The sequence below is a fragment of the Haliotis rufescens genome, unplaced genomic scaffold (genome assembly GCF_023055435.1).
Source record: "Haliotis rufescens isolate VD_foot unplaced genomic scaffold, xgHalRufe1.0.p SCAF_14, whole genome shotgun sequence".
Classification (NCBI taxonomy): Eukaryota; Metazoa; Mollusca; class Gastropoda; order Lepetellida; family Haliotidae; genus Haliotis; species Haliotis rufescens.
In genome coordinates this window covers 32,509,663-32,798,020 of record NW_025963824.1, presented here as the reverse complement: position 1 = coordinate 32,798,020, position 288,358 = coordinate 32,509,663, and the positions used below count along the sequence as shown (strand labels likewise).

The following is a 288,358-nucleotide window of genomic DNA, read 5'->3' as shown; positions in this document are numbered from 1 at the left end:
TCAACCTGCAAGACAATAGATCAACCTTCAAGATAATAGATCAACCTGCAAGATAATAGGTTGGCCTCAAGACAATAAATCAACCTGCAAGACAATAGATCAAACTGCAAGACAATAGATCAACGTGCAAGACAATAGGTTAACCTGCAAGCCAATAGGTTAACCTGCAAGCCAATAGGTTAACCTGGAAGGCCATAGGTTAACCTGCAAGACAAAACGTTGGCCTCAAGACCACAGGGATAAATAAAGATACACTGCACCCATGTCACCTCCTGAGATTTTTAAGAACGTAAAACAGAATCAGTCTTCTCCCACTGACAAGGCGTTTTCACAAAACACAGCATGTATATTCTGAGGAACGATAAGTCAGTTTACGGCTTGTCGATAGATCACCATTAAAATATCCTGTTCTGCCGAATGCAGACTACATGTCCAATGCTAGATTATACCAGTACATACATACAAGGCGATAACCTGCAAGACACTAGATCAATCTGCAAGACAATAGATCAACCTTCAAGATAATAGATAAACCTTCAAGATAATAGATCAACCTGCAAGACAATAGATCAACCTGCAAGACAATAGATCAACCTTCAAGACAAAAGATCAACCTGCAAGACAATAGATCAACCTGCAAGACAATAGATCAACCTTCAAGATAATAGATCAACCTGCAAGATAATAGGTTGGCCTCAAGACAATAAATCAACCTGCAAGACAATAGATCAAACTGCAAGACAATATATCAACCTGCAAGACAATATATCAACCTGCAAGACAATAGGTTGGCCTCAAGACAATAAACCAACCTGCAAGACAATATATCAACCTGCAAGACAATAGGTTGGCCTCAAGACAAAAGGTTAACCTGTAAGACAATAGATCAACCTGCAAGACAATATATCAACCTGCAAGACAATATATCAATCTGCAAGACATTAGGTTGGCCTCAAGACAATAAACCAACCTGCAAGACAATAGATCAACCTGCAAGACAATATATCAACCTGCAAGACAATAGATCAACCTGCAAGACAATATATCAACCTGCAAGACAATAGGTTGGCCTCAAGACAATAAACCAACCTGCAAGACAATATATCAACCTGCAAGACAATATATCAACCTGCAATACAATAGATCAACCTGCAAGACAATATATCAACCTGCAATACAATAGATCAACCTGCAAGATAAAAGGTTGGCCTCAAGACAATAAACCAACCTGCAAGACAATAGATCAACCTGCAAGACAATATATCAACCTGCAAGACAATATATCAACCTGCAAGATAATAGATCAACCTGCAAGATAATAGGTTGGCCTCAAGACAATAAATCAACCTGCAAGACAATAGATCAAACTGCAAGACAATAGATCAACGTGCAAGACAATAGGTTAACCTGCAAGCCAATAGGTTAACCTGGAAGGCCATAGGTTAACCTGGAAGGCCATAGGTTAACCTGCAAGACAAAACGTTGGCCTCAAGACCACAGGGATAAATAAAGATACACTGCACCCATGTCACCTCCTGAGATTTTTAAGAACGTAAAACAGAATCAGTCTTCTCCCACTGACAAGGCGTTTTCACAAAACACAGCATGTATATTTCGAACACGAGGAGAATGTAAATAGATATTGTTAGCTGAGAGTGTTTCCGTATCATTAGTATCATATATTAGGGATACAATTTGTCATTTTTAAAATACTAGCTGGTTATTATGTGACGTTGAGGTGAGGTGTGATGAATAAGGTTTGAGGTCACGTTCAAGATTATTGAACTTCATAACTAAATCTCAGTCCCCAACAGTTGAGTGAGTGAGTGAGTGAGTTGGGTTTAACGCCGCTTTTAACATTATTCATGTTATATCACGGCGTGTCAGCTTAATGTGGGAGAAAAACCCGAAGTGATGCTGGTCTCAGGCGTTTACCACTTCGATGAAACCCACGAGCACGGGTATGGTGCTGACAAACCTAGAAACATAATTGGGGCGAACCGGGATTCGAACCCACAATCACAGGTTTCTGACGTGCCCAAGGGAATCGCGGCGCCTTAGACATATATATACATATCATATATATATATATATATATATATATATATATATATATATATATATATATATATATATATATATATATATATATATATTTATATATATATATATATCAGTATATACATACACACACACATATATATATATATAAATATATATAAATATATATATATATATATATATATATATATAGGAGGCAGTGTTTATACAGTATAGTAGATATCAGATGTTACACTGGAGTGGAGAAGCATGTTATGTAAAAAAAAAACATGTTGACCGGCGGAGTCATTAGTATAAACAAAAGGTTGAAGCCGGTAATATAAACAAAAGGATTGTGACTGATTGGGGTCTTTGATGACTTGATGGTAAGCCGGGGGTGATAGCCTTGCTCGCGGTTGATCGACGGTTGGAGTCTTTTGATGTTGATGGCGTCTTCTGATTTTGAAGTCTTTGAGGTTGGTGGTGAGGGCTTTGACTTTATCCTACTGAGTGCTGTGGCTTGGGTTGTCACGGATATGGTCCGATAGAGCTGACATCTTTGGAGACTGAGCTTTGATGTTCTTTAATTCGGGTTTTGAGGGGGCCTCGATTTTTCTCCAATATAAGCTTGTCCACAATTGCACGGAATGTGGTACATTGCTCCTGCTGGTTCTAGTTTGTAGCTTAGTACTCCTAGTCTAAATGCCCATCAAAGAAGAAATAAGTATGTAATCGCTACCTTGTAATGTCCTTTCAAGATCAAATCGCCCACACTGCCGCACTGCATGGCCGCGTCCCGTGTACTCCAGAAAGGTATTCCCGTTTATGGAAGTAAAAATTAAAGATTTATAAAAGTGGATCCCATGAAGAGAATTTTAGTTTCAGTCTGAAAGTATCTACCATCACTAATACATGTCCCAGACATAGTTCAATTAGTCACTTACAAGAAGGATACATTACAGAAGACAATGGAAGTGTGACATTCACATTTTCAAAGATTGTTGCTCTACGACTGAAACAATGCTGATACATTTTGAGTAAGTGAGTGAGTGAGTTGGGTTTAACGCCGCTTTTAACAGTATTCCAGTTATATCACGGCGTGTCAGCTTAATATGGGAGGAAAGCCCGAGGTGAAGCAGGTCTCAGACGTTTACCACTTTGGTGAAACCCACGAGCACGGGTATGGTGCTGACAAAACTAGAAACATAATCGGGGCGAACCGGGATTCGAACCCACAACCATAGGTTTCTGGCGTGCCTAAGGGACGCAACTCTGCATAGCGAATCGCGGCGCCTTAGACGACTGGGCCACCCGTGCCCCCGATACATTTTAACATACTCGGCGTGTGTCAGGATCTTGGTGACTATGGTCATTTCCTATGAAAGATCACTCTAACACAACTCCCGTCTCACACACGAAAGGACATGTGAAGATCCGGGGTAAAATAGGTCTTCAGCAACCCATGCTTGCCGTAAAAAGCGACAATGCTTGTCGTAAGAGGCGACTAACGGGATCGGGTGGTCAGGCTCGCTGACTTGGTAAATGCATGTCATTGAATCCCAATTGCGTGGATCGATGTTCATGGTGTCAATCACTGAATTGTCTAGTCCAGACTCGATTATTTACAGAGCGCCGTCACATAGCTGGAATATTAGCACGACAAGCAGACACGTAATGTATAATGCAAATGCATTAGAGTCAGGTTGGAATGATTGTGTTCTGTTTAAGGAAAGCGATATTCAAAATCCCTAATCCCAAATCAGATTTGGAGCCGAGAATATTTCTCTATGAAAACTTAATGTGGGGGAAGGCTCGAAGTGATGCAGGACTCAGACGTTTACCACTTCATTGAAACCCACGAGCACGGATATGGTGCTGACAAACCTAAAAACATAATCGGGGGGAACCAGGATTCGAACCACAATCATAGGTTTCTGTCGTTCCCGAGGGATGCAACTCTGCACAGCGAATCGCGGCGCCATAACGACTTGGCCACCCGTGCCCCCCTATGTTAATATCTGTGTTACTGCCACTGAGGAAGTAATTTACTCATTAAACGCCTTTTTGGTGCGTAAATGTAGTTTTATGCCGCGGTCAGTATTCCCTTAGCTAGGTCACAGGAAGCTGTACATAATCGAGTCTGCACTCGACAAACACGCGACCGACAGCATTAGCAGCGCCATCGGGTCATATAGTGAGTGAGTGAGTTTGATTTTAGCACTACTCCAGCAATATCACGGCGGGGCGGGTCATATAGACACACCACGAGTCCCCACGAGGATGTACTTGGAATTGTATATGGGGTGGTGCAGTTATGCCGCTTACAGACTTTAATTTTTGATAGATTCAAGAGTCCCTGCAATATATGAAGTACTGTCATGTTAATTCATGTTAATTCCACTCGTCTAATAGTTCGTGGTCTTCATCAAACTTGCAACAAATTCTAAATTCCTTTCGACTTTATATCAATTGTACAATAAACTACGTTTATAACGAACAGGCGTTTAACGAACTGACGGGTATAACGAACTGTTTTTTGGCCCAGTCCATTCGCTATAACTATGTTGTATATGTGTTTATGTCGAACTACGGTTATTACGAACTAAATTTAGTGGTCCCTTTAAGTTCGTTATAACCGTAGTCACATTGACTGAAAAATCATCTTATAAATCATATATATTTCACTGATTATGGGTCAAGTAGATCGTCAGTACCCTCCCTGTATGTGTGGTGAGGTCTGACCAATGGGGGGGCACGGGTGGCCCAGTCGTCTAAGGCGCCGCGATTCGCTGTGCAGAGTTGCGTCCCTTGGGCACGCCAGAAACCTTTGATTGTGGGTTCGAATCCCGGTTCGCCCCGATTATGTTTCTAGGTTTGTCAGCACCATACCCGTGCTCGTGGGTTTCACTGAAGTGGTAAACGTCTGAGACCTGCATCACTTCGGGCTTTCCTCCCACATTAAAGGGGAAGTGTACACGCAAAAATCACTTTCTTTCTTTTTCTAAACAAAACGCAATTTTAGAATTAATTAGTATCTGTGTTTGAAAATATACACTCATTTTTTTCACAGTGAAAGTAGGAAGCTCACAATAGTGTGAAAATGATATGCCGTTATGAGGCCTTCGTTTTTCGAGCTAAACAGGCCTGAGTTATCCCCCTTAGATTATGACGTAATTGGTGCCAATTCAACTGGGTCCCTGTCTATTCTCAACGCAAAAGATATCAAGTACCAGTTTGCAGTAAAACAACATGGCCTACGACACACTCCGGCGCAGTGGTGACTCAGCATAACACTATGCTGGCTGGCATCTGAGACGCTAGAATCACACACCTAGACCTACATCACGTGAAGCGGCTCCAACAAAGCATGATGACGTCATAATGTTTATCAATTGGCACCAATGACGTCATATTGCAAGGGGCATAAGCCATGGTGTTTTTGTTGTGGAAATAGAACACTTGGTAAATGTGAAAAATATAAATCGTTTTAATGCGAAAAATATGTTAATTAATTGTGATATTTTTATATTTTTGTCTATGACACTTCTAGGTTAACACTTTTAATGTGGAAAAAGTACAAGAAAAATAGGTTAATTTCCGTATGAACTTGCCCTTTAAGCTGACGCGCCGCGATATAACTGGAATATTGTTAAAAGCGGCGTTAAACCCAACTCACTCACTCACCCAATGAGAATCGGGTTGTGGCTTGATGTCGATTACTGACGTGCCCCCGTGCTACGTGAATATCACTGACTGGGGCACAATACACCATTCACTCGGACAGCTGTATTTAAGAAAAAAAATAAACGACGAGTGGGAGTTGTTTGTCGTACGATAACGATGACGTCATGATAGAACAATCTTTTATCGTGAAATAAACAAGTTTCGGTCTTCATTGTTCTTTGGGATTTATCGCATAGCTATCTTATATTTACTGGGGGCACGGGTGGCACAGTCGTCTAAAGCGCCGCGATTCGCTGTGCAGAGTTGCGTCCCTTGGGTATGCCAGAAACCTATAATTGTGGGTTCGAATCCCGGTTCGCCCCGATTATGTTTCTAGGTTTGTCAGCACAATACCTGTGCTCGTGGGTTTCACCGAAGTGGTAAAACTCTCAGACCTGCATCAGTTTTTAAACACGTCGCGATATAACTGGAATACTGTTAAAAGCGGCTTTAAGACCAACTCACTCACTCACTCTTATATTTACTAGGATATGTAGTATCACATCAACAAAAGACATGGCGTCCAAAATTAGACTGCAAAGTCACCAGACATTTCAAATTCTTATCTATGCTGAAGAACTGTAGGAAAAAGAATTAAATTGATTATGGACCATTAGGTGAGTGAGTGAGTAAGTTGGGTTTAACGCCGCTTTTAACAGTATTACAGTTACAGTGATCTACGTGGTATTGGCAAATGGAAATGATCATGTCTGCTGTGGAGTAGATGATCACATATGATGGGTTCTAATGGTTGGTGTCATGAGATGGTGGCGTACTAGGTCGTTAAAGAGGTCGGCGGACAAATTCGAAATTTGCAGCCAACGTCACTAATATCGGGTAAAAACCTTCGAGGCATGCTTGTGATAAGTCGACGAATGTCAGATTTACTCATGTTGTTCCACTCCCTTTTGGAGCTTGATTTCTTTGGAAATGTTCTTGCCACCTAGATCACGTACTTTCAGAGCCACACATTGGTATATTTTGCTCTAGTTTCACCTCAAGCAAACATACCCCTTACTTTTATTTCATATGTGAACAAACCATAAAACATACTCAAGATGACAGACTAGATTTTTATTCATCATGAAAGCGCAATAAAACCATTATCTTACATAGAAGTAAACATTTGTTATTATCTTATATGGAAGTAAAGTACTGGGTAATTATACCTTTATCTTATCTAGAAATAAAGTAGTGGATAATTATATCATTATCTTATCTAGAAGTAGAATACTGGGTAATTATACCATTATCTTATATAGAAGTAAAATACTCGGTAATTATACCATTATCTTACATAGAAGTAAACAATTGTTATTATCTGATATGGAAGTAAAGTACTGGGTAATTATACCTTATCTTATCTAGAAATAAAGTACTGGATAATTATATCATTATCTTATCTAGAAGTAGAATACTGGATAATTATACCATTATCTTATATAGAGGTAGAATACTGGGTAATTTTACCATTATCTAAAATAGAAGTAGAATACTGGGCACTTATACCATTATCCCATCTAAAAGTAGAATACTGGGTAATTATACCATTATCTTATATTGAAGTAAAGAACTGCTATTAACTGATATGGAAGTAAAGTCCTGGGCAATTATACCATAATTTTATCTAAAAGTAAAGTACTGGGTAATTATACCATTATCTTATATTGAAGTAAAGAACTGCTATTAACTGATATGGAAGTAAAGTCCTGGGCAATTATACCATAATTTTATCTAAAAGTAAAGTACTGGGTAACTATACCATTATGTTTTATAGAAGTAGGATACTTGATAGTTATGCTATTATCTTATCCAGAAGTAAAGTACTGGGTAATTTTACCATTATGTTATATAGAAGTAGGATACCATTAACGTATCCAGAAGTAGTCCTGGGTAATTATACCATTATCTTATCTAGAAACAGAATACTGGGCAATTATACCTTTATCTTATATAGAAGTAGAATACTGGATAATTATACCATTATCTATAAAAGAATAGAACACTGGATAATTATATCATTATCTGGTCTAAAAGTAAAGTACCTGGCAATAACATCATTTTTTTTATCTAGAAGTAAAATACTGGATAACTATACTGTTATCCCATCTAAAAGTAGAATACTGGGTAATTGTACCATATCGTCACGATATGGCTGAAATATTGCCGATGTGACGTTAAACTTTAACTCACTCACTCAATTATACCATAATCTTGTATAGAAGTAGAATACTGGATAATTATACCATTATCTTATCTGGAAGTGAAGTACTGGGTAATTAAGCCATTATCTTTTCTGCAAGTGGAATACTTTGTCATTATACCATAAGCTCATAGAACATCAGAATCCATACCAAATGCCACATTACCATATTTGTTCCTAATCAAAGGTCATCTCTGCCAAAAGCAGTGTACGTTGTACGATTGCGACTATGACACGCGGTTTTTATTGTCATGGTGGGGCGGTCGGGTAGCCTAGTGGTTAAAGCGTTCGCTCGTCACGCCGAAGACCCGGGTTCAATTCCGACATGGGTACAATGTGTGAAGCCCATTTCTGGTGTCCCCCGTCGTGATATTGCTGGAATATTGCTAAAAGCGGCGTAAAACCATACTCACTCACTCACTATTGTCATGGTATTAGAGAAATGATACTCTCATGCGCATTTAGGTCATTACCTGTTTTCAAAGTCTCCGATTTTCGTTTGACAACATTCATGACATGAATATCCATGTCCTCAGCACACGTGTAATACAGAAGTCCAGAATAATATAACATGTCAACCATTCGACACTGGAGTGACACGATCTTAGATACCTTTCCCGTTGTGATCAACATTTGATACATATTTCGTCCCCAGTTATAATACAAGACGTTTTCATCCACATCAAACGCTAGTTGACCTTTGCCTGAGGATTCTACACGGAAATGTCCAGTAGACCTTCCCGTGTATCTACCAAAAAAGATCTTATGGGGCATGGCTATAAAAAATTTCTTTCTGGTTGAGTCTACAACCATATCTGAAGTGGTAGCCGATGGGGCAGTGGAAACAGCTGCGAATGAACTGCCATCAGTTTTCATCCTAATGATGTCGATCCCTTCGAAAAGATAGAAGACACTGTCCTCGTGTGAGACACCAACTGCAAATATGTACTTGTTGACATCATCAACGGCGATGTGATAATTAAGACGCCCTTGATTTATAATCGTTTCTTCTCCACTGTTTACATTGATAGCAATCAAGTCCCCCTTTCCTTGCGCGACAACGATCGCCTTGAGGCTGGAACTGTAGGCTATGTCAAGTATCTCCTCGTTCTCTCCACCCCATAGTGCAAGTCTCTGTCCTGAATTGTTCATAATGTTGAATTTATAGAATGGGGCTTTTAGGCGCTCGGCAGAGGGGGCTATCAGTAGGCTAGTCCTCACATCCGGGTTCCATTTCCCCGCACCATAGATGCCTAGAACGCAAATAGCAAATCGGTATTATGGCCGTGGTCATAAAAAATAATCTTACAGCAGATTATTTGGTTTCTTTAAGCAATTCGAGACATTTATTTCCAGATATTTAATATACGGAAACGTGCGAGGGTGACAATATATTTATCATATTTCTATATTCTTAAAATATTGGGTGGTTAAGACCTTATTTCAAGCAATGAGGTAGCTTTAGAAAGCGCGTATGAATACAGTGTTTGATTAAACCGCCCAACTTATCAAATAGTGCCAAATGACTTGCAGCCATGTTTGTCTACAGACCCAGAGCGAGACACTGGAAAACCCCTAAACGAGCATATTAAGGTTAATTGAGAAAGAAGGCGTGGTTCATAGTGAAGCTTGAAAGTAGTTCCTGGCAGGCGGTTACATATGCATATTTTTCGGGTCCTGACACCAAGTTTATCGCATTGGTTTATCGTATTGAGAACGCTATTTATTACATGTCAAAACGTTTTTTGTGCTGTGTAAAACCTGAGGAGATAAGGATTTTCGTAAAAAAAATTGTCGGTTTTTTATTTAATTACAGCCTCCCGATCCCCTTCAGCATAGTGGGAGTGTTGCCTGCCCTAAATGCCTTAAATAACCGGACAAGAACAAAACACTTTTTACTGCGGAGTTACCAATAAGAGCCCCCTATTTCTAATTTTGAGAGCGCCCTGGGCGCTTATTATATCGAATACGGTATTTCAAACTCATTTAGGGTACAAACATATTTAGGCACCAAAACGCGTTTAAATAACAGGACAAGAACAAAACACTTTTTACTGCGGAGTTACCAATAAGATCCCCCTATTTCTAATTTTGAGAGCGCCCTGGGCGCTTATTATGTCGAATACGGTATATCTTTCTACTTACGTTCCGCACATTGCAATCCTCTATTCCTGCTGTGTACGAGTCGGGAATACTGCTGGCAGCTTGTGGTTGTTGCATCCATAACACTACCACGCTGGAGGTACAACGTACAACTTCAATACAGTAAACTACGGTTATAACGAACACGCTTATAACGAACTGACCGATATAACGAACTTATTTTTTAGTCCCGGCCATTTGTTGTATATATGCTGTATATATACTAAAACGAACTCGGGCGGTCGGGTAGCCTAGTGGTTAAAGCGTTCGCTCGTCACGCTGAAGACTCGGGTTCGATTCCCGACATGGGTACAATGTGTGAATTCCATTTCTGGTGTCCCCCGCCGTGATATTGCTGGAATATTGCTAAAAGCGGCGTAAAACCATACTCACTCACTCACTTATAACGAACTACGGTTATAACGAACCAAAATTAGTGGTCCCTTTGAGTTCGTTATAACCGTAGTTTACTGTACATTGTTTACTACTGCACATAGGGTTCTCAAGTGGAACAATATATAATTATATTGCTTGCAGAATATACCACTGTGACTCACACACTTTTAGATTCGATATCTGTACGTTTCCTTCTGAACTGAATGTATCTAAATATCTAAATAGAAAACAGTAGGCTTCAGCCTTAACAAGGTGAGGTGAAATAGGGTGAAACGTCGCGTCCAAGATTATTGCACTTATATAGCGACGTACATGTACGTGTGTGTGTGTGTGTGTGTGTGTGTGTGTTGTGTGTGTGTGTGTGTGGCTGCTTGTACCAGTCCGGACTGATGCCGATTTATAGTGCTAGCACACTGAGATACCATGCTGCAGTTTAACATGAATACCACACTCAGACACAGTATACTGACTCCGAGCCGACCTATCCTTGTTTTAGCCCCTTATTGCCGAGTGCCAGACAGGGTAACAACAAGTACCCTCTTTAAACGTCTTTTGGTATGACGCGGCTGGGGATCGAACCCCGGACCTTCCGCTCTAACGGCCCGACGCTCTCCCACCAGACCACGGAGGCCGAACATGACCACCCGGTGAAGTTTAGTCGCTTAATATGACAAGCTGGGATATTTCACCTGATACCCCTCCGTCTCATTATCTGACCAAATACGAAGTATATCTCCCGATTGGGTCAGTTACACATATAGAATAGGTGGGGGGCACGGGTGGCCAAGTCGTCTAAGGCGCCGCGATTCCCTGTGCAGAAATGCGTCCCTTGGGCACGCCAGAAACCTATGATTGTGGTTTCGAATCCCGGTTCGCCCCGATTATGTTTCTAGGTTTGTCAGCACAATACCCGTGCTCGTGGGTTTCACTGAAGTGGTAAACGTCTGAGATCTGCATCACTTCGGGCTTTACTCCCACATTAAGCTGACACGCCGCGATATAACTGGAAGACTGTTAAAAGCGGCGTTAAACCCAACTCACTCACTCACTCACTCACTCACTCACTCACTATAGAATAGGTCTTGAGCTTGGTTGCTTGCCTTAAGAGGCGACTAACGGATCGGGTAGTCAGGCTCGCTGACTTGGTTGATGCATGTCATCGTATTCCATTTACGTAGATCGATGCTCATGATGTCAATCACTGGATTGTCTGATCAAGACTCGATAATTTACAGACCGCCGTAATATAGCTGAAATATTGCTGAGTGAGGCGTTAAACAACAAACAAACAAACAAAACAAACATATTTACCAAGGTTGTAGTTTCAGGGAGAGTCTGTTCATCATCAGCTTTGGTGTAATTTCTGTCACCAGTTACTCGGCAAGATAACTTGTCCGCTGAATAGAAGCACAATGTCTGTCCTTCTATTTGGTTGCAAAACTGTTCACACATTTTTGGTCCGAACGGCTGTTTGCGTATTTCAAGCATAGTGACGACAATTGGCAGAAGGAGCGAGACATACACCTCAAACTACATATTTAATCCTAAATCGGAACCTGAAAAGATATTTAGTTACACTTAAAGCAGGTTTGGGTTAAGGTTTATCAGCAGTTTTGTCACCTTGATATGCATTTCAATTATGTAGTCACTTATCACGTCAGGGGCGGTCGGGTAGTCTAGTGGTTAAAGCGTTCGCTCGTCACGCCGAAGACCCGGGTTCGATTCCCGACATGGGTACAATGTGTGAAGCCCATTTCTGGTGTCCCCCGCCGTGATATTGCTGGAATATTGCTAAAAGCGGCGTAAAACCAAACTCACTCACTCACTATCACGTCAGGGGCGGTCGGGTCGCCTTGTGGTAAAAGGGTTCGCTCGTCACGCCAAAGACCCGGGTTCGATTCCCGACATGGGTACAATGTGTGAAGCCCCTTTCTGGTGTCCCCCGCCGTGATATTGCTGGAATATTGCTAAAAGCGGCGTAAAACCAAACTCACTCACTATCACGTCAGGGGCGGTCGGGTCGCCTTGTGGTAAAAGGGTTCGCTCGTCACGCCAAAGACCCGGGTTCGATTCCCGACATTGGTACAATGTGTGAAGCCCATTTCTGGTGTCCCCCGCCGTGATATTGCTGGAATATTGCTAAAAGCGGCGTAAAACCATACTCACTCACTCATTAAGACTGGAACTGAGGTTAGGCCCGCAGGAGCGAAACCAAACTAACCCTATTTCTGAAAGACGGTCAGCTGATAGAATTTCCTTACCGAAACAGCCAGTAAAATATTATCAATTTCTGAAAGCAGAAAACTAAAAATTATCAGAACAAAACAGATACAGTATCGATATACAACAAACATGTTACCAACAGTACCCACACCCAGGAGTCTCAAAGAGGTGCAGGTCAGCCGAATTTGTCAAGGCAGAAGGCGACGTTCTTTAACACTTGATTTGTGCCAACACAACAAGCAATGATAGAATGCAACATATTTAATATACATATACATCATAATGGTTTTGGCACGAACTTGGGAGCTGACTGATTCTTATCACAGACAAGGGCTGACCGAGAGCTAGGTGCTGTCCTGGAGCCGCTATGAGGCTCGGACAGTTGTCTGCGGACCAGGGGCTGTGACCTGAGCTCTGGTGCTCGCTTATTACAAGGAGAGGGAACAACCGAGAGCTAGGTGAGGGTCCTGGGGCCGCTATGAGGCTCGGACGGTGGTCTGCGGACCGGGGCTGTGACCTGAGCTCTGGTGATAGCTTATCACAAGGAGAGGGAACGACCGAGAGCTAGGGGAGGGTCCTGGGGCCGCTATGAGGTTCGGACAGTGGTCTGCGGACCGGGGCTGCGACCTGAGCTCTGGTGCTAGCTTATTACAAGGAGAGGGAACGACCGAGAGCTAGGCGAGGGTCCTGGGGCCGCTGCTGCTCGGACGGTGGTCTGCGGACCGGGGCTGTGACCTGAGCTCTGGTGATAGCTTATTACAAGGAGAAGGAACGACCGAGAGCTAGGTGAGGGTCCTGGAGCCGCTATGAGGTTCGGACGGTGGTCTGCGGACCGGGCCTGCGACCTGACCTCTGGTGCTCGCTTATTACAAGGAGAAGGAACGACCGAGAGCTAGGTGAGGGTCCTGGAGCCGCTATGAGGCTCGGACGGTGGTCTGCGGACCGGGGCTGTGACCTGAGCTCAGGTGCTAGCTTAGTACAAGGAGAGGGAACGACCGAGAGCTAGGCGAGGGTCCTGGAGCCGCTATGATGCTCGGACGGTGGTCTGCGGACCGGGGCTGCGACCTGAGCTCTGGTTTAGACTTGGGGGAGACAAGGACACTCTAGATGAGTGGAAATAGCCCAAAGCAAGTGATTGGAAGAGTACCCCCTTACAAGAGTGAGTGCCCCCGGCAGAAGGCGACGTTCTTTAACATTTGAGTGAAGAAGTAGGAATTATTACCCTTTGCTGCGTTGGAGTAGGATATTTTTGGTCAGGCTTGTCCACAAATTCCATTAATTGGCAAAGTTACCATTTAGAAGAAAAACATCTACCCTTTTCACAATCAAATGGCATAAATAAAGCAACAAAACCCTTTCAATATCCAATAGAAATCTTTTCATAACGCGGAGTCGATTGTACGATTCCGATTTTATCATGATCATGTGTTTATGAATCACTATCAAATAGTGATGACACTAGGTGTTCGCGAAAAGGTGAGCGTATCCTGCTCCATCGGTGCCGCCCGTCACAAACACATGCGAAGGCATGGCTTGTCAACTACACATGGCAACATGAAAGAAGCTTGAAGATGTTTTTTGGTTGTTTTTTTGTCATTAGCATTTCTTTTTTCTGGAAATATATTCGATACCAACTACCGAAGGCCAAAATGCAATGAATTGTTTTCAAAGGAAGTGCAACAACTAAGTTTAGAAAAAATTGATAATTTATCGACATACCGGATTTACTGTCAAAATGATGTCGGGAAATGTGGCTTGATTTAAACATATTTTATTCACAAAAGTGAATGGGTTTGGATACAAGTTCTCCAACTTAAGATACCTTCTCCCAGATATTTACACTATTGATTTACAGCTTGTACTAAACATGAACGGAACAGACGCAAAGAATAGAATAGGAAAGAAAAGTGAACAGTGAGAAAAATTTAGTTTACATAAATGTCTTTGTATTACGCATATAAAACTACAGTCACACTGACAATGCGACCGCGATGCAACCTCTTGGTGACTGATTTCCTTCGCGACCGACTGGCGACCGCTGAGACCGGTACAACTACTTCTGCCCATATTTGGAATTAGGGTATGATCGCCGATCAATCAGCTATAGGTTTTGCACTGATTGATCGACAACTGTTCACCACAGATACGGCGAAATGTTTTGCAAATGGTTGAGACCGATCGGTGACGAGTCAGCGAATATTCGGTGACTTGGACCTCAGTCCAATATTGCACACCATCCTTACCTCAGTCCAATATTGCACACCACTTTTAGCTCAGTCCAATATTGCACACCACCCTCACCTCAGTCCAATTTTGCACACCACCCTTACCTCAGTCAAATATCACATACCACCCTTACCTCAGTCCAATATTGCACACCACCCTTACCTCAGTCCAATATTGCACACCACCCTTACCTCAGTCCAATATTACACACCACCTTTACCTCAGTCCAATATTGCACACCACCTTTACCTCAGCCCAATATTGCACACCACTCTTACCTCAGTCCAATATTGCACACCACCCTTAGCTCAGCCCAATATTGCACACCACCTTTACCTCAGTCCAATATTGCACACCACCCTTACCTCAGGCCAATATTGCACACCACCTTTACCTCAGTCCAATATTGGACACCACCCTTTCCTCAGTCCAATATTGCACACCACTTTTACCTCAGTCCAATATTACACACCACTTTTACCTCAGTCCAATATTGCTCACCACCCTTACCTCAGTCCAATATTGCACACCACCCTTACCTCAGTCAAATATTACACACCACTTTTACCTCAGCCCAATATTGCACACCACCCTCACCTCAGTCCAATATTGCTCACCACCCTTACCTCAGTCCAATATTGCACACCACTTTTACCTCAGTCCAATATTACACACCACTTTTACCTCAGCCCAATATTGCACACCACCCTTACCTCAGTCCAATATTGCACACCACTTTTACCTCAGTCCAATATTACACACCACTTTTACCTCAGTCCAATATTGCACACCACCCTTACCTCAGTCCAATATTGCACACCACCCTTACCTCAGTCCAATATTACACACCACTTTTACCTCAGTCCAATATTGCACACCACCCTTACCTCAGTCCAATATTGGACACCACCCTTACCTCAGCCCAATATTGCACACCACCCTTACCTCAGTCCAATATTACATACCACCCTTACCTCAATCCAATATTGCACACCACTTTTACCTCAGTCCAATATTGCACACCACCCTCACCTCAGTCCAATATTGAACACCACCCTTACCTCAGCCCAATATTGCACACCACCCTTACCTCAGTCCAATATTGCACACCACCCTTACCTCAGTCCAATATTGCTCACCACTTTTACCTCAGTCCAATATTGGACACCACTTTTACCTCAGTCCAATATTGGACACCACCCTTACCTCAGTCCAATATTGCACACCACCCTTATCTCAGTCCAATATTGCACACCATCCTCACCTCAGTCCAATATTGCACACCACCCTTACCTCAGTCAAATATTACATACCACCCTTACCTCAGTCCAATATTGCACACCACCCTTACCTCAGTCCAATATTGCACACCACCTTTACCTCAGTCCAATATTACACACCACCTTTACCTCAGTCCAATATTGCACACCACCCTTGCCTCAGTCCAATATTGCACACCACCTTTACCTCAGTCCAATATTGCACACCACCTTTACCGCAGTCCAATATTACACACCACTTTTACCTCAGTCCACGTTTGCACACCACCCTTACCTCAGTCCAATATTACACACCACCTTTACCTCAGTCCAAAATTACACTCCACCTTTACCTCAGTCCAATATTCCACACCACCTTTACCTCAGTCCAATATTGCACACCACCCTTACCTCAGTCCAATATTACACACCACCTTTACCGCAGTCCAATATTACACACCACCTTTACCGCAGTCCTAAATTACACACCACCTTTACCTCAGTCCAATTTTATACACCACCCTTACCTCAGTCCAATATTGCACACCACCTTTACCGCAGTCCTAAATTACACACCACCCTTACCTCAGTCCAATATTGCATACCACCCTTACCTCAGTCCAATATTACACACCACCCTTACCTCAGTCCAATATTACACACCACTCTTACCTCAGTCCAATATTACACACCACCTTTACCGCAGTCCAATATTACACACCACCTTTACCGCAGTCCAAGATTACACACAACCTTTACCGCAGTCCAATATTACACACCACCTTTACCTCAGTCCAATATTACACACCACCTTTACCGCAGTCCAATATTACACACCACCTTTACCTCAGTCCAATATTACACACCACCTTTACCTCTGTCCAATATTACACACCACCTTTACCTCAGTCCAATATTACACACCACCCTTACCTCAGTCCAGTATAACACACCACCCTTACCTCAGTCCGATGTTGCACCCCAGCTTTCTCCTCGTCAAGTGACACTGCGACAGACTGGATGTTGTTGGTGTCCAGTAATGTAGACATTATGCATCATGCTAAGATACTTTTCTGATCACACCTTTTAGCTACATATCATGCTACTCAGAGTGACACTGCACAATTAGGATGAGTGTCTTGGTCGGTGTTAAATGACCTGCAATGTACATGGAGAAGGGGTTCCACTTCTGTGTCTACTTCTCTTGTAAAATATACATGAATATGTGAACGTCTTAACACACCACCTAATTGCAATCTTCAGACAGGTAAGCACTTCTTATTTATGTCATCAACAGACAGGTAAGCACTTCCTTGTTGTCATCAACAGACAGGTAAGCACTTCCTTGTTGTCATCAACAGGCAGGTAAGCACTTCCTTGTTGTCATCAACAGACAGGTAAGCACCTCCTTGTTGTCATCAACAGACAGGTAAGCACTTCCTTGTTGTCATCAACAGACAGGTAAGCACTTCCTTGTTGTCATCAACAGACAGGTTAGCACTTCCTTGTTGTCATCAACAGACAGGTAAGCACTTCTTTGTTTTCATCAACAGACAGGTAAGCACTTCTTTGGTATGTAATCAACAGACAGGTAAGCACTTCTTTGTTGTCATCAACAGACAGGTAACCACTTCTTTGTTATGTCATCAACAGACAAGTAAGCACATCCTTGTTGTCATCAACAGACAGGTAAGCACTTCTTTGTTATGTCATCAACAGACAGGTAAGAACGTCTTTGTTTTGACATCAACAGACAGGTAACCACTTCTTTGTTCTCATCAACAGACAAGTAAACACTTCCTTGTTGTCATCAACAGACAGGTAAGCACTTCCGTGTTGTCATCAACAGACAGGTAAGCACTTCCTTGTTGTCATCAACAGACAGGTAAGCACTTCTTTGTTGTCATCAACAGACAGGTAAGCACTTCTTTGGTATGTAATCAACAGACAGGTAAGCACTTCTTTGTTGTCGCCAGACAATCCAGTGAATAATATCATGAGCATCGATCCATGCATCAACCAAGTCAGCGAGCCTGACCACCCGATCCCGTCAGCTGCCTCTTGCGACGAGCACAGTCGCATTTTACGGCAAGCATGGGTTGCTGAAGACCTATTCTACCCCGGATCTTTACGGGTCATTTCGCTGATAAAAACGGTTGTGAAGATAATATGAAGGTTTATCTCACACTGCCTACAACTACATGCATGAAATCCGAATTTGTCGTATCAGACACAACATGAGTGAGTGAGTGAGTGAGTGAGTATGGTTTTACGCCGCTTTTAGCATTATTCCAGCAATATCACGGCGGGGGACACCAGAAATGGGCTTCACACATTGTACCCATGTCGGGAATCGAAACCGGGTCTTCGGCGTGACGAGCGAACGCTTTAACCACTAGGCTACCCGACCGCCCCGACACAACATGAAGCTATTCCTCATTACGTATTGCCCCAAATAAGTAACATACGTTTATAAAAGAAATTAGTTTTGTGTTGATAGGTATTTTGTAATATGAAATTCGTATGATGACTTGACTTGTATCATATGTTGCCGTGACGAGTGTTGGCACTTGGCACACCAGGTTCACGGCGCATATATAATTTTAGTCGCCGTTCTATCAGATATGCATACATTGGCATGGCTTTGTCCCAATGGGGGTGGTCGGGTAGTCTGGTGGTTAAAGCGTTCGTTCGTCACGCCGAAGACCCGGGTTCGATTCCCGACATGGGTATTATGTGTGAAGCCCTTTTCTGGTGTCCCCTGCCGTGATATTGCTGGAATATTGCTAAAAGCGGTGTAAAACCATACTCACTCACTCACTCACTCACTCACTCACTTGCATCCAAAGTAGCAAGTTGCCCAACTCCCCATTGGTCTCGGTGCCTTCGTTCTGGTACCTTCCAATCTGTTGACTGACATTTGGGAGTGTACCCGGGTTTGCTACCAGGAATACAACCCTTCTGACAATATGGCAACTATTTACTAAAAACACATATATAAATAGTTCTTCCCAGTACACAAAAACACAACTTTTTCAAAATTTACTTTTTCAAAATGTAGGCTTTCCTTACCACTATCAGAAAAACACTTCAATATTTCAAATAATTTGAGTAAAACATGTTGTTTATGCGATTCCTGTTTCCACGCCCATTACTGACAGCCATCATCGTTGGTATGGCGTGTCACAGTCTCCTCACCCGCATCACCATCGTCGTGGATGGTGGCGTAATGGTCGGCAGGGGTGTCACTGAAACACGTCAACCATACTCGTAACGTTACGCCCTCGTAGTCACAGGATTAATTACCGGGTTAGTCATGCTATAAGCACAATTGTGCTACAATACACGTCTTAAAAATATGCACAATGCCTTTCCTATTTAAGAGTGAGTTGGGTTTAACGCCGCTTTTAACAGTATTCCAGTCATATCACGGCGTGTCAGCTTAATATGGGAGGTAAGCCCGAAGTGATGCAGGTCTCAGACGTTTCTAGGTTTGTCAATCATAGGTTTGGCGTGCCTAAGAGACGCAACTCTGCACAGCGAATCGCGGCGCCTTAGACGACTGGGCCACCCATGCCCCCTCCTATTTAAGAAATGACTTGGGGCGGTCGAGTAGTCTAGTGGTTAAAGCGTTCGCTCGTCACGCCGAAGACCCGGGTTCGATTCCCGACATGGGTACAATGTGTGAAGCCCATTCATGGTGTCACCCGCCGTGGTCTTGCTGGAATATTGCTTAAAGCGGCGTAAAACCATACTCACTCACTCACTAAGAACTGACTTCAATTATATTTGCGTTTAATGAGTTACAAACGTAAAAACTCGCCTATTTGATGTGTAATTAGGCAAAGTGCTCACACCTGTTTGTACGTTTATTTAAGAACTAAACGACTCGTTGTCGTGCGGATATGAATTCTTCGTTAATGGTCAATCCATTACACTTCTAGATCCGGGGTAGAATAGGTCTTCAGCAATCCTTGCTTGCCGTAAAAGGCGACTGTGCTTGCCGTAAGAGGCGACTAGCGGGATAGGGCGGTCAGGCTCGCTGACTTGGTTGATGCGTGTCAACATATCCCAATTGTGTGGATCGATGCTCATGATGTCAATTACTGGATTGTCTGGTCCAGACTCGATTATTAACAGACCGCCGTCATATAGCTGGAATATTGCTGCGTCCGTCGTTAAACAACAAACAAACAAACATTACACGTTTCATTAGTCCGGAGGAGGTGATTTTACGCTAGTCACACATGTAACTTTCTAACCTGTGTTACAGGCACACCCTTGGCAGCCGTCGGACCCGAGTTTGAATCCCAATTGACAGTGGATGAGACACATCACCCCCAAACATGCCTTGCTCTTCTCAGCCGGTGAAGCTGAAACAGAGTCCCAGTTGACAGTAGAAGTTCCCTAAAGAGACACCAAACAATCGGCCAAATTGTTTGGGCTTCGTAACAACAAAACCCAAATGTTTCCCACGAAACTGCATAGTATCAACGACACGTGGTGTAGCTGTCTTATGTCATCTGCATAGGGAGATGTCAGCACGATCTCCAAGGTACTGCAAGATGTTTTGAGTATATATTATGTCTCTTCTATTTTGCAGGTGCTCTTGTTACCTCTGTCAAGGTTAATGAGGTACTTAACATGGTTGTTAGCTCTGTCAAGGTTAATGAGGTACTTAACATTGTTGTTAGCTCTGTCAAGGTTAATGAGGTACTTAACATTGTTGTTAGCCCTGTCAGGGTTAATGAGGTATATAACATTGTTGTTAGCCCTGTCAAGGTTAATGAGGTATATAACATTGTTGTTAGCTCTGTCAAGGTTAATGAGGTACATAACATTCTTGTTAGCCCTGTCAAGGTTAATGGGGTACTTAACATTGTTGTTAACTCTGTCAGGGTTAATGAGGTACTTAACATTGTTGTTAACTCTGTCAAGGTTAATGAGGTATATAACATTGTTGTTAGCCCTGTCAAGGTTAATGAGGTATATAACATTGTTGTTAGCTCTGTCAAGGTTAATGAGGTACATAACATTGTTGTTAGCTCTGTCAAGGTTAATGAGGTACATAACATTGTTGTAAGCCCTGTCAAGGTTAATGAGGTATATAACATTGTTGTTAGCTCTGTCAAGGTTAATGAGGTACATAACATTGTTGTTAGCTCTGTTAGGGTTAATGAGGTACTTAACATTGTTGTTAACTCTGTCAAGGTTAATGAGGTATGTAACATTGTTGTTAGCATGTCAAGGTTAATGAGGTATATAACATTGTTGTTAGCTCTGTCAAGGTTAATGAGGTACTTAACATTGTTGTTAACTCTGTCAAGGTTAATGAGGTATGTAACATTGTTGTTAGCATGTCAAGGTTAATGAGGTATATAACATTGTTGTTAGCCCTGTCAAGGTTAATGAGGTATATAACATTGTTGTTAGCTCTGTCAAGGGTAATGAGGTACATAACATTGTTGTTAGCTCTGTCAAGGTTAATGAGGTACATAACATTGTTGTTAGTTCTGTCAAGGTTAATGAGGTATATAACATTGTTGTTAGCTCTGTCAAGGGTAATGAGGTACATAACATTGTTGTTAGCTCTGTCAAGGTTAATGAGGTACATAACATTGTTGTTAGCTCTGTCAAGGGTAATGAGGTACATAACATTGTTGTTAGCTCTGTCAAGGGTAATGAGGTACATAACATTGTTGTTAGCTCTGTCAAGGTTAATGAGGTACATAACATTGTTGTTAGCTCTGTCAATGTTAATGAGGTACATAACATTGCTGTTAGCTCTGTCAAGGGTAATGAGGTACATAACATTGTTGTTAACTCTGTCAATGTTAATGAGGTACATAACATTGTTGTTAGCTCTGTCAAGTTTAATGAGGTACATAACATTGTTGTTATCTCTGTCAAGGTTAATGAGGTACATAACATTGTTGTTAGCTCTGTCAATGTTAATGAGGTACATAACATTGTTGTTAGCTCTGTCAAGGGTAATGAGGTACATAACATTGTTGTTAACTCTGTCAATGTTAATGAGGTACTTAACATTGTTGTTAGCTCTGTCAAGTTTAATGAGGTACATAACATTGTTGTTAGCTCTGTCAAGGTTAATGAGGTACATAACATTGTTGTTAGCTCTGTCAAGGGTAATGAGGTACATAACATTGTTGTTAGCTCTGTCAATGTTAATGAGGTACATAACATTGTTGTTAGCCCTGTCAACGTTAATGAGGCACTTAACATTGTTGTTAGCTCTGTCAAGGTTAATGAGGTACTTAACATTGTTGTTAACTCTGTCAAGGTTAATGAGGTATATAACATTGTTGTTAGCCCTGTCAAGGTTAATGAGGTAGATAACATTGTAACAGACAGGTTAGCACTTCCTTGTTGTCATCAACAGACAGGTAACCACTTCTTTGGTATGTAATCAACAGACAGGTAAGCACTTCTTTGTTGTCATCAACAGACAGGTAACCACTTCTTTGTTATGTCATCAACAGACAAGTAAGCACATCCTTGTTGTCATCAACAGACAGGTAAGCACTTCTTTGTTATGTCATCAACAGACAGGTAAGAACGTCTTTGTTTTGACATCAACAGACAGGTAACCACTTCTTTGTTCTCATCAACAGACAAGTAAACACTTCCTTGTTGTCATCAACAGACAGGTAAGCACTTCCGTGTTGTCATCAACAGACAGGTAAGCACTTCCTTGTTGTCATCAACAGACAGGTAAGCACTTCTTTGTTGTCATCAACAGACAGGTAAGCACTTCTTTGGTATGTAATCAACAGACAGGTAAGCACTTCTTTGTTGTCGCCAGACAATCCAGTGAATAATATCATGAGCATCGATCCAGCGAGCCTGACCACCCGATCCCGTCAGTTGCCTCTTGCGACGAGCACAGTCGCATTTTACGGCAAGCATGGGTTGCTGAAGACCTATTCTACCCCGGATCTTTACGGGTCATTTGGCTGATAAAAACGGTTGTGAAGATAATATGAAGGTTTATCTCACACTGCCTACAACTACATGCATGAAATCCGAATTTGTCGTAGAAGACACAACATGAGTGAGTGAGTGAGTGAGTATGGTTTTACGCCGCTTTTAGCATTATTCCAGCAATATCACGGCGGGGGACACCAGAAATGGGCTTCACACATTGTACCCATGTCGGGAATCGAAACCGGGTCTTCGGCGTGACGAGCGAACGCTTTAACCACTAGACTACCCGACCGCCCCGACACAACATGAAGCTATTCCTCATTACGTATTGCCCCAAATAAGTAACATACGTTTATAAAAGAAATTAGTTTTGTGTTGATAGGTATTTTGTAATATGAAATTCGTATGATGACTTGACTTGTATCATATGTTGCCGTGACGAGTGTTGGCACTTTGCACACCAGGTTCACGGCGCATATATAATTTTAGTCGCCGTTCTATCAGATATGCATACATTGGCATGGCTTTGTCCCAATGGGGGTGGTCGGGTAGTCTGGTGGTTAAAGCGTTCGTTCGTCACGCCGAAGACCCGGGTTCGATTCCAGACATGGGTAGTATGTGTGAAGCCGTGATATTGCCGGAATATTGCTAAAAGCGGCGTAAAACCATACTCATTCGCTCACTCACTCACTCACTCACTTGCATCCCAAGTAGCAAGTTGCCCGACTCCCCATTGGTCTCGGTGCCTTCGTTCTGGTACCTTCCAATCTGTTGACTGACATTTGGGAGTGTACCCGGGTTTGCTACCAGGAATACAACCCTTCTGACAATATGACAACTATTTACTAAAAACACATATATAAATAGTTCTTCCCAGTACACAAAAACACAACTTTTTCAAAATTTACTTTTTCAAAATGTAGGCTTTCCTTACCACTATCAGAAAAACACTTCAATATTTCAAATAATTTGAGTAAAACATGTTGTTTATGCGATTCCTGTTTCCACGCCCATTACTGACAGCCATCATCGTTGGTATGGCGTGTCACAGTCTCCTCACCCGCATCACCATCGTCGTGGATGGTGGCGTAATGGTCGGCAGGGGTGTCACTGAAACACGTCAACCATACTCGTAACGTTACGCCCTCGTAGTCACAGGATTAATTACCGGGTTAGTCATGCTGTAAGCACAATTGTGCTACAATACACGTCTTAAAAATATGCACAATGCCTTTCCTATTTAAGAGTGAGTTGGGTTTAACGCCACTTTTAACAGTATTCCAGTCATATCACGGCGTGTCAGCTTAATATGGGAGGTAAGCCCGAAGTGATGCAGGTGTCAGACGTTTCTAGGTTTGTCAATCATAGGTTTGGCGTGCCTAAGAGACGCAACTCTGCACAGCGAATCGCGGCGCCTTAGACGACTGGGCCACCCATGCCCCCTCCTATTTAAGAAATGACTTGGGGCGGTCGAGTAGTCTAGTGGTTAAAGCGTTCGCTCGTCACGCCGAAGACCCGGGTTCGATTCCCGACATGTGTACAATGTGTGAAGCCCATTCATGGTGTCACCCGCCGTGGTCTTGCTGGAATATTGCTTAAAGCGGCGTAAAACCATACTCACTCACTCACTAAGAACTGACTTCAATTATATTTGCGTTTAATGAGTTACAAACGTAAAAACTCGCCTATTTGATGTGTAATTAGGCAAAGTGCTCACACCTGTTTGTACGTTTATTTAAGAACTAAACGACTCGTTGTCGTGCGGATATGAATTCTTCGTTAATGGTCAATCCATTACACTTCTAGATCCGGGGTAGAATAGGTCTTCAGCAATCCTTGCTTGCCGTAAAAGGCGACTGTGCTTGCCGTAAGAGGCGACTAGCGGGATAGGGCGGTCAGGCTCGCTGACTTGGTTGATGCGTGTCAACATATCCCAATTGTGTGGATCGATGCTCATGATGTCAATTACTGGATTGTCTGGTCCAGACTCGATTATTAACAGACCGCCGTCATATAGCTGGAATATTGCTGCGTCCGTCGTTAAACAACAAACAAACAAACATTACACGTTTCATTAGTCCGGAGGAGGTGATTTTACGCTAGTCACACGTGTAACTTTCTAACCTGTGTTACAGGCACACCCTTGGCAGCCGTCGGACCCGAGTTTGAATCCCAATTGACAGTGGATGAGACACATCACCCCCAAACATGCCTTGCTCTTCTCAGCCGGTGAAGCTGAAACAGAGTCCCAGTTGACAGTAGAAGTTCCCTAAAGAGACACCAAACAATCGGCCAAATTGTTTGGGCTTCGTAACAACAAAACCCAAATGTTTCCCACGAAACTGCATAGTATCAACGACACGTGGTGTAGCTGTCTTATGTCATCTGCATAGGGATATGTCAGCACGATCTCCAAGGTACTGCAAGATGTTTTGAGTATATATTATGTCTCTTCTATTTTGCAGGTGCTCTTGTTACCTCTGTCAAGGTTAATGAGGTACATAACATTGTTGTTAGCCCTGTCAAGGTTAATGAGGTATATAACATTGTTGTAAGCCCTGACAAGGTTAATGGGGTACTTAACATTGTTGTTAACTCTGTCAAGGTTAATGAGGTATATAACATTGTTGTTAGCCCTGTCAAGGTTAATGAGGTATATAACATTGTTGTTAGCTCTGTCAAGGTTAATGAGGTACATAACATTGTTGTTAGCTCTGTCAAGGTTAATGAGGTACATAACATTGTTGTAAGCCCTGTCAAGGTTAATGAGGTATATAACATTGTTGTTAGCTCTGTCAAGGTTAATGAGGTACATAACATTGTTGTTAGCTCTGTCAAGGTTAATGAGGTACATAACATTGTTGTTAGCTCTGTCAGGGTTAATGAGGTACTTAACATTGTTGTTAACTCTGTCAAGGTTAATGAGGTATATAACATTGTTGTTAGCCCTGTCAAGGTTAATGAGGTATATAACATTGTTGTTAGCTCTGTCAAGGTTAATGAGGTACATAATATTGTTGTTAGCTCTGTCAAGGTTAATGAGATACATAACATTGTTGTAAGCCCTGTCAAGGTTAATGAGGTATATAACATTGTTGTTAGCTCTGTCAAGGTTAATGAGGTACATAATATTGTTGTTAGCTCTGTCAAGGTTAATGAGGTACATAACATTGTTGTTAGCTCTGTCATGGTTAATGAGGTACATAACATTGTTGTTAGCTCTGTCATGGTTAATGAGGTACTCAACATGGTTGTTACCTCTGTCAAGGTTAATGAGGTATATAACATGGTTGTTAGCTCTGTCAAGGTTAATGAGGTACTCAACATGGTTGTTAGCCCTGTCAAGGTTAATAAGGTACATAACATTGTTGCTAGCCATGTCATGGTTAATGAGGTACATAACATTGTTGTTAGCCCTGTCAAGGTTAATGAGGTACTCAACATTGTTGCTAGCCTTGTCATGGTTAATGAGGTACTTAACATTGTTGTTAGCTCTGTCAAGGTTAATGAGGTACTCAACATGGTTGTTAGCCCTGTCAAGGTTAATGAGGTACTCAACATTATTGCTAGCCATGTCATGGTTAATGAGGTACATAACATTGTTGTTAGCCATGTCATGGTTAATGAGGTACATAACATTGTTGTTAGCTCTGTCAAGGTTGATGAGGTACTCAACATGGTTGTTACCTCTGTCAAGGTTAATGAGGTATATAACATGGTTGTTAGCTCTGTCAAGGTTAATGAGGTACTCAACATGGTTGTTAGCCCTGTCAAGGTTAATGAGGTACTCAACATTATTGCTAGCCATGTCATGGTTAATGAGGTACATAACATTGTTGTTAGCCATGTCATGGTTAATGAGGTACATAACATTGTTGTTAGCTCTGTCAAGGTTAATGAGGTACTCAACATGGTTGTTACCTCTGTCAAGGTTAATGAGGTATATAACATGGTTGTTAGCTCTGTCAAGGTTAATGAGGTACTCAACATGGTTGTTAGCCCTGTCAAGGTTAATGGGGTACTTAACATTGTTGTAAGCCCTGTCAAGGTTAATGAGGTACATAACATTGTTGTTAGCTCTGTCAAGGTTAATGAGGTATATAACATGGTTGTTAGCTCTGTCAAGGTTAATGAGGTACATAACATTGTTGTAAGCCCTGTCAAGGTTAATGAGGTACATAACATTGTTGTAAGCCCTGTCAAGGTTAATGAGGTATATAACATGGTTGTTAGCTCTGTCAAGGTTAATGAGGTACTCAACATGGTTGTTAGCCCTGTCAAGGTTAATGATGTACATAACATTGTTGCTAGCCATGTCATGGTTAATGAGGTACATAACATTGTTGTTAGCCCTGTCAAGGTTAATGAGGTACTCAACATTGTTGCTAGCCATGTCATGGTTAATGAGGTACTTAACATTGTTGTTAGCTCTGTCAAGGTTAATGAGGTACTCAACATGGTTGTTAGCCCTGTCAAGGTTAATGAGGTACTCAACATTGTTGTAAACATGATAAGGTTAATGAGGTACATAACATTGTTGTTAGCTCTGTCAAGGTTCATGAGGTACTTAACATTGTTGTTAGCTCTGTCAACGTTAATGAGGTACAGAACACGTACCATACACTGACGCCGTCAGGAGCACGACCAACATCATCAGTGCCGACAGTTTGTTTTACGACCTGTACTGGAACACCTGTGTATTCGCTTTCAGCGAGAGATAGCGCTGCACCGCCTATCTGTGGACTGCACCTTGTGTGCTAGTCACGTAATATAAACTATAAACATGAGTTGAGAACCAATCTGTCAGTCCCCCGGCAGATACATGTCAGCTTTTCTATAAACAATCGGCTTGTTGATACCTGTACTTTAAAAATAAGCGGCGCTTAAACCTCAAAGATGCATTATATTCACAATACAAAATTCCAGGCAAGGCTAAACTTGAATATGACATATTCAGTGTGATATTTGACAAAGTGGCAATTGCTTTTGGGAAGGGAGATTGTGTGTTTGATGGATTGGGTGACTATATGCATGATGGATTGTGTGACTGTGTGTGTGATTGATTGGGTGACTGTGTGTGTGATTGATTTGGTGACTGTGTGTGTGATGGATTGGTTGACTCTGTGTGATGGATTAGGTGACTGTGTGTGTGTGATGGATTGGGTGACTATATGCATGATGGATTGGGTGACTGTGTGTGTGATGGATTGTGTGACTGTGTGTGATGGATTGGGTGACTATATGCATGATGGATTGTGTGACTCTATGCATGATGGATTGGGTGACTATATGCATGATTGATTGGGTGACTATATGCATGATGGATTGGGTGACTGTGTGTGTGATGGATTTGGTGACTGTTAGTGTGATGGATTGGTTGACTCTGTGTGATGGATTAGGTGACTGTGTGTGTGATGGATTGGGTGACTATATGCATGATGGATTGGGTGACTGTGTGTGTGATGGATTGTGTGACTGTGTGTGTGATTGATTGGGTGACTGTGTGTGTGATGGATTTGGTGACTCTATGCATGATGGATTGGGTGGCTATATGCATGATGGATTGGGTGACTATATGCATGATGGATTGGGTGACTGTGTGTGATGGATTTGGTGACTGTATGGTCAATGGATTGGGTGACTGCGTTTGTGATGGATTAGATGAAGATGTGTGTGATGGATTGGGTGACTGTGTGTGTGATGGATTGGGTGACTGTGTGTGTGATGGATTGGTTGACTCTGTGTGATGGATTGGGTGACTGTGTGTGTGATGGATTGGGTGACTATATGCATGATGGATTGTGTGACTGTGTGTGTGATGGATTGGGTGGCTGTGTGATGGATTGGGTGACTGTGTGTGTGATGGATTGGGTGACTCTGTATGATGGAGTTGGTGGCTGTGTGTGTGATGCATTGGGTGACTGTGTGTATGATGGATTGGATGACTCTGTGTGATAGATTGGGTGGCTGTGTGTGATCGATTGGTCGACTCTGTGTGATGGATTGTGTGACTGTGTGTGTGATGGATTGTGTGACTGTGTGTGTGATTGATTGGGTGACTGTGTGTGTGATGAATTTGGTGACTGTGTGTGTGATGGATTGGTTGACTTTGTGTGATGGATTAGGTGACTGTGTGTGTGATGGATTGGGTGACTATATGCATGATGGATTGTGTGACTGTGTGTGTGATGGATTGTGTGACTGTGTGTGTGATGGATTGTGTGACTGTGTGTGTGATGGATTGTGTGACTGTGTGTGTGATGGATTGGGTGACTGTGTGTGTGAGGAATTTGGTGACTGTGATTGTGATGGATTGGTTGACTCTGTGTGATGGATTGGGTGACTGTGTGTGTGATGGATTGGGTGACTATATGCATGATGGATTGTGTGACTGTGTGTGTGATGGATTGGGTGACTGTGTGTGTGATGGATTGTGTGACTATATGCATGATGGATTGGGTGACTTTGTGTGATGGATTGTGTGACTGTGTGTGTGATGGATTGGGTGACTGTGTGTATGATGGATTGTGTGACTGTGTGTGTGATGGATTGTGTGACTGTGTGTGTGATGGATTGTGTGACTATATGCATGATGGATTGGGTGACTGCGTTTGTGATGGATTAGATGAAGATGTGTGTGATGGATTGGGTGACTGTGTGTGTGATGGATTGGGTGACTCTGTGTGATAGATTGGGTGGCTGTGTGATGGATTGGGTGAGTGTGTGTGTGTTGGATTGGGTGACTGTGTGATGGATTGGGTGAGTGTGTGTGTGTTGGATTGGATGAAGATGTGTGTGATGGATTGGGTAACTGTGTGTGATGGGTTAAATGAAGATGTGTGTGATGAATTGGGTGACTCTGTATGATGGATTGGGTGAGTGTGTGTGTGATGGATTGGATGAAGATGTGTGTGATGGATTGGGTAACTGTGTGTGATGGGTTAAATGAAGATGTGTGTGATGAATTGGGTGACTGCGTGTGTGACGATCCCGGGTAGAATAGGTCTTCAGCAAGCCATGCTTGCCGTAGAAGTTGACTTTGCTTGTCGTAAGAAGCGACTAACGGGATCGGGTGGTCAGGCTCGCTGACCGGGTTGATGCATGTCATCGATCAAAATTGCGTAGATCGATGCTCATGATGTCAATCACTGGATTGTCTGGTTTCGATTATTTACAGACCGCCGTCATATAGTTGGAATATTGCCGAGTGCGGCGTTAAATAACAAACAAACAAACATATCAATAATAATGTGCATAATTTTAATGCGCACCATCCTCAAACTAAAGCATGCTCAAATTGCTACATTATTAGGGCTGTCAATTTATCAGTGTGCTCATTCTCAATTCCTGGGAAACATACAAGCCAAGCTGCCTCATGTGTCACATGACCATCTTAACTCATTCTACCGGGTACCCATTCACCAGCATATACTCACAGTTGCAACTGCAGGTGGGACAGCCGTTGCTATTAAGGACGTTGCCGAAAGGGCAGTAGATCATACAGAAAGGGCCGCACACAGCCCGATCACTCGGGGCGGCTGAAAGCAGAAATAGGAAGCAATAGTATGACTTCTCTGAGAGGCATTTAGAAGTTGGAGCACTAAGTAAGGATAAGAGATACATGTGAACAACATCTATACGCAACTTGCTTGATTACCCCAGATCAATTGGTCATCCTGCTTGAGAACAGTGTTAGAACCCGCACCGAAACGTCACTCCTGATTGTCGTAAAGTTCATCATCACTATATCTTATGCTAACTTAACAAAGTTACATTTGTGTAAGTTATTGACCATTTACCATTGTGTGAGTAGGAATGCAATAAAAGAAATTGGTGTTTTCAGAACGTGCAATGTCATTTTTGGGTTAAACCTTAGGCTGAGGTTTCCAACAATCCAAACAAAACCAATTGTTACTACAACCTCACACATCTGATACCAGTATATGTGCAGTTGAATGGTCTGTTTTCTCGCCTACACATATAACCCCCTACAACCCCCGTCTCCCCCCTCCAACACACCACGCACGCACACACACCACGCACACACACACTCTCACACTACTCTATCCCCATCTCCCCCTATTCTTTCTCAGACCGCCTCCGTGGTCTTGTGGTAGAGCGTCCGCCCGGAGAGCGGAAGGTCCGGGGTTCGATCCCCGACCGCGTCATACCAAAAGACGTTAAAAGATGGTACTTCTTGTTACCCTGTCTGGCGCTCGGCATTAAGGGGTTAAAGCAAGGACTGGTCGGCTCGGAGTCAGTATATTGTGTCTGAGTGGGGTATTCATGTTAAATTGCGGCATGGTATCTCAGTGAGCTAGCACTATAAATCGGCATCAGTCCGGACTAGTACAAGCAGCTGAACACACACACACACACACACACACACACACACACACATGCATGCACGTCGCTATGTAAGTGCAATAATCTTGGACGCGACGTTAAACCCAATTTCACCTCACCTATTCTTTCTCCCCTTACTCTCTCCCTACTTACCATACGCCACGGTCACGGCCAGGAGGAGATAGACAGCGACCTTCATGATTCTCCGATGTCAGGGTTACAAATGCTGACACGACGAGAAGGCGACGATAAAGGCCCACAGAGATTAGAGTATAGCACATATAATAGTTGCGCTTATGACACTAACATAACTGCAGAATGCCGGGTGTCGAACATGCATTTGTTAAAGCTTTAAGATTCTTTTCGAAAGAAATTATATCCCAAACGCTGATTTCACAAACATATATATATGCTGATGTCATCGCACTCAATAGAACAATGGGGCAAGTTGCTGCAATTCGCCGTGTAGAGTTGTATCCCTTTGACGAACCAGGATCCAAACAAACAAACATATCATTGGACAGTGGGCGTTGTTAAACAACCATTCCTGGTATTACTTGTTCCCGTATTTCAGAAATCATTCCTTCCCAAAGAGTAATATCATTTATATGAATATTTATCCCAAAAAAAGTGTGGGTTGTTTTCTGGATTCTCAGCCGTGGAGGTATCATGCCCTCCTATCTATTTATATAGAGAAAGCATTATCGGAATAAATGTAAACTTTGTCGTTTGTATAGCTACCAAGTGCGAGACCCCTGAAGATTCCGGGGTAGAATAGGTCTTCAGCAACCCATGCTTGTCGTAAGAGGCGACTAACGGGATCGGGTGGTCAGGCTCGCTGACTTGGTTGATGCATGTCGCATCCCAATTGCGTAGATCGATGTTCATGATGTGAATCACTGGATTGTCTGGTCCAGACTCCATTATTTACAGACCGCCGTCATATTGCTGGAATATTGCGCCGTTAAACAACAAACAGACAAACAAACCAAGTGCGAAGGGATAATTTCCTAAGCGATATAATGATATGCAGTAACTATCGTCGTAAGAGCGATCGCATTGAAATCACCACACAGCCGCTATTGGAACCGAAAGCATCGTTCACCGAACACATTCGGTCATATCCGTTAAATTCCAAATTTCAAAACAACATTTATGTCGCCACAGTGCGGGAAACATGGTTGATAGTAGCACAGAAGAGAAACAGGAAAGTGTTTTCATCAGCGCTTGTTTCCTGAGAATGGAATTCTAATTCAGAGGTTAATGCGCATTGAACGTAAATTATAATTCCCCTTTGATTCAGATTATTCGTTTTCAGCATTTTGTATTGCATTATCTCCGGTGGCCCAAAAGGGACATAATATTCCACCGCGGTGGAAATACTTTTCTGTATTTTCATTTTAGTTTTTGACATTTTCGCTTTTGTTTATGACATTTTCGTTTTTGTTTTGGACATTTTCATTTTAGTTTTTGACATTTTTGTTTTTGTTTTGGACATTTTCATTTTAGTTTTTGACATTTTCGCTTCACTTTTCAGCGATTCAATATCTACTTTATACATGATTTATCACATATTTGTATGACACATTGTGTTTATTTGCAAAAGGTTGCGATAAAAGTAAGTGAAATATCAAAATATTGAAAAACAGACTCCATGTCCCTTTTGGCCACCGTACAGGGCTAATAAAAAAAATTCAGTCAATGTCAACAGTAGGCAATTCGTCTGTGGCTGATTGATGCTGAAACAATAATATAAATTTATACATATACTTATGTATTGTATTATAAACATATACCATTACCAGGTCCCGAATGCTGGGATAATAATAATGCCCATTTATTTGGTTAACTGATGCAAGAAGACACGTCTCCAACTTTAGATAACAAAATTCTTGCTCAATATCATGGCTTATATGCTTTATAGTCAAGACTTCGAGCAAGATTTTTCACAGGCTGTGTTTTCGGAAAAGGTGTCAATGTACAGGGGTCGGCTTTTGGTGGATACAGCGGAAGTTAACGGATACAGTTGGCCTCAACCTTGTTGTTTCTGCCCATCCCTGTCCCGCTCTGACAGGTGGCCCTCTCTCGTGACAATCCCTGGCCAAGAAGATAAGACCATAAAGTAAAATGGTTTTGAAAACGTTTTAAATATCTATAAAGCTATGTATTATTTTAATTTAAAAATGTGTTGAGAAAATATTAATGTAATTGAATGAATACATTGCCTCTGCTCAAAATATATTTCTACTTTTTGACTATTATTCTTTACATTCGTGATACAATGAGAGACAGACATTCTTTATTTCCTCCAATAATTGAAGAGTACATGTGAAAGTAAATTAGATCAAATCATAAATGACCTGTTATTAACCAAAAGAATATAAGAAAAAAATATACATACAATGCCCTTCTAGGTAGGTGCTAGTGAACAGTAACGGTTATACATGTAACATGCTTTATTTGATGTTCAGTAAACTACGGTTATAACGAGCACGCTGATAACGAACTGACGGATATAACGAACTAAAATTAGTAGTCCCTTTGAGTTCGTTATAACCGTAGTTTACTGTATAACCTGCAAATATGTACTTTGAAACAACCAACACAAATTGTGTCCAAGTGCTGAACTCAACACAACATAAAATGTTGTGATCTCATCCAAGCAAACAGTTCAACATTGCAGTGTCATCCTGGTCACACAAAAATAATGTCGTTTGTGTGCAGCACTGAAGAAAGTCTGTCGCACATCTGATTTCTCTGTTGCAAGAGTCATTCACAGTCAATGATGACATGTTTTCCACAGCCCCGGACTATGGTGTGGGATAGTGAACGTATAACATCACCAGGTTTGATTGATACCAGATATATCATGGATGATATGTACAGTTTGTGTGGAACGTATGCTATTTTCCATAAGTGATGCATACGCACTGTCGGGTGAATTTCATTCAAAGTTTGTTGTCCTGGTTTGTTTTGAGGCACGCTGGTGTTTAATACCTGTTCATATTGATAAAGAATCTGCTTGACCACAGGGGCGGTCGGGTAGCCAAGAGGTTAAAGCGTTGGCTCATCACGCCGAAGATGCGGGTTCGATTCCCGATATGGGTACAATGTATGAAGCCCATTTCTGGTGTCCCCCGCCGTGATATTGCCGGAATATTGCGTAAAAGCGACGTAAAATAAAACTCACTCACTCACTCTTGACCACAGAGCACCATCTCTGTCCATAAAGGTGCCGCATTCAGATAAGCAAGCAGTATTTCTATTATATTTTCTAAACAGTAAAACTGTCTTTTGTATAAAACTACTGTCAATATTGACACCTGCCTAATTGCCGTTAGAAAAGTTTCTTCGATAACATGAATTATTCTGTCAACATAGTCGACCAAAGAATAACAGTTTTCCTTTGTCTTTATATGTGTGCATTGACCACAGTCCAACTGCTATAATGGTAGTCACAAAAGGTAACCTCCCATTTGTTAGACAGCCCAGAGGGGCGGCCGGGTAGCCTAGTGGGTAAAGCGTTCGCTCGTCACGCCGAAAACCCGGGTTCGATTCCCGACATGGGTACAATATGTGAAGCCCATTTCTGGTGTCCCCCGCCGTGATATTTCTGGAATATTGCTAAAAGCGGCGTAAAACCATACTCACTCACTCACTCTGGTGTCCCCCGCCGTGATATGGCTGGAATATTGCTAAAAGCGGCGTAAAACCATACTCACTCACTTAGACAGCCAGTTGTTAAACACCTTAAAACAAAAACGTTCTGGTTGAGTTCAAAGCAAGGCATCATACTGTTACCTCAGATGAATAATGGAATGACCCATAGGCATATACATAAGAAAGAAGTGTTAAATATTTTTTATATTTCATCGGTCTCATCTCTTTAGAAAATGTTACTATCATCCATAGCACTACAAAATGTACAGAATATAAATATTACTATTTACTCCGCTGAGTAGGACTGTTCCATTATATTTGTGGGTATTGCCCTTATTAACCTTCCACTCCATTGTCTAACAACTGGCTGTCCAACAAAAGGGAGCTGGCAAACTTTCTCTGGGTGGTTTCCAGTTTGGGGTATGAAGCCTCAGATATGTTGGTGAACAACTCACATGAGTAGAGATAACCTCACTCACTCACTCACTCACTCACTCACTCACTCACTCACTCACCCACCCACCCACCCACCCACCCACCCACCCACCGACCGACCCACTCACTCACTCACTCACTCACTCACTCACTCACCATATGCATGGAACAGTGTGAGTAGATTCAGGTGTTCTGTCAGTGTACACGTGAAGTTGCATGGTATGTCAGAATGACATTTTAACGATGGGGAGTTTGCTTTGTTATTGCAGTTGACCAAAGAATACAAAACATTCGTTTAAAAGTGCAAGTTTGTCACTTGATACTACAGGGGGTACATCTTCCCGAGGCAAGGGAGCTAACTGACTGTAAAAGTCCAGTTTCCATCCTTTCCGAACTAGGCTGCAATTATGGAGTTACATTTTGGCTGGACAGATAAGTCTATGCATAGCTCAATCAAAATCGCGCAACGAAATCGAAATCCGGTTAGTAGACTGTCATGCAGATTTCGGTCGAATGCAGGATTTGCAAAGCATGCGCACCGCCAACTCGTTCTCAACAGGTATTTTCTAAATCTTTTCATGTTTGTAATCAAGGTGCTCACGTGATTTGATGCACTTCACGATGTAAGACTCGTTTTATCACAATATAGATCTTGATTATCGATCAGATCATCTTGACTGGGCGCCGCCATTTTGTTTGAAGCTAATGCAAGGGATACGAGAGGTGGAATCTGATTGGTCCATAGGAGAGGCATAGAAGGGACATAAATCGTAACAGCCACTGGTGGTGCAACGATCAATCACTTATACAAATTCCAGCCTAGTTCGGCAAGGGTGGAAACTGGACTTTTCAAGTCAGTTAACTCTCTTACCTCGGGAAGATGCAGGGGATAAAGTGATGAAGTGAATAACAATTTTGAACAATTGGGTCCGTAATATCCTTTGACTGTAGTTGCGTTTCATTTGTTCTTGAGTATAGTTGTTGTTTTTCTGCTAAAATAAGATCGCCAAGAGCCTTATATGCAAGAACGGTTTATTTCAATAGAAGATGTTCTATGGCAAGGTGACAGTGGGAGCACACTTGCAAATGGGACAACCCCGATCGTCGTTAGCATATTTCAAATTGGGACACGTCAAGTCACACAAAGTCAAATGAGGGTCAACGCAGATGATGGCCTTCTTTTCCAGCGCAGGGGCGTCCGATCCTGTAGGCCCTGGAAATAAATAAAGTTTGTTTGTTTGTTTGTTTGTTTACTTGTTTTTTAACGTCACACTCAGCAATATTCCAGCTGTATGACGGCGGTCTGTAAAAAATCGAGTCTGGACCAGACAATCCAGTGATTGATATCATGAGCATCGGTCCACACAATTGGAATCGATGACATGCTTCTAACCAAGTCAGCGAGCCTGACCACCCGATCCCGTTAGTCACCTCTGACGACAAGCATAGTCGCCTTTTACGGCAAACATGGGTTGCTGAAGACCTATTCTGCCCCGAATCTTCACGGGTTTATGTTTAGCTAATATTTGTGATAGATGAAAGGAGATTTTTCGAAGACCGATTTAAGAATGATTTTATATGATAAAGAGGTTATGACGCTTGTGTTGTTTGGGATGGTATATAACCTGTAATTCTTTAGTCTGAAGTGGGCACGGGTTGCCCAGTAGTCTAAGGCGCCGCGATTCGCTTTGCAAAACCTATGATTGTTGGGTTCGAGTCCCGGTTCGCCGCGATTATGTTTCTAGGTTTGTCAGCACCATGCCCGTGCTCGTGGGTTTCACCGAAATGGTAAACGTCTGAGACCTGCATCACTTCGGGCTTTCCTCCCACATTAAGCTGACACGCCGTGATATAACTGGAATACTTTTAAAAGCGGCGTTAAACCCAACTCACTCACTCACTCACTCACTGTAGTCTGAAAACCTGTATCATCGTCGTCTCTTGATATCGTAATTCATCATTATTTTCAGATATCAGTAATTCGCATGATTGCAATAAAAAGTATCGATATCATATTTGACCATCGAATAGATATATACCCAATAATAATTACATATCATTAAGACCCGTGTCGATCCCGGATAGAATAGGTCTTCAGCAACCCATGCTTGCCGTAAAAGTTGACTATGCTTGTCGTAAGAGGCGACTAACGGGATCGGGTGGTCAGGCTCGCTGACTTGGTTGATGCATGTCATCGATCAAAATTGCGAAGATCGATGCTCATGATGTCAATTACTGGATTGTCTGGTACAGACTCGATTATTTACAGACCGCCGTCATATAGCTGGAATATTGCTGAGTGCGGCGTTAAACAACAAACATATCAATAATAATGTGCATAATTTTAATGCGCGCCATCTTCAAACTAAAGCATGCTCAAATTGCTACATTATTAGGGCTGTCAATTGATCAGTGTGCACTCGAAATTCAGTCTCAATTCCTGGGAAATATACAAGCCAAGCTGCCTTATGTGTCACATGACCATCTTAACTCATTCTACCGGGTACCCATTCACAAGCATATACTCACAGTTGCAACTGCAGGTGGGACAACCGTTGCTGTCGAGGACGTTGCCGAAAGGGCAGTACATCATACAGACAGGGCCGCACGCAGCCCGATCACTCGGGGCGGCTGGAAGCAAAAAAGGAAACAATAGTGACTTCTCTGAGAGGCATTTAGAAGTTGGAGCACTAAGTAAGGATAAGAGATACGGGTGAACAACATCTATATTACATCTAGGAGCGACGTTTCGGTGTAGGCTCAGCACCGTTATCACGCAACTTGCTTGATTACCCCATGTCAATTGGTCATCCTGCTTGATAACAGTGTTAGAACCCGCACCGAAACGTCACTCCTGATTGTCGTAAAGTTCATCATCACTATATCTTATTCTAACTTAACAAAGTTACATTTGCGTAAGTTATTGACCATTTACCATTGTGTGAGTTGGAATGCAATAAAAGAAATTGGTGTTTTCAGAACCTGCAATGTCATTTTTGGGTTAAACCTGAGGCTGAGGTTTCCAACAATCCAAACAAAACCAATTGTTACTACAACCTCACACATCTGATACCAGTATATGTGCAGTTGAATGGTCTGTTTTCTCGCTTACACACATAACCCCATACAACCCCCGTCTCCCCACACACACACACCACGCACACACACACTCTCACACTACTCTATCCCCATCTCCCCCTATTCTTTCTCAGACCGCCTCCGTGGTCTAGTGGTAGAGCGTCCGCCCGGAGGGGGAAGGTCCGGGGTTCGATCCCCGACCGCGTCATACCAAAAGACGTTAAAAGATGGTACTTCTTGTTACCCTGTCTGGCGCTCGGCATTAAGGGGTTAAAGCAAGGACTGGTCGGCTCGAAGTCAGTATATTGTGTCTGAGTGGGGTATTCATGTTAAATTGCGGCATGGTATCTCAGTGAGCTAGCACTATAAATCGGCATCAGTCCGGACTAGTACAAGCAGCCACACACACACACACACACACACACACACACACACACACACGTGCATGCACGTCGCTATGTAAGTGCAATAATCTTGGACGCGACGTTAAACCCAATTTCACCTCACCTATTCTTTCTCCCCTTACTCTCTCCCTACTTACCATACGCCACGGTCACGGCCAGGAGGAGACAGACAGCGACCTTCATGATTCTCCGATGTCAGGGTTACAAATGCGGACACGACGAGGAGGCGACGATAAAGGCCCACAGAGATTAGAGTATAGCACATATAATAGTTACGCTTATGACACTAACATAATTGCAGAAGCCGGTTGTCGAACATGCATTTTTTAAAGCTTTAAGATTTTTTTCGAAAGAAATTATATCTTAAACGCTGATTTCACAAATATATATACATGCAGATGTCATCGCACTCAATAGAACAAAGGGGCAAGTTGCTGCAATTCGCCGTTCAGAGTTGTATCCCTTTGACGTACCAAGATCCAAACAAACAAACATATCATTGGACAGCGGACGTTGTTAAACAACCATTCCTGGTATATCTTGTTCCCGTATTTCAGAAATCATAGGTAATGTCATTTATATGAAAATTTATCACCAATATTCTCTCATACATCTACAACACTTTCGTCTCATAAAAAGTCCGGATTCCCAGCCATGGAAGTATCATGCCCTCCCATCTATTTATATAAAGAAAGCATTATCGGAATAAATGTAAACTTTACCGTGGGTATAGCTACCAAGTGCGAGATCCGTGAATATTCCGGGGTAGAATAGGTCTTCAGCAACCCATGCTTGCCGTAAAAGGTGACTATGCTTGTCGACTAACGGGATCGGTTGGTCAGGCTCGCTGACTTGGTTGATGCATGTCATCGTATCCCAATTGCGTAGATCGACGCTAATGATATCAATCACAGGATTGTCTGGTCCAGACTCGATTATTTACAGACTGCAATCATTTTGCTGGAATATTGCGGCGTTAAACAACAAACAAAAGAACAAACAAACAAACCAAGCGCGGAGGAATAATTTCCTATGCGTTATAATGTATATGCAGTAACTATCGTCGTAACAGCGGTCGCATTGGAATCACCACACAGCCGCTGTTGAAACCGAAAGCATCGGTCATATCCGTTCAATTCCAAATTTCAAAATAACATTTATGTCGTCACAGCGCGGGAAACATGGTTGATTGAACACAGAAGAGAAACGGGGAAGTGTTTTAATCAACGCTTGTTTCCTGAGAATGGAATTCTAATGAAGAGGTTAATGCGCATTGAAAGTAAATTATAATTCCCTTCGATTCAGATTATTTGTTTTCAGCTAAGATGCATTTTGTATGCATTATCGATGTATTGTAATGGGAGTCGAAAGGAATTCTTATCAGTCATAGAGCTGGATAAATGACTTCACCCATAATTTCATTCACTGTTTACATCATAGAGCTAGCTCTAGTATTGCCAAATAATTGTTGATATAAACAGGGCTAAAAAAAAGTAAGTCAATGTCAACAATAGGCGATTCGTCTGTGGCTGATTGATACTGAAAAATAATATTGATTTATACATATACTTATGTATTTTATTATAAACATATACCATTACCAGATCCCGATTGCTTGGTTCTGGTGTAGGGGTTGCATTCGTCACCATTCGCCCCTTTCCGTAACCTGCAGGAAGTCTGTCGTCACCACTCGCCCCTTTCCGTAACCTGCAGGAAGTCATTCGTCACCATTCGCCCCTTTCCGTAACCTGCATGAAGTCATTCGTCACCATTCGCCCCTTTCCGTAACCTGCATGAAGACTCGTCCCCCCTATCGATGAATGTTATGTGCGAAAATACGACAAACCAATCAGAATGCGCGTATGAATTCAAGTTCTTCGTCAAAGAATCCCTCAGAAATAATTTTTGATTTTATATATGTCTTTTGATATACCCAAGACACAGTTAAATGTGTTCAATCATACTGTATAATTCCGCACGTCCTGATGTGCTTTAAATTGCATCTGAAATGTATATAATATATTACGCAACGAGTTGACAATTATTTTAGTTATGCCCGTTTGCGCTAAGACGGAATCCGGTCGCAAAAATGGCCACGAGATGGGCACGAGTCGCTATTCGGCTTGTCCCGGAATAACACGAGTTGGTCACGAATAGTACGGATGGGCGTGGTGACGGACATCTTCAACGTATGCGGAGACCATACCTGCCCATTTATTTGGATAACTGATGCAAGAAGACACGTCTCCAACTTTAGATACCAAAATTCTTGCTCAATATCATGACTTTTATGCTTTATAGTCAAGACTTCGAGCAAGATTGACCAAAAGACATTACTTCGCTTGTCACTCATTTGTTTACCGCCGCCATTTTTCGCAGGCTGTGTTTTCGGAAAAGGTGTTGTCAATGTACTAGGATCGGCTTTAGGTGGATACAGCGGAAGTTAACGGATACAGTTGGCCTCAACCTTGTTGTTTCTGCCCATCCCTGTCCCGCTCTGACAGGTGTCCCTCTCTCGTGACAATCCCTGGCCAAGAAGATAAGACCATAAAGTAAAATGGTTTTGAAAACGTTTTAAATATCTTTAAAGCTATGTATTATTTTAATTTAAAAATGTGTTGAGAAAATATTAATGTCTTTCTGTCTTTCAAACATGAATACATAGCCTCTCCTCAAAACATATTTCTACTTTTTGACTGGTATTCTTTACGTGTGTGATACATTGACAGACATTCTTTATTTCCTCCAATACATGTACATGAAGAGTACATGTGAAAGTAAATTAGGTCAAATCATAAATGACCTGTAATTAACCCAAAGAAGATAACAAAAATATAAACATGCAAAGCCCTTCTAGGCAGATGCTAGTGAACAATAACGGTTATAAAATGCTTTGTTTGACCTGCAAATATGTACAAACTTTGAGACAACCAACACAAAATGCACCCAAGGCTAAACTCAACACGACATAAAGTGTTGTGATCTCATCCACGTAAACGGTTCAACATTGCAGTGTCATCGTGGTCACAAAAAATAATAAAGTCGTTCATGTGCAGCACTGAAGAAAGTCTATCGCACATCTGATTTCTCTGTTGCAAGAGCCCTTCACAGTCAATGATGACATGTTTTCTACAGCCCCGTACTATGGTGGGGAATAGTGAACGTATAACATCACCGGGTTTTACTGATGACAGATATATCATGGATGATGTGTAGAGTTTGTGTGTTAGATGAACGTATGCTATTTTCCATAAGTGATGCATACGCACTGTCGGGTGAATTTCATTCAAAGTTTGTTGTCCTGGTTTGTTTGGGGGCACGCTGGAGTTACCTGTTCATAAGAATCTTGTTGACCACAGAGATGGTGCTCACTCACTCACTCACTCACTCACCCACCCACCCACTCTCACTCACTCACTCACTCACTCACTCACTCACCCACCCTAACCCCCAATCACTCACTCACTCACTCATCCACACACCAACTCACTCACTCACTCACTGACTCCAAATCATGGACCACCATCGTCATGGAACAGTGTGAGTAGATTCAGTAGTTCTGTCAGAGTACACGTGAAGTTGCATGGTATATCAGAATGTTATTTTAACGCAGGAGTATGCTATGTTATGGCAGTCAACCAAAGAATAGGAATCACTCGTTTAAATGTAAAGATCTGTTTTGCAAGTATATCGCTTGATATTACAGGAAAATATTTGTTGAAGTGTTTACCAATTTTGTATATAACTGATAAACTATGTCCGAAATATCCTGGTGACTGGGTAGCATTGTGGTTAAAGCGTTCGCTCGTCACGCCGAAAACCCGGTTTCGATTCCACGACATGGGTACAATGGGTGAAGCCCATTTCTGGTTCCCCCCGCCGTGATATTGCTGGATATTGCAAAAAGCGGTGTAAAACCACACTCACTCCTGGTGACTGTAGATGCGTTTGATTAGCTCTTGAGTATAGTTCCACTTTTACTGAATCAAGATCAACAAGAAGAGCCTTGTATGTAGGAATGGTTTATCTAAAAAACATTGGTGTTAGGTGTCTTATGGCAGAAGCCTGTGCATCAGTTATCAGTCAGGTAGGATTATGGTGTTATCACACTTGCAGAGGGGGCAGCCGTTGGCGTCGTGAGCCATCCTCCCCGAAGGACACCACAAGTCACACAAGGCCATTTGGGCGTTAAAGCAGAGAGCCTTCTTTTCCACCGAGGGGGCGTTGGATGTTGGCCCTGGAAATAGATTTCAAGAAAGGATCGTCGTCATCTTCGTCGTCGTCATCATCATCATCATCATCATCACCATCATCATCATCATCATCATCGGAGTGTGTGAAAGGGTGCGTGCGTGCGTGCGTGTATCTGTGTGTGTCTGTGTCTGCTTGTGTGTTTACGTGCGTGTATATGTGTCTCTGCGTCTTCCTGTGTGTGTGCGTGCGTGCGTGTGTGTGTGTGTCTGTGTGTGTGTCTGTGTCTGCCTGTGTGTTTACGTGCGTGTGTATGTGTCTCTACGTCTGCCGTGTGTGTGTGTGTGCGTGCGTACGTGTGTGTGAGTGTATGTCTGTGTGTGTGTCTGTGTCTGCCTGTGTGTTTACGTGCGTGTGTATGTGTCTCTACGTCTGCCGTGTGTGTGCGTGCGTGCGTGCGTATCTGTGTGAGTGTATGTGTGCGTGCGTGTGTGTGTCTGTGTGTCTCTCTCTCTATGACTGTGTGTGCCCGTGTGTCTGGTAGTAGTAGTAGTAGAAGTAGTAGTAGTAGTAGTAGTAGTAGTAGTAGTTCTAAATATCATTAATTTACCACTTTTCTCACTTACTCTTCATATCTACTCAACTACGTATTTATAAATAATAACAATCATCAGCAGCATCATATCATCATCATCATCTTCATCGTCATCCTCCAATATTATTAGCCCGGTCAATTGATCAGTGTGCACTCGAAATTCTTTGGGAAATATACAACCCAAGCTGTCTTAGGATGCACTTAGCCATCTCGTTCTGCCGGGTACCCATTCACCAGCATATACTCACAGTTGCAACTGCAGGTGGGGCAGCCGTTGCTGTCGAGGACGTTGCCGAAAGGGCAGTATATCATACAGACAGGGCCGCAGAGGGACTGGTCTCTCGGGGCGGCTGTGGAAACCAGAGAAGAAGTGTAACGTTCATAGCAGTGTGGAAGATATCGATCATATAACACTATGTGTCGGTAGTCGGGGGTAGGGGAGAGGGGGGATACAAGAAATCGTAATGGGTTTTTTTCAGAACATGCAATTTTATTTTTGGAGTCACAGACGCAAAACTGATCGTAACTACAACCTTACACATCTGGTTCAAATATTTCCAAGTACATTATCCATGTATTCTCGCATATATATCAACCACCACCCCCACCCCCTCCCCCCCCCCCCCCCCCCACCCCCGTCTCCCCCCATCCTGTGCCCCGTCACTCCCCCCACCCCACCCCACCCCACCCCACCCTTCTCTCCAAGTTTCTGTCACACCTCCCCTTATAGACTAACAAATCCTTCTTGACTCTGAAGATAAAAAAAAATTCCCTGTGCTGATTTCATATTTCATATTCATGTGGAATAGAGGTAGCTAGAGCTGTCTAGACTTGCTCTTGTATGCGTTTCTAGGTTATTGTTTTTTCATAAAATAAATATATTCCAAAGTCATGGTGCAGGACTACTTCCCTTATTCTCTGCCTACTTACCATACGCCACGGTCACGGCCAGGAGGAGACAGACAGCGACCTTCATGATTCTCCGATGTCAGGGTTACAATTGCGCTCACAACGAGGAGGCGTCGGTTTTCTCCCACATTGATTAGAGTGCAGCACATAAAAAGGTTACACTTATATCACCCACATCATCCACTTTTTAGTTTTGATATTACTTTCGAAGGAAATTTCATCGTTAACACGGATTCCATAAACATATATACATGTAGGCGTTATCGCGCCCGAAGGGACAAAGTGACAGGTTCCTGCAGTTCGTTGAATAGTTGCGTCCCTTTGACGCTCCAGGATCATGTTATCGTGAGTTCGATCATAGATTCCTTGGTATGTCATAAATATGTTCGTGGGAGTCACCACATGAAGTTGACACGTCCTGATATACCTAAACCATTATTCCATACGGGTTAAAACATAACCCAGTAACATACCCACTATCGCACTTACCGATCAACATGAACAAAAGTGACGAAACCTTTCCATATTCGTAAGAGATTTCTGCTAAATGCAGAGTCGATTGGACGACCATATCATGCTCAAGTCTCTTTCACCCATCTACGACACTAACATCTCATAAACAGTAGAGGTTTTATCCGGATTCCTAGCCATGGAGGTTTTTTGTCGGCCTCATCAGCGTCGCGGGGTTGTGTCAGGTTGTTTCTGCACAGCCCTGTACCGCCTCCACGAAGCAGGTGGCCTCTCTCACGACAAGCCCTGGCCAGGAAGATAAGACCAGAACGGAAAATGGTTTTAAATACGTTTTAAATATCTATAAAGCTGTTTATTGTTTTCATCTAAAAATATTTTAAGAAAATATGAATATACTTCATACTGAATATCTTTTCCAACATAAATACATAGCCTCTTCTCAGCATGCATTAAACGTAAGTGTTACTTAATCATAATTATATTGGCCACTCTTCCGTCACAATACGTATAAGTCATACATTTTTTATACTTTGTATACTTCTTACATGTGTTATATAGTGTATACTTCTTACATATGTGACACTGTATACTTGTTATATGTGTGACATTGTGTATACTTCTTAAATATTTGATACTGTGAATACTTCTTACATGTGTAATACAGTGTATACTTCTTACATGTGTGATACTGTGTATACTTCTTACATGTGTGATGCTGTGTATACTTCTTACATGTGTGATACTGTGTATACTTCTTACATATGTTATACAGGGTATACTTCTTATATGTGTGATACAGTGTATACTTCTTACATGTGTGATACTGTGTATACTTCTTACATGTGTGATACTGTGTATACTTCTTACATGTGTGATACGGTGTATACTTCTTACATGTATGAAACTGTGTATACTTCTTACATGTGTGATACTGTGTATACTGCTTGCATGTGTGATACTGTGTATACTTCTTACATGTGTGAAACAGTGTGTACTTCTTACATGTGTGATACTGTGTATACTTCTTACATGTGTGATACTGTGTATAGTTCTTACATGTGTGATACTGTGTATACTTCTTACATGTGTGATACTGTGTATACTTCTTACATGTGTGATACTGTGTATACTTCTTACATGTATGAAACTGTGTATACTTCTTACATGTGTGATACTGTGTATACTACTTACATTTGTGATATTGTATACTTCTTACATGTGTGACACTGTGTATACACCTTACATATGTGACACTGTATACTTCTTACATGTGTGATACTGTGTATACTACTTACATTTGTGATATTGTATACTTCTTACATGTGTGACACTGTGTATACACCTTACATGTGTGACACTGTGTATACTTCTTGCATGTGTGATACTGTGTATACTTCTTGCATGTGCGATACTGTGTATACTTCTCACATGTGTGATAGTGTATACTTACTACATGTGTGATACTGTGTATACTACTTACATTTGTGATAGTGTATATCTTACATGTGGGAAGATGCGTACACTTCTCACATGTGTGAAACTGTGTATACTCCTTACATGTGTGATACAGCGTTTACTTCTTACATGTGTGACTGTGTAAATGTCTTACATGTGTAGTACTGTCTATACTTCTTACATGTCTGATAAAATGTATTCTTCTTACATGCGTGATAGTGTATACTTCTTACATGTGTGATGCCGTGTATACTTCTTACAAGTGTGATACTGTGTACACTTCTTACACGTGTGATACTGTGTACACTTCTTACACGTGTGATTCGGTGTATACTTCTTACATGTGGGACACTTTGTATGCTTCTTACACGTGTGATACTGTATACACTTCTTACACGTGCGATACGGTGTATACTTCTTACACGTGTGATACTGTGTATACATCTTACATGTGTTACACTATGTATACTTCTTACATTTGTGATACTGTGTATACATCTTACATGTGTTACACTCTGTATATTTCTTACCTGTTTGATACAGTGTATACTTGGTACATGTGTGGATCACCGCTGTGGTCTTGTGGATAGAGCGTCTCAGTCCCCGGAGAGAGGACTTTCGGTGTTTCAATCCCCAGCCACGTCATACTACAAGATGACACTTCTTGTTACCCTGCCTGGCGCTCGACATTAAGAGTATAAAACCAGGACTGTTTGTCTCGGAATCAGTGGCCATGTGGAAAAAAGAAGGGCACGTACTTGCAATAATTGTGTTCCATTTCTTGGTAGTAAATACATGTAAACAACGCGTGGGCTTCAGTGAACATGGTTTATTATACAAAATAAACACCCACAATAAACACCGACTAGTTTCCCCTGGTTTTATCGTTTGTTGTCACGTGACAAGATGGCGCAACACGGCGCTGTTCCCAAAGAAGCGCCCTGGAAATCATCACCTTCAATGGAAAGCCGTGAGGCCATTGTCAGTAGTCTGAAACACCATGTTTCCCACAGAAAATACCATATCAACTTCCCCTTTGAGACCTATAACATCACGCTGAGTCCAGCAGCTAGCTACGTACAAAATGTCCCGAATAAAATCACCAACGTAATCCAACTTTGTATCTGTGCACGTCATCACGAGAACCTGCTCAATTCAGTTAGCGGAATTAACCGAGTGCACTCGATTGATTACGTAATAACTCCGGTTTGAGGGGAGGCTGGAGGGTTGATGAGGATGTCCGCAAAGTATAAACACGTCCATGTCCTCATCACAAACACAAGATGCAGCGACAGTTACCATGGAGACAGGTATGGTTTATGTCTAAGATACTGCACACCAACTCGGCCATAATACCAATATACACTAGCCAAGGAGCCGTTATGAGATTCATCTGCAACGAGATATAACAATGTGCCTTTTATGACTACATATACCACAGTGAGTGAGTGAGTTGAGTTTTAACGCCGCTTTTAACATTATTCCAGTTATATTACGGCGTGTCAGCTTAATGTGGGAGGAAAGCCCCAAGTGATGCAGGTCTCAGACGTTTACCACTTCGGTGAAACCAACGAGCACGGGTATGGTGCTGACAACCTAGAAACATAATCGGGGCGAACCGGGATTCGAACCCACAATCATAGGTTTCTGGCGTGCCCAAGGGACGCAACTCTGCACAGCGAATCGCGGCGCCTTAGACGACTGGGCCACCCGTGCCCCCACATATACTACATATATACACATTATTCACAGGTCCATTCTATGTATTGTACAGTACAGATATCTGCATAACCCCAGCAACGTTTCAGGTCTGTACACCAATACATGTTTTCAATACCGTCTTATTTTTCAGTACCGTCTGTACACACACCATTTATTTTTTTACAATACCGTCTGGATAACATGTCTACAATGCCATAATACATCATGTTCTCATGACTGCGTTTGTTAAGACAACCTGGACATAAGTTCATTATTGTCAATGATGTGTTCAATGTCGTCTGTTCTTAAGAACAACCTCACAACAGGTGCCCATCATAATACGTTCTCGCCTCCGAAATGGGAATGTGCGAATATCACCAAAAATAACAGTAAAAATACATAAATTTAACAAATGATAAAATTCATATTACCATAAAACGAAAATACAAAATTAAAATATTGTTTAAAGCAAATTTCACATGGGGAAAAGAATATAATAAAAAATACATATGTTCAAAAATACATGTATTTATGAGTCCGTCCCTAACGGACTTCAGTCCGTTGAAATGTAAATATGCGCCAAAACATGATTGTAAAAAATATGAATTTAAAATAAGATAAAATTCACTAAAATATGAAAATACAAAATTCAAATATTTTTTCAAAGCAAATTGCACATCAGTAAAAGAATGATAATACAAAAATACATATTTTCAGAAATGACGAACAACTTCAGCCCCTTGAACAAGACAGCAAAACTGACTATCAACACCAGTTCATACTAACAACCATCAAGTTCCCATGTTGAAAGGTGTGATGGTGGCGTTTCTAAACATAAACAGCTTGTCATTGGTCCCCCTGAGGAAGGCTCCCCTGATGCTGAAGTTACTTGCTGAGACAACTAGCACGTGACATTTGGTCAGGATCAGCTGTTCCAAGATGGCCGTCTCGAAGCCATCACACGCCGACCCGCTCTTTCTCTGTCTGTCAATGTGGATGATGGTCCCTCCACTGTCCAGTGTTTTCTTTCCGAATCTCTTCCGAGCAAGCGCTCTAACCTCCATTGAGTCAGTTGCTATGAACATTCGCGTGGCATTCTTCACATAAGGGGAGAGGAAATCCCATAATGCATCTACTGACTCAATCGAGTTCCGGTTCGGGGAGTCGTTTGTCAGCTGTGCGTTTTTACCGATCCGCACATGCGCGCACACCAGGTCACCCTGCTTCAAGAGGTCAACGCCTTTCAGAAGAGCGTTGAGGCGTTTGGTCATGTGATTTGTTGGTGTCATTAATTTTTCCCAGCCGTTCTTGAAGGCCCTGTGACGATATGTGTTTGCCCAGTCTGGGATTTTTTTCTTGTAAAGAGGATTTGATTTGATAATATTTAACAAGTCACTGTTGGATCGAAGATATATGACGTCGTAGTTATAAATTTTATTGAAATCCTGGAAGCGAGCAACCTTATGGTAGTCTGTTGCACGAACACCGCCAACTGTAATGGCAGACTTTCCCGCCAATTCTGAATCGGGGATTTCCCAGTGGTACTTGTGTGGCTTAAGAAAGTTGCGAACTGGACATGGTGACGTCATATTAAGAACAAACACTCTATTGGTGACAATGGCAAGCAAATAGGCAGCGACCACGCCTCTTTGTCTGTCGCCCCAACCAGCGCATGCGCGAGTACTGTCACATAAATGAACGATATAACGTTTTTTGCTTGCGTCTGAACGAATAGACGTGATCTCGTGAGATGATTCAGTTTTTTCCAAGCTCGTGAAGGTTTTTTTTCGTTTTTCTTTGGACTCTTCACGAAGAACATTATCGTTCTGTATTTTTGGCTTAGATTGACTCTGTTTTTCAGGAGACAAATATCTTTCTTCTGCATGAATCTGTTCCTTGATTAGCTGTTTAAGTTCGCGCAAGCTCAGCTCTCTCTGAACGGCAACGGGGTCTTTTTTGGTCACGTGGTTTATGAACACCACGACGACGAAGGCGGACAGCACCATCAACAGTAACACCTGCCCCTCGAGTCTCTTCATACTGACGCCTGCAATTAATACAAATATCAAATAAATAAATACACGTGTCGGCACAGAACTGTGTGTTCATTCCAAGCCCAAAACGAGGCGTACAGTATCCAAATACTGTAGCGTACTAATAACTGGTTCTACTGTTGGTACGCGACACAAGCTTACCGCTTTACGTGATGTCCAGAAAGTGGTACAAACGTGTGCCATATCCGGTAATAGGTGCGCATGCGTAACGTCCTTAGAATCGATGCTGTGTTTCTGAAAAGTGAACGTCTTGCACCTGTTGTGATCTTATCTGCTTATGTTGCACTTTACTTCACAAACAAACTTCACATAGTCCGCCATTTGTTTTCATTCGAGACCGAGGACAAATGAATGCTCTGCTCAGTATCGTCCAATCATAGCCTACGACAAATCGGTTGCCGTCTGTCTACTAGTTTAGTTCGACAGGACCAAAACCTAAAGTTTAAGATCTAAATTGTCGCTACTACACTTGTGTCCTGTGAGAAAGGGGAATTTCAACAGGGCATATTTAGGTCACATGTGGTGTCAATCCTCGGAGTGTGGGTCGATGATTACCTTTCATGGGCATGAGTGGTTTGGCTTAAAGCCGATTCCGAACACATGTTCAATGCGACGTGAAATCAAACGGGGGAGAAGAAGAATATCTTTTGGTGTTGATTGGACGAAACAAGAAATTGACATCATCCCACGAAGAATCATGTCAGCGCATGTCTAGAAAAACAACATGATGTCCCCACAACCCATCCATACTATTGAAACACTGTACATAAAGCTATTGTATGGGTGTGGGAGTGGTTCACTGTGCCCCATGTCACGGATAGCGGGGTAGACAGCCCGGGTAGACTGCCGCGTAGGACAGCGACTATATATCCTACATATGCCAATTATATGGCCTATATACACAGATTATACAGCCTAAATACACAAATTATATGGCCTAAATACACAGATTACATGACCTATGTACAGCGATTATATTACCTATACACACCGATTATATGACCTATAAACACCGATTATATTACCTATACACACCGATTATATGACCTATACACACCGATTATATGACCTATAAACACCGATTATATGACCTATAAACACCGATTATATGACCTATACACACCGATTATATGATCTATACACGCCGATTATATGACCTATACACACCGATTATATGACCTATACACACCGATTATATTACCTATACACACCGATTATATGACCTATAAACACCGATTATATGACCTATACACACCGATTATAATACCTATACACACCGATTATATTACCTATACACACCGATTATATGACCTATACACACCGATTATATGACCTATACACACCGATTATATTACCTATACACACCGATTATTTGACCTATACACACCGATTGTATGACCTATACACACCGATTATATGACCTATACACACCGATTATATGACCTATACACACCGATTATATTACCTATACACACCGATTATATGATCTATACACGCCGATTATATGACCTATACACACCGATTATATGACCTATACACACCGATTATATTACCTATACACACCGATTATATGACCTATAAACACCGATTATATGACCTATACACACCGATTATATGACCTATACACACCGATTATATTACCTATACACACCGATTATATGACCTATACACGCCGATTATATGACCTATACACACCGATTATATTACCTATACACACCGATTATATTACCTATACACACCGATTATATGACCTATAAACACCGATTATATGACCTATACACACCGATTATATGACCTATACACACCGATTATATGACCTATAAACACCGATTATATTACCTATACACACCGATTATATTACCTATACACACCGATTATATGACCTATAAACACCGATTATATTACCTATACACACCGATTATATGACCTATAAACACCGATTATATTACCTATACACACCAATATTCTCTACTCGTTTGGGGTAGGTATGTGCACAGCAATCTATAAGTATGACGGCGGCCTGTAAATAAACGAGTCTGGACAAACAATCCAGTGATTCACATCGTGAGCGTCGATCCACGCAATTGGGATACGATAACATGCATCAACCAAGTCAGCGAGCCCGACCACCCGATCCCGTTAGTCGCCTCTACGACAAGCATGGTCGCCTTTTACGGCAAGCATGGGTTGCTGAAGACCTATTCTACCCCGGATCTTCACAGGACTAATTCTTTGTAAATGTTCTTAGACAATGATATTAACGAGGTCTGCTAACGATATAAGAGGTCATGGAGTTCTCACTTGTACAGCTATGACAGATATCCTATAACCAGAGCGTGTCAAGCTTGACGTGTCTCCATTGAGCAAAAGCCTATGGTCATGTTTAACAGTGTGTTTCCCCCGACTGTAAACCTTCGCTTGTGACCTAGATAATTCATTGACATCCAGTGTCTGTTTATATGTTTGTTGTCTTACGCCGGACTCAGCAATACTCCAGCTTTATGACGCCGGTCTGTAAATAATCGAAGCTGGGCCAGATAATCCAGTGGTTGACATCATGAGCATCGATCCACGCAATTGGGATACGATGAAATGCATCAACCAAATCAGCGAGCCCGACCCCCCGATCCCGTTAGTCGCCTCTGACAAGCATAGTTGCCTCTGAAGGGCAAGCATGGGTTGTTGAAAACCTTTACTAACCCGGATCTTCACGGGTCCTGTTTAGATGTACAGCGTATGGGATAGGGTACACGGTATCCAAGGGTAGTGAATGAGTCGGGTGGAACAACCAACATCCCAAGACTACCCGTTAACAGCAGCAGGGTGTATCACGGGTGTACCACGCGTCTTACATTATATCGCCCAGATGAGACCGTCGATCACACTGTCCACATCTTTGGAAACAATTCCAACTGGGTAGATCGGGTACCCTACTAGCCGTCAATTACCCGGTGTACCCGTGCGTCTGAAACATTACATTGACATATATAAGCGGAACAAGACCACACTCTACCAGTATGTTGGAGGGCCCACCCGGTGAACCCGAGCGGCGTTACGATACAGTACTGTTGACATATATATATAAGCGGAACAAGACCACATTCTACCCGTTTGCCATATAGCGACGAGACCAAGTTAATATATTCACAATTGAGTCATGTATGCAAAGTTATATTTAAAAACAAATCATGAAACATATTTGAGCATAACAATATCATGTATACAGTTTTAAAACACGGGCTATAGGTCACCAGTAACCAAAGCAAGGCCACCTCGCTGGGGATCATGGGGACTTACAGTACCTCGACATATATAAGAGAAACACTGTACCTGTGTCTTTGGGAAACACTGTCAACGGGATAGACGCTCGTGAATCAAGTAGGTCGGGTAGCCTATCCCACATACCCCGTATACCCATACACACACGAGGACTGCAATAATACAAAACCTATATAAGAAGGACAATGTGTACCTGTGTTTGGGGGACGATCTGTACGATAGACGCTCGTGAATCCAAGTTGGTCGGGTAGCCTACCCTGGGTTGCCGTACGACACGAATACTCCAAAAATATAAAACCTATATAAGAAGGACAATGTGTACCTGTGTTTGGGGGGCGATCTGTACGGGGTAGACGCTCACGAATCAAGTAGGTCGGGTAGCCTACCTGGGTGTGTCAGACAATGTTATACGGCAATGTTATAACACCTATATAAGCGGGACAATGTGTACCTGTGTGTGTTTGGGGGACGATCTGTACGGGGTAGACACTCGTGAATCAAGTAGGTCGGGTAGCCTACCCCGGGTTGCCGTACGACACACGAGTACTGCAATGTTATAACACCTATATAAGCGGGACAATGTGTACCTGTGTGTGTTTGAGGGACGATCTGTACGGGGGAGACGCTCGTGAATCAAGTAGGTCGGGTAGCCTACCTGGGTGTGTCGGACGACACGAGTACTACACAGTTGTTTAACGTATCTATGGAACACTGTACCTTTGTGTGTGCTTCTTCCGCGTCTCTCCCAATCAAGTATCCATGACCTCATAGGTCGATGTTGGAATTAGTTCGTCTCACAAGTCCTGTCCCCACTCCGAGTACTATCATGACCTGTGACCCGCCTTTCATCCAATGAAAACAGCCGTACTGTGCGTGTTGGGCGTGCCTGGCTGCAAATCAACCACGCGAGTCGTTTGAGCGTCTCGAGTATGGAAACCTGTTTGTGTCACCAGCAAAGCTGACAATGAACTGAGACGAGTCGTTTGAGCGTCTCGAGTATGGAAACCTGTTTGTGTCACCAGCAAAGCTGACAATGAACTGAGACTAATTGGATATGTACGGAAGCTTGTCGTGCTTTCCCTTGAGCAGTGTTATCTTGTTAAGCCGATTAGAGGAGTGTAAACAACGGTAATACCCTTACCCTACGGTCATTGTTTGAGGATATTGATAAACCTCACATTAATTAGATCACATTGGAGCGTACGTGACACGTGACTGGCTGTTGACACAGCTTGTAAGTGTTGAGAGGCTTTTATGTGACGCGGTTACATCTGGTGTTTGAAATAACTCGTTGTGAAGTTATTGTTTCAGTAAAGTTGCTCTGTTGTTGACTAAGACATGAGTTAAACTACAACACAACACATTAGTTTTCATAATGTTAATGGGCATCGCCGCGTTACGCTACTTGACTGAAATAGTCTCCCCCAGAATCTCTCTCTCTCTCTCTCTCTCTCTCTCTCTCTCTCTCTCTCTCTCTCTCTCTCTCTCTCGACCTCGACCTCGACCTCGACCTCGACCTCGACCTGCTCCTTAAAGTACATTAAGTGCAGAGCAAGCACGGCATTCTTCAAAATTCCAAATTTCCCAAAAATTGAATAAGCAACCCTAAAGTCCCCCAGGTTGCCCTTCCTTTTCGGACATACCCTCCTCGGCAGAGGGGCGGTCGGGTAGCCTAGTGGTTAAAGCGTTCGTTCGTCACGCCGAAGACCCGGGTTCGATTCCCGACATGGGTACAATGTGTGAAGCCCATTTCCGGTGTCCCCCGCCGTGATATTGCTGGAATATTGCTAAAAGCGGCGTAAAACCATACTCACTCACTCACTCCTCGGCAGAACCACTAAATGGCCTGGCGGGACCGTGTGCGAACTACTCACACAGTGGGAAAGCGCACGTAAAACTCGTAAAACACGTTTCAAATTGAACAATAGTTCTTTCAATGTCCGATTACACACGCAAACAAACACGGTATACTTTCTTTTGTCCTCAGTTTATAAAACCTGTATCATATACATCCCCATCGAATAACCGTTTCTTATTTTGTTACATTATAGCCACCATCAAACATATGTGTATACTTTCTTTTTCCCGGCATTTCTTTTTGTATTTCATTTTTCGCACAGCTTATTCAGTAATTCGAAGTCTTTCAGCGTTCATGAAAATTTTGTCTTGATGAAAAGCTGTAGACAATGTCTAGTCGCTACAACAAAATATTCATATTTTCGATTTCGGGTTAGATAAAATAGAATCACAAGATGACCCCAACCATTACTATGGCCTCGCTCACAAAACAACTACAGGGCCAATACCCTATATATACAGCTGGCGGATGACTCACATTCACGAACATAGAAAGTAGTTGAGGAAAGTGTTTGTCTTTCCAAATAGTTGTAGATATTTGTAGATCTGAGGTCACGAGTGAAAGCGTCAACTATCTCAGGTCACCAGTGAGAACTGTCAACTATCTTATGTCATGAGTGAAACTGTCAACTATCTTATGTCATGAGTGAAAGCGTCAACTATCTCAGGTCACCAGTGAGAACTGTCAACTATCTTATGTCATGAGTGAAACTGTCAACTATCTTATGTCATGAGTGAAACTGTCAACTATCTTATGTCATGAGTGAAACTGTCAACTATCTTATGTCATGAGTGAAACTCAACTATCTCAGGTCACGAGTGAAAGCTTCAACTATCTCAGGTCACGAGTGAAAGTGTCAACTGTTTCAAGTTACGTGTGAAAGCTTCAACTATCTCAGGTCACGAGTTGAGGTGTCAATTGTTTCAAGTCACGAGTGAAACTGTCAACTGTCTCAGGTCACGTGTGAAAGCTTCAACTATCTCAGGTCACGAGTGAAAGTATCAACTGTTTCAAGTCACGAGTGAAAGTGTCAACTGTCTCAGGTCACGTGTGAAAGCTTCAACTATCTCAGGTCACAAGTGAAAGTATCAACTGTTTCAAGTCACGAGTGAAACAGTCAACTGTCTCAGGTCAAGAGTGAAAGCTTCAACTGTCTCAGGTCAAGAGTGAAAGCTTCAACTGCCTCATGTCACGAGTGAAAGCTTCAACTACCCCAGGTCACGAGATGACACAAACATGTTATTTGACAAGAAGATTCAAAGAATCTAAAAAAGCATGATCTACATGCTCGTTCCCCCGTGACCCTGAAAACCATACTATCATTGAGACAGTGAGTGAGTATTTTTCTAAGCCGCTTTTAGCAATATATCAGCAATATCACGGCGGGAGACACCAGAAATGGGTTTAACACATTGTACCCATGTCGGGAATCGAACCCGGGTCTTCTCCATGACGAGCGAACGCTTTAACCACTAGGCTACCCGGCCGCCCGTTGAGACGGACTGGAAGTAGTTCTGACAGAGTGTGTTATTTCACTCGAGTGACATTATATTGTGTCAATTTTATAATTTCAGATAAAACAATAATAAAGTGAGGGGCATTGGAAAGTACACCGAGATTTTTTCATTTAATTGAAACTTGAAAGAGATGTTGTTAAATTGAATTACGGCAATTGCTTTAGAAAATGCGAGAAGGTCAAATCACGTGATGTCATTGCTGGTAGAAATGCATGGGCCACATGGGTAAAAAACTGCACAGTAGCAATGTCAAACATCCACATTGTAAAAGAGTGAGTGAGTGAGTATGGTTTTACGCCGCTTTTAGCAATATTCCAGCGATTTCACGGCGGGGGACACCAGAAATGAGCTTCACACATTGTACCCATGTCGGGAATCGAACCCGGGTCTTCGGCATGGCGAGCGAACGCTTTAACCACTAGGCTACCCGACCGCCCCCACATTGTAAAAGAAAAAACCCAAAACTTGAAATACACTCTTAGTCATTTCTTTCAGGTTTTCGGCACGACATTTACACATACTTGGAATAGAGTAGTCACTGCAGTGATGCCGGTCCCCAAATCGACTGTTGCAATCAGAGGTGACTATAAAGATTTGATACCTCTTGACCGACCAGTCAGAATTGAGAAATTTCCAAATTTGCTCGGATCTGAGCAGAGATTGTGGAGCTTCAGGTTACAAAATTACGTTCCGTTCACAGGCTCTGCGCTGGTCCTAATGCAGAAAGTGAGTATGGTTTTACGGCACTTTTAGCAATATTCCAGCAATATCACGGCGGGGTACACCGGAAATGGGCTTCACACATTGTTCCCATGTCGGGAATCGAACCCGGGTCTTCGGCGTGACAAGTGAGTGCTTTAACCACTAGGCTACCCGACCGCTTCCCCCCTAACGCAGAGAGGGCTGGGGAGGGTTTATCTTGAAGACAGATATCGGGGATCATACAATTAAACAAAACACACCGTGAAACAAAATAAAAATTCAAGGTAGAATTTTTGATCACTTGCTTTCAGAACTCCGCTTCTTGGCGTAAGTCTGTGTGACACAGATGAGGTTTGGACCGGACAAACCAGTGATTGACATCATGAGCATTGATCCACGCAACTGGGATACGAAGGCATGCATCAACCAAGTCAGCGACCCCGACCCCCCGATCCCATTAGTGGCCTCTTACGACAAGCATGGTTTGCTGAAGACTTTTTCCGCAGTTTAACATGGATACACCAGTAAGACACAATATACTGACTCAGAGCCGACCAGTCCTTGTTTTAGCTATGTGATGCCGAGCGACAGGTATGGCGCTGCCTGGGATCGATTCCCTGCCTTCCGCTCTCTGGGCAGACGCTCTATCCACAATACCACGGAAGCGCTCGTTAAATCACCAACACCATGGAGGACCATGTCATTTTAATCGCAGTGTATTTATGATTTGTAATTTGGATTGTTGGCTCAACTTGTAAATCCAGCTGGGATGATACCCAGGAAGCAGAGGTATCAGAGTGAGTGAGTTGGGTTTAACGCCGTTTTTAACAGTATTCCAGTTACATGTCAGCTTAATGTGGGAGGAAAGCCCGAAGTGATGCAGGTCTTAGGCGTTTACCACTTCGGTGAAACCCACGAGCACGGGTATTGTGCTGACAAACCTAGAAATATAATCGGGGTGAACCGGGATTCGAACCCACAATCGTAGGTTTCTGGCGTGCCCAAGGGACGCAACTCTGCACAGCGAATCGCGGCGCTTTGGACGACTGGGCCACCCGTGTACCCGAGAGGTATCAGGAGTCCCCAATTTATTGTACTAACTGTGGTTGCTGGCGACTTGTATCCCAAGTTTTATACATACTAGTGGGGGGAAATGACTATGCTTTGTATTAGAAGATTTATACGGAAATTAAATAATGCACCTTTCAAAATATATTCGTGAGGACATCTCTAGTCCAAGGTCATGATTTACAATTTGCAACTGCATGTTCATGCATGGCGCATAATTTGGATTTTGGCGTGTTTGTCGTGAGCGTGATACGTGTTTTTTCAATGTGAACAGAACAATGATTGTTTAGCTATCAGATGCTCATAAAGAAACAACCGTAGACACGGCTTGCTAAAGGTCTCTGTCATATTCGGTTGGTGCATCAAGGGAATCGATACCAAACTGCCACATTAACAGCTCGGACAGGTCCTGGATTGAGACCAATTAGTGGCAAACCGTATGCAACCGGTCGAGGGAGCAAAGCATCCGGCCCCGACGTCCAGCGATACGTCGAATTGTGCTTCCACTTCACCGTCAGGCAAGTCTAGCTTGAGTGAGTGAGTATGAATTTACGCCGCTTTTAGCAATATTCCAGCAATATCACGGCGGGGGACACCGGAAAATCATGGTACACACATTGTACCCATATGGGGAATCGTACCCGGGCCTTCGACGTGATGAGCCAACGCTTTAACCACTAGGCTACCCCAGCGCCCAGCCTAGCTTGAAGAAGACAGTATCGGAGTTTCAGAAGACTGAAACAGTATACTGTTCACATATGAGTTCAGGGTCCACTTGCACAAAGCGATCTTAGCACTCCGACTATTGTAAGTCTGTGTTAGATTATGGGCGTTACGATCATCGTAGCGCTATGGTCGCTTTCAACCCCGGACCTTCCGCTCTCCGGGCTAATAAGTAAGAATAAGATATAAAGATGAACAACTTCTTTATTACAATTAGGAGCAACGTTTCGGGGTAGGTTCTAACACTGGTATCAAGCAAATGATAACGGTAGTAGAACCTACACATCGCTCCTAATTGTAATCAAGAAATTGTTGATTCATATATCTTATCCTTACTTAGTACTCCAACTTCTATGATGATGATGATGTTGTAGATTTAACGAGCGCTTCCGGTGTTGCCGATTTCGCTCTCGGATTTCCAACTTCTAAATGCCTCTCAAGGGAGTGATGTGTTATAAGGCTGAATGATTGACTTTCAGACTCAAAAAGACAACAAAACAAGTGACTGTGTACGTGAGTATTCCTTTAATACAGGAACTTCTGTCTGCCGGTAAAAACAGGAGGGGTGAGCAGAGGAGAGGCTAATCACACACAGTCATAGCCACGCCCCCACCCGCTTCAGTCCTGCCCCCACCGGCAACTTTCACCTTCTTTAGGTACGACTACCAATTGAAGTCAGTCGCGTCCGTCCGTCCGTCCGTCCGTCAGCCAAGGTGCAGCAGATCAGCTCCTGCTGCATGCTCGAGGTACAGGTTTGCAGAAATTACACTGAAACAATGGCTTCCCAACTTGAACACAAGCTGAGTTATCTCCCCCTTGTAATGAAGGACGAAGGATAGAAGATCCAGCTTGTTTTTATAGTTTGCTGATTTCTGAGGTAACGTAACGCTGGAAATGTATCACTGAACGATTTCAAATAAACGCTTAAATACGTTGAGAAAAATTCAGATCACGGTCCTGAAATATCCAAGGGAGATAACCCACCAATTAGAACACATATTTCAGCCTTTTATGGAGGAACCAATAAGGAAGCTGGAAGTTAGCTTTCTGTGGAGTTAATGAGGGGCATATATTACATTCATACCAGTGTTATAGTCTTAAGGAATCTATAAATAAACATTTGCCTTAATAAATATCATTTAACGTTTCAAAAACATAAGCTGGAGATATTACTGATAATTGTCAAAAGGTTTATTTTTGTCAGTATAAACTAAGTCATTTGTTGTGCTTTCATGTTAATTTTGAACATTTTATTTTGAAATGTTCTGCTTCAGGATGAACAGACTGGGTGGTTGATGGCAAGTCACACCGATTAAAAACCAGTTGACATAAATTGTATTCAGTATTGAAATATCCCCACCCATCCCCTTTGATCACAAAATCTACCCGGTCAGGTTATTATAGTCTGGCATACCCACCTTACCGTTTTGGTATAAATCCCTTACATGACTTACCCTACAACAGAACAATATAGGACAAGGTTCCCTACCTGCCCTCCAACCCCCCAACCACCCCACCTCCCAACAAATAAACAGGCCATTATCCATGATCCCATCCCCTAAGCAGCAAATGCTCAAGCCCTTAACTTTATCAGTGTATGTGTGGTTAAACCAAATAGTTACAATCAGGAGGAGGTAGTGGTTAGACACAACACTGATACAGTCAAGAGCAGAGCAAACCCTTCCCTCACTCACTCCACAGTAGCCCCAAAATAATCTGTTTGGCAAAATTTCAATTAAACATAACTATAGCACTAGAAATTAAGCAGCAGTCCACAAGGCAATACAAGGTCGATAACTAATGTATCACACCAGTGGTTCTACTCCTTAAGGTGTTGCATCTCCTACAGAGAAGAAAGCAGGTTACAGATCCAGCAGTATTGTTCACAGGGACATAATTTAAGGATGACACACATGGCCTTTGAATATTTCAGTGTATGCTTTGCTGGCGACTTTCAACAAGACAAAAGTTAACATGGAAGAATTTGAGGAAAAATTCGCTGGAATACCATCAGTAGGCATACAAACATTGTTCAACAATGCAACCTTTCCTGCTCTCCTCTCTGCAAGACATCAACAATATGGCACATGGTATTCTCTAGCAAACATCAATCTTCAAATGGTTTCTTTTGCTAAGTGGATTGGAGAGTTGTAGAGGTTAGACATACTACTCAACATTTGCTAAGGGCTAAAATAGTCCTGTTTAGTCAAAGTTGTGGTCCTTAGCTTATGTTGGGGAGCATACTTCGCCAGCAGAGGTAAGATACCGAGTCCAGTCAAAGTCAAGAATCTGGCTTCCCGAGTCAAAACAAAATAAAATACCAGTATTTAATAGAGGTAGTATCACATTTGTCCAAACGTGTTGTCCAGCTGATTGTTGTAAGTCTGTCAGCACAAAGAGTAAATGCTCTTTTGTTTCAAAAATAGTCACACAAAAATGCAGTTATTTAGTCAAAACCTGTACTACCGATTCAAAATCCATTAGTAACCTTGGCATTGTAGAACCAGATAAGGGAGACAACTCTGACCATATCAATTGTCAATACTTGTTACAATAACATAGACACTAGCTAGACAGTTTTATCTTAGCTCAACAATATCGTCCTGAAGACAAATATCAACAATAACTTCACAAAATCAATCAGTCCAAAGGACCTTGGGAACAATAGTTAAAAAGGTTCCATAATATAATATCAACATAATAGTTTAAAACTATTACTCGTATAAGTTAAATATCTATAGCACTATGTTTTGATGATCTGAGTAACAGTGTTCCACATTGAAAACAACTGGATCAGTCCACAATTTCCGTAGGCAGAGCCAAGTGGCTCCAACGAAGAACAGGTACTCTGCAGGTTCCGCTCAATGCCAAAACATCCCGTACAAATGCATGTGTATATAAAATAAGCCCGAATAAGGGGGCAACCGTTAAAACGCTAAAATCAGTTAAAAAGAGATTTTAAAATTGAATTCATAGTAATCCTTGGACAGGTTTTCAATGTTGCTATTTTCTGTTTCAAAAAATGTATTCGCTAAACCGTAACCATGGCAATAGGTAACATAATAGAGCTGAATTTCATGCATGCAAAGTTTCCTCAGAGCATATAAGTGTAGTAGGGTGGGGTAGCCAAGCCGCTTGTTGACAGAAAAATACACTTCAAGATTTTAATAAAATCGTTTTTGACGGTATTAAATCCCTTTGTCAAAAATGGACACCTGTGAAATTTTTCTTATTCTGTCAAATAAAAGAAACAAAATCACACATTATTATTATTATTTCTAATATGAGACTTTAGTAAAATTAAGTTCTTTGGTTCTGCTGTAAATCTTTGTTCTTTGCAATATGATCTATCAATTTTACTGACGCGCAATGAAGACGCAAGATGTCTTTTTCTGCTCGATTATTTCATGCCAAACAAAACTTAATTTCATTATTGTGGCCAGTTTGCCAAAAATCTAAAAAAGTGGAACATGCATTTTCATGTGCCAGTTAACATTTCCGCGTTACAAATCGCTCTTCAGACTTTTTTGTCACCATTAATTCTTCAAATTGGAAGGAACCATTACACCATACACTCTGAAGAAACTGTACCCTTCCGCAGAGAGCAGGTCTTGTTACTATGGCAACAAACCAAGTAAACTCTCTAAGCCACCAACAGGGTGCGCACCAACAGCTAGCCCTGCAGGTGGCAGCACCAAACATGAGGTACCGTCACAGCCACTAATTGTAGAATACAAGTCCTTCCTTATATGGTCAACACGCTGGTGGCAAGACAATTATGGGATATTTTCCACAGGGGGTTAACCTACAACAACCATCTCCTGAAGTACGACTATAGCGACCACACCGAGAACAACCCGTCGCTTGTTCAAATACACATCCATCAGATGCAGAAATGTTTACTACATTTGTTGTCCAAAGAAAATAGTACAGAGATTTCACCGGTCTCACAAAGTTATCACAAACAATAAGACAGGGGAGAAAACAGTAAGAATGTATACATTACTAATTGTCTTGCCACGTACATAATTCAATATTATTGTTATTATTATTATTATTATAAATCAGCTTAGCAAGTGCCTGTACAATACGTTAAAACACCGTACACGCTTTACATAGAAATCCTACAACAGACACATTTAAAAATCGATTCTCAAGCTCCTTCCCAGCGCGTGACACCTTCGTTACACTCTCCGTAACATCGCTGCCACCAGTGTGGGCGGGGCCATTACAAGAATCTTGAAATTTGCCCTCTAACCCCAAATGTAGTAACGTTTATACTTTTGTTTATGTCTTTGGGAATGCCATCATATTTCATTTTGAAAAGGTTTACGACTGACCATATTTTCCAGATGAATCTACTTTGTTGTTTGCATAATCAGATTGGTTCGAGATTGTAGACTAACAGAAATCAACCAACTTCTCTCTTACATTCTTACTATATATACAACACGAATGTTTTAATGAAACAGAAATTCAAATTGACAGACGAAGAAAGTAATTTAGCAGCGATAAGTGTATTCGGCGTCACGACAGTCGTCACTTTTTGTAAACATAACGGTCATTCGGTTGCGAGTTCAACTCCAAACATGCTTGGGGCCACCTATTCACAGTGGGGAGTTTTGACTGGTGGCAGCGATAGTAAAGAGAGCTCAGCAAACGGGCTATCGCTGTGAGGAGCTTGATCGATTCTCTGGCGGGGGAGGCAACTGCATCTAATCAACCAACATTCGTCAGATTGGAATAATATGCTTGGACAAAACTGGAGGTAACACAAATCGAAGAAGATATTGGCATATTTTCATACAACATGTACATTTTCAGTTTATATAGAGTTGCCTCCCTTTCCCAGCTGAGGTTTGAATGGCGGCAGTCCCTCCCCATTCCTCGACCACCTACTCTTGGGGGTGAGTAGTGTGGGCGAGGAAGAGAGCGGGAGACACACCCACTCGACAATCCTTGCTGCTGAACAGTGAACACAAGACATGCATATCAGGTGCATCTCCGTTGTCACATGGGGGACAAGGTTATTTACAGAATCACACGATGGGGGAGCCAGGGATCGCTGATGTGAAATCATAAAACTAATGAAAATAACCAACAATTCCTGCCATGAGTTACCTGTCACCCCTCTATGTTGGAGTGTACGCTCCCTCTTATATTCCAGGATTGTACCAATAACATAGCAAAGGGGTGAAGGGTTATGAAACCCGAGTTGTGATGAGGTATATAATGGTAAACATATTGGAAAAATTATCAGTTTTCTAAAAAAATTAAAAACTGCATCGCCATTTGGTTTAAAACACAGACCTGAAGATGAGAAATGCTGCCATGTTTAAGTAACACTGAGAGCCAAATATGGCTATGTCTGTCTGTGTGTCATCAGCTTGAATTTCTTGCTGTTGCTACATTTTCCCAGGGAAAGATTCCTTCCCCCCCTAAAGTACAGTTGCCATAGAAACTAGAAAATTGTTTTCTATAAAATAAATTTGGATTTGAGTTTCTCATAATCTAATATAAAGACACTAATGGTGGTTTTTCTTGAGCGTGAAAGATCCTCGCGGAACACGAAACAAACTCAGCCCACAACAGCAAGTCTTGCCATCAGCTAGTGACAACACAAACACACCCTCCCCCCTCCCCCTGATGCAGCTGTGACTCCCCCCCCCCCCCCCCCCCCCCCCCCCTCTCACCGACTACGCTAAACCAACATGGTGAGGTTGGTCTGTGTTGAGTTATGTTGGGTTCTATAGTGAGTTTTGCATGTGGTTTTTAGCATGCATACCATGGTTGTAAATAAACCGGTAGGTACGTCAGAGGTAGTTGCTTCAGACCGGATCCCAACCCCGCCCTGGCTCCCACCACGTGTTTGTCCCCTCCGTGAAGACTACGCTGATATAGATTGGTATGACAGTAACCATGGAAACTAACATTCCGCCCCCTCCCGAGGTATAGTTAGCAGATTCTGACCCACTCTAGTTAAATCAGCAGACGGTTGACATTGACATCCCGCAACAGCGTCAGCCGGAGATGTTGCTGTTGTAGTCGACAGTCATGGTCGGCCACCAGATGCAGGTCAGTCTCTTCGAGGTACGCACCGGCTATTAGTCGACCTTCACCTTCATCGGGTGCAAGGTGACTAATCAGCCAAGTTGCTATGGCGACGACCTGTGGCAGCTGCAGCTGTGGACAAAGTGAGGCGTCAGTTTTTGACTCGCGGTTTATAGTGACTTAGATACTCCCTGAGATAGACCGAGTTCAAGACAACGCCCACCATGTCACCATCTCTGCTTCCCCTCCACGCTCGCCCACAGCACATCGCCGCCACTGCAGAAGTGAGGTAGATACTTATGAGGTAACTAGCATGTCCCACTGGAGGAAGTGACATCATACACATAAAACAGCTTCCACACAGGAAGTCATGACATCATACACAAAAAGTAGTACCAGTTCCAAACAGGAAGTGACATCATACACAAAACACAATGATGGCTCCAATGTCGACGAGTCCTCACACGCGACGACACAGAGCAGGATCGTTCCTGACAGGAGCAGCGACAACTAGACCTTATTTGACCGTAACATGATTTGTTTAGTAAAATACTGTCATATAGCAAAAATGGAATACACTACAACTATGAGTTGAGTTCCCCAATGAGCTGCCGTCTGTCTGGAGGAGGAGGAGCAATGGCAGCAGCCTCTTCCTGCAACCGTTGACGAAAAACACGTAGGATACGACACCGCTAGCTGCCGCCGTACGTCCCTTGCAGGTCTTTTGCAGCAGTGGTTTGAGTCCGATGGTAGTGTGGCATGGGAACACCGTAGTCCTGGTGGTGATTGTGTAGTGTGGACCACACCACAGGCCCTGAAAATCCTGTGGCCTTGACCACAGGCCCTGAAGATCCTGTGGCCTCGACCACAGGCCCTGAAGATCCCGTGGCCTCAACCACGGGCAATGCTGATCCTGAAGTTCAAAAGCTCTGTATACATACATAGCCGTATCGAGGTAGAAGGAGCTGCCCTTTCCCCATCCTCGTGCATCACATAGTCCACACTATACCTTCAGTCTCCATGGCAACAGTTGACCTGAGCTTAGCAACACCCATCATGTCCATAGCAACACCATTGGCAACATTACCCTTTGCACCTCAGTCCAAATGAATTGCTGTTGGCTGCCCCATGACACATCGCCATGGAAACAGCTGAAGAGGTACAATATAAAACAAGTCTCTGAGGAGATGATCTGTTTCCATAGCAACAGTTCCAGAAGTTGTTGGTAGTTAAAAATGAGGTATCATCTGTTCACGTTTGCCACTTGATCACTCTTAAAAGGAGAAGTAAAAAAGTGTGTATATATAATACCCGCATCACAGGAAGATAGTAGTACATCGCATCGTGGCCGCAGGCACCACACCCACCCTCTGTGGCTCTGTTCGTCTGTTCATGTATCCTGCCACTGCAGGTGACAGAGAGACGGAAGGTGGGTGAGTGGGCGGTTGCCACGTTATGAATGAGGTCGGTCTGTAGACAACACAAGTTTATCATTAGCCAGGGTGGTGCAACACCACTACACCACGGAGTCAGATTGCTCTAAACCTGCCCATGTCCCATCACGTACAAACATATGAGGTAATATCCCTGCCCCGACTCTTGGGGGCAGACTGTCAACATGTGTCCCCGGGGCCTCCGGACATTCCTGAGTAGAGGTACTGCTCTGGGTGCTGCTTGCGAGAGGTGGAGGAGGGGTTGGAGGTAGGTCCTCGTGACCTTGACCTTGATCCCGCCTCAAGGTTGTGTTGCTGCTTGGCAGGTGAGATGAGGTAGTGCTGTCAGCTGCGTTGCTGCTGCCGCCGCCGCCGCTGCCGTTGTTCCTGAGTGTTGGGGATGAAGATGCTGCCTGAGCTGCCCCTGTGCCGCCGTTGCCGCGGCGAGATGGAGAGATACGGGGTTTGTCTCCCCCTTCACTGGCGGTCACCTTCAACATGGCTGCCTCCCCATTGGGTGCCGTGACAACAGATGTCATTTGACTCTCGTCCTCCAGACTCCCGTCAATCTCCTCCAGACTTTCCCCCGCGTATGTGGACATCTCCCGGCCAGTGGATCCAGGGCTACTCTCAGACGAGGCCTGGATGGCAGCAATGAGCCCATGATGCTCCTGAAAGGAAAACACAGACATTTTGTAGAAACAAACAAGTCAACATTGCATCATCTGAGGGAAACACTTACATCAAACCTGGATCCTGTGACGATCTTACTCCAATTGATAAAATTACCTGGGGCCATTCCAAAGTGTAATCTTTGTGCCAAGACGATCGTAACTAGCAGTTCTAACATTACCTGAGGCTCGTTCCTCAAAGTGACCTTTGTGCCAAGATGATCGTAACTAGCTGTTCTAACATTACCTGGGGCCATTCCACAAAGTAATCTTTGTGCCAAGACGATCGTAACTAGCAGTTCTAACATTACCTGGGGCTCGTTCCTCAAAGTGATCTTTGTGCCAAGATGATCGTAACTAGCAGTTCTAACATTACCTGGGGCCATTCCACAAAGTAATCTTTGTGCCAAGACGATCGTAACTAGCAGTTCTAACATTACCTGGGGCTCGTTCCTCAAAGTGATCTTTGTGCCAAGATGATCGTAACTAGCAGTTCTAACCTGGGGCCCATTCCACAAAGTAATCTTTGTGCCAAGATGATCATAACTAGCAGTTCTAACATTACCTGGGGCTTGTTCCTCAAAGTGATCTTTGTGCCAAGACGATCATAACTAGCAGTTCTAACATTACCTGGGGCCATTCCACAAAGTGATCTTAGTGCCAAGACGATCGTAACTAGCAGTTTTAACCTGGGGCCCATTCCACAAAGTGATCTTAGTGATAAAACAATCGTAACTTGCAGTTCTAACCTGGGACCCATTGCACAAAGTAATCTTAGTGCCAAGACGATCGTAACTAGCAGTTCTAACCTGGGGCCCATTCCACAAAGTATTCTTAGTGCTAAGACGATCGTAACTAGCAGTTCTAACCTGGGGCCCATTGCACAAAGTAATCTTAGCACTAAGTAACGCTGCTTCGAACAGTATTCCAGTTATATCAATATATGCCAGCTTGACGGGGGAGGAAAACCCTGAGTGATGGAGGTTGTCGACGTTTACCACTTTGGTGAAACCCAAGAACAGGGTTATGGTGCTGGTAAACAAACAAAAATAATCAGTGAGACCCGGTTTTCGAACCCATAATCAAAGGGGTGAAACTCTGCCTAGCAAATAGAGGCATCTTAGATATTTGGAGCAACATGCTCCATAACCATAGTAACAGAACCCCTGCAAGTAACCATAGCAACAGTCCTTACCTCTGAGCTGCCCCGGTTGCCAAGATGCACATTACCCTCTCGCCTGGTCACATGACCATTGGGCACATGTCCATTCTGCAAACTCTGACTGATCCCGTTCATTCGCACGCCGTTCGGCGTCACGATCAGTGTTCCACCCCCCTGAAACAAAACACAGAAGGCGATGAGTTGGGTCTTTACAATCAGCGTACCATCCCCAAATTTTCAAAATGTGCCTGCCTGTAGGCCCGTGGCAGGTGGATCTCATGTCTCCGGGCACAGCGGAACTGCACTGGAAGCCCTGAGTCTCCCCATCTCCTACATCATCTTTTACAACAACAAGGTTCCCGACACCATGTGGCACAACCTCGCCCAGACAGATAAGACACTATCCCAAACCTCAGACAGATAAGACACTTTCCGAAACCTCACCCAGACAGATAAGACAATCTCCAAAACCTCACCCAGACAGATAAGACAATCTCCCAAACCTCACCCAGACAGATAAGACAATCTCCCAGACCTCACCCAGACAGATAAGACAATCTCCCAAACCTCACCCAGACAGATAAGACAATCTCCCAGACCTCACCCAGACAGATAAGACACTTTCCCAAACCTCACCCATACAGATAAGACAATCACCAAAACCTCACCCAGACAGATAAGACAATCTCCAAAACCTCACTCATACAGATAAGACAATCTCCCAGACCTCACCCAGACAGATAAGACAATCTCCCAAACCTCACCCAGACAGATAAGACAATCTCCCAGACCTCACCCAGACAGATAAGACACTTTCCCAAACCTCACCCATACAGATAAGACAATCTCCAAAACCTCACCCAGACAGGTAAGAAACTGGCCCAAACCTCACCCAGACAGATAAAACACTCACCCAAACCTCACCCAGACATTGGTTAAAAATAGTGGATTCAAAAAATATTTTTTTCAAAACTGGTTCAGCAAAATGTTTTTGATAAGTATTCATTTGTACCAATGATTCTATTGACTAGTGCATCAATACATGTGAAAGTCCATTTTTTAAACGACGGCCTGAAGAGTTTGGTCAGGGCCTGCAGGTTCTAAAGATAGTTGGTCCTGATGGCAGCCAGACAATCTTTCTTATTTCTAACACTGCGATCTCCCTAAAACAGAACATGTGTCAACGTCACAACAAGAGCACCGGCCCCATGAAATACATCTGCCCGAGGCAAGGGAGTAAACTGACTATAAAAGCCAAACTAGGCTGGTATTATGGAGTTACATTCTGGCTGGACAAATGAGTCTATGCATAGTCCAATCAAAATCGGGCAACGAAATCGAAATCCGATTCGTAAACCGTAATACCGATTTCTGTCGATTGCAGGATTTGCAAAGCATGTGCACCGCCAACTCGTTGTCAACAGGCATTTTCTAAATCTTTTCATGTTTTTAATCAAGGTGTTCACATGATTTGATGCACTTAGAGATGTACGACTCATTTCATCACAAAATAGATCTTGGTTATCATTCATATCGTATTGACTGGGACCACCATTTTGTTTGAAGCAAATGCAAGTGATACGACAGGTTGAATCTGATTGGTCCATAGGAGAGGCATGGAAGGGACATAACCCAGGAATTCCAGTCTAGTTCGGCAAGGGTGGAAACTGGACTTTTCAAGTCAGTTAACTCTCTTGCCTCGGGAAGATGCATGAAATATGATTGTACATATTCCCCAAGATCAATGTCCCAAACCTTCTGGATTTGATGACACTCAAACAACCAACCTTGTCCACTTGATCCAAAACTTGCAACTAGAAATACAGTTCTGGGAGCCTATTCAAACCAATTTTCTGATTAAATAACTTAAGAAGCAACTGAATGACTTTTTCATGCGGCGGATGCCACACCCAACTTTCTATTCGTACCTTAGAATCCGACTCAGTGTTCTCTTGCAGTGAGTTTAACATAGGTGTGAGAGCCTCGATATCCGAGCTCGGCACCGAGAGGCGGTTGGTCGTCACGTGGACAGCATGACCATTGCCATGGCCTGGAAGGTGGCCGTTACCATGGTAAATAGGCGGAGGTTCGCGGGATCTGAAACATCTGTAAAGAAAAACATCCAATCAGCAGTGCCAGGTCGCCAAAAGTACCGACACAGAGAAAGGTCAAGCATACTGACAAATCTCACTGTAATCGGGAAAACAAGAGCAAACTAATAAATTGTTCTTTTCATATTTTTTCTTTTAAAAGTGCAGAGAGGAACGATTGCTCGTGAGTTAGTGAATGTTGTTATAAGACACAGTGTTGTGCTACATTCCAGCTGTGTCATCATCACAAACCAGTGCTCCACTGTCATACGCTATGCAGAGTTGCGTCCCTTGGGCACACCAGAAACCTATGATTGTGGGTGTGAATCCCGGTTCGCCCCGATACATTTCTAGGTTTGTCAGCACCATACCCATGCTCGTGGGTTTCACCAAAGTGGTAAGTGACTGAAACCTGCATCACTTCGTGCTCCCCTCCCACATTAAGCTGACACGCCGCGATATAACTGGAATACTGTTAAAAGTCGTGTTAAACCAAACTCACTCACTCGATCACTCACTCATACAGAATGAGTACTTGTAAGGGTTTCGATGTCACACAGGGAGTTAATCTTGTTAACACCAGTGTGCAACAATGAGGCTGCATCATCGCAGACAAGTGCTTGACCATGATACAGCACAAGCACTGATCCATATTGTTGGGGTATGATGATACACAGTGTCTACTTGTTGTTTAACGCCACACTCAGAAATATTCCAACTATAACAGCTGTGTGTAAACAACCACATCAGGACCGGACAATCCAGTGATTGACATCATGAGCATCAATCTATATGCAACTCGGATACGATGACATGCATGAACCAAGTCAGCGAGCCTGAAAACCCGATCCCGTAATTCGCTTCTAACAACAAGCATAGTTGCCTTTTACGGCAAGCATGTCTGGCTAAAGGCCTATTCTAACCAGCTCTTCACAGATAAAGACTTAGAAACCCACAAGCACACATATGGTGTTGATGAACTTACAAAAATGGATTTACACCCACAATCATAGGTCCATGGAACACGAAAGGGAAGCAACTCTGACTCCCTACAGTAAGTATGGTTTTAGGCAGGTTTTAGCAATATTCCGGCGTGTACACCAGAAATGGCCTTCACACATTGAACCCATTTTGGGAATCGAACCCAGGTCTTCAGCGTGATGAGCGAACACTTTAACCACTGGGCTACCCCACCTCCCCGACTCCCTACAGAGAGACTCTCACACCTACCTGTTGCGAAAAACAATGACGACAATGCAGATGACGATGCAGACAATGCCGATGGTGACACCAACAATTATTCCCAGCTGTTTGTCTCGTCGACCTGAAATAACAATTTCACATCAATCAAATCTCAACATTGGTTTCACACCCTAACTTATTCACTCACTTATGACCAGTACCACCGTCCCATTTCCACTATTGCACCATTCCAGAAGTAACGTCACCATCTCTCTATTCACAAACTGAGCACAGAATTTCCCTCGCTATTTTTAGCCCCAAGTCATTCAGTGATGTGAAGTGAAATTGGGACGCTCTACCACTTTAACGTCACGTCCAAGATTATTGCACTTATATTGCGACGTGCATGCACGTGTGTGTGTGTGTGGGGCTGCTTGTACTAGTCAGGACTGATGCAGATTTTGGTGCTAGCTCACTGAGATACCATGCTGCAATTTAACATGAATACCCCACTCAGACACAGAATGCTGACTCCGAGCCGACCAGTCCTTGTTTTAGCCCCTGAATACCGAGCGCCAGACAGGGTAACAACAAGTACCATCTTTTAACATCTTTTGGTATGACACAGTTGGGGATCGAACCCACAGAGGTGGTCTTAAAATTAGGGCAATGAACAGATGCAACTCTTGCGGATCAACTTAATTGTTTGTAACAACATTTCAGGGTACTGAAGTTTCGTGTCTTCAAGGATTATTCCGTTGACACACTGCTACTGACCTGTGTTTGCACCAGGTCCGACGATGGTGTCTGGTCGGCATCGCTCCTGCTGCTGAGTCTGGCTAGTGCATTTGATGTTCGGGTAGACCACGACGATCTGTGACGGACGACCTTGACCTGCTCGGGTACACGCTCGGAGTTTGAAGAAGTAGGAGGCGGCAGTCAGTTCATCCACGGTAGCCTGTGTCAGCCCCCCTGCACACAAACATCAGGGGTCAAGGTCATTTCTATTGCAATGAGTTATTGACTTTTGAAAGAACTCTTCTTGAAACTGACCAGCTGATCTTCTTGGATCGTTTCATCTACTTGGGTTAGTTTGTTTTTGTCTACTTGGGCGAGATTGTTTTTAATTTCCAGCAAGATAAACAGTGAGGACACAAGGGCTTTACGACAGTACTTGAAATAAGCAAAATTGTGTGGCTGCCATCAGGACCCACAGACTTTAGAAGCTGCAGGCCCTGACCAAACTCTTCAGATCCTCATTCTAAAAAACTGCAGCTTATTGTGACATATAAATTGACACGTAAATTTACTGCAGGTTATAAGGACCCATACAAATTTTAAACTATGTGCCCGACGTAAGATTTACGGGCCTAGGGCTAACAGACGGGCGCTATTTCAAACACAATGTTTCACGCTCTGTAATATTGTGGGGAATCTAACCCAGGTTTTCTAAAATATTGATGCACCAGTTAATAAAAACATCTTAATGGTACAAATGATATTTTTTAAAAGATTTTGCTTAAAAGATTTCAAACAAAACATGTTTTTAATGCACTGTTTCTAACTACTGTCTGGGTGAGGTTTGGGCGAGGGTCTTACCTGTCTGGGTGAGGTTTGGGCGAGGGTCTTACCTGTCTGGGTGAGGTTTGGGCGAGGGTCTTACCTGTCTGGGTGAGGTTTGGGCGAGGGTCTTACCTGATTGGGTGAGGTTTGGGCAAGGGTCTTACCTGTCTGGGTGAGGTTTGGGCGAGGGTCTTACCTGTCTGGGTGAGGTTTGGGCAAGGGTCTTACCTGTCTGGGTGAGGTTGCGCCACATGGTGTCAGGAACCTTGTTGTTGTTGTTGTAGAAGATGATGTAGGATGTGATGACGCCGTTGGGGGAGGCTGGAGGCTTCCAGTGAAGCTCCACAGTGCCCGGAGACACCACGATCCACGTGATGTTGGTGGGTGCACTGGGGACTGGAGGAGAGACACAGAGTTATCTCCCTTGCATTACATTCATTTAACTTGCATTTAGAAGCTGTAGCATAAAGACCGAGTTGACAGAGAGGGACGACCCGCCACTAATACTTGAGGACATGGAGCCTGGGAATTTTGTTAGAGAGAATATTTTTCACTGACTACTAAAGTCAAAAACAAATGCTGTGCCAAACAAAGACATAACAGGCAGAACCCAATGTTTTTCACAAATAAATACGGTCATCCAGCATGAAACCAAAGGTCAAATTACTTTCATCCACTATAAGGCGAATATGATTCGTATAATGAATATAGGGTAACGAATACGAAAATTTATTCAGCAGTTGATGTATTATTTATGATATTCAGTGAAACAATAACAAAATTAATTATTTGACATGGCTTGTAAATTATTAATTTATTATACATTAATATACTTCACTTATCCAGGTACTAGTGTCTGTTCAAATGCGACAATGACCAGTGACTAAAATACTTTCACTCAAGAAATGTATGCATATAATATGTTCTTATGGATATTTTAAGGGTCAGGGTATGTAAATGCATATAACTGCATATTCATGAATATTCGATTCTAGTGACCACGAAAAACGAATTCAATTCGTGAATGGATACGGCTCGATTCACCGAATACGTGAGTGAATCGTAACCATGGTAACAGCCCTAGGCGAAACACTTACTGTCTTCCTGAGTCTGAGCAATGAGCGGGCTGCTGACCTTGACATCGTTGTTCTGGAAGTGCGTACGTACAGTGAACTTGTACTTGGTAAACGGCTTCAGTCCGGCAATGCTGACACTTGGGGACAGGCTGGAAACAACAGAGGGGGGAGTGAGATGTTTTATTTGTTTTGTTTTTTTTGTTTAACACCGACCTCAGCAATATTCCAGCTATATGATTTTTTGTGGTCTGTAATTAATCGAGTCTGGACCAGACAATTCAGTGACTGACAACATGAGCATTGATCCACGCAATTCGGACACGATGACATGCATCAACCAAGTCAGCGACCCTGACCACCCGATCCCGTTAGTCGCCTCGTATGACAAGCATAATCGCCTTTTACGGCAAGCATGGGTAACTGAAGACCTATTCTACCCTGGATCTTCATGGTTGGATTGAGATGTAACACCACAGTATCATAATCCATGCACGTCTTACACGATCGCACAGTGCATTGTGGCAACTTTGACAACTAGGCCACACAATCCCCTATTAAAAACATAATTTGGCAACTCAACGTTGTTCAACAAACAAAGATTTACTGTTTTGTTTGATTTAATTGTTGTTTAACGCCGCACTTAGCAGTATTCCTGCTATATGACAGCAGCCTGTAAATAATAGAGTCTGGACCAGACAATCTTGTGATCGATATTATGAACATCGATCCACGTCGTCAGGCTACAATGACACACAATCAACCAAGTCACTTTCACTTCTTATGACCAGCGGGGGCATGGGTTGCCCAGTCGTCTAAGGTGCCGCGATTCACATCATGACTCCCATACTTTATCATAGGCTTTCGACACATCGTGACTCCCATACTTTCACAGAGGCTTTCAACACATTGTGACTCCCATACTTAAACATAGGCTTTCGACACATCATGACTCCCATACTTAAACATAGGCTTTCAACACATGATGACTCCCATACTTTAACATAGGCTTTCGACACATCGTGACTCCAATACTTTAACATAGGCTTTCGACACATTGTGACTCCAATACTTTAACATAGTCTTTCAACACATCGTTACTCCCATACTTTAACATAGGCTTTCGACACATCGTGACTCCCATACTTTAACATAGGCTTTCAACACATGACTCCCATACTTAAACATAGGCTTTCGACACATCATGACTCCCATACTTTAACATAGGCTTTCGACACATCGTGACTGCAATACTTTAACATAGGCTTTCAACAGTCGTAACACAAAGTGATCGTTACTCCCATATGTTAACGAAGACATATGATAGTCTAACGCCATGATCTCTTTAAGGAAGGGGCTGGGCAATATTACAGGTATGAAAGATAAACACACCTCTTCTTGCAAGTCTGGGTTTTTCCCATCTCTATCTGGTAGCACACGTCGAACTGCTTGATTCGGTGCGGTGAGCCGGGCTGCATCCAAGTCAACAAGATGGTTGCCTTGTTCAGCGTCCTTGCGCTGAGAACCTTGGCTGCAAAAACAGGGCCATCTTCCGTTGTCCGGAACTCCATGGCAACGGGGCCAGATGATTCTCCATTTCCCCTTGCGGTGATCGTTACTTCGTACTCTGTGCTGTTGTCTGAAACAACGACAGTAACAACATTGAGGGAGAGAGGTTGGTTTTACTTTGCTATTAGCAATATTCCAATAATATCAGGGATGGGGTTTGAATGAAATGGGATTCACATTGTGCACCCATGTAGAGAATCGAGCACAGGTATTGTCCATGTACCACCTACGTCAGTGAGGACATGGCAAGGTCAGTGAGGACGTATTGTCTGTGAACCTACCTAGGTCAGTGAGTATGCAATGTCTGTGTAGCTACCTAGGTCAGTCAGGGCGTATTGTGTGTACCTACCTAGGTCAGTGAGGAAATATTGTCTGATTACCTACCTAGTTCAGTGAGGACGTATTGTCGGAGTACCTACCTAGGTCAGTGAGGACGTTTTGTCTGAGTACCTACCTAGGTCAGTGAGGACGTATTGTCTGAGTACCTACCATGGCCAATGAGGACGTATTGTCCGTGAACCTACCTAGGTCAGTGAGGACGTATTGTCCGTGAACCTACCAATGCCAATGAGGACGTATTGTCTGAGTACCTACCAAGGCCAATGAGGACGTATTGTCTGAGTACCTACCAAGGCCAATGAGGACGTATTGTCCGTGAACCTACCTAGGTCAGTGAGGATGTATTGTCCGTGAACCTACCAAGGCCAATGAGGACGTATTGTCTGAGTACCTACCTAGGTCAGTGAGGACGTATTGTCAGTGTACCTACCTAGGTCAGTGAGGACGTATTGTCGGTGTACCTACCTAGGTCAGTGAGGACGTATTGTCTGTGTACCTACCTAGGTCAGTGAGGACGTTTTGTCTGTGTACCTACCTAGGTCAGTGAGGATGTATTGTCTGTGAACCTACCTAGGTCAGTGAGGACGTATTGTCTGTGTACCTACCTAGGTCAGTGAGGACGTATTGTCGGAGTACCTACCTAGGTCAGTTAGGACGTATTGTCTGAGTACCTACCTAGGTCAGTTAGGACGTATTGTCTGTGAACCTCTCTAGGTCAGTGAGGATGTATTGTCTGAGTACCTACCTAGGTCTGTAAGGACATATTGTCGGTGTACCTACCTAGGTCAGTGAGGACGTATTGTCTGTGTACCTACCTAGGTCAGTGAGGACGTATTGTCGGAGTACCTACCTAGGTCAGTTAGGACGTATTGTCTGAGTACCTACCTAGGTCAGTTAGGACGTATTGTCTGTGAACCTCTCTAGGTCAGTGAGGATGTATTGTCTGAGTACCTACCTAGGTCTGTAAGGACATATTGTCTGGGTACCTACCTAGGTCAGTTAGGACGTATTGTCTGAGTACCTACCAAGGACAATGAGGAAGTATTGTCTGTGAACCTACCTAGGTCAGTGAGGATGTATTGTCTGAGTACCTACCTAGGTCAGTTAGGACGTATTGTCTGTGAACCTACCTAGGTCAGTGAGGAAATATTGTCTGGGTACTTACCTAGGTCTGTAAGGACATATTGTTCAGCTGGTCCCGTGATGGTGTCGGTATGTAGAACAGTGCCCTTATCCTGCAGGTTCTTCAACTGAATCTGGTACGTCTCCACCTTGCCCTGCTGATCGTCAATGGCCCACTTGACAACAACCACTGAGGCATTCTTACGCACAATGTGGAGGTGGGGCATCGGGACTGTACACAATGGAAAAGGATTGCAAGTGAGTTATGTTTAACACTGCTTTGAAAAGTATTTAGTCCTATCACAGCTTGTCACCTGGGGAGGAAGGCCCCAAGTGATACAGGTCTTCGACACTTAGAATGGTGACACCCAAATCCAAGCTATCAAACCACATTTCTAGTTAACCTGTTCAAAAGGTCTATGAAACAACTTATGGAGGCAACTCACCATGTGGACTACTTTTGCTATTTACTCTTTGATTGACTGTACGTTGTGCCACGCCACACTCAGCAATATTCCAGCTATGTGAAGTCTGAAAATAAGTCTGGGCCAGACAATCCAGTGATTGACATCATCAGTATTTGGAATACGATGACATGCATCAACCAAGTCAGCGAGCCTGACCACCTGATCCCATCAGTTGCCTTTTACGACAAGCGTAGTCGCCTTTTACGACAAGCATAGTCGCCTTTTACGACAAGCATGGGTTGCAGAAGACCAAGTCTTACTCAGATCTTCATGGCCGCTGCTAACAACACCAAACACCTTCTAACAAGTGAATGTAACATCACAGTGAGAGCGAAGCAAACAGTTTGGTAGTAGACTGGTTATTACTCTAATACTCGCTGAGGACAAAAGTATTTATCTTAGTCAAAGGTGTGACCTATAGTAAATGTTTGGTATATTTCTGTACGTCTTTCAAGATAAGGTTTATGTCCATCACAAATACAGCCCTTTCAAGCACTTGTTCATGTCTTGATCAATAAACTTACAATTGAGGTGAGGTGAGGTGAAATGGGGTTTAACGTTGCGTCCAAGATTATTGCACTTATGTAGCGACGTGCATGCACGTGTATGTGTGTGTGTGTGGCTGCTTGTACTAGTCCGGACTGATGCCGATTTATAGTGCTAGCACACTGAGATACCGCAGTTTTAACATGAATACCCCACTCAGACACAGTATACTGACTCCGAGCCGACCAGTCCTTGTTTTAGCCCCTTAATGCCGAGCGCCAGACAGGGTAACAACAAGTACCATATTTTAACGTCTTTTGGTATGACGCGGCTGGGGATCGAACCCCGGACCTTCCGCTCTCCGGGCGGACGCTCTACCATTAGACCACGGAGGCGGTCTACTTACAATTGAACAGTGTTCAATTTGAAGCAATTTCAAGTTTGTGCAAACATTGTTGAAAGATTGTCAACATTTGTGTATGAATGGCGGCCATGAGACTTACAGGAGGAGATGAGTCTGGACGTCCGGATGGAGACCCAAGGCCATTGGGCATCGGACAGAACAGGATAGCCCTTCTTCGTCCTAGCCAAAACTCGAACATAGTACTCCTCATCTGGCTGTACATCTGCAACAGTAACATGTCACATCGCCATAGAGATATCCATTAAGTTTCCATAGTAACACATCTACAGTCCCTTCAGTTTCCATAGTTACATCTACAATCCATCCAGTTTCCATAGTAACATCTACAATCCATCCAGTTTCCATAGTATCTCCAGTACCTACAGTTTCCACAGAAACATCAGCATCCCCTTATGTTTGCACAGAAACTTCAACATCCCTTCAGTTTCAAGATAAACATCAACATCCCCTTCAGTTTCCATAGAAACATCAACATCCCTTTCAGTTTCCATAGAAACATCAACATCTCCTTTAGTTTCCATAGTAAGATCAGTATTCCCCTTGTTTCCACAGAAACATCAACATCGCCTTCCGTTCCCATAGAAACATCAGTATTCGCTCACATTTCCATAGTAACATCAACATCCCCTTCAGTTTCCATAGTAACATTGGTATTCCCCTTCAGTTTCCATAGTAACATCAACATCCCCTTCAGTTTCCATAGTAACATCGGTATTCCCCTTCAGTTTCCATAGTAACATCAGTATTCCCCTTCATTTTCCATAGTAACATCAACATCCCCTTCAGTTTCCATAGTAACATCCACATTCCATTCAGTTACCAAAGTAACATCTGCAGTTGCTACGGTTTCCCAAGTAAGACAAATATTCCCAAGTAATCAGGACAAATTTATGAGTAAGTGGAGTATCAAGTTAAAATTTAAAGTCGCACACAACAAATTCATCACAAACCTCTGATTGTGTAGAAGGACTTGGACTCGACTGCATCAACCATCTCCCCCGCATCCTTTGTCTTGTAGTGCACCTCGTACTCTGTGATGATGCCGTTGCGCAGAGACGGCAGCATCTCCTTCCACTCAACCTGGATGGTGTTGGGCGTGTTGGTCGATAGGATAATCTCGGGGCAAGCCACCGGAACTAAAGCAAGCAGCACAACAGTGTGAGATCAACTCATCAAGGTTCTCTTAAACTAGGAAATGAATATTTTACACTACTTAAATAACAGGTATCAAATTCATGTTAATGTACCTCACATGGCGTCTGTCTGGACTACTGGAGTACTAGTTTGACACGAGTGGGAAGAACTCTTGAACCCAGCAGTGATAACTCTCTGGATACCTATTCCTATTCTTTGAATGACTTGGTTATACACTTGTTACTGCTGCTCAATAAACCGTATTCGTGTTTAAATTCATATTCAAGTTGGTATTTCTGCTATCCAAAGTGTGCCGTGAGGCTGTCTTATTGTTGATAGTCATTTGGGAGCTACAGATAAATGCTAAAAAAGACCACTCGCATTTTTCGCATTTAATTCACGCTCACAGTAATTTCAAGATTTGCAGTATGCATCACTGCAACGGTAAGAAATGATGAGAATTTCTTAGTCATAGTAGTCAAAATATACCTTAATGGGGTTAGACATAGCCACTATTCTGTTAGTCCGAGACTAGTCAAAGTCTAGAGGGACTAGTTGATTTTCGTAAAATATATATTTCACATTTACAGCTCGTCCGAATTGAGCTGTGGTCTAGCTGTATAGGACCAACAATCACTGCATTGAATTGTGCAGGAAAAATAGTCCGAATTAAAAACACATTTTAGTCATTGTAGTGAGTGAGTGAGTGAGTGAGTATGGTTTTATGCCGCTTTTAGCAATATTCCAACAATATCACGGCGGGGGACACCAGAAATGGGCTTCACACATTGTACCCATGTCGGGAATCGAACCCGGGTCTTCGGCGTGAAGAGCGAACACTTTAACCACTAGGCTACCCGACCGCCCCTTTAGTCATTGTAGAATGGAAATAAACCTAATCTCACATGATATTGTACTACACAACTTGTAAAAACTAGGATTGAGTGAGTGAGTGAGGTTTTACGTCACTTCTAGCAATATTCCAGCAATATTCTAGCACACCAGAAATGAGCTTTAAACATGTGAGGCAATGCATTGTGGGCTTGAGCTTGTACTTAAAGGAGTGAGTGAGTATGGTTTAACGCCGCTTTTAGCAATATTCCAGCACTATCACGGCGGGGGACACCAGAAATGGGCTTCACACATTGTACGCATGTCGGGAATCAAACCCAGGGCTTCGGTGTGATGAACAAACACTTTAACCACAAGGCTACCCGACTGCCCCTAACTAGGATTGAATAAGGAGTCGACTCACTATCCTCAAGTGTCTGGACTCTGACGTTGACAGAGCGAGGGCTGGCCCCCTTCTTGTTGAAGGCCTTGACGTACACGGAGTAGTTGGTGAACGGCTTCAGCTGGTCCATGGTCGTGTTCAGGATGGCCTCCTCCCCGATCACAAAGTCCGTGTCCAGCGCCTCCGCTCCTGCACAACACAATGTACACTGTAACACAAACCTGGCCCCGTACCACAAAGCGATCACAGCACAATGACTGTGGTAAGTCTATATCAAAGTACGGGAGTTACGATCACCTTTGCACAATGACTGTGGTAAGTCTATGTCAAAGTATGCAAGCTACGATCACATTAGCACAACAACTGTCATAAGTCTATATCAAGGTATGCAAGCTACGATCACATTAGCACAACGACTGTCGTAAGTCTATATCAAAGTATGCAAGCTACGATCACCTTAGCACATTGACTGTCATAAGTCTACATCAAAGTATGTGAGCTACAATAACCTTAGCACAACAACTGTGGTAAGTCTATGTCAAAGTATGCAAGCTACGATCACATTAGCACAACGACTGTCGTAAGTCTATAACAAAGTAAAGGAAAAATGATCACCTTAGCACAACTGTCGTAAGTCTGTCAAAGTATAGGAGTTATGATCACCTTAGCGCAACGACTGCCATAAGTCTATGTCAAAGCACAGGAGTTATGATCACCTTAGCTCAAGAACTGTTGTAAGTCTATTGCAAACTATTGGAGTTATGATCACATTAGCACTACGACAGCTTTGTGGAACAGACCCCTGAATGTCATGAACACATGTCCTTAGCACGTCTCATGAGAGTTAGTGGGTATTATTCACTGTTGCCGATAAGAAGCCGATTACAAGACAGGAGGGATGATCTGAGAACCAAGACCTCTCAATCGTAGTAAAATCGTAGTAAGAAGCCGAGATGATCTAAGTACCAAGACCTTTCACTGGTATGTAGAAGTTCAAGAAGACTGAGACAGGAAGCATGACTACGTACCATTGAAGGCTACAACAGACACAACGTAGGTGAGGATCGGCAGTTCGGGCGGTGACTCCGACTTGTTCCACTGGACGAAGATCTTCTTGCTGGTGAGTGCGTGAGCCTTCAAGCCTTGTGGAGGCTTAGGGGAACCGTCTGCAACACATCAGACAGACATTACACTCAGTGCCACTCATGCTGTCAAGTTATTAGATTTACAAACATTCAGTCTCCCATTTGATTTTAATAACCAATCTGATACCTACATGACAACACTCATACCTACATAACATTTTCGGTTTGGTTTGTTGTTTAACGCCGCACTCAGCAAAATTCAAGCTAAATGATGGCGGTCTGTAAATAATCGAGTCTGGACCAGACAATCCAGTGATTAGTATCATGAGCATCGATCCACACAATCGGGACCGATGACATGCATCAACCAAGTCAGCGAGCCTGACCACCCGATCCCGTTAGTCGCCTTTTACGACAAGCAGAGTCACCTTTTACGGCAAGCATGGGTTGCTGAAGACCAATTCTACCCCGGAATCTTTACGGGTCGTCTCCCATGTGAAGTTTTATACACAAACCGGCCAGGGTCAGATATTCAGCATTCTGTGCCACATAACCAAAATTCAATATTCTTGCTATTCTGTCCCAATGATTCCCTCATCAGTTCAGTGGCCAATCTACACTTGATATTCCCTCAGGGATTCAGTGGAAATACACTTGATATTCCCTCATTGGTTTAGGGCTAATCTACACTTGACATTCCCTCAGAGTGTCAGTATTCTTCTTCCTCTTCTACTTACTGTTTTCGAAGATCTCGAGTCTGGCGAAGGCCGTGTCCCGCCCGACACTATTCTCTGCGATACACTGGTAGTACCCATCATGCTTCAGCTCCACGTTGTAGATGACCAAAGAACTCGAACGGAACTGAAGCAGAAGAATAGAGGATAACTTATGCACAGAACACACATGTTTCTAGGACTGCAGCAGTTACTGGTACACAGCAATATGCTTTTGAACAATACTTATTGCATGTTTTTTTCTAGAGCTCACCTGAATTAGTAATATTTGTTTGTTTGTTTGTTTGTTTTTTAACGCCTTACTCAGCAGTATTCCAGCTATATGATAGCAGTCTGTAAATCATTGAATCGGGTCCAGACAATCCAGTGATGGACATCATGTGCATCAATCCACGCAATTGACATCGATGACATGCATCAACCAAGTCAGCGAGCCTGACCACCCAATCCCATTAGTCGCCTCTTACGACAAGCATAGTCGCTTTTTACGGCAAGCATGGGTTGCTGAAGACCTATTCTATTCCGGAATCTTCACGGGTCGCATTACTAAGAATTTTTTTATGATGCCTGTTGCGGTGCAGTCATTTGGAGTAGATTCAGGTGCACCAATAAGTATCCCCCTACTCTATGACGAAACTCACCTCAAAGGGTTGGCCAGGCTTGATCAACTCTCCGTCCCTGTACCAACGGACCGTCGCCTCGGGTAACGCATCCACCTCACATTTGAGGATGACAGTCCTCGCCCGTGGCCATCGTTGGGTCTGCGGTGGTGTGGTGATGATTGGGGACACTGAAAGGTCAAGGTCACTTGCAGAGTCTGTCCGCAGCCATACACAGATCTAGCACCAGGGCAGCTATGTACCTTATTGATACATTCGGGAATGATATAGGATATTTGGCATACTTACAGTAAAGAATAACAACACTAGGACTAACTCGATGAATGTTTTCAAGAATATTACATACCTGACCATGAATTGCTGTATCACAAAATACACCAATTATTAGTTATATACTCTTTAAAAAAAGTTGAGGATCATGAAATATAAACATTAATACCAAGTATTAGAAAAACGATAACTGTTGACCGTTTTGGAAATGTTCAGTTATTTCTGAGCATCTCCTACTTTTTTTAAGGGTATACATACGCCTTGTGTACATTGATCAATCGGAAAGGAGTGTTACCACCGTATTCGACGTAATAAGCGCCCCGCTCTAATAAGCGCCCACGGTGATATTTGCTAATATATTGGCGAGTGAACAATCCGAATCAGCACCCCTTCCGATTGATCAATGTACACAAGACTTATTTATTCGTGAATAATACGCACTCTTGTGTTATATCACCCTTAATTATGGGCAATTAGGGGGGGGGGGGGGGGAGGAGACAGAGATGGTAATGATGACTTACTGTTGACAGTGAGAGTCACGTAGACACTGACATCCTTGAAGCCCCGACTACTGGCAGTGCAGACGTACGTCCCTGCATCCTCCTTTTGGACAGAGCGGATCTTGAGGTTCTTGTGTCCAACATAGGAGACATACTGACTGAGGGATTTACGATCTGAAACACGGCAACAATTAGGTGAGTTTTTCACAATATTCCAACAAATTAACGACTGGAACACCAAATATGGGCCCATATAGTAGAAATGAGGGATTTACGATCTGAAACACGTCAACAATTAGGTGAGTTTTTCACAATATTCCAGCAAATTAACGACTGGAACACTAAATATGGGCCCACATAGTAGAAATGAGGGATTTACGATCTGAAACACGGCAACAATTAGGTGAGCCAGGGTTCTTAAGTTTTGCACAATATTCCAGCAAATTAATGACTGAAACACCAAATATGGGCCCACATAGTAGAAATGAGGGATTTACGATCTGAAACATGTCCACATTTAGGTGAGTGAGGGTTTTCAAGCTTTTGGCAATATTCCAGAAAATTAATGACAGGAACACCAAATATTGGCTCCAAATATTGGCTCCACACATTGGCTCCACACATTGTACAAATGTGAAAATTGAACATTCAACATGATGCATGAACTCAAGGACACATGACGACGTCACATCAACAATCATATTATGATGATATCCTTATAGACAGCTGTCTTTATGGGTTTTTACAAACAAGCGACTGGAATCAGATAGCTAGATTTTTATAGCTGAATTACAAATTTGTTATACATTTCTGGTCGCATATATATAAGATATTCCCGTAATTTTGCTTTCAACGCGAGCAGTGACTCACCCTGTCGATGCCAGGTGACATTGGGCAGTGGAGAGCCATCGACCAGGCATTCAAGGATGGCCGTCTCTCCTGTCTTCGTTGTCACATTTAAGTTGCCGTCAATAATTCTTGGTTTACGTCTTGCTTCGCCTGAAATCACACCATGCCCATATGAGGCTAATCATAGATGACACAAGTAAAAATTGCTAAAATAGTTGGATGAACCAAATAAGGCATCCTCCTCCTGGAAATCCTGTATACTAGAGTTATCTCCCTTTGATCATTTGCTGCACTCTGGATCAGTGCAAATACAACCCACAATGTCCAGAGTTACCTCCCTTTACCTGTGTATCAGCAAGCTCCTTCCCAGTGTGTGACACCTTCGTTATACTCTCGGTAACATCGCTGCCACCAGTGTGGGCGCGGCCATTACAAGAATCTTGAAATTTGCCCTCCCAACCCCATATTTAGTAACATTTATACTTTTGCTTATGTTTTTGGGAATGCCATCATATTTCAATTTGAAAAGGTTTACGACTGACCATGTTTTCCAGATGAATTTACTTTGTTGTTTTGATAATCAGATTGGTTCGAGATTGCAGACTAACGGAAAATTAACCAACTTCTCCCTTACATTCTTACTATATCAATAACACGATAGTTTTAATGAAACAGAAATTCAAATTGACAAACGAAGAAAGTACTTTAGCAGCAATAAGGGTATTCGGCGTCACGACAGTTGTCACTTGTTTGTAAACATAACGGTCATTCGGTTGCCAGTTCAACTCCAAGCATGGTTGGGGCCACCTATTCACAGTGGGGAGATTTGACTGGTGGCAGCGATAGCATAGACAGCTCTGCGAACGGGATATCGCTGTGAGGAGCTTGGTGTGAATACAACCCACAAAGCCTAGAGTTACCTCCCTTCACCTATGTATCAGTGGCGAATACAACCCACAATGTCCAGAGTTACCTCCCTTTACCTGTGTATCAGTGGTGAATACAAGCCACAATGTCCAGAGTCGTCTCCCTTTAAACTTACCCGTTTTGACTGTGAGAGCAGCTTCTCGACTGTGGCGCCAGCGTATGGTGTCAATGACGTCAGGGAGCGTATGTAGTTCCCCATGAGAGGTAATGCATCGGTAAAGACCCGTATCTTCTAGTGTGAGGTTGTTTATGTGAAGAACTCCAGAGCGGAATAGAATATATCTGAAACACAATGAGTGAGGGAGTGAGTGAGTATGGTTTTACGCCGCTTTTAGCAATATTCCAGCAATATCACGGCAGGGGACACCAGGAATGGGCAACACACATTGTACCCATGTCGGGAATAGATGCAGGTTTCAGATGCTTACCACTTTGGTGAAACCCACAAGCACGGGTATGGTGCTGACAAACCTAAGAACATAATTGGGGCGAACCAGAACTCAAACCCATAAGATACATGGATGAGGCATAAAGTAATCACAGCTAACAACCGCTGGGCCAGATGGATGACAACTGCTGGGCCACATGGATGAGGGGATCACTGCTAACAAGGGGATCACAGCTAACAAGGGGGTCACAGCTAACAAGGGGGTCACAGCTAACAAGGGGATCACAGCTAACAAGGGGATCACAGCCAACAAGGGGATCGATCACAGCTAACAAGGGGGTCACAGCTAACAAGGGGGTCACAGCTAACAAGGGGGTCACAGCTAACAAGGTGGTCACAGCTAACAAGGGGGTCACAGCTAACAAGGGGGTCACAGCTAACAAGGGGATCACAGCTAACAAGGGGATCACAGCCAACAAGGGGATCGATCACAGCTAACAAGGGGGTCACAGCTAACAAGGGGGTCACAGCTAACAAGGGGGTCACAGCTAACAAGGGGGTCACAGCTAACAAGGTGGTCACAGCTAACAAGGGGGTCACAGCTAACAAGGTGGTCACAGTTAACAAGGGGGTCACAGCTAACAAGGGGATCACAGCTAACAAGGGGATCACAGCTAACAAGGGGATCACAGCCAACAAGGGGATCACAGCTAACAAGGGGGTCACAGCTAACAAGGGGATCACAGCAAACAAGGGGATCACAGCCAACAACTGCTGGGATATTCCTGCAAAGATACTTACTTTTCACTATCTTGAGGTAGATCTGTGCGAGCTTTCTCCCATTTAAAGATTGGGGCAGGGAAAGCGTCTATGCGGCATTCAAATCGAGCGGAGCCTCCTACAAAAGCTTCCTGAGAAAGTGGCTCGCGTGTAAAGTTTTTTGCAACATCTGCAATGAGAAGAAAAAACAAACAATAAACCTAATGTTGACAAAACAGTTATATCATATACCATTTGGTACGGCTCATTATACGCATCTGAAAATAAGGAGAACATTTATAAACTGTCATAACATGGCATAACCACCCCAACTATTCAGTATGGTGTCTCTGTTGTTATCATATACCTGAGCCAACATCGAAATGGTCATATCACAGGGGGTGTAATAACCAGACCCGTACTGCACCCCCTTCCAGCGCTAATATGGTTTGAGGATAATCACCATATTTGTGTAAAATACTCAAATATTCCATATTCCAAACCCAATTACTTTCAAATAACTTGCGTACAGAAACACATGCATTAAATGAAAAACTCAAACGTATAAAAACAGCTTGCCTAAATACCCAATGGAGCTTTTCCAGCATGCGTACAAAAGAGCTAATTTCCGAAACGCAATTACGAGATGATTTACTGTCCGAGTCAAGCCAATATATTTAAAACAGTTTTATATATCAAAAACATTATTTCCGTTGTTTTTTTAAATCTGAAAAAGTTCACTAATTATAGAGTGATGAATAGATGAGTGAAACAGTATTGGTTACCCAATGAAAATAGAAACCCTAGAGTAAAGACTCAACTGCTCAAAAGTTATCTGGAGCCCTGTTGTGGTATATAATAAAATGGCTGATATAGGGGTCTCAGGTTGATATCGAGTATGATATGAAAACTGCCACACAATAATTTCCAAATATAACCTTGTGTAAAGTATATACATTGATTATTACATAAACATGGTGAATATAATCCGTATCACCTGCCCAGCAATTGCACAATAGCCAGGAATATGACCTGTATCCCCTGACCAGCAATGGCACAATAGCCAGGAATATGACCTGTATCCCCTGACAAGCAATGGCACAATAGCCAGGAATATGACCTGTATCCCCTGACAAGCAATGGCACAATAGCCAGGAATATGACCTGTATCCCCTGACCAGCAATGGCATAATAGCCAGGAATATGACCTGTATCCCCTGACAAGCAATGGCACAATAGCCAGAAATATTACCTGTATCCCCTGACCAGCAATGGCACAATAGCTTGGAATGTGACCTGTGTCACCTGACCAGCAATGGCACAATAGCTTGGAATGTGACCTGTGTCACCTGACCAGCAATGGCACAAAAGTCAGGAATATTGTTCTTAAGGTTTCCTCAAATAGTGGAAAGTCCACAAACAAGTTGCTTGTACTCTGAGAGAGTGCCCTTGACTTTCTAACTTACATGAAGAGTGTTACATCACCAAAGATGTAAAATCATTCTATAAATATGTCTCTAACACTGATTTTAGTCTGGCTAAAAGTCACAATTTATTTCACATGAAAATTCCACAACGAGAATCAAACCTGCAACCTCGCGTATCATGTTTAGTATTGTAACCCACTGATCCACAAGGGCAGGAGATAAAAGGGTCTTCAATCTGACATGCCACTGGCTTCAGTTGTCTGCATGCTGCACATCATCGTTCTCTTGCATCACTGTCATACTGTGACTAATGTATTGTTTCACCTTAAGGTATCCCAATGATGTTATTCTTTCCAGTATTTCCACACATAACTCCAATTCCCAAGCTCATGGCTTTACATTTTCAACCAAACCCTTAGTCATGTCATAACCTTAACATTAAGACCTTTTCAAACTTAAGGCTTTTTCAAGCCTGAGCCTTCTATGCCTTGAACCTCCTAGAACCTTTGAATGAGTGGTCTTGCATTCATAGCTAATGTTGCCCTTGTCTGTTGTGTTGACGCCAAGTGCATGTGCACTGGGTCAAGACCACGGCCTGCCTCGGTGTGTTTGGGAGTATCAGTTCCTGGAGAGCTCACCAAATTGTGAAACGTCCACAACAGAGAACTGTGAAAGATGTCTCTTAACTGAATCAATACCGCATTCATTCGAGCAATGGCGGGAGCCAGGAGGAACAGGAGATGGTACACACTATCCAACATCCCCCAGTGGAGACTGACTCAGTGCACTGATACACCCAACCAGCATTCTCCCAGTTTGTATGTTTGTTGTTTAACGCTGCACTCAGCAATATTCCAGCTATATGATGCTGGAGTGCAAATAATGGAGTCTGGACTGACAATCCAGTGATTGACGGTGAGGTGAGGTGAGGTGAAATGGGGTTTATCGTAGCGTCCAAGATTATTGCACTTATATAGTGACGTGCATGCACGTGTGTGTGTTTGTGTGGCTGCTTGTACTAGTCAGGACTGATGCCGATTTATAGTGCTAGCTCACTGAGATACCATGCCGCAGTTTAACATGAATACCCCACTCAGACACAGTATACTGACTCCGAGCCGACCAGTCCTTGTTTTAGCCCCTTAATGCCGAGCGCCAGACAGGGTAACAACAAGTACCATCTTTTAACATCTTTTGGTATGACGTGGCCGGGGATCAAACTCCGGACCTTCCGCTCTCCAGGCGGACGCTCTACCACCAGACCACGGAGGAGGTCTCCAGTGATTGACATCATGAATAATTGATCTACGCAATTGTGATGCATAAACCATGTTAGCGAGCCTGTTTGTTTGTTTGTTTGTTTGTTTGTTTGTTTGTTTGTTTTACACTCCGCAATATTTCAGCTACATTATTGTGTTCTGCAAATAATCGTGTCTGGACCAGACAATCCAGTGATCATGGTGATAGAAATCATAAGCATTGATCTACGCAATTAGGATATGATGACATGCATCAACCAAGTCAGCGAGCCTGACCACCCTATCCCGCCTTTCACATCATGCATGGGTTGCTTCAAAAAAAAGGGGCTCAGAAGCCATTAGGGGTGGAACAAAAAACTAGTATTGATCATGCATCACTTCGGTAAGGATTATGTGACCAAATTCTGGTGATCACAGATGGTGACAAGTGATCACAGAGTTTGGTCACATGATCACTGAGGTGTACATGTGATCACTGTGACTACAAGCATCATGTGACCAAACTCTGAGATCACATGTGAACATCTGTGACCACATGCGCTGCTGTCATTATGTGAACAAAAGTGATCACATGTGCACCACAACAATCATGTGACCAAACTCTGTGATCACGTGCACCTCTGTGATCGTATGTTTGAGTATCTCAGCCTGTCTGTGATCAATATTCCATCTATATATAGCCCACGTAGGCAGCAAATCCAAACATAGCACTTCCTCATCTCACTGGCCTTCCTGGAAACAACCTCCCATAGAGAGCACCATCGCTAGCAAGGCCCCGTCTTATACACCACGTTATTGATTTTCACCTCACCATAACAAAAAATACTGTTGATGATTTTGCTCTGTAGTATTTCTGCATCGTAATAACAGAGGACTTAATCCTGTGGTTGAGGGAAGCCGGACACAACAGTGATGACACAAGATGTAATAACACAGGACTTAATCCTGTGGTAGAGGGAGGCCGGACACAACAGTGATGAAACCAGATGTAATAACACAGGACTTAATCCTGTGGTTGAGGGAGGCCGGACATAACAGTGATGACACCAGATGTAATAACACAGGACTTAATCCTGTGGTTGAGGGAGGCCGGACACAACAGTGATGACACCAGATGTAATAACACAGGACTTAATCCTGTGGTTGAGGGAGGCCGGACACAACAGTGATGACACCAGATAAAATAACAGAGGACTTAATCCTGTGGTAGAGGGAGGCCGGACACAACAGTGATGACACCAGATGTAATAACACAGGACTTAATCCTGTGGTTGAGGGAGGCCGGACATAACAGTGATGACACAAGATAAAATAACAGAGGACTTAATCCTGTGGTAGAGGGAGGCCGGACACAACAGTGATGACACCAGATGTAATTACAGAGGACTTAATCCTGTGGTTGAGGGAGGCCGGACACAACAGTGACGATCCAAGATGTAATAACATAGGACTTAATCCTGTGGTTGAGGGAGGCCGGACACAACAGTGATGACACAAGATGTAATGACAGAGGACTTAATCCTGTGGTAGAGGGAGGCCGGACACAACAGTGATGACACAAGATGTAATAACACAGGACTTAATCCTGTGGTTGAGGGAGGCCGGACACAACAGTGATGACACCAGGTGTAATAACATAGGACTTAATCCTGTGGTTGAGGGAGGCCAGACACAACAGTGATGACACCAGATAAAATAACAGAGGACTTAATCCTGTGGTAGAGGGAGGCCGGACACAACAGTGATGACACCAGATAAAATAACACAGGACTTAATCCTGTGGTAGAGGGAGGCCGGACATAACAGTGACGACACCAGGTGTAATAACATAGGACTTAAACAGAGACTGAAAGGAACATCTCCTAAACAGAGGCTGAAAGGAACATCTAAACAGAGGCTGACAAGAACATCTCCTAAACAGAGGCTGACAAGAACATCTCCTAAACAGAGGCTGAAAGGAACATCTAAACAGAGGCTGCAAGGAACATCTCCTAAACAGAGGCTGAAAGGAACATCTAAACAGAGGCTGCAAGAACATCTCCTAAACAGAGGCTGACAAGAACATCTCCTAAACAGAGGCTGCAAGGAACATCTCCTAAACAGAGGCTGCAAGGAACATCTCCTAAACAGAGGCTGCAAGGAACATCTCCTAAACAGAGGCTGAAAGGAACATCTAAACAGAGGCTGACAAGAACATCTCCTAAACGGAGGCTGACAAGAACATCTCATGATTTTTTTATTCCTTGTTATATGTAATTTACATCGTTTACAACGATTGTCGCTCAGAAATGCAATTACAACAGCATAAGACAGTTGAATAGTCTGAAGCACGAGTCTATTAAATGTGTCTTTGGTCTCGTAAGCTCAACTAATAAACAATGATAAAATAGTCAACATACACCTAATCTATAACTACAATGCTGCTCAACATTTAGCACACCTTTGACTAATGATGACTAATTTGTTCCTTAGTAAAGTTGGGCAGTATAGAAATAAGCCTGCGAAAAACAATCACAATCCCTGCTTTCCACATATAATTCAAAATACAACAAAGGCATCGATCGCTCAATATTCAAAATGAAATTATCCTGTACAATGATTATTGAGATGTAACGTAAAACTGTATATTTGTGCTGCCCGACCAAGCGCAAACAACCATCGATGTATCATTTGTACTGCTGCCACATAAACATCTCCCCTTGTCAAACATAAACAGTCTGTCACGTTAGCCACTTGTCCAAGGCCCGAGTCTAGTACAACAGCCTGTCGGACAAGTAGAGCATCTCTTGCAGTAGTTCAACAAGTCCAGTAAAGTTTTTCTCCCATAAATCTGTCATCAAACAGATGAAACTAAATTAGTGAATGTGCAAAATACATTTTTTTTATCAAAGCAACATTGAGCACCTGCTGGACCATTCATGTAACATCACTTAAATTGAATACTTGTAAATTGATGCAAACTTAATGTGTGTAAACAAGACACAGAACAATAAAATGATTTTTAAACTGTATTACCATAAAATATTTGCAACCTGTGCCTAACTTTAGATATATGCATTCCTAAATGATGTAACATGTTCCAAAGAGCAACTTTAGCGCCATAACGGTGGCCATAAGTCTGTGTTAACGTATGGGAAGTTACTCACAGAGTGTTACAGTTTCCCACAACAATACACTGCTACCCTTATTTCCAACTGGGCTATATTTGTGTTATTCACCGAGTGTTACAATCTCCCACAACAATACACTGCCACCCTTATTTCCAACTGGGCTATATTTGTGTTATTCATCGAGTGTTACAATCTCCCACAACAACATACTGCTACACTTATTTCCAACTATATCTATATCTGTGTTATTCACCGAGTGTTACAATGTCACACAACAACACACTGCTACCCTTATTTCCAACTTGGCTATATCTGTGTTATTCACCAAGTGTTACAATGTCACACAACAACACACTGCTACCCTTATTTCCAACTTGGCTATATTTGTGTTATTCACCGAGTGTTACAATGTCACACAACAACACACTGCTACCCTTATTTCCAACTTGGCTATATTTGTGTTATTCACCGAGTGTTACAATCTCCCACAACAATACACTGCCACCCTTATTTCCAACTGGGCTATATTTGTGTTATTCATCGAGTGTTACAATCTCCCACAACAACATACTGCTACACTTATTTCCAACTATATCTATATCTGTGTTATTCACCGAGTGCTACAATGTCACACAAGACACTTCTACCCTTATTTCCAACCAGGCCATATCTGTGTTATTCACCGAGTGTTACAATGTCACACAACAACACACTGCTACCTTTATTTCCAACAATATCTGTATCTGTGTTATTCACCGAGTGTTACAATGTCACACAACAACACACTGCTACCCTATTTCCAACAATATCTGTATCTGTGTTATTCACCGAGTGTTACAATGTCACACAACAACACACTGCTACCATTATTTCCAACAATATCTGTATCTGTGTTATTCACCGAGTGCTACAATGTCACACAACAACACACTGCTACCCTATTTCCAACTGGGCTGTAAATGTTATTTATGGCAGAGGAAACACAGTTGTAATGAGTGCCCTGTGGCCTGGGGTGTGACATACCAGGCAAGGTTGAGTGTTTATTGACTGTTCTATACAGGAGGCATTGACAGGAGTGATAACACCATCTGCCCTGTTCCCAGTCCCCTCAGGGGTGCATGGCTGAGTGAGTGAGTAGGTATTTTCTTTGCTACTTTTAGCAACATTCCAGATTTGTTTGTTTGTTTGTTGTTTATCTCCGCGCTCAGCGATATTCCAGCAATATAAAAGCGGTCTGTAAATAATCGAGTCTGGACCAGACAATCCTGTGATTGACATCAAGGGCATCGATCCATGCAATTTGGATTGATGACATGCATCAACCAAGTCAGCAAGCCTGACCACCTGATCCTATTAGTCGCCTCCTACATCAAGCATAGTCGCCTTTTATGGCAAGCATGGGTTGCTGAAGACCTATTCTACCCCGGATGTTCAGGGGCCCAACATTCCAGAAATATCATATTTTTTTTTTGGGGGGGGGGGGGGGTGGTGGTGGTACCAGACATGGGCTTCCTACATTGTACCCATGTGGGAGAATTCAACCCAAGCCTGCAGGAAGCTGAGCTAACGCCTTAACCACTAAGCTACCTCACCACCGAATAAACATGGCTGACGTAATCAGGGTTTAATTAATTTTCTTATTTTCATTGGTTTATGGATCCTATATTTCAGAAATGATAAATTAAAAAACCAATGAGGAGGACACATAAGGAGTCTCTTAGTATATTTCACAAAAAGGTGAAATAGTTACATTGAATGATTGGGCCAATTTCTGTTGCCTGTAGCACAAATGGTATACAGAAGTTCATTTGTGAGGTGAGGTGCATCTTCCCGAGGCAAGGGAGTTAACTGACTTTAAAAGTCCAGTTTCCACCCTTGCCAAACCAGGCTGGAATTACTGGGCTCGATTCTAGCGCCACCAGAGGCTATTACCAGTTATGTCCCTTCTAAGTCTCTCCTATAGACAAATCAAATTGCACCTCTCGTATCACTATGGACTATGCATAGACTCATTAGTCCAGCCAAAATGTAACTCCATAATACCAGCCTAGTTCGGCAAGGGTGGACACTGGACTTTTATAGTCAGTTAACTCTCTTGCCTCTGGAAGATGGTGAGGTGAGGTGAGGTGAGGTGAGGTGAGGTGAGGTGAGGTGAGGTGGGGTTTAACTTGCGTCCAAGATTATTGCACTTCTATACGATGTGCATGCACGTGCGTGTGTGGCTGTTTGTACTAGTCCAGACTGATGGCAATTTATGTAAAAGACCCCTGCCAAACTAGGCTGGAATTTCTGGGGAATCAAAGCGCCACCAGTGACTGTTATAAGTTATGTCCCTGTTATCACCTGCATTTGCTTCAAACAAAATGGCGGCACCCAGTCAAAACGATCTGATCAATAATCAAAATCTATAATGTGATAAAACGTGTCTTATTCACGAAGTGCATCAAATAACATGAGCACCTTGATAAAAAACACGAAAAGATTTGAAAAATATCTGTTGATGCTGAGTTGGCGGTACTGCACAGCAGTTGGATGTCGATTTATGGTCAGTTAACTCCCTTGCCTCAGGAAGATGTATCAGGGAATACGGGGATTCAAACACACAAGTCAAGTAAACCATTTATGTCATGCCCAAGGGCACAACTCTGCATAGCAACTGACCCCCAAAGCTCTCTGTAAAGCACACACATAATCTGGTTTGGAAACCCTTCGCCTATCTGTCTCCAAGAGCCTAGACTAATCAAAATTTATTCCAAATCAAGTCCATAATACTTTGGCAAGTCTAGATTGCCTCAGCTCTAGGCCACAATTACTCACTGTCAACGAAAAAAATGGATATTAAATAGTGGGTGAGTGAGTGAGTTGGGTTTAACGCCGCTCTTAACAGTATTCCAGTTATATCACAGCGTGTCAGCTTAATGTGGGAGGAAAGCCTGAAGTGATGCAGGTCTCAGACGTTTACCACTTCAGTGAAACCCACGGCCACGGGTATGGTGCTGACAAACCTAGAAACATAATCGGGGCGAACCGGGATTCAAACCCACAATCATAGGTTTCTGGCATCCCCAAGGGATGCAACTCTGCACAGCGAATCGCGGCGCCTTAGACGACTGGGCCACCTGTGCCCCCCCGGATATTAAATAAAACACAGTTCGAAATTAAAATGACTAAAGACGTTGTCATAGCAGGTTTCGAGCACGGAACTACAACCAAAAAATTAAAGTACATGATTGATGGATATATTTATTTTAACCAACTTAAAAGAAGAGATCACACAACAACATTACACGACTAAATACTCTACATCAATATACACTAACACCCGTGAAGATCCTGGTTAGAATAGGTCTTCAGCAACCCACGCTTGCGTAAAGGTGACTCTGCTTGCCGTAAGGGGCGACGTGGTCAGTCTTGCTGACTTGGTTGATGCATGTCATCGTATTCCAATTGTGTGGATCAATGATCATGACATCGATCACTCGATTGTCTGGTCCAGACTCGATTATTTACAGACCGCCGCCATATAGCTAGAAAATTGTTGAGTGCTGCTTTAAACAACAAACAAACAAACAAACAAACACTGTGTGTCATTGTACCCCTAAAATATGGATCAGCGCTTGTGCTGTATGATGGTCGAACTTCTTTTAACAACTTTTTATCAAATTGTCATTCATTGTTTAGCTGATAACTGTTTAGTTTGTGTAGCAAGTATACATTACTATGTCCAGTGTTATTAGTAATAGAATCATGATAAAATGATATTGTTACATGCAACAGAAAATAATCATTAAAAAAAACAGTGTAAAAAAATATTTTTCTTGGATTTGGATTTTTCTCTTTTTAGCAGGCATATATTTTTAAAGGAGGGAACTATGTCTGTGAGTAAGTGCCAGCCTACTTCTCCCAGCAGGCTGTCATGCAATGACTGTCATGGTTCTCATTTTCACAAAGGTTAATTCCTCCATAAATTTCAGGTTTGTTTCTTTGTAAACCTGTGTGGGCTGACTCACATTTCACATGTGGAATGTCCCCCCAAAAGACTTTTTGCAAATACATAAAAAAAACAGAACAAGATAAACAAAGATTGCTGTCAGTAGGACTTTGTCAATGGTATGCAGTAAGTCTTGAATGACTTGACGAAGGCACCGGCACCAGCTGTACAACCCCAATGCAGTGCTTCATTCCAGTCGTGATGAATAAATCAGTAGGTTCCTTTGGCTGGGTGTATTTAATTATTAGTTACTTTTCATGAAATGAACCTAACACGAGGACAGGAGATTTGAGATTGAGATAGATAGATAGATAGATAGATGGATGGATGGATGGATGGATGGATGGATGATGGATGGATGGATGGATTGATGGATTGATGGATGGATGGATGGATGGATAGATAGATAGATAGATAGATAGATAGATAGATAGATAGATAGAGGGAGAGGGAGAGGGAGGGGGGGGTGACACTAAACCCAATTCTTTCAATTTGACCAGCAATGCATCTCAAATGGCCTCAATTTCTTCACAGGCATATTAAGTATTTTTAAGGAGGGGGAGAAAATAGTTGGCAAGTCTAGATTACTGGAGTTTCTGAAAATGAGTCTCTCTTGGCTCCTTTTCATCATATTTTCTTAAGATAAGATAAGGACATTTTTTTTTCTGAAAAATCTTTCCATTTCAGAAACTAAATGTTAGTCCAGCGAAGGATAACAATGATACTAATGATGTCAATACAACAGAGGATTGGTATCCACATGTGCTTATCAATAGAGCAATCAAGGCCCAACCTAAACGAGGGAGTGAGTGAGTGAGTTGGGTTTAACTCCACTTTTAACAGTATTCCAGTTATATCACGGCATGTCAGCTTAATGTGGGAGGAAAGCCAGAAGGTCTCAGATGTTTACCACTTCAGTGAAACCCACGAGCACAGGTATGGTACTGACAAACCTAGAAACATAATCAGGGCAAACCGGAATTCGAACCCACAATCATAGGCTTCTGGCATGCCCAAGGGACACAACTCTACACAGTGAATATCAGTGCCTTAGGCGACTGGGCCACCCATGTCCCCCCAACCTAAAGGAGAAAGCAACTTATTGTCATATTTTACAGATGAATTACCATCTATTTTTGCAAAAGTATTAAAGTTTCAAAAATAACTTGCAAATATTGAAAAAGAGTTGGCTCTAGCTTTACAACAACAAAAATGTTCGCCAAGAATGCTGGATGCTCTGTAAATAATCCTATTGTTAAACACAAATTGTGAGTTTCCTATTTTCAGAGAGAAAATGCATGTCTTGAAACAATGAGAGAAACAAAATATGCTGAGGCTAAGAAAAATCCCCACCCATCCACCCCTCCCGACACTCTGCTCCGTACGCTCTTTCAAATGTTCTTATTCCATCTCAGATATCGACAACAGGTAATCCTTAGATTATTAACATTGCCAAATGTTGGCAGCATAAATCAGAACAGGTGACCCAACCCAAATCAAGCCACTCTTTGATCGACTGCAACCAACATGTGACCGTACCAATGGGGGAACAGCTTACAAACAAGTCAAGTACTCAGCACAGATGCGAGTCTGTTTAAGGCTGTCAGTATGAAACATTCATGAAACTGTGTCATCCCAGGCCAGTGGATCAGTAGGCTGCCAGCTGGGGGATACAAGCCAGTATATAACTACGTACTACATGGCTAAAGATGAGATACGGTGTGTTAACAAACAAGTGTTACACTGTGGCTGGACCAGGCATCAAGCATCAAGCATCAAGCACTGGCCAGTGTGAGCTCCACACACAACTCAAGGGTCAGTAGAGGGGAGAAAGAAATAGTCCCTGTGTAAAGCAGGATTCCTACATCCCCCCTCAGCTCCCTCCTCCCAACTGCCCACTGCAGCAGCAGCATAACATCATGATCACTGTTTTCTCATTGATCTAGTGGGCAGAATCAGCCCCTTATTGGCTGGCCAGCTGGTCATGTGACCCCAGCACTACTTTCCGCCTGCTGCAGTAGAGAAGCTGTCTTTGTTCTCAGTACCAGAAAAAAATAGGTCACGATGGGTTACTGAAGTCCAAAATAGGGCGGGCAGCAAGCAGGCCGAGATCAGCTTCCACAGTCTGTCAGTCAGTTGGTAGGACGGGGATGTGGGATGAAGCTGTCAGCAGGGGAGGGGGGGGGGGGGGGCTATAAAACAGGCTGACTCACTAGGATATAACACATAGTTTGTTGTTTACCAACACTGGCTAGTAGAAGCATGGCCCCCTGGCCATGGGAGGTGTTGGGTAGGAGATAAAACACTTTAATAAATGGAACATAACCCACTTATACTACAGATGACCATGAGAGGGAGTAAGTGGATTCAAGATGGAGGGCGTTGTGTGGGTTGGGTGGGAGATAAAACACTATAATGACTGGAACGTAACCCACTTATACTACAGCTGACCATGAGAGGGAGTAAGTGGAATCAAGGTGGAGGGCGTTGTGTGGGTTGGGTGGGAGATAAAACACTATAATGACTGGAACGTAACCCACTTATACTACAGCTGACCATGAGAGGAAGTAAGTGGAATCAAGATGGAAGGCGTTGTGTGGGTTGGGTGGGAGATAAAACACTATAATGACTGGAACGTAACCCACTTATACTACAGCTGACCATGAGAGGAAGTAAGTGGATTCAAGATGGAGGGCGTTGTGTGGGTTGGGTGGGAGATAAAACACTATAATGACTGGAACGTAACCCACTTATACTACAGCTGACCATGGGAGGAAGTAAGTGGATTCAAGATGGAGGGCGTTGTGTGGGTTGGGTGGGAGATAAAACACTATAATGACTGGAACATAACCCACTTATACTACAGCTGACCATGAGAGGGAGTAAGTGGAATCAAGGTGGAGGGAGTAAGTGGAATCAAGGTGGAGGGAGTAAGTGGAATCAAGGTGGAGGGAGTAAGTGGAATCAAGGTGGAGGGAGTAAGTGGAATCAAGGTGGAGGGAGTAAGTGGAATCAAGGTGGAGGGAGTAAGTGGAATCAAGGTGGAGGGAGTAAGTGGAATCAAGGTGGAGGGAGTAAGTGGAATCAAGGTGGAGGGAGTAAGTGGAATCAAGGTGGAGGGAGTTGTGGGTTGGGTAGGAGATAAAACACTATAATGACTGGAACATAACCCACTTATACTACAGATGACCATGAGAGGGAGTAAGTGGAATCAAGGTGGAGGGAGTTGTGGGTTGGGTAGGAGATAAAACACTATAATGACTGGAACATAACCCACTTATACTACAGCTGACCATGAGAGGGAGTAAGTGGAATCAAGGTGGAGGGAGTTGTGGGTTGGGTAGGAGATAAAACACTATAATGACTGGAACATAACCCACTTATACTACAGCTGACCATGAGAGGGAGTAAGTGGAATCAAGATGGAGGGCGTTGTGTGGGTTGGGTGGGAGATAAAACACTATAATGACTGGAACATAACCCACTTATACTACAGATGACCATGAGAGGGAGTAAGTGGAATCAAGGTGGAGGGAGTAAGTGGAATCAAGGTTGAGGGAGTAAGTGGAATCAAGGTGGAGGGAGTTGTGGGTTGGGTAGGAGATAAAACACTATAATGACTGGAACATAACCCACTTATACTACAGATGACCATGAGAGGGAGTAAGTGGAATCAAGGTGGAGGGAGTAAGTGGAATCAAGGTGGAGGGAGTAAGTGGAATCAAGGTGGAGGGAGTTGTGGGTTGGGTAGGAGATAAAACACTATAATGACTGGAACATAACCCACTTATACTACAGATGACCATGAGAGGGAGTAAGTGGAATCAAGGTGGAGGGAGTAAGTGGAATCAAGGTGGAGGGAGTAAGTGGAATCAAGGTGGAGGGAGTTGTGGGTTGGGTAGGAGATAAAACACTATAATGACTGGAACATAACCCACTTATACTACAGATGACCATGAGAGGGAGTAAGTGGAATCAAGGTGGAGGGAGTTGTGGGTTGGGTAGGAGATAAAACACTATAATGACTGGAACATAACCCACTTATACTACAGCTGACCATGAGAGGGAGTAAGTGGAATCAAGGTGGAGGGAGTTGTGGGTTGGGTAGGAGATAAAACACTATAATGACTGGAACATAACCCACTTATACTACAGCTGACCATGAGAGGGAGTAAGTGGAATCAAGATGGAGGGCGTTGTGTGGGTTGGGTGGGAGATAAAACACTATAATGACTGGAACATAACCCACTTATACTACAGATGACCATGAGAGGGAGTAAGTGGAATCAAGGTGGAGGGAGTAAGTGGAATCAAGGTTGAGGGAGTAAGTGGAATCAAGGTGGAGGGAGTTGTGGGTTGGGTAGGAGATAAAACACTATAATGACTGGAACATAACCCACTTATACTACAGCTGACCATGAGAGGGAGTAAGTGGAATCAAGGTGGAGGGAGTTGTGGGTTGGGTAGGAGATAAAACACTATAATGACTGGAACATAACCCACTTATACTACAGCTGACCATGAGAGGGAGTAAGTGGAATCAAGATGGAGGGCGTTGTGTGGGTTGGGTGGGAGATAAAACACTATAATGACTGGAACATAACCCACTTATACTACAGATGACCATGAGAGGGAGTAAGTGGAATCAAGGTGGAGGGAGTTGTGGGTTGGGTGGGAGATAAAACACTATAATGACTGGAACATAACCCACTTATACTACAGATGACCATGAGAGGGAGTAAGTGGAATCAAGGTGGAGGGAGTTGTGGGTTGGGTAGGAGATAAAACACTAAACTGACTGGAACATAACCCACTTATACTACCACTTATCATGGGAAAATGACCCAGCTATATTATTTCTTTATATCTAAACTTGAACATTCTTTAAGGTCTGTGAATTGAAGATAGGGAGTGTGAGGGCCAGTGAGATTAGGGGGTGGTGATGGGTGGGCTTTAACCTGTTTTAAAATGTTAAATAAAATTGGAGGGGGGTGGATCATTGGGGGCTGTAAAATATGATACGGTCCTAAGAGGCAATCCCATCCATCTTATTATTATTGACCAATCCCTAATGCTACAAAAAAAATCAACTTAATAAATCTTGAAAAATACACAACAATTCTCTTATTAGGAAAGAGAATTTATGGATGTCAATTTCTTTATTACGAGGAACACAACATTTCGGAGCATTTTTTACTTCTTCATCAGTAAGCATGTACTCCAAAATGTTGTGTTCCTCGTAATACAGAAGTTGACATCCACAAATTCTCTTCCTTATGTGTATCACTTCTAAACGCCTTTTAAAGACTTAATTCTCAGAAAATTGAAAATTAATCCTTAGTGGTGTAAACGAGGGTGTTCTCAGATCAAGCTCTGTTCTCTTGTGAGACTTCTAGGTTAGAATATAGGTCCCAACAAACCCATGCTTGACACAAGAGGTGACAATATGGGGCTGGTGGTAAGCCTAGGTGACTTGGTCGATTGTCATCATAACCCCGACAGCTCATATCAATCACTGGAATCATTACGCACATTCCTCCTTCATACGCCTGGAAAATTCACTTTTATAATGCAACAGTGACATTACCAACCTTGGGTAAAATATTCTTATGTAACAATTAGATCTGGCCCATAGCACACTCTTGGTGGATGTTTGAGTGGTTGCGTGAGTGGGTGGTAAATTCAGTAAATTGTAACATGTTAATAATTGACATCAACTAGCCGAGCATACCAGACCCAACACGACTTAACCTGACTAAGGCTTCTAACTGGTGGCCAAAGTAGCTGACTGACTGTACTGGGACCCTAGACTGCCACTAGTGTGAGGGGACCCAGACTGCCACTAGAGTGAGGGGACCCAGACTGCCACTAGAGTGAGGGGTCCCAGACTGCAACTAGAGTGATGGAACCTCGACTGCCACCAGAGTGAGGGGACCCAGACTGCCACTAGAGTGAGGGGACCCAGACTGCGACTAGTGTGAGGGGACCCAGACTGCCACTAGTGTGAGGGGACCCTAGACTGCCACTAGTGTGAGGGGACCCAGACTGCCACTAGAGTGAGGGGATCCAGACTGCCACTAGAGTGAGGGGACCCAGACTGCCACTAGAGTGAGGGGACCCAGACTGCCACTAGAGTGAGGGGACCCAGACTGACACTAGAGTGAGGGGACCCAGACTGACACTAGAGTGAGGGGACCCAGACTGCCACTAGAGTGAGGGGTCCCAGACTGCCACTAGAGTGAGGGGACCCAGACTGCCACTAGAGTGAGGGGACCCAGACTGCCACTAGAGTGAGGGGACCCAGACTGCCACTAGAGTGAGGGGACCACACTGCCACTAGAGTGAGGGGACCCAGACTGCCACTAGAGTGAGGGGACCCAGACTGCCACTAGAGTGAGGGGACCCAGACTGCCACTAGAGTGAGGGGACCACACTGCCACTAGAGTGAGGGGACCAGACTGCCACTAGAGTGAGGGGACCCAGACTGCCACTAGAGTGAGGGGACCCAGACTGCCACTAGAGTGAGGGGACCACACTGCCACTAGAGTGAGGGGACCCAGACTGCCACTAGAGTGACTGTATTGGTCCCAGACTCCCACCATAGTGATGTATACAGCACAAGCCTGAACTACAACAATACACAGTATAACAGTAAAAATAATATTAGGCTAGTTTAAAGACATCATGTAACTAGTTAATGTGTTGAACCTACATGATCTACATAATTGTTGCAGTGTGTGCAACAATGCAAGGATTCATGATGATAGACTGTATAATGCAAGTGTAGGCTTAGAAATGGAGCGTAACTTTAGCACCAGTAAAATGCACAATGGGTGTTATGCAACCAGTATTTGTTTTCCCAAGCTGAAGGTGTGTATATGGTGTAATCTCCAAAGCAAGGCGCACATATGATATCATCCAAGTCTCTAGGTGTAGGTATAGCTTTATCCCCAGCTTCAGGTGTACATATGGTGTTATCTTCACCGCTAGGTGGATATATGGTGTTATCGCCACTTCTATGTGTATATATCATATTATCAGTCTGTAAATGTATACATGGTGGTGTCCCCAGCTGTAGGTGTACATATGGTATTATCCTCCGGCTCGTTTTATCAAACCTAACGCAGAGCACGTACAGGCCCATGTACCCTGAGTGATCCTGCTTCAAGGAATTTATCTCTGGACATGTTTCAAAGTGACATTGTAAAAGAATTAACACAAAATCAAAATTGATAGAAAACAGCTGTTAGATTGAGCTGAGGTTAACTTGCGCGATGTCATGTGACTTCCATTGACTCGGAAAAAGAGTGCAGCTTTTTGCTTTGAAGCTGGGTATAAGGGTATAAAATCCCTGTGCAGCTTGTATTGCTCGTGGCGGGGTATAAGGGATTTATTACCTCCCCTGAGAAATCTACTACCCTCCAAGGCGGGGGTGACACAGTATTTTATCAAGATCACGTGGACCAATCAGATCTCATCATTCTGACATGGAGGTATGATAAATGGTATTATACCTGCCTGAAAGTGTATATGGTGTTATCCCCAGCTGATGGTGTATATCTAATAATATCCCAAGCTGTTGGTGTATATACCATGTTATCCCCAGCTGTAGGTGTATATACCATGTTAACCCCAGCTGTAGGTGTATATTTAATGTTATCCCCAGCAGTAGGTGTAAGTATGATGTTATTCCCAGCTGTTGGTGTATATACCATGTTATCCCCAGCTGTAGGTGTATATACCATGTTATCCCCAGCTGTTGGTGTATATACCATGTTATCCCCAGCTGTTGGTGTATATACCATGTTATCCCCAGCTGTTGGTGTATATACCATGTTATCCCCACCTGTAGGTGTATATACCATGTTATCCCCACCTGTAGGTGTATATATCATGTTATCCCCACCTGTAGGAGTATATACAATGTTATCCCCAGCAGTAGGTGTAAATATGATGTTATCTCCAGCTGTTGGTGTATATATGGTGTTATCCCCAGCTGTTGGTGTATATCTAATAATATCCCCAGCTGTTGGTGTATATCTAATAATATCCCCAGTTGTTGGTGTATATACCATGTTATCCCCGCCTGTAGGTGTATATACCATGTTATCCCCAGCTGTAGATGTATATACCATGTTATCCCCAGCTGTTGGTGTATATACCATGTTATCCCTGCCTGTAGGTGTATATACCATGTTATCCCCAGCTGTAGATGTATATCTGGTGTTATCCCCAGCTGTTGGTGTATATACAATGTTATCCCCAGCTGTTGGTGTATATACAATGTTATCCCCAGCTGTAGGTGTGTAGAGGGTGTTATCCGCCAGTCGGGCAGGGCAGCCATCTATCGAGATAGGACAACACAGTGGTACAAGTCACTGCCTCTGCTTCAACAATCTGCTACAGGAACTTTATTGATTTTCCCTCCGCCTCCTGAACAAATAGATGCCAGGAATCTCTTGACCTCATTCTCAAGTCATTTATATTAATGAGCCATAGCAATGTGGACGGAAGACAAGTTTTCCCGTATTTACGTCGTCTCACTTGTTTCAGGTCAACACTACAATAATCCTCGGACATAGATGCTGACTGCTCGTCCCTCATGTTTTATTGATTTACATTTGAGTCCAAAATGCAGCTCCTATTTCTGAGTTGATTAAATAAAAACATTGGCTGACATATTGTTGTCATTTGGGGACTGGGCTTCAGGCATTAGCATAACAATGACTTAGGATTTTTTTTACATTGAATTACAACAGGGATCATTAACTGACATGTCCACACAACAACAAGAAGAAATGTGATGAGCAAATCAATCATTTCCATTTGTCTAAATGTTCTTGAGTCTTGGAGATAGTTTTTAATACTACTGCTGATTAGGGTACACCAAAATGAATATGTTTGCCTGAAACACGAAGACGGAATACACAGGAATGATTAATTCAGGGACAGAGTATTGCATGTCACAGAATATTGTATATTGTATATCAGAGAATATTGTATATTGTATATCAGGAAATATTGTATATTGTATATCAGAGAATATTGTATATTGTATATCATAGAATATTGTATATTGTATATCAGGGAATATTGTATATCAGAGAATAATGTATATTGTATATCAGAGAATAGTGTATATTGTATATCATAGAATATTGTATATTGTATATCAGGGAATATTGTATATTGTATAACAGAGTATAGTGTATATTGTATATCATAGAATATTGTATATTGTATATCATAGAATATTGTATATTGTATATCATAGAATATTGTATATTGTATATCAGGGAATATTATTTATTGTATAACAGGGTATATTGTATATCATAGAATATTGTATATTGTATATCAGGGAATATTGTATATTGTATATCAGAGAATATTGTATATTGTACAACAGGGAACACTGCTCGAGAAGTATTCCAGTTAAATGACGGTATGTCAGCTTCAATGAGACGTTTACTGCTTTGGTGAAACCCACCACAACAGGTATGGTGTTAACAAACCTAGGACATAACAGACTGAACCAGGATTCGAACCCATGTCGTAAGTTTCTGGCATCCCAAAGGGATGCAACTCTGCACAGTGAATTGCAGCACCTTAGACAAGTGGGTCCCTTGAGCCCCCTGTTCTGGTACAGAAGGATAGTTGTACCATCAGATGCCTTCTGAAAGGACAATGGGCAGGGAAATATGTTGCAAGAATCCTGTTTCATTTCAACAGAGTGATAGAACACTGTTTTGACAGATGTAATGCGACTGGGAAGCCGCATTTTGTAGTTGATCATACAGCATTAGAGGCTTCGTGCAAGCTCATTTATCATCATTACAGTCCCAGGGTTTTTTTAATGCTGTAATTCAGGTGGAGAGGGATGGCCATTAATTCAAAATTGTCTATTTCCATTTCAATAATAATTATTAAAATTTGTCTTCAACGACATAAAAATCAATCATTGACAGTATCAACTGTTGGTGCTTCTTCTGGTGGGAAGGCCAAGAATCATCAGTGTTTTACAGGGATTGTTCAGTATCCTTGTGCTCCACGGATGCAGTGATGGGTATTGGCCAGACTGCAATTTTTGTTATAATGATTTATGCATTGCGATACATACCACAATATATTGAATGCATTCTCTCATCTGTAATTTGTTTTGCACCTGAATAAAAATAACCCAGACTGGCCCATACTTCGAACCCTCCACAACGTTTTGGACGCTTAGTCGTCCGCCATTTTGTTGGATGTTGCTATGGTCAGAACGTATGCGTAATAGGCATCATATACAGGAAGCTAGTCACAAATAGTTTTTCTTTTTCAATCACAGGAATCAGTTGCTATTTTCTGAATTCCATAATTTCATTTTGACGTGTCTGAATTCCATAATCTTATTTTGACGTGTCATTTACCTAAACCTTGCCAACAAGATGAAAATATGAATGATTTTTTAAAAAACAATATACAGTAAACTACGTTTATAACGAAAATGCTTATAATGAACTGACCAATATAACAAACTTATTTTTTAGTCCCGGTCATGTATATGCTGTTTATATGCTAATAATGAACTATGGTTATTACGAACTAAAATTAGTGGTCCCTTTGAGTTCGTTATAACCGTCGTTTACTGTACCAGTATTTTCCAAACGTATTGTGATGTGTATTAATTATTATTTCAAGTATTGCACACCTCTAATTGATGGGTACTTATTTCAACATAACCATCTTTCCTTCCTTCCCCATCTACGATCCGATATTGATAGGTCAGCTGCTATTCTCAGTCCTCACACACAACATAAGCCAGCTCGGGTTAACATTCGCTATAACTGACCTCATTCAAAACCAGGTTCAAGAGACTAATATTGAGTTTTTATTATAGTGATGACAATAAGCCCTGTGCTTGTGAGGCAATGTACTGCTCCAACTAGCACCAATAGATTTCAGAAGACTGGACTCTAGCTTGGTGCATTCAACTCCTGTGTCCTAAATCTCGCATCGCCCGGTTGCGGCCTAAATCCTACATAGCCTGCTGGCTTGGGAGGCCGACCTGGCCATAACTGCGCAGTACCACACAGTGACCTTCAGGCAGTGTCCTGATCACTGATTGGTCAGCCTCTACTGACCACTCACCCTGGTATGAAGTTGACCTCAATAGCCACTACACCAGTGCATTATGGGAGTATACATTGTCAGTGGGCAGCTGGCAGACTGCCAGGGATATTAGGTGGTCACCTGCCCTGCTATAACACAAGGTTGAAACACAGCTTGTATCCCATCTCTCTACTGGCATTCTGAAGCAGTGCATCCATAAGTCTTTGTTCAACATTGTAATAGCACCTGGGTATATACGACCATTATCATCCCATGACTTCCCTCTACCCCAAACAATGCAATGCAGTGTGACTTACGTTTCTTTACAAGATACATATTCACACATACAACAGCTACATCGGGTTCTCACTGTTAATTCCTTGGTCAATACTTGTCCCAGTAAAATAACAGCAACAACGCTTGGAGAAAATGACAATATAGGGACAGAGCTCGTATTTGTGTAAAATATGCATTAAATAAACTGAAATACGCAGACAAATCAAATCCCAGCGTATCAAATACGCTCCCAAAAATCTAAATACGCTATTGAAAAGAAAAAATGATTGTGTATCAGCCGATCGCCAAATTCACTTACCAACAGTTACATTCGGAAAAGCATCTGCGACAAACATACTGATAGATGCCAGTTTAAAAGCACATCATGCCTAGTCAATGTACATGTTGACTCTTAAGTAGTCGCTTATTGGTGATTAAAGAAATAAACAAATTAACAAAAGATGGAGTGGGACCTGCAAGCAGATGCATGTATACTACTATTCACATATTTTCAAATGATTTACAGGGACTGTTACGAAACAGGTTTTAATTTAAATACCCAAATGTGAAGAAACAGGGGGGTAAAAAAATTAAATACCCTCTAAAACTTGTGGATGCCCAATCAAAATCAAACCCCTGGGTAAAATAACCAAATAACCAAAAACGTATCTATAGCTCTGCAGGCAGGTATCAATGTTCCAATACCTAAAATACCATGTTCATATGATACACCAGTACTAGACATGACAGAAACATTGTTCAACTCTCATTCACTGAAAAAGGCGCACAATGTATATGCATGTAACACCTGACAGTGTTAGCTGATATATTTAGATGTAATCATTGTATTATCAGCTGATATATTGATTAAATGATAATGTTGTTAGCTTATATATAAATGAAACTTAAATATGACATTGTTAGCTCATTTACATTCATGTAACTCATAAAGCTAGTTTATACAGACATAAATCAGTATTTGTACATGCAAAGACATGTTTTTATTGAACGAACTGAGTTTGAAATGGTTAGTGAGTGAGTGAGTTGGGTCTCTCTCTCTCTCTCTCATATCAGACACCTGCAACTAGTGGATCATATCACACCTGCAACAAGGTGGATCATATCACACACCTGCAACTAGTGGATCATATCACACACCTGCAACTAGTGGATCATATCACACACCTGCAACTAGAGGCTTACATCAAAAACCTGCAACTTGTGGATCATATCACACACCTGCAACTAGTGGATCATATCACACCTGCAACTAGTGGATCAAATCACACCTGCAACAAGATGGATCATATCACACACCTGCAGCAAGTTGACCTTATCACACACCTGCAACTAGTGGATCATATCACACACCTGCAACTAGGGGCTTACATCACAAACCTGCAACTTGTAGATCATATCACACACCTGCATCTATCGAGTGAGTGAGTGAGTGAGTATGGTTTTATGCCGCTTTTAGCAATATTCCAGCAATATCATGGGGACACCAGAAATGGGCTTCACACATTGTACCCACGTCGGGAATCGAACCCAGGTCTTCGGCTACCCGACCGCCCCCCCTGCAACTAGTGGACCTTATCACACCTGCAACTAGTGGATCATATCACACCTGCAACTAGTGGGTTAAATGGTGCGAAACTAACATAAACATAACTGAGACGAGAATTCATGTGTGTTATCGGCCAAAGGCAGTGCAGGATAGGGAGGAATTCCATTTGATGCTAACGCAAAATGATATATTCCCATTTAAGTGGAGGGTATTGCCCGTTTGATAAATTGAATGTGAACACTGTTTTGAAGAACATATTGGGGAATAAATAGACAAGGTATGACAACAAATAATTATGAGAGAGTGTAGTATTGTTTGCCTGAATATTTGGTATGGTTGTAATTTACAATCCATTCGTATTTGACAACTTTTTATCCTTACAATTCACCAATACAATTTATCTATATTGAATCACACTAGAAAAAAAATGGTGCTCAATCTATACCATGTATAACCAGTGCCGTAGCCAGCGGGGGGGGGAGGCAGTGGGGGCAGTTGCCCCTCTAGATTTTTCATAGAAAACAGGTTTATTTGAATCAAGTTGGGGACAAGTAATACTTGTACAAATATTTGCCCCCCCTGTCAAAAAAAGTTAACTATGGCCTTGATAACCCCATGTACATACTCTGCTGGACTATAACAAAGTTATATCCTGGAGAGCAGATGACCATCTGTGGGGACTAGGGACTTGGCACAATGCCATGTGGGTTACTTCCAGAGGCTACTGGTCATATGACCCGACATGAGTCACAGCTGAACAATGACCAGTTGACGGTGTTCACTCTCAACAGGAATATCTCATGACTAGTGATGTGATATAGGGGTCATGATATAGGGGGGGGGAGGTGTATGATATGATATATAACATTACTAATGGTACAATTCGTAGTCATGATATAATATATCACATTCTAATATATAAACATTAATAGATTCTACAAAAAGTAAAAAGATAAAACTATACACTTGCTTTGTACATTTTCAAAAGGCCTTTGATTCAGTTGACAGATCACTACTCCTAACAAAGGTATTATCAAATAAAATCTCAGGAAACATATTTAAAATAATATCATCACTATACAGTGATATCTCTTATAAAGTGAAAACTGACAAGGGCATTTCACAATCCTTTAAATCCAACATTGGGGTACGGCAAAGGTGCATTTTGTCTCCCACATTATTTAATATATTCCTCAATGACCTTCCACATTATATCAAATCTGATAGCAAAAATATAACACTCAATGGTTTCAACATTTGTCATTTGTTGTTTGCCGATGATTTAGTTCTATTTGCCGATTCCCCCTAAAAACTACAAGTGTTACTTGATGGACTAAAGGTATTTTGTGCCACAAATAACCTTAAGATTAATAGTGATAAAACAAATCTTGTAGTGTTTGGAAAATCAATTAAAACAGAAGAAAAGAATACTTGGACCATGGGTGATACAAAAATACCAGTTACAGATAGTTATAATTATTTAGGAATACGCTAATGGTAAACTTAAAAACAGTGCTAAACCTCTCTTGAGGTAATTTTATATAATAGTGAAATCTGGGGTGTAGAATCAATCCTCCTGAACAACTTTGATTCATTTATCCCCGAAAAACTGCAGCTCAAATTTTGTAAATCCATATTAGGTGTCAACAAAACAACACACAACTGGGCAAGCCAAGCAGAACTTGGACTCTACCCTCTTATCTACACAGTATTAATCAAAATAGCAAATTTTTATCACCATGTATGTTCTTCCAAAAACATAATACTTCAGAACGCTTTTACAGAAAGTACATATTTGGTGAAAAAACGATTAGGATGGGTTTACCAGCTCAATCTATTCTTAGGGAAACACAATTTGAGTACTTCAGCTTTCCTATCACCAATATTCAAAGAGACAATCAAATCTAAATTCAACTCCCTCTTCGAGGAATCTCTTCAAGATGTAAATGCAACAAGACGCACAGGAAACAAACTTAGGACATATAGGATAGTTAAAATGAAATAAAATTAGAACCCTATCTCAGTCACTGTAAAGTAAAAAAATATCGAGTTCACTTTTCTAAACTAAGATTAAGTAACCATAAATTAAATATTGAACTTGGAAGACATACAAAGCCACCAACCCCACTACATCAGAGGCTATGCTCTACATGTTCAACCATTGATGACGAAAATCACTACTTACTTCACTGTATTAAACACACTCAAGAAAGAAATAAACTCTTTGAAAAATTATCCAGACAAAATGTAAATGTAAATGTTCACAGTCATGAAGATAAATTATTTCACTACATCCTGTCAAATAATGAAGCAGTCAATATCAACTGCATTTGTTTCCATATCTATAATTTTAAACAATAAATACCCCTTCATAATCAACCGTTGACGTTTCATGTATAAAAATATCATCAAATATGTAAGATTGATTATTTTGTTTTTGTATGTGTCTACAGGAATGTAAATTATGTATGTCTGTATATATGTATATATGAATCATAATGTCTTGTCTTTTAAAATTTCATCTGTCCCGTAATGGAACGTTTCTGCAATAAATATTATCTTATCTTATTTTATCTTATCTCATTCCTTGTGGTATGACACGTGGACATGATATGATTTATCACATTCCTTGTGGTATGACACGTGGACGTGATATGATTTATCACATTCCTAGTGGTATGACATATGGACATGATATGATTTATCACATTCCTAGTGGTATGACACATGGACGTGATATGATTTATCACATTCCTTGTGGTATGACACGTGGACGTGATATGATTTATTACATTCCTAGTGGTATGACATATGGACATGATATGATTTATCACATTCCTAGTGGTATGACACGTGGACGTGATATGATTTATCACATTCCTTGTGGTATGACACGTGGACGTGATATGATTTATAACATTCCTAGTGGTATGACATATGGACATGATATGATTTATCACATTCCTAGTGGTATGACACGTGGACGTGATATGATTTATCACATTATTAGTGGTATGAGTGAGTGAGTGAGTAAGTAAGTTGGGATTAACACTGCTTTAAGAGGGTGGGAGTGGGGGGTGTATGATGGGGGATGGGTGGAAGTGTGCATGTAGGGTAGAACATCTCACAGTTTTGTATAGCTGTATTACTATCAGGTTCCACTGGCAATGTCCACCAGCCTCTGATAGCGAGGGGCGGTCGGGTAGCCTAGTGGTTAAAGCATGCGCTCGTCACGCCGAAGACCCGGGTTCGATTCCCGACATGGGTACAATGTGTGAAGCCCATTTCTGGTGTCCCCCGCCGTGATATTGCTGGAATATTGCTAAAAGCGGCGTAAAACCATACTCACTCACTCACTCACTCTGATAGCGAGCCTGTCGCTGACTACAAAACTATGTATTTCATCTGTAACAACTGTTCCAAGAACTATTCTTGTATATATACACCAATTGTATCAGACTGCCTTGTTCATACTATCAATCACTGGATTGTCTGGTCCAGACTCGATATATGGCTGGAATATTGTTAAGTGTGGCGTTAAACAACATGAAACTGAAACTGTTCATACTCCATGTTTTCGGCAAAAGAGTTTAAAAGACCCTCACCTAGATCTAGATTGTCAACCCAGCTGACACAGTAAAAAAAAATCAATATCCGTCGGTAGGGAGCCGGAGCCGGAGCCGGAAGTAAGCATCAGTGGGATCATCTAGAATTATCTGATACACCTTTAGTATAACAGTTTTATATATATATATTTCATTTCATGTTTCCATCAATAACTATCTAATTATATGGTTGCATTGAAATAAGCAACAAAGTAGAAATAAAATAACCAATAATGAAATTACAGTTTCTGAACTTGAGACAACGTGATCAACTCACGTAACGTAACACGTGATATCTAACTGGAAAAGCTGAAATCAATTCCCTCTGTTTTTACAACTATCAGCAAGTGTTGGAGAAGGTGTGTACTGGAGACTGTTGAATAAACACGTTGACAGTTAAACAAAACTAAGCCTAGTAAATTAAAAACGTACTTAATTGGGAATTTAATTGCAATGAGTGAGTGAGTGCGTGAGTATGGTTTTACGCTGCTTTTAGCAATATTCCAGCAATATCAAGGCGAGGGACACCAGAAATGGGCTTCACACATTGTACCCATGTCGGGAATCGAACCCAGGTCTTCGGCACGACGAGCGAACGGTTTAACCACAAGGCTACCCGACCACCCCTCATTCACATGAAGCAATACAATGTACTTTTTTTCCTGCACATAAAACTCGAAAAAGCATTTTTCCCAAACACCCACATTCCCTGTGGGGGTGCATTATGCTTGGGTGTGCACGATTCGGTACTAGTGGTATAATTGAATGCCAGACAAAATGCCACGATAATATGTCCCAATTAGTACAATACCAATTGGCATTTTTTTTCCATTACTTATCCTCATTATATTACTGAAGTCCTTCAATAATTCACAATCATAATACCATTATGGATGATGCCGAATGATCTTGATTTGTCATACATTGAACGTGTTGTTTGTATCAAGATAAGTATTCGTCTGGTCTGAGTACTGCTATACATGGTTCATATTTTAGACAAAAATATATATGGCAGAAAATCCCCATACGAGTCTGGATAAAAGGGATTTTTAGAATGGGGGGGTACAGATTCTAACTTTAATTTTAATAACATTTTCCTCGCACAGCGATTTTCTGTTGGCCTGTCACCGTTCCTCTCGACGGATATACCCGTTACACGGAAATGGGTCAACGTTTCACCGCAGCGAAATGCTGTATGGGGAAATAGGTGGGATAGAGCTAGACTGGTACCCTGTCTCTCCCCTCCTAACGGCTGCAGGTGGGCAGCGCAAACACTCTGGGGAAGGTCTAGGACAGAACGTGAGGTGAGGTGAGGTGAAATGGGGTTTAACGTCGCGTCCAAGATTATTGCACTTATATAGCGACGTGCATGTACGTGTATGTGTGTGTGTGGCTGCTTGTACTAGTCCGGACTGATGCTGATTTATAGTGCTAGCTCACTGAGATACCATGCCGCAGTTTAACATGAATACCCCACTCAGACACCGTATACTGACTCCGAGCAGACCAGTCCTTGTTTTAGCCCCTTAATGCTGAGCGCCAGACAGGGTAACAACAAGTACAATCTTTTAACGTCTTTTTGTATGACGCAGCCCGGGATCGAACCCTGGACCTTCCGCTCTCCGGGCGGACGCTCTACCACTAGACCACGGAGGCGGTCAGAACAGAACGTGTCTCCCTCATATAATTGTTCCAAGGAGGGCGGTCGGGTAGCCGAGTGGTTAAAGCGTTCGCTCGTCACGCCGAAGACCCGGGTTCGATTCCCGACATGGGTACAATGTGTGAAGCCCATTTCTGGTGACCCCCGCCGTGATATTGCTGGAATATTGCTAAAAGCGGCGTAAAACCATACTCACTCACTCACTCACTCACTCCAAGGAACACAAACATGTTTAGGCAATTATGCACAATAAGGAATGTTCTTAAAAATATTTTCATAATTTATTGATACATTTTGTATGTATGCATATCATTATACGTATGTGAGACAAAGATAAACTTTCTTTCAAAGTTTGTTTATATCTTTCCAACTATTACTCATCCACAATGTAACTTTCTCAAAACAAAAACAAATAAATCCTAGTAATGACCTAGAGTTGTCCCACCCAACATTCCCGATTCGAGTTCTGATTAACCACACGGACACAAATGTACACAGACTCCATCATTTGTCCATGAACAATTGGTACAAAACAATAAAATAAAATAAAATCTAAAAGATAAAAGACAAAACAAATTGCCTCCTGGCATATCATTTTAAAAATCAGATCAACAACACTCCAGCTCGGCAAAAAATGTTCTGGAATATTTTGTCGGTTCAGAAAGATCATGAAGGGCAAGAGAAGGATAATAACAGAAACTGGCATTCTCACAGCACGTTAACTGTCACAACAAATATAACACAACTGGCAAAGCAGAGGGCCAAAAATGAATGTTCAACACGAGTGAGTGCATATTGTTTTCAGCCGCTTTGAGCACTATTGTAGCAATATCATGGCAGGGGACACTAGAAATGGGCTTCATACAATGTACCCATGTTGGGATTCGAACCCGGGTCCTCGGGGTGACGAGCGAACGCTGTAACCAGGGGAAACTAGAAATGGGCTTCATACATTGTACCCATGTTGGGAATCGAACACGGGTCCCCGGCGTGACAAGTGAACGCTTAAACCAGGGGACACTAGAAATGGGCTTCATACATTGTACCTCAAAAACAAAATCAAAAATGGGACTTCGGTGTGACGACAAACACTTTAACCACAAGGTTACCTCACCGCCCTTGTTCATCAAGAATACCACTGACGAAAACGTAAATTTAAAGCATTAAGGCCTTGTTTAAAATGATCAGATGTGATCAGAATTCTGTGAGCTTGTTTCAGACACACCCTAGCTTGAATCATGAATATACAGTTAGGCTTCATAGGCCTCCAAGTTTGAGAAGTACATACAAAAGCTAATGAAATACAATGCGCCATGACATATTGGGATTATTATATGAGCTTGTGTGTCATACTGATTTTATGAAACAAGTGTCACACCCTAGTAATTCCTGAGTCAAAGCGAGGGTAATACATGAATTTTTGCATGAGTTATGTGATATTAGTAAGACAGACATGTCAGTGTAATAATTTCTTTATTACCTATTATTTCGTAATCCTTTTGAGCTCCCCAATACAAAAATGCACCGATCACGACCGCCGTCTTAGAAAACCATATCTGTCGAATGACCGCAACAATATTCAGCTGTGATGTCATTTCTAGTGTGACATCGTTTTGACCTTAACATTCTGCATAAGATTTGACTGAGGCCAAACAAATGGATGAAAATGTAATAATCAATTAATTGTGGCCTAACATTGGTACTCTGAACAAATATATAAAAAACAGTTCTCAAAGAATACAAAGTAGTACTTACTTGCAACTTGAACGTGTACATGGTTAGCTATAACACTTCCAATGCTGTTCTTGACAATACATGTGTAATCTCCTTCGTCCGTTCGACGTTTTCGTTTCCTGAACTTTTTGAAATATAGTGACCCATTTGAAAGCAGTTTTATTTTGGGGTTGACTTCTTCAAATTCTATAAGTTTGTCATCCTTTAGCCACTCGTATTGGAAAGGCCCAAAGTCTGAAGTGGCTTTGACAGAGCAGTTGAGCAACAACTGTCCGTTCTTCTGTGTAACAACTACATCTACGTCTTGGTACACCCGTATTCCTGCCTCAAACCCTGCAGAGTCCTCCCCATTGGCTGCAACACAGAGAGGGAGATATCAAACATATATCACATGGTGCATTACCAAACATATATCACATGGGGCATTACCAAGCATATATCACATGGGGCATTACCAAGCATATATCACATGGGACATTACCAAGCATATATCACATGGAGCATTACCAAACATATATATCACATGGGGCATTACCAAGCATATATCACATGGGATATTACCAAACATATATCACATGGGGCTTTACATAACATATATCACATGGGGCATTACCAAAAATCCCACGGGGCATCATCAAACATCACATGGTGCATTATCAAACATCACATGGGGCATTACCAAATATAACATGGGACATTATCAAACATCACATGGGGCATTATCACACATCACATGGGGCATTATCAAACATGTATCACATGGGGCATTATCAAACATCACATGGGACATTATCAAACATCACATGGGGCATTATCAAACATCACATGGGGCATTACCAAACATGTATCACATGGGGCATTATCAAACATCACATGGGACATTAACAATAATCATTTGGGGCATTATCAAAAATATATTACATGGGGCATTATCAAAAATATATTACATGGGGCATTATCAAAAATATATTACATGGGACATTATCAAAAATATATTACATGGGGCATTATCAAAAATATATTACATGGGGCATTATCAAACATTCTACCATGAATTTGGAAATTACTCGATTCTGAATGGTCAATCAGAGGTTGTCAAAATCACAATAAACCCCCTGTGTAGATATAGCCAATTTTATGGTCACATCACCATGGAAGCTTATATTTATAAAATAGAACTTCATTTTCAGTTATTTAGTTATTTGCATATTAGAATAATTATATCTACAATTATAACTTACAAAATGAAAAGTTGTGGTTACTACAATATTCATGGGATGTGTGGCAACACATTTTGTGCAGAAAACACGATAGACATCTACATAGAGAATGTATCTTAAGTTTTGAGGACATCAGAGAGCTTGGAATCTGGCTGTGACATCATATCTTTTGTGTCATAATGTGCGATATGATGTCATAATGGTGACATGCGGTGTAGAACGAAAGCTTTGCAAAGCTGGCTAAGTTTTCTTTAGGAGTACCCACTTCATGTTAGCTTACCAAGTTGCTGTGCTTATATGCTTTCAATGCCTGTCATGTTCGAGTGAAATATTACGGTGTAAACAGACTGCTTGAGCATATACAGCGATATACTTTGTTTAAAGGCTGTTGTTGGTGATTCCGTAATTCAGATCGACAGCTCTCTCAAAACACTGGACTCAACCGATGCCGCTTCACTCAATATATTTGCTAGCTCCAAAGAGTTCACGTTTTTATTTAGTCATGGTAGAATGGAGATAAACATACTGTGTTTTCAATGTAGAGCTAGTTTACCAGTAGTTTTAACCCTGTCAAATTTAACATTTGAAACCTCAGCTGCAATTCGGTTCCTAATTCAAGTTAGCATGGTTAAATCTACAGGTAACCCAGCTCTACATTGAAAACACTATTTGATAACATATTTCACATATGGCAAAATGAAACATAACACATAGGATCATCGGTTACGATAAAAAATATATCTCTTAGGGCATTATCAAACATGTGCCATAGGGCATTATCAACCATATCACATAGGACATTATCAAACATATGACGTAGGGCATTATCAACCATATCACATAGGGCATTATCAAACATGTCATATAGTGCATTATCACATATGTCACAAAGGCAGGCCTCAAAGTCATTTGGCCACCTCTGAATTTTAGACAATAGACAAACTGAAATTCAGGTCGCATTGACTACCGTTTTAGTCGCAACTTTGAGGCCTGATAGGGCATTATCAAACATGTCACATGGGTCATTATCAAACATATATCACATCAAGTATTATCAAACATGTCGACCGCCTCCGTGGTCTAGTGGTTAAGCGTTCGCCCAGACAGCGGAAGGTCTGGGGTTCGATCCCCGGCCGCGTCATACCAAAAGACGTCAAAAGATGCGATTTGTTGTTACCCTGTCTGGGGCTTGGCATTGAGGGGCTAAAACAAGGACTGGTCAGCTCAGAGTCAGTATACTGTGTCATGGTATCTCAGAGTGCTAGCACTATAAATCGGCATCAGTCCGGACTAGTACAAGCAGCCACACACACACACACACACGAACATGCACGTCGCTATATAAGTGCAATAATCATGGACGCGACGTTAAACCCCGTTTCACCTCATCTCAAACATGTCACATTGGTCATTATCAAACATGTGACATTGTCTCCTACTGTGTCCATCTGTCCATACAGCAACAGATTCAGCCATGTGACCAGGTGAGGTGTGTGCACCCTGTTGAGGATGTTTCAGTTGCTACAGTAGTGAGTGAGTGAGTGAGTTGGGTTTAACGCCGCTTTTAACAGTATTCCAGTTATATCACGGCGTGTCAGCTTAATGTGGGAGGAAAGCCCGAAGTGATGCAGGTCTCAGACGTTTACCACTTCGGTGAAACCCACGAGCATGGGTACGGTGCTGATAAACCTAGAAACATAATCGGGGCGAACCGGGATTCGCACCCACAATCATAGGTTTCTGGCATGCCCAAGGGACGCAACTCTGCACAGCGAATCGCGGCGCCTTAGACGACTGGGCCACCCGTGCCCCCAGTTGCTACAGTAGGTGACATACTGACAGCGACATCCTCCCGCTCACTGTACATCTGCTCACATTACAACCATATCACACACACCAGTCATCTAGCTAGGCTCTGCCACAATAACCATGATAACTAGTGGTTGACAGCATGAGCAACAATCAGTGCAAGAAGTTTCATTGTTATTCCCATGGAAATAATTATGAAGTATTGAGGACAATTTTGAACAAGAATCTCCACGGTAAGGCAAGCATTCAGTTTGCTTGTTTGTTGCTTAATGCTGCACACAGCAATATTCCAGCTATATGACAGTGGTCTGCAAATAATCGAGTCTGGACCAGATAATCCAGTGATCTACACAACTGTGATATAATGACATGCATCAAAACAAGTCAGCGAGCTTGACCACCCGATCCGGCTAATCGCCTCTTATGACGTGCATAGTCGCCTTTTACGGCAAGCATGCAAGCATTAAGAAGACATACTTTGTAAACATAAATCCACTTTTTATTAATTACTCAATGATTAATGAGCAAAGATATGACTACTTTGTATGGATCAATTTATCGACTGTCACCGACTATCACAATGTATGTTAACGCTGAACTCGTCTTTACAGAATTTGAACCAGACAAACCAGTGATTGACAGCATGAGCAAGATCCCCCATTGTCAACCAAGTCACCTAACCAACTCATCCAAACTACAAAGATCATCTCGGTAGAAGGACACGACCGGCGGCCATTTTGTTATGTTGTGTACAACAACATCTATATTTGCTCATAAAATTGCCATGAAATGAGGCAAATGTAAGCCAAGATGAAATCTCAGAATGCAGGAAATTATGTTTTAGGGGTGGGGAGTTCTAAAATCTTTGGAGCCCTCTGAGCACTCTCCTACCAAGAGTTCCATGAGGCCGGCAGCCAGCTAGCATAGTACCTCTGCCACAGGCCAGCGCCATGTGACGATTCGTCACATCTTTCACAGTCCATTCAAGATTTGTATATGCTTTTCATCCGTTTCATGTTTGACAAGTCTACACATTTTCATAAACAAATGTCAAAGAATGGTTAACTTTCATTTAGAAAGTATGCAACTACGTAAATATCTACTTGTTTTTGCGTAGTTATCCTATGTTTACATTGGTTGTACGGCTCCACGTGGTGTAATCGAAGCCCAACAGAGAGCTAGCGACACGGTCACTTTGATGCATAAATATATATTGTCATGCAACTCACTGTCGCAGTTGTAGTAGCATATATATATAGTTATGCAAAACAATATGTAAAGCGCCCCCAAATACTTGCATTAGTCCGTTCTATACTGATTTCTGAAAAAGCGCATTTGTTTACAAACAAGAGAAAAGTCCGGTCACGTGATATGCAAATTAGCCTGTGGCAGTGGTGTTATGCCGAGTCACCACTGCGACGGAGTGTGGCCCCCTGGGTAACACACTTGTGGCCTCCAAGTCAAACATTTATTTCTGGTTCAGTTAGTTCGGAGAAATGCCAGTAACTTTAAAAAGGAGCATACCCTGCTAGCTACACACAAATTTGCTGTTAAATCTACCCCTGATGTCACCTGACCGAATCACCCGACCGCCCCGATGACATCAGTGTGAATTTGCTATGCTTTCATCACGTAACTCTTATTTAGTATCCAGACAATAATTCATCATCTTATTTTATTGGAATACAGCATGTGTTTCAAGAATAAATCTATTAAAGGACAAGAACAGTGAACAAAGTAGCTTTGGTCCTTCAAGATTATGTTAGCCTAGTGTTTAAAGTGAGTGAGTGAGTATGGTTTTACGCTGCTTTTAGCAATATTCCAGCAATATCACGGTGGGGGACACCAGAAATGGGCTTCACACATTGTACCCATGTCTGGAATCGAACCCGGGTCTTCGGTGTGACGAGCAAACGCTTTAACCACTAGGCTACCCGACCTCCCCGCTGGTGTTTAAAGAGTTCGCTCATCACACCGGAAGACCCGGGCTCGATTCCCAATATGGGTACAATGTGTAACCCCCGCTGTGATACTGCTGGAATATTGCTAAAAGCGGCATAAAATCAAACATGTACATTTTACAGCAATACATCATTAATTTATGTAAAATCATGACACAGTTGCTTCACAGACAATTTCGCCGAAATGAATTAAAACAATATTAAAAGGAATTTTGAATAAAATTAATGAAATAAGTAACAAACATAAGTCCAGATATACAAATAACTCATTTTATAGCCAGAGTGTGTAATTACATGATTAATTTGCGTACTTCAGTATGGATTTGTTGACATGGTATTTCCGGCGTTACATGCTCAAGGTAATGTCTTTCCGTTGGGGGGAAAAAACATCAAAACTCATTATTGCGTGTATAATGCGCACCCCCTTCTAGACAGCTGGGTTTTTTTTAAAAAAGGTGCGAACTGTACGATACAACCCGGGTACCCAACCCCTATTGCCCAACGCTACCTGGGTAGTATATGCTACCTCCTTATTGTTATAAGTATAAGAACACTCTTTTTTGAACCATTGGAAAGAAATGAAACTTCACTTCAATGACACAGAGTTTCTTTTTATATAAAAACTTTCATTGATCTATGTCAACGTATTGCAGCGCAATCCACTATATTTTGATACTCCACGTAATGAAATCAGCGTGAATCAGACCGGTTAAGATGCAGGGTAGAATTGGTCTTCAGCAATCCATGCTTGCCGTAAGAGGCGACTATGCTTGTCGTAAGAGGCGACTAACAGGGTCGGGTGGTCAGACTTGCTGACTACCTTGATGCATGTCATCGATCCCAATTGCGTGGATCGATGCTCATGATGTCAATCACTGGGTTGTCTGGTCCAGACTCGATTATTTACAGACCCCCGTCATAGAGCTGGAATATTGCTGAGTGCGTAATTAACCAACATACAGTGTGAATCACATGAACCAGATGTTGTTAATCAATGTGGTTTCTTTAAGTCATTAAGGTGTAGTTTAATCGGTGTACAAGTTTCCACAAGTTTTATACAGGCATGTGAATGATCTGTAGATAATCCCAAATGTTGTGGGACATGTGACATGGATCTTCACAGGGTACAAGCATGGGTTGTTGAAGACCAATTCTAACCTGGATCTTCCCGGGGAACAAGCCTGGGTTGCTGAAGACCAATTCCAACCTGGATCTTCCCGGAGGCAACAAGGGTTGCTGAAGACCAATCCAAACCTGGATCTTCCCGGAGGCAACATTGGTTGCTGAAGACCAATTCCAACACGGATCTTAACGGGGAAGAAGCATGGATTGCTGGAAACCATTCCAACATGGATCTTTCAGGAGGCAACAAGGGTTGCTGAAGACCAATCCAAACCTGGATCTTCCCGGGGAACAAGTATGGGTTGCTGAAGACCAATCCAAACCTGGATCTTCCCGGGGAACAAGTATGGGTTGCTGAAGACCAATCCAAACCTGGATCTTCCCGGAGGCAACAAGGGTTGCTGAAGACCAATTCCAACCTGGACCTTCCCGGAGGCAACAAGGGCTGCTGAAGACCAATTCCAACCTGGATCTTCCCGGAGGCAACATGGGTTGCTGAAGACCAATCCAAATCTGGATCTTCCCAAGGGCAACAAGGGTTGTTGAAGACCAATCCAAACCTGGATCTTCCCAAGGGCAACAAGGGTTGTTGAAGACCAATTCCAACACGGATCTTAACGGGGAAGAAGCATGAGTTGCTGGAAACCATTCCAACCTGGATCTTCCCGGGTGAGCACAACATGAGGCAGTGTTTTGGTGGTTTTGACAGTTCAAGATTTGTAGTCGACTACAACAACAAGCACGGATATATTTATATCAGATTCCAAACAAAGTACCCTTTGCAAGCAAATTAGGAAAAAAATGGAGTGATTCTGTTCTGAGATTGGATTTTTAGTTCATTTTTTCTTACATCCTGAGGTAATAAGAATTTATAAATTCAAACTGGGGATTTCTACTGTCATTTGCTGCAGAAAATATTGGACTCTCGGCAGGTCAAGAAAAAGTCCTTCCAGTGACCCAGGGCACCATAACTTCCAACCTTGACCTACACAACTAGGGGCCCGGGCAATGCCCAATACTTAATTTCATTTAAGTCCCTACGGGGAAATATGAGGCTCCTGTAAATAACTTGAATTACATAACCTTTATTTGTGGTCAAGAGCTGGATACAATGAATATTATTGTGCATCCCATGAGATGCAAAATGCTTTTTATTTCGCCTCCATTCCGCACATTTGTGTGTACTAGACACATGCTTCTGTATTGTTTAACGCCATGCCTGATAACAGGCTACAAGATCAGTAAGAATCGTTCAACATTACCGGTCACATCATTATGAACCATGAAAATGTTGCAATTGGAGAATTTTGTCAATACCTGACTCAAGTGTCAAGTACAGAAGGATCAATGACGTCCTTGGTCCTTAACATTTGTAACACACTGCCCTCGAAATCATGTGGAAGATGTAGTGTGCCCTGTATGTAAGTATTCCCTGCATGTAAGTATTCCCTGTATGTAAGTATTCCCTGCATGTAAGTATTCCCTGTATGTTAGTATTCCCTGTATGTAAGTATTCCCTGCATGTAAGTATTCCCTGCATGTAAGTATGCCCTGCATGTAAGTATTCCCTGTATGTAAGTATTCCCTGTATGTAAGTATTCCCTGTAAGTATTCCCTGTATGTAAGTATTCCCTGTATGTAAGTATTCCCTGCATGTAAGTATTCCCTGTATGTAAGTATTCCCTGCATGTAAGTATTCCCTGTATGTAAGTATTCCCTGTATGTAAGCATTCCCTGTATGCAGTAAAAATCTTTTAATAGAGCGCCAATGGCGCAGTTGAAATTCCTTGTAATAGAGTGTCAATGGCGCAGTTGATATTCTTTTAATAGATCGCCAATTGCACAGATGAAATTCCTTGTAATAGAGTGTCAATGGCACAGATAAAATTCCTTGTAATAGAGTGTCAATGGCACAGTTGAAATTCTTTTCATAAAGGACCAATGGCACAGTTGAAATTCTTTTCATAGAGCGCCAATGGTACAGTTGAAATTCTTTTCATAGAGCGCCAATGGTACAGTTGAAATTCTTTATATAGAGAGCCAATGGAACAGTTGAAATTCTTTTCATAGAGCACCAATGGCACAGTTGAAATTCTTTGTAATAGAGCACCTATGGCACAGATGAAACTCTTTGAATAGAGTGTCATTGCCACAGATGAAATTCCTTGTAATAGAGAGTCAATGGCTCCGGTGAAATTCCTTGTTATAGAGTGTTAATGGCACAGTTGAAATTCTTTTCATAGAGTGCCAATGGCACAGTTGAAATTCCTTGTAATAGAGCACCTATGGCACAGATGAAACTCTTTTAATAGAGTGTCAATGGCACAGAAGAAATTCCTTGTAATAGAGTGTCAATGGCACAGTTGAAATTCCTTGTAATAGAGAGTAATGGCACAGTTGAAATTCTCTTCATAGAGCGTCAATGGCACAGTTGAAATTCCTTGTAACAGAGCATCCATGGCACAGTTAAAATTCTTTGTAATAGAGCACCTATGGCACAGTGGAAATCCCTTGTAAAGGACTAATGTCGATTTTATTGTGCAAGCCCACAGAGATATCATTAATCAGTTTAACACGGATACCAAACCAACACTTCTGGGCTGTCCAGTCCTTGTTTTCTGCCCTCGATGTCGAGTGTCAGACCCATCTTTGGGTATGATTCAGACAAGTGAACAAGTACATACCACGAGGGCAAGGGTGTCACAAATACTTCATGTTTCAATGGTAGTTGGTACAGTGGGGACACTGGGCCCCCCTACCCCCACCCCCATCCCCACCCCCATCCCCACCCCCATCCCCATCCCCATCCCCACCCCCACCCCATCCCCACCCCCATCCCCACCCCCACCCCCATCCCCATCCCCACCCCCATCCCCATCCCCACCCCCATCCCCATCCCCACCCCCAACCCCACCCCCACCCCCACCCCCATCCCCACCCCCATCCCCACCCCCACCCCCATCCCCACCCCCACCCCCAACCCCACCCCCATCCCCAACCCCATCCCCACCCCCATCCCCATCCCCATCCCCACCCCCAACCCCATCCCCATCCCCATCCCCACCCCCACCCCCATCCCCACCCCCATCCCCACCCCCATCCCCACCCCCACCCCCATCCCCATCCCCACCCCCACCCCCAACCCCACCCCCACCCCCACCCCCATCCCCACCCCCACCCCCATCCCCATCCCCATCCCCAACCCCACCCCCATCCCCATCCCCACCCCCACCCCATCCCCACCCCCATCCCCATCCCCACCCCCATCCCCAACCCCATCCCCATCCCCACCCCCACCCCCACCCCCATCCCCACCCCCAACCCCATCCCCATCCCCATCCCCACCCCCATCCCCACCCCCATCCCCATCCCCACCCCCACCCCCATCCCCACCCCCATCCCCACCCCCATCCCCATCCCCACCCCCAACCCCAACCCCAACCCTCAACCCCAACCACAACCCTCAACAACCAACCCCCAACCCCACTCTGCCTCAACCACAAAGAGCCCAAAACGTCCAAAAGAGATCTAGATTCACAGACAGAAAAGTACAAGTATATCTCTGACCCTATCACAGGTAATAATCAAATTGCAAATGATTCCATGGCTAACCAAGCTTTCGTTTTAGCGTTCGTTCCAGAAGCCAAGTGAGTGAGTGACTGAGTATGGTTTTACGCCGCTTTTAGCAATATTCCAGCAATATCACGGCGGGCGACACCAGAAATGGGCTTCACACATTGTACCCATTTTGTGAATCGAACCCGGGTTTTCAGCGTGACGAGCGAACGCTTTAACCACTAGGCTACCCGACAGCCCCCCAGAAACCAAGAGACAAAATAGGCCACATCCACTAACAGACAACTGGTTCCTGATTGAATATTAATGGAATAGATGGAGCTTGTGTTTCATTACTGCCCTGAACAATGTGTTTTTCCATTTATGGAGATACTCAACGTCTATTAACACACTATGCACACCAGTTTGTATGTTTACACCTCCATAAACACAGAAATGATTGAAGTCAAGTCATAATTACCGTATTCGACGTAATAACCACCCAGGGCGCTCTCAAAATTAGAAATAGGAGGCTCTTATTAGAATATTATTTTGGTGAAAATAACTCTGAAACAGACTTAAAGGATAAATTTTGTGGTTTATATGAAATGTTTATATACGACAGATATATTTTTCCAGAATGTAATGGGCCATAATTAAGGGTGCATATAACACACGAGTGCGTATTATACGCGAATAAATAAGTCTTGTGTACATTGATTAACCGGAAGGGGTGCTAAATGGGATTGTTCACTAGCCAATATATTAGCATATATCGCCATGGGCGCTTATTAGAGCGAGGCGCTTATTCCGTCGAAAACGGTATATAAATATTCATATTGCACCAGGAAGGTAGACACAATTTATGAATAACAACTTCTTTAATACTGTACAAAGCGCAGTTCTGTATAGATCCTTATACCGTTGTCAAGCAAGACTGAATGAGGGACATATTAAAGAATATATATAGTAGGTGGATTGGTTGGTTGATTTGTTGTTTTACATCGCAGTCAGCAATATTCCAGCTATATGACGGTGGTCTGTGAAATAATCGAGTCTGGACCAGACAATCCAGTGATTGACATCATGAGCATCGATCCACGCAATTGGGATCGATGACAAGCATCAACAAAGTCAGCAAGCCTGACCACCCGATCCCGTAAGTCACCATTTACGACAAGCATAGTTGCCTATTACAGCAAGCATTGGTTTCTGAAGACCTATTCTACCCCGGTACATATAGTAGGTGGAGGATTAACAGTAGAGGAATAACAGTAACAATTGCATACATCAGTGGGATAACATGAGCAAGTGCTGACAACAGAGGGATAATACTGTCACAACACGATGGACAGAGAACACATGAGGTGGAAGCCAGTACAATGTTCCTCATTCAGTATTCCTTGACAACAGTATAAGGATCTATATCGTAACCTCGCTGTTTACAGTATCAAAGAAGTTGTATATCCATAAATTGTGTCTACCTTGTCATCCGTCATTCTAAGGAATGCCTATCAAACAGTTGCACCAGGATGTTTTGAGACCCCGGAAGGCAAATGTTTTAGGGGTTAACTACTCCTATGATATACCGTATTCGAAGTCATAAGTGCCCAGGGGGCTCTCAAAATTAGAAATAGGGGGCTCTTATTAGAATATTATTTTGGAGGGGGCTCTTATTAGAATATTATTTTGGAGGGGGCTCTTATTAGAATATTATTTTGGAGAAAAAAACAGAGTTGAAAGATAAATTTCGTGGTTTATGCTGTCAGCCTGAAATGTTTATATACGACAGATATATTTTTCCAGAATTTAATTGCCCATAATTGAGGGTGCAAATTACACAGGAGTGCGTATTATACACGAACAAATAGGTCTTGTGTACATTGATCAATCGGAAGGGGTGCTAATTGGGATTGTTCAAAAGCCAATATATTAGCAAATATACCCGTGGGCGCTTATTAGAGCGGGGCGCTTATTACGTCGAATACGGTAGCTGGAATACAGCTGCGACGCATAATGCCATGCTGGCACTAAGATGAAACCGATTTCTGTATTGCAATGTACTACAGTGATGATTCATGCAAACCAGTGAATGAAACCGTGACCAACGTTCGATATAAGTGAGTGAGTTGGATTTAACGCCGCTTTTAACAGTATTCCAGTCATATCACGGCGTGTCAGCTTAATGTGGGAGGAAAGCCCGAAGTGATGCAGGTCTCAGACATAATTGGGGCGAACCGAGATTCGAGCCCACAATCATAGGTTTCTGGCGTGTCCAAGGGACGCAACTCTGCACAGCGAATAGCGGCGCCTTAGATGACTGGGCCACCTGTGCCCCCACGTTCGATATAAACAGGAGACAAAGACACACAGTGAAGTCACAATAGCCTGATTACCTGAGTCTCTTACACGCTTATTCTTCCTGAAACATTCACAGGGTCATAAGTGTACTTGGGTTAACACCACTGTGAACAGTATTTAAGTAATGTGGGCGTATTTCAGTAATATCACGGCATGTCCACTTCATGTGGGAGTATTTCAGTTATAATAATATTATCAAGGCGTATTTCAGTTATATCACGGCATGACAGCTTGATGTGGAAGTATTCTAGTTATAAAAATATTATCACATTGTGTCACGTTATATCATGACGTGTCCACTCGATGTGGGAGTATTTCAGTTATATCATGGCATGTCCACTTGATGTGGGAGTATTTCAGTTATATCATGGCATGTCCACTTAATGTGGGAGTACAGTGTTCCCTCGTTATTGCACCCTTCAATACAGCGCTAACTCGGTTATGGCGCTTGGTAAAGCATGGCTCCCAAAATTTACTAGCATTTTCAATAAACTCAAATTTTCCAAAGACACGATGTTTTCCCCCATCTCAGAAAACATTATCAGCTGATCACTGCGATCACGTAACACCAGAAATACCAGTCAACAAATCCGAACCGAAGTACGCAATTGAATCCTATTATTATAATATCTGGTAATAAAAAAAAAAAAGTTCATTGTTTATCTGGACTAATGTTGCAATATATATTTTTTAATTATATTTAAAATTTCATTCAATTATTAGATTCTATAATAATGTTTACAATAATTTCGGCAAAATTGTATGCGAAGTGATCAGTAGATCGCACAACTCACCGTTATTAACAGCAACCACAGTCAGATTACCGCTATTGACGCCTTGAAATGAACTTTAGTTGCAAGAGAATGGATACACATGTAAATGCTATACCATGACTCGCTAAAAGTCATATTTGAGGCAGTTTGACTATTAAATGTCAACATAACGTTTTCGCTATCGAAATACATATAGCGCGGGAAGTCCCTCAATGACTGGTCAAAATCATTTCATACGTCCCAAAATATCCTGCATACAATCTGTACCAAAGCGCTATGCTTGTCGTTCTTATAATTTTAAGTATATATGGTGGAAGCTGCAACTAAAATAACACGATATTGGAATATATTATTCCTGATAAAATAATAATATCAGATACAATTTCTTCCGACCATTGCATCAAATTTCTTTAAAGTGGTATCACTGGGTACGTTTTAACTGAATCACCAGTATATTGGGAGGAGACGCGTGCACAGCTGATTGCTATTTCCAGCTTAGTTTACGAGAAAATACACACGGTAATCTTAATCTCAGCATATAAAAGAATACCTTAGAGAGCAGGAAATACATTTTAAATGGTAAATCATCATGTCTAGTGATGTTTTATATCAAATTTCATTCTTATATAGACAAAGTTTGTTATAGATCTACCTGTTTATTCACCTGAAGGGATACGATGTATTGTTTTTTTTAAAGCGCATATTAATACTCGATAAATCTTTTTCTACATTATGAATGAATCATAAATAACTTCTATTCTAATCTTTTTTGAAATCCTGAAACGTGCAAGGTAGATTGTGTTAGGTAGGCAGAGCATGTATACTGTTTTGTTGGTCATCTACCACCTACGACTCGACCTTCGTTAAACCGCTGATCATCTATAATGCTCACCAATTATTTGGACCCTGAAGGTAGCGTTGTAGCGAGGGATCACTGTATTTCATTTATATTATGGCATGTCCACTTGATGTGGGAGTATTTCAGTTATATCACGGCTTGTCCACTTGATGTGGGAGTCTTTCTTTTATATTATGGCATGTCCACTTGATGTGGGAGTATTTCATTTATATCATGGCATGTCCACTTGATGTGGGAGTATTTCTTTTATATTATGGCATGTCCACTTGATGTGGGAGTATTTCAGTTATATCACTGCATGTCTACTTCATGTGGGAGTATTTCAGTTATATCACCGCGTGTCCACTCGATGTGGGAGTATTTCACTTATATCACTGCATGTCCACTTCATGTGGGAGTATTTCAGTTATATCACGGCGTGTCCACTTGATATGGGAGTATTTCAGTTATATCATGGTGTGTCCACTTGATGTGGGAGTATTTCAGTTATATAATGGCATGTCCACTTGATGTGCGTGTATTTCAGTTATATCATGCCATGTCCACTTGATGCACAAGTTAACCCCAAAGAAATGCATGTCATATACTCTTACCACTTTGGTGAAACCCACAAGCTTAGATAAGGTGCTGACAAACCTAGAAACATAATCAGAACTAATTGGGATTCGAACCCATGGTCCTAGTTTCCTGGGACACCTAAGGGACACAACTCTGCACAGTAAACATGAAATGGACATGCAGTGATATCAGGTGCTGACAAACCTAGAAACATAATCAGAACTAATTGGGATTCGAACCCATGGTCCTAGTTTCCTGGGTCACCTAAGGGACACAACTCTGCACAGTAAAACAGTGGCACTGGAGAAGCAGTCTAAAGTTAAGAGCGGGTTTGTTTAAAGTGTTTAATTTTTTTACTTAAATGTACATGAGAGCAGGGTGTCTAGCATATGTTTATTTATTCAGTAGTTAATTCACCATTACAAGAGACTGGTTACAACCTTTGAACAAACACTAAACAGAGTGCTTCACGCTATCAGGAGTTCCATTCATTGCCTCAAAAGGGAAATAAATGTCATCATTATCGTCAAATAAAACATTTACTGATTCGAGCCGAGCCTGCATACCATGAATATTTATTTCTAAGCTTAACAGTTTTTTCTGTGTTATGAGATCATGAAATAAGCTGGATTCTTTCAGAGCAATCTGTCCCCTTACATCATTACAACTTATGACTGTGCTTCTCCATCCCAAGATTATCGATGAATAAAATCGCTTTAATAATAATAATAATAATAATCCAATTCACCCAAACCCTCTTTGCTGCATTTTTCATATTAATCTGTAAATAATAATATAAACATGTGATAAATAATAATAATAATAATAATAATAATAACAACAACATGTTTACTTTTTCTGTCCGTTATATTCAGTTCCAATTCGTATCAAAATTAAAGCATTGGAAACTGGTTCAATATTACAGCAATCAACACCTACTAATCACATCTACTAGGATTATTGGATATTTGGATTTGACCTATTCTACCCCGGCGTTTTCACGGGCTTTTAGAATGCTAAGTTACTGAAAGTGTCAGCGTGCAGATGCTTTGTCACCATGCATGAGGGAGATTGTTTTTGCACCTGCAGTATCACAAGGGAGACACCAGAAACGGACTTCACTCATTGTACCCATGTGGGGAATCAAACCCGAGCCTTCGATGAGATGAGCAAATGCTTTAAGCACTAGGCTGCCCCACCTCTCTTATCTTCACAGTCTATATAGATCTGGGACTCTAAGATCTGCGGATAATGGTAATTTGGTTACAAAAGGCAGTGACCATGACAATGGCATCTTACTCTCCACACATGCAGGAATGGCAGAGAGGGGAAGAGACTTACTTTTTCAAAATTCTGGAGAATATAGAACAATGGTAAAATCTGTGGCCAAGATGAATATTACATCACAGCTTTGTAGATACACTAATCTTCCACACAATACAATTTGAGTGAACGATTGTTCAATCATTAGTGAGTGAGTGAGTGAGTTGGTTGGGTTTTAACGCCGCTTTTAACAGTATTCAAGTTACACCACGGCGTGTCAGCTTAATGTGGGAGGAAAGCCCAAAGTGATGCAGGTCTCAGACGTTTACCACTTTGGTCAAACCCACGAACACGGGTATGGTGCTGATAAACGTAGAAACATAATCAGGGCGAACCGGGATTCGAACCTACAATCATAGGTTTCTGGCGTGTCCAAGGGACGCAACTCTGCACAGCGAATTGCACCACCTTAGACGACTGGGCCACCAGTGCCCCCCTTCAATCGTGAGAAACATGTTGTTACCAAACACTTCAAACTTGAGCCGTGGGATACACCTTTGGTATTGGTATAAATCCAAACACGCAAGAGTTGAACACAAGAAAGTCTCTCACACTATATATACTATTCCACTTCTGATGGAGATACCTTTATAATTCCATGATACACAAAACTGCAATATTCCAGCTATATGACGGCGGTCTGTAAATAATCGAGTCTGGACCAGACAATCCAGTGATTGACCATGTTGACATGAGCATGACATATCTGATTTCCCCTACTGAAAGTTAAGGAGTATAGTTTTAAAAAATCCTCATGTTAATGTTGCAGATGTAGTGGTCTACATCGTAAAATATCCTTTCATTTCCTAATGTCAACAATAATTTACTTAAGGAAAAATTAAGTAACACACAACTTCAATACACACACAAAAATAAGAAAACAATAAAACTTCTAAAATGAAAAAAGAGAAGATTGTCGTATATTATTGCAACTGCTACCACTGAATGGTTTTATCTGGACTGGGTCAAGCTGAAGGTACTCCCAGTTCATGTTAATCTGATCATATCTAATGTTATGGCTTTGTAGAGGTCATTTTTTAATCACTGACAACAGAACCAACAAAAAGGGATAGGCTTTAATTTTAATGCTTATGTTTACATTACTATGCTGAACATGCTGAATGCAATGTTAAAATAACTCAGAATTTATGAAGATAATAACTTTATAAAGATCCAAATGTTGAACAAAACATTGCTTTTTCCCCAATTTGCCTGCCAAGGGCACTTACTTTAGAGTCCTAGATAATTCCTGTCCTGATTTCATTCATGAAACATTGAACCAACGGCCTGATTGTACACAAAGAGGTGTATTTCCTGGTTTCATTGATAACCACAACAGTCCTGTTTCCTGGTGTATATATCTGGTATCCCATGCTGTACACACTTTAAACACTATTATCACATGTGTCAATGGGTTACAAGTGCTTACTCTGTTACACATTACACAACACTGCATATGAATGAAGCCATTGTAATGGATGCAATTGTAAACAATGTTGACACTGAGTGCAACTATGTGATACAATGTCAATACCAGCGGCAGGCAGTTTAAATGCATTGTTTACACTACAGCCACACATTGATGAACACTGGTAATTATCCCCTAATCAAAGTGTAATGATTACATGACGACAGAAAGCAAGATATTGTTGATAACATCGCCACAAAGGGCCATTATCAGCACCCAGTAGTGGAGGGGTGATAACAACAATATCAAAGCACGCCTCCACAAAATCAGGTCAACGGTGAAATTCACTTCCATCCCTCCCTGACATAAATTTGTTTGTTAGTAGTCACACACCTCCCCACCACAGAGGTCCACCACGTCGGGCATAGCTTGCTCCCCCTCCCCACCGCTATATGACGGGTTATACACAGACCTATTTTTTAATCAATTCCGTGCCCTATGGCCTGTCAAAGCTGGAGAAGGAACGAAATCTATGTTGGCTGGCTGATATTGTTATTGAGGCGTATTCAACGCCGTTGATCGGACATTTCTTAGGTGCTGCACCCTAGAGGCTTACCACCAACCTGCCTGACCCAACTGTCCAACGATACCATTCAGTTAGCCCGTGACCTTGTAAGACTCACCACGTCAAACCAGCACGAAAAAAAACCCAAAACAAACGTATCTGACAGTAACATGCCGTCTTGTAATAGACCACGGAGAACTCCGCCGTGTGTTTTGTCGGTACATATTAATGATATTGGACGGGGTGGGGTGATAAATGGGTCGTATATCCTCCCGATTGTTGGTCAGTAACCCCGGGCATGGACAGAACAGGCAGCGATCGAGAAGCACGGCTGGGAGGGAGCGAGCGAGCACCATCTTCGCCTAGCATTGTTAAACTGAGATACCGCGCGTGCAATTGAACGCCCCAGACTGTGATATGATTATATGATGATATGAGAACATGAAACACTGGGGATGGTGAGGGGGGTATCGGGGACGACGGTGATTGAGCCGAGTGAGCTGCATACACACGGCCATGTTGTTTTTGCAATTGAGGTCATGGGTGAAGCTGATGTTAGGAAAAAATCAACGACCTACCTCTGACGACGGCGATCAGCACGACTACCGCCACGGGTAGACTCCCGCCTAGGATTGAGGAAGGCGCCATGGACATACAACCATTGGGGAATTCCGCACCCAAAATCCCACTACAAATTTGGCCTCCTTCTCTTCGTAGTGGGCATGAATTTGCGGCTATTCAACCGTAGCACAACCTTCTAATCTTTTAGCCTTGCGCCAGCTGTTCTATCAACCTCGGCCCCTCCCTGTTCTGCAATTGGTATATGACACGCCCGATGTTTTGGAGAGGTACACACTGGTCCTGTTTGATCCTGAGATCGGTTGTCATTGTTCGAGTGTAGGATTTCGTTCACATGCGTTGGCAGAGTCATTTGATAATTTATTCAATATTTGCATTCGTCTATACGGGGGCGGGATCCAGCTCGATGGAAGAGCAGTGGTTAGTTGAGGTCAACATCTCTAGCAGTTTTCTTTCCCGCGAAAATGCCACAAGGAAAAAAATGTCAAATATGTGCTCTAGTTTACGGCTTTGATTTGACGTCTCGCGACCTGCACGTGCAACTGCAGCACGATGTGAGTCGAGACTGGTGACAGAACGCGCACAATTCTCGAGATCCCTTACTGAAGCTGTAAAGGGACTGTCAGATGAACGATCCTCCCGAGCACGCGCTATAGCGAGGGCTTCTTGCAGTACAGCACGGAAGCGTGTTCTAACGGGATTTCGAGAATATTGCGAAAACAAAAAAATATCCAGGAACAATACAGTGCAATGCGCGTTGTTATAACGGGGCTTTAGGGGTGGTCGTTGACAGAATTAGGTACTGATGATAACAAAAGGCGGAGGCTGGCCCTATACCAAATCACATTATGTATCTTATAAATTATCATTTTCCGTAAGTTGGTCTTTGGGTTCAACAACGAAGCTCCTAACAGTCAGCTGAGAGAGACGGATTTCAGCTCTTGTTGACGGAACCGACAACATCGCTGTGATTAATTCACCAACACTCGTGCTTCCATCGACCCAGTTACTGCCGTGTGGATATGTCCAAAGAAACGGCTGTTCTCGGTGGGCAGTCGAACGGCGATGCCCCAGAGCGAACCCACGCCAACGTTTTATTTTCATCGGAATATTTAATGCCCATATTTAATATTCTTATCAATTTTTTTTACAAATAATAACCCTTTTAAAGACGTTTTATTTATTGCCTTTCTCCCTGTTGAAGATATTTGTTTATAAACAGGACCATATTTTATATGCTAATGAAATATTTACTAATATAAACCTAATTTATTGGTTGTGCTCTTTCTTTGAAGTGTTTCATTTCTAAATATGTAATGATTATATTTAAAATACTTATGAACTATTTACAAATAATTGATTTTGTTTAATATTTGTAAATGATTTGTAAATGATTGATAACCATATTTAATATAATTATCAAATATTTATAAAAAAAACATTTCAAGCCGTTTTATTCGTGGCGCTTTGTAAAAGTATTTATTTGTACATTTAATGATCATATTTAATACCTACAAATGTGAAACTTTTAGAAACCTCTTGATTTGTTGTGCATTTCTTCTGTGATTTAATATATTTGTAAATGATTGATGACCATATTTAAATTTTAATATTCTTTTACAAATGCTTACAAAAACGGTTTTTTCTGATTTTTTAAATTTTATTTTGCCTGTACTGTAAAACTATTAGATTTGTAAACAATTGAAAACGAAAGAGTAGTTAACGCCTACTCACCCACTCACCGTTAACTCTTCTTCAAGCAGTATGTATAGTTCCATCACCGCCTGTCAGTGAGTGAGTATGGTTTTACGCCGCATTTAGCAATGTTCCAGCAAACTCCCGGCGTTGTATACGCGCGTATATGGGGTTTAACGTCACCGTTCAAGATTATTGCACCATATAGCCAAATTCTTGTATGCGTGTTTGTTCGTGGCTGCCTGCACTAATCCGGAGTGAGTGAGTTGGGTCTAACGACGCCGGACAGTTTTCCAGTTATATCACGGCGTGTCCGCTTGATTGATGCATGTCTTCGACGTTTATCGCTTTGTTGAAACCCACGAGCACGGGTATGGTGCTGACAAACCTGGAAACATAATCGGTACAAATTGGGATTCGAACCCACAATGATAGGTTTATGGGCCCAAGGGACACAACTCTGCAAAGCAAAAGTCGGCGCCTCAGGCGACTGGGCCACCCGTCAAGACCGTCCTTTGATGTTTTCAGAGTTCACCCAGTCTGGCGTTATTAAACAACAAAAAAGGAAACAAACACGCAGTCTTTTCCATCATCATTGTCTGCAGATGGCAGGGGCCTTATAGTCAGTTGGCCAGGGGTGAAAAACAAGATTTTCGTTCCCACATTTTCCTGTATACCTTAAACCTTTTCTATTGCATAAAGGAGGTATCTGTACACAATTTTCATTGGGTAGTAAGCTTGCAAGTTTGTGCAGGAATTTTCAGGGGGTCAAAATTGCATAAATTGAAGGAAAAATGCATAATTTGACAAAATTGGCTGTAACATTTTTATTAAGTCATTAAACTATCCAAATTATGTCTTTGATTACAGGTACTGTGTTCGGTTATCTGAATTTGGCAAACATTTTGTTTCATTTAACTGTAATTCTAATTCTCAGTGGAAGATTGGTAAAAATCATGTTATTTTACTTCATTTTCAAATCTTGTGAGTAGGTAAAACACTAATTCCATTGAATTGTGACAATAAAACCATTATAACAGGGTATTAAAATCTGCCTGAACCATTGTACTATCCTATACAAAAAACAAAATGAAGTTAGCAGCGGGTTCGTTATTCGTTTTCGTTATTCAAAGGCTGTATATTAAACAACGACAGTAATGTGGTAAAATACATTGAAACCCATTTAATATATGACAGCAGGTTCGTCTTACAGCATCATCCAAAAACTGTTTAGTTATTCAGTACTTATGAATAACGAAAAACAAGCCAGCACCGGGTTCGTTATTCAAAGGCTGTATATTAAACAACTACAGTAATGTGGTGAAATATACTGAAACTCATTTAATATTTGACAGCAGGTTCGTCTTACATCGTCCAAAGGATGTTTAGTTATTCAGTACTTTTGAATAACGAAAAATAAATCAGTCCTGGGTTCGTTATTAAGACTTGGTATAACAAATATAAGATACCGTATTTCCAGCGGGTTCGTTATTCGTCATTCGTTTTTAGAACAACGAAAAACAAGCTATCACCGGGTTCGTCCTTCGACCACATTACTGTAGTTGTTTAATATAAATCACGAACCCGCTGCTAACTTCTGGCCCCTGCAGATGGCGTGGTACATAAATGTAACTGACATCAGAATCTACAATAATCAACAGGCTTCTGACGAGCCATTCGCTCGAATGCACGTCACGTGGTCCCAATTTTTTACCGACCAGGAAGTATGATCACGGACGTATATTTACGTGATAAAAATATTGCGCACATCTGTTTTCACTTAATGATTTCAATAACACTGACCACTGATAACGTTGGTATCTGATCGTTTGGTTATACGGCGGTGAGGCTTTCACGTGCTGTCCTGAGGTCGGACCTTTTCATAACATAAAGTAAACTACGCTTATAACGAACACGCTTATAACGAACTGACGGATATAACGAACAGTTTTTTGGCCCCGTCCATTTGCTGTATATATGCTGTATATGTGCTTATATCGAACTACGGTTATTACGAACTAAATATTTTGGTCCCTTTCAGTTCGCTATAACCGTAGTTTACTGCATTTTACGAATTATCCGACTCGCCATATATTAAATATGGAAAAACATGAAAAGCAATGGGGGTTTTATTCCGCCGACCAGAAATAATTCAAATGTTTAAACATTACTCATTTACAGTCGCTATCGACACAAATAAAATAGTTTAAATAATATGATTAAAATCTGTAGAAAATGTATCACACACAACAGAAAACGAATTATGACGAAGGGCGAGAAGAAATACATAATTGAAATCGGAATTTTCTATTTATATATATTTGACCTGATTCCTTTGGGACAAAAGTACATGAACCAAAATATAGAGACGTTTTACCGGATGATCAGGGTAGCTCAGACGCATGCCGTTAAAAGATACGAAATTTTAGAAGTTTACAGCCGAGGATATCTCACTGTTCATATCGATCAGTGGATGAGAGGTTGTGGTTGGTAGATGAGGGGTTGAGAAAGGTAGTTGAGTGGATGAGGGGTTGTGGGTGGTAGTTGAGTGGATGAGGGGTTGTGGCAGTTGAGTGGATGAGGGGTTGTGGGTGGTAGTTGATGGGTTGTGGGTAGTAGTTGAGTGGATGAGGGGTTTTTGGTGGTAGTTGAGTGGTTGTGGGTGTCAGTTGAGGGGTTTTGGGTAGTAGTTGAGGGGTTGTGGGTGGTAGTAGATTTGATGAGGGGTTGTGGGTGGTAGTTTAGTGGATGAGGGGTTGTGGGTGGTAGTTGAGTGGGTGAGGGGTTGTGGGTGGTAGTTGAGGGGTTGTGGGTGGTAGTTGAGTGGATGAGGGGTTGTGGGTGGTAGTTGAGGGGTTGTGAGTGGTAGTTGAGTGGATGAGGGGTTGTGGGTGGTAGTTGAGGGGTTGTGGGTAGTAGTTGAGGGGTTGTGGGTAGTAGTTGAGTGGATGAGGGGTTGTGGGTGGTAGTTGAGTGGTTGTGGGTGGTAGTTGAGTGGATTAGGGGTTGTGGGTGGTAGTTGGTGGATGAGGGGTTGTGGGTGGTAGTTGAGTGGATTAGGGGTTGTAGGTGGTAGTTGTGTGGATGAGGGGTTGTGGGTGGTAGATGAGTAGATGAGGAGTTGTGGGTAGTAGTTGAATGGTTGTGAGTGGTAGTTGAGGGGTTATGGGTAGTAGTTGAGGGGTTGTGGGTAGTAGTTGAGTGGATGAGGGGTTGTGAGTGGTAGTTGAGTGGTTGTTGGTGGTAGTTGAGTGGATTAGGGGTTGTTGGTGGTAGTTGAGGGGTTGTCGGTGGTAGTTGAGGGGTTGTGGGTAGTAGTTGAGGGGTTGTGGGTGGTAGTTGAGTGGTTGTGGGTGGTAGTTGAGTGGATGAGGGGTTGTGGGTTGTAGTTGTGTGGATGAGGGGTTGTGGGTTGTAGATGAGGGGTTGTGGGTGGTAGTTTAGGGGTTGTGGGTGGTAGTTGAGTGGATTAGGGATTGTGGGTGGTAGTTGTGTGGATGAGGGGTTGTGGGTGGTAGTTGAGGGGTTGTGGGTGGTAGTTGAGTGGATGAGGGGTTGTGGGTGGTAGTTGAGGGATTGTGGGTGGTAGTTGTGTGGATGAGGGGTTGTGGGTGGTAGTTGAGTGGATGAGGGGTTGTGGGTGGTAGTTGAGGGATTGTGGGTGGTAGTTGTGTGGATGAGGGGTTGTGGGTGGTAGTTGAGTGGATGAGGGGTTGTGGGTGGTAGTTGAGGGGTTGTGGGTGGTAGTTGAGTGGATTAGGGATTGTGGGTGGTAGTTGAATGGTTATGGGTGGTAGTTGAGTGGATGAGGGGTTGTGGGTGGTAGTTGAATGGTTGTGAGTGGTAGTTGAGTGGATGAGGGGTTGTGGGTGGTAGTTGTGTGGATGAGGGGTTGTGGGTGGTAGTTGAGTAGATGAGGGGTTTGTGGGTGGTAGATGAGGAGTTGTGGGTGGTAGTTGAATAGTTGTGGGTGGTAGTTGAGGGGCTGTGGGAGGTAGTTGAGTGGATGAGGGGTTTGTGGGTGGTAGATGAGGAGTTGTGGGTGCTAGTTGAGAGGATGAGGGGTTGTTTGTGGTAGTTGAGTGGATGAGGGGTTGTGTGTGGTAGTTGAGGGCTTGAGGGTAGTAGTTGAGTGTATGAGGAGTTGTGGGTGGTAGTTGAGTGAATGAGGGGTTGTGGGTGGTAGTTGAGGGGTTGTGGGTGGTAGTTAAGTGGATGAGGGGTTCTGGGTGGTTGTTGAGTGGATGAGGGGTTGTGGGTGGCAGTTGAGTGGATGAGGGGTTGTGGGTGGTAGTTGAGGGGTTGTGGGTGGTAGTTGAGTGGATGAGGGGTTGTGGGTGGTAGTTGAGGGGTTCTGGGTGGTTGTTGAGTGGATGAGGGGTTGTGGGTGGCAGTTGAGTGGATGAGGGGTTGTGGGTGGTAGTTGAGGGGTTGTGGGTTGCAGTTGAGTGGATGAGGGGTTGTGGGTGGTAGTTGAGGGGTATTGGGTGGTTGTTGAGTGGATGACGGGTTGTGGGTGGCAGTTGAGTGGATGAGGGGTTGTGGGTGGTAGTTGAGGGGTTGTGGGTGGTAGTTGAGTGGATGAGGGGTTGTGGGTGGCAGTTGAGTGGATGAGGGGTTTTTGGTGGTAGTTGAGGGGCTGTGGGTGGTAGTTGAGTGGATTAGGGGTTGTGGGTGGTAGTTGAATGGATGAGGGGTATAGGTGGTAGTTGAGGGGTTGTGGGTGGTAGTTGAGTGGATGAGGGGTTGTGGGTGGTAGATGAGGGGTTGTGGGTGGTAGTTGAGTGGATGAGGGGTTGTGGGTGGTAGTTGAGTGGATGAGGGGTTGTGGGTGGTAGATGAGGGGTTGTTGGTGGTAGTTGAGTAGATGAGGGGTTGTTGGTGGTAGTTGAGTGGATGAGGGGTTGTGGGTGGTAGTTGAGTGGATGAGGGGTTGTGGGTGGTAGTTGAGTGGATGAGGGGTTGTGGGTTGTAGTTGAGTGGATGAGGGGTTGTGGGTGGTAGTTGAGTGGATAAGGGGTTGTGGGTGGTAGTTGAGTGGATGAGGGGTTGTGGGTGGTAGTTGAGTGGATGAGGGGTTGTGGGTGGTAGTTGAGTGGATGAGGGGTTGTGGGTGGTAGTTGAGTGGATGAGGGGTTGTGGGTGGTAGTTGAGTGGATAAGGGGTTGTGGGTGGTAGTTGAGTGGATGAGGGGTTGTGGGTGGGAGTTGAGATGTTACAGGTGCCAGACAAGTGACAGTATCTAAGAATCGTCAAAACAGTAACAGCCCGCTGAAATGGTGCACGTCTGTTGTCATGAAACATATACTGTGAATAAAAAGAAACTATACCTCTCGGGTGATTTTATCATATATTTGTTTTTTAATTGAAAATATCTTAATTTAACGATATAACATAAAAGAAATTAACTGTACTAGCGCTTTGTCAGCACCCAAAGAATACTTCTACTTGGTTAAATTTTCTATAATTGTTTTATGTGACACTTTCAAAAAAGTAAGAAAATTCCGCATAATACACAAGTGCTGATGGGTGTCTTCGACATCTAATCTTAGAAAATCATTATATTTACTTTTCTCGACACAAATTAGCAACATGGTAGGTGTCCCGTGGTTGCAGATTCATTTCTTACCCAAGTCTTCATTGAACAAAATTACCCCGCCACAGACTACTATAAATAATAACACTGGTGCAGGAATGAGTGATGGTTATATAGACATAATCAAATTTAGCAACAGTTTTTTTCATTTTTCAATTGCAGAAGAAACTAACTCGGTTTATATTCTTTTGCCCCTCATACATACCAGATGCAGGGCTAACCGGCGTGTAACTACTACTACTACTACTACTACTACTACTACTACTACTACTACTACTACTACTTCTACTACTACTACTAATAATAATAATACTACTACTACTACTACTAATAATAATAACAATAATAATTATCATTATTATCATTATTATTATTATTATTATTTACATGGATGACCTTGAACTTATTGCCAATGGAGGATCTACACACAAAAAACAGATTCTCCTTGTCGAGTCCTTTTCTAATGATATCGGCATGTTCTTTGGACTCGACAAATGCAACATTCTTCATTTGAAACGTAGCAAGGTTGAAGAGGGAGGATCAGTCAGTTTACTTGGGGGAAGACTTATAGACCATCTTGTGGAAGGTCAGGCCTAGACGTACTTAGGGATGCAGATTAGGGACAAACTCCAGAATGCTCATATCAAGGGCAAACTTCGGGCTGAGTACAAATGTAGACTAAAGAAAATCTGTAGTTATATCATTGAATTTTCTATCCCTTTTGACAGTAATGTGATTGTTAAGATTCAGGAAAAACATGGCAAATATGCAGATCCAGCTTTCGAAATGTCACGCTTGCATCCCAAGTACCAAGTTGTCCGACTCCCCATTGTTCTCGGTGCCTTAGGTTTGGTACCTCCCAATCTGTTGACTGACATCGGGAGAGTACCCGGGCTTGCTAACAGGAATACAGCCCTTCTGACAATTTGGGTAATGCAGAAGGTTGCAGTGTTGTGGAGTCTCCACATTCTCCGAAACGTTCTGGGTGGGTTTGACTAAATTTAGGCAGCGCTTCCTGGGAGAAGACCCATTCGCTGTCTGAGCAGCGTGTAGAGGGGGCAAGGGCCCTGAGCTGATGATGAGCCTAACCAGCCTGACTGTACCAGGATCACCCAAACCCTCTTTGCTGCATTTTTTATTTTTAATAATAATAATAATAATAATAATAATAATAACAACAACAACAACAACAATTATAATAACAATAATTATTATTATTATCAGTATTATTATTATTATTATTATTACCCCGGTCAATGGATCAGTGAGCACTCTATTTTCATTCTCAGCTCCCTGTGGATCATACAACCCAAGTTGCCTATCACAATTTTGAGTTACGTGGGGAAGCTTTTACGAGTATACTTATTTCACGATTGTCATCTTTGACTGATGACAATAACATCCTGTTTCCCGCGCAGGTTGGATATGGAAAAAAACCCTTCTCATTAGTAGACAACGTGTTTATCGTCAATGTGATAATGGAGAGCCTTAAGCATAGCAAACAAAAGTTGCATTGTGCTTTTTTTAGATTTCATCAAGGCTATTGACAAACAGGTCTTTGGCACAAATTGCTGAAAAGTGGCGTGAGAGGTAATTTTTTTCATTCAAATAAAAATAATGTACAACGGTATTAAATCATTTCTTATCATGTTGTATATAATTTTGTCCCAAGCCTTTCGGAGTTAGGGGCGGTCGGGTAGCCTAGTGGTTAAAGCGTTCGCTTGTCACGCTGAAGACCCGGGTTCGATTCCCGACATGGGTACATTGTGTGAAGCCCATTTCTGGTGTCCCCCGCCGTGATATTCCTGGAATATTGCTATAGCGGCGTAAAACCATACTCACTCACTCACTCACTTTCGGAGTTAGACGAGGAGCCCACCTATCCCATTACTATTTTCATTGTATATAAATAACCTCGAGCAATCTCTATTGTAAATGTTGATTATAATCTTTGTAATGATGCAACCTTATTTTTATAGTTTATAATTTGACTCTATGTTGAGGATATATACAGTCTTATTTAGTAGATGCCCTGGGGCGGTCGGGTAGCCTAGTGGTTAAAGCGTTCGCTCGTCACGCTGAAGACCCGGGTTCGACACTCACTCACTCACTAGTAGATGCCCTGCCGATTTACAGAAAACCAATAGCTCGTTTAGACTATACTGCACTAAATGAAATTTAGATGTTAACATTTCAACAACAAAAAGTTATATTTGGCAGTGGCCCTGCTTAGCGAAGTTAACTCCAGTTCATGTTTGATGGAGAACACCCCGAGATGGTAGATAGCTATGTTTACCTTGGCATAGCACTCCCCACAAATCGAAGGATGATAAGCGCAATTAAATATATTGCCTCTCATGCCAAGAAAGCTATGTTCTGTCTTCTGAAGAGAGCAAAGAAACATTAATTTACCTCTCGATTGCCTAATCTCAGCTTTCGATTTTATGGCATCACCTATCTTGTTATATGGTTCAAAAATATGGACATAAGAAAATTTACAAATATTTGAGCGTGTTTATTTAAAATTTCAAAACTCTGCTACTGGATTAGGCGCATCAACTCCAAACTTGACGGTTTATGGGGAATTAGGCAGGGAACCTCCACACATAACTGTTTCAAAACGTGTAATAAAATTCTGGCATAACATAGCAAAACCTATACGTGTGATAAACCTACACAAATGATTTATCACTTTATTGAACGGAATCATGATTTCAGTAATACCTGGCTAGTATGGATTAAGGCGAACTTCAGGATCAATTCGTTGGCTGGTTGGTTTGTTGTTTAACGCCGCACTCAGCAATATTCCAGCTATATGACGGCGGTCTGTAAATAATCGAGTCTGGGCCAGACAATCCAGTGATTGATATCATGAGCATCGATCCACGCAATTGGGATACGATGACAAGCATCAACCAAGTCAGCGAGCCTGACCACCCGATCCCGTTAGTCGCCTTTTACGACAAGCATAGTCGCCTTTTACGGCAAGACCGCCTCCGTGGTCTTGTGGTAGAGCGTCCGCCCGGAGAGCGGAAGGTCCAGGGTTCGATCCCGGGCCGCGTCATACAAAAAGACGTTAAAAGATTGTACTTGTTGTTACCCTGTCTGGCGCTCGGCATTAAGGGGCTAAAACAAGGACTGGTCGGCTCGGAGTCAGTATACTGTGTCCGAGTGGGGTATTCATGTTAAACTGCGGCATGGTATCTCAGTGTGCTAGCACTATAAATCGGCATCAGTCCGGACTAGTACAAGCAGCCACACACACACATACACGTGCATGCACGTCGCTATATAAGTGCAATAATCTTGGACGCGACGTTAAACCCAATTTCACCTCACCTCACCTTTTACGGCAAGCATGGGTTGCTGAAGACCTATTCTAGCCCGGAATCTTCACGGGTCGGATCAATTCGTACAAGAATTGAGATGTAACATGATAATGAGAAGTAGAGGTTTACATTTATCGGTATCTGACCGAAAAGCCAATACTTAAAAGATACAAGTCAATGACAAAAATTGTGTATATCCCAATATTAAAATTCAGAACAAATTTTGATACCGGTTGTTGAATAATTTAAAGAAAGATCGTGTTTTTTAACTGTGCAACTCTCCTTCAGAATTTCATTATCTGTTTAGATCCCAGGCTCTGTTAAAACATAAACCTGTAGACTTACCAATTGCGTACCAGGATAAATGGTCTAATTTGTATGCATTAAAGAAGTTATTGTCCTGTCAAAACGCTGAAGAGATTAAGAACATAAGGCGAGATTTATGGATGAAATATTTAAAGCAGTACGAAAACACAAAACAGAAAAGATATACTATGTGTCTGCGTGCGTGCGTGCGTGAGTGCGGGTGTGTGTGCTTCTACTAGTCCAGACTGATGCCGATTTTATAGTGCTAGCCCACGTAGGTACCATGCCACAGTAGCATGGATACCCCACTCAGACACAGTATACTGACTCCGAGCCGACCAGTCCTTGTTTTCGTCCCTGAATGCCAAGCGCCAGGCGGGATAACAACAAGTACCATCTTTAAACGTCTTTTGGCATGATGCGGCCCTGGATCGAACTCCATACCTTCCGCTTTTCCACTAGACCACGGAGGCGCTCTCACATACTTCCGCATTTCCACTAGACCTGGGAGGCGCTCTCACATACTTCCGCATTTCCACTAGACCTGGAAGGCGCTCTCACATACTTCCACATGTCCACTAGACCACGGAGGCGGTCTCACACACTTCCGCATTTCCACTAGTCTACGGAGGCGGTCTCACATACTTCCGCATTTCCACTAGACCTGGAAGGCGCTCTCACACACTTCCGCATTTCCACTAGTCTACGGAGGCGGTCTCACATACTTCCGCATTTCCACTAGACCTGGGAGGCGGTCTCACATACTTCCGCAATTACACTAGTCTACGGAGGCGGTCTCACATACTTCCGCATTTCCACTAGACCTGGGAGGCGGTCTCACATACTTCCGCATTTCCACTAGTCTACGGAGGCGGTCTCACATACTTCCGCATTTCCACTAGACCTGGGAGGCGGTCCCACATACTTCCGCATTTCCACTAGACCTGGGAGGCGGTCTCACATACTTCCGCACTTCCACTAGACCTGGAAGACGCTCTCACATACTTTCACATTTCCACTAGACCTGGTAGGCGGTCTCACATACTTCCGCATTTCCACTAGACCTGGGAGGCGGTCTCACATATTTCCGCATTTCCACTAGACCTGGGAGGCGGTCTCACATATTTCCGCATTTCCACTAGACCTGGGAGGCGGTTTCACATATTAATATGTGAGACCGCCTCCCTGTCCATCCTTTGTGACGGTGTCCGTCACTTGTTTTGTTTGTTTGTTGTTTAACGCCGCACTCGGCAATATTCAAGCTATATGACGGCGGTCTGGAAATAATCAAGTCTGGATCAGACAATCCAGTGATTGAAATCATCAGCAACGATCCACGTTATTGGGATACGATGACATGCATCAACCAAGTCAGCGAACCTGACCACCCGATCCCCTTAGTCGCCTCTTACGACAAGCATAGTCGACTATTACGGCAAGCATGGGTTGCTGAAGACCTATTCTACCCCGATCTTCACGGGTCCAGTATTATATGCGGTAGCCCACATGATAAATAACATTCACATACTATCGAACATTGTTGATCATTAATACACAACGCAGACGACATATATATTTTCTAAATAGCATCATGTCAATATTCACAATATTCTGGATTATTACGTATCAGGTAATAACCATACGGAAAAATCTGACAATATGCATTTAGATTGAAATAGTGAACAGATATTCCAATAAAATCTAACACATTCATGAGTGAGTGAGTATGGTTTTACGCCCCTTTTCGCAATATTCCAGCAATATCACGGCGGGGGACACCAGGAATGGGCTTCACACATTGGTCTTAGGCCTGACGAGCGAACGCTTTAACCATTAGGCTACCCGACCGCCCCCTAACACATTCATGAACCCATTCATAAAATTCATGCTGATTAATCACGAACTGTTTACAATATCGCAAATATTAGATTACTAAAAGTTATTTAATGCAATCAGTACGACTAATATACTTCGACTAAGTTTAGTAAGTACCGTATTCGACATAATAAGCGATCAGGGCGCTCTCAAAATTAGAAATAAGGGGCTCTTATCAGAATATTATTTTGGTGAAAAGCAACAGAGTTGAAAGATCGTAAATTTCGTGGTTTATGCTGACAGCCTGAAATGTTTATATACGACTGATATATTTTTCCAGAATTTAATTTCCCATAATTAAGAATGCATATAACACACATATTATACACGAATATATAAGTCTTGTGTACATTGATCAATCGGAAGGGGTGCTAATAGCGATTGTTCAAGAGCCAATATCTTAACAAATATCGCCGTGGGTGCTTATTAGAGCGGGGCGCTTATTACGTCGAATACGGTAATAATAGTAACTTACATGTGAACCTGTACTGTGCACATGGTGCAGTGCTGTGATAGTGACAACGGTCAGAGGTGTTAAGATGGCTGGTGACATATATATTCAAAATCACCATTCAAGATAAAGTACCAGCCTTCAGCCCTTTGATCAAGACTGTAAAACAATTATACTAACATGGAATAACCTGGCTACCCTTAAAACAAGAATGAACTGACCCTATAACCCGATTAAGCTTTGAGTGTAATACACCTGAGATAGAGATAGACAGACAACTAATTATGACACCTTTAAACAAGCAGTAGTCTGTTGAACAATCCCATATACATATATACAACGCATAATAAAACGTAATTTGTACTATTGGATAAATGGTTTATTTTCTCCCCGTTACACTGACACGCCGTGATATAAATGAAACACTGTTCAAAGCGGCGTTGAACTAAACTCACTCACTCAAACCCGCCCTCCCACACCTTGATATACTAGTAACTGGAATAACGGTAAGAAATATGTACAGCTAATGGATAACAACTTCTGGTTTATTGCGTATAGCGACTTTACGATGTACATCGATGTAGAGTGGATAAGAGCGTTCAAAACAAACAAACAAACAAACACACACACACACAGACAGACAGACACACACACACACACACACACACACACACACACACACGTGCATCCACGTAGCCATAAATGTGCAATCTTGATTAATTAGTCAGTTAATCAATATGAAATTGAAATAAGCTTTGTCAGGCACCAGATGTAATTTATGTATTGTCATATCATGCGACCAGCTGACAGTTTTATTGGGAAACAAGAACCTTTCATCCCATCCGCGTGCTACGAACTGATAATCACCTCACCTAGGTGCACTTAACCTTGTTTAATTGGTTTCCTTTTTATTAGCTTCCTCGTCGTGTGTTCTCTGTCCGCCATGTTGTTACAGTATTTTCCTTCTGTTGTGATTACTTAGCCTACTCATGTGAATCTCTCATGTCTGCAATTATTGTTATTGTTAATCCTCCATATATATTCAGTACCATATTCATTATTTACGCTTGATTGACAACGGTATAAGGATCTATACCGAAACTTTCCAGTAAAATAAAGAAGTTGTTTTCAATAAATTGTATCTACTATGTCGTCCGTCAACTTCAAAGAAATTCCCATTGAACAATTACAAAAAAGATCCGTTTATATAAGGACACGTGTTACACAGGACTAAGTGCAGAAAACAATCGTGCCGGTATCATTTAGTACTTCCTGATTGTAATGTCATGCTGTAAAATACGTGCACCCAAGTATTGCCTCCGACAGAGAGCTGTAACAAGATTATGTTAGTGCGTATGGCTGATCCCTAATTACGCAAATGACTCGTTATAAGAATTGTTTGTGCTGCTCATTTCAAAGCTGGCATAGACCCGTGAAGATCCGGGTTGGAATAGGTCTACAGCAACCCATGCTTGCTGGTTGGTTGGTTGGTTGGTTGGTTTGTTGTTTAACGCCGCACTCAGCAATATTCCAGCTGTATGACGGCGGTCTGTAAATAATAGAGTCTGGACCAGACAATCCAGTGATTGATATCATGAGCATCGATCCACGCAATTGGGATCGATGACATGCATCAACCAAGTCAGCGAGCCAGACCACCCGATCCCGTTAATCGCCTTTTACGACAAGCATAGTCGCCTTTTACGGCAAGCATGGGTTGCTTAAGACCTATTCTACCCCGGAATCTTCATGCTTGCCGTAAGAGGCGACTATTCTTGCCGTAAAAGGCGACTAACGAGATCGGGTGGTCAGGTTCGCTGACATGGTTGTTGCATGTCATCGTATCCCAATTGTCAGCTATGAACCAAGTCAGCGAGCCTGACCACCCGGTCCCGTTAGTCGCCCCTTAAGGCAAGCATGGGTTGCTGGAGACTTATTCTACCCCTGATCTTCACGAGTCGGATGGGAAGTATTCCACGTTGGACTGCTACATGCAAATATCAGTGTATATGTAGTTTTGCTGATAAAGTGTCACCAAACGGTTGTATTGTCTTTGACAAAGTTGATATGGATGACCTCTGAAAATGAAAACCAGTTTTCACGTGCATTTTACGTAATTTGTCGCAGGTTTCTTTGCCGAGCTAATGACACATGTCTTTAACGAAGATGAATTTTGAATCGCCAAGCCAAGACTCAACAAGAGTTTGCCACTAACGTGGCTATATCCCCCGCCCCTGTTGCAGAATTAATGACATAATTAAATCTAAACAAACCCTAACCTTTTTTAACCGAGGTGGAACTTGTCATGGAAATTGTAAATAAAAGATGAGTTTGGAACCTAAGCCCATCTTGTTGCCATGGAAACGTAAAAAATAAAAAATTCTAAAATTTCTCAATAGCAAAAGGCACCAGTTCAGCATGTACCTGACAGACCTGCATAGTTTGATGAAAAAATATTGAACGATTTATGAGTTATGCTCCGGAAACGAACCCTACCCTCACAGAACCTAAGTCCATCTTGTTGCCATGGAAACGTAAAAATAAAATTTTCTAAAATTTCTCAATAGCAAAAGGCACCAGTTCAGCATGTACCTGACAGACCTGCAAAGTTTGATGAAAAAATAACGGTTTATGAGTTATGCTCCGGAAACGAACCCTACCCTCACAGAACCTAGGTCCATCTTGTTGCCATGGAAACGTAAGAAATAAAAAATTCTAAAATTTTTCAATAGCAAAAGGCACCAGTCCAGCATGTACCTGACAGACCTGCAAAGTTTGATGAAAAAATATTGAACGGTTTATGAGTTATGCTCCGGAAACGAACCCTACCCTCACAGAACCTAAGTCCATCTTGTTGCCATGGAAACGTAAAAAATAAAAATTTCTAAAATTTCTCAATAGCAAAAAGCACCAGTTCAGCATGTGCCTGATAGACCTGCAAAGTTTGATGAAAAAATATTGAAAGATTTATGAGTTATGCTCCGGAAACGAACCCTACCCTCACAGAACACAGGCACAAGTTCAGCATGTACCTGACAGACCTGCAAAGTTTGGGCTTCAAACATTGTACCCATGTGGCACGGATTCAGAAGCATATTAATAAATCTAAAATATGTACATAAAATTATACTGATTCTAACTTTGGTTTTGAAGCAATTTTCTCCTTGTGAAAAATAGTTGACAAAAAGTATAATCATTGTGGAAGAACAGAGGGCCGGTCCCTCCTGCACCTACAGACATGACCCAAATCACTTGATTTCTGTCTGTGGAGTGAGTGAGTGAGTATGGATTTTACGCCACATTTAGCAATATTCTTATGGGCGAAGAACACATATTGTTCAGATCAACGGCAACGTAACATGTGTGTGCTATCGTTACGAGATCTTATGTCTTCAGGTTGTCCAGGATTTGCCTACACCAGACGCCATTTTTGAGGATGTCAATGCTCGTCCCCACACAGCACAAGACTGTACTGACTTTCTCACCTCAGAACAGAAACATTTTGCCGTAACCACCAAAATCCCCGGATTTAAACCCAATTGAGATTATATGGGATGAGAAAGACAGGCGTTTACGCCCACGTCAGTCACGGACACAGAACTTTGCCAAGCTCTTCATGAGGAATTGGCTGCCATTCCACAAAGTGCTGGCTTCTTGGTTTCAGACATCTTCCCGAGGCAAGGGAGTTAACTGACTATAAAAGTCCAGTTTCCACCCTTGCCGAACTAGGCTGGTATTATGGAGTCACATTTTGACTGGACAAACGAGTCTGTGCAAAGTCCAATCAAAATTGCGTATCGAAACAGACATCCGGTTTGTCAACTGTTGTGCAGATTTGTGTCGATTGCATGATTTGCAAAGCATGTGCACCGCCAAGTCTTTCCATGTTTGTAATCAAGGTGCTTACGTGATTTGATGCACTTCGCGATGTAAGACCCGTTTTATCACAATTTAGATCTTGATTATCGATCAGATCCTCTTGACTGGGCGCCGCCATTTTGTTTGAAACAAATGCAAGTGATACAAGAGTGGAATCTGATTGGTCCATAGGAGAAGCTTAGAAGGGACCTAACTCGTAATAACCACTGGTTGCGCCACGATCGCGCGCCTAGTTCGGCAAGGGTGGAAACTGGACTTTTATAGTCAGTTAACTCCCTTGCTTCGGGAAGATGGGTTTCAGACTGATAACCCGATCTAATAGTCACACACGAATCTTCCTATCTATCTAAACATAACACAAGAGCATAGTGTATAAATTGATTTATTCTGGTATCAGAAGTGAGGCATAAAATAGAAGAAAATAACCGACAATAAATAATATTCCCTTTTCAGAACACATTTGGTGTTGCATTTTCCTCCAGAAACAAGTCCGATGGACACGTTCGTGTGTTAAGTGTAAATGCATGTTTGGGCGTGTCAGTGCCTTCATGAATGGGTGTGTCCGTGAATTCATGTGTTCCATGCATTTATATACATCTTGGCGTGTCAGTGTGTTAATGTGTGGGCGTGTCAGTGTGTTCATGTGTGGGCGTGTCCGTGTGTTCATTTGTTGGCGTGTCCGTGTACTCATGTACGGATGTGTCTGTAAATTCTCGTGTGGGCGTGTCGGTGTGTTCATGTGTGGGCGTGTCCGTGTATTCATGTACGGATGTGTCTTTAAATTCTTGTGTGGGTGTGTCAGTGTGTTCATGTGTGGGCGTGTCCGTGTGTTTATGTGTGGGTGTGTCAGTGTGTTCATGTGTGGGCGTGTCAGTGTGTTTATGTGTGGGTGTGTCAGTGTGTTCATGTGTGGGCGTATCCGTGTGTTCATGTGTGGGCGTGTGAGGGTGTTCATGTACGGATGTGTCTGTAAATTCACATGTGGGCGTGTCAGTGTGTTCCTGTGTGGGTGTGTCAGTGTGTTCATGTGTGAGAGTGTCGATGTGTTCATGTACGGATGTGTCAGTAAATTCATGTGTGGCTGTGTCTGTGGGTTCATGAGTGGATGTCCTTATGTGCATGTGTGGGCGTGTCAGTGCATTCATGTGTGGGCGTGTCAGGGTGTTCAATATGTAGGCATGTCAGTAAGGTAAAGTTGGTGTGATCACGTGTGGGCGTGTCAGTGTTGATATGTGTGGTCATATCGGTGTGTTCATGTGTGGGCGTGTCAGTGTATTCATGTGTGGGTGTCAGTGTGAGTCAATCTATTTTCAGTCTCAAATTGTGTGTTCATGTGTGTGTGTGTCAGTGTGTTCATGTATGTGTGTGGTATGTGTGTTCATATGTGGGCGTGTCAGTGTGTTCATATGTGGGCGTGTCAGTCTGTTCATGCGTGGGCATGTCAGTGTGTTCATGTATGTGTGTGGTATGTGTGTTCATATGTGGGCGTGTCAGTGCGTTCATGCGTGGGCGTGTCAGTGGGTGTCAATCCATGTTCATTCTCAAATAGTGTCTTCATTGCACTAATAAAATCAATAAATCACAGAAAAGCTGCAAAAACATATTAAACTTGTAATAATTAATATGATGGCACCAACATAAAAGAAAAAGATTATACAAAATTGTAAATCAAACCTAACAATGACAAGATATATGCAAGGGGATAGTACGTCCCAGTGTTAATGTGTACCAGACTGTGGTCAGTATGACGCCCTCTGGCCGGTGGACCACCGGTCTGGTTATAGTGGCTCCGGAGTAATCACAGGTCTCAGGCACGAAACATATAATATTCACAATTATTTTTAGCGACAGAATAATCAGTCGCTGCTTCTGGACAATAAGATTGTTTTTCTCTGAAAAGAGGATGCAGACTGAGAGGAATTCTCCGACACATTTGTTTCAGAACATACAGCATTTCCAGCCAATCCTTTTTGTTAAAAACCCTGAGGCAAAAATATTATTTCCAAGTATTTCCTGGAACAATTTTATTTTTATAAAATGCCCGAGTTTTTCTGATAGAGTGAGTGAGTGAGTGCGTATGGTTTTACGCCGCTTTTAGCAATATTCCAGCAATATCACGGCAGGGGACACCAGAAATGGGCTTCACACATTGTACCCATGTCGGGAATCGAACCCAGGTCTTCGGCGTGACAAGCTAACGCTTTAACCACTAGGCTACCCGACTGCCCTTTTTTCATAGAGAATTGATTATTATGAACAGAGTTGTCATCCATAGTATGCAGGGTACAATACAGGATAATTTCATTTCTTGAGAAGGCGAAATGACATGTAGGAAATTGAGAACAGAGTAAAATACTTTTCCCTTTCCTTCCTAACAGATCCTAACCTGTAGTCTGGAAGGGCGGTCGGGTAGCCTAGTGGTTAAGGCGCTCGCTCGACATGCCGAAGACCCAGGTTCGATTCCCGACATGGGTACAATGTGTGAAGCCCATTTCTGGTGTCCCCCGCCGTGATATTGCTGGAATATTGCTAAAAGTGGCGTAAAACCATACTCACTCACTTACTGTAGTCTGGAAGGTAATTTTAGGTACCGACGTTTACTTCAATATCTGAAAAACTATCGGACCTACTCCAGTCAAAGTTGGTATGAGATTATTAAACAGTCAAACATAACTGGATATTACATTTAAAGACAATCAGTGCATGAATAAAATATCTCTCTATTTAGCTATCACTATATTTCATCAACAACCAGACCTGTTCGTCACGGGTGGAACGAGCATTCATTGTAACAGCCATCTGCATAATGCTACCCCTGCATCACAAGGCCATATGACACAGTTGAACCTGTTTATTAATCTCAAACCAACATTGACTGGAGTAGGTCCAATAGTTTTTCAGATATTGTAGTAAACGTCGGTACCTTAAATTCCATTCCAGACTATCGTCGAGATGACCGCAATGAGATAAATTTGGAGAATGTCCTTTTTTTAAGTATTCCCCATTTTTATTTTGTTGTGAAGGAAGAGAAAAAAGAAACATATGTTATGTCAATCTTACAAAGGAAGTAAATGTTTTGATGACATAGTTATCATTTTTTGATGTCTTAAACAATGAATGACTTCATATTTTATTGTTCTCAATAATATAGCAGCACAACAATGGATGACATTGTCATGCACTGTTTGACATCACAATCCACTGTATGACATCACCATCCACTGTATGACATCACCATCCACTGTATGACATCACCATCCACTGTATGACATCATCATGCACTGTATGACATCACCATCCACTGTATGACATCACCATCCATTGTATGACATCATCATGCACTGTATGACATCACCATCCACTGTATGACATCACCATCCATTGTATGACATCACCATCCATTGTATGACATCACCATTCACTGTATGACATTGTCATGCACTGTATGACATCATCCAATCACTGTATGACATCATCACCCACTCACTGTTTGACATCACCAACCAATATATAGAGAATCTCACCCGAGTGTCTTTTGATATCAAATATATCAACACGAGTTGATAAAAGTGGAAAAATTCCGAGGCTTGCCGAGGATTTTTGCCACTTTTATCAACGAGTGTTGATATATTTGATATCAAAAGACACGAGGGTGAGATTTTATTTATCATCCAACATCATTCTTTCAACTTTTTCAATTTGTAGACAGTAATTAGCAGTGACTTCAGTGTAAAAAGTACTGCTAACAGCTTCAGTAGCAGAGCCATTAGTGATGTCATTTGATTGTGATGTCATGGTAACCAGTGACGTCACAATTGTCTGCAAAGCATTGTGATGTAATTTCATTGCAGCGATATCTACAGTGTAGATATCGCTTGATCTAATCCAAGCCATATCTCCTGTGGGAGCAAGTTTTGGATGATATATATATATATATATATGGATATATATACTACTCAAAAAAGGTTAAAGAACACCCACTGTGTCTTGCAGTACCCACAACCATGACAGATTAAGTTTAAACTTAAGACAGAAATCGGGCTTTCCTTAACATCTTTTAAGCAGAATAAATTTGTTAAAAAAGTGAATAAACAAGATTGCCAACTTACTGTTGGTGACACCCGCTATCACAAATTACCAACAAGGTATATAGAAAGGTCTCTGATGGAGAGTATACTTGTCCGTGCCAGATTTGTTGTCATCCAACAACACAAAATACAGCATAACAACATAATAATTAAACTCAGGCATGAAATATGACTTAGAAATAAAAAATAAAAACAGTTCAACAAGATTGGTCCGACAAGTAGAGTGGAAATATTCAGCACAACTCTAATCAATATATAAACATGCAGAATACAGAACAAAGATCACAGGAAGTACACGCATGCATCACTGTTTACAAAACAACTCAATAAAGTGATTGCCAACATATGAAAATGTACTTCTTGTTCTATAACATTGACGCGAAAATAAACACCATTTCATACACTCTTGATTTTCACTGATGCACGCATACTTCTTTCGCGTCCGCACATATTTAAAATGTTTTTTTTTGTCAGTATGCACATCTTTCATTGACCATCACAACCTCACTTAGACACACAAATCCTTCTTCAAAATACATAGAGGCTTCTTTCGAACACATTTTTTAATAATAAACCATTAAACTTGTCATTGATCGGGATCAATTGAAAGCTGGAGCAATTGTGACACCCCAACACAATACTGATGTAAAATCATAAACTTGTAGTCACATTCAACACACATTCATATTCAACACACATTCGTAATTAACACATATTCATAATCAACAAACCTTCACATTCAACACACTTTGACATTCAACACACAACACACTTTCACACACAACAAACATTCAACACACATTCATAATCAACACACATTCACATTCAACACACAACACACTTTCACATACAACACATTCACATTCAACACACCTTCACATACAACACACCTTCACATACAACACACATTCAACACACTTTGACATAAAACACATATTCACATTTAACATTCATCACACATTCGACACACCTTCGCATTCAACACATTCACATTCAACACATATCCCCATTGAACATTCAGCACACATTCACATTCAACACCAATTCACATTTAACATTCATCACTCATTTTAATTCAACACTCTTCACATTTAATACACATTCACATTCAAGACCTACTCATATTCAACTCATCAAGCAAGCAAACAACATATTGTTCATATCATATACCGTATTCGACGTAATAAGCGCCCAGGGCGTTCTCAAAATTAGAAATAGGGGGCTCTTATTAGAAAGTTATTTTGGTGGAAAAAAACAGAGTTGAAAGATAAATTTCGTGGTTTATGCTGACAGTCTGAAATGTTTATGTACGATAGATATATTTTTCCAGAATTAAATGCCCATAATTAAGGGTGCATATAACACACAAGTGCGTATTATACGCAAATAAATAAGTCTTGTGTACATTGATCAATCGGAAGGGGTGCTAATTGGGATTGTTCACTAGCCAATATCTTAGCAAATGTCGCCGTAGGTGCTTATTAGAGCGGGGCGCTTATTACGTCGAATACGGTATATATTACCTGGTACATATATATCAATCAAACACCCACGAAACATCACCTTTCAACTGGGCGATATTGTGAGTAAATGGTGTTTTATGCAACATTCAACCAATGCTATGGCAGGAACAGCAAAAACTGCCCCTTCGTATCCGATACCCTGTTCTTCAATAAATGCTGACTAATGCTGACTAAGTCATATAATACATGTTCACCATGGCAAGAAGCCGTCCCCACCAGCCCTGTCCAACCATTGATAATACTTGGCTGTGACCATTTGTTATTCAGGGTGGGTTGAGTGCCTGGGATTTTACCCCCCAAAAATATATTGTCCCTGAAAATTCTAGTAAAAAATAATTATGCTTCAGACAGCTGCATAAAAAAGAAATTGCACACATTCACATTCACATTCAACACACATTCACATACAACACACTTTCACATACAACACATATTCACATTCAACAAACATTCACATTCAACACACATTCACATTCAACACACATTCATAATCAACACAATTTCACATACAAGACATATTCACTTTCAACACACATTCACATTCACACACATTCACATTCAACACACCTGCACATACAACACATATTCACATTCAACATTGCTTGCCACAAAAATTACATTGTTGTAGCTGTTTTTCTTTAAATAAAATGCAAGCTCATAGTTTTAAATACTAAAAAAAGCTTGTTCTGAAGCGGTAGCTGAAAGAAAAAAATATCTAATCTCGATATCAAATCCTGGGCCCCACCAAGAATATCAATGTCCCTTGAACTCACTCAGTTTGGTCAATAACTATGGCTGTATCAGATCGTGGTGTCAAGATTACACCAATAATTACTCACGTATCTTGACCCAAATGAATGATTTATGGGATTCTGACTGTCATGTGATCACTGATGAGGTCATGGGGACTAGTGTTGCTTGAGTTATCTCCCTTTAAGTTATGCACTACCAAGCTCCTTCCCAGCGCGTGACACCTTCGTTACACTCTCGGTAACATCGCTGCCGTTAGTATTGCCACAGCAATTACAAGAATGATGAAATTTGCCCTAATCCCAAATGTTATTACAGTCATATTTTTGTTTATGTCTTTGAGAATGCCATCATAGTGAATTGTTTGATAGGCATTACTTAGAATCGGTATACCAGTTTCTTATACCTAAACGTCACCTTTGTTATCCATAAATTTTGTCTACTTTGCCATCATAGTGTTGTTTAAAAATGTTTACTCTGACAAGATTTTCCAGATTTTTCCTTTTTGTTTGTTCACTAACCATGTAACATAACGGTCAGTCAGTTGCGAGTTCAACTCCATGCATGGTTGTGGCCACCTATCGGCAGCGATAGTATAGAGAGGTCCAAGAACTGACTATCGCTGTGAGTGAGTGAGTTGGGTTTAACGCCGCTTTTAACAGTATTCCAGTTATATCACGGCGTGTCAGCTTAATGTGGGAGGAAAGCCTGAAGTGATGCAGGTCTCAGACATTTACCACTTTGGTGAAACCAACTAGCATGGGTATGGTGCTGACAAACCTAGAAACATAATCGGGATTCGAACCCACAATCATAGGTTTCTGGCGTGACCAAGGGACTCAACTCTGCGCCTTAGATGACTGGGCCACCCGTGCACCCTCACTGGTAGTAGTTGTTGGAGTAGTTGTAGCGGTTATTGTGGTAGTTGTAGCAGTTGTTGCAGTAGTTGTAGCAGTTGTTGCAGTAGTTAAAGCAGTTGTTGGAGTAGTCGTAGCAGTTGTTGCAGTAGTTGTAGCAGTTGTTGGAGTAGTCGTAGCAGTTGTTGCAGTAGTTGTAGCAGTTGTTGGAGTAGTCATAGCAGTTGTTGCAGTAGTTGTAGCAGTTGTTGCAGTAGTTGTAGCAGTTGTTGGAGTAGTCGTAGCAGTTGTTGCAGTAGTCGTAGTAGTTGTAGCAGTTGTTGCAGTAGTTGTAGCAGTTGTTGCAGTAGTCATAGCAGTTGTTGCAGTAGTTGTAGCAGTTGTTGGAGTAGTTGTCGCAGTTGTTGGAGTAGTCGTAGCAGTTGTTGGAGTAGTCGTAGCAGATGTTGGAGTAGTCGTAGCAGTTGTTGCAGTAGTTGGAGAAGCTGGTCTTTTTGTCATGTCTTCAGCTCTGCTACTGAGGTATGGTGGAAACGCATTGATTGTTGAAGCTGTTGGTACAGTTGACACACACTATTGCTGTTTCTCTTCCATTGTCACCACAGCATTGGCAAACTCCAGCACCGCACGGTCTATCCATGTTATTGGGCTTGGAGTAAAATACCCACCTTCAAAATATCCAAGATGGCCGCCATGGCGTGTCACAACATAGAGGCAGTTGTCCCGGGATTCTGGGAAACAAGATTGAGTATTAGTGAGAGTTGTTTTACGCCGCTTTTAGCAATATTCCATCAATATAAAGCAGGGTTAGAAACTAACAGTTTTCGGCCACTAGTCCTTATAATGATAACATAAAGCAAAACCCTTAAAAAGGGCAAATTTCTACTAGTACTTATGATACCTTTACCATTGGGCAGTTTGGCAAGGACTATAGGACTAGTGCCAATTTCTAACGCTGATGGCGTGTCACAACATAGAGGCAGTTGTCCCGGGATTCTGGGAAACAAGATTGAGTATTAGTCAGTGTTGTTTTACGCCGCTTTTAGCAATATTACATCACTGTAAAGCCAGGCAACACCAAAAATGGGCTTTATACATTGTACCGATTGTACTGCTTTTAGCAATATCCCAGCAATATCACGGCGGGGGACACCTGAAATGGGCTTCACACATTGTACCCATGTTGGGAATCAAACCTGCCTCTTCGGCGTGACGAGCGAACGCTTTAACCACTAGGCTACCTGACTGCCCAGGAAACAAGAGGATGAGTGAGTGAGTGAGTTGGGTTTAACAGCCCATTATACAGTAGTTCAGTTGTAGGATGCAATCACAACTGTTCATAAGAGAGAAAGCTTCAGAAAGTGACTCATGACACTTTTATATATTTTATAATGTACTCCCTATGTTTAAATTATTTCTTTTCCAGCTGCTTTTCAGAAGGGGTGGTGGGCATGTGAAATGAAAAAGATAAAAAGTGGCCTAGGTAAAATGAGCATCAAAATCATTTAATATGATGTTGCAAAATTTAAATATTGTGTATTTTAAATTATGTATTTTTAACTTGGGTAAATAAAATAGTTAAGTACGGTAGCAGCTTCTTAAACTAACCTGAGCAATCTCATCTGACCCTGAGGTAAAGAACAGGGTGTAGTTATGAAATGTCTCTCGTGGTCCAGCCACAGCTTGACCAGTGATTGCCTATTCCATTGTTTCTATAAATTAATTTAGATTTCTTTCGTTATTATGTCGGTGGTAGCCTTATTTCCACTTTTGTTTTCAACTCAAGGCTGATTCTCCACTGTTTAAATATAAGTAGTTGTACATGCTTCCCATATCTGGTTTAACGCCAATTCACAGGCTCTGTGATGTCACGACAATTTAAATGTACAGGTGAGGTGAAATTGGGTTTAACGTCGCGTCCAAGATTATTGCACTTATATAGCGACGTGCATGCACGTGTATGTGTGTGTGTGGCTGCTTGTACTAGTCCGGACTGATGCCGATTTATAGTGCTAGCTCACTGAGATACCATGCCGCAGTTTAACATGAATACCCCACTCAGACACAGTATACTGACTCCGAGCCGACCAGTCCTTGTTTTAGCCCCTTAATGCCGAGCGCCAGACAGGGTAACAACAAGTACAATCTTTTAACGTCTTTTTGTATGACGCGGCCCGGGATCGAACCCTGGACCTTCCGCTCTCCAGGCGGACGCTCTACCACAAGACCACGGAGGCGGTCTAAATGTACAGTAAACTACGCTTATAACGAACTAAAAGGGACCACTAATTTTAATTTGTAGTCCGTAGTTTGTTATAAGCATATATACAGCATACATACAACAAATTTCCAGGACTAAAAAATAAGTTTGTTATATCGGTCAGTTCGTTATAATCGTGTTCGTTATAAACATAGTTTACTGCACATTTGTCACATGTCAGCCATGTATGATGGCCGACAATGATCAACACCTTTCTGATGTTGACGTTTCACAATACAGGTGAGCCATCCCTTTATATATTCAGTCTACATCTGTTGCTAGTGGATCAATTATATCTAATATATTACATAATAACCAATCAAGTAATGTAAGTTAGTAAAGAATCGATCGTGTATAACGTAAACATCACGCTTATCGCCATTACTAACTTTAACACTGCACTAGCATCGCACTAAGACTGTGTCAAAGGGACAATACTATACGTACCGTATTCGACGTAATAAGCGCCCCACTCTAATAAGCGCCCACGGCGATATTTGCTAATATATTGGCAAGTATCCCAATTAGCATCCCTTCTGATTGATCAATGTACACAAGACTTATTTATTCGTGTATAATACACACTCGTGTGTTATATGAACCCTTAATTATGGGCAATGAAATTCTGGAACAACATATCTGTCGTATATAAACAGTTCAGACAGTCAGCATAAACCACAAAATTTATCTTTCAACTCTGTTTTTTCCACCAAAATAATATTCTAATAAGAGCCCCCTATTTCTAATTTTGAGAGCGCCCTGGGTGCTTATTACGTCGAATACGGTATATGTTTAATATTTTAATACCATATTATACCCAAAACACTATTTTATAGATCACTGTCCTCATGCCAGTGTGACGTCAGTATATTCTCAGTATTAATGCACTATCATGCATAGTGTTTATATATATTTTGCCTTTTTGACTTCTTTTATTATTATATGATATAATATGGATATTCAATTGTCACCTGTCAGTCTGGTAGGATGGCCGACAGTAATCAACACCTTTCTGATGTTGACATTTCACGTTACAAGTGAATAAATATGTTTTTAATGAAACTCTGTGTTCAAATGCTTGTCTAGAACAACTTGGAGCCTGACCTGCGACATTTCTATTTATAATAATAATAATAATAATTTATCATCCAAAACTGGCCCCCACAGGAGATATCCTTGGGTGAGATCAAGCGATATCTACATTGTAGATATCGCTGCAATGAAATGCATCACAATGCTTTGCAGACCATTGTGACATCACAATCAAATGACATCACTAATGCCTCTGTTAGCTGTACTTTTTACACTTAAGACACTGCTAATTACTATCTACAAACTGAAAAAGTTGGAAGAATGATGTTGGATGATAAATAAAATCTCACCCTTGTGTCTTTTGATATCAAATATATCAAAACACGTTGATAAAAGTGGAAAAACTCCCCAGCAACTCTATTTATCATAAGGAGGTTAGGATCTGATATTTCAGTCTCGATTAATAAACTATTATCATTTTAACTGCATATCTGATACATAGGATACTTTGCAGTCTCACCCACTTAATGCAATGTTGTAAATATATTACTTATTTAGCAATGTCATGATACATTAGTGTGCAATGTGATTAGCAATGATTTCAGCAAAAATAAAATGTAATTTACGTGTTGAGCTACCACATTTAAGAGGTACTTTCAGTAATTTATATAGTTTAAAGCTATTAGAAATACATTTACATGCATCTCTATCAATAATTACAGCTATAAATGTCAGTAATATATTATAAGGGTAATGCTATTTTTCAGGGCATTATCATTTGCAGAAGCCTGAGGTCTTCTATTAACTGCCCGACGAAGGAGGGCAGTTGAAAAGACCGATGGCTTCTGCAAATGATAATGCCCTGAAAAGTAGCGTCACCGTTATAATAGCTAAAATAGATAGAATTTGTTATCAAATAAAAATAAATAACAATATCGGTTTTGAAACATTTAGTGCAATCGAATTTCACTGACCAACTTTTACAGATATGGAAATAGAACATACCAGATGACGTCACTATTGAACGTGCATCGCCCATCCCTAAAACCTATGACGTCACCTAACAACGAGCATGATCATGGCCCGTCGTCAAGCAATATGAGGGCATTATCAAGTTACAGTGGCCCGCTCATTTCTGATAAGATGCGGGCGGTTTAATGATAAGTCTATCCATTTTAGCTATAATGTACAATAGTATTTCAGCAGCATAGTAAGCTATATTATTGCGGAAGTAAATCTATAATGGATCGTAATGGCACACGCTTACTAAACTATAATTTAGAGTCATACTATACACTGAGCCTTGTATGAGTTAGTTGATTATTATGTACATAGTTCCATGAAATATTAGGTTTACATTACAGTGTGTGTGAGAGAGACAAAGAAAAAGCCTATGTCTGTATGTATGTGCGTGCGTGCGTGGGTGCGTGAATGCGTGAATGCGTGCGTGGATGCATGCGTGCGTGCGTCAGTGTGCATGTGCAGGTTAACATTTTACTGAGTTGTGTCATTTTATTACTGGTGAGTGAGTGAGTTGTGTTTAACTCCGCTCTTAACAGTATTCCAGTTATATCGCGGCGTGTCAGCTTAATGTGGGAGGAAAGCCCGAAAGTGATGCATGTCTCAGACGTTTACCACTTCGGTGAAACCCAAGAGCAGGGGTATGGTGCTGACAAATCTAGAAACATAATTGGGGCGAACCAGGATTCGAACCCACAATCATAGGTTTCTGGCGTGCCGAAGGACGACTGGGCCACCCATTTTATTACTTAACATAAGAGGCACATTTAGAGCATACCGTGTGTATTTTATCGTAAACTAAGCCGGAAATAGCAATCAGCTGTACACACGTTTTCTCCCAATCTACCAGTGATTCAGTTAAAAAGTACCTAATGATACAACTTCAAAGAATTTTGATGCAAAGGTGTTACTTTAGTTGCAGCTTTTACTTTATATATCTAAAATGATAAGATCCATAAGCGTAGCACTTTGGTATCGGTGATTCCTATTTCAGGATATTTTTACGTATGGAACAATTTGACTTCTCGTGCTACATGTATTTCAATTGCAAAAACACCAATATGTTGACATATAATAGCCAAATGGCCACAAATATCAGAGCTCTAGATAAGCTTTTGGTTATTTGGGTATATTACCCAGAGGTTTCATTTTGATTGGGTATCCACAATTTTTAGAGGGTATTCAAATATTTTTTACCACCCGTTTCTTGACATTCGGGTATTTTAACTTAAAACCTGTTTCGTAACAATGCCCTTAAATCATTGTGATTAGAACTATATCCGTCTGCGTCTGCTTACGGCTCCCTCTCCGGGTAGCAATTTTTGTTCGCAAAACTTGGCATAGTAAGAAAGGCACTTTTTTTTAATCACCAATCAGCGTCTGTTTAAGATACAACATGTACATTGACTAGGCACGATGGTCTTTTCAAATGGCATCTATCAGTATGGTTGTAGCAGAAGCCTTTCTAAATGTAACTGTCGGTAAGTGAATTTGGCGATCAGCTGATACACAATCATGTTAGCCAACAGCTGTAATATATGCATTCATTTTATTTCAATAGCATAATTATAGCTTTTGCTGCATATTTGATACGCTAGGATTTTATTTGTCAGCATATTTCAGATTATTTAATGCATATTTTATGCAAATACGCAGCTTATCTCGAGCTCAGAATATGACTTTTTGAGCTAGCATTAATATCATGCAGTACATAGCAAGACTATGCTTGTTATTCTCTCTCCACCCACTGAAGGGTCGTCGTCAGCACAGGTACTACAGATACATGTATGTACCCCAGGTACATTTTGGTATACAGAATGTACCATAGCCATAATCAGAATAAATAACGGTAACCTCTGAAATCAATCTCTTGGAGAAAAAAACAGTTGTAAAATTATCCTAATAAAATATAATAAAAGGAGCCCAGTGAATCTGTTCATATTTGCCTGATATAACTGCAGTAATCTAGACTTGCCAAATATTATAGACTTGGATGGGTTGTTTTGGATATATTTGTGTCATGAAATAAATGTGCTCCTGCCTTTCAACTGTAAAAGCTCATCAGCAAACATAAACACCAAGACTGTCGACTTAGAATTTCATGATGTAGTATTGGTTGATGGTTTGATAGAAAACTATCATTTGCTATCTTCACAAGTTTAACATCAACTGTTGATCTAACTTCTATGAAATCAAAAACAGGAATGTTTTTCCTCAATTTTCAGGTAACAAAACATGAAAGAGCAACATGCAATGAATGGAAAAGTGCTTGCCTATGTGACACTTAGGTGAATTTTCTCTCCACTGGAAGTGAGTGAGTGAGTGAGTGAGTGAGTGAGTGAGTGAGTGAGTGAGTGAGTGAGTGAGTGAGTGAGAGTGAGTGAGTGAGTGAGTGAGTGAGTGAGTGAGTGAGTGAGTGAGTGAGTTGGGTTTAACGCCGCTTTTAACAGTATTCCAGTTATATCATGGCGTGTCAGCTTAATGTGGGAGGAAAGCCCGAAGTGATGCAGGTCTCAGACGTTTACCACTTCGGTGAAACCCACGAGCACGGGTATGGTGCTGACAAACCTAGAAACATAATCGGGGCGAACCGGGATTCGAACCCACAATCATAGGTTTCTGGCGTGCCCAAGGGACGCAACTCTGCACAGCGAATCGCGGCGCCTGAGACGACTGGGCCACCCATGCCCCCTCCACTGGAAGTAGTGGCAAGTGTTCTTTTCTAGCTTGTGTATAGTGTCCGAAGAAGATGCTAATGTGATGCACTTCCTGATCCTCACTGTTTCCTAGACTTGCTGCACAATATTGATAATGATATGTTGGTATGTTTGTTTGTTTGTTGTTTAACGCCACACTCAGCAATATTCCAGCTATATGACGTCAGTCTGTAAATATCGAGTCTGGACCAGACAATCCAGTGATTGACATCATGAGCATCGATCCACGCAATTGGAACATGCATAAACCAAGTCAGCGAGCCAGACAACCTGATCCCTTTAGTCGCCTTTTACGACAAGTATACTCGCCTGTTACTGCAAGCATGGGTTGCTGAAGACCTATTCTACCCCGGATCTTCATAGGTTCTTCATTAAAGGGGGGGCACGGGTGGCCCAGTCGTCTAAGGCGCCGCGATTTGCTGTGCAGAGTTGCGTCCCTTGGGCACGCCAGAAACCTATGATTGTGGGTTCGAATCCCGGTTCGCCCAAATTATGTTTCTAGGTTTGTCAGCACCATACCCGTGCTCATGGGTTTCACCGAAGTGGTAAACGTCAGAGACCTGCATCACTTCGATCTTTCCTCCCACATTAAGCTGACACGCCGCGATATAACTGGAATAATGTTAAAAGCGGCGTTAAACCCAACTCACTCACTCACTCACTCTTCATTAAAGGTATAGTGTAGATGACTACTTCAGTTTAGGATGAATAATATAATTTTAATTATGATTTTACTGTCATTATTATACCTTCAGATTATCACAAATAATTCTTATTGATAATTATTTCATATTAAACATAGAGAGAGGTACTTAGCTTATGGAAATAATTTCTAACATTGTAATTGTTAATACAATTCATAATTCTGTAGGATATTACAACATGCACTAATTTAAATTTAGTTTGAGTTATTAAATTTCTGTTATTAATCTGCATTATTTTGAAATGGTTACAAAGTGATAATAAAATGTATGGTCCCTATGCTTAAAAGTATGCTTTCAATTGGTTTTTTTCAATTCATCTTAGAATTGTGTGTCATTTTCTGGCTCAGCTGGAGCCATCTGGTAACAATTAATCAGCAGCTGTCAGTCACCCACTGGCCTGTTCCGAACAGTTGAATGCCCTCATGCTGAGTTCAAAGAAAACCAGCCTCTTCACTTTTGATTTTTTTATTTATCCTGTTCACCGTAGTATTCTACAGTGCCACAACTCCACTTCAGCTGTTGTGATTTGAAACCTACTTTTACATTGTAGAGCTCCAATGAATTTTTCCATCTCTCAGTAACTGGTTCATTAAAGGAGAAATACAGTGTGTCTGTGTTAAATTCTGAGTGTTAATGTGTTTAGAATCAATCTCATTAAAATCAGATCTGTGTTCTCGCTTCCGCTAAACAAAGATCTGAGGACATCCCATTACAGGTCACGTCAGGCCGACCTTGCGCGAACTTTGACCAACCAAAGGAATGACCAATCAGGAGGCAGCTTTCTCATGCTTTACGGCACGAATTTCAAATTGGTGACTACACTTCGAAACATATTTTGACAAATTCTCAATTACAAATTTGAAACCTGAACAAAAAAAATTCTGGAATGGCTAATAGATGGTCTAGATTGTAAGGATTCAGTCTTTTAGCCCGTAACTATCGTTTGGAATACACCATGTTAAAGTTTTCGAGATTGCATGACTAGAAATCACATTCTGACTGTCACTTTCATAATCTGGTAAGCGACGCACTGATTGGTCGGATGAAAGGTCGTTCTGACGTGACCCCTAATGGGATGTCTTCAGATCTTTGTTTAGCGGTAGCGAGAACTAAGGTCTGATTTTAATGAGATTGGTTTAAAATGTACAAGATATGTTTAAATCTCAACATGTTTAGGAATGTGTTTAAATCCTAAACAGAATATACATGTGGTAGGGCTGGGACGGGTAACTCGAGTACTCGGGTACTCGGGTCGGGTGGGTCCTGAGTAGGACCCGGGTACCCACATGACTACCCAGACCCGTGGTTAGTCACATGACATACTGTTTAATGACATTAACAATATAACGCAATGGTTACACTACAAGTATAGCTAATTAAGGATAAAGCGTCTATCAACTGCAGAGTATACATGATCAGATTGTTTTATACATGTATCTAAATAGTTTTTGCCAGGGCTGCGGTAAAAAATTCCCATTCGGACATTTTGTACCCAACTCTCCAGACCTATAGTGGGTATCCAGATAGGGCCGGGTAATGGGGTGTTTGGTACCTGGGTAGTAAATTTGGACTCGTTTTATGCCGCTTTTAGCAATATTCCAGCATGGGACACAAGAAATGGGCTTCACACATTATACCCATGTTGGGAATCGAACCTGGGGTCTTCGGCGAAGGCGAATGGTTTAACAACTAGGCTACCCGACCATCAGTGTTCTATATAAACACATAATTCCCATAATGTAAACATGTTTAGAATCGAATGTATGTATGACATATGGCATATCATTATGTTTTATCCTAAGGCTAAAAAAAAGAATAGGCTTGGTTCTCAGGCACCGCAGGCATCATCATAAAGTTCGCAGCGTTTCATTTTCATTTCTTTATTTATTTATTTTTATAAAAAATCCTTATATATTCCAAGTCAAATGTTAGTCAAATACTGTTTTCCAGTATTTTACTCATCAAGGACTACATTTATGTAGGGAGGCCCTTTCCCACAATTGTTTATTTTGTTACACATCTGTTTCTTTGGTTACATACTAGTTTGAAAAAAACACACCAAAAAAACACCACCTGCCTGCCTGCACTATTGCCTGAGAACCAATTATTTTAATTTTTTTAGCCTAATAATTTAAATATGTTTGAAAAAAGTGCATATATCTTTAGGCCTTATCAAATATGGATAAGACGTACAAGAAAACAGTGTTATCACTATCCCCCACCATGGGGAACATTAGAATTTTGCTTGTTCACATAGTTGGGAATATAAACTATAAAAAATAGAGTCCTACAAAGCCAAGAAGAGAGGTACTACAGTCGCTTTATGTCATTTAAGGATTAAATATAACATTAATACACACAAAAGCAGAGCTCCAGATAAGCTGCGTATCTGCGTGAAATACGCATCAGAAATGCGGAAATACGCAGTAAAATATAATCCAAGCGTATCAAATACGCAGCGAACATTACAGATACGCTACAAAAATAAAACTTGTGCGTATCATCAAAATATTGTGAAGTAACCCTGCGTATTCGATTAGCAAATGAGCAACTTATTTTGAAATTATAAGTTGGCATTCCGTCAACCTTGCCAAACTCCACGATGACAGTCAGATCATGATCATTTGCCATCACACTTTCTTGTGGAAGTATCGTGGTATTTTTGAGTCCTATAAAGCTCTCGAACCCACACGACACCAGTTTGCAGGGACTAGATGAATAGTGTTTTTAAATATTTAACTTAAATACCCACGTGTCAAAACTAGTGGGTAACAGAAATTTGAATACGCAGATAGAATTACTGATACCCAATGATTTTAAAATGCATGGGTAAAATACCCACAACACCAAAAGCTTATCTGGAGCTCTGCAAAAGGCCCCTTCTCTGGAAAAAATAACCCAGTCTTGATAAGTATCTCTTTAAAGCTAACTTCAGTAGTTTCTCACACCGGCACTTTGTTAAATAACATGGATCAAGGGGCATAACTGTGTATGCTCAAAATCTAAAAACATGTAGCAAGGGAAGTAACTCTGGAAAAAATAATTTATGGCAGCAATTCAAACTCAGTCTTGATAAGTATCTCTTATAAGCTAACTTCAGTAGTTTCTCACACCGGCACTTTGTAAAATAGCATAAATCAAGGGGCATAACTGTGTATGCTCAAAATCTAAAAACATGTAGCAAGGGAAGTAACTCTGGAAAAAATAATTTATGGCACCAATTCAAACTCAGAGTTGATAAGTATCTCATAGATAAGCTTGCAAAGTTTCATTGATGTCACTTCAGTAGTATCTGAGAAACCTTGTCCCCTTGCATACACTGTGCAAGTAAAATAACATGGATCAAGGGCCGTAAATGTGCAAACAAAAATATTTACGGCACAATTTTCTGAAGTGTTGGCCAATAACCCAGCAAGATCTGTTACCTGCAAACTCCCGGGGGATCGTGTGAAGGCAGGGGGGCACCAAGGGGTCGTCAAGTGCATTCAGAATAAACATCGGTATCGTCACCTGAAATACAAATACAGCCATCAGGTTCGGTAGCTCACCGTAGTTGTTTGTTTAGCTAGCATCCCAACTGATGTCAATCTTTGGTGCAACCTCAATACTGAAGGGTCTCATTTTTTATCACCTTGATCTATTTGGACTTATTTGTGTGATTGTGTGCAAAGTAAAGAGTTTATTTTATTTTATTTCTAATAAGAAACCCACCACTTTGTTTTTTTTAAATTAATTATTGTGCAAGTTTGGGGAGAGCCTAGGATTTATGTAAAGATACACGATATTTTGGGGGGGACTACTTTAAAACATGCAGTTTTAAATCTATGAAAGGAGGTGCCAAAGAATTGTATTTTCTCCACCAAAACAGGACAATTTCAGGGGCTGTCAGTCGCGGTCGGGTAGCCGAGTGGTTAAAGTGTTGGCTCGTCACACCAGAGACCCGGGTTCAATTCCTCACATGGGTACAATGTGTGAATTCCCTTGTCCAGTGAACAATATTTTCGGTAAAACTAATTATTTCTTTTCAATATTTTCGGGAACAAAATATTTTTGTGAATATCAAATGGTTGTTTCCAAAATTGAACATAGTAATCACATGTATTACAGAGGCAGAGAAGGGATAATTTTCAGAACATTGCACCTAAAAACTCTGACCCACCTCCAACATCCCCCATCCCCATAATAAATGGCCGGTCCCTAATCATATGTAATTGGCGTCTTTCGAGTCCATTGTACGATTCTTACTGTATCACGAGCTTGTGATTATGAACCACTATCAAACAAAGATGACGCCAGGATGCATCGGACACTCAGACAGACCAATGCCTTGATGAGACACATGAAACATCACAGCGAGAGAAGTCTTAAATCATTGTGAGCCATGTCCAGCAGTATCTAGTTGAGTGAGGCGGCATTCAACAACAAACAAAACTTGCTGTGACATTTAGCGAATGTCACGCCAGGGCATTACCAGCAGTAGAGCTCTGACAGATTTAGGGGCGGCCGGGTAGCCTAGTGGTTAAAGCATTCGCTCGTCATGCCGAAGACCCGGGTTCGATTCCCGACATGGGTACAATGCATGAAGCCCATTTCTGGTGTCCCCTGCCGTGATATTGCTGGAATATTGCTAAAAGCGGCGTAAAACCTCACTCACTCACTCACTCACTTTGTAGGACAAGGAGTCAGTGAGTAAAGATTTATAGTCACATCCCCAGTATTTCAACCATATTGTGACTACTGTAGTGGGTGAGTTGGGTTTAACGCCACTTTTAACAGTATTCCAGTTATATCATGGCGTGTCAGCTTAATGTGGGAAGAAAGCCCGAAGTGATGCAGGTCTCAAACGTTTACCCCTTGGTGAAACCAACGAGCACGGGTATGGTGCTGACAAACCTAGAAACATAATCGGGGCAAACCGGGATTCGAACCCACAATCATTGGTTTCTGGCATGCCCAAGGGACACAACTCTGCACAGCAAATTGCGGCGCCTTAGACGACTGGGCCACCTGTGCCCCCCAAACAGATTGTGACTACTGTAGAATAAGGATGGTGCAGTCTTCTTGGTGAGAGTTTCTCAGCAAAATACGGCGTCCGTCACAACAGCCTCAAACTGACTTACATTGTTGAGGTAGTTGCCGCTGCTGCATGACTGGTAGTAGTCGTCCAGAGACTTGAAGCCCAGTCGCTTACTGAAACATGGAGAACAAGTCATGACAAGCATAGGTTCATCTTGCTCAGGCAGGACCGTCCACTAGCCATTTTATCAATGTCTTTTTGTTTGTTTGTTTGTTTGTTGTTTAACGCCACACTCAGCAATATTCCAGCTATATGATGGGGGTTTGTAAAATAATCGAGTCTGGACCAGACAATCCAGTGATTGACATCATGAGCATCGATCCACGCAATTGGGATCAATGACATGTATCAACCAAGTCAGCGAGCCTGACCACCCAATCCCATTAGTCGCCTTTTACAACAAGCATAGTCACCTTTTACGGCAAGTATGGGTTGCTGAAGACCTATTCTACCCCGGAATCTTCACGGGCCTTATCAAAGTCTTGTTTCCACCCTTGCCACATCAAGCCCACTTTCTTGTGCTAAATATGACTGGACTATCGCACATATCGATATTCCAGTCAGAGAAATCAACATCCACGACACCCTCGTATGAAAGTGATTTACCTACCGCTGCCCGTCTTTGTTGACAAGAAATTCACTTTTTCATCCGATATACCCCCCAACAACTGCCTATGATATTGTGTCATGGAGGAAATCACAAATGTTTTTGACGTGATGGTAGTCGCCATGTTTGTGAAGCTATACCAGATAAGAAAAGCGATCTGATTGACTATCGCGTTTTCATTACAAGGGGCACAACTTATGATCTACATGACATGGCGCCAGGGTTGAATTCAAGAAAAGTGGCCTTGATATGCCAAGGGTAGAAACTAGGCCTTGATATAGGCTAGTAGACACGTTTGCCTCAGGAAGATGTAGAAACTAGGCTTTGATATAGTCGAGGAGACATGCTTGCCTCGGGAAGATGTAGAAACTAGGCTTTGATATAGGCTAGGAGACAAGCTTGCCTCGGGAAGATGTAGAAACTAGGCTTTGATATAGGCTAGGAGACATGCTTGCCTCAGGAAGATGTAGAAACTAGGCTTTGATATAGTCTAGGAGACATGCTTGCCTCGGGAAGATGTAGAAACTAGGCTTTGATATAGGCTAGGAGACAAGCTTGCCTCGGGAAGATGTAGAAACTAGGCTTTGATATAGGCTAGGAGACATGCTTGCCTCAGGAAGATGTAGAAACTAGGCTTTGATATAGGCTAGGAGACATGCTTGCCTCGGGAAGATGTAGAAACTAGGCTTTGATATAGGCTAGGAGACAAGCTTGCCTCGGGAAGATGTAGAAACTAGGCTTTGATATATCCCCATCTCCTCCACTATCCCTGCCTCCCACCTCCACTATCCACTTCTCCCACCTCCACTATCACCATCTCCAACCTCCACTATCCCTGTCTCCCACCTCCACTATCCCTGTCTCCCACCTCCACTATCCCTGTCTCCCACCTCCACTATCCCTGTCTCCCACCTCCACTATCCCTGTCTCCCACCTCCACTATCACCGTCTCCCACCTCCACTATCCACTTCTCCCACCTCCACTATCCCTGTCTCCCACCTCCACTATCCCTGTCTCCCACCTCCACTATCACCGTCTCCCACCTCCACAACCCCACCTCCACTATCCCTGCCTCCACTATCCACTTCTCCCACCTCCACTATCCACTTCTTCCACCTCCACTTTCCACTCCTTCCACCTCCACTATCCCTGCCTCCCACCTCCACTATCCCTGTCTCCCACCTCCACTATCCACTTCTCCCATCTCCACTATCCCTGTCTCCCACCAACACTATCCCTGTCTCCCACCTCCACTATCCCTGTCTCCCACCTCCACTATCCACTTCTTCCACCTCCACTATCCCAGTCTCCCACCTCCACTTCTCCCCCCTCCACTATCCCTGTCTTCCACCTCCACTATCCCTGTCTCCCACCTCCACTATCACCATCTCCCACCTCCACTATCCACTTCTCCCACCTCCACTATCCCTGCCTCCCACCTCCACTATCCCTGTCTCCCACCTCCACTATCACCGTCTCCCACCTCCACTATCCACTTCTCCCACCTCCACTATCACCATCTCCAACCTCCACTATCCCTGTCTCCCACCTCCACTATCCCTGTCTCCCACCTCCACTTTCCCAGTCTCCCACCTCCACTATCCCTGTCTCCCACCTCCACTATCCCTGTCTCCCACCTCCACTATCCCTGTCTCCCACCTCCACTATCCCTGTCTCCCACCTCCACTATCACCGTCTCCCACCTCAACCCCACCTCCACTATCCCTGCCTCCACTATCCACTTCTCCCACCTCCACTATCCACTTCTTCCACCTCCACTTTCCACTCCTTCCACCTCCACTATCCCTGCCTCCCACCTCCACTATCCCTGTCTCCCACCTCCACTATCCACTTCTCCCATCTCCACTATCCCTGTCTCCCACCAACACTATCCCTGTCTCCCACCTCCACTATCCCTGTCTCCCACCTCCACTATCCACTTCTTCCACCTCCACTATCCCAGTCTCCCACCTCCACTTCTCCCCCCTCCACTATCCCAGTCTCCCACCTCCACTTCTCCCACCTCCACTATCCCTGTCTCCCACCTCCACTACCCCGTCTCCCCCCTCCACTATCCCTGTCTTCCACCTCCACTATCCCTGTCTCCCACCTCCACTATCACCATCTCCCACCTCCACTATCCACTTCTCCCACCTCCACTATCCCTGCCTCCCACCTCCACTATCCCTGTCTCCCACCTCCACTATCACCGTCTCCCACCTCCACTATCCACTTCTCCCACCTCCACTATCACCATCTCCAACCTCCACTATCCCTGTCTCCCACCTCCACTATCCCTGTCTCCCACCTCCACTTTCCCAGTCTCCCACCTCCACTATCCCTGTCTCCCACCTCCACTATCCCTGTCTCCCACCTCCACTATCCACTCCTTCCACCTCCACTATCACCTTCTCCCACCTCCACTATCCCTGTCTCCCACCTCCACTATCCATGTCTTCCACCTCCACTATCCCTGTCTCCCACCTCCACTATCCCTGTCTCCCACCTCCACTACCCCGTCTCGCCCCTCCACTATCCCTGTCTCCCACCTCCACTATCCCTGCCTCCCACCTCCACTATCCACTTCTCCCCCCTCCACTATCCCTGTCTCCCATCTCCACTATCCCTGTCTCCCACCTCCACTATCCCTGTCTCCCACCTCCACTACCCCGTCTCCCCCCTCCACTATCCCTGTCTCCCATCTCCACTATCCCTGTCTCCCACCTCCACTATCCACTTCTTCCACCTCCACTATCCCTGTCTCCCACCTCCACTATCCCTGTCTCCCACCTCCACTACCCAGTCTCCCACCTCCACTATCCCTGTCTCCCACCTCCACTATCCACTTCTCCCCCCTCCACTATCCCTGTCTCCCATCTCCACTATCCCTGTCTCCCACCTCCACTATCCCTGTCTCCCACCTCCACTATCCACTTCTTCCACCTCCACTATCCCCGTCTCCCACCTCCACTATCCACTTCTCCCCCCTCCACTATCCCTGTCTCCCATCTCCACTATCCCTGTCTCCCACCTCCACTTTCCCCATCTTCCATCTCCACTATCCCTGTCTCCCACCTCCACTATCCCTGTCTCCCATCTCCACTTTCCCCATCTCCAACCTCCACTATCCCCGTCTCCCACCTCCACTACCCCACCTCCACTATCCCTGCCTCCCACCTCCACTATCCCTGTCTCCCACCTCCACTACCCCGTCTCCCCCCTCCACTATCCCAGTCTCCCACCTCCACTATCCCAGTCTCCCACCTCCACTATCCCGTCTCCCACCTCCACTATCCACTTCTTCCACCTCCACTATCCCCGTCTCCCACCTCCACTATCCCTGTCTCCCACCTCCACTATCCACTTCTTCCACCTCCACTATCCCAGTCTCCCACCTCCACTATCCCTGTCTCCCACCTCCACTACCCCCATCTCCCACCTCCACTTTCCCCATCTTCCATCTCCACTATCCCCGTCTCCCACCTCCACTATCCCTGTCTCCCACCTCCACTATCCCTGTCTCCCATCTCCACTTTCCCCATCTCCAACCTCCACTATCCCCGTCTCCCACCTCCACTACCCCACCTCCACTATCCCTGCCTCCCACCTCCACTATCCCTGTCTCCCACCTCCACTACCCCGTCTCCCCCCTCCACTATCCAAGTCTCCCACCTCCACTATCCCTGCCTCCCACCTCCACTATCCCTGTCTCCCACCTCCACTACCCCATCTCCCCCCTCCACTATCACCGTCTCCCCCCTCCACTTTCCCCATCTCCCACCTCCACTTTCCCCATCTTCCATCTCCACTATCCCCGTCTCCCACCTCCACTATCCCTGTCTCCCACCTCCACTTTCCCCATCTCCAACCTCCACTATCCCCGTCTCCCACCTCCACTACCCCACCTCCACTATCCCTGCCTCCCACCTCCACTATCCCTGTCTCCCACCTCCACTATCCCTGCCTCCCACCTCCACTATCCCTGTCTCCCACCTCCACTACCCCGTCTCCCACCTCCACTATCGCAGTCTCCCACCTCCACTATCCCTGCCTCCCACCTCCACTATCCCTGTCTCCCACCTCCACTATCCCTGCCTCCCACCTCCACTATCCCTGTCTCCCACCTCCACTATCCCTGCCTCCCACCTCCACTATCCCTGTCTCCCACCTCCACTACCCCGTCTCCCACCTCCACTATCCCAGTCTCCCACCTCCACTATCCCTGCCTCCCACCTCCACTATCCCTGTCTCCCACCTCCACTACCCCGTCTCCCCCCTCCACTATCCCAGTCTCCCACCTCCACTATCCCTGTCTCCCACCTCCACTATCCACTTCTCCCCCCCTCCACTACCCCCATCTCCCACCTCCACTATCCCCATGATCACTCTCCCCATGTTCTATGATACACCTGTGTAATCTGCCCTACCAGCTGTAAGCTTCATCCAAGGCTTCGAGCGAGGTTGAGCTGAATATCTTCTCCATGTTGAAACTGCCATACTTTTCCTGCGCCGAGGCGCTGAAGAGGATGTTGCGGTGTCGTTGCAGCATCTTTTTTATATTCTCCGTCATCGCGTAGACATACAGTCGGGGCAGGAAGAAGCTCATTATCTGGGGGCGCACCCTACACAGGCAGACAGATACACAAGATAGAACATTGATGGGTTCACAGGTCACTGTCTTCCTCCATCAAGTGAACACCTAAAGTCTGGAAGTTAATTTAAGGTACCGACGTTTACTACAATATCTGAAAAACTATTGGACCTACTCCAGTCAAAGTTGGTATGTTATAATAATGTGGCAAGGAATGATACATTCTAGTCAATAACACTGACCTGAAAAAGAATGCAAAAATAATTGGATAAATATTATTAAATAACTGCTTGAGACGCCCAACGCTAACACCGTATTCGTGCTTGGGTGATTCCCGTGCAACCTTTCGAGTTGAGTTGATTGGTTCAACTGTGTCATATAGCCCTGTGACGCAGGGGTAGCGTTATGCAGATGGCTGTTACAATGAATGCTCATTCCACCCGTGACGAACAGGTCTGGTTGTTGATGAAACATAGTGATAGCTAAATAGACAGATTTTTTATTCATGCACCGATTGTCTTTAAATGTAATATCCAGTTATGTATGGCTGTTTAATAATCTCATACCAATTTTGACTGGAGTAGGTCCAATAGTTTTTCAGATATTGTAGTAAACGTCGGTACCTTAAATTACCTTCTAGACTATACTGCTGCTCTGAGTATTAGTGTATCAGTGATGGTTGTGTATATTGTTATACCATGTGGAAGGTCAAATGAAGGTCTGCTCTTTGCATGGACTTTGTGTGAACCCTTAATTGCCTGCCATTAACAACACATTCAACAGCTGCAAGGCTCAAGCTAGACTAACATCTAACAATAGTCTTGGTTCTCACGTCGCTATATTAGACTAACATCTAGTCTCAGAAATGAATATATTTTACAGAAAAAAACAGTTGTTAAATTATAGTTATAAAATATAATAAAAAGGAGCCCAGAGACTTTCTGCAGTAATCTAGACTTACCAAACATTATAGACTTGCATGGGCTGTATTGGATATATTTGTTTCAGGGTCTGTATGACAGACTAGGCTCCAGCCAGGGATCCTAGTATTAGAACCTCGTCATTAAGTGTGATCAGCATTATTTTTTTACGTTCAGAGTTGAATTTTTATGGGCAAAAATGGCATTTTCAATATGGTGGTTATGATGTTTATTCAATGTCCAGAGACAGTTGATATTGCTTCTATATTCTACATTAACTCTAAAGGTTTTGAATTGAGACATTCTCCGTATATTTACAATATTTTTGAATGAAACAGATATAGGGTGAATAAGTCTAAGTTTGTTTTCTGTTGTCTGCTATTTTGCAAGAGAAGATAAACGCCTAACTGTGGTATTCTTACCAATTCAGTGCATGAATAAGACATGTATACGACAATAGAATTAGGTGTGTGGTGAGGTAAATTGGTTGTCCACCGTTCCCTTAGGGGACATAGGTTGCAAGGGCGGATCCAGCATTTTTAAAAGGAAGTGGCCATCATCTCTCAAATAATTTTACTGCCTACAATATACCACATGTAGTTTTCAAAAGGGGGCTTCAGGGAAATATTACTGTGTATGTAGTAGGGGAGACAACTCTTGTGTATGTGTTAGGGGAGACAATTACTGTGTATGTGTTAGGGAAGACAACTCTTGTGTGTTTGTTAGAGGAGACCACACATACACTAACATGTCCCCCTAGAGATTGGTGGACAACTTTTAAAGTCACACGTCTACTACTTATGCCTTCATCCTGTTGAACTGAACAACTCACTGTATAACATCGTATCCCTGACACAGGGACATCCCACAGATGAAGTGTTTCTGGTGGTCAGGGTGCTCCCCGAGATACTTGGTGATGATGTTGGCGCCCATGCTGAAGCCTACGGCCAGGAAGCTGCTGTTTGGATAGATCTTCCTCATGTCCTCCACCATGTGATGGAACTCCTGTGTACTTCCTGCAGGGGAGGCAACTCTCGATAACAGTACAGGGAAGAAGGGGACACAAATCTCATTGACAGTATAGGTAAGAAGGAGAGGCAACTCTCGATAACATTAAAGGGAAAAGAGGGGACAACTCTCGTTGACAGTATAGGGAAGAAGGGGGAGACAACTCTCGTTAACAGTATAGGGGGAAAAGGGGGACAACTCTCATTGACAGTATAGGGAAGAAGGGGAGCCAACTCTCGTTAACCATATAGGGAACACAGCTCTCATTAACAATTAACAGGGAAGACATCTGTTATCTGTGTGTTAGGGAAGATAAATCTTGTGTATGTGCTAGGGAAGACAACTCTTGTGTATCAAGCTCCTTCCCAGCACGTGGCACCTTAGTTACACACTCGGTAACATTGCTGCCACCAGTGTGGGCGCAGCCATGACCAGAATCTTGAAATCTGCCCTCTAACCCCAAATGTACCAACGTTTATAGTTTTGTTAATGTCTTGGGGAATGTGATCGAATTCATTTAAATTAAAATGTGTACGACTAACCATATTCCCCAGATGAGTTAACTTGTTGTTTGTTTGATCAGATTGGTTCAAGATTGCAGACTAATGGAACATCACCCAACATCTGCAAGGGAAGACAACTCTTGTGTATGTAGTAGGGGAGACAATTACTGTGTATGTGTTAGGGAAGACAACTCTTGTGTATGTGCTAAGGGAGAAAACTCCTGTGTATGTGCGAGGGGAGACAACTCTTGTGTATGTGCTATGGGAGAAAACTCCTGTGTATGTGCTAGGGAAGACAACTCTTGTGTATGCCGTAGGGGAAACAATTACTGTGTATGTGCTAGGGGAGACAACTCTTGTGTATCAGCCTAGGGTCTTTATGCACCAAGATGTTTCAAGCAGGATGAAGTCGAGAAGCACTTATGGGCAGACACGAAAATGAGATCATACTCACCATAATCAAATATCCGCGGTGACGTGAGTTCCACATCTCGTAAAGCCCCGAGATGGTTGAGGACCGCCACCCTGTAGCCTCCCCGCTGGGCCATGTGCACCAGGGTGCGGATGTAGGGGCTCTCGCTGCAGTTGGCTATCCCCGGACACACGAGCAGGGAGTAGTCTCCTACAACACACACATTCAGTCAACTCATCACTATTCTCAATCAGGGTCACGGGTGACCCAGTTGTCTAAGATTGTGGGTTCGAATCACGGTTTGTCCCGATTAGGTATCTAGGTTTGTCAGCACCATACTGGTACTCATGGGTTTAACCGAAGTGGTACATGTCTGATATCTCCATCACTTCGGGCTTTCCACCCCAATGAAAAATTATGGTGATAATAATACACATGGTAATCTAAATATCTACATATCAAACAATGCCTTGGAAAGCAGGAAATACAATTTAAATGGTAAATCATCATGTCTTTTGATGTTTTATATCAAATTTCACATTTTTGTTGACCAAGTTTGTTATACCTCTTCGTTGAATTCGCAGAAGGGATCTGATGTGTTATTCTTAGAGCGCATAACGCTCCATAAATCTTTTTTACGCTATAAATCATAAACAACTAGTATTCTAATCTTTTATTAAACACTAAAAAGTGCAATGTAGATCATGTTAGGTAGGCAGAGCATGTACTGATCTATTGGTCATCTACTCCCTACGACTCCACCTCGGTTAAACCCCTGATCGTCTATAACGCTCATCAATTATTTTACCCCAAAGGTAGCGTTGTAACTTGTAGCCAGAGATAACTGTAGAACATCATACCAGGGATGAAACTTACCCTGATTGAACAAAAAGAAGCTTGAAATTCTACCAGATCTTGGGATTTGAGATAGCTTCAACATAACACAAACTGACTCTGGCCAGCGAAACAAGGAGCCCATCTGCATCCCGTAAGGGAGCTGAACATTTAAATTTAAAGAGTCACAGGTGTTAGAGCATGTGGGATTTTTAAAAAAAAGATCATCAGTTCCTGTAAATGCTGGATTCAAATAATTTGCCCTTGAACTTGCTGGAAATAAAATGAATTGTAGATTCAAACTATTCAGTTGCGGCCAACTTCTAAGATCGATAATATGACTTGAGTGTGTTTTAACATACCAACCAATCAGAGACCTCGCATAAATGAATAATGAAATATTTTAACACTATGTATGGTATAAATTTATAGCATGGCTATATCATTAGGGAAAAGAATCTATGGATGTCAACTCCTTTATTATGAGGAACACAACATTTCGGAGTATGCTTACTCATTCATCAGGTGAATAAATGCTACGAGGCAGAGAGCATATATATTTTCCTGTAAGAACAACAAAAGTAATACGATAACAAAGGTGGAAACTTAAGAAGAGAAGCCAACAGATAATTGACGCTGATCAGCAATGGACAAAGGTTGTTGGTTGGTTGGTTGGTTGTTTAACGCCGCACTCAGCAATATTCCAGCTATATGACGGTCTGTAAATAATCGAGTCTGGACCAGACAATCCAGTGATTGCTATCATGAGCATCGATCCACGCAATTGGGATCGATGACATGTCTCAACCAAGTCAGCGAGCCTGACCACCCGATCCCGTTAGTCGCCTTTTACGACAGCAATGGACAAAGGGAGCCTACACTTAACTTATCACTGATTGGCCTGTCAAAGACATGTCACTCATTGGTCAGCATAATCTTGCTGATCAATTCTTCAAGTCACGGGTGCATTAACAATTTGCTCTATGTTATATAATATCATGTGTATAATATGCAAAAAAAACAGGACAGTATTTAAAGTAATAAGCGCCCAGGGCGCTCTCAAAATTAGAAATAGGGGGCGCTTATTAGAATATAATTTTGAGTTGAAAGATTGTAAATTTCGTGGTTTATGCTAACAGCCTGAAATGTTTACATACTACCGATATATTTTTCAATAATTTAAATTATTGCCCATAATTAAGGGTGATATAACACACGAGTGTGTATTATACACGAATAAATAAGTCTTGTGTACATTGATAACCGGAAGGGGTGCTGATTTGGATTGTTCACTAGCCAATATATTAGCAAATATTGCCATGGGCGCTTATTAGAGCGGGGCGCTTATTACGTCGAATACGCTAATAGCATATTTTCAGGCTAAAATTTGTCGTTATAAGCCAACTTCGTAAAGACTGGCACCTCTGTTAATACATCCCGCCCTACCTCCTGCTTGGTGTTCTGAGAGAGGATGGTACACATCGAACGTGGAGGTGGCGCCGTCGGACATGATGTGTTCGTGTCTGTCCCCCTTGAGGTCGGGGTACTGGACACGCCCCATCTTGCCGTACACGATCGTCTGGATGTGGCCGCTCTTCCCCCATATCAAGGTGGGGATGTACCTGCAAGTGTTCAGGGGAGAGTCAGGAAGTATGTAGGGAACATGTTGCAATGGCGACATAATGGGAAAGTCAGGAAGTATGTAGGGAACATGTTGCTATGGGTACTAATGACTGGTTCCAGGTGAGCTAAAAAGCAAAACTAGTATCCATTTTAACCCCACCACTATCTCTGAAACATTGTGCGACACACCAACAGAGAACTGGATATACCGATGTTGGCGAAAGAACAATAGGTGAAAAAGTCTCTTAGCGACTAAACTGGAAAAGAAACTAAGGCGGAGAGCAGCCTAGAGGCCGATATTCGATCCCGTGGATGGATGGATCATGGCGTATTCATAGTCTGAAAACATTTGTCAGTAAATGTTCCCAAATTGGCACAAAACAAACTGCCAAATTTTGTTATCAAAGTAATAACTCTGCAGAGCTATGGTGTCATAATGAACAGTAGCAGGTGACTTAAATACCAAAAATAGTTAACTTTCATTTCATATTTGCTCATAAATCACCACGAAATGAGGCCAAAGGAATTGATAAATCTACTGCTGCAGGAGCCCTTTACTTTCAAACACTGAACATGCGTGTTCTTGTACAGCAATCATTACAGGTGTAACCAAGTAGACTGCAATTGATTATAGTGATCAAAGTACATTTGATACCTCCCAGTGTTTGATTGGACATGGACTGTGACCAAGTCATTGATTTTGCCATCCTATAACACTGGCGGATCCAGAGAGGGGGTGCAGCTGTGTACTAGAGGTGAAACCATACAGTAAGGCCTCGATACAATACGTATCACAGTACAAAGGTCACAATACGATACGTATCGGAATAAGCATATTTACGTCAAATTGGTGGAAATGTCTTGACTAAAAATATTTCAGAGCAGGCTAGCTAGCTGTAGACACGTGTTTCGTGTATTGTATCAACCGATGTATCCTTTCACCACGAGGGTGTATGGGAGCCTTTTAGGCAATTCGCCTTTGTATTTTGGTCACTACTACTTGTTCAAACCTCATCATTGTAATGAATTATGCTCAATCCGCCTACCGAATAGGGCGCTCTCAAAATTATAATAGGGGTCTCTTATTAAAAATATTATTTTGGTGGAAAAAAACAGAGTTGAAAGATAAATTTCGTGGATTATGTTGACAGCCTGAACTGTTTATATACGACAGATATATTTTCCAGAATTTAATTGCCCATAATTAAGGGTGCATATACAAACAAGTGCGTATTATACACGAATAGATAAGTCTTGTGTACATTGATCAATCGGAAGGGGTGCTAATTGGGATTGTTCACTTGCCAATATATTAGCAAATATCGCCGTGGGCACTTATTAGAGCGGGGCGTTTATTACGCCGAATACGGTATTTCAAAATCCTTGACCCCACTCCGTATTATCAGTCAGCATGATCTTATCTCCAGGGGGAGAAAGTAACATTTTTAGTCCACTAGTCCCTTATAGGTAGGGTGAAATTGGGTTTAACGTCGTGTCCAAGATTATTGCACTTATATAGCGACGTGCATGCATGTGTGTGTGCGGCTGCTTGTACTAGTCCGAACTGATGCCGATTTATAGTGCTAGCTCACTGAAATACCATGCCACAGTTTAACATGAATACCCCACTCAGACACAGTATACTGACTTCGAGCCGACCAGTCCTTGTTTTAGCCCCTTAATGCTGAGCACCAGACTGGGTAACTTCAAGTACCATCTTTTAGCGTCTTTTGGTATGACGCGGCCGGGGATCCACTCCCCGGGTGGATGCTCTACCACAAGACCACGGAGGCGGTCACTAGTCCTTATTATGATAACATAAAGCAAAACCCGTAAAAATGGCAAATTTCTACTAGTCCTTATGATACCTTAACTATTGGGCACTTTTGCCTTGACAACAGGACTAGTGCCAATTTCTAACGTTGAATTCTCATGACTAAGGGTGCGCGGTATTACCGGTATATCGGTAAATTGAGGTTCATTCTTTCCATGATAGGTATCACAATATCATGTTATATTGCTCAATATATCTGGTGATTGCAAATAGCGATTTTATCATGTATTTAATGTTATACACTTCCCAAATATATGTACCTTTGACAAGTTCCCATTCTGGAGTTCCTCAGTGGCAGTGGTGTAACACCAAGTCATCACTGTCCCGGAGCGTGCCTCCGTGCATATTTATTGAATGAGTAAACATTATGCTGTTCCAGCATCTTGTTTTGTTCCAATTATGAACTTCACTTCCTCCATTGATATCTCAAATTGCTTCTTAATTCAATTTTTTAATTATACAATATATCGTGATCGTATCGCAATGAGGCCTTGTGCATTGTAAAATATTGTGATACACTTTAAACCTCCAATACTCTTCCCTACTCATAACACAGTGAACATACTTGACAACAAAACAGTGAGTGAGTGAGGTTTAACGCCGCTTTAAACAGTATTCCAGTTATATCATGGCGTGTCAGCTTAATTTGGGAGGAAGCCGGAAGTGATGCAGGTCTCAGACGTTTACCACTTCGGTGAAACCCACGAGCACGGTTATGGTACTGACAAACCTCGAAACATAATCAGGGCGAACCAGGATTTGAACCCACAATCATTGGTTTCCAGAGTGCCCAAGGGACACAACTCTGCACAGCGAATCGCGGCGCCTTAAACAACCCCGACAACAGATTAGTGTGCAATTGAAAGCCAATAATATTTTTGAAATTTTGTCCCTTTAAAGTTTTGGTCTTCATATTAGTTTGTCAAGACTGGTTTTATAATTTTGGAAGTGTTATCCTTGCAACTATAGCGGCCATAAAATTTCCGAGTCCCGTGATTTGATTCGAACCACGGACCCTCTGATCCGAGGTCGGACGCCTTGTCCACATGACCAAAGAGGTTAACCCTGTCAGCAAGCTGACAAGCTAAGAATGTCTCCACGCCCTGCTACATACTCCCCCGTCAACAGAAGGCACGTCCCGGGCCGCATAGTAGGGTACTGAGGCTTATTTTGCTCAAATTTAATATGAACGTGCTCAGCCCCAAGTTGGGCACCATTTTGTAGCGGCCATAAAATTTCCGAGTCCCGTGATGGGATTCGAACCACGGACCTTCTGATCCGAGGTTGGACGCCTTGTCCACATGACCAAAGAGGTTAACCCCATCAGCAAGGTGACAAGGTAAGGATGTCATCTGTGAGATGTCTCCACGCCCTGCTCCATACTCCCCAGTCAACAGAAGGCACGTCCCGGGACGCATAGTAGGGTACTGAGGCTTATTTTGCTCAAATTTAATATGAACGTGCTCAGCCCCACGTTGGGGTAAGAATGTCTCCACGCCCTGCTACACAACCATGTGATCGAATTAAATGGTTTTTAAAAAATGTCCCTTTATCAAAAGCATTTGAACAACTGTAAAATGATGGTAACATGCCTAATGTTTCATGAAAATATATCGATAGTCTTGGGCAATATGGATGACACGAGTGCAACGTTGCTTGGGGAATCCCCTTTTGTCACTACTCGCCCCTTTCCGTAACCTGCGAGAAGACTTATCTCCTTATCGATGAATGTTTTGTGCGAAATTATACAAACCAATCATAATGACCATATGACTTCAGGTACTTCGGTCAAAGAGTCCCTCGTGAATAATGTTTGATTTTACACATGTCTTGGATCTAAAGTTATACCAAAGATACAGTTAAATGTGTTCAATCAGACTGTATAATACTGTAAATCGCGATGTGTCTTAAATAGCATCTTGAATATATACGACATGGGGAAAATATACGTGAATCATTACGTGACGGGTTGACAATTCTTTTAACTATGCCTGTTTGCGCTTAGACGGAACCCAGTCGCAAAAATAGCTACGAGAGGGCTACAAGTTGTTATTCGGCTTGTCCCAGAATAACTTGAGTTGACAACGAATGGGGGAATCCCATACAGTCAACATGATTTAGTGTGATAACCTCTTGATGTAGTATACAATGTCATGGTGATATGACCGCAATATACCCACCAGCTTATCATGAGCTGCGGAGGTCAAGTATTACATTGTTGTTAGTCAGAAATTATTCAACTCTACACCATTTTCATGACCTCACACTATTGTTCTTCCTGTGCATGTTGAGCCAGGAATTCACTTGTCATTCTGAACGTGCATTTTAACAAGTAAAATTTGACATAACTACATAGGTCATTATGAAAAATTATAGAAACATCCTACATCAACCTTAACATGATTTAAGTTGGAGAAATCACTCGAATATGGTGATTCCAGAAGTAGAATCAACCTTCTCTTCTCATATCTCCATTATGTACAAAACACTGGCTGATTAATCTTCTATATCTTCAGGGCTCATATCTTCGGTCAACCTACTCTAACCCCTAGATTTTATTCCTGTGATACCTGTGAAGATTCGGGGTAGAATAGGTCTTCAGCAGCCCATGCTTGCCGTAAAAGGCGGCTTTGCTTTTTGTAAGCAGCGACTAACGGGATGGTCAGGCTGGCTGACTTGGTTGATGCATGTCATCGATCCCGATTGCGTGGATCGATGCTCATGATCACTTGATTGTCTGGTCCAGACTCGATTATTTACATAGTGATCCCGTAAGACTATTACAATAATTTTGTTACATCTAACTTAATTTTCTAGAATTATTGACACGCATGTATAAATCTGTGTACATAGCTACAATATTGCTGAGTGCGGCGTTAAACAACAAACAAAATTTTATTGATATTGCCAACACAACATTGAGCTGCCATTTAACCTCCCATTCTGATTGGTCTGTTAGTCTGAGTAGTGTAGCGGGGGCACGGGTGGCCCAATCGTCTAAGGCGCCACGATTCGCTGTGCAGAGCTGCTTCCCTTTGGCACGCCAGAAACCTATGATTATGGGTTCGAATCCCGATTCGCCCCGATTATGTTTCTAGGTTTGTCAGTACCATACCCGTGCTCGTAGGTTTCACCAAAGTGGTAAACGTCTGACTCCTGAACCACTTCAGGCTTTCCTCCCACATTAAGCTGACACGCCGCGACATAACTGGAATACTGCAAAAAGTGGCGTTAAACCCCATTCACTTACTCACTGAGTAGTGTAGCAAATACAATTGGACAATGAAAATCAAGGGTGGATAATTTGAGATCGCGAGAACCACGGAAATCTATCCATGTGTTAGTGTTGATTTACCGAAGTGCGAACCCTGACGATATTAAGGATACAGACTCTCCGGATTTCTCTATTATGTAAACAACACTGACATGGCCCCTGTCATCAGCCATTTCTTATCAGGCAGTTGTTGAATCAAGTCCCTGGCAAGACCTTATCTGATACTGGTGACGATGATTCATATTAACCTGATATTTGTAACATATACTTCTCTGCTCAGCTTGTTGTAAGAAGCGACTAACGGGATCAGGTGGCCGGGATCCGGTGGCCAGGCTCGCTGACTTGGTTGATGCATGTCATCGTTTGTTTGCTTGTCGTTTAACTCCGCACTCAGCAATATTGCTGCTATATGACAGCAGTCTGTAAATAATCGAGTCTGGACCAGACAATCCAGTCATTGATGTCATGAGCATCGATCCACGCTTTTGGGATACGATGACATGCATCAACCAAGTCAAATCCTGGTTTGCCCCAATTATCTTTCTAGGTTTGTCAGCACCATACCCGTGCTCGTGGGTTTCACCGAAGTGGTAAACGTCTCATACCTGCATCACTTGGGCTTTCCTCCCACATTAAGCTGACATGCCGTGATATAACTGGAATACTGTTAAAAGCGGCGTTAAACCCAACTCACTCACTCACCCATTGGATTACAGACTATGTGAAATCCTAAGTCACTGCTTCCTACACTGCAGAGCAAAAGAAACTATACGTCTCGGTTGATATTGTTTCATTTTGAATTGAAAATATTTTAAGTCAGTGATATTATACCAGCATCCAAAAAATGAAATGAACTGGTGCTTGGTGAGCACTCAAAAGAATACTTCTATATGGTTTTATAAAAAGAAATTGCAATAAAGCTTTTAAAAAACAAAATTCACATACCGTATTCGACGTAATAAGCGCCCCGCTCTAATAAGCGCCCACGGCGATATTTGCTAATATATTGGCTAGTGAACAATCCCAATCAGCACCCCTTCCGATTGATCAATGTACACAAGACAAGACATTTATTTGTGTATAATACGCACTTGTGTGTTATATGCACCCTTAATTATGGGCAATTAATTTCCGGAAAAATATATCTGTTGTATGTCAACATTTCAGGCTGTCAGCATAAGCCACGAAATTTATGCTTTCAGCTCTGTTTTTTTTCCACCAAAATAATATTCTAATAAGAGCCCCCTATGTCTAATTTTGAGAGCGCCCTGGGCGCTTATAACATCGAATACGGTAATACACAAGTGCTGATGGGTATCTTAGACATTAAGGCGTGTCATACAAAAAATACACATATTTTAAAGAGTCATGAAGAAATAGGCATTGCATTATATTTGATAAAGTGCTTTCCAGTGATGGAAATTGGCACTGGTCCTATAATCCTTGACAAACTGCCCAATGGTTAAAGTATCGACTTGTAGAAATTTGCCTTTTTTAAGGGTTGTGCTACATTATCATGATTATAGCTGAAATAGCTAAAATGGATATAATTATCATTAAACCACCTGCATATTATCAGATATAAGCGGGCCACTGTAGCTTGACATAGCCCTCATATTGCTTGACGACGGGCCATTATCACGCCCGTTGTTAAGTGATGTCATAAGATAGGGATAGGTGATGTCATCTGGTTTGTTCCATGACCTTTTCATATTTGTAAAAGTGGGTCAGTGGCATTCATTGTGTATTGATTGCAGTAAATGTTTAAAACTGATATTGTTGTTTGTTTCTCTTTGATAACAAATTCTATCTATTATAGCTATAATAACAGTAACGCTATTTTTCAGGGCATTATCATTTGCAGAAGCCCTGTCTTTTCAACAGCCCTCATTCGTCGGAGGAAAAATAGTCGATACCCTTATAGTCATATATAATGTGGGCTAGTGGATCAAAAGTGTTAGTTTGTATCGCTGCTTTTGTATTTTGTCTTTTCAGGGAGGGGCATGAAAAAAAAGTACATTGGGAGTATCTTCTAAAACTATGACAAGCACTACACGGGTACCCACCCCACTATTACCCGACCCTACCCGCGCACCCACTGTAGGTCTCAGGAGATGTCTCAAAATGTGCGAATGGGAACATTTTTAGCATAGCCCTAGCAAAACGTATTAAGATACACGTATTAAACAATCTGGTCATTCATACACTGAAGTTGAATTAAGTTATATCTTTATTCAACCATATGAAAAATCAGAAAGAATGGGTGCATAGTCAGAAAGAAATGCGAACATTAGTGACTTGTAGTGCAACCATAGAGATCTAGATTATTTTGGTCATTAAACAATATATCACGTGACTAACCACGGGTCCGGGTAGTCATGTGGGTACCCGGGTCCTACTCAGTACCCACCCGACCCGGGTACCCGAGTTACCCGTCCCAGCCCTAACAAGCACAGGTTTCCAAGTTTTGCCCCAGAAACAGAATGTGGCGGATGGACAGATATCACCCATCCTTGCATCTCATTTCCACTTCAGGGGACGGTCTGGTAGCCTTGTGGTTAAAGCATTCCCTCGTCACGCCGAAGACCAGGGTTTGATTCCTGACATGGGTACAATGTGTGAAGCCCATTTCTGGTGTCCCCCGCCGTGATATTGCTGGAATATTGCTGAAAGCGGCATAACACCACACTCACTCACTCACTAATACGTCAGATATTACAACGCCATAAATAGCTGTCCAATCACGTCACTTTCATGAGTTAGAGTAATAAGTGCCCAGTACGATGGAGATGGTGACATTACTTTCGAAACAAAGCAACAATCGCAATTTGGCCCGGGGTCGTTTTCAAAATGGTCACATTGATAATACCCTTGATAAATGAGGATGGTATTTGAAAGGAAAAACCTTCGCCTCTTGGAAATGCTGTTTTCTATCATATCTATTCTGGCTAGCTGCCAAGCCTGTCTGTCAAGTACCGTAATCGACGTAATAAGCGCCCAGGGCGCTCTCAAAATTTAAATAGGGGGCTCTTATTAGAATATTATTTAGGTGAAAAAACAGAGTTGAAAGATAAATTTCGCGTTTTATGCTGACAGCCTGAAATGTTCATATACGACAGATGTATTTTTCCAGAATTTAATTACCCATAATTAAGGGTGCATATAACACACGAGTGCGTATTATACGCGAATAAAAACGTCTTGTGTACATTGATCAATCGGAAGGGGTGCTAATTGGGATTGTTCACTAGCTTATATATTAGCAAATATCGCGGTCGGCACTTATTAGCTTATTAGAGCGGGGCGCTTATTACGTCGAATACGGTATATCAACTCCTTCACATGGAACATTGTACGAGCAACGACACAATTTGACAGCTGTAAGTCACTCATTATGTTCGGTAGGGGTGTCACGATAAATCGAAATATCAATATATTGCTATTGGTAAGCACTTAAAGTCAATAAATCGATTGTTAAATCAGTTTCCGATCAATAGTATCGATTTCAGTTAGGAATATCGATAGTTATGATTGTATTAACCATATCAATCAAATATATGCAATGCTGTTCAAATTAGTTTTTCTTGTGATCATGAGTGGTAGTAATTTGCACATGGTAATGTGGAAGTTTCTTTTTCTTAAATCATTTGGGTAAAGAAAAAACAAATCAGTCATATCTCAAACTTAACTTTTTATTTGTTATACTTATCACATTCAAAGGAAACTTCAGTTCCAAGTTTTAATTCAACTCTAAAATCTATCTAAAATGATGCATTGAAAACTATCGATACTTATCGTAACAGTTGCTAGCAACAGAGACCATATAATAGACTATTATAGTCCATTATATGGTCTCTGCTTGCAATATCAATAGTTAGCACAATAGTTTCTTTCAATATCAATAGTTATTGCAACAGTGATTTCCAGACAAATAGTCACCCCTAATGTTCGGTGTGCCACAATTGCAAAAACATGAACCCTCAGCTAGAACTAGAACCTAGGTTAGTATTTCATATGAACCCTGCCCTTCAACAGGCCTTTGTTCAATGTACAAATACAAGAAATGGTTGTGATGGTTTGGGACAAATTTCTTCAACCACTGATTGATATTCACATATGATCGAGATCATTATTAGGCCATATATTTCTTATTTTTCATTTCATGGGCCATCGCCCTAACTGAAAAGCAGCCAGTCTAAAAAATAAATTAAACATACAAATACCTATTTTATTATCTCTCCCACTAGAAATACAGACCATCTTATACAACATAATATGTCTTAACTTTACATAAATTCTATGTCTACTATCAGTGATTAAAGAGACAACCTGCAGTATAATGTATGTTTGTTTGTTGTTAAACGCCGCACTCAGCAATATTCCAGCTATATGACAGTAGTCTGTTAAAAATCAAGTCTGGACCAGACAATCTGATGACTGACATAATGAGCATCGATCTACACAACTGAGATACAATGACATGCTTCAACCAAGTCAGTGAGCCTGACCACCCGATCCCATTAGTCGCCTCTTTCTACAAGCATAGTCGCCTTTTATGGCAAGCATGGGTTGCTGAAGACCTATTCACCACACATCTTCACGGGTCACCTGCAGTATTAACTTCACGGCAGAATGGCTTTCATATTAAATAAATAAATAAATAATTGACATTAGTTTTTATTTCGACCAAGGTGTGGAAAACCTGGAATAAATCCGTCAAACATAAATTTAAAAAAGCGTGGCCATAGCTGCCTCACTATGAAAGTCGGTCCGTCATTACGCTTACGATCGCATGTCTGCTCGTGTTAAATTAATTTCATAATTTCCGTCTATATGATAATTACGTGAGCTGGGACTCGCTTTAATAAGGGTCTGGATGATCAGTGTGCACCTTCAATTGAAACTGAAATAGCAGAGCAGAGCCCAGCTTCGTATTATTTTACTGGCCACACCGAAACGCTCCAGATTTGCGTGCAGGTGCACTTTGGTTGAACCCGGAAACGCAAAAGTAGGCGGTAGCCGACCCTACCTGCATTGTGCCAAACATCTGCATGCTCCCAGCTCGCAAAACAACAATTTTCCAAACACAGTATCAGTCACGGAACCACCGCACAATGCAGATCAACCATGTGAAATGTATACCTGTCAATCAAGGCAGGTGCGCGAAAATTGAACTTACGGTTCAAGGAAGATGGGGCAAGCAGCGAGGATGCTCTTCACAAAAGCAGACGACCGATCTTTGATATAGATGTCAGGCGCCACTGCCAGGCTTGACATGTTCAAAATCTTGAAGATTCCCAACAAAAACGCCAGTCCCAAGAACCACTCCGTCATGGCGATCGCTGTCAGTGTCAAACCGATAGTGTATGCAAGATGCTCTCCACGAGAAACTCCACTTCTGCACGAGATAAACTCCTAACGGTTTCGGCTTGACTAGCTGCGACCATACAGAAGTCCGTGCAATATGGACATCAGCCGGGTTATGCTATTACCGCTGAGTTGGCTGTCGACGATCACTGTTAGGTCTAACTGATTAGCATTAGCCATACAGCATGAGATCATCGGCTGCGCAGGCTGCTCTGAAACAGTGTGTCACGTGATTCACAGATGAAGCAATTTTCCAAACAAACTTGGGCTTGTCTCCCTTGAATGAAATTGCGACCTTTGATCCCACTACGCATTCCAATGTGTGTGTAAACAAAATGAGTGTGTAGCTAGCCTATCTTTGTGGTACTGGCATGATTAACGGTTAGGAACGTGTCATTTGAATCGAAAGACTGATACCATTATTTTATATGTGTAATTTAGTGAGTCTAAAGTCCAATATGAGTCCCATATGAAATCGATAACTTGTATTACCGCATTTGAAGTAATAAGCGCCCAGGGGGCTCTCCAAACTAGAAATTGGGGGCTCTTATTAGAATATCATTTTGGTTGAAAAAAAACAGAGTTGAAAGATAAATTTCGCGGTTTATGCTGGCAGCCTGAAATGTTTATGTACGACAGATATATTTTTCCAGAATTTAATTGCCAATAATAAAGGGTGCATATAACACAGGAGTGCGTATTATACGGGATCGGAAGGGGTGATAATTGGGATTGTTCACTAGCCAATATATCAGCAAATCTCGCTGTGGGCGCTTATTAGAGCGGGGCGCTTATTACGTCGAATACGGTAATCAGTTTTCCCGACGCATTTAGCCTTAGCGCTGTTATAAGTCCAAAATGTACATGTGTTGAAATAAACATACTCTAGAACACGTCTGGTAAATGTCATAACGACTTCTAACAAGTATGATAATTTCATGAATAATGCCGATCCTAAATGGGCCCAAAATGAATAAACTCTTGCGAAAATGTAAATCTACATATGTATGTATGTAATGTATATGTATGTATATGTATACCAATGTATGTAATAAATAAATATGTAAATAATTTGCTATGCGACATGTAGGCATCAACGCAGTGTTGCAAGTCATGAACCAAACTGTTCAATATGAAGTCTTACTACTTCAACATGTCAATTTCTTACTGGAGAATGGGCTAGGAGATAAATGCGATGTCCCGAAATGTGTGCGGATATGTGTTTGTTTGTTGTTTAACGCCGCACTTAGCAATATTCCAACTAAATGACAGCGGTCTGTTAACAATCGAGTCTTGACCAGACGGTCCAGTGATTGACATGAGCATCGATCCAAGCACGGGATACGATGACATGCATCAACCAAGTCAGCTTTAGACGCCTCCTACGACAAGCATAGTCGCATCTTTCATCAAGCATGGGTTGCTGAAGACCTATTCTCATCATAATCGGATGGGACTGTCTGATTGCTCTGACAAACCAACAAATATACGACAGTTTTGTTTGTTGTTTAACTCCGCACTCTGCAGTATTCCAGCTATATGACGGCGGTCTGTAAATAATCGAGTCTGGACCAGACAATCCAGTGATGGATATCATGATCATTGATCCACACAACTGGGATCGATGACACGCATCAACCAAGTCAGCGACCCTGACCACCCGATCCCGTTAGTCGCTTCTTACGACAAGCATAGCCTTTTATGGCAAGTATCACATGCAGTATACAGTATGTCAAGAGATATATACAGTATACCACATGCGGTAATATACAATGTACCGCGAGCAGTGTGCGCTGGGCAGTAGCGCACATTCCCCCCTCTCCCTCAAGCAAACCCCTCGTGCACGCCTGACCAGGTCACATCACATGCAGTATACAGTATGTCAAGAGATATATACTGTATACCACATGCGATACAAGCATGAGTTGCTGAAGACCCATTCTCTTCCTGGATCTTCACGGGTGGATGTAGTTAAACATGACACAGACCAGGGTGAGAGGTCCATTTATTACGACACCCTGTAACAATGAATGCAATAAAACACATACACTTCTATCACAGAATGACAAAACAAACCCAAGCAGATTAAATAAGAATCAACTACACGTACTACACTGTACAGATATTCATGATGTAATATTCTACAATCCTAAGCTAAGGTATATAACTGTAATGTAAATATGGTACAGTGAACATAATATATCAGATTCTAGAATTTAACCTTTACCAACACAAACGCACATGCAATTATTTGTTTGTTTGTTTGTTGTTTAACGCCGCACTCAGCAATATTCCAGCTATATGACGGCGGTCTGTAAATAATCGACCAGACCAGACAATCTAGTGATTGACATTAGGAGCATCGCTCTACGCAATTGGGATCGATGACATGCATCAACCAAGTCAGCGAGTCTGACCACCCGATCGCGTTAGTCGCCTCTTACGTCAAGCATGGGTTGCTGAAGACTTATTCTGCGCACATGAATGAAATGAAATAGAACTGGAGCACATACACTCGCCATACACACACTAACACTGGTAAATGAAACATATGTTTAAATACTATTAATGAGACATAGACGCTTATTTAGCTAAAGTGATTTATATATAGTATACCGGCACACGGAGAAAACAATAATCGGTTTAACGACTAACCTTTAAATTACAGTAAACTACGGTTATAACGAACGCGCTTATAACGAACTGACCGATATAACGAACTTATTTTTTAGTCCCGGCCATTTGTTGTATATATGCTGTATCTATGCTTATAACGAACTACGGTTATAACGAACTAAAATAAGTGGTCCCTTTGAGTTCGTTATAACCGTAGTTTACTGTACTGCAGTTTTTCGGCCATTCTTTCCAACGTCGTAACGTTTTGATAACGTTTGAATTTGTTTTGTCAAATATATTTTTCAAGTGAATACTTTCTTTAGCCCGGCAGGTTATATCGACTCACTCCGGTGCAGTGTTGACTTTACCATGGTAACTAGGTTGACCACAAGAGAGTGAGTGGGTATGTTCTTACGCCGTTTTTAACTATATGTTACAGCAATATCACGGCGGGGACTGATTGAACTCCACACATCGTATCCAATGTGACGGCAAAGGAATGTGTTTATGGTACAATGAATATAATATTATATCAGATTCTATAATTTTATGATGTAGATTATAACTGCTTTCCTCCCACATTAAGCTGGCAGTGACCAGTGATTGATGTCATGAGCATCGGTCCACGCTTTTGGGATACGATTACATGCATCAACCATGTCAGCGAGTCTGACCACCCGATCCCGTTAGTCGCCTCTGACAACAAGCACCGTCGCCTTTTACGGCAAGCATAGGTTACTTAAAACCTATCCTACCCCGGATCTTCACGGGGCTGATAAATCATGTATCACACGTCATACTTGGATAGTTGCTTGTTGGTATCAATATTTATGTAAACATAGAAGTACAGAAACAAGTGTATTAAAGCAAGCATTGTGGCAGTGATATACCTTACCGAACCATCAAGCTCAACGAAGTTGACCAAAAATGTGCAGGCCAATATTCATATACACAAAACATAATAGTGCATGAGTGAGTTTGGTTTTACGCCGCTTTTAGCAATATTCAAGCAATATCACGGCGGGGGACACCAGAAATGGGCTTCACACATTGTACCCATGTCGGGAATTGAACTCGGGTCTTCGGCGTGACGAGCTTTAACCACTAGGCTACCCGACGCCCCACAAAACATAATAACCTGTCTCAAATTGAAAGATCTGCTGTATAGTAACGGTCTTCTTGACAAAGTTGAACACCCGTTGAACCAGTAAATGTGTGACAGTGAACGCTCGGGGCAATATTACGATTACTTCTCTGATATTTGCACAGTACCCAGAAAACCTTCCAAGACGAGCGTATCAAACCAAATACGTACCATACGCTTTCTTTGTTTGTTTGTTTGTTGTTTAACGCCGCACTCAGCAATATTACAGCTATATGACGACGTAAATGTAAATAATCGAGTCTGGACCAGACAATCCAGTCATTGATGTCATGAGCATCGATCCACGCTTTTGGGATACGATGACATACATCAACCAAGTCAGTGAGTCTGACCATCCGATCCTGTTAGTCGCCTCTTACGACAAGCATAGTCGCCTTTTACGGAAAGCATGGATCTTACGCAAGCATGGATACGTTGTATCATACGCAATTCCGTGGGGAATTTACCGGACGCTGTCATAAAGGTGGAATATTGCTGGGTATGACGTTAAACAAAAAAACAGCCACTGTGAGAACACAAGAGGAACATTCTCAAGTGGGTGGTTGATTCCACGTTAACAAAATCATCAATGGGAATTCCACGAAACAAATTTGAAATTTGAATTTTTTATCAATAATTTGTCCTGAATAAAAACAAATAAAAAACAAACACACTATGTCGTCAGATTTATTGTTTGTTGGACAGGCTCTATGGCCTGAAAAAAATGTTTGTGAAAAAAGAAAAGCCAGGTCATCCTTTCACACACAAAATAGTATTTGGAAGTAGTAACCTAAAAACGATACCGTCTCAAAGTGAAAACAGTTACTAAAAATGTAACAATGCCAGTTAACAGTTCAGTTCGGACAAAGACAAGGGAGCCGTGGTTCTTGTACGTCTACGCTGCCACACAGACACGTGGTTTTGGGAGATATTACCACCCCCAAAGTCTGACATGATATATGACTGGGAGGTCATTGACCTTAATAAGACGCATGTCTGGCCGCTGAACCACATATGTGGGAACGCATGTTGGAGCCAACGCTACCTCTCCCTAGAGATGAGCGTGACAACAGCACCGGCGTACTCCAACGCAGCCCTTTCCAGCCAGGTCACGTGACTTGGAACAAAAAATCCACCCTCGTAGAATCCAAGATGGCCGCCATGACGCGTTACCACAAATAGGCAGTTGTCATGTGTTTCTGAAACCACAAAAACTAAATTCTATAAAAAGTTTAGATTCAGTGTTTGGGACGATATTTTCACAATATTAATGAAAGAAAATATAAAATATTTGTATCAAATACCTCATACGAATGCAAATGTCACGGAAAAGATTAAGCGAGCATATCCAAGAAGAATTTTCTTTGAACAGATGGTTTGTTTGTTTGTTGGTTGGTTGGTTGGTTTATGCACGGGTGAGTCAGTATCGTTTAACGCCGCTTTTAGCAATATTTCAACTATATCACTGGCGGCGGAGTACACCAGAAATGGGCTTCACAGATTGTACCAATATGGAGAATCGAACCCGGGTCGATTGAACGCGACGTTAAACCCCATTTCACTTCACCCTACCTTCGGCGTGATGTTTGAAAACTAAATCCAGAAAACAGTGCACTCTTCCAAAGACTTTAACCCCATCCATCTCATTTCACCTTCGACGAGACGAGAGAACGCTTTGAGCTCCCGGCTACCAAACCACCCCGGTTATGCACGATGTATACATGACACGAATATGCAGTGAGTGAGTGAGTGAGTGAGTGAGTTGGGTTTAACGCCGCTTTTAACAGTATTCCAGTTATATCGCGGCGTGTCAGCTTAATGTGGGAGGAAAGCACGAAGTGATGCAGGTCTCAGACGTTTACCACTTCGGTGAAACCAACGAGCACGAGTATAGTGCTGACATATCTAGAAACACAATCGGGGCGAACCGGGATTCGAACCCACGATCATAGGTTTCTGGCGTGCTCAAGGGACGCAACTCTGCACAGCGAATCGCGGCGCCTTAGACGACTGGGCCACCCGTGCCCCCCGGCAGTGAATGAGTTGACTTAAATGCCCACATCATGTAAGCTTAACGTGAGAGAAGTGAGGGAATCAGTTTCGTTTTATGTCGTTCTTAGCAACACCAGAGATGGGCTTTCCACATTGTACCCAGTTGGGAAGCGAACTGGGGCGTTTGACGTGACGAGCGATCGCTTTAACCACACGGCTACACCACCGCCCCTTAATATGAGAGAAAGGCCAAAGCCAGACCCCATGTATGTAAAAAAAAAGGTTAATTCACATTCTACCCACACACTCCTTCTCTGACGACTGCCTCCGTGGTCGTGTGGCCCGGAGAGGGTAGGTCAATAGTCCGATTCATACCAAAAGACGTTAAAGATGGTACTTGTTGTTACCCTGCCTGGCGCTCGGTATTAAAGGATAAAAAAGTGGCCTGTGCTCATGCGTGCTCTTGATTCACCTGCAAACTTCCTCGCTATACCGTGTACAGACGGCGACACGACTGGATCATCAAGGGTATTTAGAAACAACATGGGTATTGTAATCTGAAAATTACAACGTGAAATTGAATCAATGTACATGAGTTATATACAGCTCGAGAAATGTAACGCACCACCCCTTCATTTTTATACCGATTTTCAAATATCGACACAAGGCATTGATCAATGTTGAATATATATGAGCTGAAGAAACGTTGGTGCAAGAACACTGTTAGTCCTCCAGGTGGTCGCGCCACGGGGCTACTTCAAAGGATGCGAAGAAGCCGAGGAGGCAATTGCGTTGCCATGGATAACAAAACGTGCTATTCGTTAATTTCTGTATTTCATACCCGTGTGTCATTTCGTCAGAATATTAATGCATAATACAAATTTAATGGCACCATGTGGTAATATATAAAAATCGGAGCTCAACCCTTTTAGCAAGCTATGCCCCATTCAGTATCTATCTATCTATCTATCTATTTATCTATCTATCTATCTTGTATCTATCTATAAACACATATGTATATACAACAGATGTATATTACAAACCAACCGATTCCAAACAATACCTCAATTACAATCCCTGTCACCCAATCTTACAAGAAACAGTGCCCCTTACCCATTAGCACGTAGAATCTGCGCGGTAGTATCTAATTCAGATCGTGCACAATATAGACTCGATGAACTGAGGGAGTCACTATCAGAAGTAAACTACCCTAGAAAAATAGTAGAAGACGCAATAAACAAGGCCAAATCACAAAACCTAAAGATAAACCTAACGAGAGTGTTCTCCCTTTTGTTACAACCTTTAATCCCCCAAACCCGGAAATATTTGGAAATGTTCGGGAAACATTGTTTTCTTTAAATAAGTGTAAAGAACTAAAACAAAACATGTCACTAAATAGACTTCTTTAAAGTGAAAAAAACAGCCAATCTTAAACAGCTTCTTTCTCAAAAGGAAAACAAGAATGTAAAACAGTACACAAGTGTATCAGAACTGACTGTGGTACTTGCCCTCATGTTTTTACAATGTTGTTCTTTTACATTCGAAGACGGAAAAAACTGTCTATGTCAGTGAAAATATGAATTGTGCTTCTAAAAACTTGATATATGTCATACAATGTGCTGGATGTAAAGCCGAATACATTGGACAGACAGGGGACACCCTAAGAGCGAGAGTGAGAGTCCACCGACAACAAATACGGGACCCCTCTTGCCGATGTATCCCATTCAGTCAACACATTGATCAATGCACAGTGGAATAAACCACCACATTTTGTGATATTCCCGTTTTATAAATGTGAAAATGATGCACTGAGAAAGATAAAAGAAAGGTATTTTATTAATACTTTCAAACCAACATTAAATGGCCTCAAATAATTGAATTATTTCATACAATTAGTGTGAATTTTCCTGCCACTACAATTCTTATTTCTGTGTATAATATGTGTCGTACGCCTGCCCCACACAATGTTATGCGTCTTATTGACATCACAATATGTTAGAATGCACTATAACGTCATACTATGTTTGAGTGCACTGTGACGTCAAAATAGCGTAACGGTATAAATCTTGAAAATCGCATTCGTGGAACCGGTTGAGTAAATTTTTTTACCTACGAGGGAAATTTATATCGGGGTTCATAAAATCATATTTGCCCTTGGGTCATATCACGTCACGTGACAACCGTGTATTGTTTCCGTCATTCGAATCTTATGTGACCTGGGGGCGGAATGACGTCACACTACAAACGACGTCATAGCTGAATATTGTTGACGTCATTCGACAAATTGTGGTTCCTATCTATCTATCTATCTATCTATCTGAACCATGGATGCATACTTTCTTTTGCCCAGCAGTTAACTTATTCATCAACTGAGACTGCAAGGTTACCATAATTACCAACTCACATTATCCAGATAGGTGGCGCTGCTTCCCCATGTGTAGTACTCATCCGGGTCCTCAAACCCTGCACGTCTGCTGCAACATATGGAAGGAACACGACACGTTGTATATATTTCATCGCCCCTTGCATGTTTTCAAGAAAAAAAAGTTTAAAAAAAAATAATTTAACCCTCTTGATGCCAAGGAACCATATGTGGTCCCGTGAAAATGTTCCTTTTCAACTGTGAATTAATGATGTCAAACACCGAGTGCGCAAAATCAAAATTATAACCATCATCAGCCCATATAATCTCAGCTTTAACATCGTGTTACTTATATTTGATACAGAGCTACGGATTGCGAAATATGAAATATTGCGATTTCGCACGGCGCTAGAGACGAAACGACTGTGCAGATCGTCGTTCTGTTTATGATGCTGATTGGCAGAAAACATACAAAATCTAAGAAATGTAAAAATAGCGGTGATCGTTAATATTAAGGTTGTATAGTATATAATTTATAGGCAGGATAAACACATAAACATTGAATGGCCAAGCCCGCAGTGATCGACTGGGCACGTCCGCGAGTTCTTGTCTTCCAGCTGTCCGACATGCTCGCCCGTTTTGACAAATAACTTCTGTTTTTTTTAAATATGAAATGACTAAGAGTCACGTGTGATTGGTCGAACTACCTGACCGCGTGAATGAATTACCCTAACCGTTTCGCATTTTGTCATAAGAGGAGATTTCAAAAGAGTGGCCACGACATCTAAACGTGAGTTGATGGTATTGTTGTTAACAAATTGTGTCAAGGTCGGTTTCACATGTGGTACGCAGGCCCAGTTTCTGTCGAAGATACACACGATACAAACATAATACAACTACTGAAAACATCAACATAACTTCTAAAATGATGACAGCAATACCTTTTTGCATTTGGGTTAACCGCTTATGGATACGATGTGCTGCATAGTTCAATTTCGATTTGTTTTTCCTTCCATTGAAACTGATAATGGCGCTATGATTGGTTGCCGTGTGTCTAGTGTACATGTAACATGCTGTGATTGTACACGATACAGTCTGTAAGTGATAACTAATTATGTATGGTCATATATTACCAAATACACATTATAAATATCCTCAGAAAATGGAATGTATTATCATATCGCGATAGGTTTCGTATTTCCAACATTCTGCAATGGATATGAGATCTAATATTTATTGATGTCAAGTGTGCTCTCGATTATCGTATGATAATCTATCGCAAGTATTTAACTTTTATTTGATACGTTCTTTCATTCAATGACGTTACAATGTGCAATTTTTTGTGTGTAGGCTAACCGACGGTCGGTGATTTCCCGCCGCTGTGAATTTGTCGTCTGGACAGGTGCGCGTGGTATGACCTTGTGGATGACGTCACGTCAAACAGCTGATCTGACGTTGTTGTCGTTTTATGGAAACCCCTGGTTTTTAGTTTCTAAATAATAATATTCTCTGTGACAGAACTAGAACGTAGATCTAGTAGCCTACATCACGATTGGGAAGCTTTCCACGGCGACCGACGAGTAAATGAGACCGTTTATCGCTTGGCTAACACCATTTGAAATTCAAGCAGTTTTCTAATTTTGGTAGGTTGACATGTGCTTTTCATATTTGTTTAAAGGCGTGATAGTTGAGTAAGTGAATGGAGCTTTTTACGGTGAGGAAGCTTTCAAAACAGACCCGAGATTAAACAGCCTTTTTAATATTTTAGCCATACACATTAGAATCTCGAATGGTTCAAGGCCTGTTCAGTTACGGTAATTACACAAAATTAATAGATTATCGATTTCTGAATGACAAAATATTTTCATCGTAAATGTGATTTCGGTTTGATGTTTTAAATAGTTTTCATTATATTTTGTTTTACCCTGCCTTATCTAAATTATCAAATACTTCGATCAATGCCACGTGACTTAGATACTTTATTTTAGTAATATTTAATAATGTGGGGCGGGGGATATAGTAATGGAGTTCGTTCCTTCGTCCGTTCGTCCGCTCCTCATTGGGGACAAATTTTCTCTAAAACTATTTGAGTTAGAGAAATGAAATTTCTCACACTGATGTTACTAGTCACGATCTCATATGAATTATTTTTTAAACTGAACGCATACTGCGTGAAAATGGGGACATAGAGGTTATCACGCGAGTGTGTTTGGGGATGGTAAGTATCCTGCATTAGAAATATACATTGTATTTAGCGAGCCTATTTAATTCTGTGCTTGAAAATCGCTTTCCCTCTCTCACAAACATAACCGAAACATTGCGAGTTTTCTTGGAATGCGCGCATTAATATTTATTACGTCAAAGGGTAAGTGATGTGTCAGTCGGAAAGTGACAGTAGCCAATATAGTTCCAACTGAAATCAGTTTCTTATACAGTGGCGAAGCAACATATACGCAAAACAACAATTGTTTTTACTTGCCTTTCGCGGCAATCCATCGGTCTGTCCGCTAGAGTAACTGCCCTTTGTCAAAGGGAAGCTACTCTAACCCTAGTCTATGAGACGTCACGGCCACGTTCAGACGTTGACAGACGGCCTGTCATAACCTTTCGGTTACCATGACGTCACAATCAAATGACATCACTAATGGCTCTGCTACTGTTAGCAGTACTTTTTACACTTAAGACATTGCTAATTACTGTCTACAAACTAAAAAAGTTGGAAGAATGATGTTGGATGATGGATAAAATCTCACCCTCGTGTCTTTTGGTATCAAATATATCAACACTCGTTGATATATTTGATATCAAAAGACACTCGCGTGACATTATCTATAACTACATGAATGCAAGTTTGCATGTCTATCTATAAAGAGATACTTGTCAAGACTTTAATCGAAAATTGGTGCCATAAATTATTTTTCCCAGAGAAGGGCACTTTTGTTTGTATTAATCTCATGTTTTATCATGTTCCTGATAACAGAAAGAGACCCTAGTGCCTTTCTCTTCGAAAGGCTTTATGGGACTGGGATTTGTTTAATATATAACGGTGTTTTCTTGTTTATTTTGAACCCATAATGGTTTTTTTGCACAAGTTTAAATCAATGTGTTCCCCCATGCTTTAGCTAGGCCGAAAGAAAAAACGGAAAGATATACTTACTGAAAAACAGCCACATTAACGATTTTGTGAGTTTTGTTTTCGTAATTCAATTTCATATTCTGCTTTGCCTTTTATGACAAATAATTCAATTAGTTTCATTGATCTACGATCATGATTTATTTCAAACTTTTCCTTTTGTAGAATAGGATGAAATAGGAAACTTTACTTGATTTGAGTGAGTGAGTGAGTTGGGTTTAACGCCGCTTTTAACAGTATTCCAGTTATATCGCGGCGTGTCAGCTAAAATGTGGGAGGAAAGCCCGAAGTGATGCAGGTCTCAGACGTTTACCACTTCGGTGAAACGAACGAGCATGAGTAGGGTGCTGACAAACCGGGATTCGAACCCACAATCATAGTTTTCTGGCAATCGCGGCGCCTTAGACGACTGGGCCACCCGTGCCCCCCCCCCCCCCCCCCCCCCCCCCCCCCACACACACACACTTTGCTTGAAATATACGTATGTCTTTAAATGTACAATAGTACAAATGTACAATATTAATAAAGAATTTGTGTTTTTTACAATAACTTAAAAATTCATATTCATATTTTTTGAATTTTCTCATTCACTTAATCTAGATATTACTTATCATTGTACTGTAAATTCAATAATATTTCCTCCTTTCACATGCGAAGGTTAACCTATCGTTTCCGTGTATCAATTATAGCCTACTCCACACTTCAAGAGCTTTCAAATTCAAGTATTAAAATTGAAAGGCAGAGGTTTGATTGCCTTCATGGGTACACTGTGATATTGCTTAAATATTGCTACAAGCGGCGTAGAACCATACCCACTCACTCATGTACTATATGAGAACTATTGACACTAAGGGATTTACTTAGGAACACTTTAGCTGGAACAACAACCAAGAACCAAACAAAAACATTTTTAATGTAAAATATCAACCTTACCAACTGAATGTCTTGGCCAGATCAAACAGTGATGCTGAATTGAAGACTTGGTCTACATCCGTCTTGCCGTACCTCCGCTCAGCCTCTGAGCTGAATAACACGTCCCTGTGACGTCGCAGTAACGTCTTCACATTCTTAGCAATGGTGTTGTTGTAGAGCCGCATCAATGCGGAACGCTCCAAGCATTTGTTGAAACTAGACAGGGAAAGAATGGTTTAAATGTTTTTATGACGCTTTCAACAGTGTGTGACCGCCTCCGTGGTCTAGTGGTAGAGCGTTCGCCCGGAGAGCGGAAGGTTGGTGGTTCAATCCCCGGCCGCGTCATACCAAAAGACGTTAAAAGATGGTACTTGTTGTTACCCTGCCTGGCGCTCGGCATTAAGCGGATATAACAAGGACTGGTCGGCTCGGAGTCACTATACTGAGTCTGAGTGGGGTATTCATGTTAAACTGCATCTTCTCGAGGCAAGTGAGTTAACTGACTATAAGTGGAAACTGGACTTTTAAAGTCAGTTAACTCTCTTGCCTCGGGAAGATGGTTAAACTGCGGCATGGTATCTCAGTGGGCTAGCACTATAAATTGGCATCAGTCCGGACTAGTACAAGCAGCCATACACACACTATATATATAAGTGCAATAATCTTGAACGCGACGTTAACCCCATTTCACCTCACCTCAACATCAAACAACAATTCTGTATTCTCAAGTTAACGTTATTTCAGATAAAGCAGTTCAAACGTCAATGGGACATCCAGGGACGGCGTACAGTGTTTTCTTTTGGTTTCAAGAAGTCAAAATGTTGAGTACAGATCGAATCCAATACATGTTGCTTCATTCGAAAATTTCATACTTTTCCCTGTCATCATCGAATGCATTTAATTTTTCCAAACAATTTTACCTTTCCTTCAAATCAACCTTTCCTTTGAAAAACGCACGAAAGACGCACACAGTTTGTGAGGGGGCGCTCTTTTCATTTGTCTTTGACGGAAAACAACTTTTTTATGTTGAAAGTCATGCAGAGGCTCGCTGACCACGCGCCTCTCAACAAGCATAGTCGCCTATTACGACAAGCATAGTCGCCTATTACGACAAGCATTGGTTGCTGAAGACCTATTCTACCATACTTATTTACACACCTAGTACATTGTTCGCATGCGCTTCTATACACATTTGTGTATATGTGCATACGTGCTAAGAAATGCACACGTGAGAATACTTGTCATGTGAACGTGTTTACTCATGTGTGTATATTTACACCAGGAGCAAATTTGCATCATGTCTGGAGCAGGTGCAAATGTAAATTTTAATGTAAATTGGCACTGTGCGTATATGTTGCAATACACACATATGTTTTGAGGCGCATGTGAACGGGGTATTAGTTACGTTTCACGTGTGCGCATTGTAAATTTACATATACACATGTATGTATAGTAACTTATGTGTAAAATTACTTATTTGAGTAAATGTTGTGCACGTGGACGGGGTTAGACGTTTACCGCTGTCATGAAAGCCACGAGTTCGGTGCTGACAAGCCACGACACATAATAGTGAGGGAGTTGGGTTTAACGCCGTTTTTAACAATATTCCAGTTATATCGCGGCGTGTCAGCTTAATGTGGGAGGAAAGCCCGAAGTGATGCAGGTCTCGGAGGTTTACCACTTCGGTGAAACCCTCGAGCACGGGTATGGTGCTGACAAACCTAGAAACATAATCGGGGTGAACCGGGATTCGAACCCACAATCATAGGTTTCTGGCGTGTCCAAGGGACGCAACTCTGCACAGCGAATCGCGGCGCCTTAGACCGCTGGGCCACCCGTGCCCCCAGACACATAATAAGGGCGAATGCTGAGGATATAGTCGGAATCGTATAACGGCCTCTTCTTAAAGCAGAGGATTCCACTGAAATGGTTATGTCTCTTTTATTTAATATTCAGCTAGGGCAAACGCAAAGAAATCTTTGTTATATCATTGGCCTTTCGAGTATCCCAATTGCGATGATCCCAAGATCGATGATCATGATATCAATAACTGGATTGTCTGCTCAAGACTCGAATATTTACAGACCGCAGTCATATAGCTGGAATATTGCTGAGTGCGGCGTTAAACAACAAACAAACAAACAAAACAAAACAGTGACGCTATAAGTGACTTATTCAACAGAAGGGACGCAACTCTGCACAGCGACTTACGGCGCTACCAACGACTTGGCCACCAACTGGATAATGCAGGATATGGTGTTTTTTGTATCAAATATATTATCACTGGTCGATAAAAGCCATAATGTCAAGTGACCCACCTGGCAATGTCGTATCCCTGACACAGGGACATCCCACAGATGAAGTGTTTCTGGTGGTCAGGGTGCTCCCCGAGATACTTGGTGATGATGTTGGCGCCCATGCTGAAGCCGACGGCCAGGAAGCTGCTGTTTGGATAGATCTTTCTCATGTCCTCCACCATGTGATGGAACTCCTGAGTACTTCCTGCAGGGGAGGCAACTCTCGATAACAGTGTAGGTGGGGAAAGGGGAGACAACTCTCATTAACAGACCAGGGAAGAAGGGGAGGTTACTTTTGTTAACAGTATAGGGAAGAAACTCTTGTTAACAGTGATCGACATCATGAGCATCCTTGTATTTAATTATATAAATGCTCATGCAAAGGTACACAATTTTACATAATATGCAGGGAAGAGACTCTCCCCCCCCCCCCCCCCCCCTTCACACACACGCACACTTCCACCCACCCCAAACCCACACCTCAGCTCCCCAACCCACCCCCACCCCTTCCCGAACTCACCATAATCAAAGACCCGAGGTGATGTGAGTTTCTGGTCGGCCAGAACGCCGAGATGATTAAGCACCGCCACCCTGTAGCCACCTCTCACAGCCGCGTCGGCGAAGGTCCGGATGTAGGGGTTTTCGCTGCTGTTGGCGATACCGGGGCAAACCAACATGGAGTAGTCGCCTACATTAAACACGGGACGCTACATGAAACACGGGCCACTCTATCAAACATAGGACACTTCTTTCATATGTATCTACTTATCTACTCAGAGAAGGTTGTGTTTTCTTACTAAGCTGTTTGCAGTAGCTACATGCCTCATACAATGCATGTAAGAACTCTTGTCAATCTGTATTTATGAAGTAACTCTGTATCTAGGTGTTTTCAAATTAACATAGAGCAGTCAGGTAATTAAACATAAACATAAAAAACCCATACTGTATTGCACTTTATATTATGAAAATGCATGGCTCTTGGTATCGGTCTGTTGAAATGCAATGAGTGAGTGAGTGAGTATGGTTTGTAGAGCCGCTTTTAGCAATATTCCAGCAATATCACAGCGGGGGACACCAGAAATGGGCTTCGCACTATGTACCCATGTCGGGAATCGAACCCGGGTCTTCGGCGTGACGAGTGAACGCTTTAACCACTAGGCTACCCGACTGCCCCTGAAATGCAATGAGGCGTGGCCTAACTGATCACCGGCCAATCAACGCCCATCTTGGGCGACCTGTCCCCAATACAATATTCTATAAACAGGTCCCTTATTCTGTACAGAGTTTCCGCTATTTGCGGCAGTCACCTCCAGACGGGTGTTCGCGTGCAACTTCGTACACGTCAAACGTTGACGTCGCGCCGTCAGGCAGGACACGTTCATGGCGTCTCCCGTCAAGGTTCGGGTGATACAGCCGCTCTATCTTGCTGTACACTATAGTCTGGACGTGGCCACTTCGACCCCACAGGCGAGTGGGCGTGTACCTGAAACCAGTAAAAACTATTCTGACTATCGGGATACGTTTCTCTGCCAAACAAGGAAATGACATATGGTTATTTCAATGCCGACGTGTCGTCTAAGGCGCCGCGATTCACTGTGCAGAGTTGCGTCCCTTGGGCACGCCAGAAACCTATGATTGTGGGTTCGAATCCCGGTTCGCCCCAATTATGTTTCTAGGTTTGTCAGAACCATACCCGTGCTCGTGGGTTTCAGCGAAGTGGTAAACGCCTGAGACATGCATCACTTCTGGCTTTCCTCCCACATTAAGCTGACACGCCGTGATATAACTGGAATACGGTTAAAAGCGGCGTTAAACCCAACTCACTCACTCACTCAATGACGACGTAACTTCTTTTTTATTTTGTTTAAAATCGCATTTTTTATGTTATTTTATATTTTATTTTATTTTTTAATTTTGTATCCCTTGTTCTAAATCAAAATACAGGGTGCCGCAGAGCCCAGAAGTTTGTTTTTTTAAATGTTATAGAAAAGCAGCAAAAAATATTTTTTCGTTGGTCCCCTACAGGGAAGTGAGGGGAAACACGGACCCGGGGGTTAGGGCGAGGGTAGTCGTCTGAGGCGCCGCAATTCGCTGTGCAGAGTTGCGTCCCATGGGCACGTCCTAAGCCTTTGTTCGTGAGTTCGAATCTAAGTTCATCCCGATTATGTTTCTAGATTTGTCAGAACCACACCTGTGATCATGGGTACACCGAAGTAGTAAACGTTTTGAACCTGCATCACTTCGGTCTTTCCTCCCACGTCAAGCTGACACGCCGAGATAAAACTGAAATACTGATCACTTATCCCAGAAAAGGCCACAGATTGTTAAAGCGGTGTTAAGCTATGGTAATCCATACGGTCACATTATTTAGATGTGACAAGATACTTACAACTTACACTTATACTTTTAACGTACATTAAACATGAAAATATAAGTTCACATTTCATAAAATACGTATGAACGTTACCGGTTAGATTTACGTACTTTTCGCAATGTGCAGCAACAGGTGCGCGAGTTTAACTTACGGTTGGAGGAAGATTGGACACGCCGTGAGGAGTCCGGCCACAAATTGACTGGACTTCCTATAGTACAGGACAGGGGGGACAGGACCACCCCTCACACTGATCACCACACACAACACCAACACCGCACACAGGAACAACAGCAACAGCTCCGTCATCCTTCTCCACCACGGACTCGTTTACACATGCATGTGAGGTGTCACGCATGCAGGTCACATTGTAGGCACATGCCCTGCATCAGTGAACACTGTTGTCAGTCGCAGCGCTTTTGTTGTCACGATACATAACCTGCAAGTTGTCTCTGGTGTGAATATGTTACTTCAAATCCAATTGGTGTAACTGGTTTCATCTTTGAAAATTTCAGTTAGTTTCGTGAGGGCAGTTTATCATAAAGGTTAAGGCATTTAAAGATGGTCACCATATCAGAATATATACCGATTATATTTTAAGTCAGCAGTGTATCGTGCCTTGTGGGTCTGTTACAAAGTCACCTGCGATCCGTGAAGATCCGGGGTAGAATAGGTCTTCAGCAACCCATGCTTGTCCTAAAAGGCGACTATGCTTGTTGTAAGAGGCGACTAACGGGATCGGGTGGTCAGGCTCGATGACTTGGTTGATGTATGTCGTCGTATCCAAGTTGCGTAGATCGATGCTCATGATGTCAATCACTGGATTGTCTGGTCCACACTCGATTACTTACAGACCGCCGCCATATAGCTATTCTACCCCGGATCTTCACGGGTCCATTGCAACAATGTAATTTATGTGGCAATTTCCAACAATATGAAGCATAATTTTGTTCAACCTTTTTCGCATGAGCAACAGAATATACCTACTTTCAGGAACAAGTGTGTAATACTACACATCAGCAGGCTAAACAAGACACCAAGTATGCCCTTTTAAAGACTACTCTTGTTACACCTATGCTGAGTACAAATGTCTGTCAACTCGCTTAGAAACCATACTGAGAATAAATATTCATATCACATGGCGCTAATAGATATTTCTTGTCACGTGACTTGGTTTGCCAAAGTGTGAATAAATATACATATTCACATCACAAGGCGCTGATAGATATTTGCTTTGGCAAAGTAAAACTGAAGCAGAGAGCGAGAGCTGGCTGTCATTGCCGCTTCCATCCTCAGAATCAGATCTGTTTTGAGGAAGGTGAAGGACAGTCCGTCGTCCCTACATTTGGAGTGTTTTATAAGGGAAAGACCATGTTATTTGTGATTGGGCTTTCTGGATCTGTTTGGAAATTTGTTTGCCTCTGGGATTGTTAGCTGATATGCTGGTTGTCCAGGAAAAACTTTCTCCTTTCTGTCTTGAGGACTCCCCAACCTCCTCGCTTTCGAATGACTATGTACAGACCCCACAGAGAGAGCTTTAGTCGGCTTTAGCACCCCTGTGAACAGTATATGAATTTTGTCATTTTTGTCCACTTTGATATGTACAACTGTTTGGTTAAACAACTGTACATGTGTTCAAATTTAACAAGAGTTTGCCACTAACATGGCTATATCCCCCGCCCCTGTTGCAGAATTTATGACATAATTAAATCTAAACAAACCCTAACCTTTTTTAATCGAGGTGGAACTTGTCATGGAAATTGTAAAAAAAAGAAAAGTTTGGAACCTAAGTCCATCTTGTTGCCATGGAAACGTAAAAGATAAAAAATTCTAAAATTTATAAATAGCAAAAGGCGCCAGTTCAGCATGTACCTGACAGACCTGCAGAGTTTGATGAAAAAACATTGAACAGTTTCTGAGTTGTGCTCTGCAAACGAAACATGACGGACTGACGGACGGACAGAGCCCGTTTCTATATCCCCTGCCAACTTTGTTGGGTGGGGGATAATAAGGATTGAAAGTGGATTTGTTTCGGTTCATTGAGGTATGAAACGAAAAACCACACAGTGTGGGACAGTATTAATGTGTAATATATTATGTTGTTTGAATGTACAGCCACGACTGTGTGTGTGTTCACAGGGTGTGCATGTTTGTGCATACCTGCGTGTAGAGATCGCCATCACCGTCCAGAAGAATGGCATGCATTCAACCAAGTCTGAACAAGACAATTCTGCCGCCTCTTAACAGGAGCTCGTCAGTTTACATCGACAATCCAACACATTGTTTGTATAAAAAACATTTATTCTTCTCCATAAAGAATGACAATGATACACTAGACATGAATCTCATCTGATCAGAAAATATACAACACCTCTCACAGCTCAATCTCAAAATAAACAGAGTTATCTCCCTTACACCAAACTAAAATTTGAACAGTTTGGCTTGCAGGTTTTATACTTATTTCAATTAATGAAGCATCAATGCTGTTCTGCAAGGTAAAAGCAAGCGATTGGTGGTAATTTAGCATCATACAAAAAGGGAAATACTACAGTATGTGCGCCTCATCAACCTGGATAATACAACAAAGAAGTGACCACACAGGATATATTCTCTCTGAACAAAGGCAAACTAAAAGTAATCAGGACTCTCGTCCCCACCAATCTTGTACTACGACAGGGTCCCATGCTAGTGGGGGCCCTTCCTCCATGGTCTTACACTGTAAGAGAGCTGTTTTATATTCTGGGTTGGGCCTCTTTGAAAAAGAAATATTTTACCTGAGGTTTTTACTTGAAAATAAATTGTTCGTTGGACATTCTGGATGTTTAAAAAACAGATGGCCTTGAAGTTGTATCTGAAGAAATATTCTGTCTCTTAGAAAAATCCAAGGTCCCACCATGAAATTAATTGAGAAACTGACACACTTTGGGTAATAATTGACAGTTATAGCAATGATCATTATAAAATTAATATAGCGGACACAATTTGGTTTGAAGCTTTCTGAGGCTGTCATTTTAGTCACTCTTTAACATAGATAACGACATGGGTCATTGTCGCAGCATCAAGACTGGTTGGTGGAATGAGATCCTGGGTATTAAAAGTGAAAAGATAAAATATGAATGAAACGAAAACACTTCTTTGGTGGTGAATACATGACACCAAGTTACCTCCCTTAAGTCAAGGTAGTTTCAGAAAAGAAAGCAAAGTGAAATATTGTCAGTGGGAACTTGAGTAAAACAAGCACACTGGGTAGACACATTATGAAATGCTACATACCAAATATGGACACAACATTTCTAGCTTGTCCTCTGTCTCATCATAGGAAAATGAACATCTAACAGAGTTTTCTAAAACCACTTCTCAACATACCCTTGTGTAATGGTGGGCAGCTTCATTGTATATAAGGGAGGTAACTGCTGAGCAGAGTGAAAAGTGAGACAGAAACGTTTAATACTGGAGACAAGATGGAAGACTGCTGTGCATACAGAGTTGTCTCCCTTCCCAGTTGTACAGTATCCAAGTCTTGTTGGCTGTCAACATGATAATGGTAAGAGCTGTAACAATACAAGTGTTGCCACACTACAGTAGTGAATCGTGTCCTGACACAAAACAATATGTCACTTATAACACACCCTCGGTTCCCCTGCATTTCCATATTCATTTCCTAAAACAAATACACTCGACCCATTCACCACCATAGGTTCATTTTGAGCCTTAATGAAGAGACATTGCCCTATAAATAGCCATCCAATCAAATGACACGCATGAGCAAGTGACATTCTGTGCCAAGTTAGAGATAAGAGCAAAGGGATAATGACCTGTCCCAACAAAGCAACATAGTGATGAATGGGTCCAGAGTAGTTACAATAATAGCATGGCGACATAATACCCAGGATTAACGAGGATGGTGTATAACATGGCCATGTTACATAATATGAAGTCAGTTGTAAAACGAAAGTTTCTAAAAAAGGGCAGTTTAATAAACATGCCCTGACACTGTCCCAAATATTCAAGGGTATGGTAACGCAACATATTGTGACACACTGTATTGTTACTGCGCGAACATTGGTAAATAATTGTCTCAGCATAAGGGCATTGTAGGAGAAGGTCCCTATGTATAGTTATCATTATTTCAAGTAGCAGCATTGTGGCCTTACAATCATATGGGGAAGATACAATATCTCCAATAAGATAAACAAAGCAGTCTCCAATATCCAAGACGAGGACTAGAAACTATGTTGCGGACCCAATTTCCGGGACTGAAATGACTGGGCCACCCATGCACCAGCACTTGAAAACAAAACAAGCTGACCATAAATAAGGGCTGGTTTTGAATAGAGGCCTTGTTAAGACCAAGAAACAAAAGGTTCCTATACGAGGAATTATGATACATTTGTGAGAGTCGAAAAGCAACCGGGGCCCACAACCTTTCTTCACGGATAACCGATGCCAGCAGCCAATAGAAATAAACCTTTGAAAAGGTAAAAGGTCAAGAGTTCATAGGTCATAAAAACGCTTACAAATGAGCCAGTCATGTGTCACCTTATGCTTGTTTCTGTGATATATATCATATAACATGAGCTTGTTGCTTGCCAGACCGGCTGCAAATTAGAAGAGTCAAGACAGATGTGGGAGTTACATATAAATGACCTTGGCCTTCGTTGACCTTCTCTCCAACATCCTGAATGCAGGTCAAAAGGTCAATACTTAAACTTGAAGCACACAGCTGTGGATTCCAGATCTCACATTTGTGTGAGCTGTGTCCAGCAGTGACCAGGGACAAACACTCAAGGAAGAATTTAAGAACAATGAAATAAATTACATGTCTTCAAAACATTCAAATCAAGATCATATTATATACAAATGAGATAAGATACACTGAGATGGTAGGGGCATAACTAGGGGTGTGATACAGTAGGTATAAAAGGATGGGATACGTCTCGTATCACCGTCTTGCGCCAACCCCCTAGTGGTAGTGGAGTATGTACAAGAAAGGGTCAACATAGAAAGGACAGTATAAAACACTCTGTACCCAAGAGGGCAGCAATAGGCTTGTGTCGTCACTATGTGGTACATAATTCATCACACAATACAATAAACCTGGGATATATCCCTCATCGTGACCTAGAGGAGCCATTGTTATAGATCCAAATTAAATCAAAATGAATAAAATTTCATAACCAATTAGAACTGATTTTTTTCTTTTCTATACAAGCGATTTCTTAAAATTGATTTATTAATGAAGTACCCCTGAATAACGCTTTTCGTAAGCCTGACTCAACCCAGTCATAACGCCCTTGATTAATCATTACCATCTCACACTGATCATGTTATATAATCCATTATCCACTTGCCATGTCATTTTCCCAATTATCAGTAAGCATGTCGTATTGCCTGTAACATTGACTCCACAGAAAAACAGACACATCTGATCAATTCAACACCTTCCAAGTCACTTGAAATGTTCTGTGAAAACTTCAAAACAATAATCCCTTAGATGAACTCAACAGTCTGAAACTGAAAACCTTCAAAAAATGTGATTGTTTATGAAATATGATGGAAGCATAGAATCATCTTCTTCGCCTTCCAACTGAGCACACATACCCCTGGAAAAAAGTTAAGCACCGCCTAAGCCCACTCCAAAAACATTTGATCCTACTAGCCCGAAATTGTATTAGGGCATTTTGTCGGCAGATGTTAGTCTTAGCATAAAGGACCCAGGAGATGAAGATATGGGTTAGAATAGGTTTACAGCAACCCATGCTTGCCGGAACAGGTGACTATGCAAGGGGACTAACAAGATCGGCGGTCAGGCTTGCTGACTTGGTTGATGAATGTCATCAAATCCCAATTGTGTAGATTGATGCTCATGATATCAATCACTGGATTGTACAACAGTATATAAAAAAATAGGGTGATGGTGCTCAACAATTTCCAGGCATATATGTCATACAGATACATAGATGGTATTTCTTTTTAAACCCAACAAAAGCTAAATACTGTAACAATTTATGAAAATGACAGTCAATGACAAGTCTCTCCCATGCAGAAATTACCGTATATCCTGTGTTTACTGTTGTGTGATAACAAGCAATCATGTGTCTGAGGATTACTTAACATAAGGCAAATGAAGATAGTTGGTATATAAGATGGTTCATAGTAGTGACTAGATGGTCTGCGTATATATAAAGAATCCATCTACACATAGGATCAAGAATGCTGATGCATTAAAATCAGGAAAAACTGGCTATAAACAAAGAAAACTACTAGCAAAAATGACAATTTAAGTTTTCTCAATAATTACAGCAGCATTCTACAGGAACCATGCAAAGCAGTGATTGGCTGTGTTAGTAACCAATGGGAATGCTGAACCATCTGTCAATCACAGCACTGCAACCAGTATCAGCCAATGGAAATTGTGGTAGCATAAAGTGACTCAGTTACAGCACTGCAACCAAATCATCTTCTCAGACTCACTTTATTGAATAAAATAATTGTTTTTTAAAAAGTCTACAAAAGACTAATGCTTTGTGAGTCACTAGGTCTATAATACACGAAGCTAATAAATTAATTTCCTCAATCTATGCATATATATATATATGTATATATAATAAAAAACATGAATATTACAATACCTCAATGAAAATATACACAAATATTTCAAGTTGATCATTTAACTTTTGTAACATTTCACCTTATCTCTGTTCTTCACTGAAACGACTGGTATAAAATATAGGTCAAAGATTGCCTGATACCTACTACTTTGAAAATGACATGAACATTTGATTGACAGGACACGCAACCAATCAGTACAAGGCATCATCCGGCCACCCTGAAACCGCACACCAGTAGATGATATGGCCCAGGTTCAAATACATCTATATCACTGACTAATCTGCAAAATTTAATTTTTTCACGAAAATAAATTTCAAACATACTTTTCAAAATCACATTATTTTACTAGAATAATCTCTTTCTGCAACAAAGCTTATCAAAATGCAACATAAACTTATCACAAAGAGAATTCAGGATGAAAACGAATTTAAAGTTGATTCTCAGTTCAATGGATAAGTTTGCATGAAAAAAAGAAGCATTTTCTGGGGTTAGATTTCTAGGTATGGGAGTACATGTTATGATGATAAAGTACATGTTGCTATAGTAACAACATCACCTGTAGTACTGGTCTGCATCATAGCAGGGAACTCCCGCACTGGAACAGAAACGTCAGGTGAGAACGGATGAACTAGTCACCGCCACACGGCACAATACAAACATACTGGTACAATTGTAGCAAAATATGTGATGCGATGAAACTCACTGTGGCAGATGGTACGTGTGATACGAGAGTTATACAGTAACTGCTCTGTCCACTAGCATGCAATCTCATTAAAATTGGATCTTAGTTCTAGCTGAAGCTGAACAAAGATCTGAGGACATCCCATTACGGGCCACGTCAGAACGACCTTTCATCCGACCAATCAGAGCCTTGTTACCAGATCAGGAAAGTGAGAGTGGGGATGAGTTTTCTAATCATACAAACCCCCCAAAATCAGGTGACAGTTACAGCATTTCGACTGAATCCATACAATCTGGGCCATCGATTAGCCATTCCAGAATGTTCAGTTTTCAAGTTTTTAATCGAGAATTTGTCAAAATATGTTTTGTATTGGAGTCGCCAGTATGACACTACTGCCGTAAAGCACAAGAAAGCTGCCTTCTGATTGGTTAATGCCGCTTCTTGTCAGTTATTCCATTGGTTGGTCAAAGTTTGCCAAAGGTCACAGACGTGACTTGTAATGGTATGTCCTCAGATCTTTGTTTAGAGGAAGCGAAAACTAAGATCTGATTTTAATGAGATTGACTAGCATGGTACAGGGACTTGTGTGGTTTACATGAGGTATCCAACACGACGGGATACAGTTCTATATCACCTAGCTGCCTTGGCGTATCTGAAACACTTACACCAGACTGGAGCTGTAATTGCTGTATCATTGTTCTCATGTCAATGAATTAAAAAAAATATATTCTAAAATTTGAAACAATTTGATAAATCAGAAGAATTCCTGACATGTATTGTATGGTTCCTGTAGAGAGTTTCATTGCATGGTTATCCCCCCTTATTAGCTGGGGTGCTCTGTGTTGGATTGGATGTATATACAGATTCAGGTCCCAGTGATTGCTGAGCCCCAACTCTGTACTAGTAGAATGTTCGGTACTGACTATGCACGGGGTTGCATCTCGTATCTTGCTGGCCGGCTATTTTTTGCACCCTGTTTATTGTTGTTATGACGATGATGATTCTTGCCGTGCCCGGGGGGTGGGGGACCTCCATGGGCTGCACTGCTGTAGGGGGGTGGAGGATCCTGCAGAGACACAGAAAGGGGGGTCAGCAAGTTTCACAGTGAGGTAGCAGTACATACCAGTGCTGGCTATCGATAGAGATCTTAGAGATCGATAAACGTTAACGGATTATCAGCAACTTTCAGCAAATATACAAAAAGCTCAGAGACAAAACATATTACACGTCACTGGTGAGTGGTGACACATTCATGCATGGATTACTTTGTGGACATTTACATTACATTTGTGTATCAACAAAATCAGTTGTTTCCGTCTTTGGCAGTGGACAAACACAACTCTGCTTCGGTAACGTAAAACTTTGTTTCATTAGAAAAGTTTGTGTAAGACATTATCAATGACACAATTTTCATATCGATTCTCATCTATATTTATTCTCATCGACCATCGAAGTTCGATCATCAATCTTTTTAGCCAGGTCTAGTAAATACATGACTTGAATGATCAAACATTTCACACAGTGACCCTTTCTGAGAAGCCTACAAGAGCAAACACATGTAGATATTGAAGGTATTATTTGATAGTTGCTTTAAAGCTGCACTCAGCACTATATGAAGGCAGTCTGTAAATAACCAAGTGAGTGAGTGAGTTTGGTTTAAAGCCACTTTTAACAGTATTCCAGTCATATCACGGCGTGTCAACTTAATGTGGGAGGAAAGCCCGAAGTGATGCAGGTCTCAGACGTTTACCACTTTGGTGAAACCCACGAGCACAGGTATGGTGCTGACAAACCTAGAAACATAATCTGGGCGAACCGGGATTCGAACCCACAATCATAGGTTTCTGGCATGCCCAAGGGACGCAACTCTGCACAGTGAATCGCGGCGCCTTAGACGACTGGGCCACCCGTGCCCCCTTAAATAACCAAGACTGCACCAGATAAACAAGAGATTGATATTATGGGCAATTGGGGTGTAATGTGTGTTTATATGACTTATCAGGGTAATGACACACAATCAGGGAAAGTAGCCGTAAGTAACCTGATCCACTTTGTCGCCTCTTACTGTAATACAACAAGCAATACATTACTGCAGACCTGTTCTAACCTGGAATCGCCATGGGGAGACAAGCATGGATTGCTGGGGACCTGTTCTAACCTGGAATCGCCATGGGGAGACAAGCATGGATTGCTGGGGACCTTTTCTAACCTGGAATCGCCATGGGGAGACAAGCATGGATTGCTGGGGACCTGTTCTAACCTGGAATCCCCAGGGGGAGACAAGCAATACGGTATTGGGGACCTGTTCTAACCTGGAATCCCATATGGAGAGACAAGCATGGATTACTGGGGACCTGTTCTAACCTAGAATCCCCAGGGGGAGACAAGCAATACGTTATTGGGGACCTGTTCTAACCTAGAATCCCCAGGGGGAGACAAGCAATACGTTATTGGGGACCTGTTCTAACCTAGAATCCCCAGGGGGAGACAAGCAATACGTTATTGGGGACCTGTTCTGACCTGGAATCCCCAGGGGGAGACAAGCAATATGTTACTGCGGACCTGTTACAACCTGGAATCGCCATGGGGAGACAAGCATGGATTGCTGGGGACCTGTTACAACCTGGAATCTCCATGGCAGGATCTTGAAGGAGCTCATATTAAACATTGCTCATTCACAAATAACTAAGTTACGAGAACGGATTCAGCTATTTTCAGGCCTTCATCCCATGCAAGTTCTAAAATTCAAAACCATTCCCAAATATGTTAAAGTAAATCCTAAAGCAACTTTCAGGTTTCAAACGGTCTGCAAAACAATCCAAGCACCTGTTTAGCTGATAGAATTGCATCCCTTATCTTCACAAGGATACCCTGTCTTGGGGTTGAATCTCAGATTTACTCTGAATATAATTCTTGGTGTGTCCTACCTTATTCATGTTTCACCAAAATTGTACAAACTCATTCACTCTTTGTAGAAGTGTCTATCAAACATGACTTACATGTACAGGTACTGAGCGGGCTTGTGGTTTGTTTCCCTGGTTACCGTGTCGTCGTGGTAACGTCAGCTTCCTGGCTGGTGGTTTCCGGGGATTGCTGCTGGGTGTGTGGACAGCACAGACCTTGATGAACACTCCCATGACCACTACCAGGCCAATGCCCATCAACATCACCGCCCACCAGTTCACCTGAAGGTCAAGGTCATGAGTTCAAGAAACAGAGAAAAGGTCAAGGTCATGAGTTCAAGAAACAGAGAAAAGACCCAGTAAAAATTCCAAAATTGAATCCAATCCTCAGGATATAAGAAAATCAGAACATAAACAAAATCCAATTTTAAACACTATTACAATTTTCTCCTATGTTACCTGCCAAAGGCACTTACCGTATTCAAGTAATAAGCACCCAGGGCGCTCTCAAAATTAGAAAAAGGGGGCTCTTATTGGAATATTATTTTGGTGAAAAATATATTTCAGGGTCTACGCTGACAGCCTGAAATGTTTATGTATGACAGATATATTTTTCCAGAATTTAATTGCCCATAATTAAGGGTGCATATAACACACGGCATCGACAAGCACAACTTCAGTGGGCACAGGGTCACCGCAATTGGAGTCATCGTGAGTGGAGGCGTGTCATCTTCTCTGATGAAAGTCGCTTTTGTGTCTCCCATGCAGACAGAAGAGTCAGAATTTGGCGGCGTCAAGGTGATCGTTTCGCTGACAGTAACGTTGTGGAAGGGGATTCATGGGGGGGACCTAGCGTCATGATATGGGCAGGGATTGGACTTAATGCGAGACTTGGACCCATGTGCTTTCTGAATGTTGTTCAAGGTTGGGGACACGGCATCACTGCTCAGCGGTATATCAACCAAGTGATCAGACCAAACGTTGTTCCATTTTTTGCACAACATCAACAACACATTTTCCAGCAGGACAACGCTCGTCCCCTTGTTGCCTGAGCTACCATGGCCTTTCTGCAACAACACAACATCCGTGTTCTACCGTGGCCAGCCCTCAGCCCTGATCTGAACCCCATCGAACACTTGTGGGATGAGGTTCAAAGGCCTCTGCACAATGTGCGCCCAGTCCCTACAACTGCCGATGAACTACGCACAGCTGCTCTGGATGTGTGCAGGGGGATCCCTAGGGCCTTCACAAATCATCTGATCCACTCAATGTACAGGAGATGTGTGGCAGTGATCAATGCTAATGGTGGTCACACCAGGTATTGACTGACATTTTGGGTATTGACCCGAAACTGTGTAAGCCCTTAACATTTGAAAAAAACCAATTATGTCATCTGCCTTTTAATCCATTAAACTGTCTTCAGTCAAATTTTTGTCAATCTTGCCCTATTAGTATTTCTTGTCTTTACTGTTGAAAATAAATAACACGTATACTGCATACTCAACTTGCGTTTCTTTTGCGTGTGAGTATATTTCGACTTACCACTATCCAATCTTTGATAGACTGCAGAGTCTCAGGGTTGAAGATGAGGTTCTTCAGTCGAGCCAGGGGGCCGTCAGCATCAACACCGCGACATCGGTGGAACACGTCGCAGTAGCCACGGAAGTTATCACAAGGAGACCCTGCAACACAGACCGGCAACATGTGTGAACAAGATATGACAGACCAGCATACATGTGTGAATAGAGAATAACAAACTAGTATACATGTGTGAATAGGGAATAACAGACTTGCATACATGTGTGAATAGGGAATAGCAGACCAGCATACATGTGTGAATAGAGAATAACAGACCAGCATACATGTGTGAATAGAGAATAACATACCAACATACATGTGTGAATAGAGAATAACAGACCAGCATACATGTGTGAACAAGGAATGACAGACCAGCAACATGTGTGAACAAGGAATAACAAACTAGTATACATGTGTGAATAGGGAATAACAGACCAGCATCAGGTGTGAATAGGGAATAACAGACCAGCATACATGTGTGAATAGAGAATAACAGACCAACATACATGTGTGAATAGAGAATAACAAACCAGCATGCATGTGTGAATAGAGAATAACAGACCAACATACATGTGCGAATAGGGAATAACAAACCAGCATGCATGTGTGAACAAAGAATAACAAACTAGTTTACATGTGCGAATAGGGAATAACAGACCAGCATACATGTGTGAATAGGGAATAACAGACCAGCATACATGCGTGAATAGAGAATAACAGACCAGGATACATGTGTGAATAGGGAATACAAACCAGCATACATGTGTGAATAGAGAATAACAGACCAGCATACATGTGTGAATAGAGAATAACAGACCAGGATACATGTGTGAATAGGGAATAACAAACCAGCATACATGTGAGAATATGAGGGTAATATTATTTATCAGGGCATTATCACTTGCAAAAACCCAAGTCTGCCACAAACTACCCAGTGAAGGCCGAGGGATTCTGCAAATGATAAGGCAGTGAAAAAAGGTAAATAGTTCCCTTTGTTATAAATAGAATGGATAGAATTTGTAGCTAATCAAAACAACTAAAAGCAGCATAAGTTTAGTGGCTTCATAAAACCTCACAGTCACTGATTCACAAAATAGCAACGTCATCGAACCTAATGTAGGATGACACCAGAAACAAGAAAAACAAGTATTTGTCACAGAGTGACGAAATATCCCCCGCCATATACACCATAGTACCAAATATGAAGACAATCCAGCGATTAGTTCTTGAGATATTGTGGCAACACCGTTTTCCAACTCCAATAACAGATTTGCCTGCTGTGACCTTGAAAATGGGGTCAAGGTCACCAAATCTGACAGGTGTATGCGGTGTCTGTATATACACTATAGTTCCAAATATGAAGACAATCCAGCGATTAGTTCTTGAGATATCGCGGCAACACCGTTTTCTAACTCCAAAAGCAGATTTGCCTGCTGTGACCTTGAAAATGGGGTCAAGGTCACCAAAACCGACTGGTGTCTGCGGTGTCTGTATATACACCATAGTTCCAAATATGAAGACAATCGAGAGGTTTAGTTCTTGAGATATCGCGGCAACACCGTTTTCCAACTCTAAAAGCAGATTTGCCTGCTGTGACCTTGAAAATGGGATCAAGGTCACCAAAACCGACTGGTGTCTGCGGAGTCTGTATATACACTATAGTTCCAAATATGAAGACAATCCAGTGTTTAGTTCTTGAGATATCGCGGCAACACCGTTTTCCAACTCCAAAAGCAGATTTGCCTGCTGTGACCTTGAAAATGGGGTCAAGGTCACCAAAACCGACTGGTGTCTGCGGAGTCTGTATATACACCATAGTTCCAAATATGAAGACAATCCAGTGTTTAGTTCTTGAGATATCGCGGCAACACCGTTTTCCAACTCTAAAAGCAGATTTGTCTGCTGTGACCTTGAAAATGGGATCAAGGTCACCAAAACCGACTGGTGTCTGCGGAGTCTGTATATACACCATAGTTCCAAATATGAAGACAATCCAGTGTTTAGTTCTTGAGATATCGCGGCAACAAACAGGTGGGACGTACGGACGGACGTACGGACGTACGGACGGTCGTGAATACTATATCCCCCGCTTCGCGCTTTCGCGCGGCGGGGTATAATGACGCATACACATTACAGTGACCAGTGCCGTAGCCAGCCGGGGGAGCAGGGTGGGCAGTTGCCCCCCCCCCCCCCCCCTCCCCCCCCGGATTTTTTTAGGAAAACATTATTCCTTGTGAAAGTTAACTTCAATAAGAAATGAATAATCTTATTTGCCCCCCCTGTCAAAAAAAGTTAACTACGGCCTTCGTGACCCGTAGATTTCTGATAGTGTGAGGGCACTTTTACTATAATTCTATCCACTTTAATAATAACAGGCTATTTATATAGTGCATATTTCAACACCACACAGGGGCATGCTCAAAGCGCTATTATGACCCCAGACACTGGATCAATGTGCACTGAAGAATCATTCTCAGCTCCTTGGGGAGTATACAGCACAAGCTGCCTGTCATGCGCTAGAAGGTTAACAACCACATTGCCCATTCATTACTGGATGAACAGAGGCACATTTCGATCAAAGTCACTTGCCCAAGGAGACGCCACACGCGTTACATGTGCTTCAGTGTGGGGCAGGACTTAAGCCCTAGAAACTCTCAGGAGCCAGGCTGCCAAATACAGTCACCCATCCAAGTACTCTCCGTGACAGACGGTGCTGAACTTCACCTGATTTGTGACCCGTGACCTGTGACCTGTGCACAGGACCACATGCCACCATACAATAGGGAATAACAAACTACATGCCACCATACAATAGGGAATAACAAACTACATGCCACCATACAATAGGGAATAACAAACTACAACATGCACACTGGGATGAAGTATGAAATACCTGCAGGAAGCTGGATGCCTGTTACAGAAGAACTTGTGGCGTTTTTCAATTTTTTTACTTCATTCAATAGATCTGAAAATTCTTTATTCTCTGGCTTGTTGATCTCAGCTGTGTTGTAGGAACTCACACAGGTAGACGTGCTTGTTTTCCCTGCAACACAAGTTCTACTTGAGGGGGACATAGGCAAGTTTGTTTGTTTGTTTGTTTGTTTGTTTAACGCCGCACTCGGCAATATTCAAGCAATATGATGGCGGTCTGTAAATAATCAAGTCTGGACCAGACAATCCAGTAATTGATATCATGAGCATCAATCCATGCAAGTGGGATACGATGACATGCATCAACAAAGTCACTAAGCCTGACCACCCGATCCCGTTAGTCGCCTCTTACGACAAGCACAGTCGCCTTTTCCGACAAGCATGGGTTGCTGAAGAGCTATTCTAACCCGAATCTTCACGAGTGGACTGATGATTGGTTAGTTTTAGTTTCAATATATCTCTAAATCTGTGACTGATTATTTTCAAAAGTATTTTGATGAATTTGTGTTTGTAACAATATAATATAATATAACAATATAATATAATATGTAAGCCTGACAATACGGAGCATGGCTCCCAAAATTTACTAACATTTTCAATAAAACATTATCAGCTGATCACCGCGATCACGTAACACCGGAAATACCAGTCAACAAATCCTATTATTATAATATCTGGTAATAAAAAAAAAGTTCTTTGTTTGTCTGGACTAATGTTTGGAATTTATTTTTTTGATTATATTCAAAATTATAATAATGTTTACAATAATTTCGGCGAAATCGTATGTGAAGTGATCGGTAGATCACACAACTCACCGTTATTTACAGCAACCACGGTCAGATTACCGCTACTGACGCCTTGAAACGAACTTTAGTTGCAAGAGAATGGATACACATATCATAAATGCCGTACCATGACTGGCTAAAAGTCATATTTGAGACAGTTTGACTATTAAATGTCAACATAACATTTTCCCAATCGAAATACATGCAGCGCGGGAAGTCCCTACAGTGACTGGTCAAAATCGTTCCTTACGTAAAAAAATATCCTGCATACAATCTGTACCAAAGTGCTATACTTGTCGTTCTTATAATTTTAAGTATAAATTGTGGAAGCTGCAACTAAAATGACATATTGGAAAATATTATTACTGATAAAATTAAATTTCAGATACAATTTCTTCCGACCATTGCATCAGATTTCTTTAAAGTGGTATCACTGGGTACGTTTTAACTGAATCACCGGTAGAATGAGAGAAAATGTGTGGACAGCTGATTGCTATTTCCGGCTTAGTTTACATGAAAATACACACGGTAATCTTAATCTCTGCATATAAAACAATACCTTTGAGAGCAGGAAATACATTTTAACATGTCTAGTGATGTTTTATATCAAATTTCATACTTTTATTGACCAAGTTTGTTATAGATCTACCTGCTTATTCACCTGAAAGGATACAATGTGTTGGTTTTTGTTATTAAAGCGCAGAATAATACTCGATCAATTCTTTTTTTACACTATGAATCATAAATAACTTCTGAAAGGTGCAACATTGATCGTGTTAGGTAGGCAGAGCATGTATACTGTTTTCTTGGTCATCTACCACCTATGACTCGACCTTCGTTAAATCTATAACGCTCATCAATTATTTGGACCCCAAAGGTTTCGTTGTAGCGAGGGATCACTGTAGTTTTCTTTATTTTCATGCTCTGAACCAAATTTCTCAGCCCAAATAAAAAACATTTTACCACCCCGACATGAGTGAGTGAGTGAGTGAGTAAGTGAGTGATTGATTGATTGAGTGAGTGAGTTTGGTTTAACGCCACTATGAACAGTATTCAAGATACAAATGTATTCCACTTATGTGGGTGGAAAGCCTGGTCATGGTGCCAACCAGGATTTGAACCCACGACCATAGGTTCCTGGCATGCCCAAGGGACACAACTCTGCCATGATATTTCAATGTATATGATCAACCTCATATATGATCATGACGGTCCATTCCCATCTGTTCTGTGGTAAAATGTCCAGTACTTACGACAAGAGACGAAGCAGAGCTCCTCTCGTGACGGTCCATTCCCATCTGCAGCGGATGTCAGGAAACACTCCTCCCAGCTTATCTTCGAGCACACAGAACCGATGCACTCCTGGACAAAACAAATACAGATTCTTCATAATAGATCAACATAATGCTGAAATACAATAAAGGTACAAATAGAAACAATTAATCAGAACAATTATTGGCTACATTGCTATCCCTCCCCGACCTGCCCCTCCAGGGTCTGTCCCATCCCTCCCCAACCTGCCAATCCGCCACCTGCCACCATATCCCCAACCAGTCTCTCCCAGACTCCACCCACCCAGTTCAGTTAATCGCCCCCTCCATGGTTAAGTGACTCACAGCCCCCTCCCTAGTTCAGTGACTCACCCTCCTCTCAGTTCAATGACTCACCAATCAGCAGTTCACTTACCCCTCCTCAGTTCAGTGACCCCACCCACTCCCAAGGTCAGTGACTCCCCATCCCCAGTTCAGTGACCCAACCCACTTTCCAGTTCAGTGACCCAACCCCCTCCCCAGTTGAGTGACTCCACCCCCTCCCCAGTTCAGTGACTCCAGCCACTCCCAAGGTCAGTGACTCCCCATCCCCAGTTCAGTGACCCCACACACTCCCCAGTTCAGTGACTCAACCCCCTCCCCAGTTCAGTGACTCCACCCCCTCCCAAGTTCAGTGACTCAACCCCCTCCCCAGTTCAATGACTCCACCCCCTCCTCAGTTCAGTGACTCACCCCACTCCCCAGTTCAGTGACTCAACCCCCTCCCCAGTTAAGTGACTCCACCCACTCCCCAGTTCAGTGACTCAACCCCCTCCACAGTTCAGTGACTCCACCCACTCCCCAGTTCAGTGACTCCACCCCCTCCACAGTTCAATAACTCCTCCCACTCCCCAGTTCAGTGACCCCTCTCCCCAGTTCAGTGACTCAACCCCCTCCACAGTTCAGTGACTCCACCCACTCCCCAGTTCAGTGACCCCTCTCCCCAGTTCAGTGACTCCACCCACTCCCCAGTTCAGTGACCCCTCTCCCCAGTTCAGTGACTCAACCCCCTCCACAGTTCAATGACTCCACCCACTCCCCAGTTCAGTGACCCCTTTCCCCAGTTCAGTGACCCCTCTCCCCAGTTCAGTGACTCAACCCCCTCCACAGTTCAATGACTCCACCCACTCCCCAGTTCAGTGACCCCTTTCCCCAGTTCAGTGACTCAACCCCCTCCACAGTTCAGTGACTCCACCCCCTCCACAGTTCAGTGACCCCTCTCCCCAGTTCAGTGACTCAACCCCCTCCCCAGTGCAATGACTCCACCCACTCCCCAGTTCAGTGACACCTCTCCCCAGTTCAGCGACTCCACCCCCTCCCCAGTTCAGTGACTCAACCCCCTCCACAGTTCAGTGACTCCACCCCCTCCCCAGTTCAGTGACTCCACCCCCTCCCCAGTTCAGTGACCCAACCCACTCCCCAGTTCAGTGACCCAACCCACTCCCCAGTTCAGTGACTCAACCCACTCCCCAGTTCAGTGACCCAACCCCTTCCCCAGTTCAGTGACCCCTCTCCCCAGTTCGGTGACTCCACCCCCTGCCCAGTTCAGTGACTCAACCCACTCCCCAGTTCAGTGACTCAACCCCCTCCCCAGTTCAATGACTCCACCCACTCCCCAGTTCAGTGACCCCTCTCCCCAGTTCAGTGACTCCACCCCCTCCCCAGTTCAATGACTCCAACCACTCCCCAGTTCAGTGACCCAACCCACTCCCCAGTTCAGTGACTCCACCCCCTCCCCAGTTCAGTGACCCAACCCCTTCCCCAGTTCAGTGACCCCTCTCCCCAGTTCGGTGACTCCATCCCCTCCCCAGTCCAGTGACTCAACCCCTTCCCCAGTTCAGTGGCCCAACCCACTCCCCAGTTCAGTGACCCCTCTCCCCAGTTCAGTGACTCCACCCCCTCCCCAGTTCAGTGACTCCACCCCCTCCCCAGTTCAGTGACTCCACCCCCTCCCCAGTTCAGTGACTCCAACCCTCCCCAGTTCAGTGACTCACCCCTATGGTGCAGACTTGAGAGAAGCTGTTGCAGAAGGTGTTGTTTGGCTCCTTCGTAGGGTCTGGACAGAGGGCCTTAGTTCCAGTGGCTTGGGTCAAGGGACATAACAGCACAACAAGACAGCCTACATCATGACTTGGCCAAACTTTCTTACTATAAAGGCTAACCACCCATTCCACACCTTCAGGGTACAGTAACACACAATCATGTGTGTTTGTTATTTAACGCCGCACTCAGCAATATTCCAGCTATATGACGGCGGTCTGTAAATAATCAAGTCTGGACCAGACAAGCCAGTGATTGACATCATGAGCATCAATCAGCACAAATGGGATACGATGACATGCATCAACCAAGTCGGGGAGCCTGACCACCCGATCCCGATCGCCTCTTATGACAAGCATAGTCGCCTTTTACGGCAAGCATGGGTGCTGAAGACCTATTCTACCCCGGGTCTTCACGGAGTGAGACAAGCATGGGTTGCTGAAGACCTATTCTACCCCGGATCTTCACGGAGTGAGACAAGCATGGGTTGCTGAAGACTTATTCTACCCCGGGTCTACACGGAGTGAGACAAGCATGGGTTGCTGAAGACCTATTCTACCCCGGGTCTTCACGGAGTGAGACAAGCATGGGTTGCTGAAGACCTATTCTACCCCGGGTCTTCACGAAGTGAGACAAGCATGGGTTGCTGAAGACCTATTCTACCCCGGGTCTTCACGGAGTGAGACAAGCATGGGTTGCTGAAGACCTATTCTACCCCGGGTCTTCACGAAGTGAGACAAGCATGGGTTGCTGAAGACTTATTCTACCCCGGGTCTTAAAGGAGTGAGACAAGCATGGGTTGCTGAAGACCTATTCTACCCCGGGTCTTCACGGAGTGAGACAAACATGGGTTGCTAAGACTTATTCTACCCTGGGTCTTCACGGAGTGAGACAAGCATGGGTTGCTGAAGACTTATTCTACCCCGGGTCTTCACAGAGTGAGACAAGCATGGGTTGCTGAAGACCTATTCTACCCCGGGTCTTAAAGGAGTGAGACAAGCATGGGTTGCTGAAGACTTATTCTACCCCGGGTCTTCACGAAGTGAGACAAGCATGGGTTGCTGAAGACTTATTCTACCCCGGGTCTTCACGGAGTGAGACAAGCATTGGTTGCTGAAGACCTATTCTACCCCGGGTCTTCACAGAGTGAGACAAGCATGGGTTGCTGAAGACCTATTCTACCCCGGGTCTACACGGAGTGAGACAAGCATGGGTTGCTGAAGACCTATTCTACCCCGGGTCTTCACGGGTTTGACACACTAAGCAATAGGGTCAGAATGAAGCATGAATACCAATAATATTACAAATGATCTCTTTCACCAGGGACCAGTTCTGCCTAGTGGAGTGGGTCTGAAGAGGGGTTGTATCCACAGTGGAAATGAGTGAGTGAGTTGGGTTTAACGCCGCTTTTAACATTATTCCAGTTATATCACGGCGTGTCAGCTTAATGTGGGAGGAAAGCCCAAAGTGATGAAGGTCTCAGACGTTTACCACTTTGGTGAAACCCACGAGCATGGGTATGGTGCTGACAAACATAGAAACATAATCGGGGCGAACAGGGATTTGAACCCACAATCATAGGTTTCTGGCGTGTCCAAGGGACGCAATTCTGCACAGCGAATCGCGACGCTTTAGACGAGTGGGCCACCCGTGCCCCCCCAGTGGAAATGACCAAGTCAAAACACATTCCTGTTGTAAACACTGTAAAAGGATATTCGCACTTTGAGTCCTTGGAGCAGTCATCTTTCTTCTTGCACAGGTTTCCAGTCTGGAAGGTACAGTCCTTGTTGCAGCAGGGTCCGGCCGTGGGACTGAAACACAAACGTCAAGCCGCCATTACTAGTCATACATCCAGCTGCCATTACTTGTCAAACATCCAGCTGCCATTACTTGTCAAACATCCAGCTGCCATTACTTGTCAAACATCCAGCTGCCATTACTAGTCAAACATCCAGCCACCATTACTAGTCAAACATCCAGCTGCCATTACTTGTCAAACATCCAGCTGCCATTACTTGTCAAACATCCAGCCACCATTACTAGTCAAACATCCAGCTGCCATTACTTGTCAAATATCCAGCCACCATTACTAATCAAACATCCAGCCACCATTACTTGTCAACCATCCAGCTGCTATAACTTGTCAAACATCCAGCTGCCATTACTAGTCATACATCCAGCTGCCATTACTTGTCAAACATCCAGCTGCCATTACTAGTCATACATCCAGCTGCCGTTACTTGTCAAACATCCAGCTGCCGTTACTAGTCAAACATCATGCTGCCATTACTAGTAAAACATCCAGCTGCCATTACTAGTAAAACATCCAGCTGCCGTTACTTGTCAAACATCCAGCTGCCATTACTAGTCAAACAGCCAGCCACCATTACTAGTCAAACATCCAGCTGCCATTACTAGTCAAACATCCAGCTGCCATTACTAGTCAAACAGCCAGCCACCATTACTAGTCAATCATCCAGCTGCCATTACTTGTCAAACATCCAGCTGCCATTACTTGTCAAACAGCCAGCCACCATTACTAGTCAAACATCCAGCCACCATTACTAGTCAAACATCCAGCTGCCATTACTAATCAAACATCCAGCCACCATTACTAATCAAACATCCAGCCACCATTACTTGTCAACCATCAAGCAACCATTACTAGTCAAAGATCCAGCTACCATACTCGTCAAACATTCAGCTATCATACTCGTCAAACATTCAGCTATCATACTCGTCAAACATCAAACTATCATACTTGTCAAACATTCAGCTAGCATTACAAGTCAAACAATTTAGCTATCATTTCTCATAACAACATTTGGCTATCATTTCTCAGCAAGGGACTATCAACTTCCCCAACGTTGGCCCCCTTTTGAGAGAAACGCATACCTGCAGTCTTTGTTTGGCCGTAGCGTGCACTCTGGGCCTCCCACGCTGCCTTTACCGAAGCAGCACTCGTCCGTCTGGTCGCAGTCGCTGGCGTAGCCGCAGTCGCACTGCTCCCCTGCCTCTGTGATGCCGTTGCCGCAGAACGCCGACTTAGAGGCTGCATGGATACATAACAACGTTACAACACATATTTTTATCTACACCTTACAGCCCACACTTCGCCCCCAGTGACTATTTTCTGTTCCGGCAAATGAAATCTGCCCTATGTGGAAGACGCTTCCAGGATGATGAGGACATAAAGGCTGCCACAGAGGCGTGGTTAGAGGGCCAATCTGCGGATTCTATAAAAGTGGTATTAAAAGCTTGAAGGACAAATGGAATAAGTGTATTGAGGTGAATGGAGACTATATTGAAAAATAAACGAGCAAAAGATATTCTGCGAGTTGGTCTTATATTAAAGTTGCAAAACTTATTAAACGCCCCTCGTATATATGAGATACTCCACATTGTGACTACTAGGTCTGTATGATTCACACGCATATTCAGGGAATCCAACCGTATCCATTCATGAATTGAATTCGTTTATCGAACCGAATATTTATGAATATGCAAGCATGTGTATTTACATACCCTATACCTAAAAATATCCATAAGAACATATTATATGCATAGATTTCTTCAAAGACAACACTCTTATAATATTTAATTTGACAGTATTGTGGTCACTGGTCATTGTCGCATTTGAGCAGATACTAGTACCTGAATAAGTGCAGTATATAAATTTTATAATATATTAATAATCATCAAACCATGTCAAATAGTTTATGTTGTTATTGCTTCATTGAATATAACAAATAATACATCAGCTGCTGACTTGTTATTGTATTCGGGAATTAATATTCGTATTTGTTACCCTATATTTGTGATATGAATCGTATTCGCCTCATAGTGTATTTGTTGCAGCCCTAGTGACAACCTATGCTTTCTTAAACATAGACAGATAATCAACATTGTTCCAAGATAAATTTCCTAAACACAGACACATTAACAGAATTTTGACAATATATATCCATCTCTCACACAAGATGGAAAAACAGCATTGCTGCAATTCATACTTTCTCAAATCAAGACTGATACACAATATTGTCCCAATTTAGAAGTTCACTGTTGGATGGAAAAATTACATTGCTTCAACTTGACTGATACTGGATGGTTCAAAATCACAATGAATAATGATAAAACCAGAGCTACAGATAAGCTGCGTATTTGCGTAAAATACCCCTTGAAAATATTCAAAACCCAATTACTTTCAATTAACATGATTAACTTGCATACAGAAACGCATACATTAAATGAAAAACTCAAATGTATCAAAACAGCACGCGTAAATACCCAATGAAGCTTTTTCAGCATGAGTACAATGGAGCTAATTTCCGAAGCACAATTACGAGCTAATTTACTTTCCAAGTCAAGCCTTTAGTTAGAACCGTTATATACATTTAAAACATTATCTGCTTTTTTTTAAATCTCAAAATGTTAGCATATTTGGCGAAAACCCAATAGAGTGATGAATAGATGAGTGAAAAAATATTGGTTACCCAATGAAAAATGTAATAACCCAATTAAAATAGAAACCTTCCAGTAAAAACTCAATTGCTCAAAAAGTTATCTGGAGCTCTGTAAAACAATTGACGACAAGGATTTATCTGGATCTACTCAGAGGCTGATATCCCGTCAAAGTCTGCTGCAAATGACAGTACAAATTCCCAAATTGAGATGAAACATTTTCCAATTATGTTAATATGAGTATAATTAGTGTGACTGCTTGGTTGATGTGACTTGTATTTACTGATAACAGGACTATCAAAGAAAAAAAATTTCACTTTAATTTTAATTTTTAATTGTACATTGGATGCAATGCTAAAGTAGAACATTAAAATTATTAGAAAAAAAGAACCTAAAAAAAAGAACCTAAAAAAATACCAATTTTGCACAATTTTTTTTCCCAACTTGCCCACCAGGAGCATTTGATTAAAATCCCAGATAAATCCTTGGACAACTACAGTGATCCCTCGCTATAATGCTACCTTTGGGGTCCAAATAATTGATGAGCGTTATAGATGAACAGCAGTTTAACGAAGGTCGAGTCGTAGGTGGTAGATGACCAACAAAACAGTATACATGCTCTGCCTACCTAACACGATCTATGTTGCACGTTTCAGAGTTTAAAAAAAAGATTTGAATAGAAGTTGTTTATGATTCATAGTGTTAAAAAATAATTATCGAGTATTAATATGCGCTTTCAAAAAAACACATCATATCCCTTCAGCGAATTCAGGTGAAAAAACAGGTATAATTTTGGGGAGCCATGCTTTACCGCTCGCAGTAACCGAGTTAGCGATATATTGAAGAGCGCAATAGGGAGGTAACACTGTAAAAGTAAATCATCTTTGTCTGCGGTCAAGTTTCTGAACTCACAGTTGAAACAGTTGATCTTGCTGTATCGCTTGTTGACAACTGCGTCGAGGACACGGGTGATGTTGTCACGGCTGCAGGTGGAGAACTCGTCGTTGTGGTTCTTGTCACCGAGGGTTGCAGATGCAAACATGATGTAGTTACCTTGGGATGCGTCGGGCTGACTGGTCCCATAGGGGGCACATGTAGGGCCCTTGTCGTGCTGTGCGAAGAGTAAACATGTTAGACAGGGTGTTAAGACAGGGCAACACACTGGGGGCACATGTAGGGCCCTCGTCCTACTGTACGTAGAGTAAACATGTTAGACAGGGTGTTAAGACAGGGCAACATACAGGGGGCACATGTAGGGCCCTCGTCCTACTGTACGTAGAGTAAACATGTTAGACAGGGCAACACACAGGGGGCACATGTAGGGCCCTCGTCCTACTGTACGTAGAGAAAACATGTTAGACAGGGCAACACACAGGGGGCACATGTAGGGCCCTCGTCCTACTGTACGTAGAGTAAACATGTTAGACAGGGCAACATACAGGGGGCACATGTAGGGCCCTCGTCCTACTGTACGTAGAGTAAACATGTTAGACAGGGCAACAAACAGGGGGCACATGTAGGGCCCTCGTCCTACTGTACGTAGAGTAAACATGTTAGACAGGGCATCACACACGGGGCACATGTAGGGCCCTCGCCCTACTGTACGTAGAGTAAACATGTTAGACAGGGCAACACACAGGGGGCACATGTAGGGCCCTCGACCTACTGTACGTAGAGTAAACATGTTAGACAGGGCAACACACAGGGGGCACATGTAGGGCCCTCGTCCTACTGTACGTAGAGTAAACATGTTAGACAGGGCAACATACAGGGGGCACATGTAGGGCCCTCGTCCTACTGTACGTAGAGTAAACATGTTAGACAGGGCAACACACAGGGGGCACATGTAGGGCCCTCGTCCTACTGTACGTAGAGTAAACATGTTAGACAGGGCAACATACAGGGGGCACATGTAGGGCCCTCGTCCTACTGTACGTAGAGTAAACATGTTAGACAGGGCAACACACAGGGGGCACATGTAGGGCCCTCGTCCTACTGTACGTAGAGTAAACATGTTAGACAGGGCAACACACTGGGGGAACATGTAGGGCCCTTGTCATGCTGTACGTAGAGTAAACATGTTAGACAGGGCATCACACAGGGGGCACATGTTAGGCCCCTGTCGTACTGTACGTAGAGTTGTTTAACGCCGCACTCAGCAATATTCCAGCTATATGACGGCGGTCTTTCAGTAATCAAGTCTGGACCAGACAACCCAGTGACTGACACCATGAGCACCGATCCACGCAATTGAGATCGATGACATGCATCAACCAAGTCAGCGAGCCTGACCACCCGATCCCGTTAGTGACAAGGGTCTAACGGCATGACAAAGGCCCCACATGTGCCCCCGTGTGATACCCTGTATTGTTGTTACTGTCAGCAGCGCCTACAAAACAGACACCAACTTGAGACGTACCGGAGATCCAAAGTTGTGTCCGACTTCGTGAGCAAAAGTGAGCTGTGATACCCGGGCCTGCACAGGCTTGCCGTAGTTGACGATGGTGACAATCCCCGTGTTGAGACTCTTCCCCACACGCTGGTTGCCCTCGGGGTATTCCTTGAACTGTTCGCAGATACCGCCAGCCGCCTCTGTCAATACACAACAACATGCTTACCTTATTGGGGAAGTGAGATACAACCACTAACTTCTGCAAGTCTGAACACCAACCATTTGAGAACTCTTTGGTGCAATTCTAACCCTGACCTTCACGGGATTAGTCTGAAAAGTTTTTAAGACACTTTCTATAATTAACGATACCTTAACATAGGATTCATATCTTACTTGTCTCCGAACCGACCCAAGCCAGTCCCAGGGTCCCCTGGATAAAGTCGCGGTACGTGAAGACGTACGCCAGGCAGAAGTCGTCGTGGTTGTCCATGGAGTTGAGGTTTAGGAAGTTGCTGACGTCAATGTTGGGATTGCACCATGCACTGGCACTAGCGCTACTGCACTTCTCTGTGGCGGAAGTCATTATCTGCGAAATAAAATATGATTTCCCATAAGCCTCTATAGTATATGGTTAGTTTGTTGTTTAATGCCGCACTCAGCAATATTCCAGCTTTATGACAGCGGTCTGTATATAATCGAGTCTGGACCACACAATAACATAAGTCGTCTCTTACGACAAGCATAGTCGCATTTTACAGCAAAGATGGGTTGCTGAAGACCGATTCTACCCTGGAACTTCACGGGACGTGATAGTATTTACCCACCTTTAAAGTTATAGAAATGCAGCAAGTATTGCTGACAATGTAAAAGTCGACCATTTTTCTCCCTGTCGCAACTCAAACCAAAGGGAAGTAACTCTAATCTGAAGTTGTAATCCTTGCAAATGAACACAAGGCAAATTTGTAATTTGACTCTAAAAACTGAGTTTTCTGACCCATAATTTAATTTTATTTATAACTAATTGTGACTATTGAGACTATCGATTGTTATATAATGGACAATACCATTGTTGTATTAAATTTGTATCGATATCATACAATGGTAGGTCATACGGTTGCAATACATCGATAGTTTGACATATTGTTACTCTCCTCTTAGTTAACAACCACTCACTCGTGTTCTCTGAACCAGGAAGTTGATGCCCTTGTATGACATGGTGTCATCGTATGTATTGAAGGTCGTCGTGGAGTAGATCGACTTCAGGGCTGCCACGTGACTCGCGAAGAACGCCAATATCTCCTCCTTAGCTCGCTCGTCACTCTGTAACACACAGGAGTTACCTCCCCTTCTGTATTACATTGGCTATACCAGCAGGAGTTACCTTCCCTTGTATATTACAATGGTACAACAAAAATATTACGTTAGATATAACAGGAATGAATGATAATCACGATAATTATATCTACACAAAAAGTATTGTATCACACATACATCCTCGTCAGTGTTGTTGCTGGTACTCCTCGTCTATGCTGTACAACAATTCTATAACCAATCAGAGATATGGCATAGCATGTCTTCTTCACAAGTGTTGTTCCAAGGTAGTTAATTATGTATAACAATGATATCACCAGAGAAACACATGGTATAACATGGTATAACAATACTCATACTTGACGTGGAACAATTATCCTTGATGTACAACAATTAACCTTGATGTGGAACAATGATATCACCTGAGACACACATGGTATAACATGGTATACACCAGTGTTGTTACTGGATCAATACTCATACTTGACATGGAACAATTATCCTTGATGTACAACAATTAACCTTGATGTGGAACAATGATATCACCTGAGACACACATGGTATAACATGGTATACACCAGTGTTGTTCCTGGGTCAATACTCATCCTTGACGTGGAACAATTATTCTTGATGTACAACAATTAACCTTGATGTGGAACAATGATATCACCTGAGAGACACATGGTATAACATGGTATACACCAGTGTTGTTACTGGGTCAATACTCATCCTTGACGTGGAACAATTATTCTTGATGTACAACAATTAACCTTGATGTGGAACAATGATATCACCTGAGAGACACATGGTATAACATGGTATACACCAGTGTTGTTACTGGGTCAATACTCATCCTTGACGTGGAACAATTATTCTTGATGTACAACAATTAACCTTGATGTGGAACAATGATATCACCTGAGAGACACATGGTATAACATGGTATACACCAGTGTTGTTACTGGGTCAATACTCATCCTTGACGTGGAACAATTATTCTTGATGTACAACAATTAACCTTGATGTGGAACAATGATATCACCTGAGACACACATGGTATAACATGGTATACACCAGTGTTGTTACTGGGTCAATACTCATCCTTGACGTGGAACAATTATTCTTGATGTACAACAATTAACCTTGATGTGGAACAATGATATCACCTGAGAGACACATGGTATAACATGGTATACACCAGTGTTGTTACTGGGTCAATACTCATCCTTGACGTGGAACAATTATTCTTGATGTACAACAATTAACCTTGATGTGGAACAATGATATCACCTGAGAGACACATGGTATAACATGGTATACACCAGTGTTGTTACTGGGTCAATACTCATCCTTGACGTGGAACAATTATTCTTGATGTACAACAATTAACCTTGATGTGGAACAATGATATCACCTGAGAGACACATGGTATAACATGGTATACACCAGTGTTGTTACTGGGTCAATACTCATCCTTGACGTGGAACAATTATTCTTGATGTACAACAATTAACCTTGATGTGGAACAATGATATCACCTGAGAGACACATGGTATAACATGGTATACACCAGTGTTGTTACTGGGTCAATACTCATCCTTGACGTGGAACAATTATTCTTGATGTACAACAATTAACCTTGATGTGGAACAATGATATCACCTGAGAGACACATGGTATAACATGGTATACACCAGTGTTGTTACTGGGTCAATACTCATACTTGACGTGGAACAATTATTCTTGATGTACAACAATTAACCTTGATGTGGAACAATGATATCACCTGAGAGACACATGGTATAACATGGTATACACCAGTGCTGTTCCTGGGTCAATACTCATCCTTGACGTGGAACAATTATTCTTGATGTACAACAATTAACCTTGATGTGGAACAATGATATCACCTGAGACACACATGGTATAACATGGTATACACCAGTGCTGTTACTGGGTCAATACTCATACTTGACGTGGAACAATTATTCTTGATGTACAACAATTAACCTTGATGTGGCACAATGATATCACCTGAGAGACACATGGTATAACATGGTATACACCAGTGTTGTTACTGGGTCAATACTCATACTTGACGTGGAACAATTATTCTTGATGTACAACAATTAACCTTGATGTGGCACAATGATATCACCTGAGAGACACATGGTATAACATGGTATACACCAGTGTTGTTCCTGGGTCAATACTCATCCTTGACGTGGAACAATTATTCTTGATGTACAACAATTAACCTTGATGTGGAACAATGATATCACCTGAGACACACATGGTATAACATGGTATACACCAGTGTTGTTACTGGGTCAATACTCATACTTGACGTGGAACATTTATTCTTGATGTACAACAATTAACCTTGATGTGGAACAATGATATCACCTGAGACACACATGGTATAACATGGTATACACCAGTGCTGTTCCTGGGTCAATACTCATCCTTGACGTGGAACAATTATTCTTGATGTACAACAATTAACCTTGATGTGGAACAATGATATCACCTGAGACACACATGGTATAACATGGTATACACCAGTGCTGTTACTGGGTCAATACTCATACTTGACGTGGAACAATTATTCTTGATGTACAACAATTAACCTTGATGTGGCACAATGATATCACCTGAGAGACACATGGTATAACATGGTATACACCAGTGTTGTTACTGGGTCAATACTCATACTTGACGTGGAACAATTATTCTTGATGTACAACTATTAACCTTGATGTGGAACAATGATATCACCTGAGACACACATGGTATAACATGGTATACACCAGTGTTGTTACTGGGTCAATACTCATCCTTGACGTGGAACAATTATTCTTGATGTACAACAATTAACCTTGATGTGGAACAATGATATCACCTGAGACACACATGGTATAACATGGTATACATCAGTGCTGTTCCTGGGTCAATACTCATACTTGACGTGGAACAATTATTCTTGATGTTCAACAATTAACCTTGATGTGGAACAATGATATCACCTGAGAGACACATGGTATAACATGGTATACACCAGTGTTGTTACTGGGTCAATACTCATACTTAACGTGAAACAATTATTCTTGATGTACAACAATTAACCTTGATGTGGAACAATGATATCACCTGAGACACACATGGTATAACATGGTATACACCAGTGTTGTTACTGGGTCAATACTCATACTTGACGTGGAACAATTATTCTTGATGTACAACAATTAACCTTGATGTGGAACAATGATATCACCTGAGAGACACATGGTATAACATGGTATACACCAGTGTTGTTACTGGGTCAATACTCATCCTTGACGTGGAACAATTATTCTTGATGTACAACAATTAACCTTGATGTGGAACAATGATATCACCTGAGAGACACATGGTATAACATGGTATACACCAGTGTTGTTACTGGGTCAATACTCATCCTTGACATGGAACAATTATTCTTGATGTACAACAATTAACCTTGATGTGGAACAATGATATCACCTGAGAGACACATGGTATAACATGGTATACACCAGTGTTGTTACTGGGTCAATACTCATCCTTGACGTGGAACAATTATTCTTGATGTACAACAATTAACCTTGATGTGGAACAATGATATCACCTGAGAGACACATGGTATAACATGGTATACACCAGTGTTGTTACTGGGTCAATACTCATCCTTGACGTGGAACAATTATTCTTGATGTACAACAATTAACCTTGATGTGGAACAATGATATCACCTGAGAGACACATGGTATAACATGGTATACACCAGTGTTGTTACTGGGTCAATACTCATACTTGACGTGGAACAATTATTCTTGATGTACAACAATTAACCTTGATGTGGAACAATGATATCACCTGAGAGACACATGGTATAACATGGTATACACCAGTGCTGTTCCTGGGTCAATACTCATCCTTGACGTGGAACAATTATTCTTGATGTACAACAATTAACCTTGATGTGGAACAATGATATCACCTGAGACACACATGGTATAACATGGTATACACCAGTGCTGTTACTGGGTCAATACTCATACTTGACGTGGAACAATTATTCTTGATGTACAACAATTAACCTTGATGTGGCACAATGATATCACCTGAGAGACACATGGTATAACATGGTATACACCAGTGTTGTTACTGGGTCAATACTCATACTTGACGTGGAACAATTATTCTTGATGTACAACAATTAACCTTGATGTGGCACAATGATATCACCTGAGAGACACATGGTATAACATGGTATACACCAGTGTTGTTCCTGGGTCAATACTCATCCTTGACGTGGAACAATTATTCTTGATGTACAACAATTAACCTTGATGTGGAACAATGATATCACCTGAGACACACATGGTATAACATGGTATACACCAGTGTTGTTACTGGGTCAATACTCATACTTGACGTGGAACATTTATTCTTGATGTACAACAATTAACCTTGATGTGGAACAATGATATCACCTGAGACACACATGGTATAACATGGTATACACCAGTGCTGTTCCTGGGTCAATACTCATCCTTGACGTGGAACAATTATTCTTGATGTACAACAATTAACCTTGATGTGGAACAATGATATCACCTGAGACACACATGGTATAACATGGTATACACCAGTGCTGTTACTGGGTCAATACTCATACTTGACGTGGAACAATTATTCTTGATGTACAACAATTAACCTTGATGTGGCACAATGATATCACCTGAGAGACACATGGTATAACATGGTATACACCAGTGTTGTTACTGGGTCAATACTCATACTTGACGTGGAACAATTATTCTTGATGTACAACTATTAACCTTGATGTGGAACAATGATATCACCTGAGACACACATGGTATAACATGGTATACACCAGTGTTGTTACTGGGTCAATACTCATCCTTGACGTGGAACAATTATTCTTGATGTACAACAATTAACCTTGATGTGGAACAATGATATCACCTGAGACACACATGGTATAACATGGTATACATCAGTGCTGTTCCTGGGTCAATACTCATACTTGACGTGGAACAATTATTCTTGATGTTCAACAATTAACCTTGATGTGGAACAATGATATCACCTGAGACACACATGGTAGAACATGGTATACACCAGTGTTGTTACTGGGTCAATACTCATACTTAACGTGAAACAATTATTCTTGATGTACAACAATTAACCTTGATGTGGAACAATGATATCACCTGAGAGACACATGGTATAACATGGTATACACCAGTGTTGTTACTGGGTCAATACTCATACTTGACGTGGAACAATTATTCTTGATGTACAACAATTAACCTTGATGTGGAACAATGATATCACCTGAGAGACACATGGTATAACATGGTATACACCAGTGTTGTTACTGGGTCAATACTCATCCTTGACGTGGAACAATTATTCTTGATGTACAACAATTAACCTTGATGTGGAACAATGATATCACCTGAGAGACACATGGTATAACATGGTATACACCAGTGCTGTTACTGGGTCAATACTCATCCTTGACATGGAACAATTATTCTTGATGTACAACAATTAACCTTGATGTGGAACAATGATATCACCTGAGACACACATGGTATAACATGGTATACACCAGTGTTGTTACTGGGTCAATACTCATCCTTGACGTGGAACAATTATTCTTGATGTACAACAATTAACCTTGATGTGGAACAATGATATCACCTGAGAGACACATGGTATAACATGGTATACACCAGTGCTGTTACTGGGTCAATACTCATCCTTGACGTGGAACAATTATTCTTGATGTACAACAATTAACCTTGATGTGGAACAATGATATCACCTGAGAGACACATGGTATAACATGGTATACACCAGTGCTGTTACTGGGTCAATACTCATCCTTGACATGGAACAATTATTCTTGATGTATAACAATTAACCTTGATGTGGAACAATGATATCACCTGAGACACACATGGTATAACATGGTATACACCAGTGTTGTTACTGGGTCAATACTCATCCTTGACGTGGAACAATTATTCTTGATGTACAACAATTAACCTTGATGTGGAACAATGATATCACCTGAGAGACACATGGTATAACATGGTATACACCAGTGCTGTTACTGGGTCAATACTCATCCTTGACGTGGAACAATTATTCTTGATGTACAACAATTAACCTTGATGTGGAACAATGATATCACCTGAGAGACACATGGTATAACATGGTATACACCAGTGCTGTTACTGGGTCAATACTCATCCTTGACATGGAACAATTATTCTTGATGTATAACAATTAACCTTGATGTGGAACAATGATATCACCTGAGAGACACATGGTATAACATGCTATGTCCTCACCAGTGTTGTTCCTGGGTACTTCTCGTTCTTCACGTAGTTCCACAACATCGGGTCAGAGCGCAGGTAGAGGTAACATGTGTTCTTTGTCCCGAGGTTCTTGGGTGCCCTTTTCTGGCGGTTCAACTGCTCGGTGTATTTGTTGTGGGAGTGTAGGGGTTCCTCATGATCCATCGTTGCCTGACAGAAGAAATTCATGATGAGCAGGATAGAAATTCACACAAGTCAGTGCATCTACAGCTGTAGAAACTAACGGTTTCAGTCCACTAGTCCTTATAATGATAGCATATAGCAAAACCCCTAAAAATGGCAAATGTCTGCTAGTCCTTATGATACCTTTACTACTGGGCAGTTTGGCAAGGACTACAGGACTAGTGCCAATTTCTACTGCTGATCTAATGTTAAAGGAATTCTGAGGGTTCGTAGAGTATAAGGCTGCTGGGTAACTTGTTTGGGGATTATTCTGACCCCCACCTCCTGTCTCGTCGCAGGAAGATTCCCACCCACTGTACCCCCCTAGAAATCTCAGTGAGTCTACTTGTTGCCCACTCAAACTCTAACCTGTTCTAACCTGGAATCCCCACAAGAAGACAAGTATAGATTCCTGAGGATCTGTTCTAATCTGGAATCCCCACAAGAAGACAAGCATAGATTCTAAGGATCTGTTCTAACCTGGAATCCCCAAGGGGAGACAAACAATAGGTTCCTGAGGATCTGTTCTGACCTGGAATCCTCATGGGGAGACAAGCAATATGTTACTGGGGACCTGTTCTGAACTGGAATCCTCATGGGGAGACAAACAATAGGTTCCTGAGGATCTGTTCTAACCTGGAATCCTCATGGGGAGACAAACAATAGGTTCCTGAGGATCTGTTCTGACCTGGAATCCTCATGGGGAGACAAGCAATATGTTACTGGGGACCTGTTCTGACCTGGAATCCTCATGGGGAGACAAACAATAGGTTCCTGAGGATCTGTTCTAACCTGGAATCCTCATGGGGAGACAAGCAATATGTTACTGGGGACCTGTTCTGACCTGGAATCCTCATGGGGAGACAAACAATAGGTTCCTGAGGATCTGTTCTAACCTGGAATCCTCATGGGGAGACAAGCAATATGTTACTGGGGACCTGTTCTGACTTGGAATCCTCATGGGGAGACAAACAATAGGTTCCTGAGGATCTGTTCTAACCTGGAATCCTCATGGGGAGACAAACAATATGTTACTGGGGACCTGTTCTAACCTGGAATCCTCATGGGGAGACAAACAATAGGTTCCTGAGGATCTGTTCTGACCTGGAATCCTCATGGGTAGACAAGCAATATGTTACTGGGGACCTGTTCTGACCTGGAATCCTCATGGGGAGACAAACTATAGGTTCCTGAGGATCTGTTCTAACCTGGAATCCTCATGGGGAGACAAGCAATATGTTACTGGGGACCTGTTCTGACCTGGAATCCTCATGGGGAGACAAACAATAGGTTCCTGAGGATCTGTTCTAACCTGGAATCCTCATGGGGAGACAAACAATAGGTTCCTGAGGATCTGTTCTGACCTGGAATCCTCATGGGGAGACAAACAATAGGTTCCTGAGGATCTGTTCTAACCTGGAATCCTCATGGGGAGACAAGCAATATGTTACTGGGGACCTGTTCTGACCTGGAATCCTCATGGGGAGACAAGCAATAGGTTCCTGAGGATCTGTTCTGACCTGGAATCCTCATGGGGAGACAAGCAATATGTTACTGGGGACCTGTTCTAACCTGGAATCCTCATGGGGAGACAAGCAATATGTTACTGGGGACCTGTTCTGACCTGGAATCCTCATGGGGAGACAAGCAATATGTTACTGCAGACCTGGTCTAACCTGGAAACCCCACGGGGAGACAAGCATAGATTCCTGGGGATCAGTTCTAACCTGGAATGCCCACAAGAAGACAAGCATAGATTCCTGGGGATCAGTTCTAACCTGGAATGCCCACAAGAAGACAAGCATAGATTCCTGGGGATCAGTTCTAACCTGGAATGCCCACAAGAAGACAAGCATAGGTTCCTGGGGATCAGTTCTAAACTGGAATCCTCACGGGGAGACAAGCATAGATTCCTAAGGATCTGTTCTAACCTGGAATCCCCACGGGGAGACAAGCAATAGATTCCTTACTCGCTTTGCTCTGTTTGGTGACTCATATGCTGACTCAGCCACACGCCTCATCCATTCAAAATGGTGGTCGTTGCCGCATGTCGCCCTGTCTGCCTCACGCCGATGTCTGCAACAAGAAGTGAATTGGGGGTGAGGCCATTTTCATGCAAGGGAGAACACAGCAGGACACTGACATTACATCATAAAAGAGTGAGTGAGTGAGTGAGTGAGGTGAAATGGGGTTTAACGTCACGTCCAAGATAAGTGCACTTATATAGCGATGTTGAGTGAGTGAGTGAGTGAGTGAGTGAGTGAGTGAGTGAGTGAGTGAGTGAGTGAGTGAGTGAGATGGGTTTAATGAACAATTATCCACTTATATCACAGCGTGTCAGCTTGAGGTGAAACTCATAAGCGGGGGTTTGGTGCTAACAAATCTAGAAACATAATCCCGGCAAACCAGGAATCAAATTCAATATCACAGGTTTATGGTATGAACAAGGGACCCATGAATGTCAGATATTATTTCTCAAGTAAATAACATGCTGTATCCACACTTTTTTTGGTCAAATTGTGATCAGAGCTCCAGAGTAGCTGATACTTTGATCAGAGCTCCAGAGAAGCTGATACTTTGATCAGAGCTCCAGAGAAGCTGATACTTTGATCAGAGCTCCAGAGAAGCTGATACTTTGATCAGAGCTCCAGAGAAGCTGATACTTTGATCAGAGCTCCAGAGAAGCTGATACTTTGATCAGAGCTCCAGAGAAGCTGATACTTTGATCAGAGCTCCAGAGAAGCTGATACTTTGATCAGAGCTCCAGAGAAGCTGATACTTTGATCAGAGCTCCAGAGAAGCTGATACTTTGATCAGAGCTCCAGAGAAGGTGATATTTTTGCATAAAATATGTAAAACAATTCACCCCAGCCCAATCAATTTTGAGTTGATTGCATACAAAACCCAGGAAAATTATAAAAAAATAAAAAAATAGTATCATAACAGTGTGCATAATTACCAAATGTAGCCTTCTGAGTTTGAGTAACCGATTATTTTAATTCATCTTTATTTTCTGATCGAATGTAGGCATCACCTATACATAAACTCTACTGCAGTAAATCATGCACAAACGTCATGTGTCTCGCTTACTGCAACTGACCCATGTATCGCCGTTTTGAGCTCATATGACATCGGACACATTTTTGGGAGCAGAGAAACAGAAATATCTGGAACCCTTTTTCAAAACGCCACCAAACAATCACAGTCAGTGGCTTTACCCAAAGGTTTGCGTCGAGTAAAACTAATCTTAAAAATATTCTATATGTTAGGAATAAAAGTCAAATGAAACAAATCTTGTTTTGGGGACAGACTGTAATCAAACTACTACTGTAAAACGTGAAATTAACGCGAGCGTGAATTAAATGCGAAAAATGCGAGTGGTCTTTGCTCGCATTATTAAACATCGCATTTATATCAACCAAAAAATAAGACATTTTGGATAGCAGAAATACCAACTTAGACATACGCTGAAAACAAACAAGTATGTATTCCACATCAATGTTTATTGAGCAGCACTTGTAACCATGGTAACAAGTATATAAACAATGTCATTCAAACACTAATTACATCCTGTGAATTGTCACTGCTGGGGTCAAGACAAGCGTTCTACTCACTCATGTCATCACTGATCACACCTGCAAGTCCAGACAGACGCCACCCAACACGGTGTCTTTGCTCTTTGCGGCTGCATCAAAGGCTGACACGAGCCAGCGCGCACGCAGTGTTTTAGCTGAAGTACTCTACTCAGTGCTAATAAGCGGTGCTATTTGGTGTGTGATTGGATTAATGTAAGGTTGGATTAAGGTGAGGATTCTCCTGTAAACCTGACAGAGGACATTTTGTTCAGATATAAATCCACTGATGCTTGAGAGGAGGGGTGTCGCATTCATATTGAGTCGCATTTTTGGCTAGGGGCCAGCAGTCGCATTCTTTTGGAGATGCATTAATTTCACGTTTTACAGTCTTTATCCTTATGTTACAAATTGTACAAGAAGCCCAACTGATGGTGATGATTTCTGTGGACAATGTTGTCCTCACTAGCGTCATTCTTACCTGTAAGGGTCAAGGTCAACATGTCTCTCATCGTATATCACAGAATGGAAGTGTGGGTTTTGCATATACTGTTCTGCCGGTTCTATATGGTAGGTTGTCTCCCCTGGGATGTGAACATGACCTCGAGTTGTGCCGTTGATGATGGAAAGGTGAACGTAGCTGTGAGGCACACCTGGAATACATGAAAAGAGTTAGCTGTGTCAGATTGCCTACTGTCTCGGAATATTGCAGTAGTTGGAATTTAGAACGAAACAGATGAAATTTTCATTAATATCAAATAACCAATCTCCATAATCGATCTAGTGTGTGCTACGTCCTCAGCAGAATGGCCTAATGATCTTCATAAACACTACAGGGTATCACAGTTGTTATCCAACCCAAGGTTGAAAGGGATTTACTTACAAGTGATCCTTGATTCATAAACACTACAGGGTAAAACAGTTGTTATTCAACCCAAAGCTGAAAAAGGACTTACCTACAAGTGATCCTTGATTCATAAACATTTCAGGGTATAACAGTAGTTATCCAACTCAAGGTTGAAGGGACTTACCTACAAGTGATCCTTGATTCATAAACACTATGGGGTAAAACAGTTGTTATCCAATCCAAGACTAAAAGGGATTTACCTATAAGTGATCCTTGATTCATAAACACTACAGGGTATAACAGTTGTTATTCAAGCCAAGGTTGAAAGGGACTTACCTACAAGTGATACTTGATTCATAAACACTGATCCTTGATTCATAAACACTACAGGGTAAAACAGTAGTTATCCAACCCAAGGCTGAAAGGGACTCACCTACAAGTGATCCTTGATTCATAAACACTATAGGGTAAAACAGTTGTTATTCAATCCAAGACTAAAAGGGATTTACCTACAAGTGATCCTTGATTCATAAACACTACAGGGTATAACAATTGTTATTCAACCTAAGGTTGAAAAGGGATTTACCTACAAGTGATCCTTGATTCATAAACACTACAGGGTAAAACAGTAGTTATCCAACCCAAGGCTGAAAGGGACTCACCTACAAGTGATAATTGATTCATAAACATTATAGGGTATAACACATTTGTATCCAATCCCTATCCGACTCACCTACAAGTGATCCTTGATATATATATGATGTATCTACTGGATGAAAACGTCCATCAAAGCCGGATGTCACATGATCCGGGCTGTAAACGGACGTGTCCTTTTCTAATTTTATGTGGAAATCTCTGTAAAAATAGAAAATATATAATAAGAGAAGTTAATCTGAATTCACATCAGCTATTTTAAAAACAATCATTCACCATTTACTGGATACATTGAAAGTGAAAATTATACACACAAAAATAACATTATCTAAAATATACTTCAGAGTGAAGTTTCAAGAATAAGATTTTTATAACTTTGCAAGGCGATACATTTTCAATAGAAAACCACATCATTTCTGAATTTGGACAAAGTTTTCAATACGCTGAAACAATTAGATAGCAATTTGCATACAAATCCAAATGAAAAAAACTCCACAGAACAAATCCAAGGGAGGTAACTCCACAGAACAAATCCAAGGGAAGTAACTCTGTCAAACAAATCCAAGGTAGGTAACTCCACCAAACAAACCCAAAGGAGGTAACACTTCCCTCATTCTTCAAGTGGACCTCACCTGTTGAAAGCTTTAAAGCGCAGATATAGATGTGAATCTAGAGACCGACGCACACGTTCATGGTCTCGGTGAATACTGACTGTGTCCAACCTCAGCTCCTCATAATGATTGATGTAGTCAGTCAAGGATTTTTGTTCTGAAAAGAAAAGAAAAATTCAACATTTTCATTTACCATGTTTATATTAACCTACATTCGATTTGTTTAACAAAGCTACTGTCACAGTTCCCAAACAGGAGATATAAGCCTTATCATTAGCCATTTCAATATCAGGTATGGGATATTTTATGTTATCAAGGGGGTGGTCGGGTAGCCAAGTGGTTAAAGCGTTTGCTTGTCACGCCGAAGAATCGAGTTCCATTCCTGACATGGGTATAATGTATGAAGCCCATTTCTGGTGTCCCCCCACCGTGATATTGCTGGAATATTGCTAAGTATTGGAGAAAACACGATCAAGAGGTTTTGGTAGACAGAGCATGCCTTGGGGAGAGGTTTTTCCCCGACACCCAGGGCATGCTCTGTCTACCAAAACCGAGGGAAAGTGTTTTTCCATACTTATAAACCGAAAAAAGAAACTTAAAACAACATTTATCAACATTTTTATGTTAATGCGCGTAAAATATGTTACTGGCGTACGGATCTTGAAAAGGACATTCTAAAAACCAGTGAGGGTTATCAACACCTCTGTAGCCTCCTGGTACACTCACTGGGCTACAGATATGAAGGTTGCGAGTTCGATCCTCGGGAATATGAAGAAAACATTTGTCATTTGATTTTACATTTCATTACATGTTACAATCTGAACGGAAGTTATATTAATAAAATACCCAGGACATTATATAAAATCCCTGGGATATTATAGCATATATGACTTGAATATCCTATAAAATCCCTGGGATATTATATAAAATCCCAGGGACATTACAACGTCCCTGTTTATGAGATTTTACCCGATTGGAAAGTAAAACCTCACAATGGGTTTAAATGCCTACAGAAAGAAGTCTCTTACTTAATAGCGATCCCAATGAATAGGTTTATAAAAGTGGTTTAAAACCTCACTCACTCTGAGCAAGCCTAGATAAACCCCTATTTTCTGTCATTTTACAGTTTCATATGAAAAAATGGGCAGCAGCTTGAAATCTGTATTCAAGCTGTCACAATTTCATTTTACTATCACATTAACAAAAACTCAATCTAACATCTGGGCAAGCTAACTGAAAAATAATCGATTTCTATGCATGCCTGACAAACTGATTTTAATACCCTCTTGCGACAAGCAAGGAACATATGTCCTAACCCGCAGAATACCCATCAAGGGCAGCCTACTGAATCTAGTACTTGGTGGACATGTTAAAGGTGGTCCCCACTCTGCTGAATCTAGTACTTGGTGGACATGTTAAAGGTGGTCCCCACTCTGCTGAATCTAGTACTTGGTGGACATGTTAAAGGTGGTCCCCACTCTGCTGAATCTAGTACTTGGTGGACATGTTAAAAGTGGTCCCCACTCTGCTGAATCTAGTACTTGGTGGACATGTTAAAGGTGTTCTCCACTTTGCTGAATCTAGTACTTGGTGGACATGTTAAAGGTGGTCCCCACTCTGCTGAATCTAGTACTTGGTGGCCATGTTAAAGGTGGTCCCCACTCTGCTGAATCTAGTACTTGGTGGACATGTTAAAGGTGTTCTCCACTCTGCTAAATCTAGTACTAGGTGGACATGTTAAAGGTGTTCTCCACTCTGCTGAATCTAGTACTTGGTGGTATTGTTAAAGGTGGTCCACTCTGCTGAATCTAGTACTTGGTGGACATGTTAAAGGTGGTCTCCGCTCTGCTGAATCTAGTACTTGGTGGACATGTTAAAGGTGGTCCCCACTCTGATAAATCTAGTACTTGGTGGTCATGTTAAAGGTGCTCCCCACTCTGCTGAATCTAGTACTTGGTGGCCATGGTATACATCATGATACATGCCAGTCAATGGTATACACGCAATGAGGACAATGTCCCGCAACCTATCACAAGCCATGTCATAGTGACTGTAATTCTCCCAAATGACCAACACAGCAAATCTTGAGAACCTCTCCATAACACAAACAATACATCATTCCCTTTCCAGCTGACTGATCAGGCGTACCTGCATGATACGTGTTAAATGACAAGCACTCCTGAGAGTGACATTTCCCTCATTGTTAATACATAATTGGCTGATAAAACCTGCAGGGCTGATGTGTTCACTGGAGCATGCTGGGACCTAAGCGCCCCCAAGTCTTTGAAATACACAAACATTTCCATGCAAGAATGCCTGTCGCTAATTTAACAAGTAGATATATATAGCTAATAGCAAGAGTCAGTATGGAGTCGGACCTTCAAAGAATCATCACATGATTACAACATGGGCTGAAAAAGTCGAAAACATGAAGTGTCTCAAACACTTATTGACTACCACCACTGATCTCAGTATAATTGGAATTTTTTTATACTCAATTTGAGTGAGTGAGTGAGTTGGGTTTAACGCCGCTTTTAACAGTATTCCAGTTATATCGCGGCGTGTCAGCTTAATGTGGGAGGAAAGCCCGAAGTGATGCAGGTCTCTGACGTTTATCACTTTGGTGAAACCCACGAGCACGGGTATGGTGCTGACAAACCTAGAAACATAATCGGGGCGAACCGGGATTCGAACCCACAATCATAGGTTTCTGGTGTGCCCAAGGGACGCAACTCTGCACAGCGAATCGCGGCACCTTAGACGACTGGGCCACCTGTGCCCCCCTATACTCCACTTGATATCTCTGTGTGTGAAGATTTCACGAAACTTCCATGGCAGGTCATGTCAAGTGAAGTGAGAGAACTTTGACACCAATCAAAATGAAGGAAGTATGCAGCGGTAGAAATTGGCACTAGTCCTGTATAGTCTGGAAGGTAATTTAAGGTACCAACGTTTACTACAATATCTGAAAAGCTATCGGATCTACTCCAGTCAAAGTTGGAATGAGATTATTAAACAGTCATACATAACTGGATATTACATTTAAAGACAATCGGTGCATGAATAAAATATCTGTCTATTTAGCTATCACTATATTTCATCAACAACCACGTTGAGACGCCCAACGCTAACACCGTATTCGTGGGTGCATGATTCCCGTGTACCCTTTCGAGTTGAGTTGATTGGTTCAACTGTGTCATATGGCCCTGTGACGCAGGGGTAGCATTATGCAGATGGCTGTTTCAATGAATGCTCGTTCCACCCGTGACGAACAGGTCTGGTTGTTGATGAAACATAGTGAAAGCTAAATAGACAGATTTTTTATTCATGTACCGATTGTCTTTAAATGTAATATCCAGTTATGTATGACTGTTTAATAATCTCATACTAACTTTGACTGTAGTAGGTCCGATAGTTTTTCAGATATTGTAGTAAACGTCGATACCTTAAATCACCTTCCAGACTATAGTCCTTGCCAAGCTGACCAATTGTTAAGGCATCACAAGGACTAGTAGAAATTTGCCCTTTTAAAGCGTTTTGCTATATGTTATCATTATAAGGACTAGTGGACTGAAACTGTTAGTTTCAACCGCTGAGAATGACTTCGTAAGCCAATCAGATGTCAGCTTTCTAAAGAATTTGATTTCATTTTTACCACCTTGATTCAGAAAGCACAAGAAACACATAACAGAACACAAATATCCCTTTGATGGTACTCGCTTTTGAGTGCTGATGCTGGCTCGATACACCGATGCATCAGTGGATCGCGATATTTTACTTCGAGATAGAAGTATCAATCACAGTCGCACACAAAGTAAAAAATATTGGTTCATACCTTAAATGTTTACGGCTTGGCTGGTACACCAAACACTAATTAGTAGTGAAAATTAGTAGAGAGAAAGTAAATGTTTTAGTCCATTGTGCCATACTTGACACTGCCAACTGTAAATCATCAGTGTGCCAGGTATATATATACTATTCTGTCTGTGAGTGAGTTGGGTTTAACGCCGCTTTTAACATTATTCCAGTTATATCACACCGTGTCAGCTTAATGTGGGAGGAAAGCCCGAAGTGATGCAGGTCTAAGACGTTTACCACTTCGGTGAAACCCACGAGCATGGGTATGGTGCTGACAAACCTAGAAACATAATCGGGGCAAACCGGGATTCGAACCCACAATCATAGGTTTCTGGCGTGCCCAAGGGATGCAAATCTGCACAGCGAATCGTGGCGCCTTAGACGACTTGGCCACCCGTGCCCCCTATTCTGTCTGTGAAAAAGATGGCTTATTCAACACAGATAAGAGCACATATAAGTATCGTGATACGTATCAGATCGTGAACAAGGTATCGTGATACGTATCAGATCGTGAACAAGGTATCATGATACGTATCAGATCGCACAGTTGGTGTATTGTCCCAGCCCTTGTTGATGCCATGGAACACAAAAACAACCTCGGAATCCTTTATCATTTAGATTCGGAACAGGCTGATTACCTTATTCTCAAGAAACAAAAATCTGATACGCTGGTCGAATGGCAGCGCCCATTCATACCAAGAATTATGAAGACTTGATGCTGATTGTCTCTAACATGTCTATTGTCTCGCACCCCACCCCATGTAGAGCCTCGACTGTCTCTAACCCCCACATGTTGACCCCCATCTCAACCAGGATGTAGTACTCTACCTGTGTTGCAAGCAGAAATGACTCATGCTTGTTATTGTCAACTTGGAAGTAATGTGAGCCGTCTTGTTAGGCCTTATTGGTATGTATATATATCCTCAAAGGACGTCAAGCAGAAATACACAAATGAATTGGTTATTTTGGCCATAAATAATTCAACTAAAGATTTTCATAATGGTTTCATATGACACTACACCAATGATACTTTGAAGAATGAGAGAGATAAATAGATTTTTGGGCATGGTCGAGCTCTGATCCCCGCAAATCTGGTCGTCCGTGCAAAAGGTCCTTCATGACGCCATGGCTTGATTCGTAAATCCAACTCCACGACCTTAGCCAAAAAGTGAAATCCTGTAATACCTAATGACCTGCTGAAGGAATTTGACAGCTAACTAGACCTGATAAAGTTTCACTGTGAACAGCTAGACCTGACCATGCTGACTAAGTGCCCCTGATGACAGATAGGCCTGATAAATCCCACTGTGAACAGCTAGACCTGACTAAGGGCCCTCGATGACAGCTAGACCTGAAAATGTCCCACTGACGACAGACCTGATAAAGTCCCACTGAAGACAGACAGACCTGCCACAAAATCCCACTGCTGAGGCAAGCAGACACGGGAGATATAAGTCATAACATATCATCATTCATGGGTAATAAACTGACCATAAAGTGAGATATACTGGGCTATTGTATACTCCTAATGTCCACTATATAACAGTCTGGTCTGGTCATCTCTACTAACAGTCACTGTGTGGGGGATTAACATGAAAGTGTCATCAACTGGATTGACGTTATTCCAATACTGAGATATTATCATTATTAAACAACTTGTGGTACATTGGCATGTCTCATTGTATAATATACTAAAAAAGTTAGGCACCATGAATATTTTTGAGTATATTACTAGAAATTGTGTGCTGTCTTCACTTATAAAAAAAATCCCTGTAAATATTCATGATCTCAAACTTTTCTTTTTCAGTATATTAGGAAATATAAATTGTGCCTAACTATAACATTAGCTGCAGTGGCAGAGCTCGAAACAAAGCATGGAAGTAGTGAGTGAGTGAGTGTGTTGGGTTTAACACCGCTTTTAACAGTATTCCAGATATATCGCGGCGTGTCAGCTTAATGTGGGAGGAAAGCCCGAAGTGATGCAGGTCTAAGACGTTTACCACTTCGGTGAAACCCACGAGCACGGGTATGCTGCTGACAAACCTAGAAACATAATCGGGGCGAACCGGGATTTGAACCCACAATCATAGGTTTCTGGCGTGCCCAAGGGACGCAACTCTGCACAGCGAATCGCGGCGCCTTAGACGACTGGGCCACCAGTGCCCCCAGCATGGAAGTAAGATGTCCTTGCAACAACCTCATGTTAATTGTTAAAAACTTCAGCAGTCTTAGATTTTTATGTGTAAGCAGTGTTCCTGCTGGCTTTTGAAACTGCCAGTAACCATGGTAATTGTGGACTAGCAACTCTAAAAATTACCAGTCCCCCCTAATTTTTGCCAGTACCAACTTTCAACAAATAAAAGTACGCATGAAAATTATTAGGTTTTAATTCTTTCAACATCATGTTCATTGCAAAGATGTCATCTCGGAAGTGACTTAGATCTACATGTCATTCCCACAAACTTCAGTCACAATTTTCTCTCTCTTTTTTAATATTTCGAGGCGAAGTTGCTACAAATGGTGGTAACAGACAAGCTGACTTTGTTCGAAAAATGTACTAAAATGAATATCACCGATGTTTTGTTCAACAACAAATATTTATAAGGTACTTTATTTGCCGGTCCACAGGGACTGCCAGTCATATGAATTACCGGTCCAAGCTTAATTTTATCGGTCAAAAACTGGTAATTACTGGTAAATGGGAACGCTGTGTAAGCCAAACCTCAACGACCCTAGACCTCCTTTATTTTTTAATTCTGTACGGGTTGTATGGGTCTACAGAAAATGAGCGACGACTGGTTCGTTGGTTGTTTAACGCCGCACTCAGCAATATTCCAGCTATAAGACAGAGGTCTAAATAATCGAATCTGGACAACCAGTGATTATTAGCATGAGCATCAATCCACGCAATTGGGATCGAAGTCATGCATCAACCAAGTCAGCGAGCCTGACCACCCGATCCCGTTAGTTGCCTCTTACGACAAGCATAGTCGCCTTTTACGGAAAGCATGGGTTGCTGAAGACCTATTCTAGCGCGGATCTTCACGGGTAGAGTGACAACTTGATTCAGCTCAACAAGATAACAAAGATAAAAGTAACACATAATTTAAAAACTTCCGTCAACCACAGAATAATGTGATTAATATGTAACAACTAGTTTCATGTAGACGTATGGTTTTAGGCTGCTTTTAGAAATATCCAAGAATATCATCACAAATTAACGCTTCAGAAAATATAAGAGAACAAAAGTAACTTCTCCACCTATTCAACATGTCCTCAGAGTAAAACAACAGTACTTTTTCATATTCATCCACCAATTAAACATGTCCTCAATCAGAATAATAAAACAGTACTTTGTCATGTAATCCACAATTAAACATGTCCTCAATCAGAATAATAAAACAGTAATTTGTCATGTAATCCTTAATAAAACGTCTTCAATCAGATAATAAAACAGTACTTTGTCATGTAATCCCCAGTTAAACATGTCTTCAATCAGATAATAAAACAGTAATTTGTCATGTAATCCCTAACAAAACATGTCTTCAATCAGATAATAAAACAGTACTTTGTCATGTAATCCACAATTAAACATGTCCTCAATCAGAATAATAAAACAGTCATTTGTCATGTAATCCCTAATAAAACATGTCTTCAATCAGAATAATAAAACAGTGATTTGTCATGTAATCCCCAATTAAACATGTCCTCAATCAGAATAATAAAACAGTAATTTATCACATAATCACCAATTAAGCATGTCTTCAATCAGATAATAAAACAGTAATTTGTCATGCAATCCCTAATAAAACATGTCTTTAATCAGATTAATAAAACAACAGTACTTTGTCACAAAATCCCCCAATCAAAATTGTAATAAAACATGATCAGGCACCCAACAAACATGTCAAACATTGCCTATATCAAATAAAAACAACAGTACTTTATCCCCCAATCAAACATGTCTATGATTTGATTACAATGTTTTCCTAGGTGTTTGACAACTTTTCCAAGATGTTCCATCCCATGGCTAGCAGCAAACAGAGCTCCACTGTGAGAGGCTGGCCGGGCCGAGGTGGGACACTCGGTAAGCCACATCAAACACTCCGGCTGTCAGTGTTTGCCCAATCTCTCAATCCCCATCTCTCGCCTATTGATCCGACAACTTCATCATTTAGCCTGTGTGTGCTTCAATACGGGATAACACGGCCCCTCCACATCTCAGTGAGTGAGGGAGCTGTCCGCTAGGTAGTACCGCTATAGTGTGCCGAAATTGATGCCAATATTTATATGTTTGGGCAAGTCAATACAGAACATTTTGGCACAGTGTAATATTAGTTCGTATACACCCGATACAACAGATTTAGCCTTGAAATATTGTACTCAATATACAGAACATTTTGGCACAGTGTAATATTAGTTCATATACAACCGATACAACAGATTTAGCCTTAATATTGTACTCAATATACAGAACATTTTGGCACAGTGTAATATTAGTTCATATACACCTGATACAACAGATGTAGCCTTGAAATATTGTACTCAATATACAGAACGTTTTGGCACAGTGTAATATTAGTTCATATACACCTGATACAACAGATGTAGCTTTAATATTGTACTCAATATACAGAACATTTTGGCACAGTGTAATATTAGTTCATATACACCTGATACAACAGATGTAGCCTTGAAATATTGTACTCAATATACAGAACGTTTTGGCACAGTGTAATATTAGTTCATATACACCTGATACAACAGATGTAGCCTTGAAATATTGTACTCAATATACAGAAGTTTTTGGCACACAGTGTACTATAAGTCCATTGAACCCAATACAACAGATTTAGCCTTGAAATATTGTACTCAACCATGATTTTGGTGTAAATTTAACAGCCTAAGCCTTCATATACCATGTTTACATGTTAGCTGGTTACAAAGTAAATACCACACCTCGTCAAGCTGGGTGTGTGCATGACAACGTCATCATTAGTTTAATTATTCACACAATAAGCCTGTGCTGTGTCACACACACTGTTGTTAGTGTTAACCATTCATTCATGTTGTCTTCACCAGAAGCAGCAGGCATAACAGCTCTTGCAAAGCTTGATTGACTGTACCGTAAATGTCTTCCTATTTGACACTCAGTTTTGCCGTCAGTGAGTCGCAACCGATTGTACACACCATATACTCTTTTTAAATGTACATCACAATTCCCGTTAAAAGGGGATGCCAAGGTGAAATGAGGTTTAATGTTCTTTAATAGGCTTTTAGAAGTTTGAAGAACATGAACACATGACACTTTTTTATGTATAGCAGCTTCTTTTATTCTTTGTACGACGTTTCAGAGCAACCTCTTGCTCCTTCATCTTGGTTTGGTTTGTTGTTTAACGCCGCACTCGGCAATACTCCAGCAATTTGACGGCGGTCTGTAAATAATCGAGTCTGGAACAGACACTCCAGTAATTGATATCATGAGCATTGATCCACCCAATTGGGACACGATGACATGCATCAACCAAGTCAGCGAGCCTGACCACCCAATCCCGTTAGTCCCCTCTTAAAACAAGGGTGGTCGGCCTTTTACAGTAAGTTGGGTACAGTACAGTGGGTTGCTGAAGACCTATTCTACCCCAGACGATGACATGCATCAACCAAGTCTGAGTGAGTGAGTGAGTGAGTGAGTGAGTGAGTGAGTGAGTGAGTTTGGTTTTACGCTGCTTTTAGCAATATTCCAGCAATATCACGGCGGGGGACACCAGAAATGGGCTTCACACATCGTACCCATGTCGGGATTCGAACCCGGGTCTTCGGCATGACGAGCGAACGCTTTAACCACTTGGCTACCCGAGCTCCCCCAACCAAGTCTGAGAGCCTGACCACCCGATCCTGTAAGTCACCAAGCATGGGTTGATTGAAGACCTATTCTTATTTGGATCTTCACGGGTTCGTGGGTGAGTGGGCAAGATGAAAGCTTCCCTTGAGAGCACTGGTCTAAATAACAGAAACATTGTGTGCTGCAGGTGGCATCTGTTCGATCTTCTGTGCTGTTTTATGCATGCCTACCATCGCTCTTCTATAACAATAGTGTCTAAGTTATCAATAGTGAGTGAGCGAATTGGGTTTAACGCCGCTTTTAACATTATTCCACCTAGATCACAGCGTGTCAGCTTAATGTGGGAGGAAATCCTGAAGTGATGCAGGTCTCAGATGTTTACCGCCTTGGTGAAACCCACGAGCACGGGTATGGTGCTGACAAACCTAGAAACATAATCGGGGCGAACCGGGATTCGAGCCCACAAATATAGGTTTCTGGCGTGCCCAAGGGATGCAACTCTGCACAGCGAATCGTGGCACATTAGACGACTGGGCCACCCATCCCCCTAAGTTATCAATAAACGTGATAAATACTAAACAGCTACATAACAATAATGTGTATATCATGGTATATTATTCAAAATAATGCGGACGATGGATTACACGACTTGTATCCACTGACTGTATTGAGAAACATAACTGTGTATTTTCAACACCAACTGAATCCAATATGCTTGTCCCATGTCATGTGCAACCTCTGTGTTAGTACAACCTCTAGCAGTGTGAGGTGAGGTGAAATGGGGTTTAACGTCGCGTCCAAGATTATTGCACTAATATAGCGACGTGCATGTACGTGTGTGTGTGGCTGCTTGTACTAGTCCGGACTGATGCCGATTTATAGTGCTAAGCTCACTGAGATACCATACCGCAGTTTAACATGAATACCCCACTCAGACACAGTATACTGACTCCGAGCCGACCAGTCCTTGTTTTAGCCCCTTAATGCTGAGCGCCAGGCAGGGTAACAACAAGTACCATCTTTTAACATCTTTTGGTATGACACGGCCGGGGATCGAACCCTGGACCTTCCGCTCTCCGGGCGGACGCTCTACCACCAGACCACGGAGGCGGTCTCTAGCAGTGTGTTAAACCATACCTGAGTGCCAGCCAACCTTGAATATGAGATAAGAGTAAGTAGACTGGTGTCAGGTACAGTCAGCAAACATGACCTCATGATAACCATGACGATGCAGAATCAACATCAAAGGGGAGGCGGTGAACAGCTGGTGAAGGGTGGCTTGTTTCACCCCATCTTACAGTTGTAGGTCATGTGACGTGGGAAATACTTGCAAGGATGTTCTGGTGTGTGCTTCGGCGTTTAAGTGTGCCAACAAGCTCACTTATACCTGTGTAGTTAGTTATACCTGTGTAGTTATACCTGAATAGTTAGTTATACCTGTGTATGTATATCTGAATAGTTAGTTATACCTGTGTAGTTAGTTATTCCTGTGTAGTTATACCTGAATAGTTAGTTATACCTGTGTATCTATATCTGAATAGTTAGTTATACCTGTGTAGTTATATCTGGATAGTTAATTCTATCTGTGTAGTTATACCTGAATAGTTAGTTGCACCTATGTATTTATATCTGAATAGTTAGTTATACCTGTGTATCTATATCTGAATAGTTAGTTACACCTGTGTAGTTATACCTGTGTATCTATATCTGAATAGTTAGTTACACCTGTGTAGTTATACCTGTGTATATATATCTGAATAGTTAGTGCACCTATGTACATGATGTAGTTAGTTATACCTGTATTTATATCTGAATAGTTAATTATACCTGTGTAGTTATACCTGTGTATATATATCTTAATAGTTAGTTGTACCTGTGTAGTTATACCTGAATAGTTACACCTGAATCGTTATACCTGTGGATGTGCACCTGAATCATTATACCTGTGTGGTTATACCTGAATAGTTAGTTATACCATTTATACCTGTATACCACACACGCCGCTATAAATGTGCAGTGATCTTGAACTCGACATTAAACTCCTCTTATCTCACTTGACATAACATGCTCCCACCTTTCACTGTCAATGACAGAAATTCTGCTGTGTACGGGAGGCTGACACCTCTAACACTGTCCAGATGTAACTTTGCCAGTGTTCCAGATGTAACTTTGCCAGTGTTCCAGATGTAACTTTGCCAGTGTTCCAGATGTAACAGTGTTCCAGATGTAACTTTGCCAGTGTTCCAGATGTAACTTTGCCAGTGTTCCAGATGTAACTTTGCCAGTGTTCCAGATGTATCTTTGCCAGTGTTCCAGATGTAACTTTGCCAGTGTTCCAGATGTAACTTTGCCAGTGTTCCAGATGTAACTTTGCCACTGTTCCAGATGTAACTTTGCCAGTGTTGCAGATGTAACTTTGCCAGTGTTCCAGATGTAACTTTGCCAGTGTTCCAGATGTAACTTTGCCAGTGTTCCAGATGTAACTTTGCCAGTGTTCCAGATGTAACTTTGGCAGTGTTCCAGATGTAACTTTGCCAGTGTTCCAGATGTAACTTTGCCAGTGTTCCAGATGTAACTTTACCAGTGTTCCAGTGTTCCAGATGTAACTTTGCCAGTGTTCCAGATGTAACTTTGCCAGTGTTCCAGATGTAACTTTGCCAGTGTTCAGTGTTCCAGATGTAACTTTGCCAGTGTTCCAGATGTAACTTTGCCAGTGTTCCAGATGTAACTTTGCCAGTGTTCCAGATGTAACTTTGCCAGTGTTCCAGATGTAACTTTGCCAGTGTTCCAGATGTAACAGTGTTCCAGATGTAACTTTGCCAGTGTTCCAGATGTAACTTTGCCAGTGTTCAGTGTTCCAGATGTAACTTTGCCAGTGTTCCAGATGTAACTTTGCCAGTGTTCCAGATGTAACTTTGCCAGTGTTCAGTGTTCCAGATGTAATTTTGCCAGTGTTCCAGATGTAACTTTGCCAGTGTTCCAGATGTAACTTTGCCAGTGTTCCCGATGTAACTTTGCCAGTGTTCCAGATGTAACTTTGCCAGTGTTCCAGATGTAACTTTGCCAGATGTAACTTTGCCAGTGTTCCAGATGTAACTTTGCCAGTGTTCCAGATGTAACTTTGCCAGTGTTCCAGATGTAACAGTGTTCCAGATGTAACTTTGCCAGTGTTCCAGATGTAACTTTGCCAGTGTTCCAGTGTTCCAGATGTAACTTTGCCAGTGTTCCAGATGTAACTTTGCCAGTGTTCCAGATGTAACTTTGCCAGTGTTCCAGATGTAACTTTGCCAGTGTTCCAGATGTAACTTTGCCAGTGTTCCAGATGTAACTTTGCCAGTGTTCCAGATTTAACTTTGCCAGATGTAACTTTGCCAGTGTTCCAGATGTAACTTTGCCAGTGTTCCAGATGTAACTTTGCCAGTGTTCCAGATGTAACAGTGTTCCAGATGTAACTTTGCCAGTGTTCCAGATGTAACTTTGCCAGTGTTCCAGATGTAACAGTGTTCCAGATGTAACTTTGCCAGTGTTCCAGATGTAACTTTGCCAGTGTTCCAGATGTAACTTTACCAGTGTTCCAGATGTAACTTTGCCAGTGTTCCAGATGTAACTTTGCCAGTGTTCCAGATGTAACTTTGCCAGTGTTCCAGATGTAACTTTGCCAGTGTTCCAGATGTAACTTTGCCAGTGTTCCAGATGTAACTTTGCCAGTGTTCCAGATGTAACTTTGCCAGTGTTCCAGTGTTCCAGATGTAACTTTGCCAGTGTTCAGTGTTCCAGTGTTCCAGATGTAACTTTGCCAGTGTTCCAGATGTAACTTTGCCAGTGTTCCAGATGTAACTTTGCCAGTGTTCCAGATGTAACTTTGCCAGTGTTCCAGATGTAACTTTGCCAGTGTTCCAGATGTAACTTTACCAGTGTTCCAGATGTAACTTTGCCAGTGTTCAAAATAAAAGGAGGTCATTCATGTTTGCCTCTGTGGTATTTGGATCTAGAGGCCCCTAAATATTTTACTTACAACATTTCGAGGACCCACTGACGTTTATGCTTAATTTGTTCACGATTTACGAGTGGCTGATTTTCAGCATAAGCTCAGTGTACTCAGTGAGTTGATAAGTGGTATCACGTCCAGGCTGTTTATATCAAGGTCTGAAATTTGATCAAAACTGAAACAAGTTAAAAGATCCCTGAAGCTTAACAAACCTAGGGATTAATCTTGGATTTCAAATAAGTGACCTTGGCAGGCAAATTGGGAAACAATCATCATTGATCATTATTTTGTTAAAAATTGCAATTTTGTTTTTAAGTCCTTATTTTCTTAAATACACTGGTATTTTAACATCTAGTTCACCAGGTTCAAAGCAATAATGTAGACATTAACACTGAAGCCTTTTCGTCATAATTATGCTGTTATCTATGAAATCCTGTTATCCCTTTAACAAAAGCCATAATATCATTCATAAGGCTAAAGAAAATAATAGTCTTGGTTCTCCGCTGTTCTCAGCTGCATGTTTTGTTTATCATGTTTATACTTCCATTTTCAAAAAAATATAAAAATCCTAATACTTAAACACAATGCAAAAAAAAATAATTGAAAATGGAAACAATAACAAAATGAGCAATGAACTTTATGATGATGTGGGCAGTGCCTGAGAACCAAGACTGTTATTTTTTTCAGCCTAACTTTATCAACATAAACTGGCAATTTCTGCACCCAATTCCGGAATTAATACTGACATTAGCTGCAGACTCTTGGACTGAATTCAGGTGAGGTGAGGTAAAATGGGGTTTAACGTTGCGTCCAAGATTATTGCACTTATATAGCGACGTGCATGCACGTGTGTGTGTGGCTGCTTGTACTAGTCCGGACTGATGCCGATTTATAGTGCTAGCACACGGAGATACCATGCCGCAGTTTAACATGAATACCCCACTCAGACACAGTATACTGACTCCGAGCGGACCAGTCCTTGTTTTAGCCCCTTAATGCCGAGCGCCAGACAGGGTAACAACAAGTACCATCTTTTAACGTCTTTTGGTATTATGCGGCCGGGGATCGAACCCCGGACCTTCCACTCCCCGGGCAGACGCTCTACCACTAGACCACGGAGGCGGACCTGAATATAGGCCTCTCTGAGCAGGTCCAGATGAAACCCTGAAACCATTTCAGAAACAGCCTGCCCACAAAATCAAACAAAAGACAGCACATGTTACATCTCTAACCTCAACACAAGGATACCATCAGCAAACAGCCTTAGGTCAAATGAACATCTGACACTTGACAATCACTCACTGCAAAGAATGGATTGAGTCAGTCATGAGTCAATCATCAAACAAATCAAATCCCTTCATCCCAACCTCATCACATGACACTTGAAGATCGACTCGGTAAGAGTGATGAATAACAGCTATTATTACCCTCTCAGCTACACCTTGAACACACTGACATATGTAACGCGACCAGGTGCGTCATGAGACCACAAGCATATGAAAGCCGAGATAGAGCTCCTGTGCAGCGTTAGAAATTGGCACTAGTCCTATAGTCCTTGCCAAACTGCCAAATAGTAAAGGTATCATAAGGATTAGTAGAAATTTGCCATTTTTAAGGGTTTTGCTATATGCTATCATTATAAGGACTAGTGGACTAAAACAGTTAGTTTCTATCCCTCCTGTGTCAACGTATTCACTAAATCTCTGGCCAGGAAGTGTTTGCTGGAGTTAAATAGGCCTGTATCGCCTGATATCAACCGGGCACATCGCCTGATATCAACCGGGCACCTCCCCCTCTCCCATACAGTCCATGTAGGCAGTTATCACTTCCCTTGATGTGTGAAAAAGAGGAAATATACTCCATGACCTTATTCAAATCAATTAGCATCCTGCAGAAGAAACAAAATCAGTTTCCTCAATGAAAAGCATTATGCAACTGAGCACGTATCACATATCTAGGACACAATTTTTGATTTTTGTTGTATAAGGCTTAGCGTTAATAATTATAGCTTTGGAAAAGGACTAATTTTGTTTCATACATATAGGAATTTTATGCCTGTTTATCCACGTAATTGGGATACGATGACATGCATCAACCAAATCAACAAGCCTGACCACCCGATCCCTTAAGCCGCCTCCTACGACAAGCATAGGTTGCTGAAGTGAGTGAATATGGTTTTACGCCGCATTTAGCAATATTCCAGCAATATCATGGCAGGGACACCAGAAATGGGCTTCACACATTGTACCCACGTCGGGAATCGAACCCGGATCTTCGGCGTGACGAGCGAACGCTTTAACCACTAGGCTACCCGACCGCCCCCATAGGTTGCTGAAGACCTCCTACATGACCTATCAGTCTCACCAGTTACATAAACCTCAAGTCAGGATTAAGCCTTGAACTATATAACACATGATATCCACTCTTCGGAGTAGGGCTGCATTTCAAAATGATAGGATCTACATCTCGATAGCAAGGTAGCTTGGATAAACGATACGATACAGGGATACTCCACACTTGAGACATGAAGTGACTTCATGAAAGGGAAGAGTAGAAACCCCACTATAACATATTCACTAGATTGGAGATAAATATTGAAATACAATTTTACACCTTATCACCCTTATCATGCTGATACGTACTTGTATCATCTGGTATTGATAACATTCTTATATCCCTGCACAGAGTATGTGATGGAATCTATACACCCCTAATTCACAGCTTGAAACATCACAAGGTCAAAATCTCAGGATCCAACAACGGTAATTTGATCAATGATCCCGTTTGTTTTCTGGTCCTTGGTCTCACGAGGTCACAGCTCAATCACAATACGCAGTCCACCATTGTGGACAACCAATTCTCTTTCTGAAGCCCTTGTATGACATGCACTGAGTCCTCAAGGAGGGTGTTACTACCAGTGACTGGTGACTGCCAGTAGCATATATCTGTACTAAATCACAAGAGATGACATCCCTGGCCGGTGCTGTGGAATACAAAGCAATATCATACCTCCATGCCAAAATGATGAGATCTGACTGGTTCACGTGATCTTGATAAAATGTGAATTGTCGTGTATCCCGCCTTGGAGAGAAATAAATTCTCAACAGGAGACTTAATACCTTATACCCCGCCATGAAGAAAGACAGGCTGCACGTTGACTACTGAGAGGGAAAATAAATCACTTATACCCCATTTTGAAACAAAACGCCACATGCTTTTTCTAAGTCAGTGACAGTCATGTGACATAGCACAAGTTCACCTCAGTTCAATCGAAAAGGCGTTTCTATCCATTTTGAATTTCTTATAATTCTTTTACAATATCATGAAAATATGTCGTTAAGATATATTCGTTGTAGCAATATCACTCTGGGTACATGCAGTTTTATGCATCCCATGTTAGGTATTATACTACAAGCCAGAGGCTGTTAGTGTTACCACTTATATTATCTCCTTCACGGGTCTTGTGTATATCATCAAGGTGAGTGAGTGAGTGAGTGAGTATGGATTTACACTGCTTTTAGCAATATTCCAGCAACATCACGGCGGGGGACACCAGAAATGGGCTTCACACATTGTACCCATGTTGGGAATCGAACCCGGGTCTTCGGCGTGACGAGTGAACGCTTTAACCACTAGGCTACCCGACCGCCCCTCATCAAGGTGAGGTCTAGAGACGGGCACATTGAAACATCCTCTGTTGGTGTCAATATAGGAGAAAGCAGGTCACATGACCCACACGGTGTCTTCTCATGCCCTTCAGATTTCAAAGGCAGGGATTTATCTCGGATTCCAAACTTAGAGCTCTTGGCAGCCAAACTGTGAAAAAGGTTGTTTTTTTCAAAATTTGGATTTTTGTCAAAATTCTTTATTTCTTAATTTAGACTTCGAATATTAACATTGCATTCAATGTACTAGTGTGAAAATAAGAACTGAAGCCTCTTGGGCCTATTGTCAGCGAAATACAACTCAGGTCTATAAAGCCATAACATTGGTTATCATTGATTTATGACTAATATTACATGTAATTTTCTCGTAATTTGGAATGTTTGAATGTAATAAACTGAATCATTAGCATGATTAGATTTATCCGAAACTTCCTTTCTGAAAAGAAATGTACAATGCTACAGCATCCATAGACTAACACCTAGTCTCTGTAATCAATGAACATATTTTACCGAAAAAACAGTTGTTAAATAAGTTATAAAATATAATTAAAAGGAGCCTAGAGACTTTTCTTTTCAGACTGCAGTAATCTAGACTTGCCAAACATTAAAGACTTGCATGGGCTGTATTGGATATATTTGTTTCAGGGTCTGTATGACAGACTACAGTAACCACTTTAGCCCATGCTTGCTGAAAAAAGGTGACTATGCTTGTCGTAAGAGGCGACTAATGGGATTGGGTGATCAGACTCACTGACTTGGTTGATGCATGTCATCGATCCCAATTGCGTTGATCGATGCTCATGATGTCAATCACTGGATTGTCTGGTCTAGACTTGATTATTTACAGACTGCAGTCATATAGCTGGAATATTGCTGAGTGTGACGTTAAATAATATACAAACAAACAAATACAGGGGTTTAGTAAGCTCAGCTAATTATAGTCCACATGACACCAAATTCTCCAGAAAATGATGCTTAGAGCCAAGTTCATGCTATTAGTCTCACAAGTGTATGTCCAGAGCTCCAGATAAGCTGCGTATCTGCGTGAAATACGCATCAGAAATGCAGAAATACGCAGTAAAATAAAATCAAAGCGTATCAAATACGCAACGAACATTACAGATACGCTACAAAAACAAAAATTTGTGTGTATAATCAAAATATTGTGAAGTAACCCTGCGTATTCGTTTAGCAAATCAGTAACTTATTTTGCAATTATAAACGGCATTCTGTCAACCTTGATAACTCCACGATGACACTTACATCATGATCATTTGCCATCACACTTTCTTGTGGAAGTATCGTGGTATTCTTGAGTCCTATAAAGCTCTCGAACCCAGATGACACCAGTTTGCAGGGACTAGATGAATAGTGTTTTTAAACATTTAACTTAAATACATGTACCCACATGTGTAAAAACTAGTGGGTAACAGAAATTTGAATACCAAGATAGAATTACCGATACCCAATGATTTTAAAATGCATGGGTAAAATACCCACACAGCGTTAGAAATTGGCACTAGTCCTGTAGTCCTTACCAAACTGCCCAATAGTAAAGGTATCCTAAGGACGAGTAGAAATTGGCCCATTTTAAGGGTTTTGCTATATGTTATCATTATAAGGACTAGTGGACAAAAACTGTTAGTTTCTAACCCTGCCACAACACCAAAAGCTTATCTGGAGCTCTGTATGTCACACTGATTAAGACTTTCCGAACTCAGTCTCGAAGTTACAGTTGAAACAATGATAGCCTTTCTACAACAAGCACAAGGCATTACACCTACAGTGTATACTATACTGTAATGTACATGACAAGCTGTTGCTCTATCTATCGCCCGACAACCCCCATTTAAATGTCCCCAGGACTGGTAAATATGAGGCAAACCCCTGACATGTGATTCAGGACATATTCGCCATGCCCATTATACACCACGCTGCTGGTAGATAAGCACGTATTCAGTGTTGTACAAAGCAAATATTTGCATTGCCGCAGCATAAATCCCTGCTCTGAGACAGATATCGACAGATATCGTGACAGACCTACAAAGAATAGCACGCTTTATACACATCAGTACTAGTAGCAGAGTAACTGTTAAACAGGATCAGGGCTGACTAGTACTAAATCTGGCCCTTACCATGCTTACTAGCTATCATTTATCACCACATCATGACAGAGGTAGTCAAGCTAGTCAAGGGAACTGTCTGTGTGAATGTAGTTGTATAATTGCTTATAACAAACCTGGACATATGTTTACTGAAGAGAGGACGTTCTTTCACAGCTCTTCAAAGAGACAGGCTTTAACCACATAGCCTCTATGACGGCTATGCAGCAAGAAGATTAACTAAACATTTGCAATATAGTGAGTGAGTGAGTGATTAGGTTTTAAGCAACTTTTTGCAATATTCCAGCAATATCACGGCAGGGGACACCAGAAATTGGCTTCACACATTGTACCCATGTCGGGAATCGAACCCGGGTCTTCGGCGTGACAAGCAAACGTTTTAACTACTGGGCTATCCTACCGCCCCATTTGCAAAAGACACCACTGGCTGAAACATTCGAAACGAGTAAGATCTTAGTTGAGATTAAGATATGATTTTACGCCGCTTTTAGCAATATTCCAGCAATATCACGGCAGGCGACACCAGAAATGGGCTTCACCCATTCTACCTATGTCGGGAATTGAACCCAGGTCCATTAAACAACAAACAAACAAACAAACAAACAAACGATACAAATTAAGCATTGTATTTATCACCCAAACTCCTCAGAATCTGTAAATCACAAGCTAAACCAAGTGATAAACTACTGTTATGTGTATATGTTATAGGGTAATTATCAACAGTAGTGAATGATTAAACTGCTGTTAAAAAATATCCAGGGGGAGGGGGAGAACATCAGTGTCTTCAGCGTGACGCGTGACAAGCAAACGCTTTAACCACTAGGCTGCAGGGTTAGAAATTGGCACTAGTCCTATAGTCCTTGCCAAACTGCCCAATAGTAAAGGTATCCTAAAGACTAGTAGAATTTTGACATTTTTAAAGGTTTTGCTATATGCTATCATTATACATGTTATAAGGACTAGTGGACTGAAACTGTTAGTTTCTACCGCTGTTAAGTCTGGCTACAACACCAGTTCTGATCAAAGCAGAGCAACAGGCTCCATCTGTTTCAGGAACTGTATCAGGAGCTGTATCAGGAGCTGTTTCAGGAGCTGTATCAGGAGCTGTATCAGCACATCACATGATCTACACCTTGTGGCTATGCATCCTCACATTGTTTCACAAGCCTCCCAGGCAGGGGCTGCACAGCCTGTGAAGAGGCCTTGATGAATTGGTCACAGGCCAATGACTCTCAAAACAATGTCAGGAATTCTGGCTAATGTTTCAGAGAGTATGGTTCAGTACATTCAAACAATTGTATAAAGGAATATTATGTTAAAGAGAGATACTCTGACACTAGTATCTCGTTCTTTAGAATCTGTGCAGGTGTATTGGAGTAACAAATGTCTCCCACCCCCAGGGGTACATGCTCCACCCCCTCAGGAGTAAACTCCAGCCAAGGGTTTCCATTTGTTAATTTTCTTGGACATCGACTGATTGTCATTAAAATGCCCTAAAGATATTTTTCAAATTAGGTTATGATATAGAACTCTCAAACAAGGCTACTGGGATGCATCTGCATCCCCCCTCCCCCCTCCCCACAAAACCACTGAGATAGATGTACACCCCACCACCAAGTACAAGCCCCACCCCAACAACACGCCATACACCCAAGTACAAGCCCAACCCCAATTACACGCCATACACCCAAGTACAAGCCCCACCACCTAGTACACCCCCTACACCCAATCACATACACCCCCACCTCCAAGTACAAGCCCCACCACCAAGTACAAGCCCCATCTCCAAGTACACCCCCTACCCCCAATCACATACACCCCCACCTCCAAGTACAAGCCCCACCACCAAGTACACCCCCTACCTCCAAGTACAAGCCCTACCCCCAAGTACAAGCCCTACCCCCAAGTACAAGCCCTACCCCCAAGTACAAGCCCCATCCCCAAGTACAAGTACAAGCCCTACCTCCAAGTACAAGCCCCACCCCCAAGTACAAGTACAAGCCCTATCACCAAGTACAAGCCCTACCTCCAAGTACAAGTACAAGCCCTACCTCCAAGTACAAGTACAAGCCCTACCTCCAAGTACAAGCCCTACCCCCAAGTACAAGTACAAGCCCTACCTCCAAGTACAAGCCCTACCTCCAAGTACAAGCCCCACCACCAAGTACAAGCCCCACCACCAAGTACACCCCCTACCTCCAAGTACAAGCCCTACCCCCAAGTACAAGCCCTACCCCCAAGTACAAGCCCCACCACCAAGTACAAGCCCCACCACCAAGTACACCCCCTACCTCCAAGTACAAGCCCTACCCCCAAGTACAAGCCCTACCCCCAAGTACAAGCCCTACCCCCAAGTACAAGCCCCATCCCCAAGTACAAGTACAAGCCCTACCTCCAAGTACAAGCCCCACCCCCAAGTACAAGTACAAGCCCTATCACCAAGTACAAGCCCTACCTCCAAGTACAAGTACAAGCCCTACCTCCAAGTACAAGCCCTACCCCCAAGTACAAGTACAAGCCCTACCTCCAAGTACAAGCCCCACCTCCAAGTACAAGCCCCACCACCAAGTACAAGCCCTACCTCCAAGTACAAGCCCCAACACCAAGTACAAGCCCCACCACCAAGTACAAGCCCCACCACCAAGTACAAGCCCCACCACCAAGTACATTCTTCCAGGGGTATTGTACGATTTACCGGCAGTCTACCAGGCTGTGACAGCATGCAGGGAAACACCAGACTATGGTCCACTTTTGTTAATAAATAGCACCTCGCAGCACCCACTTGAGCCTGACAAGAGGTCAGGCTGTTCCTGCGATGTAGGGAAGTGGCGGAAGTCGGTAGCTACACATTACAAGGTGCAACCATCACCCACATACGGACCTCAGTCAACATGGACGTCACAGCATGGACGTCACAGCATGAGCTGTTATTAACTGAACATCAGCGCTAAAACGGTCTACACTCAGACCCCACCTGACTTGTCCCTGACTACTGGGCACTTGTCATCCTGCCTGTCATGTCCACCCTCAACACCCCACCTTGTCATTCTGTCCTTGTCCACCTCAATACCCCATCTTTATAACACCCAGCAATACCCCACCTTTATAACACCCACCCTCAATACCCCACTTTTAAAACACCCATCCTCAATACCCCATCTTTATAACACCCAGCCTCAACACCCCACCTACAAAACACCCACCCTCAATAACCCAACTTTATAACCCCCACCCTCTATACCCCACCTTTATAACACCCACCCTCAATACCCTACTTTTATAACACCCATCCTCAATACCCCATCTTTATAACACCCACCCTCAATACCCCAGCTTCATAACACCCACCCTCAATAACCCAACTTTATAACACCCACCTTCAATACCCCAGCTTCATAACACCCACCCTCAATACCCCAGCTTCATAACACCCACCCTCTATACCCCACTTTTATAACACCCACCCTCTATACCCCAACTTCATAACACCCACCCTCTATACCCCACCTTTATAACACCATCCCTCTATACCCCAACTTCATAACACCCACCCTCTATACCCCACTTTTATAACACCCACCCTCTATACCCCAACTTCATAACACCCACCCTCTATACCCCACCTTTATAACACCCACCCTCTATACCCCAACTTCATAACACCCACCCTCAATACCCCAGCTTCATAACACCCACCCTCAACACCTCACCTTTATAACACCCACCCTCAGTACCCTACCATGGAATCATATCCACCAGGTTGAATATTATTGTTTCTATAACATTTAAACCCTGAACTGGTGATAACCTCTGTGACCTCTGTTACATGCCGATATCCTTGTAGATTCTGTACAGCCACCAGGTCATTGTGTCATACGCTGGTAGAGTCGACATGTGTATGTGTCAGTACACACCTTATACAAATTTCAAAGACGATTTTACAAACAATTCAATAAGCACTGCCACCAATGAACGCACTTTAACACATACAATGATACAGCAAAACAATCAATCTTTGAACATTGATGTTGGTCTAAGAACTAAAACTCTCCACATGAATTCGCATGCCAAGTAGGGCTGTGTATTGACCTGGATGCAATATATTGTCATACTTTAACCAACATTGTGATACGTATTTACATTTTCAGGGGTTGATCAGAGTTATACCCTGTATTAATGTCAGAGACCATCAGGCTCCAGCACGAGACATCTACGTTATACTTTCGTTATAGAGAGCTCTGCGAACGGGCCGTCTCAGTGAGGAGATTGATAGTCGCGATGTGTACACGCTAATTGATGAAAAGATCATCAGAGGCAAGTTGTATCAGAAAGATACTATTTTCCATCTCCATATCGAAAAGGAACACATAAATATACTTATTAATATTTGCCCCAATATAGTGCTAGATTTAATAACATATCGCAATATGTATTACTGAAGATTTGCACCATGAAAAAACGTTGTAATACCGCACACCCTTAATGCCAACTGACAAGTATTTGCAAATAATTATTACCCACGATATATTAGGAGTGAGTGGGTGAGTTAGTTGGGTTTAACGCCGCTTTTAACAGTATTCCAGTTATATCACGGCGTGTCAGCTTAATGTGGGAGGAAAGCCCGAAGTGATGCAGGTCTAAGACGTTAACAACTTCGGTGAAACCCACGAGCAGGGGTATGGTGCTGACAAACCTAGAAACATAATTGGGGCGAATCGGGATTCGAACCCACAATCATAGGTTTCTGGCGTGCCCAATGGACGCAACTCTGCACAGCGAATCGCGGCCACCAGTGCCCCCACGATATATTAGGAAAAACAGTTGCATAATCATGACAATGTCAGCTTATGGTCATACTTATTACCGTATTTGTTGTAATATGCGCCCCCAGCGCTCTTAAAATTAGAAATAGGGGGCTCTTATTAGAATATAATTTGGCAAAAAAAACAGAGTTGAAAGATCGTAAATTTTGTGGTTTATGCTGACAGCCTGAAATGATACAAAAGAAAAGTCTGTGCGTATTATACAGTATTTCCAGAATTTAATTGCCCGTAATTAAGGGTGCATATAACACACGAGTTTGTATTCTACACAAATAAAAAAGTCTTGTGTACATTGATCAATCGGAAGGGTTGCCAATTGGGATTGTTCACCAGCCAAAATATAAGCAAATATCGCCGTGGGCGCTTATTGGAGCAGGGGCGCTTATTACATCGAACACGGTAACAGAAACATTGCGAAGCCCTTATGTAAACTTATTCGGGCGTTTAAGAAAGAGTTAATTGAGCAGGTAGACATTTCATGAATACTAAAATTAGTCCCTGGCCAAATCTGCATATTATCAGATCGTGAGGTGAGTGGTTCACTGTGCTGATAACACAATCCCTAGGTGAGGTGCGAACCGTGAGTCACCATGTCCTAGTCCATGACATGCAGAACGTTGCCACTCTGATTACCTGTAGCTTGTGTTGTTGGACACACTGTATGTTCATTAATATCAATTTAGGATACAGTCCATGCACCCAACGCCACCATATCACAATTGGTCATGAGTAGGAACAAGTCATCATTCTGGCTGTTGTATAATGTGTGGTATATGCCATGTTGTATAATGTGTGATATATGCTGTGTTGTATAATGTGTGGTATATGCCATGTTGTATAATTTGTGGTATATGCTGTGTTGTATGCTGTGTTGTATATGCTGTGTTGTGTATGCCATGTTGTAAAGTGTGGGTTGTATGCCATGTTGTATATTGTGTGGTATATGCCATGTTGTATAATGTGTGGTATATGCCATGTATATTGTAAAGTATATGCCATGTTGTAAAATGTGTGGTATATGCTGTGTTGTGTATGCCATGTTGTATATTGTGTGGGTTGTATGCCATGTTGTATATTGTGTGATGTATGCCATGTTGTATATTGTGTGATGTATACCATGTTGTATATTGTGTGATGTATGCCATGTTGTATATTGTGTGATGCATGCCATGTTGTATATTGTGTGATGTATGCCATGTTGTATATTGTCTGATGTATGCCATGTTGTATATTGTGTGATGTATGCCATGTTGTATATTGTGTGATGTATGCCATGTTGTATATTGTGTGATGTATGCCATGTTGTATATTGTGTGATGTATACCATGTTGTATATTGTGTGATGTATACCATGTTGTATATTGTCTGATGTATGCCATGTTGTATATTGTGTGATGTATGCCATGTTGTATATTGTGTGATGTATGCCATGTTGTATATTGTGTGATGTATGCCATGTTGTATATTGTCTGATATATGCTATGTTGTATATTGTGTGATGTATACCATGTTGTATATTGTCTGATATTTGCTATGTTGTATATTGTGTGATGTATGCCATGTTGTATATTGTGTGATGTATGCCATGTTGTATATTGTGTGATGTATGCCATGTTGTATATTGTCTGATGTATGCCATGTTGTATATTGTGTGATGTATGCCATGTTGTATATTGTGTGATGTATACCATGTTGTATATTGTCTGATAAATGCCATGTTGTATATTGTGTGATGTATGCCATGTTGTATATTGTCTGATGTATGCCATGTTGTATATTGTGTGATGTATGCCATGTTGTATATTGTCTGATAAATGCCATGTTGTATATTGTGTGATGTATACCATGTTGTATATTGTGTGATGTATACCATGTTGTATATTGTGTGATGTATACCATGTTGTATATTGTGTGATGTATGCCATGTTGTATATTGTGTGATGTATACCATGTTGTATATTGTCTGATAAATGCTATGTTGTATATTGTGTGATGTATGCCATGTTGTATATTGTGTGATGTATACCATGTTGTATATTGTCTGATAAATGCTATGTTGTATATTGTGTGATGTATACCATGTTGTATATTGTGTGATGTATACCATGTTGTATATTGTCTGATAAATGCTATGTTGTATATTGTGTGATGTATACCATGTTGTAAATTGTTTGATATATGCCATGTTGTATATTGTGTGATGTATGCCATGTTGTATATTGTGTGATGTATGCCATGTTGTATATTGTGTGATGTATACCATGTTGTATATTGTCTGATAAATGCTATGTTGTATATTGTGTGATGTATACCATGTTGTAAATTGTTTGATATATGCCATGTTGTATATTGTGTGATGTATGCCATGTTGTATATTGTGTGATGTATGCCATGTTGTATATTGTGTGACGTATGCCATGTTGTATATTGTGTGATGTATGCCATGTTGTATATTGTTTGATATATGCCTTGTTGTATATTGTTTGATATATGCCATGTTGTATATTGTTTGATATATGCCATGTTGTATATTGTGTGATGTATGCCATGTTGTATATTGTGTGATGTATGCCATGTTGTATATTGTGTGATGTATGCCATGTTGTATATTGTTTGATATATGCCATGTTGTATATTGTGTGATGCATGCCATGTTGTATAATGTGTGATGTATATGCCACAGTGTATAATGTGTGGTATATGTTTTATCTTGTGTGACAAGTGCCATGGCCATAACAATGAGTGAGTATGGCTTTACGCCGCTTTTAAAGATATGCCAGCAATATCACGGCGGAGGACACCAGAAATGGGCTTCACACATTGTACCCGGGTCTTCGGTGTGACGAGCGAACGCTTTAACCATAAGGCTACCCGACCACCCCATGACAATGACCCTTTCGCTTCTATGCTTCATTACTTACACTGCTAATGGTAAAAGTGGTCCGCTCTAATAAGCGCCCACAGCGATATTTGCTGATACATTGGTTAGTGAACGATCCCAATTACCACCCCTTCCGATTGATCAATGTACACAAGACTTATTTATTTGCGTATAATACACACTCGTGTGTTAAATGCACCCTTAATTATGGCCAATTAAATTCTGGAAAAATATATCTGTTGTACATAAACATTTCAGGCTGTCACTATAAACCACAAAATTTATCTTTCAAATTATTACATCGAATACTGTATTCGGGTAATATAGTAGAGTGTCCTATCAAAACTTGATAAAATCAAGACAATATCCCAATACCATTCACAAAATCTCTCTCACAAAATCCTTGCAATATTTTTGTCTGAAATATTACATGACATTATCAATTATCAGTCAGCTCATTTTGTCAAATTCTTATTTGGAGTTGTATGGCAAAGCCCAAGGTACAGCAGAATTTCATAGTTAGGGGATAGTCATAGATTTCATTATGCAAGTCTCTTTCTGAACACCTGTGGCTGGATATAGAGCAATTGGGTCACACCGACCCCCAACTGTCTTAGTGACTAGTGAAGCATCACATTTCACTATTTTTGGACTGGAAAGGTGACAAATCCACCTGTGATTATTCAAGTGTGACAGCAAGGTGAGAAACAGAGAACGCAGTTAACTGATACCAGACCATTAGACCACAGTAATCATGGTAAATTACATCGTTAGATGTGGTAGAGGCCCACAAGCTCTCAAAAACTTGAGCTTGTGACAATATAACATCTGCCATTCATGCTTATTTTTGTGCACTGGTCAAAAACAGAATGTTATATCAGTTACCAGTGTTTTACCTTGATTTACAAAATGGGGTCCGGGGGAACGCAATAATTAATTTTAAGAGTCCTTGCAGACAATATGAGGGTCCTGTAAAGTAATGAAATGGTGTAGTGTGCTATATGTTTTAATAATTACTTTAATGCCTGGGATGAATCAATGATCATGTGGACAGTGGTCATGATTGATGGATGAAATAACAGACACCCATAACTGCTCTTGATGCGCTGTAGGTACAATGAATATAATTGTTCGTCCCAAACGGACGTAGGATATATTATTTTTTGCATCTGTTCTCTATATTTGAGTGTAATAACCCTGAGTTACCATGGTTACGATGATTTTTAAAAAATTAAGGCGGGTTCTTGGGTTTATGAGGTTTGCTGCTACACCGTTTGAATCTAGTGGCCCTCCAAATTTTAAACTTTTAACATCTGGATTATTACAAGGATCTAATCTGATGTCATTCATCATGTTCCTACACCGAATAAGCATTAAATAATGAATAAAGAAAGCTGTGTTTTGTGTATGGTTGACATCTGAAACAGTCTGTGCGGGATACAAGGCCATGGTATTTTTACAGACTTCAACAAAATGAGTAGACTAATCACCTGCTATGTTTTAGTAGTAAGTGAGTTTGGTTTTACGCCGCTTTTAGCAATATTCCAGCAATATCACGGCGGGGGACACCAGAAATGAGCTTCACACAATGTACCCATGTCGGGAATCGAACCTGGGTCTTTGGCATGACAAGCAAACGCTTTAACCACTAGGCTACCCGACCGCCCCACACAGACACCTGTTTGAGTGTGTATATGGGTCAAAGTTCACTGTATGGAGATGAGGTTCTGTGGAACAATTTGCCACTCTCTGAGACTCTCTACTTCCCTGGACACTTTCAGGAACATACTTTCAGAAAATACTTATTACTACTATAATCAAATTGCAATAGCTTTGTTTGTATATTTATATATCTGTCTATTTCGGTTCTTTGTATACATACCATGCATACAGTTTTTAAAAGTGGAGTATAAATACACGTATTACTAATAACCTGTACTTCGTTGATCCAGATGACTTTCATAGGACAAAATGTCATCTTCATGTTGCTAATTGTGACGTATCTTGTTTATGTTAGTGCTAGGACTGAGACGGGTAACTGGGTCGAATGGGTACTGAGAAGACCTGGGTAGACGCAGGACTACCTGACTCGTGGGTCGTCACGTGATATATAATGTATAATGACAAAACTATATGGTTACACACTAAATCACTAATGTTCGCATTCCTTTCTGACGATGCACCCATTCCTTCTGACTTTTATATGTTTGCATAAAGATAAAACTTCAGTGTATGCATGACCAGATCGGTTTATAATGTATCTAAATACATTTTGACAGGAGTACGGACAAACTATTCCCAAACGGACATTTTGTACCTATCTCTTGCGACCTACAGCGGGCATCCGGGTAGGGTCGGGTAATAGGGGGTGTGGGTACACGGGTAGTAGATTTAGACTCGTCCCAGCTCTAGTCCCTGCACATCACAACACTGACGTTAGTGTCAACATGTCGTAACTTCATCATCGAAAACCTCAAAACATGTAAACATGATGATTAAGACTGCGAACAAACAACCACATCAATTTAAAACAGTGATCCTTTCAAATCAATTACGTACGTCGCTAGGTAGATATAGTATTCTGTCCCAAATATAATCCCACTTCCATCCTTAATTTTGTCGCCACCTTTGAATCTCTCCTCAGTGAAGTCACTTACCTGAAGGTCCAAACAACTGGACGGTACTGCATATAAACACGACGAGAAAACTCCTCATTGTAGCGGCCTCTAGCTGCTAGGGACTTGGTTTGAAAGACAAGGTGATAGACAAGTTCCTTAGGAACCCCTTGGTAAATTCCTCGCTGGTTTAGTTAAATATCCACATCAGTGAGACGATTTTTCAAGGGTCTATCTACAATCAAGAACGATCCGATAGCCTTCAACCATTGAGCACGCATGCGCACTACTTTCGATGATGACGTCACGTACGTGATCTTCCGGGTTAAATATAGTTCATAAACATCGCCCGTGATAAACTGCTATATCAAGTCGACACACCTTAACTTTGAGAGCAATAGTCCTAAAGTTAAAAGGTTCGTATCGGCGTTTGTTGACAACCCGGCAGATGGTTATTACAAAGGGAAACTGGTTTCAATGGTTAGAAATTAGTGCAATTTAGGGGCACAAACAAGTTAAATGGTTCTTCAATCACCAACAATATATATATATATATATGGCTGTAGGGGGTGGCATATATGTATATATAGGATCCCTGTTAATATAATATTAAAATAAGCATAATTTTACATCAATTATCAGCTTTGTATAGATGAGTCTATCCTGTTTGTTTAAGTATATGTATATCTCTAAAAAACATATTAAAAGTTGTTTAGATAAAAACAAACCAGTTTTCTTATTAAAACACCATGTTAAAAATCTAGTGATTAACGCACGACTGAATATTTTCGGATAAAATATGCATATCTGTGTAGACAATTGATCAGTTGTAATGAATAGGCATGTCCTTAAAATGATTAAAAATAGCACTTGGGGGAAAATAATTCAGGTGTTTTTGGAAGTATTCGACAAGTATTATAATTTACAGTCACACTTATTATCAAGGGAACTGGACAATATGTACATACAGTGATCCGTACCCAAACTTTTTTATTTTTGACGGACTCGTACCCAAATGTTGCAGAACTCGTACCCACCCGTTCGTACCTAATCAACTGGAGGACTCTAACCGAATGAAAGCGGGTGTTGATTTCGATTCCACGACACGTGTTCAAATATTCTGAAGGCATTACTTTGGGGTCCATGGCATTGGGGTCCATTATTTAAAATTTCAAATGAGGGAGATGTCGAACATCCCCTGACCTGGATCCGCCATTGACGTAAACAAAACACTTATCACGAAATGTAAACTAATACTTTATGTAAGCACGCCCCAAACACTGTATTCGATACTCGAAACGTGACACACGGATTGTGCGACGGGTGTCACCTTCACACGCGGATCCTCAGGAGGGTCGGAGTCAGAAAACTGGGGTATCCATGTTAAAACGCGACATATTTCAGTGGGATAGCACTATATAACGCATTTCCGCATTGGTGCGGACTTTTACAAGCGCACGCACGCACGCGCGCGCGCGAGATCCCCAGCCGCGGCATACAAAAATACGTCATAAGATGGTACTTGTTGTTACCCTGCCTTCCGCTCAATATTAAGAAGATTAAAACAAGGTGGGGTCGTCTAGGAGACAGTATCTGAGCGGGGTTCTAGAATTCATCAAACACTGCAGCATGGTATCTCAGTGTCCCAGGCTTTAAATCCGACACACACACGCTTTTTTGCAACCTAAACATGTATTGGAAGTTGCACAGGTGATAATGTATACTAATTGTTAACAAAATACAACTTTGTATCTGACCCACTTGGTGCTGGTTGCAACAAATTAACCCGAATATCAAAAGATCAAATTCAAATTGCTGTGGAGAGCAAAATCACCCTTCCCCCACTTTCCGAAAACCTATATCCGTGCTTTAAGTACTGCCCTTAATGTAAATTACGTAATGTAAAAGGCAAATTGGGATTATTCATCTTTCAAAATCTCTACGAATACAATATTTTTCAAGACCTTTGTTTTCAAATGAATTTGCAGAAACTTTGTTATTCAAAAAGCTTATTGGTCGATAAAAAATGAATTGAAAAAGAACACATGATCCATACAAGTGATCTCATCCAAATGTACGGAAGCCTTTTAGTGCCGTTTTTTTTTTGTTGTTCTTTCTTGAAATTTCAAGATGCTTACAACATAACGTCAAATTTCAACATAACATCTTGAAATTTAAAGAAAAAGAGAGAGAAAAATAATGTCCCCAAAAGGCTTCCGTACAAATATATGTGGGTTAGATTGGACATAATAAAACTAAAATTAACGGAAAGTAGGCTATAGATTAAGTCATTGTCATTTTTGAGAATTAGCAAAGAAAATGTAAGAAAATACTCTTTTCCACAAGTTTTATTTTATTCTTCATTTGTGAAATTAAGGGACGACTGTCACACATGTCAAGAGGGAGAAGTCTACAGATTAATTTGGTGACGCATTCTAGGCTAGGTTCTGTTTTTGCATTATTTTATTTTGTTAATTAATTTAATTTTAAGAACGGTCTGTATTTCTTCCTGATTTGACTGGTAGCAATTTCCATTACGAGTGCAACGACATGCGACACATGTAGGAAGGGACATAACTCTTGGTAATGACGACATAAATCTCGTCAAACAGCGTTTCTTTCATTGGTGTATTGAATTCATCCTACCCAACACACCTTCATGAGAACCATACATGTATATCGTATTTATCTAGACCACGGATTCAATAAATTTGTTCTGACCCACCTGGTTTTCTGTGCGTCTGTCAGTCGTATCTGTTGTGCGGACATAATGTGAATATTTTACGTCCGCTTCGTATACACATCGACAGAGGAAATAAAATAAAGATTGCGATTTTTCGTTTGTTGAATTTATATTCGGTTTTCGTCATAACTTGTGAGCTTCCAAATATTTTATATTCATTTTAAAAATTGATAAATTCCTCACAATTAAAGATATATAGATTATCATACGAGCATGTGTGTCTTACTGGTTTTACGAAACGAGTTTCAGAATTGATATACATGAAATTTTACACGAGTTTCGTAGACATATTTTACCACACTCATTTCTCGTTAGATACCATTTTTACGAAACCCGTAATCGTTCTATGGTATCTGACCTCGCTTTCGCTCGGTGCAGGGGCACGGGTGGCCCAGTCGTCTAAGTCGCCGCGATTCGCTGTGCAGTGTTGCGTCCCTTGGCACGCCAGAAACCTTTGATTGAGGGTTCGAATCCCGGTTCGCCCCGATTATGTTTCTAGGTTTGTCAGCTCCATACCCGTGCTTGTGGGTTTCACACAAGTGGTAAACTTCTTAGACCTGCATCACTTCGGGTTTTCCTCCCACATTAAGCTGTCACGTCGTGATATAACTGGAATAATGTTAAAAGCGGCGTTAAACCCAACTCACTCACTCACTCGCTAGGCCAGATAGTATAGAAACTCAATCCACTCGTTTCATAAAAATGGTATCTGAGTATAGTATTCTCTATTTATGACCCATGCATGCATCCTACGCGGCCGCACATCTTCCCCATCATCCCATTTTGAAGGCCCGTGTGACTTCATCGGTTGCCAGGACGTCACAATCGTATGACATCACATATATTTCTGCCACTGAAACTGGGTAGCTATACGTTTTACAGTTTACAAACTGAAAAAGTTGAAAGATTGATTTGGGATGATAAATAGAACCCTCGTGTCTTTTTGTGTCAAATATATCACCGGACTCAGCCACCGAGGCTTCCACAAAAATGAAAGTCCGACAACTGGTAGTGTAGATCACGTACTTTGTGTACCCCTCTGACAAGTGTAAATTGGCACGGCTCCCATGTCCGAAAGCTATGAACACACAATGCCATTTAGAAAGTGGTTAAATTTAACAAATGTTGTATTTGGACTCAATCCCCAAAGTAATAGAATCTGTACTTTACTAAGAAAGTGTTATCCCAATATAACATTGAAATATATCACCGGGGTCTTAAACTTTTATCTCGTGTGTGTGTGTGTGTGTGTGCGTGCGTGCGTGCGTGCGTGCGTGTGTGTGTGCCCCGCGTGTCAAGGTTCGAATATCATTTTCAAAGATACAAGCACAACATATATAAAGCAATACGAATGTAAACAATTAAGTCGAGTAAGTGAGTTGGGTTTAACGCCGCTTTTAGTCCAGTTACATAACGGAGTGTCAACTTGATGTGGAAGGAAAGCTCGAAGTGATGCAGGTCTCAGGCGTTTACCACTTGTAAAACCCACAAGCATGGGTATGGCGGTGACACACCTAGAAACATAAACAGTTAAGTTAATAAATGGAAGCCTTTTTCGCTTGTTTGTTTTAGCTATGAGCATACCCCTGCTCAGTAAAAAACCTATTTCAACCGTTTAGATGGCATTAATGTTTAACGTCATGTCCAGTGCACAACGGTATGAGAGAGGAACCTTTAAATGAACGTTTAGCCAAGTTTCCTGCTTTTATACATACATCAAACCAAGAAAAAATTCCGTTCTTTCTCACAAGACAAGATTTTATCTTTCACGTTGCGAGAGCCTGCGATGATATCTCGTGTTTTGTTTTTTTGTTATCAAACGCCGCACTCAGCAATATTCCATTCAAATTTACCGATTGACATCGACTTACGCAATTGGGATACGATGACATGCATCAACCTAGTCAGTGAGCCTGACCACCCGACCCCGTTACGACAAGCGTGGGTGGCTCTCGACCTATTGTAACTACGTTAACGTCGCGTCCAAGATTATTGCGCTTATATAGCGACGCGCATGCACGTGTGTGTGTGTGGCTGCTTGTGCAAGTCCGGACTGATGCCGATTTATAGTGCACTGAGACACCATGCGGCAGTTTAACATGAATACCCCACTCAGACACAGTATACTGAGTCCGAGACGACCAATCCTTGTTTTAGCCCCTTAATGCCGAGCGCCACACAGGGTAACAACAAGTACCATTTCTTAACGTCTTTTGGTATGACGTGGCCGGGGATCGAACCCCGGACCTTCCGCTCTCCGGGCGGACGCTCTACCACTAGACCACGGAGGCGGTCATTGTAACTGGGATATTTAGGTGGTGGGAATCTCATGTAAACGGCGTGCCCCTTTTGTTGTATGGCAGTCTTATATTGTTTAACAATGATTGTAGCTCTGTTGCATTGTTCCTGTAGAGATTCGGTAGACGCTTATTGCATTGTGTTTGGACAGTGTTCAGTCGTCAGGAAGTTAATATATTCAGATGCTGGTGTGGTGTCCAAACTTACTGTTCGGTATACCGCGGACGATGATAGTATGTTACGGAAATTTCTTTAATGTCCTAGGACCGTTGGTTCGGTTAGGGCACGGTCTTGAAGTTTCCAATGACTGGGTAGGTTGTATATGAGAGGACAATAGAGCGTTTACATATCTCTCACACGTGTCATCGCTTTGGAACCAGCTTTCATGTGAGGATCGCTCATCATCCCTGATTACCTGCCTAGCCCATCTCGGAAGCTTGACCACTGTCGCCGCTTGGTGAATATGTATTATTATCATTGACTTTTGGTATCACCACTGTATTTTTTGTATTTGATACTGACCACTGCCTTCATATTATTTATTGCCATTGAATATTGTACCACTCTGTTGTTGCCATTGAAATTGCTGTGCAGTAGTTTGTATTGATTTGTGAACTTAGTGAATTTAGTTAAACATTTGATGACTGTATACCACTTGTTGGTTTCACAGTAAGTTCTTTAGCGTACAGATTTCTGGCTTAACATACCGTTTCAGTTTGGGAATCGACACGTAACACTTCATACATATGACTTCAACTGTAGTATGGTAATATTGTGTACTTATATTATGTGATTCCTTATATACAATACGGAAATCCCTTATATATCGCTGAGCCATTAGTCATGGGGTTTAACAACTCTTCTTTATGTATGAGGGGCGGTCGGGTAGCCCAGTGGTTAAAGGTTCGCTCGTCACGCCGAAGACCCGGGTTCAATTCCCGACATGTGTACAATGTGTGAAACCCATTTCTGGTGTCCCCCGACGTGATGTAATATTGCTGAAAGCGGCGTAAACACCATACTCACTCACTCACTCACTCTTTATGTATGAAATGCTTTATGTGTATCTGTTGCACTAATGAGCGAGTCGAAAATATACTTATCTGTCTGTTTGGTAGGAACACAACGTTGCTAACTTCGATCCTGGTGTGCGAACACTTTTGTAATCTCTGTAACTCTCCAGACATTGCGGATGTCTTTATTCCGCTGCGAAGCTTTTATTGAACAACCAATAACCAATATCGATAAAACCTTTCAACTGTCCAAACATTTGGCATTGCGTACTTCTAACTACTCTTTTTTAATAAACTTAAAGAGTGAGTTAGTGAGTATGGCTTTAGTCCGCTTTTTTTCCCTAGAATGTCACGGCGGGTGACACCAGAAATGGTGCATATATTTGATATTAATGTCGAGCGAACAACAATTACCAGCTTTATGGCTTTGTGGCATGGTGCGTCAGGGGATCTAATCGCAAACCTACCGCATTACGTACAGACGTTTTACCCACTACACAACGGCGGCGGTCGTATATCAACTACATTATTAGTTCTTTGTAATATGGGGAAGTGGCGACAGCTCGCCATTCGAAGGTTTCAATTCAATACCTGCATGGGCACAATGTGTGAAGCCCATTTCTAGTGTCTTCCGCCGTGTGGTTGCTGGAATTTTGCTAAAACGGCATAAAATAGTACTCGCTCTGTCTCACCATTTGGTACATGGGTAAGAAGGCAAATCTTAGTCGTGAGAAAATTCATATATTCCGCTAATGTGACGTCACATATAGCTTTTCAATTTGAATTACTTTTTGTATGTTTATAATTTTATCAAATATATCTAGGCACGAACTATGTGAGGATAAAATATACTTTTTAATTTATAGAACTCTAAAACCCGCCGAGTACTCAGACAGTGAAATCTAACTACTATACTCCATGGGAAAATTGGGTACAAGGAGTCAGGGTTTAACGCTGCTTTGAACACTACTCTAGGCATGGCGTGTCAGCTTAATGTTGGAGGAAAGCCAGAAATGATGCAGGTCTCAGACGTTTAAAATTTTGGTGAAACCATAGACATTGAATACGAATTATTTAGGTTTACCCGTATTACCTGGGTGGGTTAAAGACAACAAAATAGAATATACTAATGAATGAGAGATGACAATGTGATCCATGCAAGGATGGAAGGTAGCAGTACAAATAATTTAGTACCCAAACTTTGGAGTAACCCCAAACTCACAATTGGACTTTATAATTTCATAAGGGGCGGACGGGTAGCTTAGTGGTTAAAGCGTTCGCTCGTCACGCCGATGACCCGGGTTCGCTTCCCGACATGGGTACAATGTGTGAAGCATATTTCTGGTGTCCCCCGCCGTGATATTGCTGGAATATAAACCTCACTCATTCACTATGAGTTGGTCAGGCTTGCTGACTTGGTTAATGCATGTCATCGATCCAAATTGCGTGGATCGATGCTCATGATATTAATCTCTGGGTTGTCTGGTACAGACTCGATTATTTACAGCCCGCCGTCATATAGCTGGAATATTGCTGAGTGCGGCGTTAAACAAACCAACCAACCATTGTGTTCCTGAACACAACTGTATTGTTCATCTCAAAGATGGTATAAATTAGACCGCTTTAATTAGACCGTTTTAATTAGACAAGAGGGAATATTACTCAGTATTGAAATGTTTGAATTTGGTTCATAACATTTGCTCGAAAAAAGGGTCAGATTTTATATCTCATTTAAAAAAGACCTGCACGGTAATTATAGAATGTGTTATAGAACATGGTACACTTTATGACTATATTTATCTTAAAATCGGAAGGGGTTTCACCGAAGTGGTAAACGTCTGAGACCTGCATCACTTCGGGCTTTCCTCCCACATTTAACTGACACGCCGTGACATAACTGGAATACTTTTTAAAGCGGCGTTTAACCCAACTCACTCACTAAAAGCGTAAGAATTATCGTTTTCCCACATGTTTGCCATTGCTACACTTTAAGCAACGTGTTTGCTTTAAATACCACGATCTGTGACACTATAAATTGGTATATAGGTAGATATAATACTAGTCTATAGATGTGAACATTTTTGATGATACATCTCTGATGTGTAAGTTGATTTTGACAGCCCGGGCCAAGTCGGACCGAACACAGATCAAACACTTCTGATTGAGACAATGTTGAGAATGTAGAGAAAAACGGCTTCGCTTTAAGCAACGTGTTTGGTTTAAATACAGTAAACAGTGACATTATAAAGTTGTATTTAAGTAAATATAATACGAGTCTATAGATGTAAACACGTTTGGGGATAGAAATGTCTGGATTCCGATGTTTTTAACCGTTCACGGCAGGTTGGACCAAACACTTGTGACTGAGGTTATATTGGGAATTAATATTACCAACGTATTTGTTTAAAATGCCACAATCTGTGACACTATAAAGTGGCATTAGGTAGATATGATAGTCTGCTTTATATTAAACACATTCCACGATACAACTGTGACGTATGCTACCTGGGTTAGTTGATTTTGATAAGAAACACAATGGAGGCCATGTTTAGAGTATAGAGAAAATAAGGTTTCACTTTGACGAACGAGTCCTTTTACGATTTGAAGTAGGGTAGATTAAATATTGTTCTGTAGATGTTAACATATTTCAGGATACATCTTTTTTGTTTTAATTGATTTTGACCGCCCGGGCCAAGCCAGACCGAACACT

The 288,358-nt window shown here is 42.0% G+C and overlaps 8 protein-coding genes and 1 long non-coding RNA gene across 13 annotated transcripts; all 9 read right to left on the bottom strand.

The window, feature by feature from the left end:
• Positions 1-6,835: 6,835 nt before the first annotated feature.
• Positions 6,836-17,898, bottom strand: LOC124117151. 2 transcript variants are annotated; one of them, XM_046478895.2, is made up of 4 exons: positions 12,726-17,898; positions 11,816-12,060; positions 10,112-10,202; positions 6,836-9,219 (listed from the first exon to the last, which is right to left on the bottom strand). In XM_046478895.2, exons 2-4 carry the CDS (start codon positions 11,990-11,992, stop codon positions 8,393-8,395), a joined length of 1,095 nt encoding a protein of 364 aa, XP_046334851.2. In that variant the 5' UTR covers positions 11,993-12,060; positions 12,726-17,898; the 3' UTR covers positions 6,836-8,392. The 2 variants fall into 2 exon arrangements, with proteins under 2 accessions (XP_046334851.2, XP_046334852.2); XM_046478896.2 differs by lacking the exon at positions 12,726-17,898 and having other exon boundaries at positions 11,816-12,266.
• Positions 17,899-19,241: 1,343 nt separating this feature from the next.
• On the bottom strand, positions 19,242-21,634 carry LOC125379270. The gene is made up of 2 exons (XR_007220657.1): positions 20,475-21,634; positions 19,242-19,460 (listed from the first exon to the last, which is right to left on the bottom strand). It is a non-coding gene; the product is annotated as an uncharacterized LOC125379270 (long non-coding RNA).
• Positions 21,635-24,048: 2,414 nt separating this feature from the next.
• Positions 24,049-44,920, bottom strand: LOC124117135 (antistasin-like). Its single transcript, XM_048395476.1, has 7 exons — positions 44,797-44,920; positions 44,115-44,216; positions 43,166-43,317; positions 39,218-39,275; positions 30,594-30,695; positions 25,282-25,392; positions 24,049-24,267 (listed from the first exon to the last, which is right to left on the bottom strand). Exons 1-7 carry the CDS (start codon positions 44,840-44,842, stop codon positions 24,203-24,205), a joined length of 636 nt encoding a protein of 211 aa, XP_048251433.1. The 5' UTR covers positions 44,843-44,920; the 3' UTR covers positions 24,049-24,202.
• A 3,638-nt stretch (positions 44,921-48,558) lies between these two features.
• LOC124143351 lies at positions 48,559-54,641 on the bottom strand. Of its 3 annotated transcripts, none has more exons than XM_046512307.2 (2): positions 54,453-54,641; positions 48,559-50,449 (listed from the first exon to the last, which is right to left on the bottom strand). In XM_046512307.2, exons 1-2 carry the CDS (start codon positions 54,502-54,504, stop codon positions 49,194-49,196), a joined length of 1,308 nt encoding a protein of 435 aa, XP_046368263.2. In that variant the 5' UTR covers positions 54,505-54,641; the 3' UTR covers positions 48,559-49,193. The 3 variants fall into 3 exon arrangements, with proteins under 3 accessions (XP_046368263.2, XP_046368264.2, XP_046368262.2); XM_046512308.2 differs by lacking the exon at positions 54,453-54,641 and adding an exon at positions 53,929-54,061; XM_046512306.2 differs by lacking the exon at positions 54,453-54,641 and adding an exon at positions 53,787-53,903.
• A 10,653-nt stretch (positions 54,642-65,294) lies between these two features.
• LOC124117148 (protogenin-like) lies at positions 65,295-135,968 on the bottom strand. Its single transcript, XM_046478892.2, has 21 exons — positions 135,551-135,968; positions 117,480-117,812; positions 87,778-87,925; positions 86,704-86,870; positions 85,683-85,811; positions 84,834-84,986; positions 84,064-84,212; positions 83,426-83,549; positions 82,632-82,769; positions 81,625-81,792; positions 80,186-80,371; positions 79,315-79,437; positions 77,902-78,090; positions 76,221-76,467; positions 74,853-74,980; positions 73,984-74,151; positions 72,970-73,164; positions 72,241-72,334; positions 70,849-71,026; positions 68,954-69,094; positions 65,295-67,758 (listed from the first exon to the last, which is right to left on the bottom strand). The coding sequence occupies exons 1-21, from the start codon at positions 135,624-135,626 to the stop codon at positions 67,171-67,173; spliced, it is 3,822 nt and encodes a 1,273-aa protein (XP_046334848.1). The 5' UTR covers positions 135,627-135,968; the 3' UTR covers positions 65,295-67,170.
• A 5,034-nt stretch (positions 135,969-141,002) lies between these two features.
• LOC124117136 (soluble scavenger receptor cysteine-rich domain-containing protein SSC5D-like) lies at positions 141,003-142,550 on the bottom strand. Its single transcript, XM_046478872.2, has one exon. It carries the CDS (start codon positions 142,548-142,550, stop codon positions 141,003-141,005), a length of 1,548 nt encoding a protein of 515 aa, XP_046334828.2.
• A 17,228-nt stretch (positions 142,551-159,778) lies between these two features.
• Positions 159,779-193,937, bottom strand: LOC124117149 (monoacylglycerol lipase ABHD2-like). The gene is made up of 8 exons (XM_046478894.2): positions 193,497-193,937; positions 183,033-183,208; positions 180,795-180,962; positions 179,662-179,845; positions 177,746-177,940; positions 172,754-172,823; positions 171,059-171,143; positions 159,779-160,631 (listed from the first exon to the last, which is right to left on the bottom strand). The coding sequence occupies exons 1-8, from the start codon at positions 193,649-193,651 to the stop codon at positions 160,474-160,476; spliced, it is 1,191 nt and encodes a 396-aa protein (XP_046334850.1). The 5' UTR covers positions 193,652-193,937; the 3' UTR covers positions 159,779-160,473.
• A 4,209-nt stretch (positions 193,938-198,146) lies between these two features.
• LOC124117137 (monoacylglycerol lipase ABHD2-like) lies at positions 198,147-210,821 on the bottom strand. The gene is made up of 8 exons (XM_046478874.2): positions 210,666-210,821; positions 209,448-209,623; positions 208,661-208,828; positions 208,162-208,345; positions 205,865-206,059; positions 201,841-201,910; positions 199,909-199,993; positions 198,147-198,643 (listed from the first exon to the last, which is right to left on the bottom strand). Exons 1-8 carry the CDS (start codon positions 210,818-210,820, stop codon positions 198,486-198,488), a joined length of 1,191 nt encoding a protein of 396 aa, XP_046334830.2. The 5' UTR covers position 210,821; the 3' UTR covers positions 198,147-198,485.
• Positions 210,822-212,794: 1,973 nt separating this feature from the next.
• On the bottom strand, positions 212,795-279,886 carry LOC124117150 (disintegrin and metalloproteinase domain-containing protein 10-like). 2 transcript variants are annotated; one of them, XM_048395300.1, is made up of 19 exons: positions 279,637-279,886; positions 249,821-249,956; positions 249,268-249,389; positions 248,169-248,340; positions 246,086-246,191; positions 243,927-244,103; positions 237,379-237,525; positions 236,599-236,791; positions 236,233-236,405; positions 234,726-234,924; positions 232,248-232,404; positions 231,068-231,163; positions 229,307-229,391; positions 227,256-227,364; positions 225,180-225,329; positions 222,251-222,390; positions 220,805-220,990; positions 218,729-218,871; positions 212,795-217,718 (listed from the first exon to the last, which is right to left on the bottom strand). In XM_048395300.1, the coding sequence occupies exons 1-19, from the start codon at positions 279,692-279,694 to the stop codon at positions 217,676-217,678; spliced, it is 2,592 nt and encodes an 863-aa protein (XP_048251257.1). In that variant the 5' UTR covers positions 279,695-279,886; the 3' UTR covers positions 212,795-217,675. The 2 variants fall into 2 exon arrangements, with proteins under 2 accessions (XP_048251257.1, XP_048251258.1); XM_048395301.1 differs by lacking the exons at positions 249,268-249,389; positions 249,821-249,956; positions 279,637-279,886 and adding an exon at positions 248,719-248,724.
• Between the last annotated feature and the right edge of the window lie 8,472 nt (positions 279,887-288,358).

Bases quoted from the DNA above. Each gene is read 5' to 3' on its own strand.
- LOC124117135 (XM_048395476.1), bottom strand. From the start codon at position 44,842: ATGAAGGTCGCTGTCTGTCTCCTCCTGGCCGTGACCGTGGCGTATG. The intron at 43,318-44,114 runs GTGAGTATATGC...ATCTATTTCCAG, and splicing joins CCCCACCTGCAGTTGCAACT to GGCCAACATCCAACGCCCCC. The intron at 30,696-39,217 runs GTAAGTAGGGAG...TTCTGCTTTCAG, and splicing joins GGCCGTGACCGTGGCGTATG to CCGCCCCGAGTGATCGGGCT.
- LOC124117136 (XM_046478872.2), bottom strand. From the start codon at position 142,550: ATGTTTCATGACAACAGACGTGCACCATTTCAGCGGGCTGTTACTGTT.
- LOC124143351 (XM_046512306.2), bottom strand. From the start codon at position 53,874: ATGGGTATACGGGGTATGTGGGATAGGCTACCCGACCTACTTGATTCA. The intron at 50,450-53,786 runs GTACAGTGTTTC...TATTAATTGCAG, and splicing joins AGTGTTTCCCAAAGACACAG to GCGTCAGTATGAAGAGACTC.
- LOC124117150 (XM_048395300.1), bottom strand. From the start codon at position 279,694: ATGAGGAGTTTTCTCGTCGTGTTTATATGCAGTACCGTCCAGTTGTTT. The intron at 249,390-249,820 runs GTGAGGTCCACT...CTATTTTTACAG, and splicing joins CGCTTTAAAGCTTTCAACAG to AGATTTCCACATAAAATTAG. The intron at 234,925-236,232 runs GTACGTCTCAAG...CTCTTCGCACAG, and splicing joins GACACAACTTTGGATCTCCG to CACGACAAGGGCCCTACATG.
- LOC124117148 (XM_046478892.2), bottom strand. From the start codon at position 135,626: ATGTCCATGGCGCCTTCCTCAATCCTAGGCGGGAGTCTACCCGTGGCG. The intron at 81,793-82,631 runs GTACGTAGTCAT...TGTGTTGTGCAG, and splicing joins GTCTGTTGTAGCCTTCAATG to GAGCGGAGGCGCTGGACACG. The intron at 76,468-77,901 runs GTAAGTACCCAG...TCGTTGTTTCAG, and splicing joins ATATGTCCTTACAGACCTAG to ACAACAGCACAGAGTACGAA.
- LOC124117137 (XM_046478874.2), bottom strand. From the start codon at position 210,820: ATGACGGAGCTGTTGCTGTTGTTCCTGTGTGCGGTGTTGGTGTTGTGT. The intron at 208,346-208,660 runs GTGAGTTCGGGA...CCTCCCCTGCAG, and splicing joins ACCTCGGGTCTTTGATTATG to GAAGTACTCAGGAGTTCCAT. The intron at 199,994-201,840 runs GTGAGTTGGTAA...TGTAATTTTCAG, and splicing joins GCGCCACCTATCTGGATAAT to ATTACAATACCCATGTTGTT.
- LOC124117151 (XM_046478895.2), bottom strand. From the start codon at position 11,992: ATGCTTGAAATACGCAAACAGCCGTTCGGACCAAAAATGTGTGAACAG. The intron at 10,203-11,815 runs GTAAATATGTTT...TTGTACCTCCAG, and splicing joins TCCCTGAAACTACAACCTTG to CGTGGTAGTGTTATGGATGC. The intron at 9,220-10,111 runs GTAAGTAGAAAG...TTTGCGTTCTAG, and splicing joins AGGATTGCAATGTGCGGAAC to GCATCTATGGTGCGGGGAAA.
- LOC124117149 (XM_046478894.2), bottom strand. From the start codon at position 193,651: ATGACGGAGTGGTTCTTGGGACTGGCGTTTTTGTTGGGAATCTTCAAG. The intron at 179,846-180,794 runs GTGAGTATGATC...CCTCCCCTGCAG, and splicing joins ACCGCGGATATTTGATTATG to GAAGTACACAGGAGTTCCAT. The intron at 177,941-179,661 runs GTGAGTTGTTCA...CTGCCTGTGTAG, and splicing joins CAGGGATACGATGTTATACA to GGTGCGCCCCCAGATAATGA.